Consider the following 288358-nt stretch of genomic DNA (forward strand, 5'->3'; position numbering starts at 1 on the left):
CTTGCGAGTCAACCAGAGTAAGGGCCATTGTGTGTAAGCAGTGCTACTCATGTCAGCATTATGTGTATAAGCATCCCTACTACTATGAATATTATGTGTGTAATCAGCATTACTACTGTGGGTATTATGTATAAGGGGTACTACTATGGTGGGCATTATGTATATAAGCAGCGCAACTACTGTAGGCATTTTGTGTGTAAGCAATACTAAAAGGACATCAATAAAATGGCATTAAAAGGAGAGGTGATAATCATGGGAGACTTTAATCTACCTGATGTAAACTGGGAGGTGTCTGTTGCAAGTTCCACCAGAAGTAGGGACATTCTGAATTCCTTGCAAGGAGCATCCCTCCAGCAATTGGTGTCTGAGCCCCTCGTAAGGACACAATATTGGACTTAATACTTACAAATGGTGACAAAATATCTGACATAAATAAGGGTGAAAACCTGGGATCCAGCGACCATCAAGCAGTATGGTTCACAATAAAGACAGAGACCGACCCATCGCACACAAAAACAAAGGTGTTAGATTTTAGGAAGGCTGATTTTGTAGAGATGGGAAACTGTAAGGGATTCTTTGGCAGAGTGGAGGAACTTGGAAGGAGTGCAGGAGAAGTGGGAAAAATTAAAAATTGCAATACTAAAAGAAACAGAACTTTGGGCCTTATTCTGGTTGATTCGGTCGGATGCGTATTTTCGGACAGGAACCGAGTGTTCTTAGCCCTGCCTTCCGTACAGATCGCTCACATCGTCCGAATGCGGTAAGATGCCGACCGAACGGACCGCGAGTGGATTTTTCATGTGCACACCTCCTCCATCTCTGGGAACCTCCCCCCGATGGTCGCAAACCATCGAATGCTGGACCGAGTGGTCAGGCAGCACCGAGTGCTCCAGACCACTCGGGCATTTCTCTGTGCAAAAGCAGGGATATGGGCGGGCAGCTGGCATCCCGCTATGTCATATGTCCACCCCCACACGTGCATTACGGCCGCATTACCATATGTACGCCCAGCATTTTCATGGGAACGCCCTTGAAATGCGGGGCGTACGCATATGGTAATGAGCCCAAACAGCCCTTCATGCCTCTCTCCACCCCCTGTTCGGATTGCTCCGACTGATCGTTTTCTGTACAGAATTCACGCCGTATTCGGACATGCGCAGCGTTCGCACATGCGCAGATACACCTCTGCACGCGCAAACACCAACCATCGGCCGTCCGTCCGCATTCGGAGCCATCCGACTCAACCAGAATAACCCCCTTTGTGTCAAAAGAGTTAGGAAAAACACAAGGAAAAGGAAGCCAGTGTGGTTTGCGAAAGATGTAGCATGGATTGTGAAAGCAAAAAAGTTGGCCTTTAAGAAATTTGAGCAGACGCAGAATAATGAGGACAAAGAGGTGTATCTTGTTGGACAGAAGGAGGCTAAGAAGGTAATCAGATGTGCAAAAGCACAGGCTAAGGAGAAAATGGCCCAGTCAGTGGATAAGGGGGGGGGGACTTTTTTTAGGTATATAAGTGAAAGGAGAAAAACAAAAAGTGGAGTAATAAGACTAAAGACAGAGAGTGGAAGTCTTCTTGAGGGGGACAATGTAATAGCAGATCATATTAATAATTATTTCTGCTCAGTATTCACTGCTGAAAGAGAGGGGAAGAGACCACAGTTAAGTTGCAAGTATAGTCAGAAAAATGAGGGAGAAACAAGTACATTTACAGAGAAGAAAGTCCTAACAGAACTCTCAAAACTGAAAGTGGATAAATCAGTGGGGCCAAATGAGATACATTCAAGGATACTAAAAGAGTTTAAAGGGGAACTGGTAAAACCATTAACATAATTATTCAACCAGTCACTAGCTACTGGAGTTACCCCAGAGGACTGGAAAGCAGTGAATGTAGTCCCACTGCACAAAAGTGGAAGCAAGGAAGAGGTAAGCAACTATCGACCAGTGAGCCTTACATCAGTAGTAGGGAAATTGATGGAAACACTCTTAAAACAAAGAGTTGTAGAATATCTCAAAACCAGCAATTTACAGGATCCGAAACAGCATGGATTTACTGAGGGAAGATAATGTCAAACAAATCTTATTGACTTTTTTGACTGGGTGACTACAGTAATAGATCAAGGTGGAGCTGTAGATGTAGCTTATTTAGACTTGAGTAAGGCTTTTGACACTGTCCCACATCGCAGACTGTTAAATAAACTTGAAAACTTGGGATTGGATTCAAAGATGGTTGAATGGATAAGATCTTGGTTGCAGGACAGAAAACAGAGAGTTGTAATAAACAGAGTACAGTCAAAGGAGGAAAGGGTTACAAGTGGAGTACCCCAGGGATCTGTACTTGGACCAGTGCTTTTAAATATCTTTATTGGTGATATTGCAAATGGAATTGAGGTTAAAATGTGCCTTTTTGCAGATGACACAAAGGTATGCAACAGGGTAGACACACCAGGAGGGGTAAAACAAACGATTGATGATCTAAGTAGATTAAAGGAATGGTCAAGAACATGGCAACTACAGTTTAATGCAAAAAAATGCAAAATTATGTACTTGAGTCTCAAATATCCAAAGACTAAATATAGTATAAATGGCACTATAATGGAAACTACTGAGGAAGAGAGGGATCTAGGTGTCACTATTTCAGGGGACTTTAATGGAAAGTAGGCAATGTAACAAAGCAATGAAGAAGGCAAGTCAGATGCTTGGTTGCATAGGGAGAGGTATCAGCAGTAGAAAGAAAGAAGTAATAATGGGGCAAATGTATTAAGCCTGGCGAAGAGATAAACTGGAGATAAAGTGGAAGGAGATAATGCACCATCCAATCAGCTGTGTTTGAAATATGACAGTTGGGAGTTGATTGGCTGGTTCATTATCTCCTTCCACTTTATCTCCAGTTTATCTCTTCACCAGGCTTAATACATCTGCCCCAATGCCACTGTATAGGTCATTGGAACGACCTCATCTGGAGTACTGTTCAGTTCTGGAGGCCATATATCCAGAAGGATATAAATTCATTAGAGACAGTACAAAGAAGGACAACTAAAATGGTGCATGGCCTATATCGCAAAACGGAGCAGGAAAGACTAAAATATCTTAATATGTATACTTTGGAGCAGAGAAGGGAAAGAGGGACATATGGTAGAAACTTTCAAATATATCAAGGGTTTTAACAAGGTACAGGTAGGAGACATTCTTCACAGGAAGCGGAGCAACAGAACACGAGGACATGCACTGAAACTAGAGGGAGGAAGATTCAGGGGAAATTTGAGGAGAATTACTTCACAGAAAGAGTAGTAGATAAGTGGAATAGCCTCCCATCAGAGGTGGTAGAGGCAAATACAGTAGTACAATTTAAACATGCTTGGAATAGGCATATTGATATCCTTACAAAAAAGTAAGGATCAAATATGGTTTGAGGTAACATGTTTAAAAAACGGGCAGACTAAATGGGCCAAGTGGTTCTTATCTGCTGTCAAATTCTGTTTCTATGTTTATTACTGTGGGCATTTTGTGTGTAAGTGGTGCTTTTACTGTTGGGATTGAGTGTAAGCAGCGCATCTACTATGTGTATTATGTATATTAGTAGCGCTACTACCTTGGGTATTAAGGGGGTTATTCTGCTCACTACGGTGGGACCGTAAACGGATGGATCGGGTTTTTTTCATCTGCCCATGTGTAGCTTTCGCAATGCGCAGGCGCGGCGACTTCACACCGCTCACGGACGGGTCTTTCCGTGCGAAAAAACATGTCCGCAAGAGTACGGTCCTTGTGGGCGGCATAGAGGCGTGTTGAGGGAAGCGGCCGGAATAATGAGGAAAACTGGGCGTAAACATAGGCGTACACGGGGGTGTGCACCAAAAAAATGTACGGTGCTACAACCGCTCGATCGGCGAAAGCACCATGCATTTCGGCCCTAAAACAGGCGACTCATGCTTGGTCGACTCACACATCTTTAACATACCTGTACCAAGACCTATGGGGAGTCCTCACTGTTTTTTTTGGGAGGACACATATGCATTCCTACACAAATGTCACTTTGGCCCCTTGTTTGCCTACCTCACCCACTCCATGTGGAAATCATTGTTCTGGCCCTGGTTTTAACTACTAATGTAGGAGTTACCTCACCTGCACAGAAATTGCTTTCTCACCTATTAAGTTGCTCTGCTCATGTGCTGCCACAAACAAATTAGCAGGGAAATTGTGGATATGAACATGTGCATGGCCATGGAGAGGGTTATACATCTCAAACTTGAACAACACTTCACTAAATTCAACAAAATACCAAGTTGAGTAACTACACATAAATGTATTATTTGGTTTACACAAGAAATTACACATACAACACGTGTTTTATAATTTGGAAAATATTTTTATTTGCTGTTAAGCATCACTGCTTTTTTTTTTATGGCATAAATAATAACAAAAATAATATAATAACAAAAATAACAACCTGACAGAACAAGAAGTGGCATATCTACAAACATGTGTTACCCAGCAACTGCAATGGTGAAATCAAAGGGGACACCAGCATACGACCTGCAGCACCCAGGGAGAATACTAAGCAGGATACACAGCAGCAAAAATGAACCCTGCATTTTAAAATTAAACAGATTACTACCCTTTGCACGAGAATGGATAGATTTAGCACTCAGGAAGTGGAACCCCACTGCAAATTCAAACATTTGGGGTCCAAACACAGAGGAAGTGAATCAGGTGACATTACTTTGGCCCTTTTTTACCCTTTTTGGATGGGGCCTTGGGGACAGGAGCCTTGCGGCCTCTTCGGCCAGTGGACACAGGAGGGTCGGCAGAGGTGGAAGGTTGTGGAGCAGCTTGGGGTGGGGCAGCAGATGGGGTGTCGTCCCTTTGCGACCTGGCGGTGGTGACCAGCTCCGCCAGAATGTCATTGTGGCGGCTGAGTTGTTGGGCAATGCTTTGCATGCCAGCCGCCAGAATGTCATTCTGGCGGTTGAAGGCCTCAAACTGTTGCCTGTTTGAATCCTTCCAATCCACAAGAAACTCCCCAAACTGCTGCTGACGGGCCGCAGCCTCCACCCCTTGCTGCTTGATCCTATCCAGCAGCTCTATCCACCTGGCATCCCCTGCCGGCTGTGGCTGGGGGTGTCATGTTGGCGAAGGCTGGTCCACTTGTGGGTCTGAAGGGGAAGATGCTGCCGGTACCTCAGGAGTAGCTAGATCTTCTAGGATAAAAATTAAAAACAATGTCACCATCACATACACAAACAATATCTCTTACCACAATCAATGCATTACTGTAAATTACCTGGAAGCTCAGCAGCAAAGACCTCCACCGGGAGCTCGCTATCCATATTGGATATCCCCCTGACCTCGGCCACATCCACCACATCCAATACCAACAGCTCCAGGGGGCTATATTCCAAAGTGGATGGCATAGGCCCCCTCCCGGTGGACATGCTGTGATTGTACTGGTCAGTCATCTTCCTCTTCAGTCCACTTTTGAAGTCTGTCCACCTACAAATCAAAAAAACAAAGTATAATCAGGTGATATGTGCACCACTGTGCTACAGAACATCATTACTACGTTAAATTTCCTAGTGTGGGTGATATGTTTTTTTTCTGCATACGTTTGCCACACACACATTTATGTCACCATTATGAGGCATTACAGTGTCTCATATCACTCATTAGGCCACTAAATGCACATACATATCTCACTATGCTGAAATGAGAGCAGCCATGGCCAAAGTATGCTCCTCCAGCTGTTGTGAAACTACAGATCCCACCATAGCTTGCCATTGTTGCTATTAGGGAGTAAGTTAACTATGGGAAGCCATGCTGGGATGTGTAGTTTCTCAACAGCTACATGTGCACAGTTTGGACATCCTTATTTCATTTGCATCATATGGAACATGTTTCTACAACTCTTTTACGCGTCCTCTGACCTTTTCATACCCCCACTATCCATGTCGGTGTGGAGTTGATTTTATATAGTGTGGCGAGCACAGCGAGCCACCGAGCCCGAAGCGTGGCGAGCGGCCGCATTTTACTTTACATGTATTACGCGTCCCCTCATGGGACGCGCTGCGCTCGCCACGCTTCGGGCTCAGTGGCTCGCTGCGCTCACCACACTATATAAAATCAACTCCACATGGATAGTGGGGGTATGAAAAGGTCGGAGGACGCGTACCGCCGCCCCTCGCGGGCACGCTTCGCTCGCCACGCTTCGGGTTGGCGTTGATAGTGGGGGTGGCGTGGGGGTGCATTTAACATTGTAAGCACCCATTAGGGTGCTTATACAATTAAAAATCTTATATGGGGGCCAATTAACATTGAAAGCAACCATTAGTGTGCTTATACAATTTAAAATTGTATCTAATCTCATCGTATGCCATATACAATGGTATACAATTTTAAATTGTATAAGATCGGGTCCCATCACATCGCATCTCATCTCATTTCATACCATATTAAGCCTTATGGTATGCAATGCGATGGGCGCCGTGATAATACACAAGTACCTTACAATGCTATCCTTACATTTGTTATGTGTATTAATTATTCACACAGCAACATGTTGTATGTGCATTGTGATCAGCGTATGTATTAGTACATGGTTGCGTGTATAATTTTTCGCACACTGTATATACAGTACATGTCTCCCTACATTGAATGCATAATGTATGTTCTGGTGTGCATATCGGTGTGCATATCGGAACGGTCAGCGAATCTTTTCATTCGCATACATATTGTTAATGTAAGATGGATTAATAAAGTTAACAATAAAAAAACTTTGTTTCCACCAATCAGCAACCAACAAAAGTTATATATGTTCCTGCAATTAATAACTGCGCCATTGCCAATATGTCTACAGCAAGGGCTGCGCCTTTTAGCAACGAGGAGCTGCTGGCATTGGTCCAGGTGATGGACCATCGCCTGGGGCCCAGGGGCTCATATGTCAGCAATATAGAGAAGCGCCGGGCGTATAACGCTGCCCGGCGCTTAATTTACGTACGGACCCACGTCCACAGGAGCCTGGGGCAGGTGGAGCGGCGTTGGTCGGACCTGCGCTGGCGGCAGCCAGTGCTTCTATGCACACTTCGGCGGCATATTAGCCAATGTAAGTATATATTTATTCACAAATATGTCTACGTTTGTTAGCAATGGTTTCCGGAATTGTTTTAAATATGTGCATGAGTATGTGGGTGTATAGGGGTGTATAGGGGTGTACATGGGGTGTATATGGATACGGTCTGATTTTGTTTGTAGCAGATCTATTCATTAGCATGAAAATTTTAAAAATAAAATGTAAAATTTTCATTTTTATGAACATGACTAATGTGATTTTTTCTTTCACCCATTTTCATGAAACGCAACCTTCAATTTCCATACCATCAACATGAACATTTCAGCACGCGCAAGGGCACGCATGACAGCCAGGCAGGAGGCCGCAAGCCAGGAGGCTGCCAGGCAGGAGGCCGCAAGCCAGGAGGCAGAACTCCAGCTGGAGGAGGAAAGCACATTGGGGCCCTCTGGATCGCACACTATCTCCACCTCACCTTCCACCAGCCACTCCCCTACCCCCACCCACCCCCCTACCCACACCCACTCCACTACCCCACCCACTCCTCTACCCCCACCCACCCCCCTACCCACACCCACTCCTCTACCCCCACCCAATCCCCACCCCATTTCCAACCCCCCTACAACTCCCCACCACCCACCCCCAACCCTTTCCAATACCCACTACCATTATCCCAACTCCCATCCCATCCCCCTTGCTCCTGTCCCCCCATCCAGAACCACAGGACACCCATCCAGCGGAGACCGGGATGGCACAAGTAGCCGTAAGTAAACAATGTGCCTAATGTTTACATACACATTTCTACACATAAACAATCACAACACCCACATATGTGTATCCAACATCATCATTAGTTGCAACATATCACTGCAGTGCGACCCAGAGCAGTGGCCTGTCCTCCTTCAGGAACAAGGGTCCCCTTGGTGTCTTTTCAGAGTTTGGCCACGCCTCACCCCTTGAGTATTTGACATACCAGTACATCCAATGACATATCCTACAGTAGTGGTGTTGAAGTTATGTGGGCCAGCTGTTGTGTAACTATGCTTCCCAGCATGATGTGCAACAATAATTTATAGATTGGTTTGTTAATAGTGTGTGAGGCCTGTCACGCTCTTAGAAGCACCAGCTGGAGTGTAACGGAGGCTGGGTGCTTTAACGTATGGTGGTTGCATCCACGACAGAAGGGAGTGAAACAAGGAGGATAAAATATAATGAATTTAATGAAGATATTGCAGACAGTGATAATGATGATAAAAACGGTATATGGCAAGTATGCAAATATAAAGTCAATTGTCCAGTAATTTATTATAATAGATGATGAAGCTTGGTCCTTGAAGAATATTGCAATATAATTGAAGAGTGGAATAGAATATAAACCGGAGTAGTACTTAAGGGTTGCAGAAGGAATTGAGGATTGGATGACTTGAAGAACGAATAAAGATTGTATTGCAGATTGGAAGATTGGATGAAGGTTGGAAGATTGGATGATTGGATGATTATTTGAAGATTGGATGATTGGTTGCGGATTGGAGGATTGGATGTGGATTTGAAGATTGGATGATTGGTTGCGGATTGGAGGATTGGATGAGGATTTGAAGATAATGATTGGTTGCGGATTGGAGGATTGAATGATTGGATGAGGATTTGAAGATAATAAATGAAGATAACTGGAGAAGAGGAATCCTTGCAGTTTATGGTCATGGCTGCTGCCAGAGGTAACCTTTGGAAGTGACCGTCGGGAGTATAGCAAGGCGAGACCCCTTTGAGGATCTGACCTTGCTGTCCACATAGGCGGTAAGCAGAGTACGGTGGTACTTGATGCAGTAAACGGCCAGCAGGATCTTCTCCAGGGGAAGCTCAGGATTGTAGTGGGAACTACAGAGCCAGGTGAGAGCGGAAGCTCAGGATTGTAGTGAGTACTACAGAGCCAGGTAGGAGCAATGATGCTACGGGATCAACATCATTGTACTGACTGCTGGACTAGACTGAGCAGCCAGTACTTACCAGGTGAGCTGTGCTGGGATTGGTCAGGCAATCAGAGAGGGAGGCGGAGCCGTGCAGGAGAGGCTGGGAAGCACTGATTGTATGCAGCTGCACAAGCACCGGCCTTTACACAGACACAGACCAGGCACAAACACACATGGCGATATGCTACTCATGTCCTGCATGGAGCTGGAGCACAATACACCAGTGTCACTACGCGATGACAACACGGCCACATGTACCCCAGTGGAGCCAGAGACATAGCAGAGGTGAGCGCCATGGTTTCTAGTGCACCTAGAGGGCCCAGGACTGGACACAGTACAGGGATCTTGGGCAAATGCCATGGTGGATGTGACAGTACCCCCCTTTTTAGGAGTGGCCCCAGGACAGTCTCTAGGCTTACTTGGGAATTTCCGGTGAAAGTTTTTCACTACATTAGGAGCATGTACTTCAGAGGCATATTTCCAGGAATTCTTCTCCGGCCCATAGCTTTTCCAGTAGACGAAATACTGTAACTTTTTGAACCGGATGCGAGAGTCCAGAATGTAACCCACTTCGTACTTGAAGCCCCTATGGGTAGAAACTTCAGGAGATTCAGGTATGGCATAATAGAATTTATTTGGTATGCATGATTTAATTAATGACACATGAAAAGAAAAATTTTGTAGATAACTTGGTGTTTTCCCTTTGCAGGTACTTGGGTTGAGACTTTGAGTTCTCAGGAATGGCCCCATGGAACAAAATGTAACCTTCATTAAAGAAAAACGTAGACGAGCATTTCTGGTGGACAACCATACATTGTAACCTACTTTCAGAATAGGAGTAGATCTTCTCTGATTTATAACCCTTTTGTACCTTTGTGAGGCTTTCGCTAGCGACTTCCTGACTTGTTGTCGAAGCTGTTGGAGAGACAAAGTTACTGCTGGTACTGACGTAACCGTCACTCGCTGGGATTCAGGAACCCTGGTGGTGGTGGAACTTGCATTGTGGACACGGTACAAGTGCGTGGAACGACCATAGGACTTTCTTTATGGGGTTTTGCTTCCTGCTTCGACTCCCATGACCTAGACAAGGCATCCGCCTTTCGGTTCTTTGCTCCAGGAGAAGACAATCTGAAATTGAATTTTGAGAAGAACAATGCCCATCTGGTTTGACGGGGGTTAAGACATTGAGTTTTTTTCAAACACAGCAAATTCTTATGAACAGTGACGATGTTAACCACATGAACTGTCCCTTCTAAAAGACACTGCCACTCCTCTAAAGCCATTTTCATCACTAATATTTCTCGATCCTTTATAACATAGTTCTGCCCACAACCGGTGAGAAGGTACTTTATCACTGATTTGTTTAGAGAACTCATCCGAGCGTTCTTGGGACTGAATGGATGACTCTTCTGGTACTTGGAGAGATACTTGACGGATTGGTACCAAAGAGTTAAAACATGAAGTTGTACAGTGAGTTCTCCATATTTGGATTTGAGACGTTACCCAATTGATACTGGGATTATGGATGCGTAACCAGGGTAGTCCCAGAACGATAGGGTAGGAGGATTTGGGAACAACAAAGAATTGTATTCTTTCTATGTGTTGCCCAATTTGCAGCGTTAAAGGTTGAGTCTTTTGTGTAACAGTCTCTCCCAGTATACGATTCCCATCCACTGCAGTGAGACACACAGGGTGGTGAAGCGGTGTAGTGGGTAGATGCCAACGCTTAACAATGTCAGCGGTGATGAAGCTTTCTGCTGCTCCTGAATCGAACAACTTTCTGAGCTGATTTTTAACCTGCAAGGCAACTTGGAGAATGCAATCTTGGTTGTTTAGAGAGGTGTTCACTACCCCTAACCTGCCCTCTCTATTACAGATTAGGTTCTGGCGTTTTCCCGGCTTTTTAGGGCAGGAATCAACGGAATGCTGGGGATCAGCACAGTATAGACAAATGCGTTCAACTTGGCGTCAATTACGCTCAACTGGTGTAAGTTTGGAACAGATAACCTGCATGGGTTCTGCCGCTGGTAAAGAAGATGGGTTAGAAACAAGAAAATTGGGCTTGGAATCAGATCGAGTTTTCGGTAGATTTCTCTCTCTGAGCCTTAAATCGATTCTTGTGCACAATGAGATGAGATCTTCTAGTTTGGTCGGCAGATCCCTAGCAGCAAGCTCATCTTTGATTTTGTCAGAGAGTCCATTCATAAATGCTGCTAGAAAGGCCTCCTCATTCCACGCCAACTCAGCTGCTATGATTTTGAACTGAATTAGGTATTGACCCACTGTTCTGGATCCTTGACGCAGCCTTAGGATTTCTGTGGCGGCTGAACTGATACGCCCTGGTTCATCAAAGATGATTTTGAAGGTAGCGATAAACCGGGTATAGTCTGTCAATAGAGGATCAGAATTTTCCCATAAGGGAGATGCCCAATTGAGGGCTGAGCCAGTAAGTAGCGATATCACATAGGCCACGTTAGACCTTTCGGTGGGAAAATATGAGGATTGCAGTTCAAAATGAATTTCACATTGGTTGATGAAACCCCTACAGTTTTTGGGGTTCCTTGCTGCCAGAGGTAACCTTTGGAAGTGACCATCGGGAGTATAGCAAGGTGAGACCCCTTTGGAGGATCTGACCTCGCTGTCCACATAGGCGGTAAGCAGAGTCCGGTGGTACTTGATGCAGTAAACGGCCAGCAGGATCTTCTCCAGGGGAAGCTCAGGATTGTAGTGGGAACTACAGAGCCAGGTGAGAGCGGAAGCTCAGGATTGTAGTGAGTACTACAGAGCCAGGTAGGAGCAATGATGCTACGGGATCGACATCATTGTACTGACTGCTGGACTAGCCTGAGCAGCCAGTACTTACCAGGTGAGCTGTGCTGGGATTGGTCAGGCAATCAGAGAGGGAGGCGGAGCCATGCAGGAGAGGCTGGGAAGCCCTGATTGTATGCAGCTACACAAGCACCGGCCTTTACACAGACACAGACCAGGCACAAACACACATGGCGATATGCTACCCATGTCCTGCATGGAGCTGGAGCACAATACACCAGTGTCACCACGCGATGACAACACGGCCACATGTACCCCAGTGGAGCCAGACACATAGCAGAGGTGAGCGCCATGGTTTCTAGTGCACCTAGAGGGTCCAGGACTGGGCACAGTACAGGGATCTTGGGCAAATGCCATGGGGGATGTGACAAGGCCATGCAGATGCATGCTTTTCTAACTTAGGTGTAGGCCTATAATTTGTACAGCAATGGCCAACATTTTACTAAGTAAGGAGTGGTTAAGCCACAACAATGTCATTACCCTTAAATAGCACAGGTTAATTGTGAGGTTAGAGGTGAGTCCCCCAGCACAAACCTCCCAATTGTGATACAGCATACATTCATCCAAGAAGGAGGAATCTATTTCATGTTATGTAATATGTACAGTATGTGTGTAAACATATTAGTATTTAGTACCGTGTTTACAGCAGACCCATCTTCATTGTAGTAGAAAAATGTATGTGGCCTTCACACTTAACTCACAACTTCTTATTATGTTCAAATACAACAAACATTTGTGTATATTATATATTAATTATAATGTTTTTTTTTCCCTTCACTACAGACACTGAACAGCACCAGGATGAGGTGGCCCAGATCTTGAGGGAAATTTTACTCACCCTCTTTTATTTAAATAATCTTTTTGCCCAACTGGAGGCCCTCCTTTAATTTTTTTTTTTATTATTATTATTATTTGGAAAAAAAATAAAAGATTCTGTTAAGTTAGAAGTTGCCTGTGTTTTTAATCAGAAATATGTTAGAGGGTTTGTAAGGGCAGGTACATACAGATGTGTCATGTAACTTACGATTGATGTGTGAATGTGTGAGTTTTGGGGTAAAATAACACATAGTGAAAATGCATTAATATTTAATGTTGTTAGATTAAAACATCACACATAACATCAGGGTAGGTATACATGTTAAAATTACACAACTAATTATGGGCATAATTTAGTACATACACACAAACGCCAACATAATTTTTTGTAAAAGTAAAAGCAATGTGGGGACACATAGAAAGTGATTAAAATGCAACATTAGAACATAATAAATATACATGTAAGGAGGGTTAAAATGTATTTTTATTAGGGTGTTCATTAAGGTAGACAATTGAGGTAATAGAAAACAATAATTGAAAAACAATTAGAATAATTCATTTAATTGCCTTAATCATAGTTGAAAGGCTAGATTAGCAGGTTCATATATGTGAAGGGTATGCCACCGTGCATGGACGTACTCTCACGATTGGTGACATACGCTGAGTTTTCCATTGAAAACAGGCGGGACCCGTCCGTGCACGGTGGCATACGCTCAGATAGCCGCAAGATGTCGGTGGGAAAACGGAGGAAAGACGTCCGTAAACGGTGGCGTACGCTCTGTTGTACGCCAGTTATCGGTGTCTAAGAGGATATCCGTCCGTGTACGGTGGCGTACGCTCAAGTGTACACCACTCCCCTTTGTCGGTGTTTGTGACCGTCCGTATGTGGATGTTTTGTGGGCGGACTTACGCTCACCGTCCGCTTACGGGAAACGTACGGTGAAATCGACCGTACGTACGTTGCACCGACCTAATCAGAATAAGGCCCTATGTGTGTAAGTGTGGCTACTGCTGTGGGTATTGCATTATGTGTATAAGCAGTGCTACTAGTGTGAGCATTATGTGTAAGGAGAACTAATCACTAGCGTAATATAAATATGTGGCACTACATGCTGTGTAATGTGAATAACATTATGCTACTGAGTGGAGTAATTTAAATCTCTTTCATGTGCACTGTCCCTTTGTTAACTATGGTAGGGTGCAAATGTATAGTTCGCAGGGGGGCGCCAAACACCATAGCACAGGCCCTACATGGGAGAGGGGCGGGGCCGGTGCAAACCCTGTCTGCTCCCCGCTCCCCTCTGGGGGGGGGGGGGGAGGGAATTTCAGCGGGCACTAAACGCACTCTGGGGTGGGGGGAGTGCTCGATACTGTGGCACGGAGGGGGGGGGGGCAAGAGCTCTTGATTCCCCCGCTCGGGGGGTGGGGGGGGTGCGGGCGATACTGTGGCAGGCGTCCGCACCCCCTGTGTCCAGGGGGGGCAGCTTTGATTGACGGGCGGGATCTGGGCGGGGGGGGGGGGGATGCTCACTGACTCACCTGCTCCCTGCTTTCTATGGTACCTCTCTATGGTGACTCTCCTCGGTGGCTCAGTACCGCCCTCCAGTGGCCGGCACCCTAGGCAAATGCCTAAGGCTGCCTATTGGTGGCACCGGCCCTGGAGGGGGCCTTTGCCAGCAATTTGACTTGTGGAGGCCCCTACAAGCCTTGATCCAGCCCTGCTACTTGGGATCTCTGTTGCTGAGTTGCAGCAGGCTGTTTCATCACAGGTAGCTGCTAACCATGTAATCACTAATTTCAGATTGAGAGTGATGATACTTAAATAGTTAATTGACATCTTATTATTGCCACTACAACATTAAAAAATGCATTACTTTCCACCTTGGTTAAATTATAATGCTGGGTACACACTGGAGCTATCTCGGCCCGATATCTAATTTTTGGCCAAATCAGAATGACATATTGGCCAGTTAATTTAGTTTGTACGTCCAATTTGTGCATTTCTGCAGTCGCATGCGAGGGTGTGCACATTAGTGCTGCACAGACAACCGGACAATATTGCATGCATCGCTGTGCAATATAATGAAGGACAGAAAAAATGATCGTTCTGTCCTTCATTACATCGTTTAGATGTGTATGCAGGGTACAATATCTCGGCCCGTCGGCTGGCATATCATCTGGGTACACTGCTCCAGTGTGTACCCAGATTTAGGCACTACAGTACATTATATACTACAACTGTGAATTGTAGTTATTCCATTACGCACTGATTTTCTTTCTGCTTGGAGCATAATAAGAGATGGATTCTGTATATCATGATGCTTGTATGTTAGGTACTTGTGTATTAGTCGGGTGTCAGAATCATCGTAGTGTTCCCGCGGCCAGCGTAGTTAGTGTAGTCAGTCAATCGATGAAGCAATTCATCTGTTGCCCCATACAGCCATGCACAGCCATCATTGCTGACCTTACTGTTATGTTGTGGGGTTGGTAACTACATAGAAATAAGGGTACTTTTGTATTATAGCGGCGCCCCCGATTTCCATCGCGCAATGTTTTAATCGCATCGCATGCCATGCACCCGATGGCATGCGATGCAACGCGATTTTTGCCCCCTATACGATGAAAGATTGTATTAGCACCCTAAAGGGTGCTTTTAAGCACCGTAATGGGTGCTTACAATGTTAAATTCACCCCCACGCCACCCCCCCAATATAAACGTGAACCCGAAGCGTGGCGAGCGCAGCGGTACGCGTCCTCCGACCTTTTCATACCCCCACTATCCATGTCGGCGTGGAGTTGAGAATAGAAAGTGTGGCGAGCGCAGCGAGCCACCGAGCCTGAAGCGTGGCGAGCGGACGCGGATACCTTCACAGGTATCGGAGTCCCCTCGTGGCCTTCACAGGTATCCGCGTGCGCTTGCCACGCTTCGGGCTTGGTGGCTCGCTGCGCTCGCCACACTTCCTATTCTCAACTCCACGCCGACGTGGATAGTGGGGGTATGAAAAGGTCGGAGGACGCGTACCGCCGCCCCACGCCGGCTCGCTGCGCTCGCCACGCTTCGGGTTCACGTTTATAGTGGGGGGGTGGCGGGGGGGTGCATTTAACATTGTAAGCACCCATTACATCGCATCGCATTGTATGGCATTGTATGCCATATACAATGTCATACAATTTTAAAATTGTATGGCATTGTACAATATCGCGCGATATCGCGTCGCATCACATACCATCGTATGCCTTATGGTATGCGATGCGATGGGCGCCGCCAAAATACACAAGTACAAGACACGTACTAATGGGCCATACACACAGCTCCATTTCTAAGCGATCTGTCTAAATAATACACACAGTGCGATTCTTACTTTCTATTGAATAGAAATTTAGTCACAATCCCACAGTTTAAAGCCACATTCTATCTAGATTTGATCCCAATTCACGGCCCCGCTGCATCTGTATCATCATGCTTTGTACTGTACCCCCTTGTGGTTCTTTGATATTAATTTATTGTATGCGTTTTTTCTTGATAAGGGTTTATTTCATCAGGATCCAATTTGTCCCTTATTCTTTGTTTTTTGATTCATTAAGGGGGTTAGGGGAATTGTTTCACGTTGTATGTTTTTCTCTCTGTTTGTTATTCTATGTGACATATAGTTATTATTTGAATCCTTTTTCTTCTAACAGGATTCCTACAGTCTTTGATCTTCCTTCCTGGGCTTCTTGCCAGTTCTTTACTGTAGCAAATTGGGAATACTTTGTTTTGGCATGTTTTAGATCCGGTTCCGATCCGCGTCCCCGCTGGTCATTTGGAGATCCTACCTGCTGCAGTCAGGATTTGTCAACGATCCCTTCTGCTCAGGGCAGGCGACAGGGGGTCAAGGGGGACAAGTGTGACGGGCCCCAGCAATCTCAAGGGTCCCAGAGCTTCCATGCCCCATTACGGCTGCTGGCCTGTCAGTGACCCTCGCGGCCATGCCGTCTACTGTGCACCATCTGTGTGTGGCTAAGTCTGACTGCCACTGTGTGCCACTGCTGTCTACTGTCTGTGTGCCCTGCCGTTCGGTGCTCAGAGCCATCTACTCTGTGTGTGCACATGGCCTGTGGCCGCAGGTGCACAGCCATACCCGCCGCAGGCACTATAGCCTCAATCTCTGGCTCCTGTACTTTATAGCACATGCGCGGGTCATCTGTTCCAAGTCTGCTTGTAGTGCTCTGCGTTCTTTTGTGAAAGTGACAGGTCAGCAGAAGGCAGCTGCCAGGAGCCAGGCCAACAGGACTGAGAACGAGATATGTCTGCACCTGAAAGCAGGATCTGGAGCAGCGAAAGGTTAAATGAGGCTCGTACAGAAGAGGGTTGTGTGGATTTGGGATTAGGTGGGGGCCCCAGCCAGAAATATAATTGTACAGGGCCCCAAGATTTCTGTTGCGAGCCCTGCTTCTGCTGGGTACAGATCGTGAGCAGATTGTGCGCGCCACACAGATCGTGCGACCATCCTATGATCGTCTCACAATCTGCTCACGATCATGATCGTTCTGGTGTGTACACTACATAAGCACTCTGGTCTGAATTCGCCCCGTGTGTATATCCCCCTTTAAGGAGAGCATTTTAAACTATGCACACGTTTACATAATAATACGTTACATAACGCAACATGATAATTTGCTGAACCACAGCGCCCTCTGGTGGTGAAGAAGAGTACATACTGCTATAGAACTGTATACATTTAATGTCTCTGCAGCATGAACATCTACATTCTGCCACATCAGAGCAGCCAGCGCCGCCATTTATAATGGTGGTTGAAACTATTTTCTGTTAACCGGCGTTATTCGCGTACCGGCGAATTGTCCTTCAGGGCATGCGAAGCAGCATAATAAATGGCGCATGCGCTGACACCAAGGAGGACCGTGTGACCTCTGAACGTGAACCTAGCTAGCTACGTGCGCACTCCCGGCCCGGGCCCAGACGGGAACGCGGGAGGGGCGGAGTCCGGCAGTAGAGCCGCAGCGATGACGTCACGGGGAGCCGGCGGCGCGCGGCGGGGTTTTGGCAGGAGAGCGGTGGAGATGGCGGGAGGCGGGAAACGTGCACCGAGAGCCGAGCGGCAGGTGAGGGGGTGGGTAATAACATAGGAGAGTCCGTCGTATTCTGCATCATGCCGTGCTCCTGTCACACACACACTGCTGCTGACAGGGTGCGCTGAGACTTGTAGTGCTACAGTTGCCGATTGAGCAAAGTTTACCTACTGAGCGCGTTTTCCTGTGTTATTCCACTAGTGCAGCGTTCGCCGTACTACGGCACTGTGCGGTGTATATGTGTGTGTGTGTATATATATATATATATATATATATATATATATATATATATATATATATATATATATATTACATGCTTGTTGTAGTACTCCTAAGTGCTATAGGTTGCCTGAAGTGTTGTGGTCACTGTATCTGTGCTCTGCCTATTTGCTACCTACAGTGTGATCTGTGTCCTGCGTCATAATAAAGATAATATGGGCAAGAGGTGATGTGTGCCCTACAGGAGGGTGCCAGTGTGTCCTGTGCAGCAGACACCATACAGTGCAGTACAAACACGTCACACAGATCAGTAAGGCACACAGTAGGAATACCTCCCTCCATCACCCAGCACTGTTCCTGTCCTGTGCCCAGCAGTCCCCTCCTGTTGGCAATACACAGTGTACGCTTGTGGTGTGATGCCAGGCTCTCATCCCTGTGTCACCCTCCCTGAGAATGAAGCCTGAGTGTCCTAGGAATTATTGGCTCCTGACTGAGACTCATTACAAGAAATATACCAACTGGGCTATAATCAACAGTATGTTGCTCCAGGGCCGTATTGGCCATATACCCACTCTCGGTGGGCTGCTGGCCCTAGATTGTAAGTGTGTGAGAAGGGCCTTCCTACCTCACTGTTTGTTGTTGCCCAATTTTGTTTTGGCTGGGTCTCCACCTGTAAAGCACAATGGAATATGCTGCGATATATAAAAAAACTACTGATAATAGTAATGGAATATTCCAATGCCTATTTACATTTTGTTTTTGTCCAATAAAATAAATTGACTCCATATAGTTGTACTAGGGATCCAATGCTCTTACTTGAAATGTTAAACTAGACATTGAGAAACTGGCATTGTTTCATAAGGCCCAGACATTGTGGGAAAATGTTTGGTACTTCTTCATCTTTGTGGCCACAGCTTACGCTAGTGACGTTAGCCCCTTTCAAAATAGCACCACGCTTCAAGCTCGGTGTCTCGCTCCGCTTCGCTCGCCACAACTTTACTAAAGGTAATAGTTGGTGGCATGGACCCAGGGTGGTGCAGGTTACGCTACGTAAGTTCTACAGCGTAAGCTGTGGGTGCAAAGTTGAGGAAGTCCCAAATGTTAAATGGATTCAGCCCATTCTTTTATTAGAAGAGGTGTCCTATACTTTATATGCGTTAGACCGTTATAACTTGCCATACGTTATGTACTGCACAAAAGGATTAATAAATGATTGCGATTAATGTGGATATCCATTTATTTACAAACTGAAGGCCCCCATACACTAGTGCGAGCCTCGCATGAGATACCATGGCAACTGACGTGGCTGCTTGGTCATCATATGCGGGCCTTATGTATATAATTTATCGCATGAGATCCCATTCACTCCTGTGGGATACAACAAATCCTTGTAGCAGCCTCTGGATCCGATTTCAAAGCGTGCAGGACCGTGCATGGGAATCGTTAATAAAAGACATGATTTCCCACTTTTCCCACAATTTATCAGCCTAAGGTGTTAAAAAAAAACACATGCGATCGCTTATGCATTTTGATAATTATGTGCAGCACATATCTATCAATGCGACATTTCACAGGTTGTCCCGCGCATTGCGTCAGGTGACACATTTGATGTGCATACAATCCTTCGATTTATTGCACCGATGCGGTCCAAATCAAAGGATGGTATGCAATATCGCCCTAGTGTATGGGGACCATTAGTGTAATTCAACATTTATCATTTATAACTGCACACAACTTAAATTTAAAAAAAACTTGGTCAGGACAAAAAGATAATGATTTATTGTCAGGTTTTTTTTTTTTCTCTAAATACATTTTTATTATAGGCTGGCGACACACCGAAGGAAGATGTCAAGAAAAGACGTTCTGATGAGTCAGATGTACCTGCCAGCCTGCGGCAGGAGGTGGAACACCTGTATAAGCTTACCATGCCAGAAGATTTCTATACATTCTGGAGTTTTTGTGCAGAGATTGACCCAGAGGCACCCCAAGGTAAAAACAATATCAAATTTTAACATGTACATTTTTTTCTATGCAACAGAGTAGAATATTCTCTAGTCACTTAGCACTTTAATAGATCCAATGTGCATAAGGTAATGAGAAAAATTGGACCAAAGTCACACTTAATTCCGTTTCTATTTTAGATATTTTTTCCTAGGGCCACAATGACTTAAAAAAATTGAATAGGCTGCAATGACTAATCTGGATGATATAACAAGTTCAAACCGGTTATACTTCAAAGGCTTTGACTGTCGACCTCCAAAAGAGCTGCATGTTGGGGGGAATTCGGTTGATAGTGAATGGTGTTTTCATATGGCTAGGAACATTGATTTGCCCTCAATTAAACCCCACCCCTCTCCCAATTTATCCACACAAAATGCCCCAACCATTTCCAAAATAACCCCATATTCTCTCAGACCTTGCTTGTCACAACATATATTATTTTTTTTGGGGGGGGGGGGGGGGGGGGGGGTGAAGGAACTTTTTATCACAACAACAAAAGTATATTTTTGCTTAATCTATTTCTTCTATTTCAGATGTGCTGAAATCCAGCCTTGGTCTTCAGCTTGTGGGTCCTTATGACATACTGTCTGGCAAGCACAAGATGGCCGCAAAAGATGTTAATTACAATCTACACTGGAGGTTTTTCTATGACCCCCCTGAATTTCAAACCATAGTTGTAGGGGACAGCAGAACACAATTTCATATTGGTTATTACAGGTGAGGTGTTGTAATTGGTTTTCAGCACAACATTAAACATCATCATTATAAATAAAAATCTGATCTAAAGAAAAAATAATTGTACCAGTCTCTATCGTCATTTCTTTTTTTTTTTTTCTGGTACAATGAACAAAAAAAACTCAATCCACGTTCAACAATTCCATTGTATTTTTTTGCTGGTAATACAGTACTTCTTGTATTTTAGCCTGCTTTAAAAGGCCACCTTTGTTTACTATTGGATGTATTCCCTGCACAAAAATGTATGAACTTGTATTCAGTACTCTTTCAACCTATATTCACACCGTTGTGGCCTGTGAAATAAATGAGCGCATGTATGCTGCGGTATCCGGACTATTGTTAGACAGCAATTACATCGACACCATTAGTTCGACAGCTCAATAGGTCGACATGGTTTTAGGTCGACATGTCATTAGGTCGACAGCGCTTTAGGTCGACAGCTCACTAGGTCGACATGTTTTTAGGTCGACACTACCATTAGGTCGACAGTGTCTATGTCGACAGTCAAAAGGTCGACATGGGTTTTTTCACTGTTTTTTTAGCCGACATGTGCCGACAGGCGGTATTTCATGCCCTACTATCCACTAGGGCGTGGTGGGAGAATAAAATAGTGCCCGAAGCATAGCGAGCGAAGCGAGGGGCTGCGGTACACTTCAAACTGTGTCCATGTCGACTGTGTTGACATTTCGGTCAAAAAAACAGTGAAAAAACCCATGTCGACCTTTTGACTGTCGACATAGACACTGTCGACCTAATGGTAGTGTCGACCTAAAAACATGTCGACCTAATGAGCTGTCGACCTAATGAGCTGTCGACCTAAAACCATGTCGACCTATTGAGCTGTCGAACTAATGGTGTCGATGTAATGGCTGTCGATGTAAGTGCTGTCTAATATCCGTCCCAGACCCGTATGCTGCATCCTTACGATTGTTATTTTGATTAGTTCTACTCAGGTGTTCCCAACAGATTCGATATGGAATCCTGGCGTTCAAAATTCCGACGCTGGAATCCTGACCACCGAAATCCCAACAAAGGGGGGACGTGGATCGCCGCGCCCCCCCTCGCCACGCAGCGGGCCCGGTACCTAGCTACGCTCGGCACGTTATTTTATTCTCCCTCTATGGGTGTCGTGGACACCCACGGAGGGAGAAAGTGTCGGGATTTCGGTGGTCGGGAAAGTAACCACATCCCATTCCCAACAATGTTCCTCAAGACACACTAAAGCTGGGTACACACCTACCGATTTGGCCGTCCAGTCTGTAATGTATGGGAGCAACTGACAATACTCAGCTCAAACACTGGAAACCATTGTTTGGATACATTTTGTTAAATTAAATGAATTTAACCAAGTTGTCTGAATTTAACGTATGGGGTTAGTGCAGCGCTCCTTGGTGTGTATGGTGTGGGATGAAATGACAGGCAAAGATAGTTGATAAAAGGCAAGCAATCTTTACTTAAAAAAATATGTGTACATATACATGGTGCAAACACACTTTGCAAGGGCGGGGTTACACGGGGGATAATTCTGTGTGTAACAACAATTTTATATAGTGGCACTACAATATCACGATCACAGTAATTGTGAGGATTCTATCATGTAGGACCAATTTTAAAAATAACTATATATAGATAGTTAGGCAGTTTGATACACGTTTAATGCAATGCTTTGCACTACTCCTCACTGTACGAACAGTGGGGTGTGCGGTTCAAATTGGGATGGCGATTAAGTAAAAATTGAAGTCCGATGTGGTTGAACAGATATCCAATTGTTTATATATTCTAAGAAAGGCACATGAGGAGAGAGGGCCCTGCTCTTACATTCTAAAGTTGCCATGTAAAATCTGCTATTATATATGTTAGAGGAGTTTGTTAAGCTGGATACACACTTAAAGATTTATCTGTCCATCTCTGATGGAAACAAAAATCTAGTAATGTATGGGAGCAAAGGACAACAATCATTTGCTTCCAAACACTGGAGAACAGACAATGGTCATTCAGACAAATTGGTGACATTTTAGTTTGATTTAACAAATTTATAACAACATTTGTTTTTGTCTGATATCCAATATTTGGGAGCAAATGGTTGATTGGCAGTTGCTTTCACACATTAACGGGTTTTTGATCCCACCAGACAGATTAGTGTGGCTACTGCTGAAGAAATCACAGCACAATAAAAAAAAAAAATTTAAACAAAAATACATTGTTTAATAATTTTGTTTAAACTAGCCACCCCGGCTTTAATTACTATGTACAATGTTGTTTTTCAGCAGTGTAAGTAATTTGTTTTACTATGTTGTGTTTGCTACCGTATATGTTGCTGTTCTTTAACTGACAGGAAGTGCAACAAAACATGTTAGGTGTGGCCCGGCTTTTCTGAGAGTCTTATGGTATAAGACAATATGGGGTCTATTTACTAAGCCATGGAGAGCAAGAAAGCACAAGCCAATTGGCTCCTAACTGTCATGTTACAGGCTGTTTTAAAATTGACAGTTAGGAACTGATTGGTCGGTACATCATATCTCTCCAATGCATAATACATAGACCGCTAAGGACTCACATTTTTACTCTTCCCAGCAAGAGTAGGCCTAATCACAATCTCTCTGCTCATGTTGTCAATTTAACAGTCATTCACATACTATACATGTCAAGCTTTTGCCTTCTGTTTGCAGAGACTATCCAGGAGAGCTACCAGTTTTTGTTGGCACTAATGAAGCTACTAAGGGTTGCCTCATCGCCCCAGCCGGAGATAATGTGTTTTCTGCAGTCAAGTAGGTGTCTGACATGTTGTGTTTGTGTGTTTTTATTTTTTTAAAGAATAATATTTCTTTTTGCAAACAGCATTTTACTAGCATTGCGGTAATACCTCTGTATGTGTGGGTTTTTGTTTGGTTTTTAAAAAAAATTAGGTACTTGTTTCCTAGCACGGCCACAAACTTGGGCATCGTGTACCTTTAAGTTAAGGTACACGATGCCCGCGATGGACCCGATTTCCTTTGAAATCAGGTCCATTTTGCCAGCAAAGGAAAAATCGCGGGCATCGCGTCGGTCGGGACCATTAACATTGGCACTGACGCGATGCCCCCTGATTTTACCATAGGCTTCAATGTTAAAATAATTTCTCTGACATGCAGCAGGGACCACTGGAATCACATCGGGTATTAGAGCTGGGAATGCTGGGAGCTAGGCACTTCTTAATAATAATTAGGGGATACTGGCTCCTCCCCTCTAAGACCCACAATCCCCCAGTGAGAAAATTGTGCCAGGGAGTTAGGTCACAGTTTTTTCTGCTCCTGCACATTTTTCTAGCTTTTGCTATATACAGAGATTTTTTTCGCTTGATAGTAGTGTGAATCCCTTCCCCACTTATTGAAAAGTGTGGGTCCGGGCATTCAGCGCCCCTGGAGTTCCAGGTCGTCAGTCAGGACCTCGCTAAAGGTACCTGCCTGCACGGGTTCCGTGCTCCTGCCGCCCCTCCATCAAAGGGGACGCCAGTCACGAAGGAGAAGTCTCCGGTGGTGAGTAAGGCGCTGAGCGCACTTTCCACACGCCGTCCCCTGCTTCTCCGGCTGCAGCGTTGTGAGGCGCCGCCATCTTGCAAACGGCGCGTACCTGTGTACTAGTCCCACGCGCCAGAACTAGGTGCCGGAGGCATTACACGCAGTGAGCGCTTGCAAGCGGGTGTCTCTGGGCGCTGTCAGGACGGCACAGGCTGGCTAGGTAGGAGGGAGAGGGGACACGCTGTTACACGGAGGCGGGCATGGCGCGGCCATTACGCAGATACACAGTAAGGCTGACTCTTTCCTGTTCACAGGTGACTGCAGCTTAGAGGGCTCCAAAAAAATTGATTACTGACACAGTGTTTTGCGCTGTATCGGTCTTGGTGTAACAGGGCTCATTCTCCTCCAGGTCTCACAGAACCCTGAGGTTTCTGGCTTGTGAGAGGTGTATCTGTTCTCAGTGTGTGTGTGTGTTGCAAGATCCTGTATCGCGCGCTGTTGTTGGACCGGGCGAGCAGGGATCATGACGGGCAAGTCCAAGGCCTCTCAGAAGGTTTTCGCTTGTACTGTCTGTACTGCAAAGTTTTCTCAATACACAGCTGAGGGTAATGCCACTGTTTGTCAGTCATGTTCAGGTGCTGAATCTGCATCACTGGCGGGGTCTCAGGCGCCCCAGTGGGCCTCAACGTTAGTGGGTACTATGTCAAAGCTCACTTCTGAACTGGCGCTGGCTTGCAGAGCGGAGCCATCTTGGGCTACGGCCCTAGCAAGGTCTGTGGAGGGGTTAGCTAACTCCATGAATAGACCAGAGAGGCCTTCCGCATCCAGCAATAAGCGACCTTATCAGGCTATTGTTGTGGAGGATGATTTAGAGGAGGAACAGGATCCATTTCACGAAATGGAGGATGGTGAATGGGAAGAGGTTCAGGATGTCATTCCTGAGGGAGAGCCTACACCTTTAGGGATAGAGGCTCTTATTATGGCGGTAAAGGAGGTACTTCGTTTACCGGACGATCCCAGACCAGAGCCGCAGGAATTTGATCTGTTTGGTGGGGTTCAGAAGACATCAGTGGTCTTTCCCTGTCCAAATCAGGATCAGCTTGTGGCTGCATGGAAGAACCCGGACAAACGGTTTCAGATTCCCAAACGTTTTCCTTCTCTGTATCCCTTTGAACCAACCGCCCTAAGCAAGTGGGAGACTCCACCTCCTGTGGACACCTCAGTTTCCCGTCTGTCCAAGAAGACAACTCTGCCAGTCCCGGGGGGCTTCAGCCTTGAAAGATCCCTCAGATAGGAAGATGGAGGCTACTCTCAAGGCCATTTATGTAGCAGCAGGGACTCAACTCAGACCGGCTATAGTTTCGGCCTGGGTAAATAGGGCAAATGCAAAATGGGCGGAGCTAATCATTGAAGGATTGGAGACAGGTATGCCAAGGGATGAGATTCGCTGCTTAGCTGAACACGTTAAGGAGTCTGCTATGTTCTTAGGAGAGGCTGCTAAGGATGTATCCTTGATCTCTTCTAGAATCTCAGCAAGCGCTATTTCTGCACGGAGAGCCCTCTGGCTTCGCTCTTGGCAAGCGGACGCGGAATCTAAGAGGGCTGTGGAGGGTCTTCCCTTTTCCGGGGACATCCTTTTCGGGCCCGAATTAGATAAGTGGATCTCACAGGCGACGGGAGGAAAGTCGGCTTTTTTACCGTCGGCAGCTCCTCCTCCTCCCAGACGACAGTTCGCAGGTCCGTCTTTTCAGTCCTTTCGGACCCAGCGCCCCTTCTGGGGCAGAGGAAGAGGTTTCCAGTCGACCAGAGGTTCCAGAGCCAGAGCCCGCCCTCAGGCTGCTCCAAGACTCCAGGAACCTAAGCCCCAGCAGAAGCCGGTGGCATGACGGTTTACCAGCTTCCGTCAACAGTTTACCCGTAGGTGCCCGTCTGTTGGCCTTCGGAACCCAATGGTTCTCCCTTTCGGAGGATCCTTGGGTTCGCAGGGTGGTGTCAGAGGGGTACCGAATTCAGTTCGATTCCACTCCTCCGGTACGGTTCTTCACAACAGCTCTGCCAACATCTCAGGAAAAGAGAACGAGCCTGTTAGAGGCCATCCGGATCTTGCTGGAAGCTCAGGTCATCATGCCGGTCCCAGCAGCTCAGAGGAACACAGGGTTCTACTCAACCCTCTTTGTAGTCCCCAAGCCGGATGGGTCAGTCAGGCCCATTCTCAACCTGAAGCCTTTGAATTTGTTAGTCTCGTATCAACCATTCAAGATGGAATCAATCCACTCAGTGATTGCTTCGTTGGAGCCAGGGGAGTACATGATATCATTGGATATCAAGGATGCTTACCTACACATCCCGATTTGGATCTCTCACCAGGCGTTTCTTCGTTTTGCCATCGGTCGGGACCATTTTCAGTTCAGGGCTCTGCCTTTCGGATTATCCTCAGCGCCCAGAGTATTCACCAAGACTCTATCAGTAGCCGTTGCATACCTCAGAGGTCAGGGGGTGACAATAATCCCCTATCTGGACGATCTCCTACTCAAGGCTCCAATGAGGGAGTTATTGGAGAGTCAGGCGAGGTTAACTACGCAGACGCTCACCAGCCTGGGGTGGATAATGAATTTCAAGAAATCCTCTTTAGTTCCATCCAGAAGGATCTTGTTCCTAGGTCTTTGGCTAGACACGGAGTCTCTGAGGGTCTTCCTGCCAGAAGACAAGATCCAGGCTATCTAACTCTTAGTGCAGAAGATCTTACTTCCACAGAAGATCAGCCTCCATCTGTGTACTCAGCTGCTAGGGAAGATGGTGGCAGCCTTCCCAGCTCTGACGTGGGGACGTTTCCACTCAAGACCTTTTCAGTGGGATCTTCTCAGAAAGGGTGCGGGCTCGCACCTGAATCTGCACAGGAGGATCCACTTGTCGGCCGAGGCAAGACATTCTCTACTGTGGTGGCGACACAGAAGGAACCTAATAGAGGGTCGTCGGTTTGCAGTCCAGGACTGGATTGTGTTGACAACGGACGCAAGTCTCCGCGGCTGGGGGGCCGTAGTGCTTCATCTCTGCCTCCAGGGCAGGTGGGACCTGCAGGAGAGTCGCTTGTCCATCAATGTGTTGGAGATCAGAGCCATATACAATGCTTTGCTGGAGGCTCAGGAGTTCCTTCAGGGCCAACACAAAGATAAGGTCGGACAATGCCACGGCAGTCGCCTACGTGAACAGGCAGGGCGGCACGAGGAGCAGTATGGCCATGAAGGAGGTAAAGAAGGTTCTGCAGTGGGCAGAACGGTCAGGAGTAATTCTGCTGGCAGTGTTCCTTCCAGGTCGGGAAAATCTAGAGGCCGATTTCCTCAGCAGGGAGGACCTTCACCCAGGAGAGTGGTCTCTCAACCCCGAGGTGTTTCGGGAGCTCACCGACAGGTGGGGAGTTCCCGAGGTGGATCTTATGGCGTCTCAGAAGAACCACCAACTACCAGCATACGTGGCACGTACAAGAGACCCTCAGGCCATAGCGGCAGACGCTCTGTCGACTCCGTGGGAGTTCAGTTTTGTCTACCTGTTCCCGCCACTTCCACTTCTGGGCCAGGTGCTCAAGAGGCTCAAGAGGGAACCAGTGCAAGCTATTCTGATAGCGCCCTGGTGGCCTCGCAGAACGTGGTTTTCAGACATCCAGATGTTACTGGCAGACGAGCCAGTTCGGTTGCCCCTCAGACCCGATCTTCTTCTGCAGGGACCCTTCTTCCATCAGAATCTGCCACAGCTACATTTGACGGCGTGGCTGTTGAGACGGAGGTCTTAAGAGAGAGGGGAATTCCAAGAGTTGTAATCCCTACGATGTTAAGAGCCCGAAAGCCCAACTCAGCAGCACATTATCACAGAATATGGCGCTCATATGCGGGTTGGTGCGAGTCTAAGGGCTGGCCATTCCGAATATTCAAATTGTCCCGCCTTCTGTTGTTCTTACAGAGGGGATTGGATGGGGGTCTGAGACTGGGTTCTCTTAAGGTCCAGGTCTCAGCCTTGTCTGTTCTCTTTCAGAGGAGATTGGCCCTCATTCCTGAGATACAGACATTTTTTCAAGGGGTTCTTCGAGTACAGCCTCCCTTCGTACCCCCCACAGCTCCTTGGGATCTGGACTTGGTACTAGCCTTCTTGAGGTCTGAGACCTTTGAGCCACTGAATAGGGTGGAACTGAAGTTCTTGTGCTGGAAGACGGTACTTTTGCTAGCCCTTGCCTCAGCTCGCCGGGTTTCGGAGCTGAGTGCTCTGTCCTGTAAGCCTCCGTATTTAATTTTTCACGAGGACAGAGCAGAACTGCGTACTCAGGCCGGGTTCCTTCCGAAGGTGGTATCCTCATACCACATTAACCAGCCTATCGTGGTTCCGGCCTTCCAAGGGGATTCGCCAGAGCAATCCTCCTTGGACGTGGTCAGGGCGCTTCGGATTTACGTCAAGAGAACCAGGGCTATACGCAAATCGGATTCCTTATTTGTACTCTGACGCCTTCCGCAGGGGGTGGCCTGCGTCAAAACAGACTATTGCACGATGGATCAAGTGGACGATCCGTAGTGCTTATCTTCATGCGGGACAGGTGCCTCCTGTCTCCTTAACAGCACACTCTACCAGATCGGTGAGTACGTCGTGGGCTGCTGAGAGAGGGGCCTCTATCTCTCAGCTTTGCAGAGCGGCCACTTGGTCGTCTCAGAACACGTTTGTTAAGTTTTACCAGTTCGACACTTTTGCAGCTTCGGCTTCAACTTTTGGTCGTCTGGTTCTACAGAATCCCCAGCACTCTCCCTCCCGGGGCTTGGTCTTTGGAACCTCCCCGATGTGATTCCAGTGTTCCCTGCTGCATGTCAGAGAAAAGAGGATTTTGGTACTTACCGGTAAATCCATTTCTCTGAGATCAGCAGGGACCACTGGACACCCGCCCGGCTGTTGGATTCTGCCTGTTGTGGTTGCTGTTGCAGCCCGGTCCGATACCTGCGTGTTGTATGTATGGTTATGTTGTTTATGGTTTTTCTGTAACCCTTTCCTCTGGTGGGCCAATTTCCTCACTGGGGGATTGTGGGTCTTAGAGGGGAGGAGCCAGTATCCCCTAATTATTATTAAGAAGTGCCTAGCTCCCAGCATTCCCAGCTCTAATACCCGATGTGATTCCAGTGGTCCCTGCTGATCTCAGAGAAATGGATTTACCGGTAAGTACCAAAATCCTCTTTTTTAACATTGAAATCGGGAGCATCGCGTCGGTCTTGTGCCATTATAATGGCACAAGATGAGATGGACTTGATTAAGTCCATCTCACATAGTAAAAAATGTGAAATGGGCCAATATGACCCATTTCACATTATATATGGCCCCGTCGTCACCCCACAATTGACGTGAACCCGAAGCGTGGCGAGCCCGCGAGGGGCGGCGGTGCGTGTCCTCCGACCTTTTCATTCCCCTACTATCCACGTCGGCGTGGAGTTGAGAATATAAAGTGTGGCGAGCCACCGTGCCCGAGTGGCTCGCTGCACTCGCCACGCTTCGGGTTGGCGTCAATCGTGGAGTGGGGTTTACGGTGTTAAATTTGGGGGTCTAGGGAATATTTTACATTGAATCCAATGTAAAATCGGGTCCCAGGGACCCTATTCACATTTGATTCAATTAAAAAATCAGGTCGGTCGCATCGCATGCGACGCGAACGACGCGATTTTTCCGACACGACCACCCCGATGGAAATCGGTGTGGCCGTGCTAGGAAACAAGTACCAAAAATTATTTTTAATAAAAAAGGTTAATGTACAATAGTCACGACAGTATATAACCAAAGACAGATGTAGCAATTTGATGGTCAAGTGACTCCAGAAATATATAATGAACAATGAACAATTGCAGTAAATGATCTTTAGTAAGTGCATGACCAAAATCATAAATGGATAAACCTGCAAACTCTAATGCGCATGAACTGGTAACCACATACAGGTTTAGTATCCCTTCTCCAAAATGCTCGGGACCAGAAGAATTTTGGTTAATGGATTATTCCGTATTTCAAAATTTTATATTTCAATAATGTATCTTGTATTTATGTTGTACAAACACATGAAAAACACACAAATATAATTTGTTTGTGCATAAAACAAGGTTTTAAAATATGAAACAAACTTTGTTTCATATCTCAGGTACTGAATGTGAATGTCAAGCAATCATTTTCTTGCACATATTTAGTGCCAGTTACATATCATGTCCTCAGTAGTGCTGTTACATATTATGTCCTCAGTAACGCCAGTTATGTCATGTCCCCAGTATTGCTTTTAGCAAAAAAAAAAATATATATTGTTTTGCACTTTCTGGAATGTATGGTTTTCTGAATAATTTGGATAACGGATATTTCGATAAGAGATACTCAACCTGTATACATATATCATAAAAAAGTAAATAAAAGGGGGCTGGGGAGGAAGAATGAGAGAGGCAGAGCCATGAATAGAGAAGAGTAAAATGAGAGGTCTTGGGGACAGGAGTTAGAGGATTTAAATTCAATCCATGGAAACAACATGGTCACAGATCTTGGTGTTTCTCAGGGGTTGCATAAAATAAATCATCCATCGTATAAAAATCTAGGTGTTGACACCAACCCATGCTGTGGGTGAGACTTGGGAGCACTAAAGTATCAGTAGTATCGCTCTAGCAGCATTATGTCTGAGGGAGATTTTGTATGTAGAGTTATGGATAGGAAAGTAGCCTAAAATCAGGGGTTTGAGGTACTGAGTAACCCAATATCTCTGAAGACAAAGCTATAATCTCTCTGAAATAAGTAACTATTAGCTGACCGTCCCACCAGATATGTATCATAGTACCTGATTCCTTCAGGCATCTACAGCAGAGAGGAGTAACTACAGTAACATTTATGCAAATTGTTTTATTTTGGACACTTAAACTCATGGAGCATGCGCTAGCTGCTAACCTGATAGACTTTTTCCCAGTGAACTTGAATGCCTCTAGGGCAGGGGTGGGGAACCTTTTTTGCGCCAAGGGCCGTTTGTATGGGGAAAAAATCCTTCGGGGGCCATATGTAAAAATGTCTCTTACAAATTGTCCTGCTGCAGCCAACCCACGCTCCGGCGGATGTCGCTGAATAGGACTGACAGTCTCCAGTTGCTGTTGATTAAGAGGAATCTTGCGAGAACTACTGACCTCTTGCGAGAATTCCCCTCTACTTGGCTCCCAGCAAAGCCGCCAGGTCCTGAGGTTCCCCATCCCTGCTCTAGGGCATAGATCCCGTTCCCATGCAGACACAAAAAAGGGGTTTGAAGTATCCAAACCATGCCTCAATAGTTTATATATACCGGAAATGGTATGAACAGGAAAAATACGGTGTGTACACATTTTCAAATGGTGTCTTACATGAGTACATAAGAGGGAATTAAATGTCACGCTTGCATATAAGTCAGAGAGCTCTGACTAGTAAAGGATGTATTTGTGCAAAGTTCTGAATTTGTGATGCCTAATGTGTACTTTGTTTTCTTCAGACAGTTTGCAATAAAGAAGCTAAAGGAAATAGTTGATAAAAAGACCATTGCTGCTGTGAAGGACTTGATAGAGAAACTGACAGCAGCAGCAGGCAATCTGCAATATTCATTGGACCAGAAATCTGCCTCAATGAAAAAAAGAGACAAGAAAGTTAGTGCTTTTAATTCATTTATTCCTCATTAGCGACCACTAGGGGGTTTAGGTATCGGGATACATGGGTAGAATGCGAGTGGACCAGTGTGTGTCTGGATTTTGCTGTTTACAGCCAATATTTGGAAATTCCCAGGTAATCATCTTGATAATAAGCCAATAAAAACTATCATTTGTGAGAGGACCTCTGCGAACCACAATTGGACAATGTTTGGTGGTCACATTGTATACGCATACTGTACAAGGCCCAGCTGAGCAACTAGATGTGGAATAATTGTCCTCCTATGTGTTACCATATTGGAGAAGTTATGCCTCTTTTTGACAACTTCATCATACTTTACATAGGATGTTTCAGCTACATATTTTCGCATAGAGGATGGCTTTGTTGTTGTGGAGCTTTTCTGCAACTTGCGCCTAATTGACATGTACGCTTTGGATAGATAAAATATTAATGCTTCAAATTCAAAATTGCATTCCAAAAGTGTAATTTGACAGTGAAATTTTCACTTTCATTTACTGGGATAATGCAATTGAACAAACTAATCTAATTAAGCAATATTATTGTATAGCAAATGGAGTCCATCCATTGTTTTTGTTTTTTTCATGCCAAGATGCTTTTTTTTTCACTTTTATGTACAGATGTGTCCACATACATTTTGCATCTTAAATGGCCCGATAGATCTGCAAATATATCGACCATCGGCTGTGTTGTACAGCCGACACAATATATCATTGCTATATGCTCGCTTAACCCTTTGAGTGCCAAGTGAATTTGTCGAAATAGGTTTAAAATTTGCAAATCAAATATTTTCTATTCATCATAATGACCTGTAATGTTTACGTTATATAGTAAATATATATATATTTTTTTTATACAACATTTATTATTTCAATTCATATAACAAATGTGTGCTGCGCTGGCATTTATAGCAGATATTTTGCATATCTCACATATATGTTGGCACCCAAAGGGTTAAACATCCAATATATCCGCCATTGTGTTCCCAACCTAACTACATAAACATATGAGAAGAATCTGGTTATTATAGATAATTGTTCCCATGTTTCCTAATTAGAAGATTTGATAAATCTCCCCTATTGTGTGTGGACTATATGTTCTAAAGCACTGCGCATGTGATGCGTAGGTTATAGTGTTCCTTCTAGGAGCAGGGCAGGGCTGTACGGGGGCCAGCATAAAGGGGGCAGACCGGGCCCGCCGACGTCACCGTTGTGGGCGGGCCCTGGCTGCCAACTTCACCAAAGGGAGCGGGGCTGGCCCGGCCGCCACCGACGTCACTGCCGGATAATCGCTGCCATCTATGGTGGTGCTGGGCTTCCCCGCGGGGAAAGGCAGCAGGCTGTTCTAGCAGGGTGCATTTTGCCCTTTAAAAATCGGGCAGGGCGCAGCATCCCGCTAAAACAGCCTAGCGTGAACACTAGGTTATAGTTTGCCCACCAACTTCATTATAATCACTGGCTGATGTGGTGTGTTTTTGGTAATGATAAAAGCCGTCTGGTACTTATTCTCTCTAAATTCTTTTGTACCAGGTAGTGACCAAATCCTTCCATGGTGCGGGCCTGGTGGTACCAGTAGATAAGAATGATGTGGGATACCGGGAACTTCCTGAAACTGACGGTATGTTATAGTAATGAGAATTTTATTTATATAGTGCTTTTCACCCATAGGATTTAGTCGCTTTACATACAATCAGAAACATTGTACAAGGATTTGGTATTGCATAGTATCACAAGTGAAATAATTAGCTCTACCTGTGGATCTTTTAAAATGTGTCAGTAATGAGTGTACCTGTGAGTTGAGCTGGAAAACGTGAACTGTTGGTAGCTCTCAAGGACTGGAATTGGCTACCCCTGATCTAAGGTATACTGTACGTGTGGCATATACCCTGTAAGAAAAGATCCACCATCCCCTACAACTGGCAGTCAATGTCCATCAGATATTTAAATATGAATATTCCAGCGGACACCAAGGAAGTTTTCAATGTAAATTTGCCTCCTCTTCTTCAGTCTTTAACTACTCTCTTCAAGTCTTTGCTCACGTTTGATATTTCATGGTTAGGCCGCATGGCTGCATTTAAAATGTCTTTATTAACCAAACTAATGTATTTATTTCCCACAATCCCATATAGCTTCCCAAATAAAATAACTTAAATATATTTGGTCCTCTGGCCCCCCCAAAATGGCCTGATCCAGAATGATTCTTTCTAGCGCTAAAGGTGGCTTAACCCTTCCAGACCTGACCCTATACCACGATGCATGCAAGTGGGCCCAGTTAAAAACTTTCACTCTGAACAATGATGGACAGGCCTCGAGAGGTCCCGTATATCGATTCCCATAGAGAGGATCTGTTCAGAATACCCAATTCCCTTAGGTCCAACCTACAAAAACTCCTTCTCTCCACTAAAGCTTCCCTTTCAGTGTAGGACTCAACTTTCGATTAAACTTTCCCTCCCCTACATTTCCTTGAAAACACTTTCCCATCCGATACCCAATGTACATCTCTCCCACTGGTTATCCACGGAGATAACAAAACTAGGAGATATCCTAGATGGCCCCCGAGTAGCATCTTTCCCACATCTACAACAAAAATTTCTACTACCCAGGTCTGAGTTTTTCCATTATCTCCAAATATCCTACTGATCCCTTACTCTAGAGGAGATATTACATTCTGGTACAAAACTCTTATAGACACACTCGACACCCCTAAATCAAAAGCCCAAGAAAAATGGGAAGCTGACCTCTGTATAAAGCTTTCAGATGCCCAATGGAGAAAAATCTTCAATTCCTCCCACTCCATGTCACAATGTTTAAACCACACCGAGCTTCATATAAAACGGATTCATGATTACCTGACCCCAGGTAGATTGAACACCTTTTGGCCCATGTGCTCTAAATTATGCTGGAGATAATGTGGAGAGAGACTGGCCACATCTACCATATATTTTGGTCCTGCCCTCTTGATACAGCTTATTGGAAGGATGTATTTGAACTAGCTAGACAGGTGTTGAATATCCCAATACTACCTACCCCATCAGCAGATGTCCCGTCTCTCACAAGAGATACGTTTTTGGCCGTATCTTCATTGCAGCCCAGTCTAAACAGAATACCACATTCATACTCCGCCTCTTCCCCTCTAGTGCGCTGGTCCTGCTGGCATAAATATGTCACAGAAGGTAAAAGCTGTACGACTTTTCCTGGTCCCTCCCTCTGTGACCCTCGTCAATTCAGCCTTAACAAAAATTACTCACTGTGTTTAAACCCTTCATGATTTATATGGTGAACTGCTCTGTACCCCCCATATGTACTTCAACCTGCCTATCCTTGATCCCACTCTGTGATTGAATTGGTAATGCCATGCTCAGTATTTCTTAAAACTATTTATCCCAGCACCTATGTTTATGTATTTCATGCAATGTGTTTGTTATGATAATCTTGCTAAATTGTCTGTATGCCCTTAGAATCTAAGTTCATTGCCCCCACTATGTACCCACTCCTACCTCCCTTCTCTGTTTTCAGTAACCCCCTTTTAAACTCTGTTGAAAAACTACCATTTCAGTAAAAAATATTGATTTTAAAAGTAGGACCATCAAGAAAAGATCCACCAGAAGTATATCCTGCCTGCAGGGAATGCACATCAGTGTAGGCACGGCACACACATAGCATACAATGAGGTTCTTATAATTACAAAATGCAGGGAACAGTAAATACAGAACAGTGATGCAGTTCAAGCACCATCCATGGTGGACCACCTTCTGATAGATGGAGAGCAAGTTCATATCTGCTTGGCATGGTGTGAACAGGTAGAGATACCTCTATATACATACTATATAGAGAGTGCAGAATTGAGCATAGTCCAGGCTCCTGTTGTAGGAAAGGTGTGAGATGTCAGGTGGTTTCAGCGGGGGGTAGAAGGTTACCTTCATGGCCGAAGTGATGGCGGATGTCCAGATTGGTGACGGCAGTAGGCAGATCATGGATACTTTTTCCTTTGCTCCTGGCAATTACTTCCTACCATGATCTGAGCAGGTGGCAGCGAGGTTAGCTGATCATTTGGGAAGGGAGCCTGCAGTGCAGCCTGGGCTTTATTTAGCTGCAGCATATTGGAGTGATGTGTCCAGTAGCACAGCAAGATCCTAGGCAGCAGTTGGAGTGGTGATTCATGGTGCACAGCCACTGAGATAGCAGTCTGGGCAGCAGATGAAGTGGTGGTGGCACAACCGGATCCCAAATTCGGAGAATAATTATTGTACCCGTTTCCATTGAACGAAACACTAAAACAATGACCTGTGAACACATAAGGGTTGGGAACTATTGCTTTAAGCTAATAGTTAAAACTGCATGTGGTACACAAGATTTGGCATCCGAATCTCATGTATTTAATATAGACCATGCTCACCAGGTACAGGATATAATCAAATGAGCCCACCTCTCCCAGCCCCCTAGTGCATTTAAAAAAAAAAAACCTCAGACTAACTTTCTGTTCAATTTTGATTATCTGGTACTTGTGTATTTTGGCGGCGCCCCCGATGTCCGTCGTACGATGAACGGATCGCATGCCATGCACCCGATGGCATGTGATGCGACGCGATTTTGACCCCCTATACGATCAAAAATCGTATAAGCACCCTAATGGGTGCTTACACGTCTGCGTGGAGTTGAGAATAGAATAGTGTGGCGAGCCACCGAGCCCGAAGCGTGGCGAGCGGACGCGGATACCTTCACAGGTAAACACGTCCCTTCGCGGGCTTCACAGGTATCCGCGTCCCCTCGCGGGGCTCGCCACGCTTCGGGCTCGCTGCACTCTCCACACTATTCTATTCTCAACTCCACGCCGACGTGGATAGTGGGGGTATGAATAGGTCGTAGGACGCGTACCGCCGCCCCTCGTGGGCTCGCCACGCTTCGGGTTCACGTTTATAGTGGGGGGGTGGCGTGGGGGTGCATTTAACATTGTAGGCACCCATTTGGGTGCTTTACATTGTATAAGCACCCATTAGGTTGCTTATACAATGTTTTATGGCATCGTATGCCATGTACAATGGCATACAATTTCAAAATTGTATGCCATCGTGCACTATCGTACGATATCGCGTTGCATCGCATGCGTTATGGTATGCGATGCGATGGGCGCCGCCAAAATACACAAGTACCGATTATCTACTGTAGTTAAAATTTTGATAGCCAGAATCAAACCGTGTGTTCACATCTTTACTGTGGTATTGTTGTCAGAATGTGACCAGTCCAAAATTTGTATTGCCCTGCCTGGCAAATGTGTTTCCTGTTGTCATATGTTCAGTATCCATCCTGTATCCAGTGCACAGGAACAAGTTAGCTTGTATAGCCTCTAACTTTTCCCATTCACAAACATAAATTATGAGTAATGATGAAGGGTTCTATAGATTGAACTGGGAAAAAGGGAAAGGGCAGCATTGCCAATTGTACAGCTGCCACTTGGATTCTATGTTAATATTAGGCAAGAGTCTGGGATAAGTGATAGTGAACGACTTTCCAGCATTGCAGTCTAACCTTAAATAATATATAGATGTATTTGTTACTTCAATCCTCCTTTGTAATCTTATTTGTATATATGTATACTCCATAACCGCAAATAACCCTGAACGTCATGTCATGTTAGGTGGTTATCCTTTAATGTTTTACTTAAACATCATAGTTTAAAGATTAATTGCACTCAGATTATTTCCAATTGCAACCCGCTTTAAAATCCCACCACTTCCATTTGTGTACATGTAGTATAGGGTGTTTCTTCAGCTCTCATTTGTGCCATTTTCAATAACTTTTTTCCTGTAATGAAAGTGACTGCTCTGTGTCCTCTCTTGTGACCAACTACCATCCATTTTGTTTTATAGGAAACCTAAAGAAAATCTGCAAAGCCATTGTGGAAGCTCCCGATGATGTAAAGCGAATGAAAGCTTTTGCTCCTATTCAGGAAATAATCACATTTGTTCAGTTTGCTAATGACGAGTGTGATTACGGTATGGGCTATGAGCTGGGAATTGACCTGTTTTGTTACGGATCACATGTAAGTAGTAAAGGTTTTGGGTTTTTTTTTAGTTTTTTTTTTTTACAACAAATGACAGATTCTTTTATTTTCATTTTCTGTGTAAAGTGTGTAAAGTAAACCACACAGGCCTATTTTGCAAATAGAACTCTCTACTGCCTAAGCTGCAGATATGGTGGACCTACCATAGACTTGCGTTGATTTTGGTATAGCGAATCGACAACGTCTAGATAGGCATTCACGTGGCCGAACGCATCTACATAGACGTCTAAAGATGGTCAAAAGCCTATAGACCGACCATAACAAAAGTTAGTTGCAAGCGTTTTGACGGGACTGTGTGTGATAGTTACTACATCGACAAAAGTTTTTCACTTTTTTGTTATGTCAACATGGACTCTAAATGAGTGTACCATGTCTCCTCGCATGACTCGCTACGCTCACCTTATAGTCTAATTCTGTACCCAAAAGTATGATCCAAGTCGTTCTAAAGCAAAATAAATGAAAACTTGAGACTGTCGATCGGATCCTCGTTGATCGAACGTGTGCATCAAACTTTCCACTGTTCTAGAAGCTGTCGACTAGCTTTCGGTGTCTAACTAGACGCCTTCAATGAAGAGTTGTCGACCACGTGATTGTCGATCCGCGGACCGGACAAAGCCACAATCCCACTAAAGACTGAGAAATTGCAGTCAATGTTTTAGAGCTGTTATTAGTCTAGTTGTGATCATTAGGCCTAAAAGTTGAATTACTGTATATCCCTAGCATAGATAAAGAATTATAGAAATATTTTTGGGTACTTGTGTAGTTTCACGGCGACTGTTACGTAGACAGTGTTGTTTCCCTGTCAGAATCAATGTAGTGTTCCTGCGGCAAGCGTAGTCAGCGTCCCTGTCAGTATCAGCATTGTGTTCGCGGCTAGCTGACGCTTACATAGTTACGTACGTACTTGCTGGCTGAGTGGCGTGTAAGGAGGTGCATTTAGCACCAGTAGCCACGGATCATGTTGATATTTAAAAGATCCAGGATAGTTAGAGGCACAGCTCTGGTTCCAATGGGAGCTTCAGTATGCCGGAGGGCAGTACCTTTTTAGTTGGCAAAAACAGAGGACCGAGCTGCAGCTCCCATGGACACTACACTGACTAGGCAGGGCTGCCACGGGGACACTACGCTGACTACGTTAGGCAGCTGTTGGGCTACGCTGGAAACGTAGTGTAGCCTGCCGCCGTGAAACTACACAAGTACCTATTTTTGTTGTAGTATGTTTTTGTGTAGGGAATAGCCATAAATCATCTTTCACTGAACTTTCAAAAGTAAGCCTCATTTGTCCATATTTGTCAAATTAGTGAAAATGAATCCTAATGAAAGCAACAGAATGGGTTCATTTGTTTGAACATTGAGAGATGTTTTCAATTTAACCATTTCTATATTTTCTCTTTCAGTACTTTCACAAAGTGGTTGGACAGCTGTTGCCACTGGCATACAGGCTACTTAAAAAAGATTTATTTTCTGAAATAATTGAATCTCACTTGGCAAACCGAAGCAAAGAGAATGTAAACCAGCTCGACACATAATCCACACCAAGGCAGTTTAAAATGTTTTCTACCGATGTTCCGTACTTGTTGCTCATGTATTATTCTATAAAGTTAGTTTTGTAATAAAATTTGTCACATGTTTAATATCAGTGAAGATTGCTGCAGTGGATTTTGAATGTCAATGGGCTGGCAAGTGATACAATGGCAAGTATTCAATGCCGTTGCGAGCGGCCGGCGAGGGGGTTGAACTGCGAGGATCACAGAAAACCAGTGATCCTCGCAGTTTAACCCCCGCGCCGGCCGCTCGCACTATGCAACGTTCCGGGGGAATCCTCGCAGTCACAGAACGGCGAGGATTCCCCTAAACTGCGAGAGCCGAGGCTAGTGCAGCAAACTCGCTGTAATTAGCCTTGATTCTCGCAGTTTTTGGAGGCACATTCGCAAATTCTCCCTCGCTCAAAAAACGGAGCGAGGGGGAATTTGCGAATGAGGGGGGTCAGTTGAATACTGACAGGGTGAGCGGTGACTGCGAGCAAAAAGTCCTGCTTGCAGTCACCGCTCGCCCACGGCATTGAATATATGCCAATATATGCTTCTGCAAGCAGAACCTGTGGTGGCGTTGAAGGCAGTCTCATCCCTGCCAATGACCTGCCTGGAGACTTTTGAACCCTATCATCTAACTGAGCAGCCCAGAAGTAAAAATAGGGGCTCCTCCTAATGAAATTGTTATAAATGTAAACCAAAATCACAATTACAGGCTGGTATTCGGTAAACCAGTCCCTATCACAGATATTAAATATATTATTACTTTTTCAATCTTTGCAACTTGAACAATTTCATGGCATGTCCTTGGATTTAACAAAGTGACTTTGCTCATCTGTCCACAAAAAGAACAAAAAAGACAACTATTTAAAACACATGGTTTAGACTGGATTGATTAACTGTAATATGTTTAGATTGGATAATAATTTTAATCCTATTGATTCTCCCTTTGACAGAACTCTCTTCCACTAATATGATTGCAATTTAAAAACAACATTGATTTTTAGTGTAATGCCTCGTACACACAGCGTAATTCTGACTAGCTTTCAATTAGATGTTGATTATGTAGTCAGAATCAAACTTGAATGGACAGAATGGTTTTCTGTTCAGAGCAAAGGGTATGGTGAGGTGCGTAAACAACTGCACTAGGTAAGAGGTTAGTCAGCCCTCTAGAAGTAAAAACAAAAAGGATAAACCAGCGCAGGCACTTCAACAATTTAAATCATATTAAAACATTTAAAATCATATATAGAGGGCTATAAATACCACTGGATTCCTTGGGAACATGCATATCAGAACAAAGACCTTTTTCCAATAACACTGGGCAGCATATGGTTGTTACCAGTTCCTGGAATAAACAGCTTGATATAATCCTGTTGTGCTTTTAGGAAATGCTGCAGTCCCACAGTAGTAGCACAGTTACACTTTCTCAGGTGGAGCTGGGTGAATCAGGAGATGTTGCACATGAATTTAAGTTAAATAGCTTAATCCAATCCTGCCGTGTTTTAGGGACAAGCTGTAGTCCAATCATTTTAGCACAAAGGAAGTTTTCTCAGGTGGAGCCAAGAGGAAGTGCTGCTACATGTCTAGGAATCCGGTCTCAGCCGCATTTGATGCTGATTCGTTCCTGATGCGTGGCCCCAAAATCACATAGAAAAATAGACTCTGCAGGCAAGACTATATAGTGTACAATAAATTCAAGCGTTTTGCTTGCCGCAATCATAATCGAATAGCAAGGCTATCACCATGTGTACATCCTATTTTAATTTTCACAGGTCACATTCTTTTATATCCTGGCACTTATTTGTTTATTTTGTTTCAAACTTTCCGTTTATTCTGGCATTTTTTTTTTTTTTTTTTTTTTTTTTTTTTTTTAAATTGGGTTCATTTTTTATTATTTTCTATGATGATTTAATTTGATTTTCTCTTTCAATGGTCCTGGTGACACAGCTCAACACTGGGATGTAGGAGGGTCCGAAGGAGCCAGGCACCTATCCTAAAGTTTTAGAGGGTAGGCTCCTCCCCTACTGCATCCCTGGACTCCCCAGTTCGTGTTAGGTGCCCACTGGAGTGGGTGCTATTCTAAAGGGCTGCAGGAGCAGCCGAAGAATTAGAGTAGTTAGGGGATTTTTATTGTTTTATTAACTTTTACCCTAGCTAGGTAGGCACAGTGTGAGGATTCTCATAGTGAATCCTCACACTGCTAGCGCAGCAGGAGCTGACAGAAGCGCGTCCTGTCAGCTCACTGTGCACAGGGGAGACACTGTCTGGTCTCCCTGTGCAGCGCTTATAGCCTTTTCTAAAAGGCTGCCTGGGCTCCGGAGTACCCTGAAACCGGCTCCACATTTAGGTGGGGATCATGGGGGACAGGCGCTCCGTGATGGCGGCGGCCATTTTATGCGGAGCTTACACGCTGAGCTCCTAGATGAGAGGACAGCAGCGTTGTGACAGGCATGTTCCAAGTGATCCCCAGTTGAGGGGGAGACACTGGAACTAGGAAATCCTACCTGAGGAGTGGCTGGCTGGGGGTGGTTGGCGCCAAAAGGCCACGGACCCCGCAGCAGCAGGGACCTGTGGTCTCTTCCTTCACTCTGACTTTGGCGCCTTTCAGAACGCTTGCAGCGGAGCTGAGCTGGCTTACTGATCCTGGCAGAGTGACTTGGATTTCCTGGGCATCGCTTCCCCGCAGTTGAAACCAACAGACAGATAAGTGATTGGGTGCATTGCCTCTGTATAAACGCTTGTACATTGTTTGCACTGTGTATACTGATAGATATACTTTTATCACTTGCATCATGTCTGAGCATCAGGCTGTGGTTTTGGGGGAGGGAGCCCTTAGTGCACTGAGCGCGTGCAATGTTTGCACACAAAAGTTTGTCCCTGAGCAGATGGCCAAGGGGGGCTTATGTATTACTTGCGCTGATGTGAGACCCATGGGCAGTGAACCCCATAGGGCAGAGCAGATGGAACCTGCGTGGGCCAGGGCCCTAGGCAGGTCAGTTAACGCTTTGGTGCAGCTTTTGGACAGGCAGAGTGATGGGCTGGTAGAATCACAGAGACCTATGCCATCATCTCAGCAGTCGTCTGGCTCCTTGCCTCTTACCCAGGCAGATCCTGCGCTGATTCAGGTGATGCAGGATACTGCTAAAGGGATCAACAGGTTCAGTGAAATGCTGGACAAAATGGATGATGTGGCAGGGACCCCTAGAAGGTCTTATGCTTTAACTACTGTGGTAGATGAGGAGGAAGGAGAGTATACTGACATTCCCTGGGATCAGGGTGATGATGTGGAAGAGAACTCTGCTGCTGGTATAGAGGATCTCATTGTAGCTGTGAAGCAGGCTTTAAAGCTGTCTGTGGAGGATAAGACTCCTGTTAAAGGTGTTTTTAAGCGACAGCGGAAGGAGGCTGTTACTTTTCCTTCAGATGAGGGGTTACAGGAATTGTTAGAAGCGGCTTGGAAAACTCCTGATAAGAGGCTACAGATGCCTAAGCGATTCCTTAGTCTGTACCCCATGCCAGAGTCTCATGCGGAGCTCTGGGAAAAGGTCCCAGTTGTGGACGCTTCAGTGGCACGTTTGTCCAAGGCTACTGTATTACCAGTACAGGGCGGTGCAGCTTTCAAAGATTCTGTGGATAAAAAGCTGGAGGGTAACCTCAAGGCTATCTTTGAAGGGGTGGGGTTTACCTTACGGCCCCTTATTGCTTCAGCCTGGGTCTCTAAGGCCATGATAGAGTGGGCTGGTGAATTATGCACCATGCTGCAGGCTGACCCTGGTGCGTTACTGCTTGCAGAAAAGATTAAGGCAGCTGCAGAATATGCAGTGGAAGCAGAGGAGGAAGCTATTAAAATGGCAACCAGAGTGTCCACAGTCTCCATTAATGCCAGGAGAGTGCTTTGGCTTAAAGCCTGGGAAGCAGACAATGAGTCCAAGAAGGCTCTGGAAACATTAGCCTTCAAAGGAAAGGTACTTTTTGGTACCGAATTAGAGGTGATTATAAAGCAGGCCACGGGCGGCAAAAGTACATTCCTGCCGGCCTCCTCAGCAAAGCAGACGTCCAGATTTTCTGCTTTTAAGCCGTCCTTTCGGCCCTCCCCTAGAGGTGGTGCGTCCTTTCGGGGACAGTCTTTCAGGGGAAGGTTTCAGTCCTCTAGAGGCAAGACACAAATGTCAAAATTTGGCTCTCTTCACAAGAAGCCTGCCACAAAGGGAGAGGATAAACCCTCTGCATGACTGTCAGGGGCTTCGCCCGACAGTGACAAAAGTGGGGGGGCGTCTCACACTCTTCAGGGACGCTTGGGCTTCTCTAGGCCAGGATGCCTGGGTGTTAGATATTATAACACAGGGTTACAAAATCCCTTGCAGAGGGCCGCCTCCGAAGAGGTTCATCCCCACATCCTTACCAAAGGAGGCACGGCTTCGTACAGTTCTTGTGAGAGCAGCTCACTCCCTTTTGGAAAAAGGGGTGGTTACACCAGTCCCCAGGGCAGAGTGGAAGAAAGGCTTTTACTCCACGCTGTTCCTGGTGCCCAAACCAGACGGGTCTTTCAGACCAATACTAAATTTGAAGTCCCTAAATGTTCATTTATGGGTAGACCATTTCAAAATGGAGTCCCTACGGTCAGTACTCCTGAGTCTGGACCAGGGAGAATTTTTGGCGTCCATGGATGTCCAGGACGCATATTTGCACGTTCCTATACACCCGGAGCATCAGACCTTGTTGAGGTTTGCCATAGGAGACCTGCATTTACAATTCCGGGCGTTACCCTTTGGGCTAGCAACCGCGCCAAGGGTATTCACAAAGATAATGTCAGTAATGGCGGCGGTGCTGAGGCTCAGGGGAATCACAGTAATACCCTATTTGGACGATCTCCTGTTCAAAGCAGAGTCAGCAGCCATGCTGCAGAGTCACTTGGCAGAGGCCATCAGTTTTTTGCAGGCTCACGGCTGGATTTTAAATTTGCAACAATCTCAGTTGGTACCGTCACAAAGGCTCCAATTCTTGGGAGTCATACTGGACACCCATCTTCATCGGGTATTCCTCCCGGAGGTAAAGGCCAGGGATCTGGTCACCCTAGTCCAGGAGATTCTCAGGGCTCAGAGCATTTCAGTATGGAGGTGCCTCAAGCTCCTGGGGAAGATGGTGGCGTCATTCGAGACGCTTCAATTTGCCAGGTTCCACTCTCGGAGGTTCCAATGGAACATTTTGTCAGCCTGGTCAGGAAACACTTTGACCATGAAATCCGAGATGATAGTGCTGTCTTCGGACACCCGAGAGTCCTTGAAATGGTGGACAGAAGTAGATTCCCTTCAGTGGGGTCGGTCATTACAGACCTGGGACTGGTTGATAATAACTACCGACGCCAGTCTCAGGGGCTGGGGAGCAATAGTCCTGGATCTCAGGCTTCAGGGCCTGTGGACGGCAGAGGAATCAGAGTTACCAATCAACATCTTGGAGCTGAGAGCTGTCTGGAAAGTGATTTCCTTGGCGGGAGACAGGTTACAGAACCTCCCTTTGAGGATTCAGACCGACAATGCCACAGCTGTGGCGTATCTGAATCACCAGGGAGGTACACGCAGCAGATTGGCCATGTGGGAGGTGTCCAGAATCTTCCTATGGGCGGAACAGAATGTTCCAGCTGTATCGGCTATATTCATTCCAGGAATAGAGAATATAGAAGCCGACTTCCTGAGCAGGGAGGAGCTCAAGGAAGGGGAATGGAGCTTACACCCTCAGGTGTTTCACCAAATCACTTCGATGTGGGGAACTCCGGATGTGGACCTGATGGCATCCAGGGTCAACCGTCAAGTGCCCAGGTTCTATGCCAGAACAAGGGATCCACTAGCGGAGGCTGTGGATGCCATGACTATTCACTGGCAGGGAGATCTCCTTTATGCATTCCCACCAGTACCAATGTTACCGAGACTTCTGAAGAAAATACAGGGGCAGAAGGTTCCAGTGATCTTAGTGGCCCCAGATTGGCCAAGGAGGTCCTGGTACTCGAGGCTTCAGAGGTTGTCTGTGGACTCATGGCGTCTACCTCTGAGACCAGACCTTCTAAGACCAGGCCCATTCAATCACCTGGATTCAGATCGATTGATTTTGACGGCCTGGCTATTGAAACCACCATTTTGAAAAGAAAAGGGTTTTCTGAGGCAGTAGTACAGACGATGATAAAAGCCAGAAAAGCTGTATCTTCGGCAAATTATTATAGAGTCTGGAAGACTTACATTCGATGGTGTGAGAGAAGAAAGGCTCATACATCTCATTTTAAGCTATCAAGAATGATGGAATTCTTACAAGATGGTTTTTCATCGGGCCTAAGCCTTCAGTCACTGAAGGTGCAGATTTCGGCCTTGTCCATCTATTTCCAGAAAAAGATAGCCATTTTGCCGGAAATTCAAACCTTTTTACAAGGAGTATCCAGGTTGAAACCTCCATACAAGCAACCAGTAGCACCTTGGGATCTATCACTGGTTTTGGAATGCCTTCAAAAGGCACCTTTTGAACCTTTAAGGTCGGCTGACTTTAAGTTTCTCACGTGGAAGCTAGTGTTTTTGTTAGCAGTAGCATCTGCTAAAAGAGTTTCAGAGTTGGGAGCCTTGTCATGTAAATCTCCCTTCTTAATTTTTCATGATGACAGGGCTGTTTTAAGAACAGTGCCTCAGTTTTTACCGAAGGTGGTATCTACCTTCCATTTAAATCAGGAGATAGTTCTACCTGTGTTTCAACCCCCAGAGGGTTCTAAGAAAAGGGACAAGTTGAGAACTTTGGATGTTGTGCGTGCCTTACGCATATATGTGGACAGAGTGAAGAGTGTCAGGAAGACTGACACATTGTTGGTATTGTATGACATACACAAAATTGGTTGGCCTGCATCTAAGCAGACTATTGCTAGGTGGTTGCGGTCTGTGATAGCCTTTGCATACACCAAAGTGGGTAGACCAGTACCGGCCAAAATAAATGCGCATACCACCAGGTCAGTTGCCACCTCTTGGGCGGTTCGACATGGGGCCACAGCTGAGCAGGTTTGCAGAGCTGCCACTTGGTCATCTGTTCACACATTTGCCAAATTCTATAGATTCCATGAGTTCGCGTCGGAGGACGCATCATTCGGGCGAGCAGTGCTGAGAGCTGCAGACCTGAGCGTACCCTCCCAAAGGACCGGCTCTGGAACGTCCCAGTGTTGAGCTGTGTCACCAGGACCATTGAAAGAGAAAAAGGGATTTTTGTAAGAACTTACCGTTCGAATCCCTTTCTCTGATATGGTCCTGGTGACACAGCGATCCCTCCCTTACGCTCAGTAAGTATGCCAGAAGTTTCATGATGTTCATGTTAAAATGGTTAAAAGTTAACAGTTTTCTGTTATAAAATGTGCATATAATATGTGCAGGCGTTTGTACTGAGTTAATGTATTCCAGTGGCTTTGAAAGATTGAACTGAAGAGTCCAGGGATGCAGTAGGGGAGGAGCCTACCCTCTAAAACTTTAGGATAGGTGCCTGGCTCCTTCGGACCCTCCTACATCCCAGTGTTGAGCTGTGTCACCAGGACCATATCAGAGAAAGGGATTCGAACGGTAAGTTCTTACAAAAATCCCTTTATTTATTCACTTCCGACTGACTGAATATCAAGCGCTCCTAGCACCAAAAATCTGAACTGTTCATCTTTACTGGAGCAGTTCCTTCCTTGAGCGTGGTACAAAACCAGAATCTTTACCTATAAAAAGGAGCAAAGGACAATCGGATACCTGGGAATTTAAAATGTGTCAGCTGTAGGGAGTGACCAAGAAAATTGCAATATGGCATCTTCCATTAATGGAAAAATTATTTCTCTCATTGCAAGTCTGAAAATCAACCATAAGCATAATTTTTGGTTGTTTCTTCTTTAGGGTTCCTGGTCCCACAGGGCAGACGACAGGGTTGTAGGCGGATCCAGAGGACAGGTCACCAATCTCCAAAGCTTTTGGGCTTCGCAGAATGCCAGGCACCTCTCCCCTATAACCCCGCCTCCTAGCACAGAACCCACAGTGCCAGTAGCCATAGTGATTCTGGTGCTGCTGCTCCAACACCCCCACCTGCGGTCATTACCTCCTGCAAGCTCCGGCAATCAGGCAGCGCTATCTGTTCTGGTCCTGCACTAGTCCCTCAGGTTCAAGAACCGATATGGGCGGCTTTTGCCTAATTATTGGGTACATTAGTTAATCACTCAACTCCGGTTGCGAGTCCCACTCCTCATGACCCCCTGCCTACTACATAAACCCCCTGAATGGATTCTTTGGCTAGTGCTGTGCAGGCCTTAACTCAGACCCTAGCTGTGCAAAAAGTAACTTTGGCTACTGCACAAGGGTCAAAGCGGCCTAAGCACAGTCAACACCTTTAATGACTGATACTATGGACTCCTCAGTTGGTGAGAAAGAGGATGAGGGGGATGCTTCTGAGGAACTCGGATCTGCTGTTTGTGGTTAATATCCCAGACCTAATGGCTGTCATTAAGAGAGTGCTTCTGTCTGAAGAAGACGAGCTGACCCCTGTTGCCAAAAAACGTGTTTAAATCACGGAAGGTGATCGGGTATGAATTTTCACACTCTGACCATTCGATGGAAGGCAGACAGGAGCAATTAAAAACTCCGGGAAAGAAGTTCCTGGTACCTAAAAAGGTCTCTGCCCGGTATCCACTGTCAACGAATGACTAAAAGCTGTGGGAAAATCCTCCACCTGTGGATTCCAATGTAAACTGCCTAGTCGCGTCAACTGCCTCCCTTAAGGATGTCACTAACAGAGGACTGGAACAGTGCCTTTAATCTATCCAGCTTAATGGGAGCTGTTAACAGGCCTACCAATTGCAGTATCAAGGGCAATTGAGGCCTGGCATAAGGTCCTCAAAACAAAACTACCCGACGACAAGTCGGAGGAATGCAGTTATGCCTTTCACATATACATACCTTCCAACATGGCCCTCTCCAGGAGGGACACAATGCTCTTCCCTCTGAATTTATGATTGGCATCAACTGTGTTGAACAGGTTAATTGATAAGAAAGGTGTTTCAACACAGGTGACGACAGTCATAAATTAAGAGGGAAGTCCAGGAACAGTGCATTCTGTCCCTCCTGGAGAGGGTCATTTTGGGAGATATGCATAGATTACAGGCTGTGGCCTACATAGGTGAGGCTATAATTGATAGGGGAATTCAGTCAGTCAAAGCTTCAGCAGTATCTGCTTTTGCTAGACAGATACATATGTCTTGCACCATTGGTACGGTCCTCTCTGACCGGGGTGGCTCAATGAAGCTCACCTTACGGTGGGTCGACCTAAATGGATTCCACAATGGGTTCTCCTCACCACAGACCCCAGTCTGAGGAGCTGGGGGCCATAGTAGAATCCCAATCCTTACAAGGAAGATGGCCCCCAGCAGAAACATGCCTGTCCATAAACATTCTGGACAGACAACTGTAGTGCGGTCTTCAACGCACTACAGTTGTCGCAGAGTCTGCTACAAGGCAGACCAGTCCAATCTGACAACGCAACCACAGTGGTGTACATAAATCACCAGGGCGGTACCAAAGGCATAGGAGCCATGAATGAGGTAACAAAGATCCTTCAGTGGGCCGAGCGCCATATACCAGCCATCTCAGCGGTATTCCTTTCAGGAGTGTTAAATTGGAAGGCAGACTTTCTGAGCCACCAAGACGTACATCCAGGGGAGTGGTCTCTGAATCCCAACATTTTTTGGTTGTTTGTTGAGAGATGGGGCGAGCCAGACGTGGATCTCATGGTGTCTTTTCACAACCACAAAGTGCCCCTGTTCAGATAAGGGATCCTCAAGCAATGTTCACAGATGCTCTTACCATTCCATGGAGATTTCGTCTTCCTTATGCCTTTCCTCCAGTGTCATTGCTTCTACGAGTTCTAAGGTAACTGAAACAAGATGGGGAAATCCTGCTTCTGGTGGCCCAGAAGGCACTGGTTTGCAGATCTTCTGCATCTGTCTGTCACCGTTAAGACTACCACTACGGCAGGATCTTCTCAGTCAGGGCCCTTATGTACACATGGGCCTGGACTGGTTGGCTTTGACAACGTAGCTCCTGAGACAGCCGTCCTAAGGAACAAGGGTTTCTCAGAGAAAGTGGGCAATACTATGATTTGGGCTAGAAAGCCAGCATCAGCCTGGATATACTATAGGGTATGGCATACTTCATTTCTCTTGGTGTAGCTCTAAGGGATATTATATAGATTTAGGCTTGTGCTTGTCAACACTGAGAGTGCAGGTGTCTGCTCTGTCTGTGTGGTTTCAGAGACAAATTGCTTCTTTACCCGACGTGCGTACCTTCTTTCAGGGAGTACTGCGGGTCCAATCACCGTAGATACCTTCGATTACTCCTTGGGAACTCTCTGTAGTCCTGGCGGTGCTTTCTGAACCCCCTTTTGAGCCTTTAACATCTGTAGAGATGAAATGGATCATCGCTAAGGTGATTTTCCTCCTCGCAATTGTTTTTGCAGGGAGGGTATCAGATTTAGGGGTGTTCTCCTGCCGCTTTCCGTTCTTAGTGTTTCACCAGAATAGAGCGGTCCTGCGTATGAAACCCTCCCACCTACCCAAGGTTGTGTCCAAATTCCATATAAATCAGCAAATTGTGCTTCCAGCCTTTAATTCTTCAAACCTGAGTTCTAAAGCAAAGTCGCTGGATGTGGTGCATGCTCTTTGGATCTATGTCACTCGCACTGAAACTATCAGACGTTCTTATTCTCTGTTTGTCCTTTATGGATTTCACAAATGTGGGTGGCCAGCTCACAAGCAGACTATAGCTCGCTCGATTTGAGTGGTCACGCTTATGAGAAGGCTGCTCTACCTTTGCCTTCTTTGATTTCGGCTCATTCCACCAGGTCTTTGGGTCCCTCTTGGGCTGCACATCGTGGAGTTTCTGCTGAACAGTTGTGCAAGGCGGCAACATGGTCCTCGGTCCATACATTTTGAGATTCTATGCCAGGGGTGGGGAACCTCAGGCCCCGTAGCCGTAGTGGCCCTCCCACCGACCAGGCGGCTTTGCCAGGAGTCAAGTAGAGGGGATTTCTCACGAGAGGTCGGTAGTTCTTGCAAGATTCCTCTTAATCAACAGCAACTGGAGACTGTCAGTCGTATTCAGCGGCAGGCGCCGGAGCGTGGGACGGCTGCAGCAGGGCGATTTGTAAGATACATTTTTACATATGGCCCCCAAAGGATTTTTTCCCCATACAAACGGCCCTTGGCACAAAAAAGGTTCCCCACCCCTGTTCTATGCCTGTGACTCATTTGCTTCTCAAGGTGCTTCATTTGGTCACCAGGTTCTTCTGCCCAACCAGGCTTTATACTGCTTTTGGACATCCCCAATGTCTTCCCTGTGGGACCAGGAACCCTTAAGAAGAATAGATGAGTTATGGTAAACCTACCTTTGGTTAACTCCCTTTCTTTGAGGTTCCTGGGACCAAAGGGTGCTCACCCTGACACCTGTTACAATGGGGGTGTATGCGATCTTGGTCACCAGTCCCTTTCCTCTATGTATGAGCGAATGTACTGTTGTGTCCATAATCTGTCCTCTTTCCTTCTCTGTTTTCTGCTGGGACTTGCTACCAAACTGAAGGTCCTGTGCTAGGAGGCAGGCATGCTGGGAAGCCCAAAAGCTTTGGAGATTGGTGCCCGGTCCTCTGGATCAGCCTACAGCCCCCGATGTCTGCCCTGTGGTCCCAGGATCCTCGAAGAAAGGGAGTTAACCAAAGGCAGGTTTACCGTAACTCTTTTTTTTTTTTTTTTGGGGTCTGAGAGATGGGAAGAGATTGTCAAATGAACTGTCAGTGAAGGCCAAAAGCAAACGGTCTGCTAATGATGCTGTGTCTAGATTTGCCCATTGATTTTATGATCTCTAGAATAGTGCAGGTGACAACAGGAACCATTTTTAAGTAGCCTTTACACACGTTAAATAGAATGGTAGTTTGTTCATGGACACATTCTGATTTCTTAGTGTTTGAGCCTAACTGATTGGGTAAAGACAATTCCCAAACGAAAGCACTGTAGTGCCTCCCATGAATGTAGATTTGTCCTAATACACCTAGCATCTAGACAACAAATGTTATAATGGACACACTCTGAGAGAAGGAGCAAACATAACTCTTTAACATCACAAACCCGGGTCGGACCCGCTATTTTAAACCATTATACGCAGGGCAATCCAGGTTTAATTTTTAAATTTTTTTTAACCTGGGTTGAACTACTGGGTTGATCGTCCGTGTTATTCACTTTTGTGCATTCACTGTACCTGGGATGCCGGGCGGAGTCCCAACAGTCATTAACCCGACATCAGGATCTTGACTGTTAAAACACCGACGGCCGACGGCTATTTTCCCTCGTGGGGGTCCACGACCCTCATAGAGGGAGAATAGAATAGGTGGCGAGCGTAGCTTGCCACTGTGCCCGCAGCGAGCGCGCAAGGGGCTTTGTTGCGCTGGCCACACTGTCTGAGACCAGGCAATCGGGATTCTGACGTCGGGATAATGACTGTCGGGATCCTGACTGTCGGTGATTCATACCACACCCTGTACCTGGACCCGGCAACAATGTAGGTTACACGTGCCATGTGAAAGGGGTGGAAATGTAGCCTCTTTAGTGCTTGGCAGATGCAGCAAAAAAAAAAACACTCACTGTGTACTAGACGCTAGGCTGCAACATTAACCACACAGGAACGGAACTATGAGAAAAAGCTGTGGCTACTGGCTTTGGAGCCCATGTTACAGAGATTCGGACTAGTGTAATCTGGCAATGTAGTTTTGTAGCTACAAGTTTTAGTTATGTAAATAAAATGCACATTTTGAGAAAAAAAAGACTTGGCACAGCAGAGTTGCAAGGGATTTGGCATGCTGAATGGAATATCTCATGTGACTGAAGCCATAATCTATAAGGAAACTTCTGTATGGCCTCTCACGTGTTGAGGGAATAAGCAGCAGTCCGAGTTACACCATTGCAGCCTTTTAGCTTCATGGGAAAGGTGCAGGGGAAATCAGTGCAGATTGGATGTTGATAATTTGCCAACTACGCATTCTGTCTGGGTAAGGTGGATTTCCTGATTTTGTTGAGCAATCGAGCTGCATTTATAGGCATATGTAGTCTAGGTATCAGTGATATTTCCCCTGCTTAGGAAACCATGTAATATAGCTTTGGACATAAAGGCCTGGAGAGTGCCCATCTCCAGCTACAGGTTATAACAGGTGATTACACTTCCGGTGGGGGCCGGGGATGGTCGCATGCTTGCGAGCTCCTGTCCACCGGAGCCTCCATCCTCGGCCCCCGGAGAAAGAGCGCCCCGTGGACGGCGGGTGGACGATGGGTGGACGATGGGGAGAGGGCAGAGAAGAAGCCCCCCCCCGCCCGGGAGAGGGCACCGCCGCAGCACCCGCACCGCAGAGACGCTGACGAACGGAAGGGACGTGAGTCAGCCCAGCCCCCGGCGCACAGCAGTCGGCCACGAGATCACCGCCACGGCCCCCGCAATGGAGGAGACGGAAGCGGCGAGGAGGAGGGGGACCCGGCCCGGCTCTGGACGGCTGCACGTGTCAGCTCAGTCCCCCGGCGCCCAGAACGCGGCACAAGACCCGGCCGCAGGAGCACAGCTCGCCCCCCCCCCATCGGCACCATCATCAGCCATCACAGTCGGCCACAAGGACACCGCACTGTGGAGACGGAAGCGGTGAGAAGGAGGGGGACCCGGCCCGGCTCTGGACGACTGCACGTGCCAGCTCAGCCCCCAGCGCCCAGAATGCGGCACAGGACCCGGACACAGCTTGCCCCCCCCCATCGGCACCATCGGCATCGGGCGGCGTCACCCACCAAATGCTGCGGCACCCACCTATGTTACGTTGAAGTGGAGGTGGGATCATACCATCGGAGGCAGCGGCACGAAACTCAGCCCAGGGAGGGCTCAACTCCAGCCCCAGGCCTCACTGTCTCTCCCCAGGCCCAGTGACTCTCTCTGCCCCCCCCCCACAACTCCCCCACACCACTCCATCCCCCACGCTGGCTTCTCCTACAGGAAGATGGCGCCGCAAATGGCTGCCAAGGAACTGTGCATCTCAGCTATGTAACCCCCTCTGTGTTACCTGCCTGGCTGGTGCAGCGACCAGTGGCGCCGCGGATGGCTGCCTAGGCGCTGTGCTGCTCGGCGGGTAGGTTTTTCCATGTGTTCCCTGTATGACAAACTGTTCTGTCCGTGCTTATATTGTCACCCATCGACTGCTGCATCGACCAGTGGCGCCGCTGATGGCTGCCTAGGCGATGTGCTGCTTGGCGGGTATGTGTTCCCTGTTGATAAATTGTACTGTCCCTGCTCATACTGTCACCTACCGACTGCTGCAACGACCAGTGGCGCCGCTGATGGCTGCCTAGGAGCTGCGCAGCTCGGCGGGCATGTGTTCCCCTACATGTAATGTGTAATGTCCTCAATGTAATGTATGCAATGTCCTCTCCCCCCCCCCCCCATCCCTGCTTGATGATGCACTGTAAAATCCGCAAAAAATTCCTAGTGTGCTCAAGCACACATGGCCAATAAAGTTGATTCTATTCTATTCTATTCTATAATTATCTAAAAAGGTCAAAGGTGTAAAATACTAGAATACAACTTGCCCAACGAGCCTTATACTAGGTGCACACTTGACTGATTGGATGCTCTATATGTCAGACCATACATTACAGCTGTGCTGCTCATTTAAATATTGTATAGTTTGTACTCAGCATTACACCAAATTGAATTCCTTCTCTGTGAAGGGGGAGGGGTTGTGAAGAGAATTGTGGGTACCTAGTTATTCACCTAGTTGCATGTCAGGAAAGGTCACCCACATAGTATATACACTGCTCAAAAAAAATAAAGGGAACGCTAATAACACACTTATTAAATATTTTGTTCTTTATATAATTGAATGCGCTGACAACAAAATCACATGAAAATTATCAATGGAAATCAAATTTATTAACCCATGGAGGTCTGGATTTGGAGTCGCACTCCAAATTAAAGTGGAAAAACACACCACAGGCTTTTGATGTAATGTCTTTAAAACAAGTCAAAATGAGGTTCAGTAGTGTGTGTATGTGTGGCTTTCACGTGTCTGTATGACCTCCCTACAATGCCTGGGCATGCTCCTGATGATGAGGTGGTGGATGGTCTCCTGAGGGATTTCCTCCCAGACCTGGACTAAAGCATTCGCCAACTCGTGGACAGTCTGTGGTGCAACGTGGCGTTGATGGATTGAGCGAGACATGATGTCCCAGATGTGCTCAATTGGATTCGGGTCTGGGGAACGGGCAGGCCAGTCCATATCATCAATGCCTTCATCTTGCAGGCAAACTTTTTGGCAACAAGCCACCCCAGGGTATCAGAATTGTTTTCATGCTACACCTAGGCCCAAAAAGTTTGTCATTGAAAAAGTGTGAATAAAATATTAAGTAAACCGTTTATATCTCATACTTTGGGTCAGTTATGTGGTAATAGACAGGATTCGCTTCTTTGTCCACAATTTAACTATTACTTTGGCCATAAATAATTTGAATTGGTCATGTACAGTAGCACTGTAAGTCAGCCAAGGCACAAAGTTTCGGAACCACTGGGTTGAACCATAAATGTTTTGCGCTTTAGATGCTCTTCTCTGCGAGAAGCCTGATCTGGGACCTGAGAATTGATGACCATCACAGACAAACATTTAAGTATGTACTGTAGAAGTCAATGGAAACCAGGAAACAATTCCATTTCACTCTGTCAATCTCAGAGATTACATTGGGAACCTGCCCAACCAAGGGCCTTATTCTGATCTGAGCTCAGTACAAATTTGTTCTTAAAATGGGCAATACCATGTGCACTACAGGTGGGGCAGATGTAACATGTATAGAGAGAGTTAGGTTTGTGTGAGTTATTTTGTTTCTGTGCAGGGTAAATACTGGCTGCATTATTTTTACACTGCAATTTAGATTTCAGTTTCAGCACACCCCACCCAAATTTAATTCTCTTTGCACAGGTTACATCTGCCCCACCTGTAGTGCACATGGTATTGCCCATTTTAAGAACAAATTTGTACTGAGCTCAGATCAGAATAAGGCCCCAAATCAGGGCATGTAAGGATTTATATTCAAAATAGCCAGAATTACTTCTGATACCGGGATGGGTGTCCTGAACCGAGGACTGAACGGTTTTCCTGCACAATATGTTTCCTGTAGAGCTAGTCATAGATTATCTGTCCAGCGCAATGGTAAAAACAGACATGGGAAGGGTCTTGAGGATATATATTTACCATTTATTCAGATAGCTCCACCAATTTATGCAGTGACGTACAGATAATAGGTTTTATTTATGATCATGCCCTGCTTTGGTTATAATTTATCTAAATTCCTTAACATACAAGTGTTCACACACATACACACTGGCTCTCTTTTGTGTCAAATCCAATTGAACTACGAGTATGTTTTTAGATTGTTGGCATAAACTGGAGGCCCTGGATTAAACAGATATAGTTAGCATACAAATATCACACAGAGCAGCCTCTGGTTGGGAATTTAATTTATGACAGTGGTTAGCATTGCTTCCTAACCTATGGCTTTAAGATGCTCTACCTATCCAAAAAGGAACTGAACCACTGATTCTGGAAGAGTAGACCTTTTCCAATCACATTTGCTTGTATGTGGGCAGGTTTTTGGTTTTCCAAGGGCTTGAAAGCTCATCGTTTTGGCGACCAAGCCTTGCTCCCTTTATTTTGTCTTATGGGCACAGCCGATGATTGATCTCTGGCCATTGAGTCCCAAATGAAACCAGATCTCTGTATTAATAAGCAGAATAATACTCTTCTTCCTCTTTTTGGCCTGGTTGATAATCATCTATTTCTGGAGTAAGAAAGACATAAAAGTTTGTACCTTTTTCTAGTAGAGCCATGTATTGGATACCTGTTTCTCTGCTCTCAAGAGACAGCATGAGGCAATGGATCTCAAACTTTCTAGATCACAGCACTCATGCCTTTCTTATTGAGAAATTATGCAAAACAAATTGTGCTTAAATGATTATGTTCAGCTATGTGGTGGTGATTAGAGTTGAGCATGTGTTTGTCTACATATTTTATTATTGGTCAGCACTGGTTTCCATATCACATTGACCATATGTAATTTCATTTGGTATGGATCACCAACCAAAGTCACCCCTGTAAGTGCCCTATGGAACCTATAGCTGTTTGGCATAACAGGACCATGGCAACTGAAGGCCTTCTGAATGTTTTTAAGGGTACATAGAAATGGGACTAAAATCGCCCATGTGTAAGTGATCTGTCTAGAGAATACTGGTTAGCACAGATCGCTTATACCAGGCCTGGCCAATCTGTGGCTCTCCAGCTGTTATGAAATTACACTTTCCATCGTGCATTACCACAGATTTAACATTCACTAATCGCAAAACTGTGGCAAGGCATGCTGGGACTTATAGTTTCACAACAGCTGGAGAGCCGCAGGTTGGCTATACACATGTAACGCTGTGTGTATGGAGGGTACTACCAGGAAGCAAAAGGGTGAATTCTCTAGAATACATCACTCAACATGTAGGCCAACAGTAATCGCCATGACCTTAGTTTGCTATATTATAAACCTTGCAAAAGCTACAACTACTTATTCAACATCTTGTTACATCATACTGAGGCTAATATGCTATATCCTTGAAACCCATTCCTAAAGGCTATATGTGGAGTTTGAAAATTAGAGTAGCTGTCTTGGACAACTGCCTTATGAGGAAATCCACCTTGTGTAAAAGCTCCCACAAAGCCAATGTTCATTTTTACAACAATTTCCAGAATGTTAGTGATTACCACACAACCTGCCTTAAATAATCCATTGCTTGCCAAAACTTAAGATGAAGAAGAATTATCCACCCCCTCCTTCTGAAAATATAATATGTAGTCTGATCCCTCTCACAGGACAGGACACTGACTGACCTTTCAGAAACATATCAAGCCCCAGGACTGCACTTGACCTTTCCTGGAAATGGCAGCAGAGTCGACAAGATACTAACACACATATGGCCATATAGTGTATCTGTAATCAAGACCAACTCAGCAACTGCAGCAAACATCAGTTGGATAGCATGATCAATGTTAGAACCATTACACCATCCGGGGCAGTACGGATGGTGTAATGGTTAGCATTACTGCCTCACAGCACTGAGGTCATGGGTTTGATTCCCACCATGCCTCTAACTGTGCGGAGTTTGTATATTCTCCCCGTACTTGCGTAGGTTTCCTCCGGGTACTCCGGTTTCCTCCCACAATCCAAAAATATACTGGTAGGCTAATTGGTTCCCAACAAAAATTTACCCTAGAATGTCTGTGTGCGTGTACATGTGGTAGGGAATATAGATTGTAAGCACCACTGGGGCAGGGACTGATGTGAATGTTCTAATATTCTCTGTAAAGCTCTGCGGAATATGTGTGCGCTATATAAGAAACTGTGGTACTCTTTACCTAGAAGGAATCGCGGTCATCGCGGGTAAATCGCGGGTACATAAAAATCTGCTGCCCGCGATTTTCCCATAGGGAACAATGTTAAAAAGGCTGATTGACCGCGATTTTCATGTAAAATGCCTCAATGCCCGCGATTTGGCCATAGGAATCAATGTTAAATGGGCTACAGAGCCCAAATAGGCACAATTAACCCTTAAATGTCCCCCCAAATTTTTAACGCCACCCCACGATCCACGCCAACCCGAAGCGTGGCGAGCGCAGCGAGCCCGCGAGGTACGCGTCCTCCGACCTTTTCATGCCCTACTATCCACGTCGGCGTGGAGTTGAGAATAGAATAGTGTGGCGAGCGGACGCGGATACCTTCACAGGTAAACGCGTCCCTTCGCGGACTTCACAGGTGTCCGTGGCCCGCGAGGGGACGCGTTTACCTGTGAAGATATCCGCGTCCCCTCGCGGCGCTCGCCACGCTTCGGGCTCGGTGGCTCGCTGCGCTCGACACACTATTCTATTCTCAACTCCACGCCGACGTGGATAGTAGGGCATGAAAAGGTCGGAGGACGCGTACCGCCGCCCCTCGCGGGCTCGCTGCGCTCGCCACGCTTCGGGTTGGCGTGGATCGTGGGGTGGCGTTAAAAATTTGGGGGGACATTTAAGGGTTAATTGTGCCTATTTGGGCTCTGTAGCCCATTTAACATTGATTCCTATGGCCACATCGGGTCCATTGAGGCATTTAACAGTAAAATCGCGTCGGTCGGGCCATTTAACATTGATTCCTATGGGAAATCGGGTGCATCGCGTCGCGGGCATCGCGGGTACATTTATGGCCGGCCGCGACGCGACCGACGCGATTTCCATGTTTAACATGGGTTTCAATGGGAAATCGCGGGCATCGCGATGGTCGCGTCGCGGCCAGACATAAATGTACCCGCGATCACCACGACGGGCGCCCTTCTAGGTAAAGAGTACCGAAACTGTTTATAAATAAATGTTCACACCAAACCCTTTTTAAAAATAGCCTACAAATAATCATATGTACATATATGACACACTAAAGAAACCCTTACATCTTTTTCTAACGCTCTTCATACTAAGCTGCTCAGTAAAGTATATAGTTCACAACACCATCCACTTCCATTTTTACACTACATGGTCAAGTGTTCATTTATGTGCAGGAGAGTCTGTGTCATGCTGCGGAAGCAGGGAGTCTTCCTGACCTTTACTGGTGCTGTATCACATAGGTAAGCATGCTTTCCAGTAATGCATAGCACAGGTAAGACAGTTCAATTATTACACTTTTAAAGTTGTAAGCATATCCCAGGTAACTTCAGTACCGCATTTGAATTAACCATCTGTGCAGAGCCAAAGATATACTTAAAACCTGGAATATTAAGGTGCCGTGGAGACCATGGATCGAAACCTCTGGAATACCAATAACTAATAACATAAAAAAAAAGTTTCATGACTGCACGTAGGTTTACGTCTTCTGATTTTGTACAAATTACATTTTGCACTTCACCATTTAGTTATAGCTATTTTCACTTAAAACTACAAACTAGCGGGAATTACCCCTTATAGTTTATAAGCAATATTGCTTACAAGAACTTTAACAATCCACGTAATGCTGTAGCTCTGTATTTCTTAAAGGAACAAGACCCCTTCCATCAATAATGCTGCTTTCAGATTGTTACCTTCGAATTTGTCATGTCTAGCAAGCCAGCAAATTCCCTCACCTCCATGACCCTGGTCAGAAGCCCGGGACTTAAAAAGGCCCATACACCAGCTGTGTATTGGGGATATCCTCCAATCCCCTGACTCTCGGGATATTAAAAACACATAAAAGTCTCATTAACTTAATTCTAGTGGGATCACATAAGTGAAACTTAACATTTTGAATATCCACGATTCCGCGACAGATCGCCTATCATTGCCTGCCGATTAGCACATCCAATCAAGAACAGCTGTGCCAGCTTGTTGTGGGACTGAGCCTACAGCTGTATGGGCCCTTTAGTCCTGGGTTGTTTGCTTTCACACAAAACAAAATCCCAGATTGAGGTGTGCTGCACCTGCAAATAAACGCGGGGCGAAATGTAATAGGGTGCGTTTTTTTAGTCAAAAAAAAATCGCACCAAATCGCACCTTTAAAAATTGCATTTTTTGCCGCGAATTCGCATATGTAATGAGATGTGAATTTGCGGCAAAAAAGTGCGATATGGTGCGATTTCGGGCAATTTTTAAGTCCTGAAAATGTGCGATTTTCAGTCATGAAAATCGGCACATTTTCAGTACTGTGCGGTGTGTTAAAAAAAAATAAAAAAAAGGGCGTGCGGTCCCCCCTCCTAAGCATAACCAGCCCTGGGCTCAAAAAGCCGGTGCTGGTATCATAAAATCAGAGGGACAAACAAATAGGGGTTCCCTTGATTTAATGAAACCAGCACCAGGCTCAAGGTCCAGCGCTGGTTCCCAAAATACGGGGGACAAAATGACTAGGGGTCCCCCGTATTTTAAGAACCAGCACAAGACTCAACCAGCCAGCAGGGTAATGCCACAGCCGGGGGACACTTATTATATAAGGTCCCGCGGCCAAAGCATTATCCCTGTGGCTGGTCAGCATGGGCAGGGGTCCTGGGGAAGTGGGGACCCCCCAATGAAGGGGTCCCCCCCCTCCAGGACTTACCAGCCCATGCTGAAAGTCCGGGGCTGTCCCCGATGCCCCTGGGCGGTGGGCATCGGGCTGATGCAAAGTGTAAAAAAAAGAATAAAAACTATTGTTTTCTACTGTAGAACTATGAGTCCCAGCAAGCCTACCCCGCATGCTGGGACTTGGAGAACCACAAGTCCCAGCATGCGGGGCATTAAAGGGTTAAATAGTTAAATAAAGGGTTAAATAGTTAAATAAAACACACTGACACCCTGAAAAATAAAAGTTTAATACATACATAACACACACATACTGATACTTACCTACCTTGAGCCCGTAGGTCGGTCCAAGGATCCTGGGTCCGGGGCTCCAGGGCAGAAGAGTCCGGTTCCGGGGCCTTGGTCCTGGTTGCGGGGCTGGTCCGGGGTCCTGGGCTCCAGGGCAGAAGAGTCCCGTTCCGGGGCCTTGGTCCTGGTTCCGGGGCTGGTCCGGGGTCCTGGGCTCCAGGGCTGATGTCTCCGGGGTCCAGGATCCGAAGTAGTCCAAAAGGGGTACCTAAGGAAGGAAATCCTACTCACCTGGTCCCCAGGCGACGACCTCGGCATCTTCTCCGGCAGACGCGCTGCTCCCGGCTGGTACCCGCTCACGGACTGAAGAGGCGCAGAGATGTTTCATCTTCCGCGCCTCTCCTCAGAATGATTCCATTGGCCGCCTAGCGGCCAATCAGGAGCCGACTTTCTCGCTGGACCTTGAGCCTGGTGCTGGTTTCATTAAATCAAGGGAACCCCTATTTGTTTGTCCCTCTGATTTTATGATACCAGCACCGGCTTTTTGAGCCCGGGGCTGGTTATGCTTAGGAGGGGGGACCGCACGCCGTTTTTTTTTTTTAACTATTTTTTTACAACAGAACCATGCACAGATCTCAATGATCTGTGCATGTTTCTGATAAAAATCGCCAGGCAGAACCTGGTCTATTTTTTTTTTGCGATTTTTAGTAACCTTTACTAAAAATTGCAACCCATTAAATATGCGAGTTCTATCCTTTTTAATGGGAAAACATCTGGATGCGATTTTTAGTCTAACTAAAAATCGCACCTTTAAAAAATGCGATTTTTGCCGCAAATCGCACCCTATAAAATATGCGATTTTCGGGAAATGCCCGAAAACTGCATATTTTGCGAAAAAAAATCGCAAAAAAAAAAAATCGCCTCCAATTACATTTCGCCCCAGGAGTTTGTTTTCAGCGTGAAAGGTAAGATACACTTTGAGAACATATCTTGCATTTCTCCCAACATGACCCATTCCAAGAGGGAAAGCATTTTGTCCCTCCTGCAATGGGTTATGGTGTAACTACCTTAACTTGTACTGTATAGTAGAAACCCTTGAAAGTCCATTCTGCTGAAGGGAAAGAGATGGCAGCATTCCTACACCTGCATTTCTGGGCAGCTGGTACATTTGGATTGCACTGATCTTACAGAATGTGGTTCAAGCAAGTAATACTGTCAAAGTTAAGGCCCCCATACATTAGGCCGACTTGTCCGAAGGACAAGTCGGACCTAATCTACTGACAACTCCCCTGGGGGGGTCACATACGATTTGGCACTTGATGTGCCAGGTTTTGCATGTGATAAATCGCATGCGATTTATCACATGCAGTCCCCCCGGGGAGCTGCTGTCAGCGGGAGCCGGGAGCTGAGCAGGGCATGGGGGCTGCAAGCAGGCAGCGGACGCAGCCTGTAGTACCTGTGGTGGAGGGAGCCAGATGCCGAGCAGGGGACTGCAAGCAGGGAGCCAGGCAGGGGAGGCAGTGGGCGCACTGGTCCAGGCGGTGAACTTCGCGAGGGAACCAGAGAGCAGAGACCGGGCAGCAGCGGGCGGACATAGAAATGAATTAACAGTCAGTGATTGGCTGAGAGCTCTCTCAGTCAGAGCTACCCGGTCTCTGTCTCTGATCCTCTTGCGGCGTTCACCGCCTGGAAGTATCTATTTGCGGCATTCCCCCCCGCCCAGGTTAGTGCGCCCACTGCCTCTCTAGCCCGGCTCCCTGCTTACAGTCCCCCGCTCGGCTCCCTCCACCGCACATACTATATGCTGCGTCCCCTACCCGCCTTGGGCTGCACATAAGATTTAACAATCCGACCCGATGCGCACGGGACCGCGCATCGGGTCGGATGGGATGTCTGCACATGCGATTTGGCCCGATTTCACGGCCAGATTCCTCCGAATCGGGTCAAATCGGGCCCAAATCGCATAGTGTATGGCGGCCTTTAGTGTGAAATATAAGTGACTAAAGATAACATGTGCCCCTGGCAAAGCTACAGCAAAAACAAAACACTGAGGAGCATCTGGAAGCGTATCACATGTAAGAATCTGTTTAAACCACCTACTGTATCTTGTGGATCACAAATAGGGCCTTAGAGGGCTGTAAATAATTATGAGAATATTAAAGAACAGGTGCAAGTTCAGGGTAACCACATATTATAATACCATGGAAACCGGCCGCTAGTAAAGGCCACCTAATCAGGAAAGTAGAGATTAGCACTCCTGCACAAGGTATTAGCTCACTATGCTGACAAGCTAAATAGATTGAGTACATTCCAGCTAGTTTATTTGCAGCCATCTGACCGAGCAGAGTAATAGAGCAGCTTAAGCAGAGCAAGGCAAAGAAATCCTTTTTCCTTTTTTTTTTTTTTTTCAGTATTGCGGCGCTAATATCTTAATACATACAATCCAAAAGGTCCGCATTTAAATCAGACACACTAGAACCCTTTCCCTGGACCCCATAACCTAGCCACATATGTCAAGTTTAGCCCCACACTTCCTAATCATTGGTTAGATCAGTGTTTTTCAACCACTGTGCGGTGGCACACCAGTGTGCCTTGAGCTGTTCTCAAGTGTGTCCCCATATCTAGAGATGCCCAAACCAGCTTACAGCCACCACCAGTTCAACTGTTATTTACTGGTCTCTTCTTTTCATGTAAAGGGCCAATGTATTTTATTTTTGTTACCTGTGGGGACCAGTGTGATTTTTATATGGTGGCCAAAAGGGTTGTTTTTTTCCTGTGAGGGCCAATGTGTTTTGCCCTGTGGGGATCTCATGGTGTGCCTTGGCAATTTTAAAATCTTATTTAGTGTGCCGCAAGGTAAAAAGGTTGAAAATCACTGGGTTAGATTATGAACACACTTTCACTATATGCACAGCTTTATGGGTAATAACTATCAGCTTAAAAAGCCTATTTAATGCACATACTTTTGGATCAAGTATATCTATTTTATTAAAAAACATCATTCTAAAATAGATCATTCAATTTACTAGTACTATCTAGCACTCGCATCAAATTTAAAATAAGGTAAACCACACATCCTATCACAGAGTTGGAGGAAGTAATGTAATACTCCCTCTATAAATAGCCAGACCTAAGCTAAAGCTGGCCATAGATCTACAGATTAATTGTCAGATCTGGCTGGTTGGAACAAAATCCTGGTAATGGATGAGAGCAAATGACAGTTGACCATTTGCTTTGAAATGCTGGAAAGCTGCCAAAAAAACTCAGATACTACCAGGTTTTTGTTCCAACCGGACAGATCTGACAATTAATCTGTAGATGTATGGCCAGCTTAAGGGGGATAGTCAATCACCGGTGAGCATCTCCCATCGGGGGAGATGGCCGCCGGGCCCTATTCAATGCGGTCTTGAGCAGGGGATCTCGCAGAATGAGCCTGACTTCACAAGCAGTCGGGCTCGTTCTCCCGATAACTGCCGGAAATTGCCGAGCTCACGGCCGCATCTCGACTATTCCCGGCCACGCCCCCTTCTTGCCCCGCAGCAGGCGGGACATTGAATCCCGCCTGCTTGTTCTCGGTCGAGCTGCCTGAGAACGGGACTGGGTCGACAGCAGACAGCCAGCTCGACAGCCGTGACCCGCAGATTGAATACCCCCTAAGGCAGTCATACCTGCCTCAGACTCAGACACAGCTGGTTCTATTGATCCAGGGGAGACTAATTTTTTAGAGCAATTATTATCTACCATTTTGTTAATATTTATGAAAATATGCCAATATAGGCTAAAATGCATGTATATGTATTTTTTATAGGTCAATTTCAGAGGCCTGTTTTTAGCTCATTATTTTATTTGATATACCTTCTTGAGCACTAAGAGTGTATGTATCATTACAAGTGATAATTAAGAATGTGACCAATTATTTGTCCATAGTATATATTTACACATTTGTCATCATCCTAAGATGCTGCCATTTATAAACATCTCTCAATAGAGCCTTTTTTTGGAGGTATGACTCTTTGAAATCTATCTAAGATAATAGCGCAGCACCATCATCTTATATTCATTTGTATTTAACCCTTCCTTCCTTCACTTTTTTCTTGTTTTCCCTGTTCCCTAATGGAAGGTCATATATTACAATAATTATTACTGCAATTATCTTTGAACTTAAGTGTATCCTACTGTATATTTATTATTTTAGAACCAGTTACCCCTGATGAAGTCCAACTAAGGACGAAACGCGTTGGGTACTTCTGGAAAACCATTGAAGAATATGTTGACATGTGCAAGCTCACATCAACTTTTTAATAAAATTCTTTGGATAAGACAGTACGACTTTTTTGCTTAATAGCTCAAATCCTGGGAAAACTACATGCCTGCTAAAAGCTGAAATACCAATTTATGGGCCCAACAACAGCGCCGATACACATATATACAGAAAAAGGTGTGCAAATGTATTTAAATGTATCTGTAGATAAATATAGATTACTGTTGCCTGTAGTGAACACATACTAGTCAACTTTGTTTTAACCCTGAGGTGTCCTAGCTAAAGTAAAAATTGCAAACTCAAAGTCTTCAGTCACACATTGCATTTTCGCAGGACCTGTTTGGCAAGAAAGAGTCTAACATGTAGTTCTATGTGGCTGTATACATATATGCGGCAGCGGAAACACCGGTTCAGCAGTATGACAGGATGACTGGATTACAACTAGAAAACCTATATTTGAATGAATGTGTTCACACAGTGGGGTTGTATCACAAACTATGCTACCTAATCACTTTGGTTGGACACAGCAGATCTTGTTCGACTGCATCCTGCTAAAACGCAATGTGTGGCCACATGTGTGAGCCCAAAAAGGTGTATCCTGCTCAACAGGTCCTGTTCTGCTGCATCCTGCAAAAACGCAATGTGTGGCCCAAGCCTAAATCGCTAAGCAGATCTAAAATCTGCCCCACCTACAGTGCAATTCCTAGTTAGTCCCAAAGAGTTCCTTAAATATTACAACTTACACCTCTATCATTGCAGAATCTCAGTTGCATCGGCTTCTGTAGGTGACACCACAGCCCATTTCCTCAGACCTAGCTGAGCCTCTTCCCAGACCACCTGCCCAACACACATGGACATCTCTGATTCTACAATGACAATCTATGGGGATACACATCCTTTTATTCTTGTGAAAGGGGATCCTGGTGCTTGAGGCCTGAAAAAGGAAGCCAACTAACTCCTCCTAGCATGTTAATACTACTTTATGTTCAAGCAGAAGTGTATGAGGGTTTCAAAAGATGGGAAAGTGGGGAGATTTAATTAAATCACCAATTGACATGATTTTAGGCAATTTAATCAACATTTTTAAGCCGAACTTGCAGCAAATTACAATCTTGATTTCTTCTCATGAAAAATATGCAAACCACATTTGCTGCTTTGTAGTTCCCCTATTAGGTTCACATTCCAACATCATTATCAGTCATTTTCTGTTTATTTAGTACCCACAAAAATTATACTTTTTTTGTGTTTGATAGTTTTTATGACAACACCCTCTATTTGCTACAACCACCGTACAATACATAAAATGTACCGACAAGTGAGTGCTTGGATGGGATAAGTGTTGACATAAAACCATCTCTAAATATGTATCTTCAATATTGATCCACATTTCCAAAACGGTGAAAAAGCAGGAAGATTTACATGGGCAATTTTCTTCCATAAGCAATACTATTTTCGGTACTTGTGAAGTTTCACGGCGGCAGTTACGCCGTCAGCGTAGTGTTCCTGTCAGAATCAGCATAGTGTTCCCGCGGCCAGCGTGGTCAGTCTGAAGTTGTGTATTGTACCCGCAGCCAGCGTAGTTAGTCAGAAGTAGCGTAGTGTTCCCACGGCCGCTTAAGCGTCCCTGTCAGATCAAGCATAGTCAGTCAGCGGTATTGTAGCGTAGTCAGTCAGAAGTAAAATCCAGTTACAAGTTAACACATGTCCTCATTACGGTCTCAGATGTATGATATGGCAGGTGTGAATGTGTTCCTGAAACACCCCACTATCCACGGCAGCCCGACCTCTTCATACCCCCACTATTCACGTTGGCGTGGAGTTGATTTTATATAATGTGGCCAGAGCAGAAAGCCACCGAGCCCGAAGCGTGGCGAGGGGATGCGGATTACCTTACATATAATCCATGTGCGCTCGCCATGCTTCGGGCTCACCACACTATATTTTATTTATTTACAGTTTCTTATATAGCGCAGCAGATTCCGTTGCACTTTACAAAGAGTTATAAAATCAACTCCACGCCGACGTGTATAGTGGGGGTATGAAACGGTCAGGAGGACGCGCAACGCGTACGCTCGTAACGCTTCGTGCGGCCATGGATAGTGGGGGTTTGAGAAGGAGGCATTTGCAAGTATGTAACATGGAACACTGGCAAATACCTCCCATGCTTTGGGCTGCCGTGGAAAGTGGGGGTTTGAGAAGGAGGCATTTGCCAGTATGTAACATGGAGCACTGGCAAATGCCTCCTTCATTGTGAATGAGACGCACCTGCGTCCGCACCCCCTCTTTGGACAGGAGAGGCACGCGCTACAGAACACCTATCCCTGTCAGCAGGGTTGCTGTACCCTGCCGCAATAGCTAGACACACTGCTGGAGCGTCAGATGCTCCTGCGTCTCAAACATATGGAGCACCTCTCTGCCAAAGAGAGGGGATCATGCTGGGGTGTGAGAGGCGCTGACTAGGAACAGAGATGCAGTTCCCGGCAACAGTACGGTAGTTACTTATGTAGTTTCACGGTGGCAGCCTACACTGATAACGTAGCTTAGGCTGCCGCCGTGAAACTACACAAGTAACTACCGTACTGTTGCCGGGAACTGCATCTCTGTTCCTAGTCAGCGCCTCTCACACCCCAGCGCCAGCATGATCCCCTCTCTTTGGCAGAGAGGTGCTCCATATGTTTGAGACGCAGGAGCATCTCAGACGCTCCAGCAGTGTGTCTAGCTATTGCGGCAGGGTACAGCAACCCTGCCGACAGGGATAGGTGTTCTGTAGCACATGCCTCTCCTGTCCAAAGAGGGGGTGCGGACGCAGGTGCGTCTCATTCACAATGAAGGAGGCATTTGCCAGTGCTCCATGTTACATACTGGCAAATGCCTCCTTCTCAAACCCCCACTTTCCACGGCAGCCCAAAGCATGGGAGGTATTTGCCAGTGTTCCATGTTACATACTTGCAAATGCCTCCTTCTCAAACCCCCACTATCCAAAGCCGCACGAAGCGTTACGAGCGTACGCGTTGCGCGTCCTCCTGACCGTTTCATACCCCCACTATCCACGTCGGCGTGGAGTTGATTTTATAACTCTTTGTAAAGTGCAACGGAATCTGCTGCGCTATATAAGAAACTGTAAATAAATAAAATATAGTGTGGTGAGCCCGAAGCATGGCGAGCGCACGTGGATTATATGTAAGGTAATCCGCATCCCCTCGCCACGCTTCGGGCTCGGTGGCTTGCTGCTCTGGCCACATTATATAAAATCAACTCCACGCCGACAAGGATAGTGGGGGTATGAAGAGGTCGGGCTGCCGTGGATAGTGGGGTGTTTCAGGAACACATTCACACCTGCCATATTATACATCTGAGACCGTAATGAGGACATGTGTTAACTTGTAACTGGATTTTACTTCTGACTGACTACGCTACAATACCGCTGACTGACTATGCTTGATCTGACAGGGGCGCTTAAGCGGCCGTGGGAACACTACGCTACTTCTGACTAACTACGCTGGCTGCGGGTACAATACACAACTTCAGACTGACTACGCTGGCCGCGGGAACACTATGCTGATTCTGACAGGAACACTACGCTGACGGCGTAACTGCCTCCGTGAAACTTCACAAGTACCGAAAATAGTATTGCTTATGGAAGAAAATTGCCCATGTAAATCTTCCTGCTTTTTCACCGTTTTGGAAATGTGGATCAATATTGAAGATACATATTTAGAGATGGTTTTATGTCAACACTTATCCCATCCAAGCACTCACTTGTCGGTACATTTTATGTATTGTACGGTGGTTGTAGCAAATTGATAGTTTTTATGACAACACCCTCTAACACAAAAAAAGTATAATTTTTGTGGGTACTAAATAAACAGAAAATGACTGATAATGATGTTGGAATGTTTTCTTTCCTATGTGATGGGAGATCTGGACATCAGATCTAATAAGTCTATAGAAAATGTTATGTTTGAGTATGTTTGTGTACTAAATGTCATGTGATCACAAGGACTACAAGGCATACTATTTAAAAACCATCCTATTTACAAAAATGGTGTTCCTGAATGTACAGGTGCCAGTATGGGGGATTAGAGGTACCATTTATGCCCTTTCTGATCTATGAAAAACCCAATATTGTCAGTAGTGCGGATATTGTCTGGGGCAATGACTCCGCTCTGGTGGTAATTACTGCTGGGTATAAGCAATGTATTTTATGGCTAAAGTTTGGCTTATGGGGCTCAGACCTCTGCATATACATAATATTGTGGTGGATGAGTCACACTAGTCCCCTCTGCTCAAGGGGTTAATAAAACATATAACCCCCTATATTTTCACAAATAAAATATACTTCTACACATAATAATGGTTTTGCCTTCTTCCTTACTTTTGTTCAGCGCTGTTTCTAGGCCAATAGGTTGGTAAGTGAGGAAGATGCATGAAAATCACCTCAAAAAAAAAACAAAAAAAAAACACACCTCTTCTTCCAGTTGGACCATACAAAAGGCATGTCCCACAGGAAATGTCACTCATTTTCTAATACGGAGGTCAGGTGACGTACAACAATGACATGAGCATACATGTGCATTTAATCAAAACATTGGTTATTTTATGCTGTGTATTTTGGTTTGATGGTTTATATATGGAATGTGGGTGAAATGAATGTGTGATTATATTAATCAGCAAAAAACACAACAAACAATATTAAAAGCTATAGGTTTTTGTCTTTTTTTTATTTTTAATATGTTTATTTTAAGGAATTTTCCACAATACAGAATGTCTCCACTTCACTAGTTTTCCTCAGTTGATTGGATAATACCTTATAGGAAAATGCCCCAATAATTGAAAACATCCTTTACATACATGCTACTGCTGTTACCCATTTAACAATCCCTGGGAAGATGTTCAGGAGAATCACATTATTAAGAAAACACATCTCTTTAAAACTTTAAAGCCTAGAACATTAGAAGTCCTTGAAAACCAGCTGAAAACCAATGCACTTGTACAGGCGTCCTTAAAACATGTAATACTCGAATGTGTGGTCTATTAGGAGAACACATTGAACTAGCACAAAATCAATGTAGCCCTGCAGTAAATTTGTTTCAAGTGACCATATGGAGTACAATAAGCTCCATGGCGCATTGAGCAATTGTGAAAACTAATAAAAACGGTTGTACAACAACGTATTCCTTGAATCTCGGTGTGGTAACACCAGTGTGTTTTTCCCATATAGATATGACTATTTTCATTATAATGGTGACCACTACAGGTTATTGCTTTCTTAGAGGTATTTTACTTTTTCAATATAGAATTTTAGGCTTCCAGGATGAGGTTGACGGAACTGTGCTTTCAATATGGTTCATGTCTTCTGAACAATCAAAGAGAGGTTTTCTGATCAGAATACCAGTTATTTCCAGCCCTATAAGATATAGGTTCTAAGTAAACAATATAGGGGTATGAGGTTATAGTATTGGGAACATTTGGGTTGGATGCAGACTTAATTATATTCAGTTTCACAGTCAACAGATCAATTACAATTAACGTCCAGTGTCAAATAGGTTTCAATTTTTCTCCCATTGTATATGAATAACCACTCTCGTTAGAGATATGCAATTAGTGCAATTATAAATCAAGTTTCTCCTCCGGTAGACTAATCCATTTTCCTGAAACAGGCATGGCTGAGCATCAAGCAGAATATAACTACAGATGGACATTTCCACTGCTGCGCCACTTTTTTTTCTACCATCATGTTACTTACGTAGAACAGACTGAACAGTTCCTAGTGCTTGCTGGATTATTACACACAGAGGAAAAATAGATTTGTGTACGTACTCCATGACTTTTCTAACGCATCATATAGTGCAATGCTAATGCGGTCATCAAATGTTCCAGTACAAGAAATTTATCATCAGTCATTACAGATCATTAAGGTGGCTCTATCCCATGGCATGGTTAATGATTATGTACGCCTCTATAACAACAGTTCTAACACTGCAAAACATTAGTAGATTAAAGAGTTCCATCATACAAAAATCAAATTGCATAAACCACTATACACAATGGTACAGAGTACAAATTATTTGAAACAAATCCACTTTTAGATGCGGTTTAGCATGTCCCCTGCATGTAAAAGCTGATGCGACAGCACTCCTGGACCCAGCTAACCACTGTATGGCACATTCTTGTGTTAGATGTTACTGACGAACATGGCAGTATATCTCAATATGAGACATCGCTGCTTTAAGTGTCTCCTCGTGGAGTATAATAATTGGGTAGTGTTGAAAGGAGAGGGATAGAGAGATGATCTGTCCTGGAATGTACAAAAAAAAAAACAAATTGACAGCATAAAGACTTTGTCTCCTCCAATGATAAAAACGATAGCTTTCATAAAGATGGCTCAATTCAGGGTCCTCAACAAGGATGACAATAAAGGGACTCTCACACTCCCTGTTGCAGACTTGCCATTTGCATCACTTCTATTAAACTGCCCTCTAATGGCAACATATTCGCGGCATACAACTGGCTCATGCAGGTTCCCCAATTCTCTTGATGATGTACACGAAGGAAGGCAATTATGCTTTCAAATAGAGAATCTTTATCATATTGTTTCCAGTTTGTCAAATTACCCTACAGTCAGGGTAGTGTTTCCTTTAGCAAGAAGACCTCCTCCTCGGTCTCCTCAGGCTCGTCTTCAAAGATGGCATTCAGTTGAACAGTATTAACTCGGGGTCGTGATTTGCCATTTGGGCCATATGACGCAGGATATCTTTTTTTGTTATAATGCCAAGGAGGCGCCTGAAAAAAAAAAAAACATAATGCTTGATAAGTCGGGGAAGGAAATCCTTATTCAATAAAACTGGGAGATTTCAAAAGCTAGATGGATCATTGTGTAACAGGATAGAGACTGTATAATACAGAAACATCTGTGCTCACATAAAAGTAGACCCACCACCAAATACCAGATTTCTTTATTTTTAAAGGCTCTTTTAACAGCAAAGGCTTTCTCAAATTATAAAGCAATTAAAGAAGAATTCAGTAGTTTCACTTGTTACAAGTTACTGATCCATTAATTTAACGAGAAATACTTTTCCTAAAGTGCGGAGCTCTTTGTTGCCTGCAATCTCCTAATGGGCCAGCGTAAGTACTTGATAATCAGGGAAGTTACTTTATCGCACACATTCTGACTTTGGTCAGACACCTCATAGTGCTCTTCGAATTGAAAGAAGTTGTGGCCCAATGACATGTATTACAGGTTACAAACAGCCCAGTGGAAACATACAACCATCCAGTTTATCTCCTTGTGTCAGATTCCCAATAAGCCGAATGTGAGCAGACATGACAATGAAGAAACTAAGTATGGGAATCTACAGAGAAAAAGACATTAAAATGTGTGAGTAACTGTGATCTTTATCCTGGTATATGCAAATCATACGTTCCGATTAGAGATTTTGGGGGTCGGGTTTTAACTCTTGGAAAGACATAAAGTACCAATCAGCTTTAGTTATTTTTCAAGTAAGACTGTAAATGGATAGAAGCTGGCTGTTTGTACCTTTTCTCTCTCCAAGATTTTCTAACCCTCTGCCATTGTTTCTCATAGGCAGCCATTTTTAACGACTAATTAATTAACCAGAGAATACAATCTTTTCCATTTGAAGATCACAGAAGGCGATGACAATTTGTGGTGCCTCAGTAATTTCACTAGTTTCTAGGGAAAAATCTGCATTCTCATGAGTTTGGTTAAGCCAACAAAATGGCTGCCTCCACTGTATGGAATCAATTAATGTCATGTCAGAGTTATGTGCACTCCATAAATATTCTCAACCTACTCGCAGATATTTTAAAAGACACCGTGTAATTCCATTCTCTAAGGAATGTTAAACTCTTTTGGAATATTTTATTTAGGGATCTTTCAGGAGAAACTGAGTGATTGTAGCATCTTTTAAAATATCCGACTGCCAGGCCGTAAATTAGTTGCCAATAAAAAAAATACAAATTTGGAATCTGATGAAAATTTGGACTATACCTCTAATACACAGCATAAATAGCAACCAGGATAACATCACAAAGGTGGAACATATTGAGCAGATGCCCTTGTTAATTAGTTAGTACTTTTAATTTGTGAGGACGCATGAAATTCTTGTGAAGTATTAGAAAATAATTTGTAAAAAAATGAACTAAAAGCAGGTGAATGTGGAATGAATGTTTTAACGCAGCAACATAGTTAAAACATTATTAATATGCAATTGTATCAGTATGATGTGTTAACCGCTGCAGCCGGCTACGCTGTAAGGCACAAGACTAGCCTTTCCAAACTAAAGCTTTGAATTCAAAGTTAGATTTATTCCAAAAAGGCCAAGCAGTGACTTTCTCAAGGAAATAGCATATAGGTTATAGAAGTGGTGAAGGATGATGAAGCCAATGGCAACTCTAAAGTAATAACCTTAACAATGCTATACTTTGAGGTATCGAACTATAGTTAAAGGAAAACTAATAATAGAAAATGGATCATATACCTTAACATTTCCAGTACTTCCGTTCATCTGTTAAACATTTTTCTTTGGCGTGTAAGATATTCCTTCATTAACTATGAATTTGTGGGATACTCAAGATTACAGTTTGCTTGCACAGGTTACTGGCTACTGTATGTGGGTTTCAATGTAATCTCTACATAATAACATTACATAGTAACCCTAAAATGTGCCCTATGGTGTATGCAGTGATATAACAAGAACATCAGCCTAAATGGTCACAAATCGTAATGTATAAGTATAAAATACTTCTGCTCACCAAATAGGAATCATAATTAGGATGGGGCGGAATATGCAGTAAGATAAGGATTGTATTTTATTGCTTGCAGCCATGAAAATTGGCCAGTCATTCCTAAGCACGGTATATTTTATAGTTTGCGGTCCAAAATCTTACCAGCCAATCATTACATTTCAAGATAGTATAAAGTTTATCCAAAGCTGGGAAAAAAAGTTCAATTAAAATTTGGATATTGGGATCAGGGGCGCAACCTACCAGAACATAGGTTGCGTCTCTATATTCTACATTATATTGTGTAATCAGACATTATAATGATGGGATTGGACTTCCTGCAGTAGCTGTCTTCTGTTGTTCTCTAGTCATTGCAGAAAACAGCACTGTTCTACCGCAAGCTACAGACGTTAGAGAAGAAGAGTAATGTGTAAAAAAACTCTTGGAGAACACTTCTAGAAACTGTGTTTTTTGGCATCTAAAGACAAGTCACAGTGATAATTATTCACAAACACTGCATTCAAGTGCACAATTGTAGTAAATAATAGCACCCAATCAGACATTAGGATTTACAGCTCCACTACAAGACAGACCCTAAAAAGCATCTGATGGGTTGCTATGGTTTAGGTCTAAGTTGCCTTCAAGTAGAATGTTAGCAACAATTTCTCAATTTTATATAAATGAGCAGAGTGGCAACAACAGACGGTGCAATGGTTAGCATTACTGCCTCTCAGCACCAAGGTCATGGGTGTGATTCCCACCATGGCCCTAACTCTGTAGACTTTGTATATTCAACCCATGCTTGCGTGGGTTTACTCCGGGTACGCTGGTTTCCTTCCACATTCCATAAATATACTGGTTAGTTAACCAAAGAATGAATGTAAGTGCGTGTACACATGGTAAGGAATATAGATTGTAAGCTCCACTGGGGAACTATATACATATAGTATATTGTGTAAGCAAACTGCAGTAGAGCAAGCAAGACTTGGTACATACACAGTACACTTTAGCTTCCCTTTAACTAGTACGTTACCTGCAGAGCACAGAGCAGTGGCTTCATACGGCTTACTTACGGACACATGTGTCTAATGTTTTATTTGGAAAATAAAACAACCTTCACAGCCCTTTAGAGATGTATCGCTATAAGCGTTATGTTCCCTTACATAAACATCACAGATCAGCCAAGAGCACATGTATCTAACATACATGGCACCATACTAGTAGGGAAAGGGTTTGGCTCACCTTTGAAAGGCACAGCCAGGACTTGCTCGGAGGCATGATATAAAAATGTAACAGTACAAAAATACAAGACGTTATGGATCAGTTGAGTGGTATGCCCTAATCAAGACGTCAGTACATTTCATGTAGTACCAGCAGCTGATGACATTTACGGTACTTGTGAAGGGAGAATCCCTTCTAGACTCAGTCATTCACACAAGTGTGTGTGTGTCAATCATTATGAAGGCCTTCCCTCATTTGTGTATGTAGTGACTGACACCACAGCTGAGCTGAGGAGAGACCATGCTTAGTAAGCAGCTGGGCTACTATGCTGCTATAACAAAACAAACAATATACAGCTGATATAGAGCAGAAGTTTGTTACTCTCCTGCCAGAAGGGGTGAACTATTAAGGGTGACTTAAAGAAAAGTTGTCAGCAATCTGGCGTGTGTTAGTGCGTATGTGTCTTTGTTGCTACTAGAGCAGGTTGTTGCTCAGGTGACTGGTGTGTGTATACAGTTCACAAATTTCATGCTTCCTGCCTTCTAAGAGGTGGCTACAGGTTAAAAGGTGCTTTGTCTAATCACCAAGGGTTCCACGTGCTGCTTTAGATGATCGAGATGTTCTAATATGTTCTTCTTTGTGATGATCCCCAAGACAGTCCTGAAACAGATCACGTTATGCTAATAACTGAGTTTGAACTACAAATGGATAAAACAAAAAGAAATGAAGCAACATAAAATAATGACAGTGCTATGGGATAATGAGTGAGATGGCTGACACAAACTAAGGCCTGTATCACATGGGCTACTTTTTCCAATGAGAATTGTATTTCAGCTACAAAGTAGCCCATGTGACATAGGTGTAACTCTCCCCATCCGTCCAATACGATCAGCATTCTGAAGCTGTGCTCGCGCATGAAAATACTGAGGGAGAACACGTGCTAGAAGAACTAGTAATATTCTACAAAACTGTTACTGGTGACCAGCACACAGTAATATGGAGACTGACATATTTAGTGCTTTCCAAGTCTATGGAGTCCACGGTGAAAGTGTATGTTTCACTGCCTCTCCTAAGAGTACACATTTCCGCACAATTAATGCACAATTACATTTGATTTACAAAAAAATGGAACAAATTCGAAATGTGCAAAAATGTATGCGACTGTCTCTTCAGGGGAAAAATACATTGTGACCTACAATTTGTATGTTCTGCATTTGCTACAATAAAAGTGTTGTGGTTTGGATCTGGCCTGTAAAATGCTATGTGATATCGAATAGGGGACAGACCTGGTAACATTTTGGGCGGTATTCAATGCTGCCGGCGATCAGGGTTTGTGCGGCGAGGATGGCTTGTTTTCGGCAAGGTTTGCTGACTACAAGCCATTGTTGCCGGTTGTTTGCTGTATTCAATCTTCCGGGGAAATCCTCCCCATCCCGATTCCCTTAAATGGCAAGGTTCGCTGTAAGTGCAGTGAGCCCACTGCATTTTATGGCGTGCTGCACCGTTCTGATGGCCGAACTCACTGTTTCCACCTAGCTGAACAGAACCAGCAAGGTGGAAACAGTGAGTGAAGGGGGGCAGTTGAATACTGGCTCCAAACTATGATGATGAGCTATTGCCACTGCTCACATCATAGCTCGCCATCAGAGAACTGAATATACCCCTTGGTGTGAGCTGGCTAAGGCTGGGAACAGATTAGGTGACACACTGGCAGATATATTGTTCTGACATGAATCGGAACAATATATAGGCCATATAGAGCTCAGTGTGTACCCTATGTACTGCATGGCCATATACATTTCGTGCCACGTGATTATAATGGTAAATCAGTTATGAAGTTGCTGATGTGTACCCAGCCTAAGGAGTCGTCATCCACAGTCCTATCACATTCAGGACAAAGGAACAATTCATTCTACTTAAGGAGCTGCATTGTAGATGTTCAGACAAAAGTATACTCACTAATACTGAGATTAGAATAGATGCACTTCAGGTGATCTCTATGGCTAATCCTATAATGTATTGGCTTTGCTAACAAAGCACACATGGGCTATGTGTTAAGGCCCCCATACATTAGGCTGACTTGTCCGTAGGACAAGTCGGACCTAATCTACTGACAACTCCCCTGGGGGGGGGGGGGGTCACATACGATTTGGCACTTGATGAGCCAGGTTTTGCATGTGATAGATCGCATGCGATTTATCACATGCAGTCCCCCCGGGAAGCTGCTGTCAGCGGGAGCTGAGCAGGGCATGGGGGCTGCAAGCAGGCAGCGAACGCAGCCTGTAGTACCTGCAGTGGAGGGATGGGATGTCTGCACATGCGATTTGGCCTGATTTCACGGCCCGATTCCTCCGAACCGGGCCCAAATCGCATAGTGTATGGCGGCCTTTAATTCTTCTTCGTAGTAACTGGTGTTTTCCTCTAAAACTATGTATTACAGTCACAAAGGAACACTGTACTGTGTACGAACACTGAGCATGACTCCACTGGCGCATTGATTGCAAAGTGCTGACATACGATACTCTGCATGTGCCAGACCCATACTGAGCATGTGCAGTGTCCGATGCATTACAGCTGCAAGCAGCAGTTGTTTAGGTACTTATGTAATATCTGGGCTCCTGTTTTTCTTATGAGACCGCGTCCCCTCGCGGGGCTCGCTGCGCTCACCACGCTTCGGGCACGGTGGCTCGCTGCGCTCGCCACACTATATAAAATCAACTCCATGCGTAGTTGGATAGTAGGGGTATGAAAAAATGGGGTGCATTTAACATGGGAGTCCAGATAATACATAAGTACCGTTGTTTACAAAACAGGGGGAGTGCAGATGCCAGAATAGGTCTTCTGATGGTGATTTGTTGACGTCTTGGTAGGCACTGCGGCTGCCATCCGGCATGACCCCATGGGACACTCAGCCTGCCAATGGACGCAGCACTGGATCACGAACCCAATGAGGAGGAATCTACCTATATCAGACACTTCCTGCTGTATTCCCATATCAAAGCATCATTTCTGCTGCCAAGTAAGTAGCAGCGATGCTCATTCCAAACACATCTGAATCCGGCCCAATGTTTGCTCCCTTCAGCCCGTAAAATTGTATTGTGACACCTGGGAATGCATAGATGCAACTAATTTGCTGTCGCCTCTGGGGTTTTTTGTTTTAGATATACAGAAAAGGTGGAGAGTGGAGTCAGTGAGTGCATACAGGAAGGTACACATGAACAAAAAGTCACAATTTGCCAAAAGGACAGTGTAAGCTTCTAAGCATTTGCCACATAAATAATTGCTGTCCCATCACTCCCAGCGATTATAAGTATCCACCCATGTGACTCCAGCAGACAGCTGCTGGCTATAAGCTTGCATGGAGATGCTTGGATGGTTTACAAGAACTGTAGAACTGCCTCTGTAATACACTGTAATGTGCTTATGTGTTATTAGAACCTACAACTAGAACACAACTCAGTTTCCACACAGGCTGATCAGCACTTCAAGTACAGGCAATGCAAATAATAATAATACAAATTGTCAGGTGTACAATAGGTGGTGGAAGGGTCATTTTACTTTACTATACGGATACTAAAGATAATATAAGTTTGAGGTCATTATGCTCTGAGGAGTAGTGCAAGCAGGGATGCAGAGGCAGCACACAATTAGTAATGGGTCCACAATATAAAAGCAATGCAGCCCAGTGAGTAACACAGCAAGTCAGCATCTGCTCAAGTTTTGTTCAGTCTCACATTGCTGCAACAACATTCTGACATCTGTAACATTCACTTTAATATAGGAGAAACCTTTAGGTTTTTATTTGTATTTTTTTTTTTTACATCTACCCCCCTACCAAACAAAGAATAAAATGAATTTTATGCAAAAAATGAAAAAGTAACAGTATATTATATTCTTACAATCACCTATAAACAATCTCTTTAATGTGTGACGCACACTGTACCTGTACTGGTCTATACCAGTGTACCTGCTGAGTACTCACACTGGAGGCAGCCATGCACTGGGTGGCCCACAAGCAGCTTCCAGTGTGTGTGCACTCTAGTTACACTCATATACCCCAGGGTCAGGTATTGTTACACCATTACTGTGCTAACATTTATCTAATACGTCTCATTTTATGTAATTTTACTGTAACCATTTACATCTGCCAGGCAGCTAATCATCCCTGGAACTGCCCATGAGCTAGAATGATAGGAATAGCCAGAGGACAGAAAGCTCAGGAACTTACCCGTTGTGTGTGACAAGGCACTGCCTGAGCCCCAGCTTGCGGAAAATATCCACTACGATCTCCATAGGCGTGTGGTCCGTCACGGTAAAGGGGCTCATGTCCAGGATGCTGCGGAGCTTTAAGGGGCGAGGGCTTTCTGCAGGAAGCGATGGCGTGTGTTGAGCAAAGCAAACCCGGGAACTTCCAACGATGCCTTCTTGTTTTTTTCTTGCATTTTCTAAAAGGACAAAAAATAATCCACCGCTACAGATCTAGAACCAAAACACTGATTTCCTGAAGAACATTGGTTCAGCCAACAAAATGGCTGCCTCTTCTATTTTCAATGTTCAGTATATTACATTTTCAATATGAGCAGGTCTTTCCCTTGCACTTATCATGTTGTGTTCAGTATGTCAGCCGTCCTGATGAAGGGGCTGTGACCCAGAAACGGTCGACCTCCTGACTTTTTGTTTACACTTTTAGTTATACTTTGGCGAGTACCGCCTCCCGTTTTTCATTGAAGCACGTGTATGTGTGTGATTACCAGTATAGTGGGAAGGGTAGGAGCCTGACACAATATATGTAAGTTGCAATTAAAGCAATATGTGTGAAAATGAGTGGACAGTTAACAAATTTGTAGCGGTAATGCATACTTTCTATGTAAAGCATAACATTTGTTAGACTGTCAGTGGCAAAAGGTTGTGGCCACCAGAAAAAATAAGGAGACTAGTAACAGTTGTTACAGCACAGCTAGACTAATACATGATATATGTAGATATGCATGTACACAGCTGTATGGGTTCTTTGTGGTTAAACATTTTACGGAAACCATCCTCTCCTTTTCTAGCACTGCCGCTGACAATCTAAGTATGACAGGAGGGAGGAGATGCACTAATAATGCAGGACGTCGCCCCATAACCATGTGATTTCATGGAGAAAAATGCAAATGTTCTAAACGCACACTGATATGTACAGTACAGCATACAGGTCATAGAACACCAATATGGTAAAACGTACACCTAGAAAATGTTCAAGTGATCAGATATTGAACTGAAACCCTTAATGTACAGGTTACTTACTTACGTAGAGGTTACTTACCTATTGCTAGTGTTAAATCTCTTCTTAAAGCAAACCCAACCAGTCGTTGGGACTCCTTAGACATTATGACAGGAAAACCATTGTAGCTAGTTTCATTGATCAAGCTTTCTATATCATCTACAGTCATGTTATCTTGGGTGAGAACCGCAAGTGGAGGATCACTTCTTCGAGGCCTCATCACATCACGAGCCAGAGTTGTGTGCGTGAATTCCTCTTTGGCATCCAAGAAAGGATAACCATTCAGTCGTATGTGAGATTCATAGATGCCTTCCCGTCCAAAAGCATCTCCTACCCACTTACTGGTCATTACAGCAGCCATCAGTGGTACGATGTATTCTAGGCCTCCTGTGAGCTCAAATACAATAACTACAAGTGACACAGTCATTCGGGTGACGCCACCTAATTCAAATACAAAACATAAGAAACCTGTGTTAGTAACAAGATCATTTAATAAAAGGTACAGGTATTTTACTTCGGGCATTGCCAAGAAAAGCGTTACATAAGACTTTAACAGAACCTGCTTAACCTGAAATGCATCCATCAGCAGGATAATGCGTTCTGGGAGAATCCTACAAACATGACTATATAATTCTAGCAGGAGTGTCTGCTCAGATCATCCATTACACCTTGTATACAAATGGTCCACAAGTAGTGACGGATTTTTTTTTTTTTTATTAACAATTGATGAATGTTTTAATGAAAACAAAACTGGAATCCTGCTTACTATATGAATACTGGGAAACACTGCTATGTATTAGAGACCTTGATCTGCCAGGTTTTATTGACTTATTATTTAATATTAGCAATCCCAAGTTCTCTTTCTCGGCGGGATGTACTAAAGGGAAAATGCGGTAAACCGGGGGTTTTACCGCATTTTCCTATGTACCATTACCCGTCCGCCCCGTCTCCTCCTGGCAGGGTATCGACACCCTCTGGGTATCTGGGTGGCAGGGTATCGCCACCCTATAGAAGCCTATGGGCTTCGATCGCCGCCCGCACGACCCCCCCTACGGTCCTCCATCGATCTCCTCCCCCAGCAGGTGTCACAGCCGGAAGGACATCTGGCTGCAGGGGGGGGGGGGAGGAGGAGACGCACGGGGACACTGACAGCCGCCGGGATGTGACGGAGACCCCCACACACCACATTACAGGTATCGCGGGGGTCTCCGTCACCGCAACCCGATGCTAGCCGCATATGTTAGTACATATGCGGTAGCATCGCGGCGGCTGTCAGGCGAGGGGCCGTGATGTATATTAATACATCCTGCCCTCTATGTTTTAATTTGCTTAATGTATCTACATATATTCAGGTGTAATGTCAAAGTACATGCAGATATACATTTAAAAAAAAAGTTAATTCTAAGCATTAGTCCTACTTATTACTGAATAGTAATACAAAATGGCAATTGCTATAGCACCTTTCAGAGAAACACACAGAAGGTTAAATATTGACCCTGGGCATGATACTGGCATGAAATATTTTGAATACATTTTTTTAAAAGCTTTTTATACTAAAAGAAAAACCCCTAAAAAAAAAACGTAAGTCATAAGTCACAGCGACCTATCTGTAAACACAGCATAATAATAATATAAGCCAGCCAACCCTGCCCATAAGCCTTTATACCGTATGTAACAAATAAAATATGAAATGCATGTTTCCACATGGTTCTCTTTAAAGACTGTTGCTAAATAGTATATTAAGTAACTGGAGTATTTACATAGAAACATAGAATGGTTTGGGTATTTTAATTTTAAAAATGAAGGGTGATGGTTAGGGGAATAGTGTTAGGGTATATGAACAGAATACTCCTGGCCAGGTCTCTGAGGTCCAGCTGGGGAGTGTCCAGGGAGGAGTGCCAGAGCCATAGGGGAAATTGTTTACAGTCAGATGTGTAGCAAGAAGTGTCATACTGGGGCAATCAGGGCCCACCAGAGTAATGCAGTAGCAGGGACCACCTTCAAGAGGTGTGGCCACCCTGACTAGATGCTAGGCCAACCATTACAGTGCATGGGCTATGCTGTAATAATCCTTCATACCATGCTCCCCATCCATCACTCCTCTGTAGGGATTCTGTAACAAAGCAGGCGCACACACGCACAGGCTGGCATACTTGTTATTGTAAGTTGGTTGAGTATAACAAGGGGCATGCGCTCTATAAATCCTAGTAGGAGATGAAGTCTATTTTACACTACATCATTTATTTAATCTGCCTGGTTCATATGAAAGTGTAAAATTCCACGGCCTAATTATACCCACCGAGCGGGTTCCATGCAGGGTACACCTGCAGAGGTGGCTATTTGAAGATTTACATTTTTAAGAAAGGATTCTGTATTACAAATGCGGATTTAAAAGTGACCTTTAATACAGCAGTACTGAATGTAATAATGGAAGTTGTACAATAGGATTTGTAGTACTGTAAATAGAATAGACACAGTTTATGCTACTTTCACTTAAGCGTGGGTAATTCAATATGGTAAGTGCACTTTGTATTGGTGACAAATGTACGTACATAATTCAGATTGTGTATAGGAGCTCAGTAAGTCACCGAATGAATAGTCCCACAGTCCTCTGAAATATATATATAGCAAGACTCAACAGAATGAATTCCACTAAGCCACTGACATTAATATGTTGGGATACAATTATCTTTAACAACTAGGCTGCCATACAGACAGAAACTATATGCAATCTGAGGCTCAGACGTCCCTGCTGTGTCGCACACAGGCCTTTTATTCACAATGACGAATCAGACGAGAGGATTATTGGATAGATTAGAATGAGGAGCTTTGTGTAACATAGACAAGCCTTGTCCGATCACTAGCACCTATGCCACAGATTTCAAAAGAATGCCTGTGAAACATATCTACAGTAGGATTATTTAACTCCCTTTATCTCTGGCATCCGCAATCTTTACGTTCACACCTTAGTTCTGTAACCTGTATATAGCCTTCTTTAAAGAGGTCTGTAAAATGCTTTTGCACTACAGCCAATGGGTCTCAAAGACAGGATTACTATTATTATTGTCCCCCTATGTTTTTTAAATAGGGAACAAGATTACTTTAGGGCAGTCCCCAAACTTGGTCCTCAAGGAGCACTTATGGTCCAGATTTTAAAGCTATCCTTGCCTCAACACGCAGGGTTCAATCAAAATGATCGAGGAACTACTGAAGTCATCTGTGGCCAAGCATGGATATATTTAAAACCTGCTTCAGGGAAACACCAGCTCGCATGGCCAGCTGCCCATGTATCCAGTCACCTGTGCAATATAAACCCAATAGTATGATATCTGTGCAATTCAGGTCTGTCTGATTACACCGTTAGAGGAGATCCAATTAGTGGCTGAGAGGTTGTGATTAAAAAACCCAATAATAAAGTATAATATGTCTAGTTAAACTAAATATAGTTATTATAACGGAGCCCTTAAGTCCACAGACTAAGAACACAAAAGAATGTCTGTTCCTCTATTACTGTCAGTCTAGGAGTGCAAATTTTATGTGTACTACTTAAATCATGATACAGACATCTAGAACACCAAGGTTACACTTGTAGTAACTGGTCAGCTGACACTTACCTAAGCATGCCGCAGCACCAACCATGGCATACAGTCCTGGCGTAATGCAGTCAGCACCAACCTCACACCACTCCTTGAATATAAACCAGTCATGGTGGTAATACGCCAACTGTTCCACAGCAATGCCTACAATCCTTCCTGCTATCGCGCCAATGGCCATACTTGGAATAAACAAGCCTGAAGGAACCTGCAATCAGAAGACAAGTAAATATGGTCCCTTGGTGTGCAGGACTACATAGCTGTAAAGAACAAGAGAAAGACAAGGAAACACTGTGCTGTAAACTGAACAACATTTGGAGTGAGAATAGATTTTAATTAAGCTAGATTTTAATTTTTCTCTCTCTCTCGCAATCTCTATACATAAACTAGGGTTTCAAAATGATAAAGAGCATGGTCAGAACTTGATCTACTCATAGTGGGTAATTTACTAAGATGAGAGTTCTATTTAACATGGGATGTTGCTATAGGTAACCAATCAGAATCTACTTATTTGCTTTGCACCTTCTAGAAGATGATAGCTCTATCTAATTGGTTGCCCATAGCAACATCCATTCCGAAATAGAACACCCATATTAGCAAGTTTTGAAAGGAGACGTGTCAGCCTGCTTGCTTTCCTTACACATCACATGCATAAGTAGACGACGTGTGCTGTAACATGAAGCAATTGCCCAGACATCGCAGCACAGACCAGCAGCAAATGACTGAGTATTACCCATTAAGCCATTTATATTATATGAACCATCAGCTTCACAATAATGTACAGAACATAAAAATGGTATTATTCTCACCTAATTTTATAGATATAAATTCTGTAGCTAGAATTGGAAATATTGCTTAACGCAAACACTGTCGTTCACTAAAAAGGTTCTCTCAAAGAGTTAATGAGTTGTCCTCTCACCCTCTGTTGGCACAGTCCTGCAAAGCAGTACAGGGTACATTCTCACTAATGACCTAATCACAGCCGACGATGAATGTGTGGAAGATGCCCGGGACCGCTGGGCAAAGCTCACATGCAGATATTAAAAATCAATATATCTATTCTCAAAGACAGCAGTAGAAAAGCTGTAGCAGCTTAGGCATTGACTGCTCCTATTATACACGTGTCGGCTTATGCTTTTCATTGCCCACCCATTTCTCGTAAGCGGGACAAACCCCTTTTACTTTAATGTCCACTTTAAAAAAAAAAAAAAAAACATAAACATTTACACAACCGGCCTCCTCCCACCACCACATTATGGAAAGCTGAATAAGAGGTGACTGTATCAGTACCCCCTCCCCCCCAGGTACTTGTTATTGGCCTCTAGTCAATTAGAAAACAGAGTGTCATACAAGTGATGTCACTTAATGCGCTACACATGCAGCACTACTATTTGGGGACAAATCAGCTAAACTGAGAACAGCAGAAGCAGTCATAGCGAGTTAAGTATTGATGACATTACTGGCACTATTACAGCAAATGGCTTTAATATTACTGGTGCCTCATTAGCCTCTCTGCCTGTATTTGCACAGGAGACTGTTTCTAGAAGAGGTGGATGTCATAGACAATGACATCAGCTGCAGAACATACACTTGCAGTCTCAGGGCTAATTGAGATTACTCATCTCTTCGGATAATGGCCCTTATTCTGGTTGGTGCGGTAATATCCGCATGCGTTCGGCCCGCCGATGTTTTGTGTCTGCGCAAGTGCAGAGGCGTCTCTGCGCATGTGCGAGCGGGACGCACGGCCAAATCCCGCATGATATGTGAACACTCCGAACAAGGGGTGGAGAGGGGCGTGAAGGGCTATTTGTGCTCATTACCATATGTTTACACCCCGCGTTTCATGGGCGTTCCCATGCAAACGCTGGGCGTACGTATGGTAATGCGGCCGTGACGCACGTGTAGGGGGCGGACATATGACATCGCCGGATGTCAGCTGCCCGCCCAGATCCTTGCTTTTGCACGGAGAAATGTCCGTGTGGTCTGAGGTTGCGGGAGCTGGTGGAGCACTCGGTCCTGCATTCGATGGTCTGCGACCATCGAATGATGGGGGAGGTTCCCTTAGATGGAGGAGGCGTATTCCGTGAAAAATACACGTGCGGTCCGTTCGGCCAGCTTCTTACCGCGTACGGACGGAGTTGGCGATCCGTATGGAAGGCGGGGTTTCGCACGCACGGTCCTGGCCGCATAATTGGATCCGGCCGCACCGATCAGAATAAGGGCCAATGTCTGATAGGCTAACTGTATTAGCAGCACCACCACTGCAACCTGAATATCACCATTACACTGTGACTAGCCCAATCCGGAAAAAGTGAAGGGTCGGGAACCCAGAACTTTGTCCCGAGTAGATTATGTCTACACTGACCGAAATCCTGGGTTGAAACTTGATTTTGAGGTCAGTGGAAAAGGGGTACTGGTAAGATATATTAATCATTGTGAAATGCAAAATAAAAAAATAAAAAAACATATATATGAGGGCTACATGCAATTCCCTTTAAAATCTATATTGATTCTTACTATTGTGTCAAGAAAATCATAGCACTATATGATGCTCCATTTATCTTTAAAAAAAAAAAAAATGGAAGGGAACCTTTGGCCCTCCAGCTGTTGTTGAACTACACATCCCATACTGCCCTGCTACAATTTTGCTATTTGGCCATGCTAAAACTGTTGCAAGGCATGCTGGGATGCGCAGTTCAACAACAGCTGGAGGGCCAAAGGTTCCCCATCCCTGTTCTAGAAGGTGAATATGATTGGTTGCTATGGGCAACATCCCATCTTCGACAGAACTCCCATCTTAGTAAATAAAACCATATTTCCTGTAATGCTGGATGTACAGAGCTTCCTGGCCATTTCCACGAGCCTGCGTAAGAGCACAAATTACACAAGCATATTGCGAAATATGGGCAGTAACTCCAGCACTACAACATCTGAGCAGAAGGGCAATGTGTTTATGTTAATCAATAAGTAATAAATAAAAGTTCGGTCACAGGTAATCCCATCAGGCACTGAACCAAAGCATTGTCTGTGTTAACAGATAAAAAAGTAAAGGTGCTCATACACAGGGCAATGCTGATATCCATAGGTAGTGTGCAATTAGTGGGTCACATGATAACTGTTTCTCTTTTCATGGTGCCTACTGTGTACAGTACATGTATGGCTGGGTCAGCCGCCACACCAAACTGTATTGGCCCTTTCATGGTTCCAACAAAAAAACAAAAAACATTTATTCTCTTTCAGAAATTACTTACCTTAATGCCAAATGTAAATACGGTCATTACGATCTTGAACACAAGCGCCAAGCACAGTTGCCACATGGCTGAGTACACCCCATTTCCAGCCGGTCGGTCTGGGATATCATCCACGATCTTTCCGGCACTCGTGTCATTTTTATAGTCACACAGGGAAGATGACTCAAGGGGCCCGCAGTCTGTGAACAGCTCCTTAATCAGCTGGCTGGTGTTGAAGCGAGTATACGGATTAGGAAACGCAATGATCGCTGTGATGGCAGCCACCACAATAACCTCTAGCACTGGATACTTCCCAAACTTTGTGGTCTTTCGGCGTCGGCACCAGGCGATGTTTGCGCGGATGAAGAACGCTCCCCACAAGCCCCCAAACACACCCAAGAGAATGAAGGGGATCAGTTCAAAGAGGTACCAAGGAGTGTGATATTCCACATAAAACAGCACAAGGCGACTGTTCCCAAAAGGGTTGATGGACCTTAAAATGAAAGCGGCAACCAAAGCAGCAAAGAAAGATCTCCATAATGTCTTCAGCGGGAAGTAGTAACTGACCTGCAGGAACAACAAGGTGTAACTATGCGGCACACAGGTAAGAGGCAATCATTAGCAGCATATCTTTATGTATCTATATAGGAGTATACACAACGGAGATGAGGGATAAAAATACCCTGGTTTTACACACAGGACGTTAATGTATAAACTACTGTAAATAACAAAACTCGATGGAATGTATGTTACCCATTGTACAACATTGTAAAGTAAAAATATATCATATCAAAATATATCAGAAATAACTTTGACCATTTGAGTGCTTTCCCACAGGTTATTTGTATACACTGTTTACATTGCAGTGAGGGAGTAGGTCATCCCTATTTGTAATGCAGGTATTTTTATCAGTCAATCACCGGGTATGCCCTCTCACCAGCGGCAACAGAGAGGATAGGTCACCAGTCTGAGGAAGGCATCCTATTCTGCATGTTTTCCCACCTGTCACAGAAGTGGGAGCCAATGGCAAGAGGGGGAGGAGGGTCCTGCTGTGCTAGACTGAGATGGGACGGTGATACACTATTACTTGCAGCATAATTTCACACAATATATATATATATATATATATATATATATATATATATATATATATATATATATATATATATATATATATATATATATATATATATATATATATATATATATATATATATATATATATATATATATATATATATATGTGTTCCTTCTAGGAACTAAACGGGGCAGGGCGCTGGAGGGGCGGACCGGGCACGCCAACGTCACAATTGGGGGCGTGCCCGGGCCGCCGGGGGTGTGCCCGGCCGTAACTAAGTCCCCGAGCTGCCGGGAAAGCGCCGTGCACCGCAATCTATGGCGGCGCTGGGCTTCACCGGTGCACTCCGGCGGGCAGGCAGCAGGCTGTTTTAGCGGGGCGCTTCTAGAGGGGCAGGGCGCATTCTGCCCTTTAAAAATCGGGCAGGGCGCAGCGCCCCGCTAAAACAGCCTAGCGGGAACACATATATATATATATATACACACACACACAATTTAAATGCATCTGCAAACATGTAAACAGGCTTTCTTGGAAAGCCATTGGCATTTGTTGAACCATAGGAGAACTATTCTTTAGACAGAAATTTACTCACCTCTTCCAAACTAAAAAGGACTCCACCGATAGGAGCTCCAAATGCTACAGACACACCAGCTGCAGAAGCTGCTGAAAGTACCTGCAAAATAGAAATGGGGAACATGGTTCTCATGACTGAAAGCTTCTAAACATTCGTCAGGCCACTGACTAGAAGAAATTGTCAGGTCACAAGCTGATGTCTACTTTAGTAAATTGGAGAACTTTCTGTCAGTGTAAGACAAGTTAGGGTTTAGAGAGAAGACCCCAAACCAGTCCCTTCTACCAGTAACCTGCAAATCCTGAGAAAGTAGTATATCACTGCATAAATTCTCATTCACTGATCTACACGCAGTAACTTAGGGACTTTTTCTGTCATGTCATACCTTCATACCAAATTCCTGTCTCAATGTAGTATGTGTGTCCGATCATGACTTACCTCCCTTTTTTTAGCTTCGTTTGTACTGTACTTAGGAAAGAGGTAGGAAAATATATTTCCACAGCAACAAGCAACGTGTACCAAGGGTCCTTCCTTCCCCAAGCTTAGGCCGGAAGCCACGGCAAGTACCAGTGTGACAGTTTTGATCAATAATGTCCATTTGCCCAAATAACCTCTAATGATAAAGCCGCTTAAAATGGTTTTAATCTGTAAAACATAAAACAGAATCAGGTTTAAATAATGGATAGTAAACATTTATGGATCTAAGTTTTTTTTTTTAACAGTGCTAAAATAAATTGGTCCTTTGTGTAAAATGAAATTATCCTAACAAACCACAACCTGCTAAGCTAAGATACTATTATTCTTTTCCCATACTCATATTAAGGGTAGTATTCAATGCCGCGGCGAGCGGCCGCTGAGGGGGTTAAACAGCGAGGATTGCAGAAAACCAGCGATCCTCGCTGTTTAACCCCCTCGCCAGCCGCTCGCCCTATTCAATGTTCCGGGGAAGTTCTGGGGAAATCCTCTTAGTCACAGGATGGCGAGAATTCCCCAAAACAGAGAGACCCGCGGCTTATGCAGAAAACCCGTTGTATTTAGCCGCGAGTCTCCCGGCTTCTTGAGCCGCATACGCCAATTCCCCCTCGCTCAAAAAACAAGGGGGAATTTGGCGTATGAAGGGGATGCATTGAATACTGACAGGGTGAGCCCACGGCATTGAATACACCCCTTAGTGTTCACCACATAAAAATTATCTTGTGACAGCAAAGACTGTTACCACTGGTTCTACTATACCAACCTAAATTAAACACATGGCAGCGCCCATATGGTGTATTTATTGCGCCTTATAAAAATGTGTAATAATAATATTATATACCGGAGGCAGGTTTATGTTAAACCCAAGTAAACATATGCACTTTGAAAGAGTATATTTAGATTAATCTGCAACGTAAAGATTTCAATCCCACAACTATTAAAATTGCAGCCATTTCCACCGCTATTGAAGCCATTTTTGCCACTGCATTTCCTCAAAAAGGTAAGAAAACTACTGCAATTTAGCCAGCAAAGTGCCTAATTCCCGGATTTAGGTGTTTTTCACCACTTCAGAATTTTTCGCCTAGGTGGAAAATCAGCCCTCCTATTGAATAGGGCAAATCCACAATTTTCTCTATTACAACACACACAACTCACCTCTGGGATCCCTGATCCACAAGCATAGGGAGCAAACACTTTTACTAGGCAAACAGCCAAGAATGCAAAACTCAGTGCCCAGAAAATGTACATTATGTAGTTCATTATATATGATCCTGGACCCTACAAGTAGAAAACAGATATCACATTACCATTTATGAACCAATTCCCAGCATACAAGATACTTTAGAACAGATGCCTTTTGCAAAACATTGCGGGGATTCAATTTAACAGATGGATGCAATTTACTGTTCAAGAATGGCAAATTGTATTCATCTATAGCGCAAGTTTTGCCTCACAGTCCAAAGAGGTGCGCATGATATGATATGCGTAATGCCAAGGGACACATTGCATTGAATTACCAATTGCATTGAATTACCAATACATTTAGACAAGGTGTATAGTTGTTGTGATCAGGCCCTTCTACCCTATGCAGTTTGTGTGTTGCTTATCATCCATTTAGGGGTTTAGTCTGGTCGATTCGCTCGGGTGCAAATTCGCATCCTTACGAGTCAACCTGATCCTGCCTTGCGAATGGTGGTACGCCGGTCCACCAGGTGCATAGCGTGTACGTTCGCATTGGTTGCGAATCGATGTTTTACATAAACATCCATTCGCTGCCTGAGGGGGGGGGGGAGGGGGAGTGGCGGGCGTATTGGGAACACCCACATCATTCGATGGCAGGCAGCCCTGCGAATGGACCTGAATAAGGTCCTTAATGTATATACGTGTTGGCCCCTCTTGTGCTCGCTCTGCGAGTTACTATGTAGCGCTAATCAACTACATACAGTACCGAAAGACTGCAAGTGTATTAAAATACAACGAATAAATAGTAATGTATTCAAAACATTGACACTGTTAGGGGTCACTGGCATGCCGATGTGCTAATTATGTGTCAAAGCATTTTAGAGGTGGAGGTTCTACAACAACTTCCATCATGTCTGAAGGTGTAAAGTGGGGCTTTAACCCAACAGTGTCCTCTTCTGACTGTTGACATTTTAACTGTCGAAATCACACATTGAACCCAGCAAATATACAGAGTCACAAGCAGATTTCTCACATGTGCAAACTGAGCAAAAACACATTGAGGAAATGAAAGAAAAAACTATTAATAAAAGCAGACCAGCCAGCAAGTTTAGTTTTACTCAGCATATTAACGTTGCATAAGAGACTTACCTCTGCCTGGCCAATTATGAGATCGGCCCACGTTTTCCATTGCGGACACTTATCTCGTTCTTCAAATGTAGCCTCGTTGGATCTCCAGCAGCACTGTTCATGATTAAACCAAAATGCAGACATGCAAATTCCTTCTTTCAAATCGGCCATCCAGTCTGCAGCAATGTCTATCAGGCCTGCAAGTGCACCTGTAGGTAGAACTCCTCATTACAACTTTGTAAGTAATCCCATAACAGCCTTTATCTGGGCAAGTGACCAGAAATTATACTGGCCTATCACCTGCACACAAATTAAAAAATTAACAGGGAACTTTATATGGAGAGAGAAGAGGAAAGTGGTCCATGAAAATACAGATAAATCCATTACACATTCTAGAATAGAATCACCCTGCTCATCCTAAAGATGCAGGTAAAGTAGCGGTGGCTTTATTAAACTCTTCAAACTCTAATTTAAATGCAATTTTCTACTATTTTTACAGAATCCACAAACAGTACAATACATAAGTAGCAGGACAGGATGGATAAGATTGTGGAAAATGGCCATTGCCCATAAAACCAAAGAGAAACAACTGTACTAGGCATTATAGTACATTAAGAAGACAAATTGATTTTGCCACTGGAGTATTAGAAGTAGAACATAAAACTTTAACCAATTTCTGCCATTGCCCACAAATCCCACTTGGAATATGGAAGATAAAGGGTAAATGTAAACCAGGCGAGTTTGGTTATTTAAATGATTACCAGTTTACAACACTGGGCAGACTGGCATGGAACCTGCCAATGAGAAGCTATTACGTTAACCCCTAGGTCTACTTTGGGTGATCCTAAAAGATACATAGTGATTTTCCAGAAAGTGAACACAAAGTCCCGTGCATCACATGCTTTTAAATGATATTTTGATTTACACCATTAAGAAATTGAAAACATAATTGCTTAGGGTACTTGTTTCCTAGCACAGCACCCATCGCATCGCATCCCATAAGGCATACGATGGTATGCGATGTTACGCGATGGCAGCCGATGTTATACAATTTTAAATTGTATACCATTGTATGCCATATACAATGGTATACGATTTAAAATTGTATAAGCACCCTAATGGGTGTTTTCAATGTTAAATGTGCCCCCTATAAGATAATTAATTGTATAAGCACCGAATGGTGGATAGTGGGGGGTATGAAAAGGTCGGAGGACGCGTACCGCTGCCGCTCGCCACGCTTCGGGTTGGCGTTGATAGTGGGGGTGGTGTGGGGGTGCATTTAACATTGTAAGCACCCGTTAGGGGCTTATACAATTTAAAATCGCATTGCATCGCATGCGGGCATATGGCATGCGATGCCATGCCATACAACTTAATATCGTGGGCGCCGTGCTAGGAAACAAGTACCTTGCTTAGTAGCAATGTCCAACTCTATTGCTTACAAACCACTAAAATCTTGGTATCTTGGAGAAGTATGTTGTTGGAATTTGTTCAGCGGTCCTGCGCATCACAGAGAATTGCCCTAATACAGCGGATAAGCCAATTATATAGCAACATATTGCAGCCCCCAACATTTGCTCATTATATTGTTAACAATAAAGCAATATGTAGAAATCATTAAAAGGAATCCTTAGTTGTGTTTTATTTCAAAGACAAAATCCAGTACAAAGCTTGATACATTATTGTATTTACTGGCTACACAAGACCCAAAACAAAACACCACAATATATTGTATATTAATTTGCCAAGAACAGTAGATATATAGCCAACACTTGAAGGTCACGTTACCTGATGCTAAACCAGTGAGTGTTACAACAAGCCATCCCGACCAAGCATCATAGAGACTTTTTGATAACTCCCATGCAGACTCTTTCTTCTTGCTGTTAATCTGGGGGATAACACAGACATAAGTGATTATATAAGTATAATATCTACACAAGTTACTGATTAGCATTCAGGCTCATCTTGGTCATTGTAAGCCTGCCTTGGTTCAACTACACTGAATACATTATAAGAACGCTCTCTAATGGCTCTCTAATGCTCATGGTATTAGGTCTCTCTAATGCTTATTTTCCACAAAGAGAAAACAAGTTTAATTAGCATTATAGTACATTAAGATGACAGATGGATTTTGCCACTGGACTATTAAAAGGAGAATAGACACTAAATTCTGCTATTGAACACAAATACTGCCTGCACAGTAGCTAATCCCTTAGTCATGTCCTGAGATTCTATTTGCAGAGGCCTCTCACTACTACAGGTGCTACCAATAGAAGCCGGGACATGCCCAGAGATGTCCAAACTGCCTTGGGTTCAGATGCTCCTGCACAGGAACTGTGGTCGTAGTCAGCCATGAATGGTTTACAGGGGTGAGGAGCTAGAACCCTGGAGGAGGCAGGCACCGAAATATTAAGTACATAAACAGCACCCTATCTCCTATACTAAATCCATGTAGTAATAATGTACCACAAAACCAATGCATTGTCTGATTTTACAATTAAAGACAATGGGGGAAATTTACTAAGATTTGTATTCTTCTTCACATGTGATGTTGCTATGGGCAACCAATCAGATCCTGTCTTCTATCTTCTAGAGGGTGCTAAATAAATAAGTAGATTCTGATTGGTTGCCCATAGCAACATTACATGTGAACTAGAATACACATTTTAGTAAATCTCACCCAATGTATTTTAGGTTTAGAGCAGCGTTATAATGTAAAACGTGCATTTATGCAGATTCCTCACATGGCAATGCCATTGTGCATAGTGAACACTAAAGTCTAAACTCTAGAAATTTAAACTGCCAAGGCACTGCAAACAGATGCCCAGGACATGCCACAGACAAGTAACTTTTGTGACGGTAATGTGCAGATGCTAATCCTAAAAAACAAAAAACAGTCATTTGCGATATGAAAGCTTTCACACTGCACAAATAACCTATGTCCGACCCGGGTTGTTGTCAGGTCCATCTGAGTCACTTTGCGGTGTGAAAGCGCCAACAGGAAAACCCGAGTCCAGCAACCCAACATTCCAACCCAGTTTAAAAAGGGAAGCGGTACATCTGTCAGAACAGACTTAGGTCTACAGTCATTAGGTCGACCCCGGAAGGTCGACTGTCCCCACGGTCGACATGGCTCAAGGTCGACATGAGTTTTTCACTGTTTTTTGACCCGAATGTCGACACAGTTGGAGTTGAACCGCAGCCCCTCTCATCGTTAGCAATGCTTCGGGCACGGTGCCTCGCTGCGCTTGGCCCACTATTTTATTCTCCCACCACGCTTTAGTGGATGGTAGGGCATGAAATACCGCCTGTCGGCACATGTCGGCTCAAAAAACAGTGAAATACTCATGTCGACTTTGGCCCATGTCGACCTTAAGTCATGTCGACCTTGAGGACAGTCGACCTAAGTCTGGTCTGACAGATGACCGTTTCCTTTAAAAGAAGGTTTTTACACAGGTCAGACCAGGGTTGCTGGGCAATGTAAACGGGTAACCCGGGTCCTGTTTACACTATAGGGAGGAGGCAGCATCCTCCTCCCACACCCCCTGACACCCCGCCCCCGCGTGACGTTATTGCCCGGTCGCTCAGCGAAGCTTCACCACGCAAATGCTGGATCGCTCCGGCATTTGTGACATGAAGGTGGTATAATCATCCTTACGCTGAAAGAGAAGATGACAAATGCTATAAAGAAAAAAAAAGTTAACTTTTAATCTGAATATATACCCGTCTATGACGCTCCCGGTCTTTGCATTTCTCTCGCACCCAGTCAATGGTATGGAAATCATCATAAGTGCCAACTCCTGGAATAGGCTCATCCAACAAGTCCAGCAAGTGGGTTGTGCTGTTGATGGCTCCACCATTCGTCATAGTGTAATGTGTTCCTGAGAAGGAATTCAGAGAGGAGAAAGCGTTTTTTATAGCCCCACTAATCATGGTCAGTACTATAGGCAATACGGTTTAGTCAGAATATGAGACTGTTGCAAATGTAGTTTGTAGCTGCGATGCCATAAACAATGGATTTGCGAAAATATGCAAAGGCTGCAGCGGACTAGATTTATACGGCAGTGCCCACAGTCTTAACCTCACACCTGCAAGTTGTGGGCAGTCACATGTGTGGCTGACAACCTGCAGAACGCTTGGAGACTACAAGCATTCCTATTTTCTAGTCTCCACACCCAAACACTAGCAGTGTTTCATTCATGTAATGCCATAGAGTTAAAAAGTTAAATATCAATCACCTGAGTATACTCACCTGACCCCTGTTGGTATTCTCTCCTTTGGGATGTCGGCGTCAGTATTCTGACTGCTGGCATCCCTACCGCCGGTCAACTGTATCACTGCTGAACTAGGAAATATATGAATTTTTAATTAACTAAATTGGTCTATCCACAACAACAGGCGTTTTTCCCCAATTAGTGAGCTCTAGTTTAACAGTACAGAAAAAGAGAAGTGCATGGTAGGGGCTCCACCCCCTGAAGCACAGAAGAGAAGTGCTTCAGGGGGTGGAGCCAGAGGGGCGAATTCAGACCTGTGTGTAGGCCCCTCAGTCCCACTGCATGATATGGTTATACGGTTAGGGAACCATGTGCACAAACCTCATATAGTTACACACAGATATGGTGAAACACAGTGTGTGGCATGCACACAATGTCTCTCCTCACATTATTATAGATTACAGCATACGACGTGGCACTGCAATGCAGGCAAGGAGTATACAAAGCATCGTTCCTGTCAGCAGCCACTTCCCACAGGGAGGCGACTCCCTCCTTAATGTCCATGCATTGCATGATGTGGGCTGCCTTCCCTCCACCCGCACGAAGACCACACACGCCTGGCTCAGCAGGCGGGAGGCAGCTGGTACCTCATGAAAACTGTACTGTATCAGCAAAACTGGTAGAGTTGAGGTTACTAAAATGTTAAAATAAAAGGTGGCCTAGATTGGGCAATCCTATGTTTCAGAATAGTTTCCATGAGGCCCTGTTATTTCTAGTTACCCAGGGAGCACAATGCAGGAAGAGGATTATGGAGTACAATGGTTATCTACAAACAATAGTGGGCTAGCAGGAAAAAGCTGCAGATATTGTGGACACTGTAATGCTGCCTACAGTAGGTCATGGTGTCGTGTAACTATGTAGGTTGGGGAGGCGTGGCCAGTTGCCAGGACAGGATGACAAGATTATCTTCAGCCTGTGCTGCAGAAATCCTTGCACTGTACTAGGATACAGTGAAAAGTTCGGATAGACTCATTTAAAAATTCAATAAAATATATTACATATAACTAAGCTCACACATATACACGTGATGTGATCCCACATAATGATATTACATGGTGCCAATGGTGACTCAGAAACTATAGCATATATAAAAAAGGGATGGAACTGAAATACTGACCCCAATAATACTTTATCCCTAACACTACCCCACCTCTCCCACAGCCTACCCCTAACCATCCCTCCAGCATGCCAACTCAAACCATAGCAACCTGAGCCTAACCCTCCCCCCAGTACTTAAGGTGCCTATACACGTTACAATTATTGTATACAATATCGCATCTCGGTTTTGCGATGAGATGAGATCTAGTATAAAAAGTATGTGCTGCATTACATTCTGACCGCTTCTCTTTATAAAGCACATATAGATTTTAACAATCTAAGGGTTATTCCCATACACAGGTCCACCTTGTCTGGGGCACAAGTCAAACTTGTTATACCTTGAGCTCCCCGGGAGGGCTTCATCCAACTGTGCATTTCTGACATGCGATTGATCACATGTAAATAGGCTCCCAGGGAACTGCCACGAGAGTCCAAGAGAAATCGGAAGAGATAAGTCGCAGGTGCTAAAAAGCACCTGCAATATGCCGCTGATGGTCTCCAGGGTCTAATCCGATGCCCAGGGAACACGCATCTGATCTGATCTAAGCTCCTCCGATTTGGCCACTTTTATATCATCCCGATCCATCGGAATTGGATGAAAACAGGCCAAATCGGAGCTGTGTATGGGCCCCTTTACTCCTGCCCCTTCTTCCCAATATCCACTTTGTTTTATAATCCTGGCTCTATTCCACTATTCCACTGGTCTAATGTGGGGTACACACCAGGGTGATATGGCCCAAAACAAGCCAATTGTATGTAAATCGGCCGTGCTTTGGGCCATTTTGCCGCCCTTTTGATGCGCGGCCTCGCGGGTCAGTCGGTCTTTTCTGAGATCCTACCTGCTGCAGGTAGGATCTCAGAAACGACCATTGTAGTGGGTGGGGGTCCCGATCGGATCGCAATTACATTAGGAGCATTTTTTTTTTTTTATTGCATTGAGGCATCATTGAAAATACTTTACAGTCTTATTGGATGTTTTACAACAGGTATTAGTATCGAAAACAATCCATAGAAAAATATTTGTATAGTTCAAATGTGAAACATTTTTTTTTATTGACAAATATAAAGACATTCTGGTGATAAAGTCAGAACCATTTTCAATTATATAGAATCAAAAAGATAAGTACAATAAACAGCATTGTTTAAAGAAAGCTACCGGTGTGGAAGTCTCGTCTTTTATCCTGTATTTCAAATATGAAAGTGTCTTAAGTTGTGATAGCCTCGAAGCTCAGAGAAGTCATTGTCAAGCAAAATACCTTTAATTTAGATTTATCGGGGGATTGGTCTCTGCTAGCTGGGTGAGGTACCAGGTAGTATCTTTAAGACTAACATGTAGTTGTTTCCTTATAGAAAGGGATAAATTATCTATATAAAAGGTTCCCAAAGGGTCAAGAAACCTGCTACCTTCTTCTCCTTGGAAAGCATAGTTTCCATCCAATCCATTCTGAAAATAAAAGTTCCATTTTTGTAGAAATAATGGTATTTGCGTAGGTGTGCTGTCTACCATCCCTGTAAGATGGTCTTACGACCCGCAGCACTAAGGGCCAGTAGTAGTTTCTTACTATGCAAAGTCATAAGTTGATTGGAGGGAAATATTCCCGACTGCCCATTCTGGTGTGAATGGAACCTGATTTATCAATTTGGCCTCTGCATATCTGCAGACATTAGGAGCATTTTCACGGCGGGTCGGCAGCGCCGTCAGCTCGTGAGCGGGTTGTACGTTCCTGTGACGACCCGCTCACGAGCACCATCGTCCTGGTGTGTACCGGGCATTATTCCTAATGTTCACGTCTGCTCCAAGATATTATCTCTGCTGCTAAATATAACTGGCGCGTCATGTGCTTTCATACGGTTTGCAGAAAACATTCTCATTGGGAAACATGAAAGATAAAAAGGACTGCAGATGTGCCCACAGCGAGCAGGAACTTAACACTTCATACGCTTTACATCTCTAAGCAGTGTGCGATTTTAACATATACATTTTTATTATTAATGATTTGTCAGGGATATTCTGCCATACCCAGTACCAGGCGGGTGTTACACATATACTACAATGCAATACAAATCTGCAAATAGCACAGGGCAGAGCATAAGAACATACAACAATTTTGTAACAATAACTATAGTACTGTATGATTCTACCACTTATTTCTTGTCCTAATTCAGCAGGTTACATGATCTATTCTAATCAATGCCCCATCTGTCTCGAACCCTCAGCGTGTGCATTAGGGTTGCAGAAAGCATTTCACATACAGCTTTCTCAAGGCTGACTCATCCTGCTATAGGATTGGGAGGTGGGTTAAGTCACTATAGGGCCCCTCGCCACATATTATATAGGTTCTGCACAGCAGGGCAGCATTCTTTATCAGGCAGCCACAGTACCTTCTGTAGTAGTAAGTGATCTACTGGGTTTGGCCAGTCGTCACCAAATCCAACTGTCAGAACGCAGTTCCGCCCTATCCCAGCCCAATTTATCCCCTGTGTAGGTGTGTCTCTCTATAGGTCTCCAAGTCTGTTTTTACATACAGATTTATTTTGTCGAGTTTGAGGTTAGAGGTGGAGTCCTGTATATAATATACATGTGTGTTTGTGTTCCCACAAGCGTGGATAAATAAGAACAGTATGTACATACAGATAACGAATCGTTTTTTCATTAAAATAATAACAAAGAGTGTCTATACTGTATTCAGCTGGGAAGCGACCTCTTTGTCTGTATTATCCTGTCAATGTAATAAGCTGGCACTATATAAGTAAATGTTAAGAAATAAGTGGTAGAATCACACAGTACTGTAATCAGATGTGGCGAGGGGCCCTATAGTGACTTGACCCACCTTCCGAATCCTATAGCAGGCTAAGAATGAGTCAGCCTTGAGAAAGCTGCATGTGAAATGCTTTCTGCAACCCTAATGCACACGCTGAGTGTTCTAGACAGATGGGGCATTGATTAGAATAGATCACGTATTCTGCTGAATTAGGACATTTAATCCAACAGCATGACGATAGAATGAATGCATGCCGAGTCAGCATAGTGATGATGCGGATATCACACAAATCAAACCTGAAGCTGGATAGCGGGAATGTAAACTGTGCTGGGGAACTCTTTAACCTCACCGCTCTAAATCACTGTATTATCTATAGTCAAACAAGTGATGGGTTCCCCTAAAAGATATAATCAGCCAAAGCATAACACGGTAGCGGGTACTTCTGCAATATTGGTAGAAAATTACTGGGGCAGCACGGATGGTGTAATGGTTAGCATTACTGCCTCTCAGCACTGAGGTCATGGGTTCTATTCCCACCATGGCCCTAACTGTGCAGAGTTTGTATATTCTCCGTGTTTGCGTGGGTTTCCTCCGGGTACTCCGGTTTCCTCCCACAATCCGAAAATATACTGGTAGGTTAATTAGCTCCTAACAAAATTAACCATAGAATGTCTGTGTGTGCGTGTACATGTGGTGGGGATTATAGATTGTAAGCTCCACTGGTGACTGGTAAGCGACTGATGTGATCGGTCAAATATTCTCTGTAAAGCGCTGCAGAATATGTATGCGCTATATAAGAAATTGTTAATTAATAAATATAAAATTAAATTGTATTATTGTACGAATAACCAGTGAGAAACTGTAACATGCTACTCAGACCTAAAGCCACCCATACACGCTGCTTCACTGTCCGTGCGTTCTGTACTAGATAGCATCACATCTCTCCCTATGAACAGAATAAATAAATGCTTTAACAAGAACTAGCACTAAGGTTGAATAAGATGTACATACAAAACTAATAATCACAATATCAAAATAGAAAATCAAAATTTTGGGTTTTCCTAATGACATATATAATAATATATGAGAATAGATGAAAGTCTGAAGCCTGCGGACTTCAGCTGCTGAAAGTATAAGCAGGTCATAACTGCACAAAAAGCAGCAAAACAATGAAGTCCATTATTATCTAAATAATCCCTTTTTGGGGGGGCTGTAGCTGGTAAAGCATGGGCAGTTTACAACTCCACAAAGAGCAGCAGAATAATTTAGCTCCATAACAAACTGACAGAGTATGGCTAGAGCCATATGTCTATAACTGGATTTAAAATACCACCAATCAATGTGCAGTGTAGCATACCCTCCAACATTTGAGGGGCACAAATCAGTACACATTTAGGAAGGGGCGTGGCCATGGGCAAAGTGGGCATGATCACGTTCCCTTTCCGAATGTGTACTGAGTGGCCCTGTGGGGCATATAAATACACCCAATTATAATTGATGAAGTATTTAAACATCATAATAGAGTAACAAATGTCATTATTACCATAAACTACTGAGTAGCATGTGAAAACTACAGTGATCTATAGGGCTGGCTCTATAAGCATACATAATAATTTATAGAGAACATTAATAGCAACTTACATTAACTTTCCCCTCTCGTGTGATACAAAAAAAAATAAAAAATATTTACACTCAAGCGACAAAAAAAAAAAGTCAACACAAAGTACGTGGGTTTCTGGGTTTCCTCTGAGTACTCCAGTTTCCTCCCACAGTCCAAAAATATACTGGGAGGCTAAATGGCTCCCACGAAATTAACCCCAAATTAACGGAGAGGAGATGATGGCGGGTGGTGATCAGGGTTAATTACATCATAAGGCCCCGCCCCTCATGAGAATGTCCTTCATCTCCCCATTCTGCCCACTTCAGAGTAGGCAAGATGCAGGAGGGGTGCTTAATATCTTTTGGGCCTGCGAGGGCCGCCCCCCCCCCCTCCCCCTGTAATATTGGATTCCGTGTGTAATGTCATACGCATTTATGCAAACCCTTAAGGCCCATACAAAGATATCTTGTAGTTTATCTTCTAATGTGTACAATGAATGTCATTTACAACCCACTCGCCAGGGTGAGTGGCAACAGGACCGCCGCTCCCCCTGCCATCGTTCACTTCAGTGCACTTGACGCTGCCAGCACCCTGCTGCCGATATTGGTGGTAATGATCACGTTTAACAATAAATCTGAAGAACCTCCAGAACAAGAACATGAATTTAATTAGGAATGTACTATATCACACTTACAAAGGACTAGAAAACACAGGATTTCATCAGAGGGGCTTCAATCTTCATTTCAAAAGCATTACACTTCTATTTGTGTCTGTATTATATAGGTCTATTTATACAGTATAACAATATGTGTAGCTCATACTTACTCCACTCTTGCTGGGTACAAACTGGACGATATTTGTAACGATTTGCAGGGTAAACATTGTGTGTACCCAGCATGAGATAAATCATGTACAACTTGCCTTTACTGTTTGCACATGTATAAATGCACAGTGGCATATGTAAACAGCAGAATCACAGTATAGCGACAATGTAGCAATTTTTTCCCCGCTTTAGACAAGGTTACATATCTTTCCGAATTCAGCTACTAAGCCTATACTGTAGCAAGACTACCCAAACCAGTAATTCCAGCCTGTCATGTCATAGAAAATGCAAAAGGAAATGGAGAATATAAGACATCTGTTTCAGGAGTTCCTGACACCAGTCATGCACCATAAACATACATTAAAAAAAACAAGGGGAAAGGAAAAAAAAAATAGTCAAATAGTTTTTTTTTTTTTTCAAAGTATGTAAAGTTCTACAAAGTAGAAACTCGCTGCCCCATGCAAATTTGCGAATGCATCACAAAAAGCAATGTTTTTGCAGATCCATTAAAAAAAAAAAAAAAAAAAAACCAAGAAGCCATCTGCGCCAATCTAGGGCTTCCGTTGATGTGCCACCCAACAAACCGTCTGGGCACCCCTACGTTTTCACAAACACACCTAGAAAATGCCATGTTTCCCCCCCTAAATGCCTAATAAAACCACAACATCTATGCGTATGGTTATTGGTTTGATATGTGGCCCTATACATGCGTGATGCGCATGTGCAGTCGTTGGATAATTGCTCGATTTGCATTTTCTTTGATCAGCGATCCATGACTAATTTGACTTTCAGAAAAAGAATGATTGACAACAGTATATGGGGAGGTATTTAGCCCCAAAGAAACGTCAGGTGAGGTTTCTCAGACATTTCTTTCTTAGGCTATTCAATTTGGTCACAGTGAAACCTGTGTGCTTTCACTAGAAACGGCCCCATTTTTCAGACGGAACGTCTATATATATTCTGTGTTCTGTCTTAAATATTACATAACACCTGCTGCCCCTCCCTCAGACACGGCCTCTCTCCCGGCAGCGGGGAACAGGTTCACATGTGATACGTCACATGCAGAATGACCGCATGCTGCCCGGAAAGGTGAATCAGATGGCCATACTTGGCTGAGAGAAATCACAGTAGAGTATAGCCACCTTAAAGCTGCATACACATCTAAAGATGTATCTGTCCAGTCTGCCTGGTGGGAACAAACATCTGTTTTTGTATAGGAGCATAAGAGCACATGAAAACCGGTGAGAACACTGGCCCTGACCGATTAATATCCAGCATGCCGAATGTACATTGCTGGGGGATAGCGAGGCGTGAGGCCGTGCATCGCTATGGCTATCTAGATGGCTTAAAAATTCCCTGAAATTGCTGTGTGTGTGTGTGTGTGTGTCCCATTACTTCTGCAGAGTGATTGCAAATTCTGATAAATCTTTTTGTCATATCTACCTCTGCAGACATTTAGAAGCAGTGAGCAGAAATAATACACTACAGTATGTATAGTTAGCCTGTTATACTTGATAATCCTCCTAAACAGCTAATAAATGTTTTAGGACACATCAGAACAATTCAGCTCAAAGTGTGGCCTTATTATAGAACACAAACTAAAACCAACCTTGTTGCCATAGTCAAACATATTCTACAAGGGCAGTATAATAATTAGAACGAATAACATCCATTATGGCTCGCATTTAGCTTTTAGAACAATAGGGAGTAAATGAAGCACATTCACAGATGGTAGTAGATTATGTTGCACTGTCTCTGGTACATTACTGTGTGTCTATTCACGTCAAAGGATACGTATATAGGGGGAGTGAGATCATGGGGAAAAAAACTGTATAATACATAGATCTATCATCTAAATCAGGGTTTTTTAAACTCGGTCCTCGTGACCCCCACATAGTTCAGGTTTTCCAGGTCACATGGCAGATGCACAGGTGCATTCATTACGGACTGACACATTTTAAAATATCCACAGGTGGAGCTAATTATTTCACTTGTGATTCTGGGGCAGATTTATTAATCTCAGTGAAGTGATAAAGTGTTTGGTTTTTATCACCGGCCAATCAGCTCCTAACTGTGAAGTTACAGGCTTGGTTTGACAAATGACAGGTATAAGCTTATTGGGCGGTGATAAAAAGCAGACACTTTATCACTTCTCCGAGCTTAATAAATCTACCCCTCTGGGAGGAAACCTGCAACACATGCACTGTGTGGGGTCCTGAGGACAGTGTTTGAGAACCTGTGACCTAAATCATATACATAGTCCCTATATACACACGGTATCCAGTCATTAACCTGCTGTGTGATTGTGCAGCACTCACCACTACCAATTATGTATACTGTACTAACCTTCATAACGCTAGAACAATACATGTAAAACGGTTGTTATACTAGTGCTGGAACAGCAAGTACTAGGTAAGGCATGTTTCCCATTTTCCTTACCCACTCGCCCTACTACTTGTGTTTGTGACATATAGTACAATGTTGGTCAGAGCGTTACCTACTCCATTTATTACAAGCAAACATACTTCGGAAAGCCCTCAACCTTCAATGACCTCCGTAGTAAAAGCTATATTAATGACTGCAGGTCACACTTGCATTATACATGCCATTTCACAGGCAGCGAGTATCAGGCCTTGCCACGCAGGGGAATAGAGAATTCACAAATCACCCCAGATAGCCCTAGAAGAGTATGATCCTGTCAGAGCCAGTCTGCCATTAGTATACAAATAAACCCAGCAGAAAAGAATCTAGTTCCTGTTATCTCCCCCAATACACAGGGAAAGCACAAAACATGGCCACATTCTCCTTCCCTCATATCAGTTTGCTTGTGGAATGTGTAAGACACAAACAGAGCGATGGAGTCTGTGGGAAGGAAAAGCTGTCAGCGGCTCTGGTATACAAGCTGTATTACAGCGAGCACACTGGCTGCACAACATGCAGGCATAGGGAAGGGCAGGGGGAAGGGGCACTGCTTTGCTGATTCACAGGAAAATGGATTCCTACAGCTGAGGCTATCAGAGACACAGCCGGCTCCTTATAACATCCCACAAAATACAGGCACGGCTTATACAATCATTTGTAAATGATTTGTAGTCATTTGTGTAAATAAAACCAGTGGACACACAGTGACAGCTCATCACTAGCAAGATGTGACACAGATCATCTCATTAAAACGCATAAACTGACCTCTTTTATGTAGTTCCCGTAGAGGAATGTTGTCTCCACCACCATCGTAAGGAAGGTAGGGATCTGAAGATATATCCATGAAGAAACCCACAGCAAACGCACAGCTACGAGGGGAAAATCACACGATTATGGCTTATGCAGTGGTAGCAGACTGGAAAGCTGCCATGTTCCATCAGTGCTAGCACGGAGAGTGCTGCCTCCTTGCAGGGACTGGCCTCAGTCACACTTGGTGATGTCATCAAGGCAAAATCATTGCAGCCTGGCTGCTCTTGCCTACAGACTACCTGTGACTAGGGGAACAGCACAGTTGTCGTAATCTGAATGGACAGCACAGTGATAAAAGGTGATTGCATAAATAACCTGCACACACAGAAGGCCTCTCCCACACATACATTAGATAAGGAAAGCCACCTACACAAAAGGATTCTAAACAATTTTATCAGTTGTTCAGTGACAAAGGAAAAATTGTGCAACCCAATGCAATTTAACACAACTACCTTGATGGTAACATTTTACATGAATGTACAAACTTGTATGTATATTTTTTAATGATCACTATTGTATTGGGCTTAACATACATACATATGCCCCTATGCTAAGCTTCATGGATCAGCAGATGGGTGTAAATGCATACATTTGTGTAAAAGCAGCATATACAGTACTTGGCCTAGTGACGTGTCTACAATCGAGATATCGAATAGGTTGAGTGTAACCGGCTCAAACATCTAGGTGTTTTTACATCGCCACCCATGCCACCTAACTGCAGTGACTGGAACCGCCAACTCTGGTAAGTGATCCAGACCTCTGAATCACTTTTCTGTCAATAAATTTTTTTTTTTTTTAATTCAACGGACATTCTGCACTATGGAGCGCTCCTTTCTATATTTCCTCTAGATTAACAAACACCCGTGGGATCAGGATCACCTGCGGGTGAAGGATTGGGAGCTGCTGGTGATAAGGTTACGGAGTGCACTACATGGGAGAAAGATAAGACTTTCTCCCCATTTGGAGCTGGTAAAATCTGGGACTTGTAGTTCCACAAACAGAAGACTCGTGAGAGACAATCTAGCGCACTATACACACACACACATATACATATATATTATATACACACACACATATATATTCTCATACCAATCAGATCTATGCAATTCTGTTTAGAAAGACAAACTTTGAGCCTTTTTATTCTCTGACAGTATTCCTAGGAGCTGTTCTGCATAGTTTCTCTTTTTTATTTATCTTTAAGTGGCCAAGTATGCATGGTGTATGTAACGGTAACGGTTACTGACTCCCGGCACGGAGGTCAAGGGTTCAATTACCACCACAACCTGATCTGTGTGGAGTTCATATATTCTCTCCATGCTTGCTCCTCCAGTTTCTTCCCACAATCCAAACAGATACTAGTAGGATCATATTGCAATATGCAATCCCAACAGCCGGCTGTATGACTGGGCACAGGAAGGGACAGGGGCTCTGAAAGATGCCTGTCCCCACAATGTGTTTTGAGGAGAGGGGGGAGACTGTACGTGCACAGAGGCCACTCCTGGAGAGTGTTTCGGGGGGAACCCTTTGCCTGGCCAGCAACACTGAGTAGCCAATAGGCTACAAAGTGCTACCATCATCTTCAGAATGCTTTTACCAATATCTGGAATGCTCTGCATTCCGGATATTAGTAAACCGGGCAGCATTGTATCCCCCGTAGAAACCTATGGAGGATGCGTGCAGGGGACTTTAATAATTTTTCTGAAAAATAGATGCAAATATGTAATGATAAATGGACCCCTTACTGTTCAGCAGGCTCCAGGTAGGAAAGGGGGACACCCTGTCTGCAGTGTGCCTGGGAGTAAGGCCCAGTGGGCTCGTGGAGAGGGAGTCCTAACCAGGGACATTTTTCTGGAGGGGAAGCTCCATGTAGTGAGAATTTATTTTGCTCATGGCGCCCTCTGCTGGTTGGTGCCAGCATCCTTTGTATGACAGGAATGCCTGATGCAAGAATTCCCCAGCTGGGGTATACAGTCATTAGGTCAACAAATCTAAGGTTGACATGCAATGGGTCGACCACTGAATGTTGACATGGGCTTAGGTCGACAGTCAACAGATCTACATGGGTTTTCATGTATTTTTGAGCGACAGGCGATATTTCTTGCCCACTAGGGCGTGGAGGGAGAATAGAATAGTGTATCGAGGCACCATGCATGAAGCATGACAGGCACAGCGAGCCATTTAAGGAGACGCTGTGCACCAATACAGCGAGCATGTGGATTGTGTCAACTTTCGGGACAAAAACCCCATGTCGACCTAATGCTAGTATCGACCTAATGACCCGGTCGACCTAAGGCTAGGTCAACCCTTTCAGGTGTCAACCTAAGCCCATGTCAACCTTCAGTGGTCAACCCTATGACCCATACCCCCAGCTGGATGGTTTAAAGCACAAGTTCTCAAACTTGGTCCCATGTTTTGCACAGAATCACAAGTGAAATAATTAGCTCCACCTGTGGATCTTATAAAATGTGACCTGGGAAACGTGAACTGTGTGGGGTCCTGAGGAACCAGAGGTTTAAGAACCCTTGGTTTAAGGAAATCTTGGATGGACCACACACACACACACACACACACACACACACACACACACACACACACACAATAAATCCAGGGGAAAACATTAACAAATTTACACAACACAAATGCTTTACGCAAGACAGGGATTGATGGGACCTGCAGCGCACCAGCAAAAAACAAACCCCAATACACGATTGTTGTTTTAATAACCTCTAAGGGGTGGTCTACACTAGGTAAAGTGACACCCCTGTGTGGGCCCCCAACTAATTCAACCCCATGATAAACAGGCAAATGGGGCCCCTACACTTAGCGATGTTTTCCTATTTTCTAAAACCCCTTTTCTATCTACAAGCCTGGTAGCACACAGGATTTTGTACCCGGCTCCAACTTGGGTGCGATCCAGCTTGTGAACCCTTTCACACTAGAATCCCCACCTGGCATAATGCCGGGCAGGTGATGTCATCGGGAGGTGGGGTTGGGGAGGCGCTGGGAGAGGAGAGCATCTCCCAGCCCCAGCTTTTGCACTGTAGTGAACGGAACACGGGTCACATTGACCCAGGTTACCCATTTACACTACACAGTGGCCCAGGTTGAATCACGACCTGGGTTATTTTAAGTGGGAACTTTTCCACCTGCCTAAAATCCCTGGTTTTGTGCGCTCCTGTGCAAAAACCCAGGACATTTAGGCTTGTGGAAAGGGGGTATAAGCGATGTAACTAGATTGCTTAGAAATAAGCACAAATCGCTGCGTCTGTATGGCCCATAGCATCACATCATCGGGCAGTATGGATGGTGTAATGGATAGCATTACTGCCTCACAGCACTGAGGTCATGGGATCAATTCCCACCATGGCTCTAACCGTACTTGCGTAGGTTTACTCCAGTTTCCTCCCGCTATCCAAAATTATACTGGTAGGTCAATTGGCTCCCAACAAAATTAACCCTAGAATGTCTGTGTGCATGTACATGTGGTAGGGTATATAGCTTGTAAGCTCCACTGGGGAAGGGACTGATGTGAATGTTCATATATTCTCTGTAAAGCGCTGCGGAATATGTGTGCACTATATAAGAAACTGTTAAATAAATATGGCATCAAATGCTTTTTGTCACACCCAAGATTCTAATTAATTGTTTGTATAGAGATTAGTTTTAAGTCTGCTATTGGGGCAATTGATACCCCACACATTCCAGGAGTCAATAAGTATGTATAGGATACACGCTCCGTTTTGCGGCTCCATTATGTACTTTTAAAGTACACATAGTATCGGATCGCATGCCTTGTGTATGCAGTGTGCATGCACTGCGATCCGATATGATGTGTAGCTAGTACAAAAAGTATGTGCAGCACATATTTTTTGTACCGTACTATGTGATGCGCGGGAGCGCGCATCGCAGAGTACAGAACGGAGCGTGTATGGGCTCCTTTAGTCATATCTCAGCAGAAAGTATCAATTAAAACATATGTCAAGTGGACCTGTCTATTGACATATAGTTGGAAGGAAGGGGAGGAGCACAAGGAGAGCGAAACAAAACAAGACATATATAAGACAAGGCAAATAGAATGTGGCCTTTCAAAAGTTCAGTAGCAAAAGTAACCTATTACCAGACTAGTGCTTCAATTGCAACCCAGATTATTTAGTTCGGAGGTGCAATGTAAAACAGGATGAATAACGCTTAACTTAACACAGAAATAACAGTAGCAAGACCATCCATGACTTAATATGTGATGGGTAACATGACTATGACAACATAGAAATGAAAGCATAAAATATAAAACCAAAATGCAATAAGAGAGAATAAAACTGGAAAAATATCAACTAAATTTAAATTTATAATTATTACACATCAGCAATAACCAGCAGCGATTACTGTGTACAACAGAGGGAAATGCCATGAAAGAAATTCAGACACAGAAAGGTGATGGAAAAGGAAACATGTACAATATGGTATGTAGAGAAGGTGGGCATAATATAGAGCTTACGACTCCTCATAGATATAAACAAAGGCTTCACCATGGGAGGCCAAATCCTTATGTGAGGAACCTTCATACAGATGGTGCCTGGCAGGATAAACTAAAGAGAATTCTTGTCACTATTTTATACCTTGGGAACAGACGGGAAATAATAAGTCTTGTTGGCTCTAATAAGAGTCACTGAATAATCTTGAAAAAGAAAATAATCCATTTCCTTCTCAGGATAACATTTCTGAAAAGGCAGTTTTATGCAGAATAAAGGGGCGGACCAATATAGTGCATTATCTCAAAAACTGTGTCCCAACATTCCTCAGCAACAAGTATCGCTGGAAAGGTGACTGTTCCAGTGTAAAGCCATTCATAGACTCGGGGAGACCCGCAAGCCTGTTCTGACGAGACTGATTCTCCAAGTCATCTTACTTGTTCCATAATTGATAGTTCTCTTTATTAAGTTTTGGCACTGAAGGTTTAAGGTGTACAACAGCATGTGCAGTGTTTCTAGGCGTTGTTCAGTGACTCACTATGTTATGGGGCCTACACACATGGCAATGTTTGTAGACAAGCGTTCTGAGCGATGCTAGATCGCTCAGCACAGCTATGTGTGCTGAGCGATCTGTCAGGGCCAGTGTTCTCCGGTGTGAACACTGGCCCTGACCGTGCAGATTATTAATCCCTGGGAGAAAGGGCTATGGCCCTGCACACACAGCGATGTAGGGCCATTTTCTGAGCTATGTAGTTAAATTAAGTAAAATCGCTCAAAAAAAATGTCTGTATATCGCTACGTGTGTAGATCACATTAGATGCTGCAGCTAGGCTATAATATCAGAGACAGCCTGTGATAGTAAAGTCTGCATGGTGGTTCTAATCACTTTCACATCATACCCATAGGTGACAGGTAAGTCAGAATGCATCTCTGCTGTGATGGTGAGACATCAGGCTCTTAGACGCCAGCATCACCTCTGTCTGCACCGCATTGGAATCGGCGCATAGTTTCTGCTTTTAGGGCTGTTGTGTCTTCAGGTTCTCAGAGGAGGACCTAAATCTTTTTATAAAGGAGCTGGCAAATTGCTGCAGTAAGCGAGGGACACCTGAAGGCAGATCAACAGCCGTGCGTGCTGCATAGTTCTGCTCATATCACCTAGCCTGAAGTAGCAATGTGTTACATTTTATATTACCATATCAATTGTGTATGTAGATGTACGACGTGTATAACATTTTTCTCTTCACTGAAATAACCAAAAAATAATTTAGTCGCTCATATCCGACGGGTGCCGGATGACTTTCCGACAGTCTGGATTCCGACGGTCATTTCTCACAACCCCCATAGAGGGAGAAAAGAATAAGAGCCAATAACATGGCTACTGCAGCGAGCCAATAAGGGGCTTCAATGCGCTTGCCCCTCTCCGTATCAGACATGTGGGCAGATGTATGAACCATTAAAAAAAAAGATAAACGCGAGGGTTATAAACTTCCAGCCAGAGCCAAGACTTGAATCTGATGGAACATCTCTGGAGAGATCTGAAAATGGCTGTGCACAGACTCTTCCCATCCAACCAGATGGTGCTGCAAAGAGGAATGGGCAAAACTACTCACAGATAGGTGTGCCAAACTTGTGGCATCATATTAAAAAATACTAAAGGATTGTGAATAATTATGTACATGTGATTCCTTCGTTTTTTATTTTGAATACATTTGCATGAATCTCCCAAAAACTTTTTTCACATTGTCATTATGGGATACTGTGTGTAGAATTCTGGGGATGAGGCTGTGAATATTTTCTGTATGTATACAGCAGATTGAATGAATGCAACAAACAACTAGAATCATTCCCCATAATCATCTTATTCACACAGCACTGAGGAGGCAACTGACTTCCGTGCCTACCCAGTGAGTCCACAGCATTTGCAGGTAAAAGAGTGAAGGAAAAACAGAGATCAGGGCTCTCTAATGGTGCCTGGTTACCGTGGCAACTCATCCAGGTCACGTGGGTATTAGTCGGCCAATTGTTGCTTTAGAGACTCACAGTCTCTATTAGTCAATCTAAAGCACGTGAACCATTTCTCCATTAGGTGACAAGTGTAGTATCTGTTCTTATCAGTGGGTATGGACTGGCCTCTGGCAGAGAATAGAGAAAGGCTGGACTGAGTAGCTGCTCTGATGGGCGGAGGGTGTGGGACCCCTCTTTTTTGCCTGGGAGTGGTGAAAAGTCTGGCTGAGTACCTTCACCTCTGCCTTTGGTAGGAGGTGTCGTTTCCGTAAATCCACTGGTAAGAGGGGGGGGAGAAACACTGGTCCTAGTAGTTTGACTCTCGACGGGGTTCGTAGCACCCGAAGGATGAGACAGCGAAAGGCTCAGTCTAGTATCCATTCCCAAGGAGCGGAGAAAGGCTGGGACTGAGTAGATGGCTCCTGTTCCAGAGGTTCGTAGCCTCTGATGGGGAGACCGCGAAAGGCCCAGCTTAGTACCTTAACCTTGGGATCGGAGAAACACTGAGACTGAGTAGATTGCTCTTCCGAGAGGGTCGCAGCCCCTTAGGGAGTCAGTTGAAAAGCCCAGTGGAGTACCCATTCCCATGCCAGGGGCTGGAAAATGCCCTACGATGGGAACAGAGAAACCTTGGTCGGACGCTGATCGGTCGGTTGCTTGGAGTCCGAGGCTGCACTGTGCCCCCGGGGAAACTCGGGGGTGCCGAACATGCACGGGTGATCCCAAAATCACCATGCACTAGTAAGCACTTGCACTGCGCACTTCCCTTCAGGTAGCGCTGCACGTCCTTACCTCGTCCTTTTGGATGGGGTAAGACAATTCCCCCCCACCCCCCACCCTTCTGGCTGAGGTCTTTATTATTTATTTCTCTTCCCCTCTCACGTTCGTCACTTTTCACGTTCCTTGTTTTTTGTAGTTTTGTCACGTTTTTTTGGGTAGTGTGGTCGACCCTTTCCGACCTTCCATTTCCCCAATGTGCCGAAGCTCTCGCCTTTTGGGGAGAGCTTCGTGCCCCCGAGGACGACCCCGAGCCGCAAGGCGGAGGGAAGTCTACTGAGGGTCTCTCCAAACCTTCGGGTGCGGAGGACCCACCGTCCTAACCCTTCCTGGGGTTGAGGAATGAGGGTCTCTCTAAGCTTCGGCGAAGAGGACCCACCGTTCCCTATTTTCCCCTCTTTGGCCTTATGGTTGAGAGGGGTTAGGGGAAAAACGGGGCCCGTCTTCTTCGGAAGATGGCCCAATTCGATCGTACAATAAGAAGATAATATAATTCATTTCATTTTTATACTTACAATCAGTCTGTCAGAAACCATTTGAGAGATCAGTCTACATAAGATAATAGACTAAAGATTTGGTTTTCATTTGCTTTTTGCATTGGAAAGCACCATAGCTATAAAAGGCGCTGTGTGCACTTCCCACATAATCTTATGGCCCCATACACTTGTGTGACTTGTCCTGAGGAAAAGTTGGACCCAATTTTCCCTTAACTCCCCCAGCAGCTGCCCAGAAGGCTCGCATACAATCTGGCACTTGTTTTGCCATTTTTATATGTGATAAATCCAATTTAAATGAATGTAGACCTTCTCAGCCAATCAGTGGCGTCCATTTTTAGAATAAAAAAAAAAAATTCTACTGCCACCCACTGCCCGCTGCCGAGCGCTTCTTCTGCACTTCTAATCCGATGCACGGTCCGGAATCGGGTGAAATCGGGCCCAAATTAGACAAGTGTATGGGAACCTTTACTGTACAGAAACATATAAATATATACCACCAGAAACTTATGCTGTTTTGTAAGAAGCATGTTCTATTGCAGTAGGAGACCAATATAACTCAGCAGACGTATTACAAACAACACAGTTCATCAATACATTAGTATTGTAAGTGATAGTTAAGTGCGCTGCAAACTCCTAGATAAATCTATAACCTTAAATGGCCTGCAAAGTCCTGGATTAGCCTTTTAAACACATTAGTGAATCTAGCATATGTCACAAGAGTAGAGAGATTGAACTTGGAAACCTTTACAGATGCTCATCAAATTACAAACACTTCTAAAAAGTACCAAAAAAATAAAATAATAATTGTTGAGTCACTAGGATAACTTTAAATCCCTTAATGTCCCCACTGACATGAAATATACAGTACAAGACGTCTTCAGTATTCTCCTCAGCGCTGTTTTTTCAGCCGCTCCGCCGGGCAAGGTGCACTCTGTCACCCAGCATTCCCCTGGCCGGGCACAGTGGGGCGCTTGGCCGGGCAGCTTGGTAGCCATAGTGGAAGGCATCACATTTATAGAGCGCCCGCTTCCTCAGGCTTAATCTCCCCTTTTACCCTGCACTCACCGCCCTGTTGCCCCTCCGCTGGACCTAGAATCCCGCTGGGCGTCTGGAGGTGCTAGCTACGGAACCAGGGAGCCTATGGACTCTGGGTATAAATATGAGCTCCAAGCTCACAACAGGACACCTTGATAAAGCTGGATTTTGGACCAGCGCAACGCGTTGGTGGTGATCCAGATCACAGACTTTATTGTTGGACTTCTCTTCACTGGATTTACCTGCTCATTCATCTGACATTGGTCCCTCCACTGGATGTCCTTGGCTTAATTAACCCTGAATAAAATTGGTGGCAAGAACTTGTTGAGGTTTCAGATTGGCTCATTGTCCAGCTGCAGAGCCGATCCCTCCAACGACCCTCAGGACGCCTTCTGCCTTGTGGACTCCACCAATTGGGACTGCTGCTATTGGGTACAGTGCAGGTTTTTACAGGCTCATCATTGAGCCCCCCTTTATTTCCAGCACTTGATCTGGATATTCACACTGTTGTTTTTATCAATGAAATAGATTTTTATTGTATTTGATAGAATTGTGCAATAAGAGAGTTATTCAATTGATTCACTTATTAGAGGTTTTCAATTAAGCGCTGCTATTCTGTCTTTTCTTCTTTTTTGGGGGTTTAATAGGGGACTGACCATCCCCTAATTTACCAGCAGCTTTAAGCAAGCAACTCCTGAAATAAGCGCTCATACCTTTAAACTTTACATTAAACCTGTTCTTGTTTCGCGGCGGCACATGGACGCCCGCGGTCTACAACCTCGCTGTTCGGCCTGCAGGAGCGAGCTCTTATCTGTCAGTCCCTACACTGACCACCGCCTCTGCTCTGGCCTTCTCCCCGGGCTACAGACCGCTGCAATTTTGGAGAGGCCATTCCTGCATCAGACTTACACCCTGTCAGACACTAATCTTGAAAAGGGCACCACAGCATCCCAAAATGCGTAGATTGTTTTAGTGTCTATTTCGGGGGTCCTCAAAGTATTTTGCTCTGGGACCCCATCAGACAATAAAATGATTACAGGACCCCAGCAAGTTACTACCGAAGGTCATCACATCACATGTGTGGTCAGCAGACAGCACATACATGGCAGCATTGTGGAGGCACAGAGTGATGGGAGGAGTCTAATATACCAGACAATTAATTATATGTTTAAGACTACTTTAATCACTGACTGAGATTAGAGAAGTCATCAGCCTGATGGTTAGTAACATGGAGTTGCGATCCCATGCTGAGAAGGTCAGGACCCACAGTTTGAGAACCGCTGGTCTATTTTATTCATACCAAGGAAACCCTTGGTGTGCTTTTACATCTGGCCCCAACGCTTTGTAGCCAGGTTCCATCTCAGTATGGTAGTGTTCATTCTAGCACCCGCCATCTTGAAAACCCATGCAGTTCCTGTTCCCTGCCTGGGGTGTCGCTGTCTGCTGTGGTGTTTCACAGCTCTGGTTTGCATATCGGTGCTGATATACAGACCACACTGTGCTAGAAGCACTACAGCAGACAGCGACACCCCAGGCAGGGAGGAGGAACTGCATGGGTTTTCAAAGATGGTGGGTGCTAGAATGAACACTAGTATGGTGTGCCAGTGTTTTTGTCTCACTCTGCTATATCTTGGAGTTTATTAAAATAGTAAAAATTTTGGTACTCTTTACCTAAAAGTGCACCCAAGATTTTTATAATGGGCATCGCATGTAAAAAAATTGCTTCGGTCGCATCGTATGCGACCAAAAAAAAAAAAAAATCGCATGCGATGACCGCGATTTTACAAAGGGAACAATGTTAAATGGCCCACAGACCCCAAATACCCACCCTGGGCCCCCTTAATTGATAACGCCTCCCCACGATCAACGTGAACCCGAAGCGTGGCGAGCGCAGCGGGCCCGCGAGGGGCGGCGGTACGCGTCCTCCGACCTTTTCATACCCCCACTATCCACGTCGGCGTGGAGTTGAGAATAGATAGTGTGGCGAGCGCAGTGAGCCCCGCGAGGGGACGCGAATACCTGTGAAGGCCGCGAAGGGACGCGTTTACCTGTGAAGGTATCCGCGTCCGCTCGCCACGCTTCGGGCTCGGTGGCTCGCCACACTATCTATTCTCAACTCCACGCCGACGTGGATAGTGGGGGTATGAAAAGGTCGGAGGACGCGTACCGCTGCGCTCGCCACGCTTCGGGTTCACGTTGATCGTGGGGTGGCGTTAACAATTGGGGGGGCCCAGGGTGGCTATTTGGGGTCTGTGGGCCATTTAACATTGTTCCCAATGTTAAATCGGGTCAATTGACCCATTTAACATTGTTCCCTATGTAAAATCGCGGTAATCGCGTCGGTCGCATCGCATGCGATTTTTTGGCCGCATGCGAAGCGACCGACGCGATTTACATTTTAACATGGTTTTCAATGTAAAATTGCGGGCATCGCATCGGTCGCATCGCAAATGGCATGCGATGTACATGCGATGCCCGCCCTTCTAGGTAAAGAGTACCAAAATTTTACTATACTAAAGATATTCGCGGTCACCTAATTACCTCTGCTTTGGAAAAGGAGCAACGAGCATGTAGGTAATACCCCTTTCACACTCACAGAGCCGGGTTATACCCGGGAATGTGTTCCCGGACGCTTCCCGGGAATGTACCCTTTCACGCTGCACTAAGACCTGTGATCGACCCGGGACAGCCCCATTCACACTGGGATCCCTGCAAATACATATGCATGTCATTAGAAATGGACTCCAGGGCTCTGAAAGATGACATCAGCATTTGTGAGCCCAAGAAAGCTCCAATCAGCAGCTTTTATAAAGTTCCATGTACGTGACTATTCACACTGATCGCATCCCGAGTCGAATCCGGAATCTTCCCAGGTCAGGACCTGGGTACAAATCCCAAGATGCTCACCCCAGGATATTCTTTCAAGACCCTTTCACACTGAGCTAAATCCTGGGTTGATGGACATTCATATATTAGTATTAGTGGCACTTATGTGGTATAAAGTGTCATGGGCATTACAGCGTGTCATAATGTGTAATGGGCATTACAGCGTGTCATAATGTGTAATGGGCATTACAGTGTGGGACATAACATGTATTGGGCATTAAGCAGTGATAAAGATGCCCCTTTGAACTTTTTATTGCGAATATCCCCACCCGGCTACTTCTTGATGCCACCCGGCTGAAAAAATGTTCTGTAGAGAACACTGCGTCTTGCAATCATCTACAGATATTATTCAAACTCACCAATGGAGGCATCACCATCTAACAAGTGGTCATCTTCCAGAGTATGGAAGTCCATCATTCCTCCAGCTCCATCCAGGAGTTCCTCGTCGCTGCTTGCACTGGTAATACTGTTGTAACTGTTGCGGTAGTAACTTCTCTGAAACAACTGCTCAGACTCCATTTAGCTGCTTGAATACCTGTTTGGATGCATAAAGTTGCCATTAAATTTCAGTCTCTTGCAGTAATGACCTGAAAACAAGGAAGTTGTTCTAATGATGTACTCATTAACCCCTTCAGTGGTGGTTTTTTTTTTTTTGGAAGCGCTCCCCACTAGGCGAGTTTTTTATGGGGAGCGCTCCCTTAAAAAAAAAAAAAAAACACCACTGCCTTCCTGGGTCCGGGCAGCGCCGCTGCACTGTCAATCAGTGGCTGCCTGGACCAGCGTCCCCGCACTGTGTACCTGTCCCCGGCAGCCGGCTTGTCATAAGCCGGGGACTTCAATACAAAACCCAGAGGGGAGGGGGGAGGAGGAGGCGGCGCCACAGAGTGGAGGGAACTGGGCAGCGCTGAAGCTGCCTGAGTTCAGTGATTGAACTCAGCAGCACTGCCCGGCTGTAAACAGTGGCAATCCCGATAATTTTCCGGGCTTGCCAGACTGGGCACTGAGGCACAGCCCGGAAAATTCTCAGGATTGCCACTGAAGGGGTTAATAAACAAACTGTACATATGCAGTAAATGGCAATGTCTCTACACACTTATAGAGCATAGTGCTTGAAAATACCTCAGCAGTTAGTAAGTTGCACATACACCACTACTGTCACTGTATTAAGGTTTCTCCACTACGCACTGCTAATCAGAATTATAATAAACTCTAAAATCTACTATCAAGCAGAGTTGAGGTGCTTAGCATAATTTTTAGTCAAAAATATGGGTCCACCAACTGCAACAAGGTGACCTCATCTGGTCATTCCACAACACTAAGGTTTAAGTCCAGGACACAGGAGCCCCCAACTTAGCACAGACCAACCACCCCAAGGCATCACTCTAGCGAGAGTTTAAAGTGTTAGTTAAGAACAAGAAGTTACAGTGGGGCAGATGTATTAAGCCAGGAGAAGAGATAAAGTGAAAGGAGATAAAGCACCAGCCAATCAACTCCCAACTGTCATATTCAAACACAGTTAATTGGCTGGTGCTTTAACCCCTTTCACTTTATCTGGGATACAGTCATTGGGTCTACAGCAAGTTAAGCAACAAGCATTAGGTCGACAGTCAAAGGGTCGACATGGGGTTTTTCACTGTTTTTTGAGCCGACATGTGCAGACAGGCGATATTTCATGCCCTACCATCCACTAGGGCATGGTGGGAGAATAAAATATTGTCCCGATCGCAGCGAGGCACCGTGCCTGAAGCACTGTGAGCAAAGCGGTGCATTGGAAACGGTGTTGACATTCGGGTAAAAAAAAAAAAAAAAAAACAATGAAAAACCCCATGTCCACCTTTTGACTGTCAACCTAGACTGTTGACCTATTATCCATGTCTACCTTTCCCCATGTCAACCTAGAACTTTGTTGACCTTTCCATGTCGACCTAATGCTTGTCGACCAACTTGCTGTAGACCAAACAATCCCAACCCCTTTATCTCTTCTCCAGGCTTAATACATATGCCCCAGTATGTGTTAGGAGTGTTCTACTGGTGAGATCAGTGATGTAGCAATACTACTGCAGAACAAGCGAAGGCTTGGGGGTGCCGACGCCTGTTTTAACCAGATTCAATGTCGTCTACTAAATATAGTCCTCCAAAAATGTCTGCCATCTAGGAGGAAATAGATGCTAGAAGTTCTACTGGACCTCTAGCATCTGCCAGAACGTGCGGCGCATGTAGTGTTAGCCAGAAGTGCCACAATTCCAGGAATACTGGCGCTGAGGTAAGCATGAAACCCCTGGCAACCAGGAAGTAGTTACAAATTATAATGTGTGTGGGGGGGCACCAGAAACTTTTTTTTGGTAGTGATGTCACACCAACCAAAAGGGGGTGCCGTGCCCCAAACTCATCCCTAAAACTGTCAAATTGTATACATGTATTCAGAACTTCAATGATTTTTTATTAACAGTTTATTTTATAGCGCAAACATATTCTGCAGCTCTTTACAGAGAATAGTTGAACATTCACATCAGTCCGTGTCCCAGTGGAGCTTATAATCTATATTTCCTACCACATGTACACACATGCAAGCACGGGGAGAATACAGATACTCCGCAGTTAGGGCCATGGTGGAAATCAAACCCATGACCTCAGCGCTGTAAGGCAGTAATGCTAACCATACCCTGTACGTGCTGGCCAAATGATGGATATAACTATACAATGTGGCCTCTTTCAGATGGTATTTCCGAAGATGCAGGTCGCCTTTGTTCAAAGAGTCAAAATCTACATCAGCATTCTCGATCAACGTGGTTTCCGAGAGTGACGAATTTTCCGACAGTCGAAAAATCGCCACTTAAAATGTAATAGGTAAATGTAACCTCATCCGAAAAATCAGTGAAAAAGTTAGATTTTCCAAATATTGGAAAAATCAGTATGGGTTGAATACCCCCCATAGTGCCTTTCCCAAAATGTAGTCTGAAAATACCAGATTCATGCACTTTTTTTTAGCACTTAATTATTTTTCTGCTGATGTAACACCTTTAAATAGCAAACAGATCTGGTTATATATGGCATAGCCTGGACAGTCTCTGTACACCCACACCCTTCAACAACAGACATACTATGCCATCGCCCTGTACTATTAGTTTGATGGATGAAATCCCTTCTACAGAAATGACAGCATAAGGATTTAACAGGACAGTACTAAGAGGTACTACATTTATCCCGGATGGAAGTGAACTTGCTTTACAACCAGAATACTGCAATCTTATCCTAATATTCACCTTTAAAAAAGGAAACTGTACTAGTAAGAAAAGGGATTGTGCAACAGCTACCATTAATAATTCATTCTTGATTATGAAAATACAACTTCCTGCAAAGATTTAACCCACAATCTCTTCAAAAACAAAAACCATGAGGCCGGAGGCACTGTACATTATACCTGTCTGCTGTCCAATTATTTTATTGCCATTCTAAGGATTGGTACATACACACTGCGTGATAAAATGTTTGAACGGGTGTGTACAGCTAATATGTCCACAGACCTATGTCGACAGTGCAGCATGGCAGATGCTGAGAAATCTTGCAGATATATTTGTACATCTGACTGTACATCTGACTGTGTGTACGACTGACTTGTCGTTACACATGCCAGTTGCAGGAACAGTCAAAATGTCAGTTTTTAGTATTTAGTAAATAAAACTTAAGAAAAAAAATAAACACACAACAAAACACACAAAATGCAATATATGGACACCGTAAAGCAGGGGTGGGGAACATTTTTTGTACCAAGGGCCGTTTGTATGGGGAAAAAATCCTCCGGGGGCCATATGTAAATATTTATCTTCCAAATTGTTCTGCTGCAGCCGTCCCACACTCTGGCGGCTGCCGCTGAATAGGACTCCCAGTCTCCGGTTGCTGTTGATTAAGAGATGCGCAGGTCCGGATTTGGTAGATGCTAAATTGTAGTGGGCTAAAGGACCTTCCACGCCCAGGGGGAGGAGCGAGGCCAAGGTTTGCTCCCTCACTATCCACGCCACCACTGGTTGCCTTTAGTAACCAGGTGGCAAGTGAAGCGGAGCGAGCCACCATGCCCGAAGCGTGGCAAGCATCCGTTTGGGACCCTTCTTCCGACCTTGCTCCTCATCTCTCCGCCCCCTCTCCTCCCCTGTGATTTCAGGAGGTCCCTTCGCCCACTTCAATTTAGACCTAACCATCTGGATTTACCCGGATCTCAAAACGGGATCTTAGAGGCTATCCAACTGTCACATGCTTTGGAGCAAAAACACGTGACAGCATATAGCCAATAAGATCCCATTTTGAGATCCGGGTAAATCCGAACCTGCACATCTCTATCTATAACTATCAAATTTACAGTCAAACCACAAGATTAACAATTCAATATTAGTGATTATCGGCATATTAGTTAATATGAAGGTTTGTATACCATAAACAAATTGGATGGCCAAAAATATTCAATCACTTTATGCCATCATTAGTTTTCAATGTTTTCCTCTAGTGGAGGAAACTTTCAATTAGAGAATTTTCAATATACCATAAATCTATGGTAACCAAAGGGCACTATTTTGGAGGATTTAGACTTCTCCGTAAGAGAACTGTTCATGTCCTCTGTCCTTCTGACAAAGTGCTTACTATATGGACCCTTGCAAATATTTATCTGGCCTTGTGCTTAACATTCTGTTCTTAACTTTCAGTGACAATTTCAGATATACAATTACTTTGAATCATAATCTCAAAAACAAGACCTTGTTCTAGCACAATACGTACCAGAAATCCGCTTTCCAAATAAATTTGTGCTTTTCTTTCAAGTGTCTATCGGTGAGAAAGCAAATAACCGGCTCCAATGTGAATGAGGGGTAATGAGTAAAAACAGTAATCTGGTCTCATGATTCTGCTGGACATGTGCTTCAGATCATATGAATGTACAATGCTTCACACAGAGACATTTATAAAGTAAGCACCAAGAGATGTAACAGTAAATGAGAGGATTGCCACGCCCTTACAAATTATAATATATTAATATATCTGGCCATGATTACCATGGCGGCTTACTTTCTGTACTGTTTGCCATGCATAATTACACCTATATCCTACTGCATTTCACAAAGAATTAATCCACCAAGAAGATTAGTTTGTAAAGTGAAAAATCACTGTTTGCTCCTACTAATTATTCCATTTATTTCTATTATGTAAAGAATTAATCTAAATTACCTAATATTAAAAATAATTATGCTTGCATTAAGCTAAATTAATAAAGGGTACAAGGGATACAAAAACTGGAAAAAATACACAATATTATAATAAAATAATAATATTTACAGATTAAATATTACATTTTTCGCTTAAATAAATATTTTTTTTATCAGATGGTAGATAAACTGGGTGTTATAGTTTACAGACAATGTCTAGATCAGGGTTCCTCAAACTATTTTGCTCTGGGACCCCATCAGACAATACACAGAATTAGAGGACCCCAGCAAGTTACTGCAGAAGGTCATCGCATCAGATTTTGATGGACTGTCCTGGACTAAGAGGTTAGGCTCTGTCTAGGTATCGTGTGGACTTTTCTGCTATTACAGCTGTGTGGATAAGTGATAGTTTGCCCTGTGGAACTGATCTGGGACTGTGACTATACAAGGACTGTCTGTTTGGGCCTGCTACCTGAATATCTTTCTACTCTGCAATTTACCTTTGCCACTGTTTATTGTCTATTTGTGCGTGCTGTGGAAAATAAACCGTTCTTCTGGTTTCATCTGCTCGGTGTCTGAGTGATTGAAGAACTCGTACCCTCACATGTGATAACTGTACTTAATGTTACCTTCCTGGCTGTTGCAGCGACCAGTGGCGCCGCTGATGGCTGCCTAGGCGCTGTGCAGCTCAGTGGGTATGTGCTCCCTATGTGATAACTGTACTTAATGTTACCTTCCTGGCTGTTGGCAGCGACCAGTGGCGCCGCTGATGGCTGCCTAGGCGCTGTGCAGCTCGGTGGGTATGTGCTCCCTATGTGATAACTGTACTTAATGTTACCTTCCTGGCTGTTGCAGCGACCAGTGGCGCCGCTGATGGCTGCCTAGGCGCTGTGCAGCTCGGCGGGTATGTGTTCCCCACATGTAATGTCTTAATGTAATGTATGTAATGCCTTCACCCCCCCACCTTCATCCCTGCTTGATGCTGCACTGTAAATCCACAAAAAATTCCTAGTGTGCGCAAGCATACATGGCCAATAAAGTTGATTCTGATTCTGATGTGTAGTCAGCAGACAGCACATACACGGCAGCATTGTGGAGGCACAAAGTGATGGGAGGAGTAAAATAACAGACAATTCAACAGATTTTTTTTCAGACTCCTTGAATCATTGACTGAGATTATGGCGCGACCCCATGCTGAGAAGGTCAGAACCCACTTTGGGGTCAGGACCCAGAGTTTGGTCTAGATCAACAGTCATTAGGTCAACAGCAAAAGGTCGACTCCATTTTCTCATTTTTATAGGTGTCACTGTCGACACAGAGCATGTGAACCCCCAATTGTATTTATTTGTTTTATTTATCATGACCTCAGCACTGTGAGCTTCTCAGCTCAAAAGACCCCCCTTCACACTGCACCTCAGACCCGGGAATTTCCCGTGTCTGCCCCTTTCACACTGCTTTCCATGGTCTGCCTTCCAACAAGTGTGTGGAATGTAATAGCAGCTTTGATTGGCTGTTGGGAAATTTGTACTAATTACTGTTATTGGCTGTTTAAAAACAGCTTTTATTGGCTGCCTAAAGATTATGTCATTTTAAATAGGGCTTTTTTCACCAGCACACTGCATAGATTTTATCATGGCTATTACAACATTTAATAAAATATTAATAATAAGGACAAGACATTTATGTTTTTATGTACATATTTTAATCATATGTACATTAAAGTGATTTTCACTATATACGTACTTGTATAGCATATAATGTATACATACTTGCGTATAATGTGTATATTGTATATGTATAATAATTGCGTATAATGTATACGTACTTGCGTAGCATATAATGGATGTCACATCACATGATTACATCCCCCAATGAGCTTCTTTTTTGGCATCATGTGTGAAAAACACGGGTCTGTGCTGTTCACACTAATGTACACCCGTGTATTACCCAGGAAAAACCCTGCAAAAAACCTGTGTCTAATTCCTGGGGCATAACACCCAGGAATTTCACAAAGACCTTTTCACACTGAGACAGGACACAGGAATTTTCAGCTTGCCCTGGGAAATACCCGGGTTTTTGCGGCAGTGAGAACGGGGTATTAGTGTACCTCATCCCCACACATGGCTCTCTATGCTTCGGGCCAAGTTCCTCACTTCTCTGCTGCTATGCTCTGTGTATTTTACCATTCTAAATCGAAGTCCACATGAATGGTAAATGTATGAAAAAAAAAAATTGGAGACAAAAGCACCCAAAATGCCATGTTGACCTTTTCCACGTATGACCTTTCACATATGATGGATTGCATGCGACCCCTGTTCCCCGCCACTTGGAGGAGGGTCCAAGGTCGGAGGGGACATCACACGCACCTGATTTGGTCTGATTTCTCTTGGGCGAAATCGGCCGAAACCACAGTAGTGTATGGGGCCTTTACACTAGCACAGGGGTTCCCAAACTTTTTTGAATCACGGCACCCTAGAGCATCAAAATGTTTTCAAGGCACCCCTAGGCCAAATGTTTCTTGTTGAGAAATTCAGGAAAAAAAAATATAAAAGTAAGTGCATTGTGTTTATATGTCAGTTATGTGGTGAGGGACAGGATTTGCTCCTGTTTGTCCACATATGTTATGATTGGCAGCCACCAGCACTGGTTTTTCCTGTTACATTGCACATAACTAATATGAATTGATCCTGGTCCACCAACCCAAGGCACCCCTGTAAGTGTCCTGAGGCACCCCAGGGTACCTAGGCAGACAGTTTGGGAACCACTACACTAGCATATGCAATATGCAGAGAGAACTGCTTCAGAAATTTGCATACCATAATACATAATAGTGTTCATTCTAGCACCCGCCATCTTTGAAAACCCATGCAGTTCCTGTTCCCTCCCTGGGGTGCCGCTGTCTGCTGTGGTGTTTCTAGCACAGGTCTGGTTTGCATATCAGTGCTGATATACATACCACACTGTGCTAGAAGCACTACAGCAGACAGTGACACCCCAGGCAGGGAAGAGGAACTGCATGGGTTTTCAAAGAAGGCGGGTGCTAGAATGAACACTACATAAAAATCAAATATTCAAAATATCTCTGGTCCCGAGTACTCTGGATATGGATGACAACCTGTAGACACTAAATCAAACTCTGCCCATTGCTGGTTATGAAGCGAAATACTAAATACACATGAGCCAAAGCCAAAAATAAGAAAAAGAAATAGATAAAATCAGATCTGAGCAGATGTTTCGATGGATGTCTTTCAGCAGGTATTACAGGTATTGTGGGGCCATACAGAGTGCTGTCTACTTTTTGTCCTGAGTTCCACTTTATTTGTTTCTATATACACAATATCCTTAGTGGACAGGGGTGTGGATCATTTTACTGACTACACTTAGGTCGACAGTTATTAGGTCAACACCATTAGGTTGACAGGGTTCTAGGTCAACATGGTTGAAGGTCGACAGGTGTCTAGGTCGACATGGGTTTTTTCACTGTTTTTTTACCCGAATGTCAGCACAGTCGACATGGACACAGTTGGAAGTCAACCGCAGCCCCTTGCAATGCTTCGGGCATGGTCCCTCGCTGTGTTCGGCACACTATTTTATTCTCCCACCAAGCCCTAGTGGATAGTAGAGCATGAAATACCGCCTGTCGACAAATGTCGGCTCAAAAACCAGTGGAAAGACACATGTCGACCTAAACCCATATCGACCCAACAGTGTCAACCTAAGTGTGGTCGATAATACGACCATATACCGTGGACAGACATACACACACATATTGTTTTGTATAGGAGTATGGTCAAAATAGAAATGTGATTCTGTTAACTAGAAGTTTAGCCAAATAAACTGAGGACAATCAAGAAAGCTCCATAAAATGAAGACATCAAACCCCAGCGCCCCAGTAACTTAGCGACAAAGAGACACTGCATGTTGTCCACCTGTCACATGTGTCACCTACAGTCCTGTTCCGTATAATCCCCCTAACAGGACCAAACACATGCACCAGGCAGCATGTCCCCTGCCCAGTGTGTGGAGGGACAGCTGTATCACCCCGTGCAGTGGCGCAGCAGACAGGCCTTCCCCGGACACTATGGATGTACAGCCATGGTGTGCAGTGCAGTGCAGGCCGCCGCGCAACTGTTGTGGTCTCCTACCTGTCCCGAGTGTCCGGGGGCACCGCCTGCTCCCCCGGCAGGGTGCTGCCGCATCCTCCCCCTCTGGGGCTGTTAGGGCCAGCGTAGGGCGGCCGGGGCGGTGGCTGGGTGAGGGCGTCAGACGGTGATGGACGGTCAGGAATTGGGTGATCGCCTCTACCTGCTGCTGCTGCTGCTGCTGGGGGAGGAACCGCACATCCGATCCCCGCTTCCGGGCAGCTGCTGAAGCTGTTGCTAGGGAGGGGTGGGCGTTGCTAGGGAAGGCCCCAACTCGGGCGTAAGTGATGTGGGCATCAGCTGATTATCTGGGTGTTACACAGCGTGCAGTGTGTGTGCTATTACCATCATCAGCTGGGAGCTGGCTGCTTCTGGCTGATGTCTTATTGTATAAAAAATACATGTGTGTATTATAACACATAAATGTTTGTATATATAAAAATGCATGTGTGTGTATATACAACATACACGTGTGTAAATAAAACGTGTGTGTGTGTGTGGCAGCAACAGCTAACACTCCAATAAGCACGGGTATGCACTAAATAATGAGGGTATACGACTAATACACACGTTTTTATTTTAGTTTGAAGTTGAATCAATTATACAATTATAGCACATGTCATCCACCCCTGTGGGAGAAATCAGATCATGTGAAATTAATGTTGTGGGTACTGTTGTATATTGACTGTTCTCTGCTATTGCAGACTGCAAAGTTACTTCCATAAATGTAGGAGGCCTTTAGGAAATGTTGCAAGCAATAGGAATATGTAGCAGGAATGCTCTGCTGATATTTTACTTTATAACAAAAAAACACTAAACCCAAGAACGTCCAAATGACTCAGGGGTATGCTATTGGGCATGGTGGGAGCATGTGATCTAAGGTGCCCCACTGTGCAGCAGCATCCAAGCATGTTAAAGGTCGCAACTGTATATCATCTGGTGAGAAATGTAAAATGTCTCAGCAACTCAGATGCTTTCGGAGAAAGAGTAAAGCTGGCCATACATCAGAACGATTTCAAGCCAAACACACGATTTTGACGGCTTGAGCGATGCATTGTGTATTTTTTTGGGTGCACATCTTTCGGTGTTTAGGTACGATGCACGGTCCCGCGGATCGTGAGCTGCAACCTCAGATATGTGCTGCACATATGATCTATTGTGATCAGGAGCAGATCATAATTTGATTGCCATTTTCTCAGACACTGTGATGCACATGATTGATTGTGAGACAGACAATCGATCGTATGTGGCAGCTGGATCGTACGATGCATCGTAAGTACATCATTGACACATCCTGTGTCAAAAATGCACCAAATCATTAGTCCGGGACTGCCTAGGAGTTCAAAGGAAATCATGACATGATCAGGATTGCAAGCTGGTTGTTCTGATGTATGGCCAGCTTAAGCATAGAGAAAGCATTTCTTCCACTTTCACTAAGGAAGGATGAGTCCAAGGGCCTTATTCTAGTTCACCCTTTCTGACAAAATCCTTTTCAGATGGACAAGACCATGTGCACTGCAAGGGGCAGATGTAAAATGTGCAGAGAGAATTAGATTTGGGTGAGTTATTTTGTTTCTGTGCAGGGAAAATACTGGCTGCTTTATTTTTACACTGCAATATAGATCTCATTTTGAAGTAAAACCCCACCCAAATCTAATTCTCTCTGCACAAGTTACATCTGCCCCACCTGCAGTGCACATGGTTTTGTCCATCTAAGAAGGATTTTGTCAGAAAGAGTGAACTAGAATAAGGCCCCAAGTTCCCTCTGTCAATGGTAAAAGTGGGGAGAGAACAAAACCATATTTCAGCCAGCAATTTATATATTTTACAAAACTGCAGGTGTGGTGCAGTGCGATTCAAAGGGTTGTGAGCACCCAGGTCTCTCTGAGATGTGTCAAAGTCCCTCTCCCTAGGCTGAAAGAGATGGAGTCAGCTTGATATGCAATTGGGAAGGATGGCATGATGTAATTAAAAAAATTGCGGTACTTGTGTAATATCTGGGCGCCCGATTATTTGATTGTATGCCTTAACTTAAGGCATACAATCAGATGCGATGCGCCGCGATTTTGCGGTAAAATCACATCGATCGCATCGCGACCAAATCGCATGCGATGCGATGGACGCGATTTTCCATAGGATTCAATGTTAAAATGTTACTGTTCATTTCCCCACTATCCAAGTGGGCATAGAGTTGATTTTATATAGCGTGGCGAGGGGATACGGACTACTTAAAATGTATTCCGTGTCCCCTCGGCACGCTTCGGTGGCTCGCTATGCTCGCCACGCTATATAAAATCAACTCTATGCCCACTTGGATAGTGGGGAAATGAACAGGACCATTTTAACATTGAATCCTATGGAAAATCGCGTCGATTGCATCGCATCGCATGCGATTTGGTTGCATGTGATGCGATGCGATTTTTCCGACCCGATCATAAAATCGGGTGCCCAGTTATTACACAAGTACCAAAATTGCAAGCCGAGGATTGCCTTGATGTTCTTGCCTGTAAAGGGGACAGTGTTTGTATCTCCAGAATTTATTACCCCACACAAGGCAAAAAATCTATTTGCAGCCATGCGAATGTGTCCAAACCCCTTTGCTCACCATCACATGATTTTTTACACTGGACACTGCTTATCCAGGCTCAGAGCAGCCAGAGACTTTTCCTTTTTACACCCATTGTTTTTCCGGCACCACTAGCATTTTCTTGGCACTCCCATTAAACGGCAATTACCACCTCCAGATACCTACTTCCTGTCAATCACCTTGCGTACGGGCAGTGATCAAAAAAAGTTGCAAACTTTTATCACAGGACGGCATTGTGCATGAATACAACGGTCTGTAAGCATGCGCAGTCTATCGATAATCGTGATCAGGTCTGAATTAGTCCTATTTTCCGAATAACAGAAAAGGCAAGGCAAAGTTTCTTATCGAGCACAAGTGTTTGCTCTGTTTGTAGACACACAGGAATAGAGGCTAGAGGTGGGGACTGATCATGGGAGTAGGAAGCAACATTGAAGTTAGCTTGGTCATACTTTACCAGTGGGCATAGAGGGAGAATATAACAGTGTGCCGAGCGCAGGTACACTTATACGTTGTCCGTGTCGACCTAACCAATAAAAGTGCCAAACTCTTGTCGACCTTTTGTCCAAATCGACCTAATGCACGTTGACACATTCCACATCATTCAGTTGTCAGCGACCATCCAATGATGTGGGTGCTGCCCCATAAGCTGCGAATGGATGTTTTTCCAATTTTAATTAGTCCTGCATTACCAATTCAAGGCACCCTGGCAAGCATAGGCGAATCTAAGGGGTGGTCCAGGGGTGCACCAGTCTATCATTTTTAGATAGACATACTGCCTATCTAAAAAAGCACTGACAGCAGGGCAGAGAGCGGTGTGCTGCCCGGCTGTCAGGTTTAGAGCAGGACATTCTGAAAGGTCCCCGCCGTGACTATTTAAAAATTTTGCGCTGCCTCAGAAGCCATTCAAAGTTTGCGGTCCGGCCACCTTTGCCACTCCTGATTGGCTGCTGGATCGCAAGCTTCTATTGGCAAAATGGCGATGGCGCGGACCTGTCCTGCTCTGAAATATACAGAAAACATGCTCACAACAATTAATGAAAAAATAGTTTTTTATAGAAAATAATTAAAATGAAGACATATACATAATTATTACAATAAAGATAAAAAATGCATATATAAAATATAGACTGATACGCTCACTCCCAGGATTGGATAAACCAAAGTGTTGTTGGTTCAATGGAAAGGTATTGAAGGGTAAGTACACTTTACCCAAATACTGAGTTGTGGATCACTGTTCCTGGATGGTAAATATGGATCACTGTTCCCAGATGTTAAGAAGTCGGAATAACACAGGTCCTCTCGATTGACCCGGTGTCCCAATTGGTGCCACTGGAGGAATCTGTGGATGGACCAGGTTGGTAAGTGTGGGTCACTGTTCCCAGATGTTGAGAAGTTGGAATGACGCAGGTCCTCTAAATTAACACGGTGTCCCAAATTGGTGCTGCTGGAGGAGTCTGTGGAGGGACCAGGTGGGTAAGTGTGGGTCACTGTTCCTAGATGTTGAAGGATTGGAGTAACACAGGTCCTCTCGAGTAACACGGTGTCTCAAATTGGTACCGCTGGAGAAATCTGTGGAGGGACCAGGTTGTTTAGGACCCCAATTCAGCCCAGATGTCCTCACTGGCGGTGCGGTGTCCCTCAATAAACCGTTGGGGGGTGTCCCAATGAAAGGGGTATTGTGGATAACCGCAATAGGTCCCAAGGAAGGTTCCACACTTGAAGCAGTGACCAAATTCGGGAAAAATAGTGTGGCAAGTAGATTATGTCCAAATCCAAATCCTGGGGTGGGAAACACCTAATGCGTTTTACTACTGGCTGTGGGGCAACTTTTGATCTCCTATGTGAGTGAGAGGACATCAGAAGTTGCAATGTCTAAAGCAGTGGTAGCCAACTCCAGTCCTCTAGAGCTACCAACAGTTCACATTTTCCAAGCAACCTAGCTGCTGCAAATGTGTAATCATTACTTACTGACACATTTTAAATGATCAATGAGATAATTACTTCACTTGAGATTCTGTGAGGAGATCTGGAAAACAAGCACTGTTGGTAGCTCTCAAGGACCAGGTCTAAAGTATGTGTCAAATTTGTGTTTGAAGTTATTTTTTTGTTTGTTTGTTTAAACCAGTACAATATGTTCCTAGAAGTTCCTAGCACACTGACCATTGACAAGTTTCCATAATTTCCGATCTTGTGTAAAAGAATAGATGGGAGTGAATACATAGGTGCACCTTCCATACCTCCTGAATAAATGAAATATCACAAAAAATACAGATTTTTACATGTGCGTCCATATCTGCAGAACGGTTTCACTGGCTAGATGGCAGATATGTACACACTGCTTTTTCTGACACGCCTCTCGAATGTAGCAGTACATGTCCGCGCTGTACACACCTTAACAATCTCCCAAGTAGCCAAGTATGGTTGGGAGGTATGGTAAGGCAGACACCAAATCTTCCAACATTGTCATCTGGGAAGTCAGGACACCCGTGCAGCCATGTTGTGCGCATTCCAAAAAGAGGCATGGCCATGGACAAGAGACATGGCTTCATGGGAATGTCTGAGATTGTGAGGCCATGCCCCCGCTCTTGTTGCTCTGGGGCATGGCCAGCGCTCTATGAGCTGCTGACCATGATCCCTGTCTCCCGGAATAGATGTACCGCTGCCCACAGCGACTGGCAGGGGAACTCCCAACTGTCGCCCCCACCTCAGGACACTACTGCCTGTGGCTGGGACAGCCACAAAAATAACCCATTTGTTAAATGTGATTCAGTGGGCAACTTGTCCACTTCTTGATATTAATAAATATCCCCAAAAATCAAGAACACATTTTCTAAATTATAATAATTAATGTACTTCCTCATCTTTGTGGCCACGGCTTACGCCAGATATGTTAGCCACTACGTGAATCGCGATTGTTCGCTCGCCACGCTTTGGGCTTGGTGGCTCGCTCCACTCTGCTTTGCTTGCCACGACTTTATTAAAGGTAACAGATGGTGGCGTGGACACAGGAGGGTGGTGTGGAACCCAAAAGTAACCTTTGTGGCTCCGTGTACGCTACAAGTTCTGTAGCGTAAGCGGTGGCCAAAGATGAGGCAGTACCATAATTACTATACTAATTCAGCTTTAAGTGGACAGGAGCATCAAACAACATTTATTATAGACCTGAAAATCTATGGCTACTAGTACTGGTACTGTACTCATCACAGCCTCTAATACAGTATTACAGGGTCACAACGTGTAGCACGCCAGCTACTGTGGATTGTGGAACTACATATCCCAGCATGTACTGCAACAGTATTAGCACGTACTGCAATCAAATCTGGGGCATAGCATGCTGGGATGTGTAAACACTCGTGTGGTGTCACCTACTTCTGTTCTAATATCACAATAAGCAAATGATTGTCACTTCCAGTTCCTCGACACAGCAAAACATCTTCATTCCAGATAACAATATGGCCGCCCATGCATCAGCACACCGCTTGTCGGTGGAGTAGATGCACATTGTGCCCATAGATATGGGGACTATTTGACCGCGACGTCACATATGCGCCGCAGGATGGCGACTTGCTGCTGCCCGGCAACCACTAACATCACCAAGCGGGACCGCTAGTAATAAGCCGGCAGCCCGGACCGCTGCGCTCGCTCTCCGGCGACTGACAGCCATGCGGTAGCCGGAGTCAATATGAACAAATACGTCCGAATCAGTAAGATTGGCGAGGGCTCGTTCGGGAAGGCCATCCTGGTGAAAGCCAAAGAGGATGGCAAACAGTATGTCATCAAGGAGATCAACATCTCCAAGGTGGGTGCGGGCCGCTGGTTATCTCCCCAACCCCGTCTGAATGTTACTAATATATTCACTTTCGCCCATTTATTTGTAAGGCTCTCTAGCATCGGACGTGGGCAACGCCCAACACATTCACTTCTACAGGGCTTAGTAGTGTCTGTGTGTGTGTACATTGTGTGTGGCTATATCTATCTATCTATCTATCTATCTATCTATTTATAAGGCAGTCCTGAAGAGCTGTGGAATGGCTGCTATATACATACCGTAAGTGCCATGGGTGTGTTCTGTCAGCCTCTTCATGCTTGTATATAGCATCATCTTAGCAGAAGCTCAGACCGTAAGAGGACACCATTGGTATCTGTGTCACTGCATGGACCGTGCACAGAAATCCACCTTTCCCTTCTGCCATTATTATTGGGAATAATTATATTTAATAGTTTACTAAAGTCATGATGAGCTGCAGGTTGCAATGAGGTCAGTTATCCCTTCAAGGTTGGACAGGGCAACCCCACCACCTCCTCTATGGATCAGGTTCTTGACTGTGCCCTTGAATTATACATTATACCATAGATGCCTACACTCTTGCATTCTGCAGGAGACTCCCTGAAATAACAGCAATCTCCTGCTCTCCCTGATTAGTCTAGCAATCTCCCTAATTTCACATCGCCCACATTATGCAGCTGTTACATTTTTTGGGAAAAAGTCATGAGCGAGATACATTTACTTTGAATTATCAGCGCAATTTTCCAGCATTGGTGATAAAACGCAAAGTTCCCTATGGCTACATAAAAGGCTAAAGCAAGCACTTTGAGACCTATTAGGAGAAAAGTGCTATATAAATAACTATTATTATTACATGCATGTCTTGTGGCCATTTATATGGAACCATGTGTAAAATACAATAGATGAGCAATCCCTGACATGTATCAGTGACTTTTCTATAACAAGTATAGTAGCTCATACTAACTGCTTGGGACTCATCTACATTTGGATATGTCATTTTAAAAGATTCCTTTTAGATATAGCAGTACACACCCACACTTCTATGTGCCACATTCACAATCTCTTTTCACAATATCTCTTTATATGGAACTAGACACGCCCTTTGGGTGGAGCATGACACGCCCACTTAATGGGGTGCTGTGTAAAATTCTACTACCAACTATAATCTCCCTGAAACTAGTTTTCAAAAGTATGCATTATACTGCCCAGGACTATGGTGTACTTTCTACAGTGCCTTGTTTTCATTAATCTGGCACATTATCATGTATGTACTAGCAGTATTTATATACTAGTTACCGTCCCGTCAAAATGTCAGAACAACATAACCGTAATGTTGGCGGCTGTGCTTGCACATATGGTGCACCATCTTGTACCCGTTGGTGCACAGAGCACTTTAATCCTCTCGGAGGTGAGGAGCAGCATTAGCTGTTTATTATATTGGATTTGTCAAGGGGCCTAGCCCATGCACTAATGTCTAATGGTTAGTCAAATCAACATGGCTTCTGCCACACCCCTAAATATGGGCTCCTACCACTGCATTGTGCGGTGGGCCCTTCTTGCCCCAGTCCAACACTGTACCTCTTGATTTTACATACATTCTATTTTCTGCTGGAAATGAGCGTATTCAATTCTTGTAAATCAAAATTATAATGATATTGATGAATATGACAACAAATTATTTTTCCTTGCATGTTTCTTTTCTTTCTTTCTTGAAAGTTATATCCATTCCAGGTTCTCACTTTGATAAATTGATCAGAATAGAATATAAAAAAACAAAACTGTTTATAGCTTTTTAATACGTAAAACAAAGATTACAGTATCTTTACACAGAGCATTTTTTGGCTTGCGATGTGTTCTCTCACGCACATAACATCGCATAGTGCTAAAAGTATGTGCTGCATGTACTTTTTGGACTAGATCATGTCGCATCTAGTTCAAAATGCTGCTTTAGCATATCACATGCGTTTTGAACTAGATGCGCTGCGCTATGCACAGCTGTCCGCCTCCCGCTGGCAGCACCAGGCAGGGGATAAGCCGCTCCGTGCGTATGCACAGAGCGGCTCCCCCCCCCCAGCGATGACAGTGGTCATCGCTGTCCATAATTACCCAGTGTATATGGACTTTAAGATTAATGTTTTATGATAAGTAGAGACAGGATTATATGCAACAAAAAAAGCTTGAAATATGCATGCAAATATGCATGAAAAGTGTTAAAATATGCTACATTAAATAATTAAAAAAGTTACTTTTTAACTTATTTATTTAAAAATCAGCATACAATTAGTTGCAAATAAACCTCAAAAATAGGCCCACAGCATCTGCCGTGTCAGTATGCTGGCTGCTACATAGTACTGCAGCATCCAAAGCTCTTCTTGCATCAACTGCACGGACCTGCATCTCCAGCGCCGATGAATCAAATGTCAGCATAGCGTGTGAGGGCGGCGCAGTGGAAGGCTTCCTCCCTGCGCCGCATACTCACTGTGACATGGAATTTCCTCAACGCCGCGTGATGTCACAACTCTTCTGCCTGCCTCCTCTGCTGCAGAAGTCTGTCTCGTGGTGTAAAGTCCCAGGCCAGGGGCAGGCAAAGGTTCAGGACCTTCGTAATGGCATCCGCCCTGAATGACTTTTATCAACATGGATTGGCAGCCTAGAGCAGTGTCAGACATCCAAGGTTCCCCACACTGCGCACATATTGCCCCAGCCTGCACACTCTACCACTACCTGGCCAGCAGCACGGCAAAGCAGTGCTGTGACTCGCGGGTGGGAAGAGGGCTGGGCCTAAAATATGCACCATCACTAGATTTTAGGTAAAATATGCAATAACCAGTGACAATGGGCAAAATATGAAAATGCATATAATCCTGTCTCTAATGATAAGATTTGATCAGTTAAAGTGTTATGTCACTATCCTTGTTTTAAAAATAATTGGTTTCTGTGGCTTCAATGGTAAATCCATGATGTGTTATGTAGAAGAAACCCCATTGAGTACATTCACCACTCCATTTTTTTTTTTCTCCCTCTCACCAATAAGATTCTGTCAATGAAATATGTGATTGTATAGATTCCGCCTGATCTATACTTAACCAAGAAATGGTGTATGTCTTGAATTTATGAAGTTAGGCAATTTTTGTTTTTGAGGAGAGATGTGTAAAATTAATTTGTAGACACATTTTTGTCTCGGTCCACAAGTTAGCCCCTACACACTAGAAGATACCCGCCGATATTGGCAGTGGCGGGGTATTGGCACGTGCATACACACTTGACGATGGCGGGAAGGAGAATGAGGGCAATGTTGCAGCTGCAGCATGGCCTTTGTTGAGGACCTCCCTCGTCTGTACATGGGGGGGGGGGTTGTTACCAATGTGCAGGAGCAAGAATCATTAACAATATTGTGTGTACATACTAAAGATAGTGAAGGATATCGCTCTGAGCAATATCTTTTACAATCTCATCTAGTGTGTATGGGGCTTTAGTTTTCTAGCTGAATTGTGTCATACTTGCCAATGATCCCCAAGTGTCCAGTAACACTCCAGCATTTTAGTGGATTCTTATGGTATTGCATGTGGATAGACCAGCCGTCAGAAGCCTGCTCTCTTCCCAAATGAGTGGTCGGGAAGGGGGGGGGGGGGGGGGGGGGGGGGGGTATTGATGCAATTTGTATCAAAATTGCTTCATTATGGTGTGATGTGACAGTATGTCTTGCATTAGAACATTACCCAGCAGGGAACTGATCCACGTTGATGACACTGTTGGTCACCGGCTCTGCTCCTCCCCACAGTCCTTTCCTCTGTGTAAGCTGTGTTTGGGAATGTAGGCAAGTGTGAATGGTTTTGTTGCTATTAGGTACTGTTTGAAATACTGACTTTAGCTGTATTGTACACATTATGGTATTGGTACCAGTGTGTAGGTCCGGAACTCGGGTGAGGCTAGTAGTGTTCAATGTAGCACCCTGCATCTTTCATAACCTGTGCAGTTCCTCTTCCCTGCCTGGGGTGTCGTTCTCTGCAGTGGAGCTTTTAGTACATCCCTGGTCTACACTGCCATTCTGTAATATGAACCACCCTTTACTAGAAACAACACAGCAGAGAGCGACACCCCAGGTAGGGAAGAGGCACTAAATGGGTTTTGAAAGTTACAGGGTGCTAAAATAAATTCTAGTCTAGAGGGTCGTGTGCCCTGGGTGTTGGATGTGTTACCCTAACTGTTTGTGCATGCCAGGGAGGGGGGGGGGGGGTGTAGCGGAGCTAAATAACTGCCTTATCCCCAGTGCTAAAAATCTTATGGCGTGTACACACTTGTACAATTTAGACTATATAGTGCAGATCTGCACTATATAATCTATGCAGCCAAGACTTTCTGGCTGCAGTACGGGAGCGCGCATCGGGATCGCAAGGGATAAAACCTGTGCAATCTGCATGCGATCCCGATGAAATTTTGACTATATAGTCAAAATCTCATGCACATTGTACAAGTGTGCACACACCATAAGTTTCAGCCCTGTATACACACACGTGTTTGTGTGTGTATGCACTTATGTTTCACACAGCAGGCAGTGATAATGCTTTATCAAGTGATCTGTCCCCTTGATTGCTAACCCTACTACTTCTATGCTGCAGAGGCGTCTGTTTGGCACCAGTTATAGAATATGTGTGATGGGTGCATCCCTCCTTTTCTTCTGCTGACCAATATACTGTGCATTTCTTTAAGATGTCCAACAAAGAGAGGGCGGAATCCAGAAAAGAAGTTGCTGTGCTGGCAAACATGAAGCATCCAAATATCGTCCAGTACAAAGAATCATTTGAAGGTCGGCTATTCTGTGCACTATGCTACATTACATACACAAAGTGTGATTCTATACTGTTTCTAATGGGGGAGTTGTTGCCATACAATGCATGTAGTATGGCAACAACATCTGTTTTAATCTCTCTCCTGCTATTTACTGCAATGTTCTCCGTTCAAATTTCAAGTGTACATTTATTCCATATAAATGTATTTAGGATTAAAGCAGCATGTATATAAATTGTGTGTATGCTTATGATGACAGCAGGTATGGTTAATCCATTTGCTACAGTAGCAAAGTGGGATTTTTCATTGGCCCACACATCAGAATCGTAAGCAGAAGAACAAGCTGAACCTCCCCCCACAGATAATGATTGCTGATGGGGAGGAGTGTGCACAGCAGTGACTATGTAGAACCATACAGATAAATGACAGACAATTCGCCATCTGTTATTCGCAGGAAATCGCCGGGCTTTGTCAATAGGATTTTTAATTGAGAATCGCCGGGATTCGCCATGAATCGCCATTAGTGTATTCAATGAGAAGATGGCGAATCTTTTTCTTGGTTTTTATCGCCGTTCTTCACCGGGTTTCCCTCGTCATCTTTTTATGGTGAACTTTTATCTGAACTTCGGAAATAATTGGTTTTAAGTGTTTAATTTAACTCTGCGTGTAATCGGTACTTGTTTCCTAGAATGTCGCCCACGATTTTGATCTTAGGCATCGCAAGGAAAAAAATCGCGTCGGTCGCATCGCATGCGGCCAAAAAATCGCATGCGATGCGACCAACGCGATTACCGCGATTTTACATAGGGAACAATGTTAAATGGCCCACAGACCCCAAATACCCACCCTGAAGTGTGAAATGGCCCCCCCAATTGTTAACGCCACCCCACGATCAACGTCAACCCAAAGCGTGGCGAGCACAGTGGTACGCGTCCTCCGACCTTTTCATACCCCCACTATCCACGTCGGCGTGGAGTTGAGAATAGAAAGTGTGGCGAGCCACCGAGCCCGAAGCGTGGCGAGGGGACGCGGAACACGCTCCTGAAGCGTGGCGAGCGGACATGGATTACTTAACATGTATTCCGCGTCCCCTCGCGGGGCTCGCTGCGCTCGCCACGCTTCGGGCTCGTATTCCGCATCCCCTCGCGGGGCTCGCTACGCTTCAGGCTCGGTGGTTCGCTGCGCTCGCCACAGTTTCTATTCTCAACTCCACGTCGACGTGGATAGTGGGATTATGAAAAGGTCGGAGGACGCGTACCGCCGCCCCTCGCGCGCTCGCCACGATTCGGGTCGACATTGATCATGGGGTGGCGTTAACAATTGGGGGGCCATTTCACACTTCAGGGTGGCTATTTGGGGTCTGTGTGCCATTTAACATTGTTCCCTATGTGAAATCAGGTCAATTGGGCCATTTAACATTGTTCCCTATGTCAAATCGGGTCAATTGGGCCATTTAACATTGTTACCTATGTAAAATCGGGGTACTTGTGGAGTATCACGGCTCCCACGACCTTCATCGTATGCTGATTGTATGCTAAAAATCGCATCGCATCACATACGATCAAATCGCATGCGATGCGATTGCACCCGATTTTGCACTGAAATGCATCAGAATGCATTGAAATGTGTATTAAACTTGTGAAATGCCCCCAAATGCCATTTTTCATAGTGCACCACCCCCACTATCAACGTCAACCCGAAGCGTGGCGAGCGCAGCGGTACGCGTCCTACGACCTTTTCATGCCCCCACTATCCACGTCGGCGTGGAGTTGAGAATAGAAAGTGTGGCGAGCGGACGCGGATACCTTCACAGCTATACGCGTCCCCTCGCGGGCTTCACAGGTATCCGTGTCCGCTCGCCACGCTTCGGGCTCGGTGGCTCGCTGCGCTCGCCACACTTTCTATTCTCAACTCCACGCCGACGTGGATAGTGGGGGTATCAAAAGGTCGTAGGACGCGTACCGCTGCGCTCGCCACGCTTCGGGTTGACGTTGATAGTGGGGGTGGTGCACTATGAAAAATGGCATTTGGGGGCATTTCACAAGTTTAATACACATTTCAATGCATTCTGATGCATTTCAGTGCAAAATCGGGTGCAATCGCATCGCATGCGATTTGATCGTATGTGATGCGATGCGATTTTTAGCATACAATCAGCATACGATGAAGGTCGTGGGAGCCGTGATACTCCACAAGTACCCCGATTTTACATAGGTAACAATGTTAAATGGCCCAATTGACCCGATTTGACATGGCATCCGATGCGATTGCATACGATTTTTGAGCAAAAATGCTCAAAAATCGGTAAAAATCGTATCGCATCGTATGCCACTACATATGGCATACGATGCCATACGATGGGAGCCGTGATACTCCACAAGTAACAAAATCGGTAATCGCGGCGGTCGCATCACATGCGATTTTTTATTTTTTGGCCGCATGCGATGCGACCGACGCGATTTACATTTTACCATGCATTTCTATGTAAAATCGCGGACATCGCATCGGTCGCATCGCATGCCATTATAATGGCATGCGATGTACATGCGATGGGCGCCGTTCTAGGAAACAAGTACCGTGTAATCTAATGGTTGTTGAAGTGCCATATAAATCTATATTTAATTTTTTCTGGTATTTCTTTTTCTCCCACAATGCATTGTTATTACACATGATTCACCTCAATTACCCATGAATCTCCTCCCCACCTCACTCTTCGTTTGTCCTTTGAGGGGATAACACAGCTTTTGCAGTCTGCTGTTTTGGAATCGTTTTTTCAGGGTAATTTGCGTTTTTTTTGCATTTCACTGCAATTTCTTAAACACTGACTACAGTAATGGAGCTGTTTAGGGATACTCCAGATTGGCTGAGATTCATTGTTAGGGGCGGCGAATCTCAGCCACGGTGAATAGGGTGACTCGTCGAGTCCCGGCGAATCGCCATACCTGGCGAATCGCCGCAAAAAAAGCCGGCGAATTGATGGCGAGTGTAAAAACGGAATCGCCGTGGCTGGCGATAAAAGTCATTGAATACGGCCTGATGGTCAACAACAAGGAGTTGCGACCCCATGCTGAGAAGGCTGGGACCCATTTTGGGGTCAGGACCCACAGTTTGAGAACCACTGATCTAGAGGATGGGTATTGGGGGCTGTTAGACTGCTATCTCCTCCATCCTGGCATCTGCATGCCTACAGCCATCTTTGTTTGAAAGTAGGGAGTTATTTTGCCCCCTTAAACGCTAATGTCTGGTGACCCTTCTATTTGTATTTTATTTTGCTAAAAAGGGTTTCCAGGTCTGTAAAAATAAAGTAAACAGATATTGCTAATCCTACATCATTGTGTTAAGGACTGTATCTGTATATTTACAGTTGGGCTAACTGTATATTATCCTGGCTCTATATAAATAAGTTATAAGAAAATGTATGGTTGAACAAAACCCAGGAACTAATTACCCAATGACCCTGACTTTTGACAGACTTTTCTGTTACTGACTGTTGGTGCACATGGTTCCTTGAATTTGGCATTTGTACCCAGTTCTTACTAAAGATGGCTATACTTTATCAGTTTATCACTTTTTTTTTTTTTTTTTTATCTCTTTTTTAAATATATTATATTTTTTTTCTTATAATTTAGCTTTGTAAGTTAAGCACACCTGCAAGCTTGGTGTATGTGTGTGTGTTTTCTTCCTATTGTAAATCCTGTTATCCATTTGCACTTCTGGTGAAATGTGTCCTTTCTGCGTGTGCCTAAACTGGTTGTCTGTTTGCGCGTGTAAGTTAGAATTCTTTATCTATTACAGAAAATGGTTGCCTCTACATTGTGATGGATTACTGTGAAGGAGGGGATATGTTTAAACGAATAAATACACAGAAGGGAGTATTGTTCTCAGAAGATCAGGTAATTCAAGTAACTATATGTGACCTAATTTTGGTAATACTTGGCTTGTGCATCTCTGATCAATGCATCATCTAACAGCTTGGATCTGGGGAATTATTTTATCCCAATAAAAAAATTTATCCTGAAGGTTTTTTTGTTTTTATTTTATCTCATTATTTGAATAGCTAGAAGAGTAGTGACCTGAGCATTTAATTAAAAGCCCTCCTGTAGAACAAGTATACCATAGTCACAAGGGATCTATACAGCACACTGTGACTTACTGGGCTATATAAAAATAAGTTGTTTGATTTTCTTTACTATTCTATAGTGGGATATGCAAATATTCACTGTAATTTATTGCAGCTAATTGATTCTGCAAGGGCTAGTGATTAGTCAATTCACCCCAACAGTCAACAGTATCGTGGATTTATTAATTTGTATTTACCTGTCCAAGGGAGGAGTGCAAAAAACCACAAGAACAAATCCATTTGTCCACAAGCACAAAAACATGTCGGTACAGGAACTTCTCTCGGATTCTGCATGTCTTCACAATAAATTGGATTGTTTTTTTTTCCTCGCAAAAAAAGGATAATTGATTGCCCGATAATGAAATGTCTGACAATTCACAAAAATGTATGGGCGCCCTGGTTGCTTGCCGAGCGTAGACCCTTGACCATTCTTCCCGACTGTTACTTTATGCCTGGACCGATGGGTGGCAACTGATGATTTAATTTTTTTTTATTGTTTTATTCATTTATTTTATTGTGCATTTACTCTCCTGATACTGTTTTGAGGCCCCTACCCTCCCTTTTCTTCCCCTACCCTCCATAATTCCCTCAACCTTCCAATAGCCTCCTGTCTTTTTTTCCTGTTATTTGCTGATATAAAATAATAAAAAAATCACAAATCTTTTTCAAGTAAAATGAATTACACTGTGCCTAATTGAATATCCTCCCTATGCAGCCTTATACCCTTTACCAAATGGATTTTAGTAAAAATGTTTTGCTGTCAAATACAATTAAAACATACATGCAGAATATCCCACAAAGTGAAAAAAAGAAGCAAAGAAATACTACGTAGGGGAAGGAATTGATTAGTGTAGGGAAAAAAAGCACTCTACTACACACCATAAACACACAATGATGGCATGATTGTTTTTCAAGGATGACCTACAGAAAATGATTGGTAACAGATCTTCTTCTGGGGTAGATTTATTAAGCCTGGTGAAGTGATAAAATATTAACCAATTTTCTCCAAGTTACTGGCTGTATTTTGAAAAATTACATGAGCTGATTGGCTGCTGCGTTATCAGCGGCCACTTTATCACTTCACTTAATACATCCACTTGGTAATCTTTCTTTGTTATGGTTTGTAAGAATTAAAATATCAGGTGATATGTTACAGGAAGATGTTTGCATCTATGTATAAATGCATTGCTTTAAGTTATTACTGAGTTAAAATGTAATCTTTTTTGAAGTGAAGGTGGCCCAGTGCAGCCACTGAAGTCTTACATGTTGCCTATAACTGCCTTTTGTTTACCCCTTTATGTGAAAATAAGTTAACGCCACAAAAATAGATAGTAGATAATACTTATTGATACAGGAAATATTTGGAAATAGTCAAAGGTGGCCAAGGGAAGTGCTGGATGCTCTATCTAATTTATTTGATTGTTGTCTCGAAAAATAGCACTAATAAATTTGATAAATTATTGCTGCATTATGTAATGGAATTTGTATTGTTACTTTAGTTGTCAGCATTCTATTCTGAATACTTTTTTTCATAAAGAAATAATGTTTTCTTATTATGTGAAACATTTCTATCTGGCCTCTAATGAAATCCAGTATTATTTTGTGTGTTCTACCTGACTGTCCTTTCCTCTCCAACAGTCTCTTTTGTATGCAGTCAGGGCATATGATAATGTAGTTTACGCTTCACTTTGCTCTGCATTATTAGATTTGAGCAGCCTTTTTAGTGCTTTATGCACTTACAATTACATTACTTATCAAATGAGACATATGCTGTTTAGTGTTTAGATGCAGGGTTGTGGGGGCAGTGCATTAGCGCATGAAAAAGGGCGTGGCCAGCCAGAGGGGGGTTCCCACTGGTGACACTTTTGGGGTGGTTCAGTCCCTTTACGTCACTAATGGGGTATGCCCCAGCGTCACTAATGGGGTATGCCCTTAGCTTCTACAGAGGTGCTGAGCTCCCCCCCCCCCATCTCATTTAAGATGCCCTGCGTGTGCGCACAGTATCTAGTCTCGCAGCAGACACAGTAGCAAATGTAGGATTTTTAGAGGGGGGTTTCCAAATGTAATCCAGAGTCTTCCACTCTGCAGCACATTGGAGTAAGTACGAGAGTCTGGGGGAGTGGTTGCAACCCTGAAAATTGGTCTTTTTATACACTGGATACAGTATGGATTACAGTATTAATATTTAACAGTACAGATGGTCTGTAGTATAGGCTGTTTCAAATATTTAAAAAATATAAGTGGTCAGGAAAAGGTTAAACATATAATAAATAAATACACAAATATAATAGAACCAGTACTGCACTTTCTAAAGTCACATTCTCCCACCTCATGTTAAGGCTCCTGTCTCTTCCTCCTGGCAGATACTCTCTGGCCTATTGCGATGAAAAATGTGCAGAGAGAATTAGATTTGGGTGAGTTATTTTGTTTCTGTGCAGGGAAAATACTGACTGCTTTATTTTTACACTGCAATATCGATCTCATTTTGAAGTAAAACCCCACCCAAATCTAATTTATCTCTGCACAAGTTACATCTGCCCCACCTGCAGTGCACATGGTTTTGTCCATCTAAGAAGGATTTTGTCAGAAAGAGTGAACTAGAATAAGGCCCATACTGTGTAAGCAGGTCTTCACTAAAGGGGCTAAACTCTAGTGTGAGCACTACAGCTACAGTAGGTGAAATATTTGGAGATGTTGTGTACTACTATGTTTTCACTTTCTTTATTATATCTAATAATAATGGCTACAATGGTGCAGTCCTTAAAAACAGCGCAGCGAAAAACTTTTAAGAAACCATTTTGTCCTTGCTGACTGCTGTTTCCCAACTTCACAGTGACCAGAAGTGGGGGAAATGTGTTCTGGGTCCTTCTACTGTTCTGTATAGTTGCTGTTATTTACGGTTTTCTTATTGTTCCTTCCTAATAGATCCTGGACTGGTTTATCCAGTTGTGTTTGGCTCTGAAACATGTTCATGACAGAAAGATTCTTCACCGAGACATCAAGTCCCAGGTAATACTGAGATCTCATGTTCTGCTGCTGGTGATGGGGCTTATAGTAATAAGTATTGTTTCTTGTACTCATGTGCCTGACACTTTTTCATTGTAGAATATCTTCTTAACTAAAAGTGGAACCATCCAGTTGGGTGATTTTGGAATCGCAAGAGTATTGAACAGGTAGGTCCAAAATATATTCTGGCACTTTAAGACTTTGGCCCTTATTGTGATTGAGTCGTACGGCTGCGTGTGCGATCGGACGGACGATGTTATGCGTACGCCTGCGTTTCATGGGCGTTCCCAAGAAACCGCTGGGCGTACGTATGGTAATCCAGCCATGACGCACGTGTTGGGGGCGGCCAGCTGACATAGCCGGATGTCAGCTGCCTGCCCATATCCCTGCTTTCACACTGAAAGATGTCTGAGTGGTCTGAAGCACTCGGGGCTGCCTGATGGCTCGGTCCATCATTCGATGGTTGGCGACCATCGGAGAATGGGGGAGGTTCCCACAGATGGGGGAGGTGTTCACATGAAACGTCCATTCGCTTGGCATCTTACCGCATTCGGACGGCGTGAGTGATCCGTACGATAGGCGGGGCTAAGAACACTCGGTGCCCGTCCAAAATACGCATCCGTCCGATTCAACCAGAATAAGGCCCTTTGTGGGCACTACTGTTTCTTACGCATCGTATGATCTCTTCCTAAACAGCACAGTAGAGCTGGCCCGGACATGTATAGGAACACCTTACTATCTGTCCCCTGAGATATGCGAGAACAGACCCTACAATAATAAGAGGTGGGTAATGTATGCCAGTGTCTCTGACAGAGAGCAGTCTATTACCTTCATTTCTGTACATGATTGCCAAGGTCCGCCTTTGCTTTACCAGCTCTTGATACCATTATTGGGATCAAGTATAAAATCAGTAGCGTATCAAAAGCGTATACTTTTCCAGTGCTTTTTAAATGGTAACCATTCTTGCCACCTGATGGATTGACTATGTAGTAAAATCTAGCCTACCAGTGACTTAGCAACTAAGTACCCTGTTCTGCTTTTTTTCCAGTGACATTTGGGCTCTGGGTTGTGTGCTATATGAAATGTGTACTCTCAAACATGCGGTAAGTGACACCAAAGCCTGTCAGGGTAGTGTAACTGATCTCCACAGTCTCACTACTTTGATTTCTGTGTGTTGGTTCATGTTAGCAAGGTTCTTTGCATATTCTGTTATCATTGCTAGGTGTCCTCCCCATCTTTCTGTAACCCGGTCTTCATTTATTTTCTGGTTTGTCCAATCATTAACATTATAATCTAAATTTTTATAAATCTATATTTTGATCTGATGTGCATATGCTGTGATTTCTTTCAAATTCTATATAATGATAGAGTATATACAGAATTAAATCATGAAGGACCTTTTGTAGCATGTAAAGAGGAAATTGTACACACGGAGCACAATGTCTACCCACTCCCTGTTATAAGCCATAAGGTCATATAAGATCAATAATTCTGCAACATGTGCATCTGGACACATGATCAATAATAAAAACATCAGCCAACTGTTTAAGCATTGGATCAGCATACAGGCCCTCTGACATTGACTAAAACAAAACTGGATCCAGCCATATGATTGTGTAGTCTTTTAAATTAATTCTACATATAGGGCTAAAAGTCCCTGTTTAAGTATCTGTTAAATGTTCTTCAAGTAACAAATGCCTTTTAGGATTATTTCTAAAAAATATATTGGCCCGATTAAGCGCGTTTTTGTGATGCATGCGATTTGAATCGCATGCAAAAGCGACATGTGATGCGATTTTCTTACGCAGAATCGCCCACTAAGCTAATTGCTAGGTGGGCGCCCACTAAGCTAATTGCTTAGTGGGCGCCCTGCTAGGAAACAAGTACCAAAAAAAAAACCTTACTTTGTTGGCATATTACAATTTTTCTGCACTTAAAGAAGAAATCGGATGTAGATGTTGTAGATAAAGGGAATTATCGGATCATTCTTGGTGTTATGGTACAATTCTTTTTCAGTTTGAAGCCGGTAACATGAAAAACCTGGTTTTGAAGATTATTCGTGGCTCATATCCCCCGGTGTCTCTACATTACTCGTATGACCTCCGCAACCTGCTTTCTATGCTTTTTAAGAGGAATCCCAGAGATCGTCCATCCGTTAGCTCCATATTGGAGAAGCCTTTTATATTTAAACGCGTTGAAAAGTTTTTGCCTCCCCAGGTAAATCAAAATCAGAATGTATGATGAGATAATGTAAACCCTTTATTTAAAAAAAAAAAAGGGTACTTGTGTAATATCTGGGCGCCCGATTTTTTTCATCGCAGAGTAAAAATCGCGTTGCATTGCATACAATCATATTGCATGTGAAGCGACGCGATTGGACCCGATTTTTAATTGTACAGGCACCCAGATGTCTGATTCCTATGTTAAATGTTCCCCCCCCCCCCCCCGACCCGATTTTTGATTGTAGACCCACCCTGATGGGTAATTACTATGTTAAATGGCCCCCCCATTGTTAACGCCACCCCACTATCAACGCCAGCCCGAAGCGTGGCGAGCGCAGCGGTACGCGTCCTCCGACTTTTTCATACCCCAACTATCCACGTCGGCGTGGAGTTGATTTTATATAGCGTGGCGAGCCACCGAGCCCGAAGCATGGCGAGCGGACGCGGATTACTTCACATATATTCCGCGGGGCTCGCCACGCTTCGGGCTCGGTGGCTCGCTGCACTCGCCACACTATATAAATTCATCTCCACGCCGACGTGGATAGTGGGGGTATGAAAAGGTTGGAGGACGCGTACCGCCGCCTGTCTGGTTTTTATCACCAGCCAATCAGCTCCTACCTGTCATTTTTCAAACCAAGCCTGTAACTTCACAGGTAGGAGCTAATTGGCCAGTGATAAAAACCAGACAGTTTATCACTTCACCGAGCTTAATAAATCTGCCCCACAGTACCTTGTTCTTGTGGGCTCCGTTTTAAAAAAAAAAATAGGAAATGTAACATTTGCATACATGGATAGTTAATGGAACAATAGTGTACCGTTAAAATCAGACTTGTATACTCTGCAGTTATTTTTCTATAGGTGCAAAACAACTGCTGCTTCATTTTCATGGCTTTTCTGTACCTCCATTTATATATTTTTTTGCTGCGCTCTGCAGGCTCCATGCTGATTAAGCCTGTATATGTATACAGTGTACTAAGACAAACCCTTACATAGCACACACATGTCCAGTAATTGTCCTGCTAATTATTTATTATTAGGTTGCTTAACTTTATTTTTTTTGCATATTGTGTTTTTTCCTTGCACACCTTATGTGCCCTTTTTATTCTTGATTTTTTTACGGTTTTAAATTAGGTTATTGCTGAAGAATTTGGCATCGGGGCAATTTCAAATCAGCCTAAACCTGTTTGTCACGCCATAGCTGGTAAGTAAAGATCGTGGAGTCTTCACAAGTTTCCAATTGCCAGTGCTAGGCTTTAACTAGGCTTCATAAAAGGTTTCCCCAATGTAGTGCCTACCAGTCCTCAGATGGTCTACACATTAGACACAGAGAGTGTGTTACTTGCACAGGACCCTCAATAATTCTGGAGGATAACCGGTGGACCCCCAATGAGCAGAGAGGACAAGAATATTCCTTATTCTGTTTCTACAGGGGGTGTGCTACCATTGGACATATTGATTGTACATAGAACAAAAGAAGAAAAAGTTTGTACATAGAACAAAAGAAGAAAAAGTATGTCACAGCATGGTGCACCTAATTGACTACCACGAATAAAAGTTAACTTTTATTAACATTGTTTAAGAAAGCGAAGTATAAAAAAACACAAACAAAACAACATAATGGTAAAGAAGGAGGGGAGGAGATTCTATTCAGGATAGTCAACACAGATGTCGACTAGTCTCTGATTTGTCACCTATACAATATATGATTTAGGGCTGGACTGCCCCTATTAGTAGTCCAGCCCTAAATCATATATTGTATAGGTGACAAATCAGAGACTGGTCGACATCTGTGTTGACTATCCTGAATAGAATCTCCTCCCCTCCTTTTCGTGTATCAAATGATATACTGTGTGATACTTTAGGTGAAGTAACTGAAACACACTCTCACATGTCATATCTCCACCAGGGTGGCAATTGAGCAATTTACTAACTGTTTGAGATTCCCCAAGTGATTTATAGGGAAAATCTAGTTCCACACTGCATGTGACAAAATTGACACTGGTCGAAACCAGTGTTGATTCTCTTTATCAGCAAACATAAGCTGTGCCATCAATAATTGTGCCACACCGAATACATAGATAATTAGTGGGCAACGTTCCACTGCACCACACTAGACTGACATTTCTGCATTGTATAATACACAATTCCATGTTCCTGTATACTGGGGAAATAAGCCAAGAGATATAAACATATATAGTACTAATGTTGGCAAACCACTCCTGTATACAACCATATTGAAATTGTCTTAAATTGTGTGAACTCAGTGAGCCACCGTTTTTTAAACACACCATTTATGTTGTTGTTGTTGTTTTTTTATACTTCGCTTTCTTAAACAATGTTAATAAAAGTTAACTTTTATTTGTGCTAGTCAATTAGGTGCACCATGCTGTGACATACTTTTTCTTCTTTTGTTCTAAGGTCTACACATTACTAGAATGCCTAGGCAACAGGGGCCCACATAAGAAGTAAATACTTACTTCCCACTCTTGGGAAGAAGTAGCCCTGCGTTGATAGCTTTAGCCCTGATAAAGTGGGACTTAAATGGCTTAGGGCAAGGCTGGCAGATTAAAATTCACTCTTATTATGGAACCTATTCTGGTTGCTTCATTGGTCGGGCTGTGCACATGCATATTTCTGTGCATGTGCATACGCAGGGTGCGTACACCCATGGCGAACAGGGTGCACGCACCCTACACAGAGGGCATAGAGGGGCGCCAGGCAGCCTCATTACCATATAGGAACGCCCAGGTGGGGGGCGGGCAGCTGGCATCACTGGATTTTGTTTCTCTGACCGGTGAAACACAATCCCTAATAGTATAATTGAATTACCTTTCACAATGGCTGTAGTAATTTACCATGGCTATTACCAAGCATTTGATTGGTAATGAATAAATTGAACCATTGTGATCTCAGACATGTTCAATAAGCATGAACTTATGTTTCAGAACACTGATATACAGTAGTTGCGTATACTGGATTGTCTATCTATTCAAAGCCCTTTGTCTAGAGAATATGGAGCAAAAGTCACACCAACTGATACTGGTACAAAAATAATCATAATATTCCCTAACAAGTGTTGTAAATCAAATCTATATAGATGTGTAATTCAGTAATCCATTAAGTACAGTCTTTCCAGTGTGGACAAAACCACTCACAGGGTGGAGCGCCACACCTATCTTTCACCTCCATCAGCATATCAGCAGTCCCTCTCTCACCCCTGTCCGCGCTGAGAAGACGGGAGGAAGCAGAAGGAACTGCGGATCTCAGCGCTATACTGTCTCTGTCCCATCTCTTTACCCATGCGTAGGGATGTCAGGATCCCAAGATTTTTGGCCAGGAATTCCAGGATTGGAGGCTCCAGAGTTGATGCTTTTTTGCCGGGCAGTGCTGAACACAAGCAGCATATGAACCAGGAACTTCCAGATTATATTATTTTATTATTATTTTATTTTTATGCTATAATCTTTTCCATACTATTCTCAACACAAGAAATTTGACTTTCCAATTGTTGCCATTATATGAAATTGCTAACTATACATTTCAGTACTTATATTCAGGGATTTAGACCTCATACGTGTTTTGTGGTATCTGTCAGTAAAGCGCTGCGGAATTTGTATGCGCTATATAAGAAACTGTTAATAAATAAATAATAATGTACAGTATATGTAATTTTTTTTGTCTATATTTTAAGAAATAAAATGAAAAGTAATGTTTTAATTAACCATCAATACATTAGAGTGTCCGACTCAATCAAATATATATATTTTTTTGGTACTTGTTTCCTAGAACGGCCACAATCGTGAGTGATCGTGGCTCTTAATTAAGGGACACGATCCTCACGATGTGGCCGATTTTTTACAATTTTTTCCATTTGATTGACAGAAATCGGGTCAATCGGTCGGTCGCGACCAATTAAAATCGGCCGCGATGCGACCGACCGATTGACCCGATTTTTCCATAGACTTCAATGTTAAAAAATCTTTTAACATTGAAATCGGTCGGTCTTGTGCCATTATAATGGCACAAGATGAGATGGACTTGATTAAGTCCATCTCACATAGGGAAAAATGATAAAAAAGGTGAAATGGGCCAATATGACCCATTTCACATTTTTTATGTGCCCGCCATGACCCCACGATAGACGTGAACCCGAAGCGTGGCGAGCGCAGCGAGCCCGCGAGGGGCGGCGGTGCGCGTCCTCCGACCTTTTCATTCCCCTACTATCCACTAGGGCGTGGAGTGAGAATATAATAGTGTGGCGAGCGCAGCGAGCCACCGAGCCCGAAGCGTGGCGAGCGCAGCGAGCCCCGCGAGGGGACGCGTATACCTGTGAAGTTAGACGCGTCCCCTCGCGGGGCTCGCTGCGCTCGCCACGCTTCGGGCTCGGTGGCTCGCTGCGCTCGCCACACTATTATATTCTCACTCCACGCCCTAGTGGATAGTAGGGGAATGAAAAGGTCGGAGGACGCGCACCGCCGCCCCTCGCGGGCTCGCTGCGCTCGCCACGCTTCGGGTTCACGTCTATCGTGGGGTCTAGCACACTTATTAACATTTGGGGGGGCAATTTAAACAAATCTGGTGTAAAAAAAAAAAAAATCGGGTGAAAAATCGGCAGATCGGATCGGTCGCATCGTATGCGACCAAATCGCATGCGATGCGATCGATCCGATTTTTTATCTTACGACCACAACGATCTAAATCGTTGTGGCCGTTCTAGGAAACAAGTACCATTTTTTTTTGAGTCTCTGAGGAGCTGTCAGGCTGCTTATAGAAACAGGATATATTCACTGGGAATAATCAAGCGCTATGAAAATGAGCTGGTTCTATAATGTAAGCTGCTGCCTGGGTGTGGGGGTAGTCACTCCCCACTGATAGAAAAGGAGAAAATACTTGTATAAAACAAGTAGGCAGCGCTTATTTCAATGAATAAACCAAATGGTTATAAAGGTATAAATTTTACTGTTTAAAATAGCATAGAAATACAGTGTACATTTACAAGTAAAAAACAATGAAAAACATAACTCAATAAAAGATTGAAGGGGGGGAAGTAAAAGTAAATTGGAATTAATTGCAATGATAAAAAAGTGGATATCCCGCCTCAGTGGACACACCTTTGATAAAGCTGCAGGACGCAGTGAAACGCGTTAGGTGAACTCCCTGGTTTATCCCCACCTCAGGACATACTCAGGACGCTGCTGTGGTCTTTCACTTGGTTGTGGACATTCATTTATACCCCAATACTGGATCCCATGCAAAGGCGGACACCGTGTTCCAGGATATCGCTGGTTAACAACATCCATACTGAGCGAGGTCTCCAACTTGGACACGGAAGCCACATTCCATTTACTGCTGGTAACTACAGGCTATCGTTGTATTAACATCCCTCCAGGGTTCGAGACATCAAACCATCTGTCTCACACCTCAATCTGAGGACTGACTTCACCTGTGTCTTCAAACTCCTCCAGCGGCAAATTCCACGGCTGCAAAAATTGTGAGGACACTCCAGCTACAATTTCTTTCTCCATAAAGGATCCAGATCCCCAAGTCGGTAAAGTGCACTTACCTGATTGCCACAATCCAGTGATCAAATACATCTATCCCAGTATATGCATGTCCACTGAGGCGGGATATCCACTTTTTTATCATTGCAATTAATTCCAATTTACTTTTACTTCCCCCCCTTCAATCTTTTATTGAGTTATGTTTTTCATTGTTTTTTACTTGTAAATGTACACTGTATTTCTATGCTATTTTAAACAGTAAAATTTATACCTTTATAACCATTTGGTTTATTCATTGAAATAAGCGCTGCCTACTTGTTTTATACAAGTATTTTCTCCTGCTTATAGAAACACAAGGTTTAAGTAGATGTATGTGTTAACAAAATATAATGGAATGAAGTGAAAACCTTCTCCTTATTTGTGTTTTCTGTTCTAAGGAAAAAGACCAGCTCCATCACAAGCTATGCCTTCCTCTTCCCCTCCTGCTTACAAAATCACAAAGCCTGCTGCGAAGTATGGAGTGCCTTTAGCTGTCAAAAAGTCTGCAGATGCTGCTAAAAAGTGTTATGACCGAAAGCCACAGATCAAATACAGACAGGTGACATGTAATGGTTTCCTATTTTCACATAATCCCGTCATGCCCAGCAAACCCTTGTGCATAACCATATCTATATCTATGCTGGGTGTGGCACAGTGATTTACAAAAAATGCTACTACAACCATAAACATTAAACCATTTCTCTTTTTAAGGAAATATTTCTAAATATTTTTATAGAAATATCCAAATTAAGAAGAGCAAAACATATTTGCTACTTTACAGCCCTGAACAGGATCACTTGATGGTTGTAAATGGGCTATTTTTTTAGTTTTCAAAGCCTAAGGAAACTTGTGATATTTTGTAAAGCCAGCAGGTTTCCTTTTCCTTATTTTAATATGTAATTTTGGTACTTGTGTAGTTTCACGGCGACAGCTTACGCTACGTTTGAAGCTACGCTATTCGCATAGCCCAACGGCTGCCTTACTTGTAGTTACTTGTGAAACTACACAAGCAACTACCGTACTGTTGCCGGGAACTGCATCTCTGTCCCCAGCAAGCCTACTCAGCGCCTCTCTCACACCGCCGGCACCAGCATGATCCCCTCTCTTTGGCGGAGAGGGGATCATGCTGGCGCCGGCGGAGAGGTGCTCCATCCGTTTGCCATGCAGGAGCGTCACAACCTTTTTCATACCCCCACTATCCACGATGCCTGAAGCATGGTGAGCGGACGTGGATTACATGTAAGGTAATCCGCGTCTCCGCGTGGGGCTCAACACGCTTCGGGCTCGGTGGTTCGCTGCGCTCGACACACTATATAAAATCAACTCCACGCCGATGTGGATAGTGGGGTGTATGAAAAGGTCGGGAGGACGCGTAATGCGGGGCACACTGCGCTCGCCACGCTTTGGGCTGCCGTGGATAGTGGGGGTTTGAAAAGGCCCTACAGAACCCCTAACCCTGTAGGCAGGGTTGCTGTACCCTGCCATAATAGCCACTCAGACGCAGGAGCATGTCATTGCTGGAGCATCTGAGACGCTCCTGCGTGTCAAACAGATGGAGCGCCTCTCCCCTGGCGCCAGCATGATCCCCTCTACGCCAAATAGAGGGGATCATGCTGGCGGTGTGAGAGAGGTAATGAGTACGCTTGGCGGGAACAGAGATCCATTTCCCGGCAACAGTACAGTAGTTACAGTACTTGTGTAGTTTCACGGCGGCAGCCTATGCTAATAACATAGCCAGTGACGCTTAAGCGGCCGCGGGAACACTAGGCTGATTCTGACAGGAATGTAGCTGCCGCCGTGAAACTACACAAGTACCTTAATTTCTTTTACGATCCCCATGGCAGCCATAACACTGGGATATCCTCCCTTCTCCTAGTTCAGACAGAATGTTTTTCAGGGACCGCCCAACTTGGGTATATTAGTCTCCTCCTCCCTCTCCTCTGTGTCTTTTCTTTCTGTCTCCGTTAGTTAGACAGTGCAGGGGTGTTAATTTTGTTTTAAAACGGGTGCCTCAGAATCAGCCGCAGCTGAAGGGTAGCTGCCCGGGAAGAAGATGAGTATGTAAGGAGTGTGGACTGGGTTCCTGCCGTACAGCTAAGTATACCTGCCTAAAAGTAAATAACTGGACGCTGCCGGTTGGACCGGTCCGCATGGTACCTGTAGTGCGCCAGTAAGGTGCATGGTATGAAGGCGGCAGGTCACTCCCGATGGTGGGACCACAGCGGAGGGGCAGCAGTGCCTGGATTCTGTGCTGTAAGCTTACAGCTTGCATCGCGGCGAAGGGATTTGAAGCGAGCGCCGCAGGCAGAAGGGGCGGAAGCACGCTGACGCTTCACTTCCACCCAGCGTGTTCACAGGTGCGCTGGCTAAATGATTCCCCGGGTACTCGGATGGATTATTTAGTTCCGCCTGGCTATAATATGCCTTACAGAACGGAAAGCGCAGAGTTAAAGCGCGCTATTTAAACCTGTGCTGCTGGCAGACTGTCACTCGTTATCGGGAGTCTGCTAGGCTGGATCAGATATGGATCTACCTTCTTCCCCTAAGCCTGTTGATGCCCAAATGAGGTAACCCTGGTTTTTATGGGCATTAGATTGTGTTGTTTTATGAGATAGATAGTAATTGTTCTTTTGGTTATAGTGTGCCTTCTTCACCTATTCCCAAAAAGAAGACTGCGAAGAAGAAAGTTGTTTCATGTACCTGCATGGCATGTGATATGCTGTTTTCATCAGTGGATAAAGCTACAGTTTGTGGGAAATGCTTGCAAGCCCAAACAAAGACCACTAAACAAGTTGAGCAAACAGATGTATTAAAGAATCTTATGGAGTGGATGAAGAATTCATTCGTGTCCAAGGAGGAGTTTGCACAGAGTCAAAATCCTAAAAGATCCAGGGAACAAGCAGATTTGTCACAGGAAGCAGATGACTATCCAGGAGAAGTGGTTGATAAAGAGGATTCTGAGGATGAACCTGGGGAAATAGAAGACTCCAGAACCTTTAATTTGGAGCTAGTAGAGGGCCTGTTGAAGAAAATTTATAAAGCTATGAACTTTAAAGAGCCAGTAGATACCGAAGAGGATAATCCTCTATTTCAGGATAAGTCTAAGAAAAACAGGTGTTTTCCAGTCCATAAGATGATTAGAGACATGATAACCAAAGAATGGTCAAATGTTGATAAAAGAACAGGAACAAATAATAGATTGGAGAAGATGTACCCATATAAAGATGAGGAGCTACTTAATTGGTGCCTTGTCCCGAAGGTGGATGGTGCAGTAGCCGAAATTGTATCCAAAACCACGATCCCAGTAGAGGATGGGGCGGCTTTCAGGGATGCTATGGACAGGAAGATGGAGAATGCTTTACGTAAAGTGCATTCTACAGCGGCAACATCACTCAAAGCTAGTGTGGCTACAGCTTCAGTGGTGAGAGCACTCAGACTGTGGTCGACTAATTTACATACAGATATTGAGGAGCGTATTTCCAAGCAATACCTGATTAAAAGTGTAGAAATCATGCAGAAAGGCATTGAATATTTGTGTGAATCCTCTCTGGGCACGGTCTCAGCAGCAAAGACGATGGCAGCTGGGGTCTCAGCAAGACGGGCCTTATGGCTGAAACCTTGGAGTGCGGATGCAGGATCTAAAAATAGGCTAATTACACTTCCATTTGAAGGTACTTATTTATTTGGGTCTAAGCTGGACAGTATGATCCAGAAGCTTTCCGGGGGGAAATCAACCAGATTACCCCAAGACAAGAGAAATAAATTTCCTATTCCGAGTGTCGGCAGACAAGGTTATAGAGATGCTAAGAGTTACAGGCCAGGACGGCCGTACTTCAGAAGAGGCAACACCAGTACATCAAGACAAACTTTTCGTCAGTCCTTTCGGAGGGGAGGAAGGTCATGACTATCCACTGAAGGTGGGAGCAAGATTATTAATGTTTGCGGAGATCTGGAGAGAGACCATAAGAGACAAATGGGTCCTGGACATAGTCAAGAATGGGTACAGGATAGAATTTATGAAGGTACCCTACTGCAACAGATTCTTGGTCTCAAAGACTCCAAAAGACATAAGACAAAGACAAGAGCTGCTATTAAAGGTCCAACAGTTGGTGGATATAGAAGCTATAGAGACAGTACCAGAATCTCAAAGGAAGAAAGGGTTCTACTCGAACCTGTTTTTAGTAAAGAAGAACACAGGTGGTTTCAGAACCATTTTGGATCTAAGAGATCTCAATACATGGATAAAGACTCTGAAATTCCGCATGGAATGTGTGAGTTCGATTATGACGGGGTTGAAGAAAGACAAATTCTTGGCATCAATAGACCTGCGAGATGCCTACTACCATGTACCAGTATGTCATCGGGACAGGAGATTTCTCAGATTTGCAGTGATGGGAAGCCATTTCCAACTCACGTGCATCCCCTTTCAAGACATCACCCAGAGTATTTACAAAGGTGTTGGTAACCTTAATGGCGGAATTGAGACAAAAGAAGATCCAAATCTGGCCGTATCTGGATGACCTTCTGGTGACAGGAGAGTCCAAGCAGAGGGTGCAGAGAAATATAGAGATAACTATCGAGTTCCTACAAAGGTACGGATGGGTTATCAATACAGAGAAAAGCCAACTAGAACCTCGTCAGAAGATCCAGTTTCTGGGTATAAGAATAGACACCAGAAAGTTCACAGTAGCTCTATCGTTGGAAAGGTGTTTGAAAATACATCATTTAGCAAGACTACTGTTTCAGAAGAAGAGATCTCCTTTGTGTCAGGTGTTCCAGCTACTAGGCATGATGGCATCCTGCATTCACATAATACCATGGGCTCAATGGAGAATGAGAACTCTCCAGTGGCAGTTTCTCCACTTTACAAGAGACAAGGGCAGCGAAAATCAGTTGGTGTCTTTACACAACAAAACAAGGAAGTCATTACTATGGTGGACGAAGAATTTGGACTCAAGATCCACAAATCTGGAGAGCCCAGAGTACCTAATACTGACTACAGATGCAAGTATGTCGGGTTGGGGAGCTCATCTTCAAACAAGGTCAGTTCAAGGAACTTGGTCGATAGAAGAAAGTCAGAGATCCTCCAATGCGAGGGAGTTACTGGCAGTCTGGAGGTCGATGGAACAACTTTCCCGAGTCATTCAGGGTTCTCATTTGAGAGTCATGACGGACAACAAGACCGTAGTCTCGTATCTAAACCATCAGGGTGGTACAAGAGCCAAGATGCTGATGGTTATCTCAGAGAAGATTTTAACTTGGGCAGAAATAAACCTTCAGTCGATATCGGCGGTATACATTCCGGGTCCGGAAAATGGAGTAGCGGATTTCCTGAGTCGCAGGGAAATGCTACCTGGAGAATGGGAAATAAGCAAGACGGCCTTCGACTTGATTGTAAAAAGATTTGGAAAACCAGAGATAGATCTCATGGCGACATTTGGCAACAGGAAAGTGAAGACCTTCTACTCCAAATTCTATCACCCACAGGCTCTAGCCATGGATGCCTTGTCGGTGAAATGGAAATTCAAACTGGGGTACGTATTCCCTCCCATTCCGATGATAAGCAAAGTTCTGAAGAAAATAGCAGAAGACAAGGTAGAGGTGATAATAGTCTTGCCAAATTGGCCCAGGAGAGCGTGGTTCTCGAAGGTTCTCAACATGATGGTGCAAGAGCCCTGGAGTGTACCAATACAAGCCGATCTACTGATACAAGGACCAGTCTGTCATCCAGATCCAACCATATTTTCCTTAAAGGCGTGGAGATTGAGCGGAAAGTCCTGAAGAGATATGATCTATCTAATCAAGTAGTAGAGATGATTCTGGAGGCCAGAAAGAAGGTGTCATCATTAGCGTACTACAAGACATGGCTTAAATTCCTAAATTGGGGAGGATTTAAGGAAGAATTTCATGAGATACCAACTTCTAAAGTTTTGCAGTTCTTAGTGGACGGATTTGAGATGGGTCTAGCAACGGCTACGATTAAGTCACAGATCTCAGCCTTGAGCATTCTTCTGGACCGTACTCTAGCAGAGGAGAAGATGGTGAAAAGGTTCTCTAGAGCTATGAGAGAGATTCGACAGCCCATAAGATCTTTAGTAGCTCCTTGGGACCTAAATTTAGTCCTACAAGTGTTGGCAAAGGAACTATTTGAACCACTGTCAGTAATTCCAATGAAATTTCTGTTATGGAAGGTGGTGTTTCTCATCGCAATAACTTCGGCAAGAAGGATCGGGGAACTGCAAGCCTTATGGGTAGAAGAGCCCTACCTAGTGATCTTTCCAGACAGGGTAGTCCTGAGAACGAACCCAAACTTCCTTCCAAAGGTGATATCATCCTTTCATCTGAACCAGGATATAACGTTGCCAAGTTTCTTCCCAGAACCGGAAAATGAGGAGCAGAAGACCTGGCACATGCTAGATCTGGTACGAGCCATATCTATTTACAAAGAAAGAACAACCAATCTGCGGAAAACAAATCATCTATTTATCATTCCAGAAGGCCCAAGGAAAGGGTTATGTCCAGCCAAACAGACCATTTCGAGATGGGTCAGGGAAGTGATCATGTATGCTTACCGACATGAAGATAAAGTAGTACCTTCTATCATAAAGGCACATTCTACTAGGGCAATCTCAACGTCTTGGGCTAAGAAGGCCAAAGCGTCGGTGAAAGACATATGCCTCGCGGCAACATGGTCGTGGATATAACAACTGCCCACTTTGGGAACCATGTGTTAAATGAAGCTCTGTCAGTGAACTGACTAGAGAAATAAATCTTTACTTGCATATATCATGGTCTCCCTCCCATTTGTTGTAAGCTTGGGTATGTCCCAGTGTTATGGCTGCCATGGGGATCGTAAAAGAAAAGTACGAATTATAACTCACCGATAATTCCTTTTCTTGTTAGAGATCCCATGGCAGCCATCTAGATCCCTCCCAGATATATGTGTTTTTCAGAAACCGGTGAGAACGGAGACAAGCGAAAGACACAGAGGAGAGGGAGGAGGAGACTAATATACCCAAGGTGGGCGGTCCCTGAAAAACATTCTGTCTGAACTAGGAGAAGGGAGGATATCCCAGTGTTATGGCTGCCATGGGATCTCTCACAAGAAAAGGAATTATCGGTGAGTTATAATTCGTACTTTTTATTTTATCATTATTATTTGATTTATTTTATTATAATTTTGTTGTAGTATTAGATTGGAGGTCATTTTCACATTTGCTAAATATTTCAATTTGTTTCTAAATATTTCTTAACTAGGTGATTCATCGCACCCTACGGGCGCTCTTCACACCGTCGTAAGGGGCTGCGCCCCCTTAATTTGTGAACGTTTGTATATGAGAAATATGGTTAGAATTGTATGAAAGATGCCCTGTATTGCAACTTAGGTGTCCACGAATCGCGGGAGGGGGGGTCGCGGAGGGTGCCGCGAATTGCAGGAGAGGGGGTCGCGGGGGGTGCCGCGAATTGCAGGAGGGGGGGGGGGTTGTGGGGGGGTGGATGCTGCGAATCGCAGGAGGGGAGGGATTGCAGAGAATCGCGGGAGGGGGGTCGCGGGGTGGGTTGCCGCAAATCGCAGGAGGGGGGTTACGGGGGCGGGGGTTGCGGCGAATCATGGTAGGGGGGGTCGCGGGGGATGTGCCGTGAATCACGGGAGGGGGGGTCACGGGGTGGGGTGCCGAGAATCGCGGGGGTGTGTGTGTGTGCCGTGAATCGCGGGAGTGGGGGTTGCGGGGGGGTGTGACGCGAATCGCCACAAGAAAAAATCAACACAGAAAGGTCAACACATGTAAATGTTGACATAAGTGTGCCACTTCATTGGTGTCCATGTTGACACATGACAATGAATATGAAAACATTCAAAAAATGAAATAAATCTTCAAAAACTCATGTCAACCTTTTTCATTGTCGACCATAGCCGTGCCAGTGTTTTGCATGTGCCATTTAATCCTGGGGCTGCCGCGAATCGCGGGGGGTGCCGCGATTTGCGGGAGGGGGGGGTTGCGAGGGGTGGGTGCCGCGAATCGCGGGAGAGCGGGGTTCATGGGGGTTCCGGTGGGGGGTTGCCGCGAATTGCGGGAGGGGGGGGGGTCGCGGGGGGGTGCCGCGAATCGCCGGAGGGGGGGTTGCGGGGGGTGTGACGCGAATCGCCACAAGAAAAAAATCAACACAGAAAGGTCAACACATGTAAATGTTGACATAAGTGTGCCACTTCATTGGTGTCCATGTCGACACATGAGAATGAATATGAAAATATTCAAAAAATGACAAAAAAACTTCAAAAACTCATGTCAACCTTTTTCATTGTCGACCATAGCCATGTCAGTGTTTTCCATGTGCAATTTAATTCTGGAGCTGCCGCGAATCACGGGGGGCGGGTGCCGCGAATTGCGGAAGGGGGGTCACGGTGGTGGGTGCCGCGAATCGCGGGAGGGTGGGGTTCACATGGGTTCCGGTGGGGGGTTGCCGCGAATTGCGGGAGGTGGGGAGTCACGGGGGGTGCCGCGAATCGCGGGAGGGGGGGTTGCGGGGGGTGTGACGCGAATCGCCACAAGAAAAAATCAACACAGAAAGGTCAACACATGTAAATGTTGACATAAGTGTGGCACTTCATTGGTGTCCATGTCGACACATGAGAATGAATATGAAAATATTCAAAAAATGACAAAAAAACTTCAAAAACTCATGTCAACCTTTTTCATTGTCGACCATAGCCATGTCAGTGTTTTCCATGTGCAATTTAATTCTGGAGCTGCCGCGAATCACGGGGGGCGGGTGCCGCGAATTGCGGAAGGGGGGTCACGGTGGTGGGTGCCGCGAATCGCGGGAGGGTGGGGTTCACATGGGTTCCGGTGGGGGGTTGCCGCGAATTGCGGGAGGTGGGGAGTCACGGGGGGTGCCGCGAATCGCGGGAGGGGGGGTTGCGGGGGGTGTGACGCGAATCGCCACAAGAAAAAATCAACACAGAAAGGTCAACACATGTAAATGTTGACATAAGTGTGCCACTTCATTGGTGTCCATGTCGACACATGACAATGAATATGAAAAAAATTAAAAATAAATCTTCAAAAACTCATGTCAACCTTTTTCATTGTCGACCATAGCCATGTCAGTGTTTTGCATGTGCCATTTAATCCTGGGGCTGCTGCGAATTGCAGGGGGGGGGGTGCCGCGAATCGCGGGAGGGGGGTCGCAGGGGGGGGTGCCGACAATCGTGCAAGGGGGGGTCGCGGGGGGTCCTTTTTGCCGCGAATCGCGGGAGGGAGGTCGCGGGGGGGTGTTTTTTCCGCGAATCGGGGGGGGGGGGGGGGGGGGTCAGGGGGGAGGGTTTACAGCGATTCGCGGGGTGGTGGTTATGCCGCGAATTGCGGGAGGGGTCGTGGGGGGGTTCTTTTTGCAGCGAATCGCGGGAGGGGGGGTCGCGGGGGTGTTTTTGCTGCGAATCGCGGTAGGGGGGGTCGCGGGGGAGCGGGTATTTTTGCCTCAAATCGCGGGAGGGGGGGAGGTTTTGCCGCAAATCGCGGGAGGGGGGCGCTCACCTGGTGGCTGTGGAGTAGCAGTGCTGGGCACCATGGGAAGGCAGTGGGTGTCTGGCACTGTCTGTGGGCTCACTGGGCTGGTTCTCTGTCACATACCTCCCAACATGACCCTCTCCAGGAGGGACACAATGCTCTGTTTCTAGACTTCCCCTTAATGTATGATTGCCATCACCTGTTTTAAACAGGTTAATTTCTCAGAAAGGTGTTCAGCACAGATGAAGGCAATCACACATTAAGAGGAAAGTCCAGGAACAGAGCGTTATAGACACAGACACCCACTTTGAGTGACAGATGTAGCCAAATATATAGTAGATATCAAATTAGGCCTTTTATACCCCTTTCACATCGCACTTCTAACCCGTGATTGGCGGGTCAACCCAGTTCGAAGGCACCAAAGTGAATAACAGGGGTCGAGCAACCGAGCAATTTAACCTGAGTTAAAAGAAGGGATGAACTTGGATTGTCCTTTGTATAATGGGGGATGGGGTTCTGTGTAAAGAGGTATGACCCCTGTTTGACCTGGGTTTACAATATGAAAACGGTACTGGTAATCCCCTTACTCTAAAACCACATTCTGTTCCTGGGCATTTACTACCCATACACATATTTGATAAAATATATCTTCCCACTATGGAAACAGGTGAACTATAGTATTCCAGTTATAGAGGCGATGACTTTATATTCATTTGGTGGTATGTCCCGGTTTCTGGTGAGTTTTACAGTTTGCATGTTCTAATTTGTAGTTTCACTCTTTGTCCAGGCCCCAGCAGTGCCAATGAAGAAAATGAATCCAGTAGAAGAAAGGAGGAAAATGTTTGAGGTATAGAGATGCCCCCTCCTGCTATCTTTAAAGACTGCTTTATTCTAACTCTGAATCAACTGGAGGGATTTGAAGTGCATTGTATGGTTCAGACTAAACCATTACTGGTGTTAAATGAATGACCCAAACCAAAGCCTCTAAACCTTTCCTCCTTGTTTCTTCCCTCGTCTGCCCTCTAACCAAATTTTCCTTGACAGTCAAGCATCCATTAACCCTCTCACTCAATAGGGGCACTAGCATAGCATGGGCAGTTATTGGACTTGTTCCTCTTTCAGGATGTGTCTAAGAAAAAGAGACTGGACATTAGACAGCTTGAGAAAGAGAAAAGACAAAGGGATCAGGTGTGTGCCCTTCTTTCTTACTATATTGCGTGTCTGATTTCTGTGTTTGTTGTATTGTTCCCTGTTGTAGAAAGACACTGGTACAAAATGAAATGCTCAGTGTGCATATACAGTTTTCACATCAAATAATTTTTCAAACACCGGTCTGATAAAGTTGTATCCTGTAATATATGGGGCGTAGTATAACGCACTACAATCAAGTGCCTCATTTTTTTAAACTCCTATTTTAGCTGCTGTATGTCTTTTAATAAAACAGTGACTATAGTATACATATATCTTGAGACCCTGAACATTATTCTAGATGCTGCATCCTGCTAAACAGGATCCTGTTCGACTGCATACTTCTAATATGCATTGTGTAGATGCAACCTTAATGTGAGTTATTGGGAGAAATTGAATAGGATGAGAGATTCAGAAAGTGAGAGATTTGGGAAGAAATCCCCCCCCCCCCCTTTTTTTATTTTAAGCGGTAAGCATTCACACTTCAAAATCAAGCTGGTTTTGCAGTGGAAATGATTGCCAGTTTAAAAAATCCTGGAGATTTCTTCCCAAATCTCTCACTTTCTGAATCTCTCATCCTATTACATTTCCCTCATTTTGTTTAAAGCACTACAAACTTTTTAAAATAATAATAATATTTAGAGACAAAACTTAACACTAAGCATCTAGTGTTCTCCTGTCACAATGTACACGCATGCAACTATGGTTCACAAGTTTTCACATATCAGCCAGCTCCGTTTATACATGTCTGGAGTTTTCAATTATAATCCTCTCTTGCCCCTTACAGGTCATGTTTTTATGGGGGTTTGCTAATGCCTGTGTAGATGTATAACACAGACTCTCCCACCATTAGGTTGCACCTACCTTTTTCATTTGTCTCTGTTTCTCAATGTTCCCTAATAACTGTAGTTGTTGGCAAATGTTAATATTTGTTTTAACCCATTACAGATGAACTTACTGAAAGCTGAACAAATGAGACGACTGGAGAAGGAAAGGGTGAGCTGCATTTTGTGATTGTGCTCATTGTGTTTTACCACAAACATAGTCTTGGTGACAGCATGTACAGGTACAGTACACCACTGAGTTGCCGGGAATCGATGGTCCAAAACCTCTTTTAATCCGGACAGGTTTTCTTTATCCGGATTAAAAGAGGTTAAGGACCTCTTTTAATCCAGTACATTTTCTGTGCATGGGCGTAATATGAACTACATACTAGTGTCAGTGGGTTCAGCTTCTGCAGACACTGTGGGTGACACAGCAGGCAATGGTGGGGCTGTTATGGTGTCTGCTGACAGTTCAAGTGACAGGGATGTGGCTATGCCTTCCAAGAACAGTCGTGGTACAGGTATAAAGCGATATTACGATAACTGGATTGCAGTGTTTCAGTAAAGAAGCTGTGTGATACATAAGGTCTTGGTTCCTCAACAGTGTATGACATAAAAAAGCAAAGGAAGAAAATATTGCAGTTCTTTGCAGGAATTGAATCTATGAAACAATGAGCATTAGGAAAACTATGAAAGCTGGTAAAAGCACTGAGCTTGATCGAGTGTTGTTGGAATGGTTTCGACAATGTTGGAGTGATGGTGTGACTTGTCAGGCATCATGGTACAGGAACAAGCTAAGTTGTACCATAAAGCACTAAAACTTGACTAGAAGTGTGATTACAGTGTTGGGTGGCTGCATAGGTTTAAGACACGTCATCAAATTTCGATGTATAAATGTGTGGAGAAAACCGTCAGATGATGAGTATGTGGTTGAGTTTCCAAAGCTTGTGGCTGACGAAAACCTCACCCCCCCCCCAGCTAGTTTATAATGCCGATTAAACTGCACTGTATTGGCAGTGCACCCCTAGAAAAACTAGGACAGAATTAGATTAAAAAATCTAAGTATAGAGTTACTGTCCTAGGTTGCTCCAATGCTGCCGGACCTCACCGATGTAAGCCACTAGTGAAAAAAGTTAATGCTCTAGACCTTTTAAAAGATTTTCAAGTGTATCCTGTAATTTATTATAAGAACGAATGCATTTCCACTTGATGAAAGAAAAACTGTACAGGGAAAGGTCAAAACTTACGAAACAACCTCACCTTGATGTCATGTTTAGAAGCTATGCAAGAATGTGCCTCAGAGCAGTACCTATACGCTAGCCTCTCCAATTCCTCCAACTTCTAGAAGAGGTCCCTATTCCCCAGACATCCCAGATGAGTAGATTGTAATAGGAGTGGGGATGTGTAAGGTTTAGCGTAGGTTGTTATGGGAGTTGGACTGTGGAGGGATTACAGTAGGTTGTAATAGGAGTTGGGCTTTCGAATGTTTAGAGTTGAACTGTGGAAGGCTGTAATATGAGTTTGGCTGTGGAAGGTTTAGAGTAGGTTGTAATAGGAATTGCATATGGATAGTGGTAGATGCTCAGGGGTAGATTTATGAAGCGGTGATAAGGGAGGAGAAGTGATACAGTGCCTGTCAGCTCCTATTTAAACCCAGCCTGTAACTTTAACAGTCAGAAGCTGATTGGCCAGTGATAAAGTACCAGGTACTTTATCACTTCTCCTCCCTTATCACTGCTTCATAAATCTACCCCTCAATTAGTAATACCACTCAGGTGCATGCAAGGGAGGGGTTAATAATGAGTAAGTAAAAAATACATTGTTTCCCCCCAGCTCACTGAATGGTATTCGTAACCAATCTGGAACACTACATGATAAATAGAATTCAGAGATATTGGTTACATATACCTGCGCAGGTGTATGACATGCCCCCAAGCCGCGTCAAGCCTTCTCCGTATATTGGGGTCCCTAGCGCTATATCTAGGTGCAGGGTGCGGCACCCCAAAAGACAAGCACATGCTAGAAAGCCCAGAGCGGCACACCAGTGAAATACTATAGTGTTAATAAATGTTAGTGATAAGAAGCCGAAGCTATGTATAGAGAGAGAAAGAGAGAGAGAAAAAAAAAAAAAATGAAATTAATATTAAACAAATAGTGTTAGTGAAGAAAATAAAAAAAGTGTTAATAGAATGTATGCCGCACTAGAGCCACCCAGCCCATCCAGTCCAGGAGCACCGCATCCCACACCACCGTTACCCTAAATTGGGTCTACGATTAACCAGCAAGGAGCCACATGATAATGGCTCCTTACTTGATATATCTAAACTAAGAGCTACCTACCTTGGAGCAACCCCAAACTACTCCATGTGGCATATCAGGACCTGCAATGCATCTCCTCCTAATGCAAGTACATTCTAGAAAATATGGTTTTCGGAATAATTTAGATAAGGGATACTCAACTTGTAGTATGAGATTAACAGCAGTACTTTCTACTCTGCGTAATAGTTTCACAATGTAGTGCATTTGTTTAGTGTACCGTGGCTGGAATCATGGTCAACACTTATGAAGGAGCCACCTAACCAAAGGCTGTTACTATGGTTTGGTGGTAGAAGATGGCTTGTAGCTGAGCCATTGGCTGTAATTTGGGTACAGCACTTATTTTGGTACTCTTTACCTATCACGGCGCCCACGATCTCCATCGCGGGCGTCGCGGGTAAAGAAATCGCGGGCATCGCGGCCAGTACATTAACGGCCGCGACGCGATCCCCACGATTTCCCATAGGGTTCAATGTTAAATTTAGTGCTGCCCGCGATTTTACATTCAATGCTTCAATGGACGCGATTTGGCCATAGGAATCAATGTTAAATGGGCCACAGAGCCCAAATAGGCACAATTAACACTTAAATGTCCCCCCAAATTTGTAACGCCACCCCACGATCCACGCCAACCCGAAGCGTGGCGAGTGCAGCGGTACGCGTCCTCCGACCTTTTCATACCCCCACTATCCACGTCGGCGTGGAGTTGAGAATAGAATAGTGTGGCGAGCGCAGCGAGCCACCGAGCCCGAAGCGTGGCGAGCGCAGCGGATACCTTCACAGGTAAACGTGGCCCTACGCGGGCTTCACAGGTATCCGCGTCCCCTCGCGGGGCGCGCTGCGCTCGCCACGCTTCGGGCTCGGTGGCTCGCTGCGCTCGCCACACTATTCTATTCTCAACTCCACGCCGACATGGATAGTGGGGGTATGAAAAGGTCGGAGGACGCGTACCGCTGCGCTCTCCACGCTTCGGGTTGGCGTGGATCGTGGGGTGGCGTTACAAATTTGGGGGGACATTTAAGTGTTAATTGTGCCTATTTGGGCTCTGTGGCCCATTTAACATTGATTCCTATGGCCAAATCGCGGCCATTGAAGCATTGAATGTAAAATCGCGGGCAGCACTAAATTTAACATTGAACCCTATGGGAAATCGTGGGGATCGCGGGCATCGCGTCGCGGCCGTTAATGTACTGGCCGCGATGCCCGCAATCCCCACGATGGGCGCCCAACTAAGTAAAGAGTACCCTTATTTTTTATTTGTTTTAGACATCAATTTAGGTATTTTACTTTATATGATTCATCCAGCTGAAATCCATAGAGACCAGACTAAATTTAATCAAAATACAATGTCTAAAAGGCTTGTTTTCATTATGTAGCAGGAACGCATAAATCGGGCAAGAGAGCAAGGATGGAGGAATGTGATTGGCTCTGGGGGAAGTGGAGATATGAAGGTAAATAACCCATTGCTAACTACCTTTTGCATGTTGTCTATTCATGTAATGGAATGTGGGAATTACATTACATTAATCTTTCTCAGGCACCCTATTTTGGGGGAGGTGGTGGTGGAGGGGCAGTACCAGTAGCAGCACAAGTTGCAGTCCGTGCATCCTATGAACATTACCATTCCATATTGGACCAGCTGCAAAACCAGAAGGAGCATATAAAGGCAGCAGAGGAAAGGGAGGCCAAACACAGAGCAGAAATTCACAATCCCGATGCTGCTAATAGGTATGTATTTGACAGAGCTGTATAATGCTGCTCACATTGGCCCAAAATAACTGTGTATAACCCCAAATTTGATGAGCAAATGATCTACAGTACATTGACTTGTGTAGTTTTCAGACCTAAATCTTTGAGGTTCTGGGTTCAGTTCCCATTCATGCTATACTGTATATTGTATGGGGGTGAGGTTTTTATGTTGTCATGTCCAAAAACTTAGCATATGTATTTTCATACATGTGATAGAGGATTTAGATATATGCTCCACTGGGGCAGGAAAGATGCGAATGGCCAAAACGCTACAGCATATGTGTGCGGAAGAGGAGACTGACAAGGGATCCTGGTCACATTGCTAGTTTAAATATTGGAAGCCTGTTTATGGATGTATTTGTGGACAAAGGTGATCTGTCCAATTCCACAGTTCTAATAATTTATCTTGAATTCTAAATATTTTGGTTCATTCTATGTAACTTAACACCTTACTCCATGTCCCTCTACAACTGTAAATAAAAAAAGTAGATTATATAGCTTGGCCTCTGTGTGTGTGTGTGTGTGTGTGTGTGTGTCATTTCACAATAATCAAAATGAGGCTGAAGAACCTCCTTACAATCTCCTCCTGTTATCTATACCTGCAGAGCTGCTGTGCGAGCTGAACCTCCCAATGGACCACAAGCTCATGCTTCCTTCCCTGATGGGGATGCAGTTAGAAAGGAGTTGAACCGATTGGAGGAAGTGTCCAAACAAGCATTTGCAGACAGGTCAGACAATTGTCCCTTTGCATTGTATTGATTTAGATAAGGATATAATAGAGTTCTATTTTAAAGGATAACTATCTACAAAATACATTGTACCCCTAACCTTTTGCACAACACAAATTTCTGTAGAATCCTAGTGGACACTGTATATCATAGGATGAATAACACAGAGGCAGGTCCTTAGGCCCTGCCGTTGCATTAGTCATACCGTAATATACAGTCATTTACTGACCAAAGCACAAGGCACTAGTCCTGCCCCTGTTTCCCCCATTGTTCAGGGAGATTAGTAGTTTCTAATGCCCTTCATAGCTAGGTACTATTTCTTGGCTGTTTGGCAACTATTTTAACTTTATATTTTCATTATTTGTGGACTGTATCCCTTAACTACAGTTGGGGTTGCCTACTGCAGAGTTTTGGACTCGCTGTGGTACATATCGCCCTCAGCTGGCAGTCTGTTCCCAAAGTAGGATTGACTGTGTGGTGGTCCCAGCCAATGATCAATACCACGGGGCAGTAGTTAGAACCAGCAGCAGACTGCATTACAGTCATTCTCCCGAGCAGTGAAATGGAGGTTCAAACAGCAGCAGCCTCTCATAGTGGCAACACACTAGCCACAGAATGGCCAAGGAGCTGTCCTGTGAGGTGGCTGCCCTACCACAGTGTACTGTAGGTACCATCCCTTCAGCACTTCTTCCCAGTCATTGATTAGCAAGCATACCAGAATACACACACCTTAGGAAGCAGGTAAGCAGCAGCTCCCACTACTCATCATCTGGGACGTAATTGTGACATGTATTAGGATGCTGGGCTATCTGTAGACTTGTAATAAAATAAATATGCCCATATTGTACATGGTACCAGCTGCGTGGCAGTAGTAATGCTACATATGTATACAAAATAAATAGTCTTTTGCTATCAGTGCTAACAATGAAATACTGAAAAATTGTGTTTGTAGCAAATAAAATGGTACTTGTGTATTTTGGCGGCGCCCATCGCATACCATAACACATACGATGGTATGCGATGCGACGCGATATCGTACGATAGTGCACGATGGCATACAATTTTGAAATTGTATGCCATTGTACATGGCATACGATGCCATACGATGCGATGCGATGCGATTAAACATTGTATAAGCACCCTAATGGGGGGTATGAAAAGGTCGTAGGACGCGTACCGCCGCCCCTCGCGGGCTCGCTGCGCTCGCCACGCTTCGGGTTCACGTTTATAGTGGGGGGTGGCGTGGGGGTGCATTTAACATTGTAAGCACCCATTTGGGTGCTCAAAAGCACCCTTTAGGGTGCTTATACGATTTTTGGTCGTATAGGGGGTCAAAATCGCGTCGCATCGCATGCCATCGGGTGCATGGCATGCGATGCGATGCGATCTGTTCGTCGTACGACGGACATCGGGGGCGCCGCCAAAATACACAAGTACCAATAAAATCACAGGGCGATGGGGTGGATACAGATTACTCAGCCACTGAACCCACCTTTATTAGCCGTGGATAAATGTTCAGGGCAGGGCATAGGTTATTGTAGCCACACCAATCCCAGTTGGACCCACCCCTACATCCAGTCCAAGTTCTCTCTGGTGTCTCTGCAGCACTTGGTGCCTACTTCATACTTGGCAAATGCCCTTGACACACCCAATTATTCCTATGAACAAGTGTAAATCATAAACCGCAAATCATCCACTGTGGGGGAAGGTTTTGTGCAGCTGTGCAAATCGGAGCATTTGTCACCACCACTAAAATATTCAGCATATTTCAAATTTGACTCTTCCAATAAATAAAATGATCACAAACCCATTTTGGGACAGGGCCTCTTTGAGACATTGCACAGTTGCTTTGCCCGCATTACAAAATACATTTTATAGGTCCCATTGTTCAACCACACTCTAATGTTCTGAATATGCAAGCATTCATGGCAATACAAAACATAGCTGATATGGGCTGATACTTGCCAATTTTTTACTGTTAATGAAATGTCTTAGATGGTGCAACATTGTCATTACTGTGTTACAGACATCGAGGACATGCAGCTGCTGAAAGAGCAAGACAGGTGGAGGAATTCTGGCAGCGGAAGCAAGAAGCTATGCAAAACAAAGCGCGTGCAGAGGGACACATGGTATGGAATTTGGTTTATGAGAGTGACTGTGATTTAAGGAGAACCTTTTACCCTTTGAGAAGATTATGGTATATTATATAATGTTCTATGCACTTCATGAATAAAACTAAGTCCCAGCACACACTGTATGCAGATGTACAGATTCTGCACAAGTGTTGCTTGTCTGGCAGTTATTTGTCCTCTCTTCCTGGCGGTTGCTTTATAGGTCACTGCTCAACCTGCCCCAGCAAAATAAAAGCGGGAGGACAGAAAGATGTAGCAAAATACGTACTGCACTTGTCAATTTACTCCACTCTAGCAAAGGTGTGGCACTTGTTCCCCTGCAATGCTGTGGGAACGTTTCAATATTTTTTTTTTATCTTGTTGTAGTCCTGATGACCATATGATAAAAATATCGGAACGTTGATAATCCAAGCTTGAGAACCTTATTCTGTCATATGTATGTTACCATAATTTGATTTTCAGACTATTTTATATATAGTAGTATTTCCCAAATTGTATCTGTAAAGGACCCTGGTATTTTTAAATTTTTTGCTTCTAGAAATCTCCAGTGATCTTGCTCACATAACAATTTGTGCTGATGTGCTAACTTGTGGCAATCTAAGCCACACTGTAACATTCTGTGTGCTGAAGCCTGCGTTCACCTACTAACTAAATAAGGAAAGCTTGAGGCTGCTGTGGGCTACAACATTGTAGTGTGGAAGGTAGAGGGAACCTCATATAGCCGTAACAGTGAAAGGGTTGGTGGTCAATCCTGTATAATTCATACTCTTGTATGATCTTGTAGCTCTGAATCACTATCCTAACAGAGGCAAATAATAAATCTACTACAAAATGAAGCAAAAACGTTGACCGCAACCTCCAGGCCGCATTGGGTTCGCTATCACTGAAAACTCCTTTGTTTATGTTCCGATCAATATCATGTTACCAGTTTTAATTGTCCAGCCAGCGGACCTCTAACTATTATTGGGCTTTCATTGGGCGTTTATTTGTAAATGTAGAGACTCTGCAAGTGAACAGCTTATAGTCGCTGATGTTAATTTTATAAAGAAAATCCCATGTTCAGTCCTGAATGTTTCTGCTGTTTGTTTTAGTGTGTGGCACCCATTCTACCATTGTTTTAGTGTTTCCATTAAATGTCTGCCCATAACCTATGACAAAGCTACAATTACTCCGTTCTATTCAGCCTACCTTATTTCCTCACCATCCACACTATGCAAGCACTATAGTCTGTGCGTACAGAATGAATAAACCAATACATCTGTACATCTGCTGCATACAGAACAAGCAAGTTCTGGTAAGAGACAATTGTTTTTGAAACACCCTGTGATGTAGCCCCAGCCATTCTTACACTTCATACATTAAATGATGAACAGGACGCTCTGTACAGCCTGGCAGCTACCTATGGAAGCAGGCCAATCTCTACGGCAGGAGGGAAGGCCCAACACAAAGAAAAACAGGTAGGCTTCCCGCATGCCTGCAACACTTGCCATGATCATATCCTCTCCATGCATGTTTCCTGCATATTTTACATAACGTTGTCAGGAAAGCTTTAACCTACTGCTTGAGGGACTGCAGTACTTCCTAGCTGTGAACATGCTAACACAACTAAACGCCTACACATATGTGCTGTGCTCTGTCCTTGGAAACTGCTCTGTGCCTTCAGCCATGCAGTCTACCCTAATCCTGCAGCTGACTGGTAACTGTCATGTGTCATTTTGTGTAACCCTTTGCTTGTGAATGATTCATGCATCTGTAGTTAACATAATGCACTGCAATTTGTTTCTGCTACGGTCTATTGTAATAGTAAAAATAAAGTGGTTTGTGTTGTTGAAATGCTACTATATATGTCTGCATATGACATACACTTTAAGTATGCTATTACAAATAGTCATTTTCATATGGGGGATCATTGAGAAGGTTCCATATTTCAGGACTTAGTACATAGTACTATTTGTGGAACAGGACACATTTAATATGGTTTTGCTGCTCAAGTGGCAGCAAGTTGCATTAAAATTTATAGAGATACTTGTGCATGTATTATATAAATACTAAAGTTCTGTCTCCACTGGTTACTCCTTAGATATCACTAGTGTTCCCACTTAGTACATGCAAGGTCTCCTCTACCTAATTCACTAACAAATGTGAGCATGAGACCCTGACTATGTCCTATGGGCATCAACAGCTAAGTGGGGCTTCAGGTTACTGCTAGCTCCCTTCTAAATCCGGGTATGGATCATTAGGTCTCCACCAGTTAGGTCGACAAGCATAAGGTCGATATGGGCAAGGTAAACAGTCAAAAGGTCGACATGGATACTGGAACATAGCATCGCGTCCCCTCGCATGCCTCGATGCGCTCGCCATTCTATTTTATTCTCCCACCACTCCCTAGTGGATGGTAGGGCATAAAATACCGCCTGTTGGCACGTCAGCTCAAAAAAACAGTGAAAAACCCCATGTCGACCTAGACCAGTGGTTCCCAAACTTTTTCGCTTCAAAGCACCCTTTGGGTCTCAGATTTTTTTCAAGGCACCCTCAAACTAAAATAATTACCGATAATTATTATTAATAATAATCCTGGTTCCAAAAACATGTGGGGGTGCCCTGTATTTTGGAATAAGTGAACCATTCAGTGTACCCAGTGCTGTCTCTGTGTGCGTCAGTGTGCCCGGTGCTGTCGCTGCCTGTGTGTGCATCAGTGTGCCCGGTGATGTCGCTGTGTGCGCCAGTGTGCCCAGTGCTGTCGCTATGTGTGCGTCAGTGTGCCCGGTGCTGTCTCTGTGTGTGCGTCAGTATGCCCGGTGCTGTCTCTGTGTGTGCATCAGTGTGCCCGGTGCTGTCTCTGTGTGTGCATCAGTGTGCCCGGTGCTGTCTCTGTGTGTGCATCAGTGTGCCCGGTGCTGTCTCTGTGTGTGTGTGTGCATTAGTGTGACCAGTCCTGTCTCTGTGTGTGTCAGTGTGCCTGTTGCTGTCTCTGTGCTTCAGTGCAACAAGTCCTGTCTCTCTCTGTGTGTTTCAGTGTGCCCGGTTCTGTCTTTGTGTATAGGTGCCAGTGTGCTCAGTGCTGTCCATGTAAAGGTGCCAGTGTGTCTGGTACTGTGAGCATATGTCTGCACACGGCTGGCATGGAACAGGCCGGCCGGGTGTATTGTGTAACCCCAGCCCGGAGTGTCCTTACCTGCTCCCCAGCGACTGCTGCATCTCTACTTAGCTCATCCCTGCAGCATGTGGCACAGGGGGCACTGCCAGGGCTGCTGCATCCCTGCCAGACCAACACACTGATCTGTGCGAGTCCTGTGCCCGCACACCAGGCCACATCTACCTGCAGGCAGAAGGAGGAAAGATGCAGCCTCCATCTAGCTGCCGCCTCTGAGTCTGTCTCCCAACCAGTGCCCTGGGTCCTCAGCACTGAGAGCGGAACCTAAGCCGTCAGTCAGCAGAAAGAGTCTCTCTGAATACCTGCTCCCTCCCTTCTTCGGCGCAGCCGCGCAGCTCACCCGCACTGACAACGGAGTAATCCGGGTCCCCGGCACGGAGGTCAGCCGGGTCACCCTGCTGACCTCTACGCAGGGGACCTGGCTCACTCCGCTGTCAGTGCGGGTGAACTGTGCAGCAGCGCTAAAGAAGGGAGGGAGCAGGTATTCAGAGAGACTGTTTCTGCTGACTGACGGCTTAGGGTTCCCCCCTGCATCCATCCCTGCACCCAGCCCATCCTCTCACCACCACCTGATTCCGGTCACTGATACTGTAGGTTACCGCCCGCCATTAGTTAACTGCACATCCACCCCACCCCCGGCACCTGCTTTCTCTGCTCAGTCATTGCCCGGCCCACTCAGGAAAGATATGCGGCTGCCAGGCTTCCTTTCTAGGGCTATCTGTCGCGGCACCCCCGGGACAGCGCTACGGCACCCCAGGGAGCCGCGGCGCACAGTTTGGGAACCACTGACCTAGACCCATGTCGACCCAATGCTTGTCGACCTAATTACTGTATTCCCTAGATCCATGATTCCAAAGATGATCATGGCTTATAAGTGGTATCAGCCCCTTTGCACCGGTTCATAAGTGGCGGTCATTCTTCCAAATCCGAAAACCTGTATTAGATATACTGTACTGCATGCAAAATGTTTATAATTTCTCGAAGGGTTACAAAGGAAACATGTTTATTTGATTCCTGTAGATCAAGTGTTGCTAATCTATTAAAGTCCTGACCATAAGACGTTATGCATGCCATGCAAATACAAACCTTTTGCATTATATTTTAAGTACTTTATGTGGTCGCAAATTTATTTGGTCGTATTCATACATATGCTCCTGCTTGGTAGCAAAATAAATAAAAGATGAGATAACAACAAGGTATTTCTAAAAGTAACAGGAAAGCTAGTATTGTGTTATTATTGGGGAGGAATGATGTACTAGTCAAACAGGAACGATATTGTGTAAGTAGAGCATTGCAGTGCAACCTATGCAGAGGTTGTGTATATATTCGCATAGATTTGGTGGTCCTTAGCTGTAAGATCATGCCAATTCCAGAAGAATGTCTTTCCATTGATCTCAACAAGAGCCCGAACAACAGTACTATCTTCTGGCTCTATGCCCAGCAGACATTCTCCAGGTCTGTGGAGATTAAGGGCTATTTCACACGCTCCAGCTCCTGCCGGGTGGCGAAACCCTGCACGGCCAGGAAGCCATGCCCAATACAGCAGTTTACAATGGTAGGGATGGACACAGCGGGGTTTCGCCGCCCGGCAGGAGCCGGAGCGTGTTAAATAGCCCTAACTGTTCCATAGGTGTCTAATGACCGTATATATGATGCAAACATGTCTGTTTGTTTGTGGTGTAGGAATATTTGGCAAGGCTCAGGCAAATCAGGCTCCAGAATTTCAATGAACGACAGCAAATCAAAGCCAAGCTTCGTGGGGAAAAGGTAAGGACAAGATTGATATGTGATGCAGCGTATGTCGGCAGCAAAATATACATGCTTACAGATGTGTTAGTATAATACGTAACCTGTATATCTTTAATGTGTTGTCATGGAGTATCTTACATTGACCAGCACTCTTCTTGTATCTTATACAACTTGGTTAAGTATCATGGATAAATTTCAGTATGTGATTTATCTATTCTGCATATGTTTATACGAAAACATTGGAGCAATGGGGCCTAATTCAGCATTGGTCACTTATCGGAGAATTTTAAATCCGTTCGATTAGTGAATGACTGCGCATGCATGGCAGCAATTGGTAAATATCCATAAGCCTAGAAGTAGCAGTTTGATTGACAGGAAGCTGGTGTATAGTGGTGGAAACATGGGATTTCTGGGTGTGTTTGTGATGGTGCATGCTGCCCAATCATTTTTCGGGTGGGTCACTATTGTCAGTGATGACAATAGAGCTGGGCAGGGGAGCCAGGAGCTGAGCTGCAAAAGTGAAAAAATCCATATAAATCAATAGGAAGCCACTGATTGGCTGAGAGCTCTCTCAGCCAATCAGCGGCTTCTCATTTGGGTGTGGCCGCTGATTAGCTGAGAGAGCTCTCAGCCAAAGTGAAAAAATCCATATAAATCAATAGGAAGCCACTGATTGGCTGAGAGCTCTCTCAGCCAATCAGCGGCTTCTCATTTGGGTGTGGCCGCTGATTAGCTGAGAGAGCTCTCAGCCAATCAGTGGCTGCCCATTCATTTGTATTTTTTTTGTTGTTGTTTTTTTGCTAAACTTGCCGCCTGGCTCCCCCTGCCCACCTCTGTGTCCACTTGCTGCCTGTCTGCGTTCCCCGCCCGCCTCTTCATCACCCGGACGGCTCCCAGCAAAACAGACTAGTGTTCAGCTCTGCAATGTTCCTCAGTTTAATTTAGGCCATTTCAAATAAATGTCAGAGTGGTTTCTATGGTCCAGTGCAGGTTTTTTCAATGAAGCATTTTTTTCAAATAACTGACTCTGACTTAAGGGCCCCATACATCAGCAATTAATTGTGGCAATTTTCAGATATGGAGATGATTGCGACAATTAATTTTAGATGTGTGGGCTCCCCCTTTTGGCAATCCCAATCAAAATCGCCAATCGATTGCTTAATCAGGTTTTTAAACATGTTTAATAATCTGGTATTATCTGCAGATCTTTTTTATATGTGTGGGCATTCCCAATTCATCTTCTTCATCTATTTACATTATGAACAGCTGAAATGACAATCGATTGGGCAATTTCCAGATATGAAGATGCAATCTTTAGATGGAAAAATCTGCCGATCACTGAAATAAATCTGTAATGTGTGGGCAAAGTCAGATAGATTGTAAAATCCATTTATCTGGCCAAAAAATCCCTGGATCTGGAAATCCATAAATTGTGATTTCTGATGTATGGGGCCCATTAGTCACTGACCTTACCAAATGATCAACCTTTTCTCACCTGCAAGTTCCTAAATGCACCTATTGGGTATTTCTACTTACAGGGAGAAGGAGGTGTACCAAACCGCAAAGAGAGTAATGAGGAAGCTGAGCTGAGAAGGAAAAAAATTGAAGCTTTAAAGGTAATATTAAAATGCAACAAACAATCATTCTTGATTATTTTTTAAAGTGTTGGATAAAGTGCTTCAGTTCAGTCATTTAGACTGCCTCTGAATGTAGCCTTAGGTAGTAATTGAAGTTGTCCCATTGTATTTAGTCTGGTTGAAAAAAAACGGGACGGCTTTGATCTTTAATGTTAAATTGCAGACGTTTTGCTCTTTTCCGCTGAGTAAAATCCGGTCAAAAATGCCAGCAATTTCGATGATCGCCAATCCACTGGATTTTCACCTAGTTGAAAAATCATCACTCACTGAATAGGTCGAATTGAAATTGGACCTAAAAATAAAGTCTTTAGGTTCGTATGCGATATATTGCATGTGGTCCATTTGAATGCAATTTATCACATGCAATCCAAGTCCTCGCTGCTGGGAGGCTGTCCAAATTGGTGGTCAGACGTGCAGCAGGTCCGATCTCTAATCAGATGTGCATGGGACCGTGCATCGGATCTTATGTGAAACACATGTGAATTTGGCCACTTTTCATCCGATTTCTAATCCATCAGAATCGGATAAAAAGTTGCCAAATCGAGCTAGTGTATGAAAATTAAATTGTCCATTTTTTTGCATAGGCAAAAACTTTGGCACCAATTACCCCCTAAGTCTAATGGAGCCCATATATCTAGCAAGTTTTGAGGCAATTCTCTGTTTTGCTGATGACTGGATCGGGGAAATTCAAATGTTTGAAATCCTCAGTTCGGCATTTTGGACCAAATCAGGGATATACTGTATAACATGCAGATTTTTTGCTGATTCCGTGATAGTTTGTGGATTTTTGATGTCAGTGCATCATATCATCGGATCAGCAGCCCTATGATTCATTGTTTATGAAATTGAATTCGGAATCTATCACATTTCTCTCAAGCCAGTAATCATTATCTTGTCGCTGCATTTTTTGTCATTTGTTTTCCCCCCATTATTTATTTTCATATGTTATTAATCAGACGATAAGCATAGACCAAATGCAGTATTTCCAGTTTATATGCCTTCCTGCAGGCCCAAGCTAATGCACAAGCAGCTGTTATAAAAGAGGAGCTTGAGCGGAAGAGAAGGGAAGCTGATGAGCGGGAAAAGCGAGCCTGGGAGGAACATGTAAGCAGTATTTAGTATTAGAAGTTATTGCCAATTTCATTGGCCTGTGCAGCATCCTTTAGTACTCATCTGCTGTATTCTAACAGAGAAACTTTTTCCAGACTTAACAATATTTTCTTTTTCTGAAGGGTAAATTCCTAGGTACTTGTGTATTTGCAGGTTGCCCACTAAGCTATTTGCTTAGTGGGCTATTCTGCGTAGTGAAAGCGCAGCTCGCCACCGTAGCAACATGGATAGTGGGGGGGTATGCAATGGTCGGGAGAACACGTAACCACGTCCCCTCGTGGGGCTCGCTGCGCTCGCCATGCTACGGTGTGACGTGGATAGTGAGGGTGTGCATGGGTGCTTTTAAAATGAAGTACCATCACATCTCATCTCATCGCATGGGTGCTTATACAATGAAAAATAGCATCGCAAATGGCATGCGATGCGATCTGCGGAAATTAACTAAGGAAAATTGCATCGCATTGCACAGCAAAATTGCATGCAATGTGGTTTTCCTACAGTGCCGTACGTATGTAAATTGGGCGCCCTGCAAATACACAAGTAGAAATTAATGATCCACCCAAATGCATCCTCCATTATCCTACGTACCTCACCCAGCTTTGGTCTGTCTCTAGTGTTCCATTAAGTGGGATATTTTTACTGTAAAAGCCATTTCTCAGATTCCATGGGGGACACTGGATGCCCTCCCAGTGCTCTCTCTCTGCGTTTTCTGTCTCGGTTCCATTTGGACAATTTTTTCTTGTTCGGTCTCTTCTGTCCTCCGTATCTGGAACGATCAGTTATTTTTACCAAAGCTTAACGCAGACAGCGGGGGTTTACAAAGGTAAGAGCCAGCTTCAAAACATTTTTGGTGGTATTCAATTGTTATATCGTTCCCAATCTCCCATCTAAAGTGACAGAATATTAAATTGATATCATTTTTTTTTTTGCGCATTATTGGCAGGTTTAGCAATGCATTTGCGCATTATAACTCACCAACCCCGGTGATAGCGAGCAGAAATGCTTGTGAAAAACAATTGAATACCGCCCTTTGAGTTTGAATTGTCATTCTTCCCATTGCACCACTTATTTACCAGTGTTCCAGTGTCCCCATGGAATCTGAGAAATTGATTTTATCATAAGTACAAAAGTCCCTCTTTCTTTGCTTTATTATGGTAATTGCCACATTGAGGGTGAAATGTAATAGGATGAGAGATTCAGAAAGTGAGAGATTCGGCAAGAAATCTCCAGTTTTTTTAAAAGCATAAAAAATCATTTACACTGCAAAACCAGTTGGATTTTGCAGTGTAAATTATTGCCGCTTTTAAAAAAACTGGAGATTTCGTACCAAATCTCTCAAAATCGCCCTTTAACATGTTAATTTAATGGAAATTAGAGACCAAAACTACCTCCACTACACCCCCATGTCACCTTAATATGGACAATAGAATTCACCCTTTTAGTGTTTATCAGACTACTATCAGGCCGTGACTATATAGCTTATATGCTTGTATGATTAATCCATGACAATTTTCTGAAACCTCTTAAACATACAGAAAATGTATGAATATTATAAATTTAAATTTGTTCATCTAGTCATTTGGGGAGATGGATTACAGTGTTAGCTCTTCTATAAACATTGCAGCAAATATGAGCCTCTCAAAGGAACACCGCAGTGATGTTTATTGGCACTTAACAAACATTTTTACACGCAACACTGTGGCATGGAGCATTCCATCCCCTCTAACTTTATCTGGCCGAAGCGTACTTGATTTCTCACTTAATCAGTTTATCTCAATGGGCCATACTCCTAGGTACACTATAGTGTGCACACCCCACCACCCTTGTTGTTTCCTGGCCCACTGAGACAAGCCCCTCCCACCCATGGCATCTCTAAAGGGAATGCAAAACTAGTGATCTGTAGATTAAAATGCAGTATCTTTTATGTCTCTGTTTTGTGATATATTTGGTAGGATATTCATTAATTACAGCAGAAATAAGGGTACTTATGTAGTAACTGGGCTGCCGATTTTAAAATCGGGTCCATTGCATCGCACCCGACGCGATACGATGGACCCGATTTTTCCATAGGATTCAATGTTAAAATGGACTGAGTCCATTTTAACATGGAATTCAATGGGAAAGGGGTCCTTTTCATACCCCTACTATCCAAGTTGGCATGGAGTTGGATATAAACCTGTGGCGAGCGTAGCGAGCCACCGAGCCCGAAGCGTGGCGAGCGCAGAATACCGTCCCCTCGCGGGGCTCGCTTCGCTCGCCACGCTTCGGGCTCGGTGGCTCGCTACGCTCGCCACAGGTTTCTATCCAACTCCATGCCCACTTGGATAGTAGGGGTATGAAAAGGACCCCTTTTTCCCATTGAATTCCATGTTAAAATGGACTCAGTCCATTTTAACATTGAATCCTATGGAAAAATCGGGTCATCGCATCACATGCGATATGGTCGTATGCGATGCGATATCGCATCGCATCTGATTGTATGCCTTAACTTAAGGCATACAATCAAAAAATCGGCAGCCCAGATACTACATAAGTACCGAAATAAGTGTAAAAAATTTATTTAAATGTCTCAAGTTTTAACACTTTTTTCCCCTCCTTTTTGTATTTCAGCTGGCAGCCCGGGGTTTAAAGAATGCTAATGTGCCTTTAAGTGTGGCCGGAGCAGCCAATGGCTCCCCCAGTCATGTAGCACATGCAGACATTGGGGGATCCCCAGTCAGAGGACATCCCCATGCCAAACCAAGTGCACCATCCATCTCTATGACCTCAGCACTAAAGAACGTGGGAGCTGTATGTTTGTTTTAATTGCAGGCTTCGTTTTCACTAGATTGTGATATTGAGCGGGTTTTGTTTGGATGGAAATTTTTTTTATGTGCCCATTTTTGTTTATGGGCAATCACAATACGCTACAGCATTGCTCTCACACCATCACCCACTCAAGACTAACCCCTAAATGCAAAGGGACATACATGTAATGCCTGTTGCACAGTTCTTTTGCATTATAAACAGTATATTTAAGTCGGCTTTTTGAGATACTGGTGTTATCTGTTCAGTCATGATACAATTGTTGAGAACAGGAGGTCATAGGTCATGGTGATAAAGCTAGGAATTAATCATTTGTGGTTCTATACTGGTGATTTGTCTGGCACAGTGGTGATACTGGATTGGTCAATGTTTAATCACATGGCAAATGAGTTCCTTGTTAATACTGTGTTTGCCTTTTGGGGCAGGCCCAATCTGTACATTTGTCCACAACAATATTGTAAAGTAAAAAGGTAATTTAAAAGCCTACCCATAGCCACAAACACCAGATATTGTTCTTCATTTTACATGTAAATCCTATTTTAAGATTCACTATTTGTGCAACCAGAAAATAATGGCAACATACCTTTTTTTAATTCGGAGAAAAACAAAGTGGCACCTTGGTGTAAATTATCCTATCTTACCCTACATTTCTCAAATTAATTATATTTGCAATAGACTTTTGGTCTTATTAGAAGGTAGTAGAGATATGCGGGTTCGGTTTTACTTGGTTCTCAAATCCCGGATCATATTGGATATCCAAAACATGTGACATCTGATAGCCAATGCGATTTGAGAACTGAGCAAAATCCACATAAAACCAAACCCGCACATCTACTCAGCGTTTCTCTACCAAAAAAACGATTGACCGATACAACAAAATACTAAGAGCACAGAGCAAAAAATAATAATGGAGCCATGACCATAAGCTTGTGCGGTACTTGTTTCCTAGCACGGCCACAATCTTTGGCATCGTGTACCTTCAAGTTAAGGTACACGTCTGTCGGTACCATTAACATTGGCCCCGACGCGACCTTTGCGATGCCCCCGATTTTGCCATAGGCTTCAATGTTAAAATATTTTTTAACATTGAAATCGGGAGCATCGCGTCGGTCTTGTGCCATTATAATGGCACAAGATGAGATGGACTTGATTAAGTCCATCTCGCATAGTAAAAAATGTGAAATGGGCCAATATGACCCATTTCACAATATATATGGCCCCGTCGTCACCCCACGATAGACGCCAACCCGAAGCGTGGCGAGCGGCGGCGGTGCGCGTCCTCCGACCTTTTCATTCCCCTACTATCCACGTCGGCGTGGAGTTGGGAATATATAGTGTGGCGAGCGCAGCGAGCCACCGAGCCCGAAGCGTGGCGAGCGGACGCGTATACCTGTGAAGTTATACGCGTCCCCGCGCGGGGCTCGCTACGCTCGCCACGCTTCGGGCTTGGTGGCTCGCTGCGCTCGCCACACTATATATTCTCAACTCCACACCGACGTGGAAAGTAGGGGAATGAAAAAGGTCGGAGGACGCGCACCTCCGCCCCTCGCGGGCTCGCTGCGCTCGCCACGCTTCGGGTTGGCGTCTATCGTGTGGTGGGGTTTACGTTGTAAAATTTGGGGGTCTAGGGAATATTTTACATTGAATCCAATGTAAAATCGGGTCCCAGGGACCCTTTTCACATTTGATTCAATTAAAAAAATCGGGTCAGTCGCGTCGGTCGCATCGCATGCGACCAAATCGCATGCGATGCGATCGACGCGATTTTTCCGACACGACCACCCTGATGGAAATCGGGGTGGCCGTGTTAGGAAACAAGTACCGCTTGTGCTTATCCTAACCTCTTCTTTTTTTTTTCTCGTGATAAGGTTGAAGAAGTGGCAGAAATGAGGAACACTGCTGAGGACCCCAAAAAAACAGAAAACGTAATCCAGGTCAGTGTATTTTCTCCTCAAGGGTTACTGTCTTAGTTTAAATCAAATGTCAGTTTTATGTTAATGCTTACATGATGCTACTCCTTTTTTTTGTTTTTGTTTTTTGTTAGTGATTCTGATTTTTATTTAGTTTTGATGGTGCTATTTTGCTGTGCTATGTTTAATGGTACCACTCCTTTTTGTGTCTCTGCTGTCCCCAACATGGGAGCCGTTATAGTTTATAGAGGGAGCTGCACTGCAAAATGTGTAATTGTAACTTGCATCGTACTCCATTCAGTTAGGTCCGAAAAATCTGCGCTGCTTTCCTCCATATTTATTTATTTTTAATAGGGAAAATGGGTATTTTGCCCTATTCATTAGGAGGGCCTATATATTTGCCTAGGTTAAAAATCTGGACATGGTGAAAAACTCCTGGATTGCCAAATTCGCCACTGATTCATGTGTTTTCGCCACTTTGCCATTGACATTGTATTCAGTTTCTATGCTTTTTGGGGCATTATTTTGCCTGTGTCTTTTTGCTGAAAAAAAAGTGAAAAAACATTGGTGAAAAATTTTTCAATAGCGGCAAAAAGGCTCACCACTGAATAGTTAGGGATTGAATTAGTTCAGTTTTTTGGCTATGCAAAACTACTTGAATACCCCATGTTGCTTGTAGTTTTAATGCTTTTTTTTTAGGGTGGAATGGGATTGTTTACCTTCTTAAAAGTCTTATATCTTAAATATTGGTTTTGTGAAGTTGTAATGGATAAATTATACTTTATAGATTGTATGTTTGCTAACAAATACCCAGTTTGTTGTATCACTGTTCCCAATTGTAAAGGGCAATGGAATTTGCTGCGCTATATAAGAAATTGGTAATAAATAAATAGTATTTTTTTATTTTATGTTAACTAAGGTACTTTTGTATAAACTCTGTGCTAATTCAGAAATTTATTTTTATTTTTTTCTGGTTATCGGGGGGGGGGGGGGGAGGATTCTTGTTTGTATACTTGTTTATGAACTCTAAGTGGAACCATATAAATAAATGATGATGATAAAAATAATTTACCAGTGGTTTGCAGATTTTTTTTTTTCTATCTTCACATTGAATCTTTAAATCTGAAAAAGCCCATACACCACCTAAAGGTGCCCATACACACTGCGATTTCAGCATGCGTTTTAAACATTTAAAGTTCAAAGCGTATCGCATTGGCTTAAATCGCACCGTGTACCTGCGGGGATGCAATGCGATGCGCGTCCCCGGGGGTACAATATTGTAAAGCACAAAAAGTATCTGCAGGCAGTACTTTTTGGGCATCATTGCATCGCATCGCATCAGTTTTGGAGTACATGCGATGCGAGGTCCATTATTAACTTTAAAAAAAAAAAAGGCTGAAATCACATCGCATCGCACCCGCAAAGTACAGTACATCGCATCGCATCCACTTAAAGTGCTAAAATCGCATGGCAGCTTGAAGTTCAAAACGCACAGTACACAAAATCGGTGCGTGTATGGGAACCTTTAGTGTAATCTTTATAGCAGTGATTGTCAGCAGTGGAGGAATTGTATAATTGCCAACAGTTGCACAAAATACTTATTGCCACCATACATTAGCACTTGCAAGTCTGATCCATTACAGATTGACCAACATATTAGTCAGTCTGCAATGGCGATTTCAATCGCTTTTAATAGCAATCTTCAATTAGGGAAACCCATACATCAGCAATGTTTTAGGGCAATACTCACAAAATGATCAATTTGCAATTTAATATAAGAAATTGCAGCACGCAGGGATACTAATTCCATATTTGTTTTTTATTTTGTGTTTTAGAATGAAAAGCGTCAGATACTCAGAAGATTAAACCAGAACCTTAAAGCTCAGGTAGAAGTTCTGTCTGGGAATGAGGAACCTGAGGAGAAGGCTGCTGAAGCTGGCAGTGAGGAGCAGGAACAGAGCACAGATGCTGTAGCTGCTGACAGGAAGAAGTGGAAAGCTGAGGAGCCAGCTGTCATTCCCCTGTCACAGCTGACGCTCATAGAGGACATGACCTTATGTGTAGCTGACAGTAAGTCCACATTATTATACTGTACTATTATATCACAGTTGTGGTAAAACTTTCCATGTACATTGACAAATAATAATATCCCGGTTACCCATTCTGTTTGACAATGGGGCATTATTCACAATTTACATTGGCACATAAAATTCTAAAAAATTAAAGGTTCACTGCAAATATTAAAAAAAAAAAAAAAAAAAAATATATATATATATATATATATATATATATATATATTGACAAAGGGGTGTCACATACCCCGAAACGTTGTAAGCTTTTTTTGCTGAAAATATATGTTTTCAAAAAATCCCCAGAGTGCCGCTGTTGTCTCTTCACTATCCTGTACTTCTGTTCCTGAAGGCACCTGGGTTACCTGTACTGCTGGAGGAGTGCCAGATAGATATAGATATAGATATATACACATTGTAGAGGCTCTGCACACACTAAATTAACTGATAATAAATAGGGGAGATTTGGTTCATGAATTGATCAATGCATTTAAGCCTGCAGCCCCCGTCAAGGGACCCCACTGTTCTGCAGGTCCTAGCACTATCGCTCAATATGGCTACAATACACATAGCTATCACATCAATGTTTGAATCCAGGCATGCTGTCTGGTCTGAAGCTCACAGCACACTTTGCTTTTATAGGTGAGCAGCTACCAACACACCTGTCACTAATCATCTAGGGAAATGGTTAACATAAGCTATGCATTATGGGTTAAAACAGGGTGCATGAGAGAATGTGACCACAATAAGACTAATTTAAAAAATGAATCTAATAAACAATATATACACTAAACATCGGCACTCACCTTTCCTAGTTTTGGGGTGCCCTATGGCTTGTGACCACATTGTTTAAACAGACATTGTAGAGGCTCTGCACACACTAAATTAACTGATAATAAATAGGGGAGATTTGGTTCATGAATTGATCAATGCATTTAAGCCTGCAGCCCCCGTCAAGGGACCCCACCTTTCTGCAGGTCCTAGCACTATCGCTCAATATGGCTACAATACACATAGCTATCACATCAATGTTTGAATCCAGGCATGCTGTCTGGTCTGAAGCTCACAGCACACTTTGCTTTTATAGGTGAGCAGCTACCAACACACCTGTCACTAATCATCTAGGGAAATGGTTAACATAAGTTATATATAAAAAAAAAACCCTTGTTTTATACAATACAGTGAAAGGGATTACCGTCTGCCCGTCACGCCCGCCTCTGTCCTCTACTCTGGTTCACTCTGTTTTGTTTGACTCCGCACTCCTCTGTCTGCTGCTCTGTCCTGCTCCACATTGTCTGGCGGTGGATTATTAGGTCAACCGTCATTAGATCGACCACTATTGGTTGACAATGAAAAGGTCGACACAGGAAAAAGGTAGACCTACACTAAATCAACATGGCCACAAGCAAAATGTTGACATGGAAATGGTTGGCACATGAAAAAGTTGACATGATTTTTAATGTTTGGCGCTTGGCACAATTTGCCATTCCCAACTTATAGTACACATGCATCGCAAAGTATGAACATGAAAAACTCATGTAAACCTTTTCATGTGTCGACCATCATGTCAATATATTGCTTGTGTCGAACTTTTGTCATGGTCAAAAGGTGGACATGCACTAGTTTGACAATGTCAACCGTTTAACCTAGTGGACTTAACTACTGTCAACCTAACAACAGGACCACTCTGTCCTCTGCTCTATATTGCCATGCCCCCTCCCTACTGCAGCTGCTTCCTTACAGGTTCCCAGCAGGCCTTCCTCCTATTCCCTGGTTAATCTAGTGTCTGGATCATGTCTGTAGCCCTGGCACCCACTGCTCATACCTCAGGAGAATAATTTATACATGGCAATACTTCCATTTGAAGGAATCTTCTCAGTTACAAATTTACCTTTTTTCAGATCTGACAATTGGGGAGGTAATAAAATTGGATTTGGGAGAACACCAGAGACGTGAATGGGGTAAGAGTCCTGGTGACTCGGTTGTGAGGATCCTCGGGGAAGCAAAACTTCAGCTTCAGACAGAACTACTGCATGTCACTAATGGTAAGACTATTATAATGGACCTTTGTATATGTGTCGTCTTATCTCTCTCCCTCGGGTCTCAGTCTACTGTACAAGTCTCTTACTCCATGTCCCTTTTCCACATACTGTAATCGCATCTGTATTTTCTCATTTTTTTCCCCTGTATCACTTTCTATCTCCAAAAATGACTTTCTTCCCACTGGTACTGATTGCCTCAAGCTTATGTCAAGCTTATGTCTAAAAGTCTATGTGATCTGTGCAGCATGGATAGGAGAATGCAGACGCGTATAATGGGTAACAGGGACAGTGGGGAAGGATGATGGGACACAGTGACTACTGGGCAGGGTGGCGGGACACAGTGACTACAGGGCAGGGTAATGGGACACTGACTACGGGATAGGAAGCAGGGTGATGGGACACAGTGACTTCGGGGCAGGGTAATGGGACACAGTGACTACAGGACAGGGGGCAGGGTGGTGGGACAGTGACTATGGGACAGGGTAATGGGACACAGTGACTATTAAACAGGAGGCAGGGTGATGGGACACAGTGACTACAGGACAGGGGGCAGGGTGATGGGACAAAGGGACTATTGGACAGGGGGCAGGGTAATGGGACACAGTGACTACGGGACAGGGGGCAGGGTGGTGGGGCAAAGGGACTACTGGACAGGGGGCAGGGTGGTGGGGCACAGTGACTACGGGACAGGGTAATGGGACACTAACTATGGGGCAGGGTGATGGGACACAGTGGCTACAGGACGGGGGGGCAGGGTGATGGGACACAGTGACTAGGACAGGGAGCACAGTGATGGGACTACAGGACAGGGGGCAGGATTATAGGACACAGTGACTACGGGACAGGGGGCAGGATTATAGGACACAGTGACATCGGGACAGGGGGCAGGGTGATGGGACACCTACGGGACAGGGGCAGGGTGATGGAGCGCAGTCAGTGGTGTACTGCGCTCCATATGTCTGTTTTGCCCTGCATATATGTAATCTTTATGTACTGACGTGACCCTTTCACTTATAGGTCCAGTTTTTACCAAAATAAATGAAGAAGAGACTGAGAAAGCGCAACCACAGGAGCAGCCAATATGTAATGATTCACCTGGGGCCATAGACTCCACAATCTCACCTGCAGCACAGAATATACATGTAACAGAAGAGTCCTCTTCCTCAGGAAAAGGTTCCATAATCTCTGCACCTGACAAGGGTGATAATGCTCCCTGTGGTGAGCAACCATTCCAGTCTCCATTTAATTGCTAAGTGATAGACCTGTAATGTCCAGGATAGTGAAATAATGTTTTTAAGGTTATTTAGTGTTAGAAATCATCACTGCTTTTACAAGAAGGTATTCCTATTTAGATGTAATGTTTCACACTAGTCTCTGTAGGTAGTCCCTACACTCCTGTAACTATTAATATTGTAACCTTGCTGTAGTAAATGCTTAACTTGTATATGCTCATTTATTTTTCCAAATTATACGTCAGGCCTTAGTTTTTGTTATAGTTAAGCTAAAAAATGCCATCTTTACACACTTTATGGCCTGATGCATGGAGTAAAAGAGTAGTAGCCTCTGGCTTTATTATCTGAGACTTTTTAATTTCAGCACCTTTTCACCGGACCCCTTTTTAACACATGTAACTTAATGTGTAAGCAGGGATTAACCCCTGTTAACACATAGGGGGGGTATTCAATTCTGTGTCCCCCCATAGAATCCATGAAAAGTTGAATTTGAGTTGCAGCACCCAGTAACACCCTAGTTATTGTGGATTTTTTTCCTCATCTATTAAGATAAGTGTTCCCAACTAGCTCAATTTGGGCTAATTTAGCCCCAGGGGATCAAATAACCTGCGGGGTATTTTATTAATGGATAATTTAACAGGTGAGAGAAAAAACCTGGAGTCTAGGCCCATTTTCAGTACCAATTAAATCAGTGGTGCTCAACCTCGGTCTTCAGCACCCCCCAACAGTGCATGTTTTCCAGTCCTCCACACAGAATCACAGGAGAAATAATTAGCTCCACCTCTGATTTTTAAAATGTGTCAGTGAATAATGAGTGCACCTGCCGGGTGACCTGGAAACCGTGAACTGTTGGGGGGACCTGAGGACCAAGGTTGAGAACCACTGCATTCAATTAATTCCTGCTTAAATTTTTTATTTTATAATACATTCTTTTTAAAATATCAAAGTTGTTTCCAATGTTGCATGTGTTACATAATCACCTGTCACAGCTTATCCATCCAGACATTAAACATCTCACCGGGTTTTTGTCATTCGCTAGAGCTGAGGAATTTCTCAGAGCAGCACATGGGCCTTTTGGGTATCTAGCTCCTAAATTACTGTAAGAGTCATATTGCAGTCTGACCAGGGGCAGGCCTAGGCTGTGAGACGTTAATATCACAGATCTGGTCTTCTATCTTGTATCTTTTAAACTCATGTTTAGCCAAACTGCTATTGTTAGCCCTGCGGTTCTCCCATACACAAATGGTAACTCGGAAGTGCGATCAATGTTAAAGATAAGTTTGTATTGTAAAATTGATCTTTAAAGAGGATATTAGCAGATTGCATTTACTGAATAATATTAAAAGTATGTTTAAACATTTTGCTAATTTTTGCACCTTATTTAGTAATGAATTTTTTACATAGGTGATATTAACACCAAGCATGATGAAGAGCCTCCACAGCACAAGGACCCTCAGGATCATGTGACAACTAATGAGTTTCCTATAGACACTTCAATGTCCCCAAATGAACCAAACCTACCTGCACCAGAGGAGTTCCATTCTCCAAAACAGGAAGAGGTTCGCCTTTCCCCTCCTCATCAGGCTGAGGTCCATCCCTGTGGTAAGAGAGCATTTTAGTAGGAACATTTGTTGGTAGGGTTGAATTAATGAGGAGATAAGTACAGCCCAGAACAGATGGAGAAGAGAGGGACAGGCAAGAACGCTAAACTAGGTAATGTGACAAGATGAGCGCACAGAAGAGCTTGCGAATGGAGGGAGAGATGAGCTAGGCATAAAGAGAGGGGTAGGGGCAGACATATAGAGAGGTGGTATGAGGCAGGGAGAGGGAATTGGAGGCTGAAGTAGTATGGAGGGGAGTTAATGGGTTACAGAAAACTTTTAGGAAAATTAGATAAAGATGTCCCTTATAAAGAGAAATCCCTGAGTGGGGGTGAAGGATGTGATGGATAGGAAGAGTTAGGGGCGAGGCGGTCAATAGATCTAGAACTAAACCCCACAGAGCAGATCTCCTAATAAAATAAAAAAACTGGCCCTAGTGCTAATCCTGTGACCAGGCAGGACTTTCTCCTATTGATAGGCCCCTCAAAGCTGTAACTATCATAGGTGTAAGGGGTGCAGCTGCTATGGGGCCCAGCGTTGTACTTGTTGTTGGGCCTTACTGTATAAGTTATATTTGCTATATACATATATCGCCATTAGTTGGTAAATAGAGGCCCTTACAAACTTTTGCTATGGGTTCTACAAATATCTAATTACACCCCTGGGCCTCCTATGATGTATAATAATGATGTAGTCCATGAGAGACATTCCATTAAAAAAAAAAAAGAGTTCTATTGTAGTGCATTGAAAAGTTTAATTATCATGGTTTAATCATTCTTATACTGTACCCAGTCCTATGAGTGTCCACAATGGAAGAGAGCCTGCATATAAATGTGTTCTTAATATTATTTAGTGGTCTCTCATTCTTTGGGTATTAAACAAATTAGTCACGAGAATTAACAAATGATAAGATGTGTCTATGCAAAGTTGTGGCCACAGACTTGCAAATAAAATGTTCTTCCTTTCGTAAATGTGTGCATTTCAAGTTACAGGATGTGTAAACCTATATCTTTCCCTAACCCCTTGATTGCTAACCTTGACACTTCAGATGTTGTTGAACTACACATCCCAGCCTGCTCTGCATCAGATTTAGCATGGCCAAATAGCAAAACTGAAGCAGAGCATGCTGGGATGTGTAGTTCAACAACATCTGAAGTGTCAAGGTTAGCCATCAAGGCCCTAACCCATTGGCTTTTTTTTTTTTTTCCAGAGGAGCCTGAGGACTTGGAGACTGAAATATTGGAAGACACTAAAGGCAGTGGAAGTAATGAGTGTCCTGTTCATGCTACAACTGTTTGGAATGAGCAAACCAAGGAAGACAGGTGCAGTGATTAAACAGCCGGACAATTAGCACGGTCACATAGTTTCTTGTATAAAAGGCAATTTTGTGAAACGAATACATTCAGCTTATAATGAGCTCTAAATATAATTCTATCTACCTAAATGATATTTGTCCAAATAAATGAAAACCACCATAATAAAATGTGTAAATTCCTTTCAAATTTACATCTGGCTAATTCATGTTGAATAACCCCATTACCATGGACCGTTATCTCCCCCTGCTCTGAGCCTGTTTTTGGCATTTTCCAGGCTGCTACCATTCCAACATCATATGCAAATTAGAACTTGTATTTTCCTTACACAACAAAGACAAGTTACCCCAAATCCACCTCAAAATGTTTTTATTATTGTAATTACAGAAAGTGAACTAACCACCTTAAAACATACTTTGTGGGATTTGTGTAGTTTTCCACCTTTCTGAACCACAAAGAAGCAGTTTGCACATGTGGGATTTCATAATAAAATCTGTTGTTAAAACTTTTTTGATACTTGTTTCCTAGCACGGCGCCCACGATTTTGATCGTAGTACATCTTATACAATCGCATGCCATATAGTGGCATGCGATGCGATTCGATTTTTAATTGTACAAGCACCCTGATGGGTGCTTTCAATGTTAAATGCACCCCATTGGCAACGCCACCCCCACTATCAATGCCAACCCAAAGCGTGGCGAGTGCAGCAGGCCCGCAAGGGGCGGCGGTACGTGTCCTCCGACCTTTTCATACCCCCACTATGCACGTCGGCGTGGAGTAGAATTTCGATAGTGTGGCGAGCCACCGAGCCCAAAGCGTGGCGAGCGGACACGGATTACTTTACATGTATTCCGTGTCCCCTCGTTGGGCTTGCTGCGCTCGCCACGCTTCGGGCTCGGTGGCTCACTGTGCTCACCACTCTATCTGAAATCAACTCCACGCCGACGTGGATAGTGGGGGTATGAAAGATTTGTTCATGCAAGAATATGTATCTGCAACTGTTTTGTTTTAATTATATCTTCCAGTGGAGGTGAAGAGCATGCTGTGAGTGATCATGAATCTCCTAATCAAGATGTTACGTGTGATACAAAATGTTCAGAGAGTGAATTTGTAATAGGTTGGTATTTTTTTATTTTTTATTATCATTATTTATATTTAATTGCACATACTGCAAATGTAACCACTTGGTATATCTTGTTACTTCTATGGGTTTTGTCTTTTCAGAAAATGCTGCAGGAGATGCCACAGCAAATAAAGTGTTCTTTAATAAAGTTCCACTACCTTATTATGTCGTCACTCCCAATGTCTCTGCCCAGTCTTCATTTGATGATCTCTTGCCACCTCGTTCTCGTTCTGCATCTCCAACTAAAACCAAAGGCAAGACAGCACTGTTGATTGGACTTTCTACTGGTCTGTTTGATGCAAATAATCCAATGGTAAATGGCCAATATCTACACAACTGATTAAAAGTCTATGGGGGGGTATTCAATCCCCCGCCGCTATTTCCGATGGGGGAATTAGCGACGGGTGCCTGTTCAATGCTGTTTTTCCTGACAGCATTGAAGAAGCAGCTCAGCAGAATGGACCCGACTTTAGAAGCAGTCTGGCCCGTTCTGTCGAGCTCCCAGCATTATCTCGCCGATCCATGGGCGTATCTCACGGCCACACCCCCTTTTCGACGTTCGGCATGCAGGACATTGAATCCCGCCTGCTGAGATGCAGTCAAGCTGGCCGAGAACGTGACCGGGTCTCGACTGTCTGCTCTATGAATCCATGTCTTTTTCTTCGGAATCGGACACTAATTTGAAAATATATCGGCAGTTTCCACAAATGCAGATTCAGCTTTTTAAAGAGCTGGATCTGCAGATGTGAATCCCATCTGTTTCCCGGTCAGAAACACCCATTAATTCCAAGGATCAGAATGAATGGGAAACAATGAATACCACCCTAAGTCTTATGTAGTACTGTATGTGCAAGTCTTTTCTTCATGTAAAAGATTTATTATTTACTACCAGCAAACCGATACACTCAAATGTCCCTCAACTTTCCCTGTTTTGTTTTTACTCTTAGTTAATCTTTATTCTTCTGTTCTTTTACCTCTTTTCTGTTTCCCTTTTATTTAACTGGCTGCAAATTACTACTCAAGTATATCTGAAAAGGTGGTCAGCTACTGTGTGACTGCACTATGAGGACCATATGGGATCTGGCTGTGTTTAAAAAAAAAAAAAAAAAAAAAATAGGGCATATAGTCATAACTGACAGACTTCTAGTGCACCTTAGTCACTGGACTACAGGTGCCCTTACTTGATGACTGACCTGACAGTTACCAGATGTAACGGCTAGATCTCTATGCTTCACTATTTTTTTTTTTATTAGATTTTTATTGTGTTAACAAAATATTAGCAACAAGTACAAGAAACATTTTTTTATTTTCTTGAATGGGAAGGAGGTGGGGAAGGGTAGGAAATGATACATTTGTATAGTACATATTGATCTATGATTCACTATTTTTATATTAATTGCAGTACCCACTATGGTCAGTTCAGCTTTTGCCATAAGTTGGAAAAATTTGTTCCCTAAGCTCAGGTGTTTCATATTGCTAATATAATCATATAAATACATTATTTGTGTCCAAATTATATTAATACCCCATGCACATAGATCCAGTACAAAAGCCATATAAAGCAGTATTGTAGGTGGCGGCCGGGCACGGTTATCTGCCTGCCCATTCCTCCATGGCTCCTCCATTCTCAGACCCCAGCACCCGATGGCTATCTCTTAGTACACTGTGACTTAATTCTATAATTTTTTAATGTCTATTTTTAACAGTACAGAAACCTCACTCACCTATAACGATCATAAATATAGTTTATGCAATCCTTGCTTTCTGTGCGGAACAATGTACACACCATCTTTTACCTTCTAATCCATTGTCATCCATCCATTGAACATCAGCCTACATTGCATCAAGTACATGCCTTTTTAAAGTCTCATAATCACACTAGGCAGTAATGGTGAATTGTGCCGCTGATGTTTGTTTCTGATACATCAGAAGAATTACATCTTAATCCATCAGTCATAGGCAGGTATTCAATGATATTTTTCACCCTGTGCAGCGAATCCTGTTTCAGATTTACTGCACAGTTGCCGGGTTCCGGAGGGCTGGAGCATTCGCTGCCAGCCCTCCCTCTCCCCCTATTCAACGCCTCAGGGGCTTGCTGGGGGGGGGGGGGGGCGATGGCGCAAGGCAAGGAGATGGAAGCCTCCTGTCTGCACCAGAATGTGTGGGGGAGAAGGAGGGTTCCCGGGGACACAGGCAGCAGAAGCTGGCCCTTGGAGAGCTGGCAGGGGATGCGGTGGAGGGAGCCGCTGCCCTGTTCCCGCTCGTGCATATGTAATGAGTGGGACCAGTGTGCAGTGAATATGTAATGAGCGGCTCCCCCTGCTGACGTCATGTGTAAAAAAAAATATATATATATATATATATAAATATATATTCATGTGCTGCAAGCACTGAATAGGGTGAATCCGATTTTCAGTGAAAAAGTAGATAATGAAAACAGCCCGATTCGCCGAAAAAAACCAGTGAATCGGGAGCATTGAATACTGCCGATCGTATTTTCCCATGGTTCTGGTTCTCTCAACCTTTTATAGTCTATTATAATTAAAAAAAACATTCTTGATCCCACAAATATGAATAATCTGATTTCACTTGGTGTACAGTGTGTTACTTAGTATGACAAGGATACAGTTTATGCACATTTTGTTATTTGTATTTAGATGCTGAGAACCTGCTCATTACCTGATCTCTCTAAAATGTTCAAGACCTTGGTGGATGTACCCAGTGTTGCTGACTTACAGGGGGATGAGAACCTGGAGATAGAGGATATAGAGGATGAGCCTGCACAGGATGCAGATCATTCGGACTCTGAAGACACGTGAGTCTAACACCATTTCAAGGGGTATACAGGTTGAAGGGAGTAATATAAAGTAGCGCTAATGACATAAATTAATTAATCAACCTAGCTGCTAACTAGTAGGGATTACCACTCCCAGTAGATAGAATCAACAATATAGACAAGAAAGAAAGTGTTCAGGTTTTAACAAAAAAATAGCCAGCTTTGAATTTTTACATTTAAAAAAAAAAAACACACTCAGTATTTATAGACCCAGAAAACAATAAATCAATATACATATAGCAATAATAAATCTCATAAGGTACCGGCAGATACCAACCATTAATAATAGAGTATACAGTTAGTAGTAAAATTAAATATTATGGATAAATCTAAAAATAAGAATAAAAAATAAACGTAAGAGTAAAGGGACATACAAACGTAGAGATCTGTGCTAAGCAATTTTGCTGGTGTCAAGATCTCCCATTGAGAGCTCATACACACGCAGAGATTTGTGCTAAGCAATTTTGCTTACGCAAAAAAAGGCCGGGTAGTGGTTCAGAATGAGAGATTGCGATCAGTATCTCTCATTCTGTACACACAAAGAGATTTGCAGTCATTTGCTAAGCAATCTGACTAGATTTTGACTACATGCACTGATTTTAGTTAGCAAGAGATATTTAATCTCTCGGAGCATACACACTGAGAGATCTGTGCTTACTTTCTAAGCAATCTAGTCAGATTGCTTAGAAAATAGCACAAATGTGCTTGGTGTGTACACCCCTTAAGTATATTAAAATTGCTCCTTCTAAAGGTTAGTTCCAACTCCAATGAGGTCTTGCTTATTTATCCAGGTATTGCAACTTTCATATACTTAGTGGGGATACAGCCAATTTGTTAGTATTGTGTTAATAAGCAGACAGTCCAGCAATCTAGGTATTATAGATTGTTTTCTAAAGCCAAGCAGTTAGACAAAGCAATAGTTACCAGTTCTCCGATTGATGGTTTGTATGGCATGCAGCTAGGGGGGGAGAATGTGCTCCCACGATTGTAGTTCCCCCCCCCCCCCCCCAAAAAAAAAAATAATTCCGGATTGCTGTAAACAAACCAAGCTCCAAACGGGGGTGCAGTTGGACCTCGAAGGGAAGGCCGGCTAATCCTTATGGGCAGAGAATAAAATTATGGATCTACGCGTTCCTTGAAGAAGCCGCTGTTACAAGTAGGCTGGGAAACGCGTCGATCCATCATTTTATTTTCTGCCCATAAGGATTAGCCGGCCGGCCTTCCCTTCGAGGTCCAACTGCACCCCCGTTTGGAGCTTGGTTTGTTTACAGCAATCCGGAAATGTTTTTTGGGGGACTACAATCGTGGGAACACATTCTCCCCCCTAGCTGCATGCCATACAAACGATCAATCGGAGAACTGGTAACTATTGCTTTGTCTAACTGATTGGCTTTAGAAAACAATCTATAATACTTAGATTGCTGGACTTTGATTTTACTACTCTGTATCCTCTATTATTAATGATTGGTATCGGCCGGAACCTTATGAGATTTATTATTGCTATATGTACATTAATTTATTGTTTTCTGTGTCTATAAATACTGTGTTTTTTTTTTTTATTTAAAAATTCAAAACTGGCTATTGTTTTTACCTAAAGCCTGAGCGCTTTCTTTCTTGTCTATATTGTATACAGGTTGAGTATCCCTTATCCAAATATCCGTTATCCGAATTATTCTAAAAACCATAGTCTCCAAAATGTACTTTTATTTTTTGCTAAAAACCTACTGGGTACATCTGTAACTGGCACTATTGGGGAATTAAAATGTAATTTACACTAAATATGTGCAAGGACATTCACATTCAGTGCCTGAGATTGGACACAAAGTTTTTTCATGTTTTAAAACCTTGTTTTAGGCGCAAATAAAATAAGACGTGTGCATTTCATGTGTTTGATGCGTATGTACAACATAAATGCAAGTTCCCTCAAGATACATCATTGAAATATAAATCCGTTATCCAAAATTCTTATGATCCCAAGCATTTTGGATAAGGGATACTCAACCTGTATTTACTAAAGGTCTATTTCTATATTCTATATTTTCAGTGCTAAAACACTAAGCCCCCCCCCCCCACATTATTTTTTGGGGGTTTTAAGTTCTTGGACTTTTTTCATATTTTACCATCCATGCGGTCTTCTATTGGGAATGTTAAAGTGTGCTGAGCACAGTGGTAGTGGAGCAAGGCACCTCGCCTGGAGAGTGGCGAGCAAAGCCATTTGGGGGTTCACATGCTCAGGTGCCAACATTGACACCCAAAAAAGTGAAAAACTCCTGTTGACCTTTTCATGTGTCGACCATTTCAACATTGACGTTTTGTCATGAGCTCACACCACACCCTATAAATCCATAAATAAGCCCACTGCTGTACAGTAAGTGTGATTCGACAGTCAAGAGGTCGACTACTATTGGTTAATATGGTCAAAAGTTCTACATTTACTATGTCAACATTGACAAAAGGTCGACATGAGTTTATCCCAATATATTTATTTATCCCTCTCCCATACTGTAACTCATACTTTCTGATCCACGTGGATTCCAATTGGGAATGCGAACGTGTGCAAGGCACCACATAGACACCAAAAAACAAAACCAGTAATCTCGTGTCGGACTTTTACATGCCAACCTTTTGTCCAAGTCAACCTCTTTTCCTGTGTCGTTCTTTTCGTTATGGCCAGATAGTGGTTGACCTCAAGATCGTAGACCTAGTTAGTGTCAACCTAATATAATGGATATTGAAAGCCACAGCAAACTCCCCTTTGTGCTGCACTGTTGCCTTAATGGAGCAGTCTCTTTAGACCTAGACGCCTTATCAGCTGTAAATAACAGTCTCCTGCATGTTTTATAATGGTCCTTATTCTATTCTCTTGTTGCCAGTATGTTTGGGGAGACGGATCGAGACCTACAGGAACTGCAGGCATCAATGGAGCAGTTGCTAAGAGAGGATGCCAATGAAGATTATGGTGAAGCAGATGACGTGGCCAGGGCAGGAGTACACCTATCAAATAAGGAGGAGGAGGAGGAAGAGGAAAATGATGCTGAGCAGGAGACTGAAGTGGAAGATGAGGAAAATCAGCCTAGTAGTGAAAGTATAATAAATGAAGAGTGGCAATCAGGTACATTTCCTCCATCGGTTTGTGTTATAGAAGTCTAAACTGAACATACTGTGTGCTGAGTACTTGTCTCAGAGGTAGTGGTAGTATAGCTTGTTCTATTTTTCTTTTTATTGCATGCATGAAAGGGATGTGCTTAATATCCCGACAGAGGGGATGCCAGCAGTTAGAATACTGACTTAGGCATCCCGACTTGCGGCCACAAGACCAGACCCAGATTGATGAGGATCCCGAACTGAAGTATGCAGGGCGGGTTAACGTTAGGCCGTTGAGGTTTAGGTGTAGGCAGGGGGAGTGTTAGGTTGCACGAGAAAGAGGCTTGGGTTGGTGTGTGTGTGTGTGTGTGTGTGTGTGTGACTGCTGGCCATTTGTATGTATTCCATATAAAAGAGTACATTATTGAGCTGTGCTGTTCTCCTGTGTATCAATCATTCACCTGCTGAACAGATGCATGTTGCTCCTGTATTCCTGCCCCCTGAGTGACTTACAATGAGAGTGTGCAGGCCACGAGGAAAATGGGACAAAGCTATTATGAAACATTTACAACCATGTTCTAGAGATGACTGAATTAGTACTGGGACATATGAGATGTTTTAGTTGTAGCACATTGTAATGGCAAATATATATACTGTATACAGCTGTGTCCTCAACGCACCATGTTTGGTACACTAGGTGACAGTGCAGGATCTTAAGGTGCCCATATACTACTGCAATTTATACATCGCATGCTGTCCTTTTTCTTGCGCTGTATCTCATGCAACCTGCCCCCCACCCCCATGCACCGGTGGGAGGAGGGCCGAGTTGGAGGTCGGACGGCAGCAGGTCTCACCTCTGGCTCAGGTCCGATGCACACGGACCCGATGGGGACAACAAACTCCACCGATTTGGACCGATTTCTCTGCCTGATCCATATGGGATTGGGAGAAATTGTCCCAAATCAGACAAGTGTATGGGCTCAACTCATTTGTAATGTAGCTCCTCTATATGTTATCAGTCATTGGGCCAGATGTATCAAGCTTCAAAAAGTGATAAAGTGGAGAGTGATAAACAACCAGCCAATCAGATCCTAACAGTCATTTTTCAAACCCAGCCTGTAACATGGCAGCTAGGAGCTTATTGTCTGGCTTTTAATTACTCTTCATTTTATCACTTTTTTTCAGATTTTAAACCCAGGTCGCAAATTGTACAGAGGGTGACCCGGGTTTAATCCTTCTTATAAACCAGGTCAACTTGCCCTGTTGGTCGACCGGGTTATAAGCTTTGGTGATTTCACACCGCACATCAACCCTGGATGACGCGTCACCAATCCAGCAATAACCCAGGTGTGGGGTTATAGGGTTAAAATGAATCTGTCAGTGATATTCACTGTATTACAATGTCCTTTCTGTCCCTGCAGATGACAGCACTGAGGACTTTGAGAATGAGTATGAGGATGGTGACAGTGTATTTGGCCACCTAGAGGAACTGAGGCTGAAATTAGAACAAGAGATTGGATTTGATAAGTTTATAGAGGTCTACAACAAAATAAAGGTAACGCCTGAATCAAATGGAGTTGTTTTGTGCATCGCTGCTGTTTACCTTGAAGCAGACACGGTTGGCCATATATTCTTTTTGTTTTTAATAAAATTACTGGCTTTTACTGTAAATGATTTGGTGACAAAAGACATGTATGTAAAAAAAAAGTAAAATAAATGATATGGTTTCTGCTCTTTTTTTAGGCCATACATGAGGATGAGGATGAAAATATTGAAACTTGTTCTACAGTTGTGGAAAATATTCTGGGCAGCCAACACCAGTATCTATATCCCAGAATCCTCCGGTTAGTCATGGCTGATGGAGCCTACCAAGAAGGTTAGTTATAAGAATGTATAAATGCTACCTTACACTAAATCACTTAATAGATGACATTTTTACACTAATATTTATTAATTTAACCACATTTAAATAATTGGATGCGGTCATTTGGTCTACAGCATTATGGTCGACATGGGAAAAAGTCGACATGGGAACAGGTCGAAATGTCGTTAGTTCGACAGGTCATTAGTTCAACATTGTCTAGGTCGACAGTCAAAAGGTCGACATAGTTTTTCACTGTTTTTTGAGCTAACATGTGCCGACAGGCGGTATTTCATGCCCTACCATCCACTAGGGCGTGGTGGGAGAATAAAATAGTGTGTGTGCCGAACACAATGAGGCACCGTGCCCGACGCATAGCGAGCGATACGGTGCACTTTAAACTGTGTCCATCTCGACTGTGTTGACATTCAGGTAGAAAAAAAACAGTGAAAAACCGGAAATCGAACTAATGACTTGTCGAACTAATGACCTCTCGACCTAGAATCATGTCGACCTACACCCTAGTCGACATTTTCCCATGTCGATCTAATGGTGTCGACCTAATGGCTGTCGACCAGAATGCTGTAGACCAAATGATCCCAACCCTTAAATAATTAACATATATATTATGAAAACCTATATACTAGAGACCTGTATCCATACAGTATATGCTTACTTTGTTATAAACCGGCTCCCTTTTCCAATTTAATATATTATCAATACCTTCAAATGAGATCAATATTTTACACTAGCTGACCCGCACGGCGTCGCCCGGGAAAACCTTGAGTGTTTTTTAATTTCCAAAATTGCTGTCAAATTTAGTCTTATGCTGTGCCAAAGGCCCAAAATTTTAATTTGTTAAAACCTCCACCATAATGTTAGAATGTGTTTTCATTGATAATCAATGACAGCAATGATATCAGGTGTGGTGTTGTTGTTGTTTAATTCACACCGCTCCTGACTTGATAGCTTGTGTGTGTTGATGAATTCCACATCCACTCCTGAGATTTAGCACCTATAATGCATTTTATTTGTGTGTTGTACTGTTTTTGTGTGTGTGTTGTACTGCATGTGGTGTGTTATGTATGTGTGTGTGTGTGTGTCTGTCCAATGTGTAAGTGTGTGAGGTGCGCTACGTTTACTGGCAGTATGAATGGTGTAATGGTTAGCATTACTGCCTCACAGCGCTGAGGTCATGGGTTCGATCCCCACCATGGCCCAAACTTTGTGGAGTTTGTATATTCTCCCCGTGTTTGCGTGGGTTTACTCTGGGTGCTCCGGTTTCCTCCCACAATCCAAAAATATACTGGCAGATTCATTGGCTTCCAACAAATGTAACCCTGTGTGTGCGTGTACATGTGGTAGGGAATATAGATTTTAATCTCCACTGGGGCAGGGACTGATGTGAATGTTAACATATTCTCTGTAAAGCGCTGCGGAATATGTGTGCGCTATATAAGAAACTGTTAATAAATCAATAAATAAAAATATATGTGTGTGTGTAGTGTGGTGTACTGTGTGTGTGTATACAATGTGTACGTGTGTGTGATATGTTTTATATGTATGTTCCACATTATTCCTAATTGTTGAAAGCCTCCACCATAATGTTAGAATGTGTTTGCATTCATACTCAAAGACCGCAATGAAATCATCTTCGTCATCTGTTTCCAAGATCATCACTCTTTTTTCCAGATCATCAATCAAGGCAAATTGAACCTTGGTGTTTTTTATATTTCTAGGTGAAATTTCCCTAAAAACGGCTTTAAGGTGTACACCACTGGGTCCAGACACACGCACAAACATTCTTCAACTTATTATATAGACTAAACAGCATTTTAGGGATCAGTATGCGTGACTGGTGGACTAAATGCTGGTTGTCAAAGACAGACCGTGGCATTCCAGTAAACCTAATCACAACAAGTCTACTTGCCCTCTCCCCCTATCCAAAAGTCAGCACCAGTACCAAAACCAGCTCCCCTCCTAGCTGATGCGGAAACACCCTGTATAGTTACGATCGGGATGCTGGCGTCTTCATCTCCACTGATATCTGGATTCTATCTCTGGTGTTATGGCCACTATTTGGGATATTGGTTCTGGTATTTCGTCCACCGGAATCTTAACTTCATCCAGCATTTTATAGGACAGCAATTGTAAATAGAATTTTCCAAATATATGATGGTTCTCTTATCATGTGGTATTGTCCTCAAATTCACTTAATCACGAAATGTATAGATGAATAAATGTATGATGCACTGCTGGTGCCGCAGCTGCTGTATGAAAATAGCTTTTGTGTCAGCACTTTTACTATGATATGTCATGTGTTATCATGTTGATTGCTGGCATTTAAAGGGACTTGATAATTAGGAGCAAAGAAAAAAAGAGTAACTTTGCACTTCAACAAACCATTTTACAATAAGTTTGCATGCATTGTAAATACCCACTTCTTTTGCATGTAGCCCACAAATACTGGAAAACGTTTTTACACACTTTTAACTTCCGTTAGGAGATCTCTATCCAACTCTATGGGGGTTGTTTATCAAATATTGGAGAATCTAATTTGGGTACTATGAGCAACCTTTCCACTTTATCGAAATGTCATTTCTATTGCACAATCATTGAAAAGACTTACAAAAATCTCCTCTACCCTGCAAGTGTACGGTCTTTGTTTTATCCATGATTCATCCTTCGGCAACTAAGATACTCATCCACTCACTGGTCATCTAGAGTACTGTAACCTCCTCTTATCTGGCCTCCCACCTCTCTCTACTCCAATCTGTCCTCCATGCCCAGCTCATCTACCTCTCTAAACATGCCTACACCTACCCATTTTGCTCCACAAAAAAATGGGGCCTCTCCCTAACTGATTACTTCTTCCCTGTCCATCCTCCATGATTTTGTCTGTGCTGCCTTCTACCGCTGGAACGGTCTCTCTCCCTGTCATACTCTCCACACTTGCAAAAGTCAAATTGGCTGTCAATTTCAGTTTTTAAAGCAAATGATTGTTTGTATCAATCCAAAAATGTGGTCAAGCCTCTGAAAACTGTAATGTTTCTGGCTCTCCTTTTGTATGAAAAGGCAGCAGAGCATATTCACAGGAGCGCAATTGGGAAGGTTTCTTCTATGAAGGAACGTAGCTATTGTGGCCATACACTTAAAAATATCTCAGTGTACAGATGTAGCACCTCTCTTCTTCGCAGGGGCTGGCGATTCAATCACCAGCCCTCTGCTACCGCCAGGGGCACGCGCACACGAGATGCACACGCGCACCGTGAAAACTGAGCCTGACGGGGGTCCCCCGCCACCGTCTCCACCGGTCCCCCTCGCCGCCCCGAAACAACCCCCCCCCCCCCCGAACTGGGCAGCGTCTCCCTGAAGCGGAGCCCAGCCATGGTACTGGGTCGCGTGTGAGACGGTCGCGTGTGAGACGCACGCGCGTCCCAGTCCCTATTACCGGCGCTCGCCAGTGAAAGGGATCTGGCGGAGCCCGGCAAAGAAGACAGGCGCTACATCTGTATATGCCCATGATGTCTGATGGGTGTCAGCTTGTCAGTCAATATATCAGCTGCTGAGCGAGGTGTCAGGAACCGTGTTTTCTGTTGAGAACACTGGCCCCAACCGATTAATAACCTGAGTGCGGCTTATTAATCGCTGCCGGATTCAGACCGGCGGGGCTGCGCATTTAAATTTTACATACGTTTTCAGGCATTTTCTGAGCGATTTTGTTAAATCGCTCAGAAAAATGCCTGAATGTTGGCCTGTGTGTAGGGCCCAGAGGTTGGGTGTTGAACTAGTGTAAAGGCCCCCATACACTATGCGATTTGGGCACGATTTTGCCCGATTCGGATTAATTTTACGGCCCAAATCGCATATGGAGACATGCCCTCTGACCCGATGCACGGCCCCGTGCGCATCGGATTGGAGTCGGGAGGTCGGACGGGCTGCACATAAGATTTTCTAAATCTTATGTGCTGCCCGGAGCCGTGCGGGGACTGCAGCTGGCGGGGGGACCTACCTGAGCCGGCCTGAGGAATCAGGGGAGCGGCGCAGGGAGCCCGGCAGAGGAGGAGAAGAAGCTGCCAGGCAGCGCGAGTGGCGGGAGCAGAACACTTAAAAAAAAAAAAGCCGATACAAACGCATAGGAAGCCATTGATTGGCTGAGACCTCTCTCAGCCAATCGCTAGTTGGCTGTGAGAGGTCTCAGCCAATCAATGGCTTCTTATACGTTTGTATCGGCTTTTTTTTTTTTTAAGTGTTCTGCTCCCGAGTTCCGCCGCTGCCTGGCACTGGCAGCGTCTTCTCCTGCCCGGTACACTGCGCCACCCCCCCTGCTCCCGCTGATGGCAGTGGCTTCTTGAACGGCTCCCTGCGCCCCAGCCCGGCCAGCTAAGTGCTCCGGGACCCGCCGCCCGCCCCACTGCTCCCCCTGCCCCTCACCGCCTGCCCCCTGCTCCTCACCGCCCGCTGCAGCTCCCCGTTACATGTGGTAAATCGCAAGCGATTTATCACATGTAAAATTTGGCTAATCAAGTGACAAATTGTATGTGAGCCTCCCGGGGAGCTGCCGGGCGGCTCGCAGGAGAATTGGGTCCGACTTGTCGGCCTAATGTATGGGGGCCTTAAGATAAAGATGTTTTATCTGTACAGGCAATAACATGGGAAACACAGAATTCACTTCATACTATACTTCCAGAACTTACATCACCGGCGGGTCCATTTATTTGTGCTCTAATTATGTTTCCTGTTTTTATTTCCACTAGACAATGATGAATAAATACAACTCAGGATTTTCATATTCAACATTTTGCTGCTAGAAAAGAAGCTGGACCTCTTTGTATCCCATGTACTCATCCTTCCATAAAACCGGTCTTAATATTGATAAGAAATAATATGTAAAAGAGCATCTGTACATGTTCATCGATGTCACATTTATAACTTCTATGTACGGGATGTAATCCTTCTATTAATCTGTTTTATTATAAAGGAGCTTATTATAGTGAACGTGAATGGGTTTAGATCAGACCATCAGAGATCATTTTTCTATATATTTCTATTTTGTTATTTGTTGATTTTCGTCATGTTAAAGCTTAAATATGAGTTTTCAGTTGTCGCCAACATATGCATTGATCTTTTATTATTGATGTTGAGCTTTGATTGTCACGGGGATCACAAGAAAGCTGACAATCCATTTTCCAACCGATATTAATGCTCCGGTTTGCAGCTTGCTTGTTACGGTGCAGTGGATGCCGTCACCACAGCTGCTGTCTAAATTGATAACTGCAAGTACATTGCCCCACCCATCCGCACAATATCTAACAGGCAGCAGCACTGTTAGTGCCAGTGTAATACATGGGGGGGACCGTTATCAGTGCACATAACATGCGCTAATACCACTTCACCCCCATATCGCCGGCTATCTATCTACCCCAGTGTTCTTTGGGGGAAAAACATTTCAACATGCTTTTGAATGATTGTTCCCATCAGTAATTTATTTGTCTGTCATGGGTCATTTACATTCCCCTTATCTAGATATTTATCTGTAGTTAGTGAGGAACTAAATTATTACTTAAGAAACATTCAATAACTTATAGAAGCGTTTCATTTTACTAGAAGCTTGTGTTATAATAAACATTAGTCATTTACGTCTGTATTTTTTTTCCAATGTTGATTTTGTGTTTTAATTTTATGACACTTGGAAGTATGTGATTTAAACCTTTGTTAATTTTTTTTCCTTTTCATTGTTTGGAGAATGACCAAAAAGGTCACAAGTACCTGCCGGCAAAGCCATAACCCTACATACATTGCTAGGTCATTCTAGCAGCAGCCATAGTGATGACAGTGGGAGCGGGGGTTTCTAGTGGTGTAACCATTTACACGCATGTTACTAGTGCTAAGATTGCTAGTAAAATGCATGTAAAGAACCAGTGGGCATGGGCCTGAGATTTTGCATATATTATGAAACAAACAGTAAAGGTTGAGCGGTATTGTAACTAAACGTTGATATGTATATTCTTTCTAACTTTCCAATAAAGATGTGCAGTAATTTTCTAATATCACTCTGTCCTTTTTATCAAGCTGGTATATACTTTACTACTGACATTATAGAAAATGATGCAAACCTGAAGCTCCCTGTGTGTGATTGTGTGATCTACAATGTGTTAATGATTATTCACAGTACTAACTAAAGGACTGTTGTTGCTGTGGACACCTAAAATGTGCATTGATGTTGTACATTGTGGTTTGTGACCACTACAAATGGAGCTTAGAAAGTATGTGAATCTGCTTTCTACACCAGGATTATCTGCATTGTGTCACACTCTGGGGATTTGTAGGGACTGGCAAATGGGGAGTAACCTTAGAGGAGATGGGAAATGGATGGCGGAAGCTTGGTGGACGTATGTAGTGCTTTCTCATGTACCGATGTACAAGATAAACGGAGGAGAAGTTGAGTAAGATTTAGAAGGTTTAATAATAAAGTCTTGCGATACAGTCAATGATAAACATCAATGAAGACAAGCAACAAATACTGGAAATGCACAGAAACAAGCAACTGTGATAACAGTAGCAGTTTGTATGTCGCTAGATAGTCTGTTGCGTGGGCCTTGAATACAACTGTAAAAAGGCTGAGGTTAGCTTGTGGAAAATACTGTGAACTTGGAGACAATTGCAAAGAAGTTGCAGATGACTTGTGAAGGACTTTCAGACAACCGTAAAATATTTGTGAATGACTTTGGAAACGACTGTAGAGAACTTTGGAGATGACTGAAGGATTTTGGAGACCACTGTAAAGAAGTTGTAGATGATTGTGAAGACCTTGGAGATTACTGTGAACCACTATAAATAACTTGGAGATGACTGAACTGTGAAGACTTGGGTACCACTGTTAAATGCTGAGAAACTATCAGAGCTGGAAAGAGGTGGGTCCTCTGCAGCACACTGGTGGAACACTGCAGCACTGGTTATCTTTAAGGAACACCAGACAGGAGCAACAGCAGGTTGGACAGGAACAACTGTGGAGTGTAAAGCCACAGAACCACTATCCAGTAGGTAGACTGAAGCACTGGCAGGGAGACATGGGCCAGACCCCTTTTATCAGGTAAAGACACACTGGATTGGCTGGAGAAACCCCTGGTGAGGGGATTGGAGAAACCTTGGTCTCCAACATGTTTGCCTCCATACTGGAGACACCACGGAGAACCAGGCACACCTCCTCTCACAGCCACAGACATGTAGCAGGTCTGCCCCTCCACAGCATGTTCTACAATGGCGGCCTCTGTTGCCGCACCACGCCGCCCGGATCCTGCCTCCTATGTGCTCCTGCTCCCTGCTATCCCGACCACACCATGCGGCCCTCGGGGCAAACCACACGACCCCCACCTGCGGTAAGGCTCCGCTGACACAATGTATAAATGATCACCAACTTATATCATTGTACACTAAAAACCATGCATGGTCTATGGCCAAAGGAAAGGAAACTGATAGTGTCTTTGAACTGAAGGAAAGTTTAAAGCAATTTAGTCACTAAAAATTATCTTTTAAAATTCAGTTATGTATATTTATAATACACACATCATACACAGATAGCAACATATCATTTTATTCAAAATCAGGAAAATAATGATTAAGTTCAAAAATGGTAATGCAGAAACCAGGTTTGACCTGCAGAGGGCACACAAACAGTATATGGTTAGCATTACTGCCTCACAGCACTGAGGTCATCGTGTTGATCCTCCAATATGGCACTAACTTTGTGGGGTTTGTGTGGGTTTTTTCCCACAATCCAAAAATATATTGGTATGATATTTGGCTGGGCAAGCACAAGAGCTGCAGTAGTTCCCTCTCTCCTCTACCAGTGATCTGTTTGCAGTAGCTTTGCCTGTACCCCAGTCGCTTTATCACTTTAAGTCCAAAAGAACCAGCTACATGTGTAATAAAATGCCACAGGTAATTATCTAGAGAGTGACAGAATGCAGGACATTGAGAAATAATACTGTAGTTGATAAACTTTTCATTTGCGCACCCCAAATAAAGAAAAAATAATAATTGCAGACTAAAACCCTTTTCAGGCACAAAATTCTGGCTTCAACACAGCTTAGACCCAGGTCATTAAGCACGGGTGAAAGATGGGGCGTTCTGACAAGGTCACCGTTCACACATCAGTGGCAACCCAGGATATTCTCAGAACCATGATTCCTGCTTATCTTATCCTGCCGCTTTACGTGGAAGTGGGTGGGATTTGGGAAATTCATCTACTCTTCCAGGGATGCTGGGGACTACGTGAAAGTAGTGAGTCTCTGGCAACACCCGGGAGGGTACGCAGGTATGCAGTGTCATAAATAAACAAGAAAAAGAAGGACTTGGCACCACTTAATCAAATATATAGACAGTTAAAATGTAAGTTTTATAGATCTGTATTAAAATAGTGTCAAACATCCAAATAAACCCAGAAATCAATCTAAAGTTTTGTATGTGACAGCCCAATTGCCATAGTGGTTACAATCAGTTGGATAAGGTACTATCCTGTGAATCACGGCTGTATTTAATAGTAACAAATATACAATTCTGTATATTGGTGTCCTGATGATAAGTTTTGGCAAATATTCAAGATGGGGACCAAAATTTATATTAATCAATTCCTTAATGTGGGTATAATGGATATGGATGTTGGCCAAGTATGACTGCCGGTGACCCACTGGGAGATTGGATAGAAAAATATAATAGAGTGCTTCTATAACCTATATTTGCCACTTGGTTTCTGCTGTTCATCCTTGTGTCAAATGATAGGGAACGGGTGGATAAGCGCACCAATAGTAAAGAGAAAAAAAAAAAGAAAAAGCACTTGAATCTAATTCTAATTTTACTCCGGCGTTCCACAGTAACAGTAACCCCTGTTGGAATAATCAGTGCAGGAGATATCTTGGATGCCTTTGCAATGAGAGTAAATGTCACAATCACATAATAAATACAAAAGTCAGAAAAAAACATTCATCTCTGAATTCATTGACAGAAGTTGTGTGATGAGAATAATATGTATAAAGGTTAAGGAGAAAAACCAGTGACACATCATTGTGAGATGCAAGGCTTGGAGAAATGGGCAATTGTAAAGGTAGAAGTTAAATCATAAATTCAGATAAATACATATTTACCAGTAGAGAAGAAATGGTGACCTAGTCTGTGCACCGACCGGTCACAGTACACCTAAGTATGGCTTGGTCACCGGGTTTCCTCAAAGTATCCTGTTGCTCCTTTTTTCCCAAAATGTATTTATATTTATTATAGAACTGCACAAACAGTACAAATAGTGAGCATGTAAAAATTACGGTATATAGGTTTACATGTAAATATATAGACAACAAATTACCTATATAAATAAACAAAACAATAATGAAATATTCTGAGTTGCTAGATTCACACCTAGATTTATGAAAACCAAAGAAACACAAGCCAATATAGCTCTGTATTAAACTGTTGAAATCCCGGCTGTCGGAATCCCGACCACCGAGAGAATAAATTAGTGTGGCGAGTGTAGCGAGGCACCGGGCCCGCTGCTTGGCGAGCGCAGCAAGCGCGCAAGGGGATCAATTCACGTCCCCCCCCTCCTTGTCTGGATTTTGGCGGTCGGGATTCTAGCTACCTGTCCCTGAGGCTTCTTATGTAGTCAGAGTCCAGGGACCTAACATGCTCAGATATTTAGCCATTTAATTATTACCAGTTTATTAATACCAGGTTATTTACTACACACATCAGTGATTTAAAGAGAATATTTGTCAATTCACATCAGTCCCTGTCCCAGTGGAGCTTACAATTGATATTCCCTACCACATGTATATGCACACACAATTGGAAGCCAGCTAACCTACAAGCAGGGCCGGATTTGTGACTAGGCCCGTGAGGCACGGGCCTACGGGCGGCAACTAGTAGGGGCGGCATGGCAGACTGCCTGGCCATGTCTTAATAGTCCTCACCGTGACCAGTCCAGGCAGAAGCAGCATGGCGGAGCCGGGCGGCATTTGTGCGCGGCACCCTAATCGCAGACCACGCCGCTCATCACTCACTGCTGCCCGTTTGCTTAGCCTTGCTAATTAAATAACTGTCGGACTGTCCCACGGCATAGCCTGGAGGCCAGTGTTCCCTCTAAGCTGTGCGCACGTGCGCGCGCACACAACTCGCCGAGTGTGCGCACAGACATTACAACAGAGCGCACAAAGCACTCTGGTCCCTTTTTTTGCAGTTGTGGACTCACTTAATGTGTTTCACCCATTAACTACATTGTGTGCTGTGGTTTGAATGTTTAAATGTTTAATATAATTTTGAAGTAAAGTTAACACAAATGCTGAATGTCATTTTCCAGTTAGTGTATATATAAGTGACGCACACAAATTTTAATTTCCTTCCAAAGTTGCACAGTCAAAATCTTTTGCCGCACACAGCCTCCGTAAAATTAGAGGGAACATTGCTGGAGGCTCCGCCGCGCTCACTGTCTTGTGCTCACTGTCTAAGGCTCACTGCCGCCCGGCGCCCATTGGCTATTTCTAAACACACAGATGATTGGTGCTGTGTATAGAATGGGCGGTGACAGCTGAGCGGAGCGGCGCGCCCGATCTGTCCGTGTGCACCTGTCACTGTGTGTGACATTATTTCTCCCCTTCCTGGTCTCCCTCCGGGTAGGGACCATACAGTGGCCAGCAGACTGCATCTAAAGGATGCTGGCTGTAAAGAGATCAGTGCTCCGATGTTTAAAGTATATGCCCGGCAGCTGGTTGAAAAGGAATCCCAGTGAGAGCAGCTGAAAGACGCTGCTGCAGGAGAGGGGACTGTTCTTTGCTAGGTTAAGGTAGGGAAAGCCATGACCCTGTATCAGTGGTGATTAAATACTTTTGTGTTTTTTTTTTTTTTGGTGTGATCTATTTGTGTGCGATTAATAGATATAAAATATAATGTATTTTACTAGCAATACCCTGGAGGTAATATGTATTTGTAAATCTTTACATATTCATATTCTTTTTTTATTCATATTTTTGTATCAAATCAATTTCTATTCATATGGTCATTTATGTGCTTCCATCTTTAAATAAATAATATGAGTGAGGGCAGGCACTGTGCCAACTGAAGCTGCAACCCAGGTAGTGTAGGGTTACTGTGTGCACTAAAGCTGTTCCACATAGGCAGGCACTGAGTTGTGCCATGTGGGTACAACAAATGCTTTCTGTAATATGGATCTGGCTATTTCACTGTAAATCATGAAATAGGATTGAGTTTAGTGCACTTCTTGTGGTGACATGCTTAGCCGGCCGCACCGATGCTCATCTTGGAGAGGCTGTCTATCTGGTCAATCCCAGGCAACCAAAATTTCTGATGGCAGCCCTGGGAGGAGCGGACAGGAGCTGTGAGGCAGTGGGCATTACGGTGTGCCATAATGTACATTGGGCATGATGGTATGTATCATAATGTGTACTGGGCATTATGGTGTGTGGAATAATGTGGAATGGACATTACTATAAGAAACAAAAATTACTATGAGAGGGGTGTCAAAACATAGCCTTGCTCTGGGCACCATGCTGCCTAGCTACTCCTCTGCACACAGGACGCTGCCAGGAAGTCCACCACGGAGTTGCTGCTGCAGAAGCTGTCTCTGGCCTGGGGACGAGGATAGGGGGCACAGACTGAGGGTGGGAGTAGAGGCAGGGCTGATGCCTGCTGGGTGTGAGTGCGTGCGTGCCTCAGGGTTGTGGGGCAGCTAGCATCAGCTCAGCAGTAAGAAGGGTCTCTCCATCCACTGGGACGGAAAGGGATCTGTACTTGCGACTGTATGTATGTAATGTGACTGTCTGAGCTTGCTGCCTGTGGTCATATATTTATATTATATAACCTAATAATATATATGTTAAAATAGGGGGGGGGGGGCGGACAAAAATGTTGTGCCTAGGGGCGGCCTGACCCCTAAATTCGCCCCTGCCTACAAGCATGGTTTTTGGATTGTGAGTGGAAAGCGTAGTACTCGGATTAAACCTACACAAGCACAGGGAGAACATACAAACTCTGCACAGTTATGATGGGAATTGAACTCATGACTTCGGTGCTATTAGTCAGTAATGTTAACCATAACACCGTACGTGCTGCCCAATGCAAATCAGGAGCTACCCATTACCCAATCAGCATGGCACTCTGTAAGTGACCACGACGCATTCTCCTGATTGCAAAATGGTAAGGGCACAGTGCCCTTCTATAATAGCGTAATGGGAACACTACTGAGGAGTTTAAAGCTTGTTTTAATACATTAAACCTGAAAAAGTGAATTGATTGGCTAGTTCAGCCTATAAAGCCACAAATGCAAGAATTTATTTCTGTATACCAATGTCAGATAAGTGTTGCCATTTCCTCAAGTGTCATAGACGTCGTTTCTTTTTTTAGCAATCCAATGTCCCAAAGCCTTTGAGGCAGGGATTGAAGACAGTAGTAAGGAGTGATGGACTGGAAGACTGGCAGCTTAATGATGGAATAAAGTGTTTTGTCAAAAGGAGATGATGTACAATATTTCAGAAGTGCCAGACTATAGGAAATGTTATGCAAATTGAATTTCACAGTCTGTCCTCCTGAGTGGCTTATTATGACTGCTATTAGCAGGATAAAAATAAATGTGAGGGATATCTCTGTTCTAGAAAGGTCACGAGTCTCTGAGTGCTTAAATGTGAGAAATAGAGGACAAAGCAGAGTAGAATGTATCACTGCAAAGTGAGCTGTTGGGCAGGGGTGAGAAACGTCTCGTTAACAGAAAGTGAGATAACAGGCAAATACCAGCAGAAAGTTTAACTATTTATCAAACACTCTTTGTGCTTTGCCAATTAGAATATTGTGTGTGTGTATATACTGTGTGTACATATATATAATTTATTTCTCGGTCTCCCACTGCTAGGGCCATAGGACAGACCTAGGAGAGGGCTCAGGAACTTTGTAAGTATGAGAGTAGGAGGCAGGACAGAGCAGGGAAGAGACAGAGCAAGGGGGTGGTGGGTGCTGTTGATTTTTATTAGGTGTGTGCACCGGCCACTTTTAGTGTTTTGTGAAAGTGTTTTGGATCTGGATCTGTTCCAAAATACTAACCTTCAGTGTTTTGTCATGTTTCGAATATGTATTTTGTTTTTAAAACCTTAGAAATCACTAAAATAGCAGATTTTTTTTTTTGCTTCTACGCTATTATTAACCTCAATAGCATTCATTTCCACTCATTTCCAGTCTATTCTGAACACCTCACAATGGGGTTTATTCTAGTTCATTCTTTCTGACAAAATCCTTCTTAGATGGACAAAACCATGTGCACTGCAGGGGGGCAGATGTAACATGTGCAGAGAGAATTAGATTTGGGTGAGTTTTTTTGTTTCTGTGCAGGGAAAATACTGACTGCATGATTTTACACTGCAATATAGATCTCACTTTGAAGAAAAACCCCACCCAAATCTAATTCTCTCTGCACAAGTTACATCTGCCCCACCCGCAGTGCACATGGTTTTGTCCATCTAAGAAGGATTTTGTCTGAAAGAATGAACTAGAATAACCCCCAATGTTATTTTTAGGCCAAAAGGTTGCACCAAGGTAGCTGGATGACTATCCTAAGTGACATAAGTGGGTGGCACAAACATGTGGCCCATCTAGGAGTGGCACTGCAGCGGTAGACAGGATGGCAGTTTTAAAAACTGACAACACGTTTCTGCTATACCAGTCTTCCTCAGGGTGTATGTAGACCCTGAGGAAGGCTGGTATAGCAGAAACGCATTGGTGGACCAGAGGGGAGTTTATGTGCTAATGATTGGGACCTGAGGAGGCCTATGTGACTATTCTGTTGGAGACCCGGGATTTCCAGGGGAATTTTAATATCTGCATATAGCCTTAAGGCCCAATACAGTACTAAGCCCTCTTACTACTGTTTTAGGATTATTGTTTGTTTTAGTGATATATGAATAAGTAATTTTTTCCACTATGTTGAGCTTTTTAAACTTTATCCGAGGTATTGGAGAAACATTGTGAAGGTTACCTGTGGCGTGATGTATATTGGGAGGAACCTACCGTATTACCGTATTATCTCGTGGCCCAAGTTAAGGCCATATTCTGGTACGGGAGATCTACTTATAAAAGTTACCAATTCCAAAGTTTAAATTACTACACTATGAGACGGGTGTGTTGTCTAATTTTCATTTTCTGAGGTATATGAAGCTTACGACAATCAAGATCAGAAAATCACGGTGACTTTATACCCCAAGTGGGAGCGCTCTGTCCTGATATTGTTATTCTTGATGATATGATCAGCAGTGTTACATGACCTAACCCAGTGGATTTTATTTTGAGTTCTTTCCCCGGAAGAGGGCTTTTCTTATGTGAATCAGACCGAGAGATGGTATCCACTTTTTGGATAGCTTGCTGTAAGACAGGTGTCGAATAGACCCTCAATTCAAATTTGACGCACATCGATAAAGGGTGCTCCTCTAACTTCTCCTCATTGCTGGTTATACGTTTTACTCTCAGGAGTTGGGAGAAGAGGAGCCCTCTTTTGGTTGCAGGAGGATGATGATATATATATATATATATATATATATATATATATATATATATATATATATATATATATATATATATATATATATATATATATATATATATATATTCAGTATAATTGTATAAAGCAAAGTTTCTGAATCACGTCTGTCTGTCTGAACACCGTAATCTTGAAAACCGCTGGATGAATTTGTGTGGTTTTCATTATTATGTAGTGCAACATGGTTTTTTTCTATTTGCAAAAATTGCAGTCTTGCTGACCAGGACCTTCACGATAATGCTTTAGGCAATTACCGAATTGGTATTCATTAAGAGAAGTGGTGGTGGCCGCTGTTCACCAATAATGTGGCAGACATGAGATGAAGTCACTCATGCACTTTAACCAGTTGATAGGGAGGTTAAAAAAGGTTAAAGGTGAAGTACAAGTATGTAACATGTCATTGGCATTCCCTCCAACTATACTGTTTTGGCGTGTATAGTACCATTTTTTATGGCCTGTACCAGACAAAAAAGGGCTTTGTACCAGGTTTCTGGGTCTCCAGGTTTCTTAGCATCAGAACACCCAGCGTTCTCATGGGAACGCCCATGAAACGCTGGGCGTTCACATATGGTGATGGGGCTGCTCTCCGCCCCCACCGCAAGGTTGCTTGCGTGCACCCGGCGAACAATCTTTTGCCGTGGCTGCACGCAACAAGCTCATGCACATGCGCAGAGAAGAAAAATCGGTCCTCATGCAAACGGACCTGAAGAAGGGCCAATATGCAGCCCATAAATGAGTACTTACATTACTGATTAATGCTGCTAACATACTGTAATACTTATCTATAGTGTTTTTGTTAGGGTTTTATTTGAATAAATGTATGTTTTCTGTTTCTCAGAAATAGTTACACTGAAAAATATTTTGCCACCAGATTTTTCTGAATTGGGACAAAATTATCCGTCCCTCAAGAAATCTCAAAAAGTTTCAATCGATTTAGGTACCGGGCCAAGACGGATTAAGGGAAATCTCTGAACAATCAGTATTTTCTAAACAAAAGAAAGGTACCATATTATGTGTGTGGTTACAGCAGGAAGGCATTACTTATCATGGTGGTGGGTGTGAGCCATTATGAGGTTCCTTATCACATTAGGCAAAGCTACAGGGTACTGTCCTCTGTCCACCAATACTTATTCCCAATATATCACACACTTTGCATAACAGTAACTCCTCCCCTGCTCCTGGCTGTATGGCGAGACTGCAGCCCAGATTAATGGATGCCTGATGCAGAAATTCTCAGGGGCAATACAGGATATATTGTGGGGATGGGTTGAAAAGAAATGTTACTGTAAAATGCATCTCTAACAAACTTAAACCGAAGACCTAGTTAAGGCCCTAATTAAGTCTTGCAAGACCATACCCTCTTGTTCTTATGCGGAAATGTGTTTAAACATCTACCACAGAGCGTATCTATCACCACATAGAAGCTTCCTAATGGGACGCACAAACTCCAGTGCGTGTTACAGATGTTAATTTTGTGTTACATCCGATGGAAATGTGCATTAATATAATATATTTGCTATATCATTAATATATCACTATACAGATAGTTTAAGGAGGACAGAAAAGAGTGCCTTTTCTTGGTGCACCTAGAGAAATAATACTTAGTAAAACATCACTTTTATTGAGTTCATTTAAAATAGTTGCGAAGATATAAAAAGGACTGGACAACACGTAAGACAACAAATAGTGATTTTTAAAAAGGATAAGAATCCTCACCTAGCGGGACCCCACTACCCGTTATCACCGTTATTATTTATAATAGATATGGTGTGGCACGGAAGACTTGTTTATATTACCAAAGTCATGTAATGTGGATAAGTCAGGTTTGTAACTTTATCATATACAATGTATCACAATAGTCCTGAGGCTCACTTAGTGCAGCCACCAGCACGCGCTTGAACACGGATGTGATGCCGTTTCAGCGCTGCTGTTAGGCTTGCTGGAGCCAGTAGTTCCACAACCTGCGTTCCAACCGCAGAGCTGAGTCTGAGGTGTGCCTGTGTGCACTCTCTCGCTCATGTGGATCTAGAACAGGCAGGGACACACACAGCTCTGGCGCCAGAGACCGTGTCAGTGTACTGATTGGGGACCGTGTCCAACGGAAACCCCAATGTAGCCAACAACAAATATATATACAGTTTGTAAGTGGGGAGGGGAAAGTGGGGTATTAGACACACTAGGTGTGTAGTTAGTCGAGCGTACGCTTTCGCAAAAAAGCTTCCTCAGGACCACTGGGCAAGCAGCCGGAAGCTCCTTAAGTACCAGTTCCTCCATGCATATTCATGATATGCAAATTAGGGTGGGAGTGGATTAACCAACTCATTAGTGTTAACGATTGCCTGGGTTGGTGGTCAGGTTTCCATATGTGAGCATGCTATTAGTTGTCTGAGTTGGTGGTCAGATTGCCATGTGTGTATGCATTCACCTGTACAATCTTTTGTCAAGGTATAGTGCAAATTTGTTAAGAGCGCAGAGTTTTATTCTATTTGACAGTGTCACTTTAGAGATCATCTCTCTACGCTTTAAATGCACTGTGCGTGGTTTCCTATTGGCGTTCATATTATAGTTTTGGCAGATTGTCTGATACGATCAGCATGCTATTAGTTGTCTGAGTTGGTGGTCAGATTGCCATGTGTGTATGCATTCACCTGTACAATCTTGTGTCAAGGTATAGTGCAAATTTGTTAAGAGCGCAGAGTTTTATTCTATTTGACAGTTTCACTTTATAGATCATCTCTCTACGCTTTAAATGCACTGTGCGTGGTTTCCTATTGGCGTTCATATTATAGTTTTGGCAGATCGTCTGATACGATCAGCATGCTATTAGTTGTCTGAGTTGGTGGTCAGATTGCCATGTGTGTATGCATTCACCTGTACAATCATGTGTCAAGGTATAGTGTAAATTTGTTAAGAGCGCAGAGTTTTATTCTATTTGACAGTGTCACTTTAGAGATCATCTCTCTACGCTTTAAATGCACTATACGTGGTTTCCTATTGGCGTTCATATTATAGTTTTCGCAGATCGTCTGATACGATCAGCATGCTATTAGTTGTCTGAGTTGGTGGTCAGATTGCCATGTGTGTATGCATTCACCTGTACAATCTTGTGTCAAGGTATAGTGCAAATTTGTTAAGAGCGCAGTTTTATTCTATTTTACAGTGTCACTTTAGAGATCATCTCTCTACGCTTTAAATGCACTGTGCGTGGTTTCCTGAGTTTTGAGAAGGTAGCCAGAGGTATGATACCATGTGGCAGTCATCATAAAAATACATTGAAAAAATAATGATAATTAATTAAGTTGAACATTCCATCTGATTGATACATGTTTCACATGTATTTTAAATTGCCGGTAGCTTATTTGTCGACACCTACATATTCTGGAGTAATGTCGGATAGTGTCATAGATTACGCGTGTCCTATCCAACCTTAATTGGTGTTAATGCGCTGACACAGGTCCAATCTGGTGGGACACGGTGAGTTGATTCATTTTTCTCATGCTAGTGGGTATGCTAGTAGAGTCATAAACTTGGTTTATTATAGAGTGAGCAGGGATCTGGAGCGCGAGTCCCCTAGCCGTCAAGACAGGTAAGTGTGTTTACATTAGTACATTGATTCTGCTCCTATTGCTGTGGTGTTAACTGACATGTCAGAATCGACTTCAAAGAAGTTGGCACATAGTGCTCAGGCTTTGTTATTGTGAGGGCTCTCATGTCGGTTGGTTATGTAGTGCTGTCGGATCCAGTGAGGTGGCACGCATTAATTTGGTTAATTCTGCTGAACGATCTCACTACCTACGGATGTCTGTTTGTCAGTACTCTCGGTTTTCTTAATACCGTGACATATTTGGGTTCAGAATGACGATTAATACTCATACTAGTTGGTATGCTAGAGGAGTCATAATGTTTGTTTATTATAGGGTGGACAAGGACCTGGCGCGCAAGCCCCCCGGCCGTCAAGACAGGTAAGTGTGTTTACATCAGTCAATTGACTCCGCTTCTATTGCTGTTATATTAAATGACACATCAGGGTCGGCTTGAGAATAGTTGGCACAAGGTGCTCAGGCTTTATTGTTATGTAGGCTCTTCTGCCGGCTGGTTTCATGGTGCTGTCGGGTCCGGTGGGGTGGCATACATTAATTGGGTTCATTCTGCTGAAAGGTATCTCTATCTACGGGTGCTTGTTTTGTCAGCACTTATCGTATTTGATTTATAATCAGTAAGGCGTGATCACTCCAAAGATGTGGCTTTTAAGAATATCATTGATTTCAAAAGCGTTATGTTTATTAATGGGGCGACACAAGGAACTAAAGCGCGACACACACACCGACAGGTCGGGTAAGTAAAATGGTGTTACTGGGTTTATGCCATGTGTCACATTGTTGTCGGGAGATGCAGAAAGAGTCTGCCAGTTCGTGACCCAGATCTTGATCTGGGAATACGGGGTATGTCAGGAGGGTTGGAAAAGAAGAGAGAGATTGGGAAGGTATGCGGTAGATATTGCACCCTTCTTACATATGATTGTTGGTGAGAAGATTCAATGTCTCTTGTTTAGTAAACTGGACACCCCACTCGGTGAAGGGTATATTACTTCCATAAATAATCGATTAAGAAGGTGGAGGACCCATATGGTGTGTGTTGGTGAGGGTGATAAACATAACTGCAAACGTGACAAAAAATATATAAAATACAAAAAGGTGAAGGAACTGTGACGTATGGTAGTAGCTGTGGAGATTGATAAAAAAATGGTAATCTGGGGTAAATAAATATAGGGGGTATGTGATGGTGAATCTGAGTGGAGGTAATAAATAAATAAAAGTGATATTCTTGGTGTTTGTCCATATTTGGTCAATACTTGTGACATCCTTCTAATTCGAAATAGAAGGTAGGTGACCTAAGGGGTGATGGGGTGTGCAAAGTAATCTAATAAAAATTCAAATGTTACATGAGAAATTTATTAATAAATGAGAGAAAAATAAATAAATGAATGAATAAATAAAAATAAATGAATAAATAATAAATAAATAAATAATAGTGGTGTCCAGGATAGAATTGAGTCAGGGGATGTCTCTTTTAGCTGAGTCACATGGAACACCCTGCTGCAAATAATGAGAACAAGTTGAATGTATTCCGTTTAATGAAGAATTTTAATTTTAAACGAGAAAAAGAGAAGGAGAAGAATTTATCAAAGTGTTTGAGTGAAGGATGTTGGGTCAGAGGAAAACAGTGTAATTGTTCTCCTCATTGAGGCCCTTTGGAGACATGCTTCCCATGAGAAAGATAAGTCTAGATTCCTGTTTAAGGAGTTCCCTATCCAAGTCACCCCTCCGGATGCCCAGGGATACCTGAATCATGCCAAAGGCTTGTAGGCCGTTGGTACTGCCATGGTGGTGTCTTAGAAAGTGTTTTGCCACCGGTGTTAGGGTTTTCCCTAGTCGTCGGTCTCTTTCTGCATTTCTAATGCTTGCTAGGTGTTCTGACAGGCGTTTCTTAAACTGTCTTTTAGTCTTTCCAATGTAGTTTTTCCCACAGGGGCATTGGAGATTGTATATGACCCCTGGGGTGTCACATGTAATGTATTGTTTGATTTTCCAGGTTTTGCCATACTTGTCTGTGTATGCGTTTTGTGGTACCATGTGTGGGCACATCTTACAGGTGCCACATTTGAAAGAGCCTTTTTTAGTGGTTTTGAACTTGGTTTTTTTGTTCTCAAAGTGGCTATGGACCAGTTGGTCTCTGAGGTTGTTGCACCGTCTCCAACTAATATCCACTTGGTTGCCTAGGATTTCTTCTAGGTCTTTATCGGTTTTGAGGATATTTAAATGCCTGTTCAGTGTGCCTTGAATTTCACGCCATTCCTGGCAGAATGTTCCGATAAATCGGATTTTCTCATGTGCATCTGTTTTTTTGCACTTATTGGGGACAAGTAGACGTTCCCTATTGTAGCCACGCGTATCCCTTCTGGCTTTTCGTATAGATCTTCTACTGTAGCCCCTATTTTGAAGTCTCAGGTCCAGTTCGTTCGCCCTTTTCTCATATGTCTCATTGTTGGAACAGTTACGCTTCATCCTCAGGTACTCCCCCTTGGGGAGTCCTTTGAGGACCGGGGGGAAGTGGGCACTACTGTTGTGGAGTAGGGAATTTGTTGCTGTATTTTTGCGAAAAAGGTCAGTAGAAATTGATCCATTCGCCTCGACGCTGATGCGGAGATCTAGATACTCCACCTCCCTCTGGCTTGTGTGGTACGTTAATTTCAGGTTTAACTTATTGTTGTTCAGTTTGTTGATGAATTCTGTGAACAATTTGATGTCGCCTTGCCATATGATGAGCAGGTCATCAATATATCGTAACCAGATTAAAACGTGTTCAGTGTACTGTTCGTTATCTTCTGTGAATACATGCTCCCGCTCCCACCATCCCAGGTACAGGTTCGCATACGTGGGGGCACAAGTGCTTCCCATCGCAGTCCCCTGCACCTGGAGGTAGAAGCGGTCCTCACAGACAAAGTAATTTCTGTACAGAACAAAGCGTAGTAGCTTGATGATGAATGAGTTTAGAGGAGTATCACGCTCCATACTGAGAAAATACTCTGCCGCCTGTATACCATTCTGATGTAAAATGCTGGTATACAGGCTCTCGACGTCGCAGGTAATGATCCAGGAGTCTGGGCTGAGTACTATGTCTTGAATTTTATTTAAAACGTCCATAGTATCACGTACATATGAAGGCAGGCTGGTGACATATTTTCTCAAAAAGAAATCGACAAACTGGCTTGCTTTTTCAGTAAGACCCCCAATGCCAGATATAATTGGCCTACCAGGTGGATTTTGTTCACATTTATGGATCTTGGGAAGGAGGTAAAGAGTTGGAATTTTTACCGTTTTCACTTCCAAGAATTCATATTGTGATTTGGTTATAATTCCTTCTCTCTTGGCCTGGTCCAGGATTCTCTGGTATAATTCCAGATAGTCATTGGTGGGGTTAAAGGTGAGTGGTTTGTAGCAAGATAAGTCATCCAGTTGTCGTTTTAGTTCTTTCTTGTACATGTCGGTGGCCCACAGTACAATATTGCCTCCTTTGTCGGAGGGTTTCACGACAGTGTCCCCCCAGGCCTTAATTTCTTTGAGTGCTTCCCTTTCCGCCCTAGAGATGTTGTCATCATAATGGCAATAGGGTTTGTTACTCTCAATCTTGTCAAGGTCTCTGCTAACCATCTCCAGAAATACCTTTATTTGTGGACATATTGACATGTCAGGTAAAAAGGTAGATTTTTTCTTTAATTTGGTAGTGCTGGTTTCTGCCATATTAGGGGATTGAGTATCAGATGGTTCATTATCATATTCCTCTGATAGGTCCTCGAGGATACTGAGCATCTCCCTGTCATTATCATCAAAGAAATGATCTATGCGGGGTTGAGTGGGGTCAATGCTGCTGCCTGCTGCACCATTTTCCTCTATAGTGAGGGTGTTTTCTTTTCTTTTTTTAAAGAATTTTTTAAGCAGGAGTTTTCTAACGTAAAGGTGGAGATCTTTCTCACATTCGAATCGATCTACACTTTTGGTGGGGGAGAAACTGAGGCCTTTATTTAAGATGGACGTTTGTGCGTCTGTAAGAGAGTGGTTGGTCAGGTTAATAATTCTGAGGGAATCGGCAGGTGTTATCTCCGATACCGTCTTGTCTCCCTCTGATCCTCTCTCCATTCCCTGGGTCCTCTCTTTCCTCTTCTTCCCCCTCCTTGTCCTCCTATATCCCGTCCCAGGTGTTCCCTTGTGTCCCTGGGACTGACCCCTAAAAAATCCCGTCTGGATCTAGCGGCATAGGATATTTCTGATTGTTCACTCTCTGAGGAATCAATTTCGGAGGTAGTGTATCCTCTTGCAGTGTCTTGAGGTTTTCTTTTTTGTGTGAAATTCCATCTGTATGCTCTACTTGTTTGGAAATCATGCTGGTCTCTTTGTAATTTGCTCTTTTTTCTGCTTATTATTTCCTTTTCTATGTTGTCTAATTCTGTTTTGATTCTGTGATACGTCTTCTGGAATTTCTCCAGTTTTTCAAAACCTTTGAGTTTGTCACTTAGTATTGATATTTCCTGTGCATGTTTGTTTAGCATCAGTTCATCGTGCCTGACCAGTATGTTAATGAGGCTAAGTGAACAAGTTGTTAAAGTTTTCTCCCATTCAGTTTTTAAAGAATCATCGGCAAGTTCAAAGGAAGGGAAGATTTTGGGCCGGAGGCCTCTGGGGGTGATTTGTTGTTTAATGTAATTCTCAAATGTCGCTTTGTTCCAAAACGCCTTTGTCTGCTTGATTAGGGCCGTTTTGAGATTGTACAAATCATTCATCCAATCTTCCTGTCTAGTGTCCATGTGTGTGATGTCTTTCTCCAACATGTTTTCAAGACATTTCCTGAAATTAGTTTGCCTGTCATTTAATTCTTGACTGAGGCTAAAGGTTGTTGAGGCTGTTGCCATGTTTGGAAAAAGTGACATTGCACAAAAAGTGTTATGAAGGTAGGAGCTACCCGGTGCCTTGCACCTGAGTTGTTTATTCGGTTATAGTCTGTAGGTAAAGATCTAACACAATTGTGCCGTGCTGACTGGCAGAGGGTGAGATCTCTCACCATAAATTGGTAGAACGTTTAGAGAAAGGTTTGTCAGTCGCACAGAGGTAGATTTATTGTAACAAACGGGTGGACCCTCATAGCATAATTGATTAATTGGATATATGTAAATGCGAGGGTGTGCTACCAGAGGCACAGACAGGATATTTTAAGGAGGACAGAAAAGAGTGCCTTTTCTTGGTGCACCTAGAGAAATAATACTTAGTAAAACATCACTTTTATTGAGTTCATTTAAAATAGTTGCGAAGATATAAAAAGGACTGGACAACACGTAAGACAACAAATAGTGATTTTTAAAAAGGATAAGAATCCTCACCTAGCGGGACCCCACTACCCGTTATCACCGTTATTATTTATAATAGATATGGTGTGGCACGGAAGACTTGTTTATATTACCAAAGTCATGTAATGTGGATAAGTCAGGTTTGTAACTTTATCATATACAATGTATCACAATAGTCCTGAGGCTCACTTAGTGCAGCCACCAGCACGCGCTTGAACACGGATGTGATGCCGTTTCAGCGCTGCTGTTAGGCTTGCTGGAGCCAGTAGTTCCACAACCTGCGTTCCAACCGCAGAGCTGAGTCTGAGGTGTGCCTGTGTGCACTCTCTCGCTCATGTGGATCTAGAACAGGCAGGGACACACACAGCTCTGGCGCCAGAGACCGTGTCAGTGTACTGATTGGGGACCGTGTCCAACGGAAACCCCAATGTAGCCAACAACAAATATATATACAGTTTGTAAGTGGGGAGGGGAAAGTGGGGTATTAGACACACTAGGTGTGTAGTTAGTCGAGCGTACGCTTTCGCAAAAAAGCTTCCTCAGGACCACTGGGCAAGCAGCCGGAAGCTCCTTAAGTACCAGTTCCTCCATGCATATTCATGATATGCAAATTAGGGTGGGAGTGGATTAACCAACTCATTAGTGTTAACGATTGCCTGGGTTGGTGGTCAGGTTTCCATATGTGAGCATGCTATTAGTTGTCTGAGTTGGTGGTCAGATTGCCATGTGTGTATGCATTCACCTGTACAATCTTTTGTCAAGGTATAGTGCAAATTTGTTAAGAGCGCAGAGTTTTATTCTATTTGACAGTGTCACTTTAGAGATCATCTCTCTACGCTCTAAATGCACTGTGCGTGGTTTCCTATTGGCGTTCATATTATAGTTTTGGCAGATTGTCTGATACGATCAGCATGCTATTAGTTGTCTGAGTTGGTGGTCAGATTGCCATGTGTGTATGCATTCACCTGTACAATCTTGTGTCAAGGTATAGTGCAAATTTGTTAAGAGCGCAGAGTTTTATTCTATTTGACAGTTTCACTTTATAGATCATCTCTCTACGCTTTAAATGCACTGTGCGTGGTTTCCTATTGGCGTTCATATTATAGTTTTGGCAGATCGTCTGATACGATCAGCATGCTATTAGTTGTCTGAGTTGGTGGTCAGATTGCCATGTGTGTATGCATTCACCTGTACAATCATGTGTCAAGGTATAGTGTAAATTTGTTAAGAGCGCAGAGTTTTATTCTATTTGACAGTGTCACTTTAGAGATCATCTCTCTACGCTTTAAATGCACTATACGTGGTTTCCTATTGGCGTTCATATTATAGTTTTCGCAGATCGTCTGATACGATCAGCATGCTATTAGTTGTCTGAGTTGGTGGTCAGATTGCCATGTGTGTATGCATTCACCTGTACAATCTTGTGTCAAGGTATAGTGCAAATTTGTTAAGAGCGCAGTTTTATTCTATTTTACAGTGTCACTTTAGAGATCATCTCTCTACGCTTTAAATGCACTGTGCGTGGTTTCCTGAGTTTTGAGAAGGTAGCCAGAGGTATGATACCATGTGGCAGTCATCATAAAAATACATTGAAAAAATAATGATAATTAATTAAGTTGAACATTCCATCTGATTGATACATGTTTCACATGTATTTTAAATTGCCGGTAGCTTATTTGTCGACACCTACATATTCTGGAGTAATGTCGGATAGTGTCATAGATTACGCGTGTCCTATCCAACCTTAATTGGTGTTAATGCGCTGACACAGGTCCAATCTGGTGGGACACGGTGAGTTGATTCATTTTTCTCATGCTAGTGGGTATGCTAGTAGAGTCATAAACTTGGTTTATTATAGAGTGAGCAGGGATCTGGAGCGCGAGTCCCCTAGCCGTCAAGACAGGTAAGTGTGTTTACATTAGTACATTGATTCTGCTCCTATTGCTGTGGTGTTAACTGACATGTCAGAATCGACTTCAAAGAAGTTGGCACATAGTGCTCAGGCTTTGTTATTGTGAGGGCTCTCATGTCGGTTGGTTATGTAGTGCTGTCGGATCCAGTGAGGTGGCACGCATTAATTTGGTTAATTCTGCTGAACGATCTCACTACCTACGGATGTCTGTTTGTCAGTACTCTCGGTTTTCTTAATACCGTGACATATTTGGGTTCAGAATGACGATTAATACTCATACTAGTTGGTATGCTAGAGGAGTCATAATGTTTGTTTATTATAGGGTGGACAAGGACCTGGCGCGCAAGCCCCCCGGCCGTCAAGACAGGTAAGTGTGTTTACATCAGTCAATTGACTCCGCTTCTATTGCTGTTATATTAAATGACACATCAGGGTCGGCTTGAGAATAGTTGGCACAAGGTGCTCAGGCTTTATTGTTATGTAGGCTCTTCTGCCGGCTGGTTTCATGGTGCTGTCGGGTCCGGTGGGGTGGCATACATTAATTGGGTTCATTCTGCTGAAAGGTATCTCTATCTACGGGTGCTTGTTTTGTCAGCACTTATCGTATTTGATTTATAATCAGTAAGGCGTGATCACTCCAAAGATGTGGCTTTTAAGAATATCATTGATTTCAAAAGCGTTATGTTTATTAATGGGGCGACACAAGGAACTAAAGCGCGACACACACACCGACAGGTCGGGTAAGTAAAATGGTGTTACTGGGTTTATGCCATGTGTCACATTGTTGTCGGGAGATGCAGAAAGAGTCTGCCAGTTCGTGACCCAGATCTTGATCTGGGAATACGGGGTATGTCAGGAGGGTTGGAAAAGAAGAGAGAGATTGGGAAGGTATGCGGTAGATATTGCACCCTTCTTACATATGATTGTTGGTGAGAAGATTCAATGTCTCTTGTTTAGTAAACTGGACACCCCACTCGGTGAAGGGTATATTACTTCCATAAATAATCGATTAAGAAGGTGGAGGACCCATATGGTGTGTGTTGGTGAGGGTGATAAACATAACTGCAAACGTGACAAAAAATATATAAAATACAAAAAGGTGAAGGAACTGTGACGTATGGTAGTAGCTGTGGAGATTGATAAAAAAATGGTAATCTGGGGTAAATAAATATAGGGGGTATGTGATGGTGAATCTGAGTGGAGGTAATAAATAAATAAAAGTGATATTCTTGGTGTTTGTCCATATTTGGTCAATACTTGTGACATCCTTCTAATTCGAAATAGAAGGTAGGTGACCTAAGGGGTGATGGGGTGTGCAAAGTAATCTAATAAAAATTCAAATGTTACATGAGAAATTTATTAATAAATGAGAGAAAAATAAATAAATGAATGAATAAATAAAAATAAATGAATAAATAATAAATAAATAAATAATAGTGGTGTCCAGGATAGAATTGAGTCAGGGGATGTCTCTTTTAGCTGAGTCACATGGAACACCCTGCTGCAAATAATGAGAACAAGTTGAATGTATTCCGTTTAATGAAGAATTTTAATTTTAAACGAGAAAAAGAGAAGGAGAAGAATTTATCAAAGTGTTTGAGTGAAGGATGTTGGGTCAGAGGAAAACAGTGTAATTGTTCTCCTCATTGAGGCCCTTTGGAGACATGCTTCCCATGAGAAAGATAAGTCTAGATTCCTGTTTAAGGAGTTCCCTATCCAAGTCACCCCTCCGGATGCCCAGGGATACCTGAATCATGCCAAAGGCTTGTAGGCCGTTGGTACTGCCATGGTGGTGTCTTAGAAAGTGTTTTGCCACCGGTGTTAGGGTTTTCCCTAGTCGTCGGTCTCTTTCTGCATTTCTAATGCTTGCTAGGTGTTCTGACAGGCGTTTCTTAAACTGTCTTTTAGTCTTTCCAATGTAGTTTTTCCCACAGGGGCATTGGAGATTGTATATGACCCCTGGGGTGTCACATGTAATGTATTGTTTGATTTTCCAGGTTTTGCCATACTTGTCTGTGTATGCGTTTTGTGGTACCATGTGTGGGCACATCTTACAGGTGCCACATTTGAAAGAGCCTTTTTTAGTGGTTTTGAACTTGGTTTTTTTGTTCTCAAAGTGGCTATGGACCAGTTGGTCTCTGAGGTTGTTGCACCGTCTCCAACTAATATCCACTTGGTTGCCTAGGATTTCTTCTAGGTCTTTATCGGTTTTGAGGATATTTAAATGCCTGTTCAGTGTGCCTTGAATTTCACGCCATTCCTGGCAGAATGTTCCGATAAATCGGATTTTCTCATGTGCATCTGTTTTTTTGCACTTATTGGGGACAAGTAGACGTTCCCTATTGTAGCCACGCGTATCCCTTCTGGCTTTTCGTATAGATCTTCTACTGTAGCCCCTATTTTGAAGTCTCAGGTCCAGTTCGTTCGCCCTTTTCTCATATGTCTCATTGTTGGAACAGTTACGCTTCATCCTCAGGTACTCCCCCTTGGGGAGTCCTTTGAGGACCGGGGGGAAGTGGGCACTACTGTTGTGGAGTAGGGAATTTGTTGCTGTATTTTTGCGAAAAAGGTCAGTAGAAATTGATCCATTCGCCTCGACGCTGATGCGGAGATCCAGATACTCCACCTCCCTCTGGCTTGTGTGGTACGTTAATTTCAGGTTTAACTTATTGTTGTTCAGTTTGTTGATGAATTCTGTGAACAATTTGATGTCGCCTTGCCATATGATGAGCAGGTCATCAATATATCGTAACCAGATTAAAACGTGTTCAGTGTACTGTTCGTTATCTTCTGTGAATACATGCTCCCGCTCCCACCATCCCAGGTACAGGTTCGCATACGTGGGGGCACAAGTGCTTCCCATCGCAGTCCCCTGCACCTGGAGGTAGAAGCGGTCCTCACAGACAAAGTAATTTCTGTACAGAACAAAGCGTAGTAGCTTGATGATGAATGAGTTTAGAGGAGTATCACGCTCCATACTGAGAAAATACTCTGCCGCCTGTATACCATTCTGATGTAAAATGCTGGTATACAGGCTCTCGACGTCGCAGGTAATGATCCAGGAGTCTGGGCTGAGTACTATGTCTTGAATTTTATTTAAAACCTCCATAGTATCACGTACATATGAAGGCAGGCTGGTGACATATTTTCTCAAAAAGAAATCGACAAACTGGCTTGCTTTTTCAGTAAGACCCCCAATGCCAGATATAATTGGCCTACCAGGTGGATTTTGTTCACATTTATGGATCTTGGGAAGGAGGTAAAGAGTTGGAATTTTTACCGTTTTCACTTCCAAGAATTCATATTGTGATTTGGTTATAATTCCTTCTCTCTTGGCCTGGTCCAGGATTCTCTGGTATAATTCCAGATAGTCATTGGTGGGGTTAAAGGTGAGTGGTTTGTAGCAAGATAAGTCATCCAGTTGTCGTTTTAGTTCTTTCTTGTACATGTCGGTGGCCCACAGTACAATATTGCCTCCTTTGTCGGAGGGTTTCACGACAGTGTCCCCCCAGGCCTTAATTTCTTTGAGTGCTTCCCTTTCCGCCCTAGAGATGTTGTCATCATAATGGCAATAGGGTTTGTTACTCTCAATCTTGTCAAGGTCTCTGCTAACCATCTCCAGAAATACCTTTATTTGTGGACATATTGACATGTCAGGTAAAAAGGTAGATTTTTTCTTTAATTTGGTAGTGCTGGTTTCTGCCATATTAGGGGATTGAGTATCAGATGGTTCATTATCATATTCCTCTGATAGGTCCTCGAGGATAGAATAAAACTCTGCGCTCTTAACAAATTTGCACTATACCTTGACAAAAGATTGTACAGGTGAATGCATACACACATGGCAATCTGACCACCAACTCAGACAACTAATAGCATGCTCACATATGGAAACCTGACCACCAACCCAGGCAATCGTTAACACTAATGAGTTAGTTAATCCACTCCCACCCTAATTTGCATATCATGAATATGCATGGAGGAACTGGTACTTAAGGAGCTTCCGGCTGCTTGCCCAGTGGTCCTGAGGAAGCTTTTTTGCGAAAGCGTACGCTCGACTAACTACACACCTAGTGTGTCTAATACCCCACTTTCCCCTCCCCACTTACAAACTGTATATATATTTGTTGTTGGCTACATTGGGGTTTCCGTTGGACACGGTCCCCAATCAGTACACTGACACGGTCTCTGGCGCCAGAGCTGTGTGTGTCCCTGCCTGTTCTAGATCCACATGAGCGAGAGAGTGCACACAGGCACACCTCAGACTCAGCTCTGCGGTTGGAACGCAGGTTGTGGAACTACTGGCTCCAGCAAGCCTAACAGCAGCGCTGAAACGGCATCACATCCGTGTTCAAGCGCGTGCTGGTGGCTGCACTAAGTGAGCCTCAGGACTATTGTGATACATTGTATATGATAAAGTTACAAACCTGACTTATCCACATTACATGACTTTGGTAATATAAACAAGTCTTCCGTGCCACACCATATCTATTATAAATAATAACGGTGATAACGGGTAGTGGGGTCCCGCAAGGTGAGGATTCTTATCCTTTTTAAAAATCACTATTTGTTGTCTTACGTGTTGTCCAGTCCTTTTTATATCTTCGCAACTATTTTAAATGAACTCAATAAAAGTGATGTTTTACTAAGTATTATTTCTCTAGGTGCACCAAGAAAAGGCACTCTTTTCTGTCCTCCTTAAAATATCCTGTCTGTGCCTCTGGTAGCACACCCTCGCATTTACATATATCCAATTAATCAATTATGCTATGAGGGTCCACCCGTTTGGTACAATAAATCTACCTCTGTGCGACTGACAAACCTTTCTCTAAACGTTTCACTATACAGATAGAACTATATGTCTTAAGGCGCCCATAAACTGAGGCGATTTGGTCCAATTTCGGCTGATTGTGACCAATCAATCACAACGGATCGCATGCTTTCCTGCCATCGGGAAGGTCCCGGCGGCTCGCAGGCTGTCGGGTGTCCGTACACTGCTGCGAGACATCGCAGGCAGTGTATGGGCACCTTAAGTCATGCTATCGTACGAATCCACGCAATCAAAGGAGACGAAGAAAGTTTGTCATTCTTAAATCCAAAATATGGTACTCAATGTTATTATACACTTGTACAATGTGTCACCTTGTTCTTAAGATCTAACTTACATTTAAAGCAAATTTACATTTCCTGTATATGTTTAGAAGTGCTTTAATAAAAACATTTGGAAAAAAAATGCATCTCTAATTTGTCTATGCCTGAAATGCATGCGCACAGCATCTATTAGTGCTAGGAGGGGAGCTAGGGGTTGCTCAGGGAGCGCTGGGCACAATCTGTCCCTTGTGCCCCCCAAGGCCCCAGAGTGGCGCAGCAGCTTATGCAAGTTGAAAGGTGCACACCCTACACTGTCTCCCATTCCTTTTAGAACCCATTTCAAACTCCTCACACTCACAAAGCCCTCCCTACCCTCGCATAATGCTTTCCTATTTACATCTCCCACATTATAACCTTGTGGCAATATAAATAAAATCTAATAATAACAAAAATAATAATTATAATACTAAATGATATAAAGGCTCATTGTTGTGTTTCTGAATTGCAACCTTATTCACTGTAAAGCCTCAAAAACACTAGGTAATTAGCGGCACCGACAATATAGTTAATTAGTAGTTAATTATATTGGAGGTGCCAGAGGGCGAACGATATAGTGCGAATCGTTTATTTATTTATTATTTATTTACAGTTTGTTATATAGCGCAGCAGATTCCATTGCGCTTTACAATTGTAGACCGTGATAAAACAAACAGACCGACATGGCGGTAGGAGGGCCCTGCTGCAAGCTTACAATCTATAGGGATGTAGGAGGGAAACACAAGGACAGGCACCAGTAATACAGTAGCATAGCAGTCCCACCAAGTCCAGAAGAAAAGCTATATAATACATAAGTGCCTCAGAGGGTTATGCATATGGAACTTAAATACGATAGGCTTGCCTGAAGAGGTGTTTTCAGGGAACGCATGAAAGTATGGATGCTATTTGATAGTCTTATTGTGCGTGGAAGGGCATTCCATAGGGTGGGAGCAGCCCAATGAAAGTCCTGTAATAGAGAATGGGAGCTAGTAGTCCGTGCAGAAGAGAGACACAGATCTTGTGCAGGGCGTAGTGGTCGAGATGGAAGATATTTTGTGATAAGTAGAGAGATATATGCTGGTGCAGTATGGTTAATAGCTTTATATGCGAGTAGAAGTATTTTCTATTGAATACGGTAAGATACAGGCAGTCTGTTCTTGGGAAGACCAGTTAGGAGACTATTGCTGTAATCAATGCGGGATATAATGATATGGATAAGAGATTTAGTAGTGTCTTGTGTGAGATACGGTCGTATTTTGGATATGGTTTTTAGATGCATGTAACATGATTTGGAGACAGATTGAATGTGGGGAAGAAAAGAGTCTAGGATGACCTAACATTGAGCATACAAAATAAATGTGTTTTTTTATGATATTGCTTAGATGGGCCCCTCTGAATGATATCTTTTAAAACTGTGTCTAATGTGTACCTGCTGCTTACTTCAGGCTGCTTAAATAGAAATGTGCGCTATGTATATATGTTAGCATTATACATCTAAGTCCACTAGATGGCAGCAAAATAACAACAAAATACTCAATAAAACTATTTATAACTGTTGGGGAATAACAAATCTTTTGAGCATACCGTAGTTGCCTTTTGTTTCCTGTTCTTCCAAATACAGGTTGAGTATCCCTTATCCAAAATGCTCGGGACCAGAAGAATTTTGGATAACGGATTATTCCGTATTTCAGAATATTTTTATATTTCAATGATGTATCTTGAGGTATCTCGCACATATGTTGTATAAACACATCAAACACATGAAATACACACACATATATTTTATTTGTGCATAAAACATAGTTTCAAAACATAAAACCAAGTCTGTGTACTATCTCAGATACTGAATTTGAATGCCAAACAATATTTTTTTGGCAAATACAGTATTTAGTGCCAGGTACATATCATGTCCTTAGAAGTGGCAGTTACAGATGTCAGTTATTACAGTAGTTATTTTAACACCCCCCCCCCCCCCAAATACAAAAATAAATATAAATAAAATTAAAATAAGATCAGTCCTCATTTCACTGCAACGTTTCGGGGTACTTGGACCCCTTTGTCTAGGTGCACCTTGACAAAGGGGTCCAAGCACCCCGAAACGTTGGGGTTACCCATGCACTTGTTTATCCAGTAAATACTTTGTTGACACCGCTGATCAGCCTCTGATTGCCTCTATCACCCCATCTCTATCTATCTATCTATAAATATATATACATATATATATATATATATATATATATATTCACCACATGTGTGGCACTCACGTCACAGCAAGCAATTGGCATGTAGTCCAAATATACTTAAGGTGAGCTGTTTTACTGTATATTTTGTATCCTAAAGATGCTAATAAAGTTAGTGGAACGTTGATAATATATTTGGACTACATGTTAATTGCTTGCTGTGATGTGACTGCCACACATGTGGTGAATATATGGAACAGTTGCTTTTCTGTTAGTGGGGGCACCCGTCTGAAGTTGTCTGCTAGTTGTCTGCTAGTTGTGTGAGTGCAGGACACTGCGTCATATATTAATGAAAAAACCTCTGACAGTCCATGAGGTTTCTTTGTGTCAAGCCACCTTCCTATATTTTGAAATCAGTATTGGGATTTATCCACTATCTGTGGTTGTTCTTATTATAAGCCTTGTTACTTTTACAATTCTGGTGTTGGTATTTGTGAGGAGGAGTATGGCTGAATTTGCAGGAGAAGATTTTGGATTTAACTCTTTGGTATACCCTGTGGGGGATGTGTTTGGATTCTCTGATTCCAATGCAGAGAACATTTTGCACAAAGACTGAATGATGCCCTAGACTCTAGAGACCAAAACAGCTGATATATAATTTATCGTGATCTATTAAACCTGAAAAAGAAAGAGCTGGATTATACAAATCACTCTATTTTATTGAGTGACTATTTTAGAATTAAAAAAATACCTTGTGGGTTAAGGATCCGCAATTGCCCAACAATCGGGCAGTATGATCCGGCTTTTTGCAAAAAAAATCGATGTTCATATGATTTAATTTTACTAGTAATCGATCAATCAAATAAATAACTGACTCGGGTTCAATGTAAAATTGAAACCTTTGAGAAATCTCATCTGATCAATTAGTTGCCAAATGTTGACACCGATTGGGTTGAAAAATTGAACCAGATTGCCCTCCATAAGCGTAAATTGATCAAATTCAAAAAAGAGAAGCTACAAAAAGTTGAAATGGATTATGAGTATCACTGGGTGTACCCCTGGCTCAGTGGTGTACATCAGCAAAATGATAAAAAAATAAAACATTCTGCAACCGGAGATACAGACAACCCAAACATCTATTTGATACTCATTCCTCACTGGAATATCGGAGCACAGCAAGGGACTCTGAGGGTCAAAAAGGTTATCAGTCTACAGTCCCTTTATATTTATATATATATATATATATATATATATATATATATATATATATATAATAGAGAGAGAGAGTGAGAGAACAGACCCTTATTCGCACTTGGTTTTTAGACAAATAAGTATTAATATTGATGTAGCTGCTTCACCCACAAATTCCCTGTTGGCAGGAGAGTAACACAACAATACAATACCCAATTTTGGGATGGCGCTATACATTTGTTGGATTGCAATAATTGTGGGATTGCAAATTAGCCTTCATAGGGCCAGATGAATCAAGCTTCATAATGTGATAAAATGGAGAGTGATCAGCTCCTACCTGCCATGTTACAGGCTGGGTTTGAAAAATGACAGATAGGAGCTGATTGGTTGGTTGTTTATCACTCTCCACTATATCACCTTTTGAAGCTTGATACATCTGGCCTTTAGAGGTCTTTAATAAAGTCCACAATTGAAGTCCATTAAAGTTGTGTATTAAAAGTCTATTTTCAATAGATAAAGATTTTTTCATGAAGATACAAAAATTGCATCACTCAACACGTTTCACCTGTACAAAGGCTTCATCAGGGGTTTGCTATATTATATTGGTACATTCAAACAAAAATTGGAAAAGATGGGGGGAGGGGGGGGGATTCTGGTACAATTGGAAATCCGGGGGTGTGGAACCTGCCTGCCAGAGACTACCAAAGTTTGGCACCTGGGAGAGATGCATCCATTCCTGAACCACCCCAAGAGACTGAGTCTGAGACCCAATGGAACCCGGTTGGTGAGAAGATATCACTACAGGACTTTGGGAGAGATCAACGTGATTACAGCAATTTGGTACACGCCTTTGAGACTGTTAGTGGTTAATGGCAGGGTAATTGATGCTTTACGATTGGAGGGTGTACCATACTTAGTTTTGAAAAATGAGTTGCTATATCGTGTTGCTACTTTAACAAAGAAAAGGGTAGATAAGCTCTTAGTTCGCCGAAAACTGGAGTGGTTGGTATTAGAAGATGCACAAACGCCATTTTGGGGAGGAGAAAACACTCCAATGCTTTCAGTTAAGGTTCTTTGGTAGCAGTAGCAGAATCCCAGGTGTAATCAGCAGCACCTGGTATTTCCTGATATAAGGGTTTCCAGGGCAGAGTAACCTGCTCTCAAGGGTATATTTACCCGAGTGATAAGCCAGGAGTGTTATAGTATAGGGACCATTGGAGCCTTTCAAGAGTCTGCTATGCTAAGAGTGCCTGCATGCTATTGCCTGCAATACCAACTGCATGGATTGAAGTTGCTATGCTGTTACCTGCTATTGCGAATACACACCAAAACTCTTCATCTGATTCTCCATGTTTGTGATCCATGTCAATAAATATATATATATATATATATATATATATATATATATATATATATATATATATATATATATATATATATATATATAGACCACAGAAAGACCGCACTCACACTTGATTGTAGACAACTTGTAGGGGTGTTCAAAAGAGGAGACATGTGAACCATGCCCCTCAAATATAGTCCAGATATCCCTCCACTTTTTTGGGGGGGGATTTGAACACTCTCCTTTAAGAATAATACAGAGTCATTTGTTTCGTTAAAAATGGTAACAATGGTACAATTTATTTCGTTCTCCTCAAGCCCCGACGTTTCGGTCCATATTCAGACCTTTATCAAGGAGCTTTTATGAAGAGTCATCAACGCATATGTGGAGGCAAAACGCCTCAGCCCAGGAGACCGGATCAGCCACCGGATCGTGGCTGATCCGGTCTCCTGGGCTGAGGCGTTTTGCCTCCACATATGCGTTGATGACTCTTCATAAAAGCTCCTTGATAAAGGTCTGAATATGGACCGAAACGTCGGGGCTTGAGGAGAACGAAATAAATTGTACCATTGTTACCATTTTTAACGAAACAAATGACTCTGTATTATTCTTAAAGGAGAGTGTTCAAATCCCCCCCAAAAAAGTGGAGGGATATCTGGAATATATATATATATATATATATATATATATATATATATATATATATATATATATATATATATATATATATATATATATATATATATATATTCTGCATTCTCCACACAGCCCTTCATGCCCTATTCTGGCATTGTCTTCCATCCAGAGCTGGATTAACAATGGGCCTGATGGAGCCCATTTTGTAGCTGAGGGCCATGGCTTTCCAATGAGCCTGGCCCAGCGCTGCTAGCCCCCCGGGAACCGGAGATACCACCAGGCAAAGCTGAAACGTTTCCCCCATAGGATAACATGGGACCCGCTAATTCTGACCCCCACCCGGTACCATCGGCTGACAGATCCCCCTCTGGCATCACAGAAGCTCGAGGTTGATATCAGTCGAACCCAAATCGTTGGGCCTTCAATCTGATACCAGGCTGGTCCATTCTTTGGTTCTAGAGATATTGTGGGTAAACCGATGTTTTCATTTCTGAAATGTAATTTCATGGCAGTTCATGTTGTTTGAGGACAGATTTCTCTGGAGCCAAATGGCTCAGTTTCACGGGACCAAAATCATTCAAAGCCCACATGTAAATGGGTCAGTTGGTTCTGAAGATATAGCTGGTTGTTTAAGGGGGGGGGGGGGGGGGGTCGGGGGGTCTCTCCCCCTCACACCAGAAAATGCAGGGACTAGGCTGGGAATGTCCCTGCATGATCTTGGGACCATATTCCTGGGTAAGTCCCTGGATTTTCTGGTGTGAAAGGGGTATTATTTCAAATAGCCGGGACCTGCAGTGCTCTGAATACAGCCGGGCAGCCCCCTGCTCTATGCCCGGCTGTCAATGGCTGTCATTTCTGCCCAGTGGCAGCTGTCCTCCAGTTACCGCGAGCATGTATTCCCAATTGGCAATGAGCATGTAATCCCATATGGCAACGAGCATGGAACCCCTGGCAATGAAAAGGAGGTAAGCAGCACTTATGTAGCATTATTTTTAATAGGCATTATGGTGGTTGGCATTATACATAATGGACATTATAGTGTGTGGCTTAACATGTAATGGGCATTATGGTGTATTTTTTTTGCGTGCAATGCCCTTGTTTATGCAGCATATTGTGCATTATTGCTTAATCTGTTTGGTATAGTGTGTATTTTGGCTCAATTCATGTGGCAAAATGTGAAATTTGTCTTAATCTGTGTGGCATAACGTGAATATTGACTCAGTCGGTGTGAATTTTGGCTCATTTCATGTGGCATAATATGTAAGCGGCAAATACAGTATAAGGGGGTTACTATTGTGTTGCATGATTTCTATAAGGGGTATATGGTTTGGTAAACTTAGGTAACCACATAAAAGGTGCTGAAATGTTGTCTACCAAGTTTCAGCTTTCAGTATTTTTTTTATGACTGGATTCCCGCCTCTCCCCGCAAGTATCTTAGGACATCGGCATCCTGTGGGTGCACCTTTGGAGGGCACCCGCCAATATATCTCCCTGCATTTTTCCTATGCCAGCCCCCTGCCTTTTCCAGGCATATATAATCAGTTGAAAGTATTTACACAAATAGAGACACACCCATGAGCAGACCACCCAAACAGAACACTGGTCACGCCACCCAAATTATTAGCTGCTGGCCACAACCCTTATTATTGCGCATAAAAGGCCCTTGATCATTTTCAGCTCCAGGCCCATTTAGACCTTAATCTGGCACTGCCTCCATCCTCTTCTAAATGAGACAGGATTTTCATACTTTTGGATTAGGGACAGTTACTTTACAGACCGATGAATATCCATATTGACTGCAACTGCAATGAATGGTTTTGACTTATTTACCAACAATTACGCTCAGTGCATTAATAGATGTTTTCTTTCCTGCACCAGCACACATTGAAGGTGTCTGATTGTTAGGTTCCAGCAGAGCAGAATCTGCACCTTCTGATTTCCCAGGGGACTACATGGCAGTGTTTCTATTATAGTGCGCAGTAAAGAAGGGGGCAAGGCGGCCTATTCTGTACCCTGAGCAGACAGAAATAAAGCTGTCAGATGGAGCAGCCTGCGTTCCTTCTCCTGTACACTACAATAGGCTCATTGACATGAGAGCAGTCTTGGTACTTTTTATTACTACTCCAGACACCCATTAATTAAAGGGCAAAAAACGCACTTCATAAAAACACCTTGTAAGCTGTGTATTTATTCTGACCTTTTGCACACCTCAACACCTCCAAGCCTCACCATTTCTCATATTGTTAAGTAGTAAAAAAAAGTTTATAAGGTAAAGCGATGTAAAAACTACATGTATCAGGTCACACAAAGAGAAAGAAAAACAAAATAACAGCAAAGTAACATTTGGAGGCATCATTCTTCAATAATGATACTGACACATAAGCATGTGCAGCTACTGCTCACTGATCCCTTATATATGGTTAGTTGTACATATATTATGCAGAATGCTCCTTTGTTGATATTATTTAGCTCTGGTACAAGGGGGTAGTTCAGACCAGATTGCATGGCTGCGAATCGTACAGAGGCCGGTTATTGATACACTGCACAGGCATACGGTTCGCAGTCCGCATGTGTGAGGCTGTGCTGCACTGAAATCATGCTTTCTCTATTCGCAAGGTGATTGACAGGAAGTAGGCAACTGGAGGTGGAAACCGTCTGTTTAGTGGCAGTGCTAAGAAACATGCAGGTGTGCCTAAGAAAATGCTGGGAGTGTCCTGAAAAACGGTGGGTGTGGCTGAGCATTTTAGGGGAGGGTGTGTGACATGGGTGCTGGACGGGGTCCCGACAGTCGGGATCCCGACAGTCATTAACCCGACGTCAGGATCCCGACTGTTAAAACACCGACGGCTGTGTTCCTGACGGTCGTCGGATATTTTCCCTCGTGGGTGTCCACGACCCCCATAGAGGGAGAATAGAATAGGTGGCGAGCGTAGCTCGCCACCGTGCCCGCAGCGTGGTGAGCGCAGCGGGCCCGCAAGGGGCTTTGTTGCGCTTCCCACGCTGTCTGAGACCAGGCAGTTGGGATCCCGACTATCGGTGAATCATACCACACCCGTGTGACATCAACTCCAGGATGAATATACCCTTTTCCATTGAACCGCCAAGTAAGTACTGATTCACAAAGGTGGTATTTAGCTGTAACGGGGGCCAGCAGCATTTTAACTGAATGCTGGCCTTGCGTATTTGCCGCCATTCTTTCAGGTCTGAATTTCCACAATGGTTTACCTGTCTCTCTACCTTTGCCATAGGTTGGCATTTTAATTATTTGTTTAGGAAGAGAAAAGACTGTTATGGGTGTGGCACACCTCTATATCAAAGACAAATCATAAAATATAACCTTTCATTTTTATTCATCATTAAAACTGCAACATATAAAAACAATTACCGTAGGAGGGAAAGAAAAAGACAGAAATGTTTTAAAAGAGGGGATAAATATCCTCTCATTATGAACACCAGCGTCACATATTGACTGTGATCTCCCCACAAACACCGGCGCCAGTCAGCACAGCCAGGAACCGTGGCAAACGAGTAAGCCACGGTCCCTGAGATTGGAGTGGAGTAACACGGCAGTATCAGCAGGAAGCCAATGTTCCCTCATGATAGACAGGGAGCGTGGAACAGGATTTGTGGAGTGAGGGACACGGTGCTACACTTTGACCCAGTGGCGGAACTACCGTGGGTGCAGGGGATGCAGCTGCTATGGGGCCCGGCGGCTGGGGGGGCCCGATAGACAGCAAGCACTCCCCTGCACCGTGCTTAGGTTTTTTATTTTTTTAGGGAGCCGTGGCCGCCTGTATTATGTTAAGCTGCTCGCCGGAGGGGAGAGAGCAGCAGAGTAAGAAGCCGGGCGGGGGATGGGCGGGGGCGCTAGTCCGGGATGTAATATATACATATATATTTATTTGTAGTGGGCTATTGTGGGGAGGACTGGGTACCTGCGGGGTCGCGCACAGCCTGGACGGATGCCCGACGCTGTGCCTCTATCACAGCCCCGCACATGAGCAGTAAGGGGGAGGGGACCTCTACAAAAGACTACATCTCCCATGAGCCCGGTATGCAGGGGGCAGGCTCAGGAAGAGAGAGCGCGAGAGGAAGGGGGGAAGGACGTGGTGGAGAGGAGGAAAAAACGGAGCGCGCGGGAGGGAGAAAAAGGCTGAGCTGACAGGCAGTGTGTAAGGCGCCGGGAGGTGAAGAGGCGCAACTGACAGGCGGCGCTGCAATAGAAGAAGGGGTGCCGCAGGCATGGAGCAGCAGCACGGCGGCCGCGGCAATCAGAAAACGGCACTGAGAAGAGAGAGGGAGATACACGTGGGGCAGACTGGCCAGCAGCGACCAACTGACCAGCGGTGGTGAGTCCCTCATTAACCCCTTCACACCCTTGTGAGCACCTGGACACCCATCCTACCCTCCCTGTCTGGGCGATTGATCCCCATGCCCCCAGGACTGCTTATTATCCTCCCTGTCTGGGCACTTGATCCCCCACGCTCCCAAGACTGCTTATCTACACCTCCCCTACCTAAAGAGAGAGTAAGGCAGAAAGGGACAGGCTGAGAATTATTAACCCCTTGGCTACTCCCTCCCTAACTCAGTTAAGGAAGCCTCAGGAAAGACACCTGTGCCTGCAACTGACTAAGGACTCTGTTTAACCCCTTGGATTAAAAATACCCCCATCAGGTCCCAGTTGGAGACAAGGAACTTTTGTTAAAGACTCAGTTTGGGACATACCAGAGGAAAGACATAATGTGTAATGGGCTTTGCGGTGTGTCTCATAATGTGTAATGGGTTTTGCGGTGTGTCCCATAATGTGTAATTGGCTTTGCGGTGTGTCCTATAATGTGTAATGGGCTTTGCGGTGTGTCCCATAATGTGTAATGGGCATTGCGGTGTGTCTCATAATGTGTAATGAGCTTTGCGGTGTGTCCCATAATGTGTAATGGGCTTTGCGGTGTGTCCCATAATGTGTAATGGGCTTTGTGGTGTGTCCCATAATGTGCAATGTGCAATGGGCTTTGCGGTGTGTCACATCATTTGTTAGGGGCTTTGCGGTGTGTCCCATAATTTGTGAGGGGCTTTGCGGTGTGTCACATAATTTGTGAGGGGCTTTGCGGTGTGTCCCATAATTTGTTAGGGGCTTTGCGGTGTGTCACATAATTTGTGAGGGGCTTTGCGGTGTGTCACATAATTTGTGAGGGGCATTACCCTTTGAAGCAAGGCCACACACTTTTTTATAGAATATGTCCATTCTTTATTTTAGAAAATATCTATTAAAGGGGCACATTTTTACTGTTCACACTAATGGTGGCCAAACACGGCGGGATGCACACTGGTAGAGACCTGAGTTAGGGGGGGCCCCATTATAAATTTTGCTATGGGGCCCACAAAGTTCTAGTTACGCCTCTGCTTTGACCGTGATCCCCACTCCAATCCTGGTACCTGTCAAATACACCATATAATTCTGTGCTTCACACTGCGTGAAATTGGAGCAGATAGTAGGCAGCATTTGACATACATAAGGCATGGATTCATTTTATATACAATAGACTGCCCTCCTAAATCTGCCCAATTGATGAACAATCAGATTTACTAATAACTATTGGTGCAAGATATATCAGCAACAGTAGCTATTGATTGAAAATTCTATCCGATTTGTTCCCTTGCACATAGTCATACACACAATAAGACGCACCTAATCTATTTACTGTAGGGAAGTTAGACATTGGGGTTCATTATGAGAGGATATTTATCCCCTCTTTTAAAACATTTCTGTCTTTTACTTTACCTCCTACGGTAATTGTTTTTATATGTCGCAGTTTTAATGATGAATACAAATTAAAGGTTGTATTTTTTGATTTGTCTTTGATCTAGAGGTGCGCCACACCCATAACAGTCTTTTTTCTTCCTAAACAAATACTGTCCATCTACTGTTTAAGTGGCAGCACACCCCACTATAGCTATTTGATCAATTGAAACTAAGGGGTCACTGTAAATTTACAAGTGTGATTGGCCAAACCCTGTTTCTGGCATTTAAATAACTTTTTCCAAAAAACAAGTAGAATGGATTAACAGATATAAACCAGATTGCTGGTTTGCATCCAATGGCAATCTAGTCCTCCTACCTAAGCCCCACTACTAACAATGATGCAATAATTTAACCAAATATATTTGGTAATCTTTAGACTTTTATATAGTTCTTACATATTATTGAACACAGCACTCGGAAACCATAGCAAACGTACAGATTAGAAACAGATGAGGCCCTACTTAAAATCGAATGCCCAAGCATTTTCAGGGAGGGTGTCTGACGTCAGCTCTGGCTCTGGCAACTCGATGGTGAGTTGTGAATGGATTTGCAGCTAGTAGCGGATCTGTGATATTTTTGCGAACCATTCGCATCCTAGCACACAGTGGGATTTCATTCTGGCTTGTGGGGCTATCTGATCATAGGGGTCTGCAATTTAGTAGAGAAGCGGTCAGGTCTGAATAACTGCCATCGTTTTTGTAGCCTCTTAAGTGTCCTGTTACCTTTAAATATATACAGTATGTCTGTGATCCTAAGCTTACACTACTAAAGCTGGCCATACATTACTGTGATTTTACCCTATTTCCCCTGATTTCGATGCATCGGCCTGAGAATTCGGGTGAAATAAGGCAAATCGCATGTGTTTTGGATCCGCTCTGATGCACAGTCTCATGCGCATTGGATTGGAGTACTAGATCTCAAGTGGTGCACGTAGGATCTGTCTGGTCGGACAGCCTCTTGCAGCACTTGCTGGGATCGCATGCCTTTAGAATTGGAGTCTTAGCAATTGCCAAGTACCAGTTCTGATTCTGGGATAGGAAACTGTTAGACTGTAGGCAAAGCACTCAGCAACTATGTTCTAAGCTCCTGGTCACTCTTCCATTTTTATCTTCTGATATTAATGTTATTTATCAAAATGTGGCTCTATCAAAAATCTTGCTGCTGTTTATTTATGTATTTATTACCAGATATATATATATAACGCACACATATTTTGCAGCGCTTTACAGAGAATATTTTGAACTTACATTCAAATATTCTATGTAAAGCGCTGCAGAATATGTGCGCTATATATATATATATAAAACTGTTAATAAATGAATAATAAATAAACATTCACACCTTTCCCTGCCCCAGTGAAGCTTAAAATCTATATTTCCTACCATATGTACCCTATGTACAGCATGAGTGCTAGGAGCCAAAAACTGTAGTGGATGCCGCAGAACCGATGCTAGCTGCTCAGCAGAGGATGCAGTGCAGGGAGGCACTATCCCCACTCTGTATCCCCCCTGCTGTCCTCTGTGGCTGCTGCTGCATCTGTCATTCTGCAGCAGTGCCGGCAGCTTGAAGCACCCTCCTGTCTCCCAACTACCTGTGAGGCTGTAACAGCATAAGCAGCAGGGGCTGAAAAAGGTGCAGAGCTACATGGATCAGAGGGGGCGCTACTACTGTGGGCATTTTTTGTATAGGTGGTGAAACTGCCCTGACCAAAGTCACTAATGATCTACTATCGGCTAAATCCAAAGCCCTCTTCTCTATCCTCATCCAGCTTGATCTGTCGGCTGCCTGTTGACACTGTTGACCACCCTCTCCTGATCAACACCCTCCGCTCCTTTGGCATCAATGGCACAGTCTTCTCCTGGTTCACCTCATACCTCTCCGATCGCTCCTTCTCCATCTCCACTCCGAGCTCCTCCTCTCCTACTACCCCGCAGCCAGTCGGTGTTCCCCAAGGGTCAGTCCTTGGCCCTCTCCTCTTCTCCCTCTACACCACCTCTCTGGGCACCCTCATAAGCTCCTATGGTTTCCATTACCACCTTTACGCTGATGATACCCTAATCTACCTCTCCTCCCCCGACCTATCCCCATCACTTCTGTCCAAGGTCTCCGAATGCCTCACAGCCATCTCAGCCTGGATGACCCAACGCTTCCTGAAACTAAACATGGCTAAAACTGAACTTCTAATCTTCCATCCCCCGAACATTCCCTCTTCTCCCACTATCTCCATCAGCATTGGTGAAACTGAGATCACCTCCACCGACCAAACGCGCTGCCTCGGTGTCATCATTGACTCCTTCTTCTCTTTCACCCCCCACATTCGTGCTCTCTCACAGTCTTGCCGCTTTCACCTACGAAACATCTCACTCATCAGACCATTCCTCTCCACTGACGCGACCAAAATTCTCATTCACTCTCTTGTCATCTCCCGCCTTGACTACTGCAACATCCTTCTCTCTGGGCTACCTCTCACCCGCCTCGCACCTCTCCAATCCATTCTTAACGCTGCTGCTAGGCTCATCTTCCTCTCCCGCCGCTCTACCTCTGCCTCCCCCCTCTGTTTATCTCTTCACTGGCTCCCCATTCCTTTCCGAGTTCTCTTTAAACTCCTCACCACCACCTACAAGGCTCTCTCCTCCTCCACAGCTCCCTACCTCTCTTCACTGATCTCTATCCACACTCCCTCCCGTCCTCTTTGCTCCATCGCTGACCGCCGACTGACCTCTCACCTAATCACCTCCTCCCACTCCCGTGTCCAAGATTTCTCTCGCGCTGCCCCCCTGCACTGGAACAACCTCCCGCCACCCATCAGGCTATCTGATTCCCTTACCTCCTTCAAGCGCTCCCTCAAAACCCACTTTTTTCGACTAGCCTATCCCTCCTCCTAACCTCTTTTGATCCTCCTATCCTGCCTCCGTTCCCCTCCCTTCCTACTTATCCTATTGTTTTTCGTTTGTACACGCACCTCCTTTTTAGTATGTTAACTCTTATAAGTAGGGCCCTCCTTCCTCACATACTCTACCTCTTTACCTCACCTGTGCTCTACTTCATCTTCAGTCTCCTCGACAATTTCGACACCTACTTCTGAACTGATGCTGATTTTAGTTCTACCAGCTATACCCCTATTTATGCTGTATTTTATCAACACACCCTGTACGTTACCTTGTCATTTGTTTTTTGTTTGCTATGTATGGCACTGTGGACACTTTGTGGCGCCTTATAAATAAACGTACTACTACTACTGATGCTAATATGGGCATTATGTCTGTGGGCATTATGTGTGTAAGGGGTGCTACTACTGTGGGCATGACATCATACTTGCCTAATTGCTGGCTGCCTTTAGAAGGCAGCCAGCTCAGTGAGGGAGGGGGCGGAGCTGCTGCTGCGAGTCGGAAAGGGGGCTTGGCAGGGCAGAGACAGAATGCCTTGTGGGCGTGTCCAAGTCGGGTGTGTCATTTAGCCACGCCCCCCACCATGTAATGCCGGTATTCCAGGCATTACACTGTGGTGGGCAGCGGTAAAATGACGCGATTCGCGTCATCTGACCCACGGACCCCCGTCGAGAGGGCGGGTTCCTGGGAGTCGGACAGCTTTCCGGGAGGGTTTCCCCCCTTTCCGGGACCCTCCCAGACATTCTGGGAGAGTTGGCAACCCTGCATTACATGTATAAGCATTGCTACTAGTGTGGGCATTATGTGCAAGGGGCACTACTGTATAGCGTAATGTGAATAATGGGCATTAAGTGCTGTGTAATGAGAATTAGATTGTGCTACTGTGGGACTTAATTCAAATTGGGGGTACTATTGTATGGCCACGCCCCTTCCTTGTATGAGGCGCCATGACATGAGCTTGCTCTGGGTACTATGGCTCCGTGCTACACCTCAGCTTACAAATTATTCCCACAGTAAAGGTGTGTAGACAACGGCTGACCTGGGATTGAATCCGCATCGAGTGCGGCTGTACATGTGCAACTCAAACTAACTTTCTTTTCGATTTGGACTATATAGTCCAAATCAAATAGGCAGTGACCCTGAATTACACCCTATGTACACAGCTTTAGGCTTTTAATTACTTTTAAATTACCTTCTCATTCTCATGGGTCTCATGCTTTTTGTCATGAGTTTCAAACTCTGGGTTCCATGCTCGTTGCCAGGGGTTTCATGGCAGAAGATAAAGCTTTCTACATCTTCTCCTGGTGGTGCCAGTGTTCTCAGCACTTCGGGGTAACGCTATATGCACTGATGCTAGAGACTGCCATTTTTGGAGGCTTTGCAGCAGATTTCCATGCTGACAACTAGACCGCAAGGAATCTGTATAAACACTGAATACAGATTGGCACCACATGGCTCATCACCATTGGTCATCTTGTATTAAATGTGTGTATATGCTACTATGCTACTGCCTTTATGTGTTTGGCACCCATCATGATTAGTCTAAAGGTGGGTACACACAGTGAGATTTTTCTATTGCTTATAGAAGCAAAATCAAATCGAAATCAAATGTTTTTTTACAAAATCGATGCAGCTTCCATCTCAGTGCGCGTTCGCGATTAGTGGAAATCCAAAATAAAACTGGTCTTGCTACTAGAAATCGAATTGAAAGCAAATCAAATTCCACATCTAACCGTGTGTACCCACTTTTAGATTTCTGTTTTGTTACATTGGTCTTTGTTTTTAGGGCTGCATTCGTGGCCAATGGCTATAAGTATAACTATTATTCTTTTAAGATTGAAGAAAGTAGTTATACTTTATGCATTGTTTGCTTATGAAGTTTCTAATGCTTATGATGAATTTATTATGTTCTGTGTAAATTTTATTGAGACTGTTGAGAACAGATGGGTCCTAAATTAAAGATGAAGGCATTGTTGAATATTCTGCTTTGTTTTCACCTCTCCGATCGTTTTTCTTTTGAAGGAAAAAAAATCTAGCAAGCTACAAACAAATATTATTTCCTAACATGTTTTATCACTGTTAAACAGCATATTTAATAAATGCAGTCAGTACACGTGTACAAGTCCTTATAGCTGAGTATGTGAGTAGGGTGTACTTGAAAGACTCCTCTTATTGTTGTCCTGGGGTCTCCTGCATAGAACCATTTCCCCATAGGCTTCATCCTTCATCTTACTGGCTTAGCCTAGCAGAAAGCAGGGGCTCGGTAAAAGTCCCCGGATAGCTGGCATTCTGCTTTAAGAATTTTGGTATGGACCTTATTCAGGTCCGTTCACACGGCCGCATGCGTTCGCACGGGCCGATGATTTCTCTTTATGCATGCTTATTTCTGCGCATGTGCATACGCTTGATGCGTGCAGCCATGGCGAACAGAATCTCTGCCAGCCTTGCGCTCGGTGGGCGGTGGACGGCCATTCCCATGAGAATGCTGGGCATTCTCATGCTAATGAGGCCATGACGCAGGGGCGGGGGGTGGGCAGCTGACATCACTGGATGTCAGCTGCCCACCCTATTCCCTTAGAATGTGCACGCAGATCTAAGGTTGCTATGAGCAACTGCGTGCACGTTCCACATCATATTACAGAAATACTGTTAGTGAGAAAAAATTATTTAAATTACATCTCTCTCTCTCACACACACACACACACACACACACACACTTTCTTTATACAGCTTTGGCTTCCTATCACTAATATCTATTACACTATAGTTTTTTCACTGGTGTGCCGCACTGGGCTTTCTAGCTTATGCTGTTTTTTTGGGGGGTGCTGCACCCTGCCCCTAGATATAGCTCTAGAGACCCCCAATCTCTAGAGACCCCCAATATACACAGAAGCCTTGACGACGGCTTGGGGGCTCTCACATAAATTTGTGCAAATATATGTAACCAATATCTCTGAATTCTATTATCATGTAGTGTTGTACAGCGCTGGGCACTCCTGTCGAAAAATACTTAAAACAGGGGTCGCACTGCTAGGCCATGCCCCCTATAGCCAACATCACGCCCACATACAACATAGCCTCACCCCTTTTTCAGGTCCCAATTTGAGAAGATAGAAAGTTGGGAGGTATGTATATGCTGCATATGCTGTATAACAATTCCTTCCGTATTTCAGTACTGAGTACTCTGATGATTTTATATGTGCTCCTTGATAGCTGGTTCACCACATTAGCTATTTAATACAGTGAGTAAGAGAGTATGTTACCATTTCTTTATATGTTTTTCTAAATTTGTTGTCATGTAAGGTTTCAAATTTTTTACTTGTATTATAAAAAGTGGTCTTAACTCGTATTATAACTCAAAGTATCGTAGATTTGTGCCCCAAGAAAGAAAGGACTTTTTTTTCTCTCTTTTTTGTATTAGTCTTCTGGGAATGTAACCAAGTATGCACTGTATGAGGGGACAGGGTGTGTTGTCATGGTGATAGACACATTTGTATCTGTCACCATAGATAAACAAGCTATCACCTGCAGCCAGGGCTCTCATCCTTGGTGAAATGGTAATTGTAGCCCGAGCTGTGTGAGAGGAGCTGCTCCTGTGTGGTCTCCCAGGTGCAGATCCCGTTCATGTTCCATGTGGAGGTGAGAAAAACATGACTTCTCATCCTCACAGATACAGACAACATTTATATATGCAGCCAGACATAATTTAACACTTGACTTTCTATCAAGTCAAGTTCTTTAGCCAACTTAGCTGTGTACATTCAGGTTCAATTAGATTTTGACTATCTAAAGTACAGTACAGGGCTGTACATACGGTGAGATATTGGCTAATGGGCAATTTTGCCTAAGCAATTTTGACTAGATGCACAAGTGATTTTGACTAGATGCACTGGAGATTCTGGAGGAGATTCTCTGGTACTCTTTACTTATCACGGCGGCCATCGCGGGCATTGAATGCACTAAAAAATCGGGTGCGACGCGATGCCCGCGATTTCCCATAGGGAACAATGTTAAATGTCTCAATTGACCCGATTTTCCTGTTCAATGCCTCAATTGACCCGATTTTTCCATAGGAATCAATTTTAAATGGCCCACAGAGGCCAAATAGGCACCCTGAAGTGTGAAATGGCCCCCACAATTGTTAACGCCACCCCACGATCAACGTGAACCCGAAGCGTGGCGAGCGCAGCGAGCCCGCCAGGGGCGGCGGTACGCGTCCTACGACCTTTTCATACCCCCACTATCCACGTCGGCGTGTCAGGGGTCACGGATCCCTCCCAGCATGCCCTGGGGCCGGCGCATCACTCTGCGCATGCACAGATGGACTCCCGGGTCACAGACCCAGAAGTCCAGTGCCGGCACCGCATCGCAAGGGACAGCTCTTATTGCAAGAGCTGTCCCTTGCATTAATAACAGCATATGTTAGAGCATATGCCGTTATTAATAATGCGATGCCCGGCGATAATGGGCAGCGGATGTTACAACATCCCGCACTTTGACTGAGCGATTTTGCCTAAAGGGGTTTATACACGGAGAACTTTTAACAGGAGATTTTGACTAGATAGTCAAAATCTCCTAGAAGATTAGCCAAAATCTCCCTATTTTTTCTCCTGCTTAGTCAATATTGTCTAGCAGAAATTGCTTAGCATAGTTTGACTGTGCAGGCAAGAACATTTTAACTAGATCATAGACTATCATTGCTTAGACAAAATCGCTTAGTCAAAATCTCCAGTGCATCTAGCCAAAATCTCTCCCAAAATTGCTTTGTCAAAATTGCTTAGTCAATATTGTCCAAATCTCAGTGTGTACACCCCTTTAGTAATGATCGTCTATGATCTAGTCAATATTGCCTTGCCTGCACAGTTAATCTACGCTAAGCAATCTATGCTAGACAATATTGACTAAGCAGGAGAAAAATAGGGAGATTTTGGCTAACCTTCTAGGAGATTTTGACTATTTAGTCAAAATCACCGTGTGTACACCCCTTTAGACTATCTTGCAATTTAGCCCTAGACCATATACATTCTACAGGTACGATAGTCACAATAGACTTGCCTGCACAGTCTATTTTTCTATTCAATACTGACTAAATGGCGCATTGGCAATGAATCTGCATCGCATGCGGCTGACCACTTTGTATTCGACTTTGGCTATATAGTCAGAATCGATACCCAGAATTGCACCGTGTGTACACCGCTTTAGAGAACAAACAACTGACTGGTATATCAATAGAGATGTTTTACTGCAAGAATAAATAATCTGAAAACAATTTATTCAATAACCACTGTTCCGTCCAGTGTGCAAAACATTACAGTATTATCTAACTTCTTCCCACCGCTTCACAGAAACGTCCCTTTTTATTGTCCTGCAGATCATAATGGAAACACAGATGTGGGAGCTGATAATGTCAGCTAGCCCTACCTCATATAAGCATTTTCCATTCCTGCTCATAAAGCTTTATCCCGCTTGATCTCTATTTTATTTGGTAAATCAGTTCTGTAATGCAGCAAATCAGAACTGGAATTGTTCCCCAAAGTGTCGGATTGCTTTTGCTTCCAAAATCTTTCCATTCGGAGAATCAGAATTTAATTTTAATTCTTAAATAGCCATAAAGGCTCCCATTCATTAAGCAGTTTTATGCTTGGTGGGTGGGTGTATGGGTCAGGATGCATCAAAGTGAAATGTCCCCCAATGCCAGCGCCGGCTGCATCCCCTTGGCAACATGCGATGGCATGTGTATTAGAATACATCCCCTCACATGCAGCCGAAGGGGAGAGAAACCATCGATTGATTTCTCTCCCCTTCGGAAATATAAGTCGGTGAAAACTGACTTTTATTTTAGTCAAAAAGGTCCGAATACGGGGCAGGGTCTGACGTTATGTAAAGTCAGTCGCCCGGCCCGAGCAGGCATCGGCCCGCCTGCGTTCCCCTGCTCCAGCCTGGTGCCTGTGCCATGGAGTGAATGGCTTGGCGAGTGTGAAACTTGCCAAAGTTGATTGCTCCCGTGTTTTGAACATGCGCATAAATGTGCATGCAGAGACCTCCCACCATCGGAAGGGGGCCGAATTTGGCCCCTTCTGATCGGGTCTGAATTAGGCCCTTAGTCGGTATCTATAAACCTAATCAGGCCATGAGTAGACAACATGCTGGGGGTGCGGGCCACACCTGGGTGTCACCATCTGAGGGCTGACACAGGGTTATCTTAACATATAGGCTCAATGAACAGCTGCCCAAGGGCCCCCACATCTAGGGACCTTTGATCTGGGGCATACTGGATTATGGGCATCTGACTGGTCGCACTGACTGTGATTTACACACAATTACAGCAGTCAGGCAGCAATCTATTCCTGCTTCTCAGCCTGCAGCCAGACTGTGGATGGCTGCCCGCATGCTGATTGGTGGATGGTTGGAGACAAGGGCGTAACTACCATAGGTGCAAGGGGTGCAGCTGCTATAGGGCCCAGAGCTGAGGGGTGGGGGCCATCTTTGCTGCCTAAGTAATATGTTTTACATACATTTTTCACCATAAATAGGGGGCCCCTTACAAACTTTTGCTATGGGGACTACGAATACCTAGTTATGCCCCTGGCTGGAAATATTCTTTAATCATAGTGCTGACCACCATTAACTGTATGGAAGCAAGTGAAGAGATGGCATGGGACCACAAGAGGGGCGTGTTAAGATTTAAATTTGTTTACATTTATTTCCTGTGAATGGTTGTGGAGGGGCCCCAAATGCATTGCTTTGCCCAGGGCCTATATTGCTGTTAAGACGGACTGACACCAAGGTGCTGACTCCTTCTTGTTAGGCCGTGCCTCTTTCTACCAGTATGTGGCTTCTTTGTAGATCCCTGTCTCAATGCAGGTATGACTACAGTACCTCTGTCTGGATGTTGTACATTTTTCTAAAAGGTGGATAGAAACAAAAGTTCTATGATTGTGGCATTCAGAAACAAGTGCGGACACTCCCAGGTAACAACAGGCAGCTAAAATTAAAATAGAAAACAATACTGCATACAACACACTCTGAATGTTTTAAAGCAACTATGCTAGAGTTTTCTAACTAAAGAAATGCACTGAGCATGGTAATTACCAGTGGTGGTTTTTACCTATGGGCTGCAGGGCTGCAGCCCCCCCAGGTAAAATCCAACACTGTAGTGAAGCCAGATACAGTCTGTGAGAATGCACCGGCTTCACTGTGACTGGCAGTGACTTCCAATTGGAAGTCCGATCTGCCAGTCACAAAGGGAGTCCCATTGGGAGGTGTTCCCTCCCTCCGGTATGCCTTTGTGCGGGCTGCCATGCAAAAACGGCGATTGCGCATGCGCAGTACCTATATCGGTACTGTGCACATGCTGGTCCCGGTGCCTGTAATTTGTATTATACAGGCACCGGAACCAAGAATGCTTCTATGGGCTGTTGCCCAAGCAGCCCATAGAAGCTAGCTGCACGTGCAGTACATATGTTTGTACTGCGCATGAGCCAGTACCGGGGCCTGTCATCATAGGACAGGCGCCGGGGAATGGGGACCGAGAGGAGAGCAGCAGCGGCAGGGGGGTGCCTGATTCACGTTACCCCCGCTACGGCCGGAGGCAGCCCCCCTTCCCCAATAAGGTACGAGCCGCCACTGATTACTATAATCACTAAAAAAGGACTGATAGGCTGATATAAAACACTGCTGATTGGGAATACTAGAAATATCTTTAAACTTAAAGAACGTTGTCAACTTTGCTGCCCTATGGAACCTGCATTTGGCTTGCATGTAGCGTAGAAGGACACTCTGCAGCCAGTAGGGCTTTTGCTGAGCACACTGGAATGATAAATTACCCTACTCTGGTACTGAGCCTTTCTATGTTTTTCAATAAATATACTTAGGGCAGTGCCGTAACTAGAAATTTTGGTGCTGTGTGCTAGGAAGGGAATTGGTGCCCCCCCTACATCCCGCTCTCCGTACTCGAAACAAGGACAGTACAGGCAACAAAAATTGAGGGTGATTCTTCTTGGGGAAGGGATGTGGCCACATAATACAGGTTGAATATCCCTTATCCAAAATGCTCGGGACCAGAAATATTTTGGATAACAAATTATTTTGTATTTCGGAATATTTTTATATTTGAATGAGGTATCTTGCACTTATGTTGTAAAAACACATCAAACACATGAAATACACACAAATATATTTTATTTGTGCATAAAACAAGGTTTCAAAACATGAAACAAAGTTTGTGTACAATCTCAGATACTGAATTTGAATGCCAAGCAATCATTTTCTTGCACATATTTAGTGCCAGTTACATACCATGTCCTCAGTTATGCTGTTAAAGATGTTCCCAGTGGTGCTTTTAGAAAAAAAATGTTTTTATAATTTGGATAACGGATATTTGGATAAGGCATACTCAACCTGTAGTACAGTACCTGTAGTACCAGTTCACATTACATTACATTACATTACACCACACAATGCCACTTGTACACATTGCACCAGGTAGAGCCCCTTAGACACACTGCACCAAGATTATGCACACCGTGATGCTCATTACACATTATCATATATGGTGCTGGCTTGTAAGCCAATAGGAGCTCGAGGTCCGTCAGCCAATCGCTAACTGCAGCTGGCAGTCTGCAAGCTTTGATAGGCTGACAGCCGGCACCATATTTAAAATGTCCATCGCCAGTGGTGTGAGCTGCTCAGCAGCATAGGAGTGGAGCGCAACACATACCACAAGGACAAACGTAGGATTTGTGAGGTGTGTGTATGTATTTACAGATCGGAACTATGTAATAGCAGTCACTAGCTACTGTAATTTTTAAAATAATGCACGATATATATATATATAAACACCACAACAAACATACACTGAGTAGCATCATCGCACACAAGACTTCCGGTTCTGGCTTCCATGGGAGAGGACACGGGTTAGAGGAGCTCCGTGGGGTGTGATTCGGGCGGCACCCCAGACTCACCGCACCGCGGTCTACCTGGCTGAGAGACATCACCGGACCCCCAGGCTTCCCCCACCGCTGTATGGAGAGATATTTCTCCCCCATGACAAAGCCCCGGGGATCTGTACCTAAGACGCCACAGGCTTCCAAGATGGCGGCCGCGCCTCCTACACCCTCCGTCTCTGCGCACCCCGCACAGCCCTCCCGGGACTTCAAGAGGTTAGTCCCCCCTCTCCACCAGTCACACAGACCCCCTGGCACATTCACAGAGATGGTGAAGGCTATCAGAGACACCATGGAGCCGATGTTCCAGCAACAGGCAGACACTTAAAAGTTCAATAACTGAACTGAAAAATCATCTCTCCCAGCTCACTAATAGGGTCTCTCAGACAGAATCATGTTTGGGGTCTGTATTTCCTGATGTCAATTATCTAAAGGCAGACAATGCTGCTTTACAAAAGTCAGTGTTGACCAATATGGTTGATGATCGGGGAAACAAATCTATGCGAAACAACTTGAGATTGGTGGGATTGCCTGAATAAGTGAAGGGTGCAGCTTTACATCATTTTATTAGAAATACTCTCCCAGGCCTTTTACAAATTGAGGAGGATTGCTCTGATATGGTGATTGAGCGGGCCCATTGCATAGGCTCAGACGGCAGAGAGCAGAATGCACGCCCCAGAGTCACCATATTTAGGTGTTTAAACTACCTACATAAAGAACTGATCTGGAATGCATCCAGGAAACTAAAATCCTTGCAGTGGGAGACACAGAGGCTTCACCTGTTCTAGGACTATTCCGTTGAGGTCACTAGAGCCAGAAAGGAATTTTCCCCCATTTGTACTAAACTGATTGCAGACAATCGGAAATTTGCCCTGCTGTACCCTGCTAGACTTCACCTATTTGAGGCAGATTCTTTCAAGGACTTCTCCATGGCGGGGGAGGCACAGGCATATCTCCAGGTAGGGCCGGGAGAGCCTGCGGGACAGGCCTATTCCTCAGTTGTGACTTGCATGGGGTAATGATTCAATTTATGACGGATGATCACAGCGGGAGTCACAGTTTCTGACTTGCGGACTCTCTTTTGTCTCATAGAAGGACACTACTATTTTACAATTTTTTATCTCCTTAGCCGTGGGGTATGTTTTTTTCGTCCCTGGAAGGCTTATGCTTACAGGCTTATAGGAAATCATGGTCATTGCCTTGCGGCCATGAAGATGCTGGCCCATTGAGGTGGGAGCCGAAAGTGAGCAAAACAAAAAATTCGGTACTTATGTAATATCTGGGCTCCCATTTTTCTTATGAGGCCGCTCTCCCTCGCGGGGCTCGCTGCGCTCGCCACGCTTCGGGCACGGTGGCTTGCTGCGCTCGCCACTCTATATAAAATCAACTCCATGCGTGGTTGGATAGTAGGGGTATGAAAAAATGGGGTGCATTTAACATGGGAGTCCAGATAGTACATAAGTACCAAAAATTCTTACTATTATGACTGTGATTCTGTTTAAAGTATAACCTCAGTTCTTAGTATAATGTTTAGAAGTACATTAATTTAGGGGTGCCGATCCGATTATGTTGCACGAGGAGTTCATACGTAGTAGGTTTTAGATCTTTTATAATTCTACGGAAGTTATTAGAGTGAGCGAAAATTTGCTTCAGAGGCTTAGGTCCTCTGATGGTTCATTTTTTTGTATGTTTGTATGTTGTTCTTTTTTTTGTTTTTCTCTTTTCCTCTAAGGTCTGTTAATGTTTTACAGACATTACTGTGTGGGGATGGAGATAAGGGGTTAGGGGAGGGTAGACAACTCGGTGGGATGGTTTGAAAAAGTGATTATGTTAGTTGTGATCTATGGCACAGGTTAAGATATATTCTTGGAACGTAAGCGTGATCAATTCTCCCATCAAACGTAAGAAAATCCTTTTATTCCTTGAGAAACAAGAGGCGGACATAGTACTCCTTCAGAAGACTCACCTGACCGAAGCGGAACATGTCAAGTTAGGCCAAATGGGATATATGGTGGCGGCATCTGCCTCATGTACCTCCAGAGCAAGGGGGGTGGCTATCCTGGTCAGGAAGAGACTAGCCCCAGTGATGGATTTGATATATGCTGACCAGGGAGGAAGTTATGTTATCACCAAAATCTCTGTGCTTCAAGAGACGTATATAATTTGTAATGTATATGCACCAAATAATTATTCCCAGAAATTTATAGGGAGGCTAATGATGAGACTATACCCCTATGCAACCTCTAACTTATTTGTGGGAGGGGATTTTAATATAGTGGCATTACCCTCCATGGATAGGTCTTCTTTGCCTAGGAGACCCCCTCCGACACCAACATTAGGGATCCCTCAAATAACATCACAACTAAACCTTATTGACTGCTGGAGGGTTCTTCACCCCACGGTTATGGACTATACTTGCTTGTCTGCAGCCCACGGGTCACTTTCTCGTATCGATTACTTGCTTCCATCAGAAAGCCTTTTTCCTAAATTACTAGATGCACAGATAGAGCCCATGTGTATATCTCTTTGGTGTACTTTAACTACATCAATAGATAAACGCAAAAAGTGGAGATTTCCTTCATACTGTACCTAGCCACATCCCAAAAATTTAGACAAGCACTGGAAGCGAGATGGGTTGAGTTCTCTCATGACAACCCTGTTATGGCAAATGGCAAAGGCGGTATTGAGGGGGGGAAATCACTCTTATAGTGTTCTTTTAGCACAGTCTGCATTAATGTCTACTTACACTATGTATAAAACCTTGCCTTCCACTCACAACAAAATAGCCTATATGCAGGCCAAAACTCATTCCCTGCTAGATAATCAGACTACCCAGTACATTAATAATACCAATTTCCAATTTTATCGCCATGGTAATAAGAATGGCAAGCTGTTATCCAATCCAATCAGAGGAGCCCGTCCATCTGCATTTGTCCCTACTCTGAACTCTCCTGATGGGACTAAAGCCCATAAAGGTGCAGAAATTATAAGTATATTTCAAAACTTTTACAAGAATTTGTACACGCAGGGGAGTTTAGACGGGGCTAATAAGACCCAATTCTGCTCAGATATAGTCCTATTCCAACTGCCATCCACTACTGTGGAACACCTAATGGCACCCATTCATGTAGAGGAGGTCAAATAGGCGATAGCAAAGCTTAAGCCATTGAAGGCACCAGGACCAGATGGCTACTCAGGGGAATTTTTATAGAATATTGGTTGAGAAAATTAGTGATACACTGACAGTGCTGTTTAACCAGTTGATGACAGGCTCACAATTACCCCCTCATTTTAATTCAGCAGTGGTAAAGGTCCTTCCCAAGCCGAGACGAGACCCGGAAGACCTGGGATCTTATCGACCCATTTCGCTTCTCAATGTGGATTATAAATTGTTAACTAAAATTCTAGCAGACAGAATAAAATTGGCATTACCAAAAATAATGGACCCGGATCAGACGGGATTTATTCATGTGAGGAAAGTTTTGGCAACATCTTGAGAGAGGGTGGCCCAGGTGACCATGGGATAATATCAATGGACGCTGAAAAAACGTTTGACCTGGTCACCTGGGAACACTTATTTGAAACTCTGGCAAGGTTTGGTTTTCCTGAAGCCTTCGTTATTTTGCTGAGGAACTTATATACTGACCCAATGACCGAGGTGCCGTGTAATGGCCACATTTCCGCCCCCTTTGTGATACAGAAGGGAACTAGGCAGGGCTGCCCCTTGTCCCCCCTGCTATTTGCCTTGGCCTTAGAGCCCTTGGCCATAATGCTGAGGAATAGTAATCAATTTACAGGTATTACAATAGGAACCACCACCTTAAAAATCTGCTTATTTGCAGACGATATGTTACTTTTCGTATCCAATTTGCAATCCTCCCTCTCAGCTATATGAGATATGTTACAGAAATTCTGATCGTTTGCAGGTTATAAAATTAATGTAAAAAAAATCAGAAATCCTCCAGGTTGCAGGGGGGCAATTGTCCTCCAGTTCCTTCCCATTGTTTAGCCAATTTTAAAGTTAAAACCCAATCTACAGATGGAGAAGGTCTCATCCTTGCTGGCGGGTCGCCAGGGCGTCCCCTCTGGTGACCCGCCAGCAGCCTCGCCAGCGAATATACTGAGACGGGGGGGTGCGGGCCGGCGGTGGGGACCCCGGGTTACCGCCGGCAAGCCGGCGGGGACCCGGGGGAACGGATGGAAGCACCGTCGGATGGGGACGTGCGCGCCTCTCGTGCGCGCGCGTCCCCTTCTCGCCACCGCCAGGTAACCAATGGAGGGACTGGCAGAGCTGCGTTGTGCATTGTATGTATATATATATACAGTAAAACACAGGTAACCAATGGAGGGACTGGCAGAGTGAATCAGCAGACGATGAGCGTCTTGCAAGGAAGATCAGCCTAGCAGCAGCATTTAAAATGGATTGTAGTGGTGTGTGGTACATTATGCCACACACCGTAATGCCCATTAGACAATAGATCACACATCTTAATGCCTCTTACACAATCCGCACAGGGTAGGGTAACGCTGCACAATGGAAGGGTTAGGTTTAGGCACTAGAGGGGAGGGTTAGGGTCAGGCTGCGTGGGGAGGATTAGGGTGATATAATCTATCTGTACAAACATACAGATATATATATATATATATCAGTGCCCTCAGGTTGTAAGTGACCAGTACCCAACGCGTTTCGTCTCCGTTAAAAATAAGAGTCATGGGATGGAGAATCGTGATCATATATATAAAATCGGAAACCGGATTCTTCCGGTAGGTGATTGGTGTAATAGAAACCTTTTAACAAAATATATGGTGTATACTTTAAAACTCCTCAAAGGAGAGTCAATGGGAGAAAAAAAAGATCCCAATAGGATTTGATAGGGGTCTATCAGGCGGGTGTGGATCGTTTTATCGACCATACTTAGGTCGACAGTCATTAGGTCGACACCGTTGGGTCGACAGGGGGCAAGGTTGACAGGGTTCTAGGTCGACATGGGTGAAGGTCGACAGGTGTCTAGGTCAACATGGGACATGGTCGACATGGATTTAGGTCGACACATGCGTTAGGTCGACATGGGTTAGGTCGACAAGCCGTTGGGTCGACATGGGTTTTTTCACTGTTTTTTGACCCGAATGTCGACATAGTCGACATGGACACAGTTGGAAGTGAACCGCAGCCCCTCGCATCGCTTGCTTTGCTCGCAATGCTTTAGGCACAGTGCATCGCTGCGCTCGGCACACTATTTTATTCTCCCACCACACCCTAATTGGATGGTAGGGCATGAAATACCGCCTGTCGGCACATGTCGGCTATATATATATATATATATATAGATATATATATCTATATATATCTATATATATATATATATATATATATATATATATATATATATATATACATACAATGCACAACGCAGCATGAATGCATCTTTTAGATTTTTTTACATTAAGCTCGTCCCAGCAGCCAGAGCAGGATTAAGGCTCTACAAGGCCCAGGGTACTTAATACAGGGGGGCCCTAATTTCGAAAAATAAAATCATAATACAAATAAATATACAACCCCACCATCAGTTTGGGTAATTTCAATATCACTCCATAACAGTGGCGTAACTATAGCACCGCAGCCCCCGCGACCGCCCGGGGGGGGGGGGGGGGCGCTATGCATGTGCGGGTGCCGGGGGCTGCAGTGCTATAGTTACACCCCGCCGCCCGCCGCACCAACCCGGGGGAACGGATGGAAGCACCGTCGGATGGGGACGTGCGCGCCTCTCGTGCGCGCGCGTCCCCTTCTCGCCACCGCCAGGTAACCAATGGAGGGACTGGCAGAGCTGCGTTGTGCATTGTATGTATATATATATACAGTAAAACACAGGTAACCAATGGAGGGACTGGCAGAGTGAATCAGCAGACGATGAGCGTCTTGCAAGGAAGATCAGCCTAGCAGCAGCATTTAAAATGGATTGTAGTGGTGTGTGGTACATTATGCCACACACCGTAATGCCCATTAGACAATAGATCACACATCTTAATGCCTCTTACACAATCCGCACAGGGTAGGGTAACGCTGCACAATGGAAGGGTTAGGTTTAGGCACTAGAGGGGAGGGTTAGGGTCAGGCTGCGTGGGGAGGATTAGGGTGATATAATCTATCTGTACAAACATACAGATATATATATATATATATATATATATATCAGTGCCCTCAGGTTGTAAGTGACCAGTACCCAACGCGTTTCGTCTCCGTTAAAAATAAGAGTCATGGGATGGAGAATCGTGATCATATATATAAAATCGGAAACCGGATTCTTCCGGTAGGTGATTGGTGTAATAGAAACCTTTTAACAAAATATATGGTGTATACTTTAAAACTCCTCAAAGGAGAGTCAATGGGAGAAAAAAAAGATCCCAATAGGATTTGATAGGGGTCTATCAGGCGGGTGTGGATCGTTTTATCGACCATACTTAGGTCGACAGTCATTAGGTCGACACCGTTGGGTCGACAGGGGGCAAGGTTGACAGGGTTCTAGGTCGACATGGGTGAAGGTCGACAGGTGTCTAGGTCAACATGGGACATGGTCGACATGGATTTAGGTCGACACATGCGTTAGGTCGACATGGGTTAGGTCGACAAGCCGTTGGGTCGACATGGGTTTTTTCACTGTTTTTTGACCCGAATGTCGACATAGTCGACATGGACACAGTTGGAAGTGAACCGCAGCCCCTCGCATCGCTTGCTTTGCTCGCAATGCTTTAGGCACAGTGCATCGCTGCGCTCGGCACACTATTTTATTCTCCCACCACACCCTAATTGGATGGTAGGGCATGAAATACCGCCTGTCGGCACATGTCGGCTATATATATATATATATATATAGATATATATATCTATATATATCTATATATATATATATATATATATATATATATACATACAATGCACAACGCAGCATGAATGCATCTTTTAGATTTTTTTACATTAAGCTCGTCCCAGCAGCCAGAGCAGGATTAAGGCTCTACAAGGCCCAGGGTACTTAATACAGGGGGGCCCTAATTTCGAAAAATAAAATCATAATACCAATAAATATACAACCCCACCATCAGTTTGGGTAATTTCAATATCACTCCATAACAGTGGCGTAACTATAGCACCGCAGCCCCCGCGACCGCCCGGGGGGGGGGGGCGCTATGCATGTGCGGGTGCCAGGGGCTGCAGTGCTATAGTTACACCCCGCCGCCCGCCGCACCAACCCCCGCAAACCCCCCCATCCCCAGTATTTACCTGTGTTCAGTAATCAGTACGTACGCGCTGGTCCCGGCTCCCTTCTTCTTCTATGAGGACCACCACAAAATGTCCGCCCCCATTTAGCAGACAGTTCTCTGAAACTGTCTGCTGTATAAGGGCGGACATTTTGTGGTGGTCCTCATAGCAGAAGAAGGGAGCCGGGACCAGCGCGTACGTACTGAACACAGGTAAAGACTGGGGATGGGGGGGTTTGCGGGGGTTGGTGCGGCGTGCGGCGGGGCGGGTGGGTGGCTCCCTTTAACGGCGGGGGGTGCCCAAAATGTAGTTACGCCGCTGCTCCATAACAATCTCCATATGGATCTAAACTACGCTCTCTATAGGAGTGTACACATGATGTGATTTTGTCAGGCAGTTTGAACTAGATAGTGAAAAATCGGCTAGAATTTGAGCCAAAATCACACCGAGTTTCACCGGCAGGCAATAACGATGTGTGGCCCCGCTAAAGGGTATACACACCGGGTGATTTGGCCAGGCGCTGCGGTATTACTAGTAAACATTGCTTAGTAAAAAAAAAAGATTAGTCAGAATGGTCCACTAGCAAAAATTGCACCATGTATACACACCTTAATCTCTTGGCCTTTCTGAAGAGCGGGAACAGATCAGAGAGACTGTAGTTGCTGACAAAAAAAGTGAAACATTTTTGCGGTGGTGGTTGGTGTGGTTGTCGTCCCCCCCCCCCCCACCACCCATATGATTTTGGACTGTGCTGCAACCCTGCTTCTGGAGCCACCGCAGTGACTGAGGCCCTTATTCTAGTTCACTCTTTCTGACAAAATCCTTCTTAGATGGACAAAACCATGTGCACTGCAGGTGAGGCAGGTGTTACTTGTGCAGAGAGAATTAGATTTGGGTGGGGTTTTACTTCAAAGTGAGATCTATATTGCAGTGTAAAAATAAAGCAGCGAGTATTTACCGTGCACAGAATCAAAATGACTCACCCTAATCTAATTCTCTCTGCACGTTTTAAATCTGCCCCCTGCAGTGCACATGGTTTTGTCCATCTCATGCAGCCCACACACGCGCCGATGCCGGCGGTGCGATGCTGTACGATGGGGTGCGCGCTCCCACGGCACCTCATCGTACAGTACAAAAAGTATGTGCTGCACATACTTTTTGTACTAGCTTTTTCTAGCACAGCATCGCATCGCATGCACATCGTATGCACAAGGCATACGATGCGATGCTGTGTGTGCTAGTTAAGCCCACAACGCACGCTGGAATCGGTGCGTGTGTGGGCTGCATAAGAAGGATTTTGTCAGAAAGAGTGAACTAGAATAAGGCCCTAAGTGGTTGAGCCATTAACTAATCTTTTTTTTAGATGCCAATGGTCTGTTCTCTTTGTATCATACTACATTGTGTCATACACATAAACAATACAAACAGTAAAATTAATAATGCAGCTGTTGATGATAAAAATTAACAGAACATTTCAGTAGGCCTTATAGTAGGTTTTGGTAAGGCTGCTTACTGACAATCATATGTACAAGTGAATGTTCTTCACTGAATATAGTCTCAAAATATTTGTTAATCTGCATTAAATATTTTATGGGGCCAGCCACTAGTTCAGGCTCTGTTCCTCATTATATGTATCGTACTGAAGTGCACCTGTGCAGGAAAGCATGGTGGAACTGAGGCTTGTAAAGAGACTAATGTTCGGCTATTAAATTGTATTATGCTACCTACTGTCACTCGCTGATTTTATACACTTAATGATACTGTATAGGAAGGAGCTTAATCCGGGCTGATAGTAAAGTGGTCTGAGACTGCTCCAGATGGGGTTCGCTCGTTGTAGAAGGTGTATTATCAGAGGCACATGGGCTCACATTCAATAAAACCTGTAATATACTGTAAATTGCCTTGGTACAAACACCGCTGTTAAACAAAAAACTCTATGCTGTTTCTAATGTGAAAGTGGCGGGTATTACTGAAAACTACATTATGCTTAATAGAATTACAGAATATATATATTTTTTTAATGAACAATGCATAACACATCCTCCCAGTGCGATTTAAGAACCGTTACTGTATTTATGTTATAAACTAAAATATACATTACATAAGATAAAATAATCTAATATATCTATATATATATATAAAGTCGCAATATTCCGGCGGCACTCAGGAATCAACTGAACAAGAAGCACAGCCTCACACGGGTATTAGCCGACGTTTCAATAAGGTTTACTTATTTTCATCAGGGCATAAAACAAAATTGCACTCACCATCTTTATGTGCTCCCTTCACCATGTGAGTCTGTCAATGCCGGGCAGCAGGCGTAGCTCCGCCCCCAACACCAACCATTATATATATAAAGTGCAATTATGTGCGGCACTCTCTGGATTTTTAGTGAAGAAATTACACTGCGTACAAGTGCTGAATTTCTACGTTTCGGTTTTATTCACAAAACCGCCATCAGGAATAAAACCGAAACGTAGCAATTCAGCACTTGTACGCAGTGTAATTTCTTCACTAAAAATCCTGAGAGTGCCGCACATAATTGCACTTTATCTACACCCTCAGGTGAGGGCACCGGATGAAGTTTATAAAGTCTCAACGGGTGAGTGCCAGATACCAAATCGAATCTATATATATATATATATATATATATATATATATATATATATATATATATATATATATATATATATATATATATATATATATATATAAATAAATGGATGTGTGTATGTTCCTTATGGTCTCCAAAACGGCGTGACCGATTTTGATGAAATTTTCAGGCAATCTTCAGATTAGCCCAGCGGGTGATCCTGTGACGTTTGATAGCGATCGGATCAACAGAATTTTTTGGGGGGTACTTAATTGATCGCGCCACGAATGAGATTTCGTCCCCGCCGAACTTCTGTCAAAGGCAACTGAATATTCAAGCCGTTGTCGACAAGGTATTCCCAAATCTAACAACCAACTACAAAAATCCGAAGTCATCTGGCTATAGATAATTAGTGCTTCCCGTGCGAAGCCAGGGCGGGTCGCTAGTAAATATATAAAACTTCTGGAACAAAGTCATTTGGAGTGATGACACCAAAACTGAACTTTTTGGCCACAACCATAACGTTTGGAGAGGAGTCAGCAAGGCCTATGATGAAAGGTACACCATTCCTACTGTGAAACGCGGAGGTGGATCGCTGATGTTTTGGGGATGTGTGAGCTACAAAGGCACTGGAAACTTTTTCAAAATTGATGGCAACAAGATGAATGCAGCATGTTATCAGAAAATACTGGAGGAAAATTTGCACTCATCAGCCCAGAATCTGCGCATGGGACCTACTTATACGTTACAACATGACAATGATCCAAAACACAAGGCCAAGTCGACCTGTCATTGGCTACAGCAGAATAAAGTGAAGATTCTGGAGTGGCCATCTCAGTCTCCTGAGATGGCCACTCCAGGGAGATCTCAAACGTGCAGTCCTTGCAAGACAGCCCAAGAATCTACAATAACTGGAGGCTTTTTGCCAAGAAGAATGGGCAGCTTTACCATCTGAGAAAATAAAGAGCCTCATCCACAACTACCACAAAAGACTTCAAGCTGTCATTAATGTTAAAAGGGGCAATACACCGGATTAATAACTGGGGTATGTAAACTTTTTATCAGGGTCATTTGGGTAGTTTATGTTGTCATTATGATTTAAAAAGAGCAAACACAATTGTTGACAATAAATGGCTTCACCCAACCACTAACCATGTGTGATAGAAAAGTTTCTGAGTTATCATTCATATTCTCTGACAAATGGCCAGAAAATCACAAATTCTGCTAGGGCAGGCATGTCCAAACTATGGTCCTCCAGCTGTTGTGAAACTACAAGTCCCATCATGCCTTGCCATAGTTTTAGCATTCCATAATAGCAAAACTGTGGCAAGGCATGATGGGACTTGTAGTTTCACAACAGCTGGAGGGCCATAGTTTGGACAAGCCTGTGCTAGTGTATGTCAACTTTTGAGCACAACTGTAGCTGCCCAAGTGATAGGCCGGGGTGTGGGCTACAGTAGAGACCACTGGAGCTTTTTGAAGAGTTTGTAGGATGCTGTGACACCTGTATGCTGCAATGCTGTAATCATCCTAGCTTATGCTAATTACCTGGTAAGCTGTCACCTGCTACAAAATAAAGACCAATGGCCACATTCTCTAAGCTTCAAAAGTGATAAAATGGAGAGTGATAAACAGCCAGCCAATCAGCTCCTGCCTGACATTTTTCAAACACAGTCTGTGACATGGCAGGTAGGAGTTGATTGGCTGGCTGGTTATAACTCTTGATTTTATCCCTTTTGAAGCTTAGAGAATCTGGCCCCAAGACTTCATCTTATCCATGTCACAATAAATTATACAGGCATTTGTACGATCTCTAGGAATAAATACACAATAAATAAGCCATGGGTGTGGCATGACGGCCCGACAGTTGGGATTCCAACAGTCAGGGTGCTGACATCGGAATCTCAAATGCGGTACTCTGACAGGGTGGCGAGTGCAAAGAAGCCCCTTGCTGGATCGTTGTGCTTGCTATGCCACAGGTTCTAGTCTCCCTCTATGGGGGTTGTGGACCCCCAGGAGTGAGAGAATAGCTCCTGTCAGTCAGGATCCCAGCTGTCAAACTGACCATTGGAATACCCACTGTCGGGCCGTAGCCCAACACCTACGAAAAAGTGCTGGTGCTGGTAGTGTGTGATAAATGTTTTTGCTTTTTTATTATTATTATTTAGAAAACTCGCATTTGTAAACTTCCTACCTTCAAAAACCATGTGTTTTCCCTGAGAATAGTGGAGCTAGCTTCGGATTACAGCCTTGCCAGCCAGACAGAAGCAAATAAGGTTTATCCTTTTATTGTACAAAAGTGACAGGAAGTGAGTCTTTAGTGGGGTAGTAGAGAGCATACATTGGGTAAAGAGGGATACTCGCACAGTCGAAAAGGGCATGGCCTATGCAAAGTAATGTACCACCACTTTGGCAACTGTAGGTACACCAGGCATTCACATTGAGGCCACATCCCTTACACACTGTGGAAGGTAGAGTAGATATATCAGTGATCAGGGGTATAATAACTTGCATATGGAATACAGGAGAGGTGGCACACACTGTAACAGGAAGAGGCTGTAAACCGACACTGATGTGAAGTAGCACAGGCTGGGACAAGGTTCCAATCACAACTGGAGTCTCCATATACACAGACAAGTCTCCAGAGTTCAGGATTTCAGAATATAGACCAGCGACTTACACAGAAGCATCAGCTATCACTGGCAGTGTAGCACAGGACTGACTGCCTTTTACCAGGCACAAGCACCAATCAGCACAGCCAGAGAGGGAAGGCCCGTTTACTGAATAACTTAATACAGCAGTAGCAGTGTACATCCAGTTCTTTAGAGTCCTGGCTGCTAGGCAACAGCAACCCTAGCATTCCCTAAGGTCTAGCAACCATCAAGACCGCCATGCAGTCATGTGACATCATTGTCACTTAGCAACATCTGGGATCCGCGGCGGCGATGCATAACAGTTGCATATATAATACTACTTGTTGGACTCAACAACTAAGAAGTTCAGTACTATTTATAGTTTATGTAGGATTATGTAACATTTCTGTATTTGAAATTACTTGGCTCTGCTGCACATGGATAGTTGATTTGTTTACAGTACAGAAGGAGCCAGCCTCATCTAGCCATCTTTGGATAGCCATGGTGAGCCATGCTGAGCCAAGGCCTATTGTTATCAGCAGCAATACAATACATAGAACAATACAGTAGAGTATTAGCAGAGTAATCCCATTACTCACTTAATCCTATTAAAGTACTAGAAGAGAATGGCTCCATCGGTAGGTTAATTAATGGTACTTTTGTTTTAAGTGTCTCTATGTAATTCACATACTGTAGGTAGCATCCATTTTATTTCCTACTATACAACATGAGTGAAAACAAGGGTATGTGAGAAGGCGTGTCATAAATGTACCATGTCGTATTTGATATTTCCACTCAGAAGTCCTATAGCTGATCTGTACAACAGCAGCCTGTAGAATTGCATGCAATTTGGCAGTATCATCTTCCAAGCCTCCTATAATTGCATCCTGTCAGGAGGAGGTTATTTCGCTGAGCGCGTCTTCTTTGTTACCTCTATAACGATGTCAGACAGTAACGTCATTTGTGTCTTGGTTTTCCTTCTATCTATCCTGACCCGAAACAGAATGGTGAGGTAACATTACATAAAATCATTCATGGATGGAAGAATGGTTATGAAGTTCTGTGATTTTCCATTCTCTCTCGAACGTTCCAAGTCTCTGTTGAGGATTCCTTACTGCCTAATAGAGATGCGCTGCTTGCGCTGCCATTGCTTATTGGATTCATTATGTTATTCACACATGTATGTTTTTTTTTTAAATTAATTGTTCCACTTCAACTCACAGCACAATTGATTTGGGCATTAGGGAGAGTTTTTGCTTATCAACATCTCCACGTGTCGCATGGTCTTCCGTGCATGGACTACTTTATGTACTCTGACATCATTTCTCTTGTTTATTAAATTGTTGTTTGTTACTTTAGTTGATTGCTTTTGGACAAGGAAAGAGGCAGCAGGGTGATGTTAGTCATGTGGAGAAACTGTATTTATTACATAAATATCTAAATATTAGCACCTGGTAATACTGTACCAACCACAGCTCACAGTCGCTATGCCATCCAATGTACAATAAAGGGGCATGCACAAGTAGAGATATGCAGTGGCGTAAGTTCACCCCAGTTGCCCGGAGGTAAGATAAATATTGGTGCCCCCCACACACACCATATCCTTATGGCAAGGCTGTGAATTTCACAGTCTTGCGAGTCCACCAGTCGCAGCCTGCACAGATGCCCCCCCCCCCTTCCGCATGGCGCAACTACCCACCGGCATGCGAATGGATAATTTGCATAATCATCCATTCACAGCCTTGTGTGCGGGCACAAAATCATTTGATGGACGCTGATCGCGTCCATTGCTCGCAAATCTAAGACACCTCTTTGGTGTCTTACATCTGCAAGTGCCTGTACGGGAAGCGGGCGGGCAGCTGACACCTGCTGACATCAACTGTCCCGTTCCCCCCCCCCCCCCCCGCATCTTCGAGGAATTACCATGAGAACGTCCAGCATTTTCATGGGAACGCCCATGGGCGAATCCCTCGGCCCACAACCACACGCCCCCCGCCCGCACTGTTATGTACAAGCGCATGGCGAATAATCTATTGTATGTATGGACACAGAGGGTTTATTCAATGTTTTGGATGTCACTCTTGTGACATAGAAAAAAGCACAAAATCGCTCCGTGTGTATGCCCCTTACGACATAATAATCTCACAGTACATGAAGCTGCATTTATTTATTTTTGCTTTTGTTTATTGGGCCCCGGTCAACGCAATATTGCAATCTGGAAATATTTCTATTATTATTCTTATGTATTCATATCTCCTTAGTAAGGGACAATTAAAGTGTCAATATGGACTTCCGGGATCTTCTGGAATGCTGAGGTCATGGGTTTGATCCCCACCATGGCCCTAACTGTGTGCAGTTTGTATATTCTCCCCGTTTTTGTGTGGTTTCCTCCGGGTACTCCGTTTTTCTTTTTCCAAAAATCCAAAAATATACTGGTAGGTCAATTGGCTTCTAACAAAATTTAACCCTAGTGTGCATGTACATGTGGTAGGGAATATAGATTGTAAGCTCCACTGGGGGCAGGGACTGATGTGAATGTTCAACTATGCTCTGTAAAGTGCTGCGGAATATGTATGCGCTATATATGAAACTGTTAATAAATAAATAAATACTACTGGGAATTTGACTGCATATTGCGGAAATAACCACCCGCACTGGAAGTAAAAGTGAGCAGAACTCCAGGCGCGATGATGGGGATGGAGATTGGTGCAGGGGCAGTGGAAACATAGCGCTGTGTGTGCAGATATTAATGCCCCTATCTCCCGCCCTTCCCTATTCTAAATGCACACTGTCACGGGCGGAGGGCTGGGATGGATCGTGTGGTGCTCAGGAATCACTTTAGGACCAGATGGAGTAGGGTTAAAGCGAGCTGGTTTTATTATAGAAGGTTTCATAAATGAAAATAAATCACTTATTCAAATAACGGCTTTGACATAAGGAAAACAAGGAAAGTCCCAAATAACGTCTTTGAGCAAAGTCTTTAGAAACAATGGAAATAATAATAAAAGGCAATACGGCTTGCATAAACTCACGAGGTGGCCGGTGAGACTGAGGGAGGTCCAATATACGGGAAAGAGAGCTTTGATGATGGAATGGAGGTTTTATGGCAAAGACAGGCAATGATGGAAATGAATGAAAGTCCAGGCAAGGTCATGGGAAAGAAGAGGGTGATGATCCAGAAAGTATGGAGAAGACTGTAAGTGGGTGGTTTCCAGGCTGCAGGATACCCCAGGAGGCGATGTCACTTTGTGGGGTGCAGACGGACTTCGGGGTACCGGCAGGGGCCCACGGACATGTAGCACTGGTATCACCGGCGAACAAGCAGGAAGGCACTGAGAGGTCAGGATTCCCAGAGTCAGTAGCAGGGTGGACTGAGGTGAAGGCTGCAGTGGACAGGAGTAGCCAGGAGTCTCCAACTGCACAAGGCTAGGATACCTTTGCACTGACACCAGTTCACCAGGACAGATCCCCTAAATACATAGTGGGCAGCTGTCATTGGTTTAGACGGTGCAGGAAGGCAGGAAACCTGAACCTGGCGTCCAATATACATTTTGCCCACATCCAAGATGGCGGCGTCGGCCTCCCGGCTCCGCCTCAGTCACAACTCCCCTGGGACTCACAGGGACCCGCCCCCATCACACAGTGCCTCCCGGCCGGCCAGGTCACACAAGCGCGCCCACACCAGAACCCCAGAACGGACAGGCGGTGGCGGGCACGGAGGGGTGAGTACCGGACCCGCCGTGCCCCGCGGCCGTCCGTGACACACACACATATATATGATGAAAACTGCTCATATGCAGTTGAAACAGCTGTCAGGTGTATAGCTGTCTGTTTGTGCAATCATGTTTGAACAATAAACTCAACTTTATTCTTCACCATCCATTCGTGTGCCGGTTCCTATCCTTCTGCAACAAAGGGAGGTAAGTGCTTTCTATATATTTGCATTCCATTAGACCGGAAGCACGTAACCGGAAATCCGGAATCGTTTCTATAGTACAAATGTTTTATTATTTTTTTCTGTCTCCTATTCATGTTAATATGTCCATGTTTTGTGAACATCCAATGTTAATTAGGTATGTTCAGGTGTGCATTATGTTTTAATTACAAAGGGTATTTATACCCATACCCTGTACGAAGTAAACCACCTTGAAAAGCTGCAGGAACTGCGAAACACGTCGGTTCTGGTACACAGGAAACGCTGCTTCACTCTTATTACACCCCCTTATGTGCCTTCTTCAAGTCGCAGCCGCAGTCCGATCAATTGGTCCTTGTTATCAACTTAAATACCTACAGGATCCACATCCAGGCCCATAGCATCGCTTTTGTGGAGGAACACCACCTATCTAATCTGCCTGCATAAGGGGCAAGCGAAATCCCCCCACCACAGCTTCCATATTTCCAGAACTAGAAACATCATTGTAGAGGAATGCCACCTCCCCCATTCTAATTGGAGGAAGTAGTTTGAGAGATCATAACAGTACCACACACCAGGACGGACCATACTTTTTGAGCACAAAAAGAGAAGGACATCATAGGAATTAAGATGATATCATATATATATATATATATATATATATATATATATATATATATATATATATATATATATATATATATATATATATATATATATATATATATATATATATATATATATAGAACCAGGTAGGGGTAGCACACCAGTACAATCGATCAGTGTGTGCGGTGCCTTCCAGTAGAGATCCCCGTGCAGGAGCTCCAGCGTATACAACTCGTGAGGCGGCACTCGGAAATAAATGACACAAAGCGCAAGTAATGCAACGTTTCGATGTATTTGTATATTCACATCGTCTTCAGGCAATCACAATACAAAATGACACAAATCTCACCTTTTATACCCCACACCACAGTGAATCCGCGCCAAGGCACACCTGATCAATCAGGTAGTGGAGGACGCACTATAGTGACGTCAACTCAACACCACCGGTAACCATAGTGACCAAGAACGCTAATAAAAACATTTAAAATCAATGGCAATGAAGGCACACAGTAACAATGCAAAAAGCAATACAAAGTATATTAAAGATACAACAATACAATGATAATATGTATCCAAAGGCTGAGTGCAAATTCATAAAGGGCATAGTGAGCGATGCTGACACAAATATATCAGAATACATCATAAAAAAGAATGCAATCCTAGATGCTCATTAAGTCCGGCCGGAGCCAGAGTATTAAGACGGAATATCCATCTGGATTCTGTTTGCAGTAACTTACGTGAGCGGTCCCCACCTCTTATGCTGGCAGGCACATGATCAATGATCATATACCGTAGAGTCGACAGATTGTGCCCAGCCTGCATAAAATGCCGAGCAACCGGCTGGTCACTCTGTCCCGTGGCAATCGCTTCACGAATAGCATGACGGTGGGCCGCCATGCGTACACGTAGGGTACAGTCGGTTTTCCCGACGTAACTCAAGCCACACGGGCAGGTGATAAAATAAACAATGTAATTAGTGGTGCAGGTGACCCTATGTCTGATCAGAAACCTTTTGCCGCTGTATGGATGGCAGAAACTGTCACCCACAACCAATGAACGGCAGGTAATACAATTAAGACAACGAAAACATCCCTTTCTGAGAGCTAGAAAAGAAGATGAAGCACCAGCCGTACTGCTGTGTGCGACATCTGCATGCATCACCCAATCACGGATGTTGCGTCCGCGAGTGTAGCACGGCATGATTTTAGTAGTAGTTAAACCAAGATCGGAATCAGACTGAATAATGGGCCAAAGTTTTTTACTCACACCCCCAATATCAGGGCTAACGATGTTAAAGTGATTAACCCATGGGAGTTTACTGGTGTTAGACTGTTTGACCCTCTTAGTCAACAGCTGGTGACGGGGAATGGCCAGGGCTTTGTGTTTAGCTGACATAAGTAAGTCGACGGCATACCCACGTGCTAAAAATTTACCATACATTAAATCAATCTGTTTAGTGGCTTCGATGTCAGTGCTGCAAATGCGGCGAGCTCTCAAAAACTGGGAGTAGGGCAACCCGTTTTTGAGGGGTCTCGGGTGAAAACTAGTTGAATGTAAAAATGTATTACGATCAGACTTTTTTTGGAATAAGGAGGTCTGGAAACCACTACCATCGAAAGATACTGCAACATCAAGATAATTGACGATATGTTCGTCAATACAGTAGGTGAGTTTAATCGGGCTATTGGAAGAATTATGGCCCTCGATAAATCGCACAAATGCATCCCTACCGCCTGTCCACAGCAGGAATACATCGTCGATGTATCGAACAAAAAATTTCACATGACCACAAGATAAAGGGTTTTTGAAAAAAATCTCTTGCTCAGTGCGCATCATATAGGCGTTGGCGTACGATGGGGCCACATTGGACCCCATCGCACAGCCAGACACCTGCAGATAGAAGCACTTGTCAAAGAGAAAATAATTACATGTCAAAATCATGCGCAAAAGATCACAGATAAGAGAAACATTGGGTCCCTTGTAAGCTGTGTGATGAGTAATTAGCTGTGCCACAGCATCTATCCCGTCATCATTAGGGATCACAGTATAGAGACTACTGATGTCAATACTGCACAGTAGACAATCGGCAGTTATGTCGACCACAGTCGATAGTTTGTTTAAAAATGACGTTGTGTCAATTAAATGATGCCGATAGTCCACTATGCAGGGCTGTAACAAAGAATCAATGTACACTGCACAATTTTGAAACAAAGACCCCCTTGCAGCGATGATGGGGCGTCCAGGAGGATGTTCTAGGTTTTTGTGAACCTTGGGTAAAGAATAGATTAAGGGCACGACAGGACATGCAGGAACCAAGGCATCTGCCAGGTCCTGTTTAATGTGACCCTCCATCACCGCTGCAGTGAGTCTCTGTACTAAAGCCTTTTTGAATGATAAAGTAGGGTCATGGTTCAATTTCTGGTATACAGTACTATCCGCCAATTGGCGTAATATCTCTATATAGAGTGACTATTATAAGCAGAAAATGATACCTCGTGGCTTCCGGGTCAAAAATTGCCCGACCATCGGCAGGTTTAATACCAACTTCTGCAAAAAATGGATTTCTGTCCTTAATAAATGTAGCTACGATCTTATGCTCCTCGTGATCGAGGAGGCTACTAGAGAACTGGGACTGATCCGTGATAAGATTGCTACACTCGAAACTGAGCATAAAACAGCATTTGTTCAAGATGAATCTGTCGACTGGCTTGGTCGACTCAATAAGCAAGTCACCTCTTATCGCCAGGAACTCTCAGCATTCAAGAAACAAAAATTATCTAAAGTACATGCTGACTATGAGCGCAACCAAGTATACCTGTGGGTTAGCGGTGGCAGGAATGAATCTACCAGGGGGTCTGCTCAACGACCTGGCATTCGTGCCCGACGCCAGGGGAGAGAGTATTATAACTCCAGATATGCCACTTCTACAAGCGACTCAGACTACAATGATGGTGGCCCCACACAAACCAATGTGGTTAATCCGATCCCTTTAGGGGCACGCCCCCGTACACGTCGGGGAAACGCCGCAGGCGGCATACACGCAGAGGCGGTCAAGGAAAGAGGACGCGGTCGTGGCAGTGGCAAGCGAGGGAGACCACCCCTACCCAGGAACTGATAATTAATTTATCTTCCAGAGTCCTTACGCCTGATGAAACCAAGGTGCTTGGTCGAGGACTCTCATTTGTGCCAACTTGCCCCTTTAAGCCATTTGACTGGGAGGTGGAAAAGTATCGGCTGAATCGTCAACTTCGGTTACATGAACACTTCCACAAGTCCCCTTCTAAACAACAGGACAGTGTTATTCCCCCTGCTTTGCGTAAGTTACAAAGCCGCTCTACTTTTGAACCCTTTTCTAATAACACATCCATTAAGACTTTTAGTAGGATGTTGGACTCTGAAGTTCAGCACATTGTGTCTGATTCTTCTTCCTCTTCTTTTTCTAATGTTTATCCGAATTTATCTAATAAAGAAATGCTAGCATTACGTGCTTTATCGTGCTATAATGATATTGTTATACGCCCCGCTGACAAAGGCGGGGCGATCGTCATTCAGGACGTGGGTGATTATAAAAATGAGATATTACGCCAATTGGCGGATAGTACTGTATACCAGAAATTGAACCATGACCCTACTTTATCATTCAAAAAGGCTTTAGTACAGAGACTCACTGCAGCGGTGATGGAGGGTCACATTAAACAGGACCTGGCAGATGCCTTGGTTCCTGCATGTCCTGTCGTGCCCTTAAACTATTCTTTACCCAAGGTTCACAAAAACCTAGAACATCCTCCTGGACGCCCCATCATCGCTGCAAGGGGGTCTTTGTTTCAAAATTGTGCAGTGTACATTGATTCTTTGTTACAGCCCTGCATAGTGGACTATCGGCATCATTTAATTGACACAACGTCATTTTTAAACAAACTATCGACTGTGGTCGACATACCTGCCGATTGTCTACTGTGCAGTATTGACATCAGTAGTCTCTATACTGTGATCCCTAATGATGACGGGATAGATGCTGTGGCACAGCTAATTACTCATCACACAGCTTACAAGGGACCCAATGTTTCTCTTATCTGTGATCTTTTGCGCATGATTTTGACATGTAATTATTTTCTCTTTGACAAGTGCTTCTATCTGCAGGTGTCTGGCTGTGCGATGGGGTCCAATGTGGCCCCATCGTACGCCAACGCCTATATGATGCGCACTGAGCAAGAGATTTTTTTCAAAAACCCTTTATCTTGTGGTCATGTGAAATTTTTTGTTCGATACATCGACGATGTATTCCTGCTGTGGACAGGCGGTAGGGATGCATTTGTGCGATTTATCGAGGGCCATAATTCTTCCAATAGCCCGATTAAACTCACCTACTGTATTGACGAACATATCGTCAATTATCTTGATGTTGCAGTATCTTTCGATGGTAGTGGTTTCCAGACCTCCTTATTCCAAAAAAAGTCTGATCGTAATACATTTTTACATTCAACTAGTTTTCACCCGAGACCCCTCAAAAACGGGTTGCCCTACTCCCAGTTTTTGAGAGCTCGCCGCATTTGCAGCACTGACATCGAAGCCACTAAACAGATTGATTTAATGTATGGTAAATTTTTAGCACGTGGGTATGCCGTCGACTTACTTATGTCAGCTAAACACAAAGCCCTGGCCATTCCCCGTCACCAGCTGTTGACTAAGAGGGTCAAACAGTCTAACACCAGTAAACTCCCATGGGTTAATCACTTTAACATCGTTAGCCCTGATATTGGGGGTGTGAGTAAAAAACTTTGGCCCATTATTCAGTCTGATTCCGATCTTGGTTTAACTACTACTAAAATCATGCCGTGCTACACTCGCGGACGCAACATCCGTGATTGGGTGATGCATGCAGATGTCGCACACAGCAGTACGGCTGGTGCTTCATCTTCTTTTCTAGCTCTCAGAAAGGGATGTTTTCGTTGTCTTAATTGTATTACCTGCCGTTCATTGGTTGTGGGTGACAGTTTCTGCCATCCATACAGCGGCAAAAGGTTTCTGATCAGACATAGGGTCACCTGCACCACTAATTACATTGTTTATTTTATCACCTGCCCGTGTGGCTTGAGTTACGTCGAGAAAACCGACTGTACCCTACGTGTACGCATGGCGGCCCACCGTCATGCTATTCGTGAAGCGATTGCCACGGGACAGAGTGACCAGCCGGTTGCTCGGCATTTTATGCAGGCTGGGCACAATCTGTCGACTCTACGGTATATGATCATTGATCATGTGCCTGCCAGCATAAGAGGTGGGGACCGCTCACGTAAGTTACTGCAAACAGAATCCAGATGGATATTCCGTCTTAATACTCTGGCTCCGGCCGGACTTAATGAGCATCTAGGATTGCATTCTTTTTTATGATGTATTCTGATATATTTGTGTCAGCATCGCTCACTATGCCCTTTATGAATTTGCACTCAGCCTTTGGATACATATTATCATTGTATTGTTGTATCTTTAATATACTTTGTATTGCTTTTTGCATTGTTACTGTGTGCCTTCATTGCCATTGATTTTAAATGTTTTTATTAGCGTTCTTGGTCACTATGGTTACCGGTGGTGTTGAGTTGACGTCACTATAGTGCGTCCTCCACTACCTGATTGATCAGGTGTGCCTTGGCGCGGATTCACTGTGGTGTGGGGTATAAAAGGTGAGATTTGTGTCATTTTGTATTGTGATTGCCTGAAGACGATGTGAATATACAAATACATCGAAACGTTGCATTACTTGCGCTTTGTGTCATTTATTTCCGAGTGCCGCCTCACGAGTTGTATATATATATATATATATATATATATGCAGCCATTTCCATATTTTTTATGAATTCTTCATGTTTTTTATTTGATTGAGCTACATAGTCAACTTTTATCGTGTTATCAGTTAATACATGTATATATTTGTTTATTAATTTTTTTGTTTCAGCTTGGCAAGGCAGCATAAATACAGGCGCCCGATACAGATATCTTGGTATCTGCCTCTTTGCATCATAGTTGGACAGGGCCAAGCAAAACCACAAACCAACAAAGTTGAGGCCGTACTTGGCCTAAACCAAATCCATAAAACCCACCTATGGACCTTTTAGGTTTGGTAGGCTATTATAGGAGATTTATTCCCAATTTCGCAACCATAGCTGCGGCTTTAACAGAACGCCTGAAGAAAAATAGCCTAGACAAGATTATCTGGACACGAGGTTAAAGCGACATGGAAAGACTTAAGAGAAGCCCGTGCTCACAATCAGTTTTACAAGCACCAGATTTCCAGAAAAGATTTATTATGCTTCAGAAACGGACCAGGGGACTGTTCTGGCACAAGAAGTGGATGGACAGGAATAACCGGTTCTATATTTTAGCCAAAATATCTTACCTAGAGAGAGGAGATACGCTACAGTAGAGTAGGAGTGTCTGGCAATAAAATGGGCAGTGGAAGCCTTGCAATATTACTTTCTAGGCAGAGAATTTCTGCGGGTAACTGATCATGCCCCATTGCACAAGATTCATCAAACTAAAGAAACAGATGCCTGGGTCACCCGATAATTTCTGGCTTTGCAGCTTTACCATTTTTCAGTTCAGTATTGACCAGGTAAAATGCATGAGAATGCCGATACTTTCTCCAGACGAGATGATAGGGTGGCTCAAACAAAAAATATATGGTGAAGCTGGACTCAGGTGTCACAGTTTGAGCAGTTAAAAAGTGGCTCGGATTCTTGGAGATGCCATCGCTTCCTCAGTTGCTCCAGGAAGTAACTGTCCTATTTAGAGCAATTACTCATTGTTTCTGGGCCACCTGATGCTGGAACAGCCAGAAAGGCAATAGTGAGGGCCATGTACACTTTAGTGTTAGGCGGACTGTGTTGGACAGACTGATCATCTGGTCCTGTGGATTTGAGTGGCTGTTAACTTCTGTTAAGCTGTATTTTTTATGTGACTGTAACACAGAATGAACAGAAGTGTCATTAAATTAAATTTTTTAATAGAAATTAAATTAAAATGATTACACTTTAAAAAATGAAATGGTAAGCGTCTTCTCTGTAGCAGTCCAAATAGAAATGTCGAGTAATGGGAATTAATGACTGCAACTTCCTCTAATAATAATGCCAAGTGGGGCAGCATGGGTGGTGTAATGGGTAGCATTACTGCCTCACAGTGCTTAGGTCATGGGTCTGATTCCCACCATGGCCCTAACTGTGCGGAGTTTGTATATTCTCCCCGTGCTTGCGTGGGTTTACTCCGGGCACTCCGGTTTCCTCCCACAATCCAAAAATATACAGGTAGGTTAATTGGCTTCCAACAAAATTAACCCTAGAATGTCTGTGTGGTAGGGAATATAGATTGTAAGCTCCACTGGGGCAGGGACTGATGTGAATGTTCAACTATTCTCTGTAAAGAGCTGAGGAATATGTATGCGCTATATAAGAAACTGTTAATAAATAAATAAATAAAGTGGACATTAGAGATCTCCTGGTTGTGTTCTGCAGACTGCATTGGCTGATGGATGCCGCTCCTACAAGTTGAATTAATCACAGGAATTCCTTTGAAATGACATGTGTGTACAATCTGTTTCCTGAGCACAGATAGCTGACAGACTACAGTGACTGGTCTGTATTTGTAAATCTCCATTTATTCTAATCTCAATAGTGCTGTAAAAGGTTTATCCTCTATGTGCTACCTCTTGTACTTTTATTTACTATTTTGTTCTGTCATTCTAATTAGCTGTTGTAATGGGCTTATGGTATAATTAACAAATCCATCAGAACAAATTATCTTTGATGATGTTGTAACTTTTTTCACACATGTTTAATTTTAGCACTAAGGATTATCATTTTCCCGGTAAAAAGACGGCATTTCCTTAACACTTCAGAAGGATATGTTGAAGTGGAATGGCGATAGGTGACAGCTATGTGATTGCGGCACAATAGGGCTGGAAAGTCGGTGTGCGTTCTCAAGCCTTTAATGCTCACTTGGAATTTACACGCTCATCTCTTTTCATTATCCTATCAGGCAATTTCCTTTTAAATGTTCCATGTCTGGTTACTGTCATTCATTGTTTGTGTATTTGTATTAGGGGAAGGAACCTACAGTATGTGTGTGTGTGTTTTTAAGTGATAACCTCCAGTTTTATCCTGTTAAGTTGGACTTGCAGCACATTCCTATGTGATCTGCCCCAGCAATGGTGCGGTCACTCTGTCTCTGGACAGCTGGGAATATGACTTTTCTAACTATTATCAAACAGCAAGCTGTGTGCACTCACTACTCCTACATTGCTGACCTGGCATATACATGCCTGACCTTTTGTGTTAATTACACTAAGGGATTTCTGGGTGACTGGATTCTTGATTCCTTACTGTTTTATTGCTCATTTAGACCGCACAGCTAACTAGTGTTGCTTTGTATTATCTAATAATTCCCAATCAAAGGGTTAATCCGTGGTTTAAAAATATGTCAAGCTGTTTTTAATTACAGATACTGGGTGGCTAGAGTGATTAGCCATTCTAAACGTAGACAGTCACTTTTGTCTTATAATGGCGGGACACAAAGCCGCAGCTAGTGATGTTCCACTGAGACAATGCAAACATTCCTTTTATAGCTCCATTACTGCTGTGGGGATAAATGTCCTCTTTGTGCATCAGAAATAAAAAGGCTTTGTCCCCTACCCAGACACATGCTGCAAGTAGGGAGATGGGAAGGAATTATTATTGTCATTATCACTTCGGTTTTCTTTTATTATAGTCGTTGTTCTTGTGGCTGCAGTCGGTAACTGACTTTCCAAAGGCTCGGTGTCATCCGCAAATGCGTTCCCACACCATTTACAAGGTCATTGATAACAGGTGTAAAAAAAAATGACAGGACCCAGTTTTGATTATTGTGGTATCTCAGCAAGAGTTCCACTTCTTACAAACAGTGTTTCCTACCAGGGCCGGATTATAGGCCTTAGAATCAAAATGATCAAGGGTCTAGTGTCAAAAGGAGAGAAGCTGTGAACAGCAGTGTGTGGGTACGTACACCCGCCACCCCCTGACATTGCCAGCTTCAATGTCTCCCCGAATAAGATATTTTTATACTTATGATTTATGGCTGAATAACTGGCTGGCTGGTCATCATAGGGCATCATAGGGCAGGACGGACGGTGTAATTCTCACCATAGCCCTAACTGTGCAGAGTTTGTATATTATTTATTTACAGTTTCTTATTCTCCCCGTACTTGTGTGGGTTTCCTCCAGGTACTTCTGTTTCCTCCCACAATCCAAAAATATACAGGTAGGTCAATTGGCTCCCAACAAAATTAATCCTAGAATATGTGTGTGTGTGTGTGTGTGTGTGTGTGTGTGTGTGTGCATGTGGTAGGGAATATAGTGTAAGCTCTAATGGTGCAGGGACTGATGTGAATGTTCGGTACTTATGTACTAACTGGGCTGCCGATTTTGAAATCGGGTCCATCGCATCGCATCCGACCATATCGCATGCGATGCGATGACCAGATTTTTCCATAGGATTCAATGTTAAAATGGACTGAGTCCATTTTAACATGGAATTCAATGGGAAAAAGGGGTCCTTTTCATACCCTTACTATCCAAGTGGGCATGGAGTTGGATATAAACCTGTGTCGAGCGTAGCGAGCCCGAAGCGTAGCGAGCCCCGTGAGGGGACACAGAATACCGTCCCCTCGCGGGGCTCACTTCGCTCGCCACGCTTCGGGCTCGGTGGCACGCTACGCTCGCCACAGGTTTATATCCAACTCCATGCCCACTTGGATAGTAGGGGTATGAAAAGGACCCCTTTTTCCCATTAAATTCCATGTTAAAATGGACTCAGTCCATTTTAACATTGAATCCTATGGAAAAATCTGGTCATCGCATCGCATCGCATGCGATATGGTCGTATGCGATGCGATGCGATATCGCATCGCATCGCATCTGATTGTATGCCTTAAGTTAAGGCATACAATCAAAAAATCGGCAGCCCAGATAATACATAAGTACCGAATGTTCAAATATTCTCTGTAAAGCGCTGTGGAATATGTGTGTGCTATATAAATAACTAGTTATAATAATAATAATAATCAGTCCCATTCACAAAATTGCTAATCTGGCACTGTTTCCTATGCTAATGTAGCCAGGTTGCCACCCTGATCTGACTACTGAGCACTGAGTCTGAATGGACTCAGTGCGGTGTAGAGCGGCATCCTGGGTGGAGGGGCGTTGTGGGTGTTCGGGAGTTGCAGGGTGCTAGCATGTACACAGAGAATGTACTACTTGTGGATCTATTAATGCAGAGTTTATCATACAATTACAAACATCACTTTTCCCATATGTGCATATGTTAATGTGTGGCTTATCTTCTACAGCATAACCTTTGTTGTGTGCCCAAAATGGCTGCCTCATAGGTATGTACGTGGATGGGATGAAAATAGACCCAATGGTTATGCTGGAACACTACCCCAACATTAGGATGCTGAAACGACCCATTTTGTGTCATCTCTTCTGGACATGACCTATTCCTCCCAAGGTAATCCTACCTTGTGCTCCCAAGGTGGCTGCCGCGCCTGGTACTTTTTATGGTTGGAATACATAACCCATAGAAGTTATTACCCAAAATGTCTGCACCAACCCTGCAGTAATGCTTATTGTGCTCACTACTTGATGTCATCAACTATCCCTGTTTTTCAACTTCATGCAATTCTAATACCATGTTTTTGATGTATTTTAAGTGACTTTGAGTCCAATGGGAGAAAAGCGCTATAAAAATAAAATTATTATTATTATTATTATAACACTAGCAGGACAGCAGGATTGCTTGAAGCTGGGGACACCAGCACTGCAGGACAGCAGAGTTGCTTGAAGCTGGGAACACCAACTCTGTGTGTGCATGTATATGTGTGGTAGGGAATATAGATTGTAAGCTCCACTGGGGCAGGGACTGATGTGAATGTTCAAATATTCTTTGTAAAGCACTGCGGAATCTGTATGCGCTATATAAGAAACTGTTAATAAAATAATAATGGTAGGATAGCTGAGTGATTTGAGACTGGATTCACCAGCAGGACAGGTTGGCTGGATAGCTTGAGGCTGGGGACACCAGCAGGGCAAGATTGCTGAGTAGCTTGAGACTGGATGCATCAGCAGGACAGGACAGGATAGCCATATAGCTTGAGATTGGGGACACCTGCAGGAGAGCTGAGTAGCTTGATGCTGGGGATTCCAGCAGAGCTGAATAGATGGCATTGAGTTAGAAAGTGCTGGAGATGGTAACTGCACTGTGTCTATGAGGAGCTGAGTAAGGCAGAAGCTCTTTACACTCTGACAGACAACAAAGCACTGACAACTACCAGTGCCTGGAGCTGGACTTTATACAGAGGGGGCCCCTCTCATCTGAGTGGCTCCCATCACGACTACCGCCATCCACCACCCTGCATTGTCTGTCAAGATGCTCGTGCGGCCCATTTTTGGCAATGGACGCGCTGGCACGTGAGACACTCACGCATCCACGTCCCATCCCTGTCTGCCGGATCACCGTCCACCAGAAACCTGTGGATGGTGATCTGATGTCAAGAATGAAAGCTGCCCCATCTGTACCTCCTGCTCAGTGCTGATTGGCTGGAGTGGAACTCTGCCTGGAATCTTTGATAAAGCTGCCAAGTGCAGCGAAACACGTCAGTCAGTGCTTGCCCACCCTCCACTTCTATAATTGGGATTGTAGTCCGAACCAGCCCGACAGGATTGAACTCCTACCTGGACCCCACATGCATCTCTGGGGTATTACCTGCCTCTACCATCGTGCACTAGTGCCACCTCCTTTGGCCTACAGGACCCGCTCTATTATCAATTACTTCATCAAGTTTGCCAGTGGACTTCAGTAATTTGTGCCAGCTTTGGACTGACCACTTGGACCCTTGGGCATTGTTTCCAGTCTATCTTGTCTATTCAGCCAGGAGTGGTAACTATATTACATTATTCCAACAGTTTAGGCGTAATAGGAACGGACTCTCCCTCTATACTGCTGCTACATTGTGGATATGGGCCCCATGTCAATTACTATGTTTTTATTCTAATGTGTCTTTTATATTGTGCGTTATTTTATAACAACTATCCAATTAATCACTTTGTAAAGATCATCCAATTTCCAATTTTTCTCTATATTAGAGCGCTGCTACCCCCTCCTTTTTTTGCATCTGCCTGGAATCTGTCTCCTGACTGGCTGTAGTGCTGGAGCAGAACTAGGAAGGATCATGGCGCTGTCCATGGAGTGGACTGGCAGGGAACAGCGACATGGTGCAGCCTGCAATGATACACAGAGACTGGCCAGGTGTCAGAGGCAGAATGCCGCAAGGGCAACAATGGAGCGCCAGCTGGGACAGCGGATGATGGACAGCGCTTAGGATAGCACCGCAGGTATGACCAGGCACGTTTGGGGAGCGCTGTTCACCTTCGCTTTGTGACACAATTGCTGTTATCCTCTAAATAACTGTATGAGCATACAAAAAAAAGTGAGACAAGAATCTGAAATTGTGCTTTTCCTTTTTTTTTCAGAAGTCACTGAATTACACCAAATGTCCGGTTAATAAACTAACAAGTAAACACAGTAGCTATAATGTGGGCAAAGACTACACATAACCTCTGTCAATCCTTAATCTCACATCACAACCAGACCACAAGCAAAGTGCCTTCTCATTATCACCCTGGTATTATACTTCTGGAAGCAGACTGCGCCATGTGGCATTACATTACGCATTATGATTGTTACTGATGACATGTTTGATGTGTTATATTTATGGAAAGGTCAAATATGACTCATTAGATTGGCAAAACCACAAATAAAATAATGTACGATAAATTTGTGCAGAACACTTCCTTCTGCTAAGAATTCAAATGTGAAGCTTAGTAAAAAGGGACTAAACATTAAACACATATTGGAGCTTATTCTGCTCGGAGCGGCCAAACGTGCGTACGTTCGCCATTACCGCACGCTAGCCGTACGCGGCCGTTAGGGTTAAGTCTACCCACAAATCAGCCGCTTACGTACGGGCAGAAATACCGTAGAAGGGGAGTGGCGTACAAATGAGCGTACGGCAACGTACGCGGACGGGCCAGCCCTTGCACTCCGACAACAGGCGTACAACTGAGCGTACGGCGCCGTGTACGGCCGTCTTTCCTCCGTCTCCCCACCGACTTCTTGCGGAGATCTGAGCGTACGCCAGTTTGCACGGACGGGTCCCTATTGTTTTCAATGGAAAACTCAGCTTATGTCACCGCTCGTGAGAGTGAGCGTACGTCCGTGCACGCTGCCATACCCTTCACATATATGGACCTGCAAATCTTGCCTCTCAACTACTAATCTGACAATTGATTAATTAATCTATTTGTTATTCACTTATTGTTTTCTATTAACTCAATTGTCTACCTTAATAAAGACCTAATAAAACTACATTTGAACCCTCATTACATGTATATTTGTTATGTTCTAATGTGGCATTTTAATCACTATCTATGTGTCCCCATATTGCTGTTACTTTTAAATCAAGTTATGTTGGTGTTTCTGTATATGTACTAAATTATGTCCATAATTAGTTTGTCCAAAATGTGTAACATGTATACCTACCCTGATGTTATGTGTGATGTTTTAATCGAACAACATTAAACATTCATGCATTTTCACTATGTGTTATTTTACTCAAAAACACACACATTCACACATCAATCATTACCCCTCACCTCAAATTACAAGTATAACTTACAGTACACATCTGTATGTACCTACCCTTACAAGCCCTCTAACATATTTATTAGTAAAAACACAGGCAATTAATAAGACAATATAAACTTTTATTTTGACCAAAAATAATAAGGGGGGGGGATAAAAATAAATTAAATGCGGGCCTCCAGAAGCCCAAAAAGGATTTGGAGATAGAGGAGTGTCCTGAATATCTCCTGAATAAGGGCTGCCACCTCCTCCTGCTGCTGTTCAGTGTCTGTAGTGAAGGGATAAAATAAATAAATAAATATATAACATACACAAATGTTTGTTGTATTTGTACATAATAAAAAGTTCAGAGTTATGTGTGAAGGCCACATACATTTGTAAACTACATTGAAGATGGGTCTGCTGTAAACACAGTACTAAAAAATAATATGTTAACACACACATACTGTACATAGTAAATAACATTAATTCAATTACTCCTTCATCAATGAATGTATGCTGTATCCCAATTGGTACTTTGGTTTTGGGGGACTGTCCTCTAACCTCACAATTAGCCTGTGCTATTTAAGGGTTATGACATTGTTGTGGCTTAAGCACTCCTTAGTATTTTAAATTTAGGACATTGCTGTACAAATTATAGGCCTACAGCTATGTTTGTAAAGCATGCATCCGCATGGCCTCACACACTATGAACAAAACAATCTCTACATTTAAGTTGCACCAGTGGCAGATTAAGCCTTTGGGGGGCCCGGGGTACTTTAGAGCGGGGGGCCCCCTTGCACTTGTCATTAATGGCCGCACACTGCATGGGCGAATATTATACTGTCAAAACACAGAGTAAAGGCAGAATAAACTTGGTCAATGGTTACCTGCAGGGGATATATATATATATATATATATATATATATATATACATACACACACCACATGAAAAGCCTGTGTTTGTCCCTCTGCCCCTTACTCTGGAGGAGACCTCACAGTCCTAGTGCTGCCTCTGATTAAAAACCCTCCTATGACTAAGCTGCTGCTGCTGTTCTCCATGGACCTGAGAAGCATGTAATGAGCTCCACCAATCAGAGCTCAGCACAAACTTCTCAGCCTCTGTCCTCTGGTGCAAAGTGTCATGGGACTTAGTCAACTCCCAGAAATGCACTGCACACTTGTGCAATCAGTGTGCCTTGGCTCCCGATGCTCAGCACCATAAATCATTGTCACATTGGCAGATAGGTCAAGCTGCAGCACTACCCCACCCATGCACAAAACATTTAGCTAAAAAAACAAAAACATAACTTAAACATTTTATTTTTAAAAAATACATGACAACCACAGGGGGCCCCTAGCTAGAGGGGGGCCCAGGGGCACTGACCCCTTGTGCCTCCATTATAATCCGGCCCTGTGTTGCACATCATGCTGGGAACTGGAGTTACCCAACACCTGGAGCCACATAACTACCACACCACTAATGTCGGATATCTCATTGGATGTACTGTTATGTCAATTATTCAAGGGGTGAGGCATGGCCACACTCAAAAAAACCACCAAGGGGAGCCTTGTTCCTGGAGAAGGACAGGACACACCTCATGGTCGGCCTGCAGTGATATGTTGCAACTAATGTTGATGTTGGATACACATATGTGGTTGTTGTGATTGTTTATGTGTAGAAATGTGTAGGTCAACATTAGACACATTATTTACTTACGGCTACTTGAGCCATCCTGGTCGCCGCTGGTTGGCTGTGCAGTGGTTGGGGGGGTCACGAGCAAGGGGGATGGTCCTGGAGTTTGGACCGAGGTAGTGGGTGTGAGTGGGGAGTGGAGAGGTTTGGGGGTGGGTGGTGGAGAGGTGTAGGGGGGTTGGAAATGGGGTGGGGAGGGGGGGGGGTGGGGGTTGGGGAGGGGGGGTTGTGGAGGGGGTGGGGGTTGGGGAGGGGGTGGGGGTTGTGGAGGGGGTGGGGGTTGGGGAGGGGGGGGTTGTGGAGGGGGTGGGGGTTGTGGAGGGGGTGGGGGTTGTGGAGGGGGGGGGTTGGGGAGGGGGGGGTTGTGGAGGGGGTGGGGGTTGGGGAGGGGGGGGGGGTTGTGGAGGGGGTGGGGGTTGTGGAGGGGGAAGGGGATGGGGAAATTGTGTGGGTCCAAACTGCACCCTGGGTCTCCTCTTCTTCCTCCTCCTCTTCTTCCTCCTCCTCCTCTTCCTCCTCCTCCTCTTCCTCCTCCTCTTTCTTCTCCTCCTCCTCCTCCTCCTCTTCCTCCTCCTCCTCTTCCTCCTCCTCCTCTTCCTCTTCTTCCTCCTCCTCTTCCTCCTCCTCCTCGGCTGCCTGGTCCCGGGCTGCCTGCTCCCGGGCTTCAATGCGTGCCCTTGCCCGTGCTGAAATGTTCATGTTGATGGCATAGAAATCGAAGATTGGGTTTCATAAAAAAGGGGGAAAGAAAAATTCACATTAGTCATGCTCATAACCTTCAAAATTATCATTGCTGTGAAATTTCAGACATTTATCATGCAAACTATTTGATATCCTACACCCAAAAACTGATCAACTACTTAAACCCCCCCTATACACCCCCTATACACCCATATACACCCCCATATACACCCATATACCCCCCATATACACCCATATACACCCCCTATACACCCATATACACCCCATATACACCCCCATATACACCCATATACCCCCATATACACCCATATACACCCCCATATACACCCATATACACCCCCATATACACCCATATACCCCCCATATACACCCATATACACCCCCATATACACCCATATACACCCCCATATACACCCATATACCCCCCATATACACCCATATACACCCATATACACCCCCATATACACCCATATACCCCCATATACACCCATATACACCCCCTATACACCCATATACACCCCATATACACCCCCATATACACCCATATACCCCCCATATACACCCATATACACCCCCATATACACCCATATACACCCCCATATACCCCCATATACCCCCCATATACACCCATATACACCCCCATATACACCCATATACACCCCCATATACACCCATATACCCCCCATATACACCCATATACACCCATATACCCCCCATATACACCCCCATATACACCCATATACCCCCCATATACACCCATATACACCCCCTATACACCCATATACACCCCATATACACCCCCATATACACCCCATATACACCCATATACCCCCCATATACACCCATATACACCCCCATATACACCCATATACACCCCCATATACACCCATATACCCCCCATATACACCCATATACACCCCCATATACACCCATATACACCCCCATATACACCCATATACCCCCCATATACACCCATATACACCCCCATATACACCCATATACACCCCCATATACACCCATATACCCCCATATACACCCATATACACCCCCATATACACCCATATACCCCCCATATACACCCATATACACCCCCCATATACACCCCCATATACACCCATATACCCCCCATATACACCCATATACACCCCCTATACACCCATATACACCCCATATACACCCCCATATACACCCCATATACACCCCCATATACACCCACATACTCAGGGACACATTTATAAAAAGTACAGAAAACATTTGCAAAATAACGCAGGCATACTAGTAAATAAAAACTTACATCGGGCAATATGGCGGCG

At 43.9% G+C, this 288358-nt stretch overlaps 3 protein-coding genes across 11 annotated transcripts; 2 read left to right on the forward strand and 1 right to left on the reverse strand.

The window, feature by feature from the left end:
- Nucleotides 1-17600: 17600 nt before the first annotated feature.
- Nucleotides 17601-39558, forward strand: HPF1 (histone PARylation factor 1). 2 transcript variants are annotated; one of them, XM_083170965.1, is made up of 8 exons: nucleotides 17601-17780; nucleotides 19782-19947; nucleotides 20493-20676; nucleotides 23364-23462; nucleotides 31690-31840; nucleotides 33389-33476; nucleotides 37726-37898; nucleotides 39317-39558. In XM_083170965.1, the coding sequence occupies exons 2-8, from the start codon at nucleotides 19884-19886 to the stop codon at nucleotides 39446-39448; spliced, it is 891 nt and encodes a 296-aa protein (XP_083027091.1). In that variant the 5' UTR covers nucleotides 17601-17780; nucleotides 19782-19883; the 3' UTR covers nucleotides 39449-39558. The 2 variants fall into 2 exon arrangements, with proteins under 2 accessions (XP_083027091.1, XP_083027087.1); XM_083170961.1 differs by having other exon boundaries at nucleotides 17601-17772.
- A 30275-nt stretch (nucleotides 39559-69833) lies between these two features.
- Nucleotides 69834-126630, reverse strand: CLCN3 (Cl-/H+ antiporter 3). Of its 4 annotated transcripts, XM_083170971.1 has the most exons (14): nucleotides 126417-126630; nucleotides 117442-117617; nucleotides 95350-95507; nucleotides 93415-93514; nucleotides 91648-91835; nucleotides 90472-90594; nucleotides 89281-89487; nucleotides 88864-88944; nucleotides 87215-87760; nucleotides 83985-84171; nucleotides 80413-80811; nucleotides 79336-79552; nucleotides 75692-75767; nucleotides 69834-71924 (listed from the first exon to the last, which is right to left on the reverse strand). In XM_083170971.1, the coding sequence occupies exons 2-14, from the start codon at nucleotides 117599-117601 to the stop codon at nucleotides 71763-71765; spliced, it is 2604 nt and encodes an 867-aa protein (XP_083027097.1). In that variant the 5' UTR covers nucleotides 117602-117617; nucleotides 126417-126630; the 3' UTR covers nucleotides 69834-71762. The 4 variants fall into 4 exon arrangements, with proteins under 4 accessions (XP_083027097.1, XP_083027103.1, XP_083027100.1 ...); XM_083170977.1 differs by lacking the exon at nucleotides 75692-75767 and having other exon boundaries at nucleotides 126417-126628; XM_083170974.1 differs by lacking the exons at nucleotides 117442-117617; nucleotides 126417-126630 and adding an exon at nucleotides 105370-105581.
- Nucleotides 126631-132461: 5831 nt separating this feature from the next.
- On the forward strand, nucleotides 132462-206489 carry NEK1 (NIMA related kinase 1). 5 transcript variants are annotated; one of them, XM_083170996.1, is made up of 35 exons: nucleotides 132462-132799; nucleotides 137498-137594; nucleotides 141371-141468; nucleotides 144621-144704; nucleotides 144801-144868; nucleotides 145398-145484; nucleotides 145750-145804; nucleotides 146718-146918; nucleotides 148058-148127; nucleotides 152865-153025; nucleotides 162763-162822; nucleotides 163098-163163; nucleotides 164112-164159; nucleotides 167683-167754; nucleotides 167841-168031; nucleotides 168658-168780; nucleotides 170807-170909; nucleotides 172286-172369; nucleotides 175750-175833; nucleotides 177354-177431; nucleotides 178461-178556; nucleotides 181173-181352; nucleotides 183236-183301; nucleotides 185113-185347; nucleotides 187248-187391; nucleotides 188406-188606; nucleotides 190025-190222; nucleotides 191432-191543; nucleotides 192561-192652; nucleotides 192760-192971; nucleotides 195316-195473; nucleotides 198368-198606; nucleotides 200000-200133; nucleotides 200322-200454; nucleotides 205197-206489. In XM_083170996.1, the coding sequence occupies exons 1-35, from the start codon at nucleotides 132683-132685 to the stop codon at nucleotides 205208-205210; spliced, it is 4161 nt and encodes a 1386-aa protein (XP_083027122.1). In that variant the 5' UTR covers nucleotides 132462-132682; the 3' UTR covers nucleotides 205211-206489. The 5 variants fall into 5 exon arrangements, with proteins under 5 accessions (XP_083027122.1, XP_083027133.1, XP_083027117.1 ...); XM_083170991.1 differs by having other exon boundaries at nucleotides 132463-132799; nucleotides 167680-167754; XM_083171007.1 differs by lacking the exon at nucleotides 162763-162822.
- Nucleotides 206490-288358: the final 81869 nt, after the last annotated feature.

Source organism: Crinia signifera, chromosome 1 (assembly GCF_055691185.1).
Source record: "Crinia signifera chromosome 1, ASM5569118v1, whole genome shotgun sequence".
In the NCBI taxonomy this organism is placed as follows: Eukaryota; Metazoa; Chordata; class Amphibia; order Anura; family Myobatrachidae; genus Crinia; species Crinia signifera.

What these genes read in the sequence shown, in the direction of transcription:
- NEK1 (XM_083170991.1), top strand. Translation starts at nt 132,683, where the DNA reads ATGAACAAATACGTCCGAATCAGTAAGATTGGCGAGGGCTCGTTCGGG. An exon ending in GGGGAAGTGGAGATATGAAG is followed by an intron (nt 167,755 to 167,840) that starts GTAAATAACCCA and finishes AATCTTTCTCAG; the next exon opens with GCACCCTATTTTGGGGGAGG. An exon ending in GGGTGATAATGCTCCCTGTG is followed by an intron (nt 188,607 to 190,024) that starts GTGAGCAACCAT and finishes TTTTTTACATAG; the next exon opens with GTGATATTAACACCAAGCAT.
- CLCN3 (XM_083170971.1), bottom strand. Translation starts at nt 117,601, where the DNA reads ATGGAGTCTGAGCAGTTGTTTCAGAGAAGTTACTACCGCAACAGTTAC. An exon ending in TCCTTTTTAGTTTGGAAGAG is followed by an intron (nt 87,761 to 88,863) that starts GTGAGTAAATTT and finishes TTGTTCCTGCAG; the next exon opens with GTCAGTTACTACTTCCCGCT. An exon ending in AGATTTAACACTAGCAATAG is followed by an intron (nt 79,553 to 80,412) that starts GTAAGTAACCTC and finishes TTGTCCTTTTAG; the next exon opens with AAAATGCAAGAAAAAAACAA.
- HPF1 (XM_083170961.1), top strand. Translation starts at nt 17,674, where the DNA reads ATGACGTCACGGGGAGCCGGCGGCGCGCGGCGGGGTTTTGGCAGGAGA. An exon ending in CACCGAGAGCCGAGCGGCAG is followed by an intron (nt 17,773 to 19,781) that starts GTGAGGGGGTGG and finishes TTTTTATTATAG; the next exon opens with GCTGGCGACACACCGAAGGA. An exon ending in TTTCATATTGGTTATTACAG is followed by an intron (nt 20,677 to 23,363) that starts GTGAGGTGTTGT and finishes TTCTGTTTGCAG; the next exon opens with AGACTATCCAGGAGAGCTAC.